The 286,420-nt window shown below is 42.3% G+C and overlaps 1 protein-coding gene across 10 annotated transcripts; it reads left to right on the top strand.

The window, feature by feature from the left end:
- Positions 1-2,564: 2,564 nt before the first annotated feature.
- On the top strand, positions 2,565-239,213 carry STAU2 (staufen double-stranded RNA binding protein 2). 10 transcript variants are annotated; one of them, XM_075920513.2, is made up of 15 exons: positions 2,565-2,656; positions 19,076-19,283; positions 20,723-20,853; positions 25,633-25,792; positions 28,713-28,848; positions 66,488-66,647; positions 74,685-74,792; positions 86,301-86,513; positions 97,261-97,398; positions 101,560-101,691; positions 108,104-108,164; positions 120,572-120,879; positions 143,039-143,152; positions 237,160-237,248; positions 238,125-239,213. In XM_075920513.2, exons 2-15 carry the CDS (start codon positions 19,085-19,087, stop codon positions 238,216-238,218), a joined length of 2,043 nt encoding a protein of 680 aa, XP_075776628.1. In that variant the 5' UTR covers positions 2,565-2,656; positions 19,076-19,084; the 3' UTR covers positions 238,219-239,213. The 10 variants fall into 10 exon arrangements, with proteins under 10 accessions (XP_075776628.1, XP_075776627.1, XP_075776632.1 ...); XM_075920512.2 differs by lacking the exon at positions 2,565-2,656 and adding an exon at positions 2,699-2,847; XM_075920517.2 differs by lacking the exon at positions 2,565-2,656 and adding an exon at positions 2,699-2,847 and having other exon boundaries at positions 120,572-120,654.
- Positions 239,214-286,420: the final 47,207 nt, after the last annotated feature.

The following is a 286,420-nucleotide window of genomic DNA, read 5'->3' on the forward strand; positions in this document are numbered from 1 at the left end:
AGTGTTGGAGCATAAGCTTTCATGGGCAAAGACCCACTTCGTCAGATGCATGACACATGGTCATTTCAACAAAAAATTACCCCAGAAAATTATAGGCAAATGCCCAAACTCAGAAAAAGTAAATTAGCTTAAGAATGCAACTTGATTTTCTATCAACATTTGCATTTTAAACCCCAATTTGTCAGAAGAGATGTGGGTAATAACAAGGGTGCTGAGAGCCTTTGAGCCAAACTGTAAACCCTCTATGATGGAAACCACTTCACAACAGGGCATGCAGCAGCAGCCTTAGCACCAGTAGTTTCAGTGATGGTGAGATATATATGGTTTATTCTCCCAAACAATGGAAAGTCAAAATATGATGCAGCTTGGTAGCTATGCTAAGTGTTTACACTATATAGTTTAAATCATTTACATTTCATTTTTTTGTGTGGTAAGTTTCATATAAATTATGAACGAGTCAGACTAGATCTAGTTATACAATAAGGTTTACCAGTTATTTTGAGAGAAAGGTTTTCTCTCAAAATAACTGCATCTTCACAGCATCTGTTATTTCAAAATAGCGCCATAACATGAATATGCAAATGAAGCATGGGATATTTAAATCCCAGCTTTATTTGCAATTTTGATTGTCCTCATTTGCATCCCCCTATCAAAAGAGGGTGCAAGTGTAGAAATACCCTGTGTGTATGTGTGTGCACCACAGTTTCTCTGGGCACTGCACTGGTACCCAGCTGGTAGGGGAGTTTTGGGTGTGACTCTTACTGAGGGAGAGTGATAGAAATGTAGCTGTGTTAGTCTGGTGTAACACTCTCCACGGGGGCGGGGGGGAGCTGAACAAAGACCCCAACTACCTTACCCATTACAAAGATAGCTTCCCCAATTATCACCTCTAATATCATTAACTCACAGATATTTACCTTCCTTCCCCCCCCCCCCCCCGCATCCCCCTTCTGTTCTGAAATGTGATTTGTCCTTTTCATATGTGTTCATTTTTTTAATTGTATCCTTTGGTATACAGGCAGTCCCCGGGTTACGTACAAGATAGGGACTGTAGGTTTGTTCTTAAGTTGAATCTGTATGTAAGTCGGAACTGGCGTCCAGATTCAGCTGCTGCTGAAACTGATCAGTTTCAACAGCGGCTGAATCTGGACGCCAGTTCTGACTTACACACAGATTCAACTTAAGAACCCCATCCATCCCCAAGTCAGCTGCTGGTCAGTTTCAGCAGCGGCTGACTTGGGGACACCTGGGGCAGAGCAGCTAGGGTGCTGCCGGGTTGGTCCAGTAGCGCCTAGAGTGGCGCTACTGGACCAACCGGCAGCGCCCCAGCTGCTGTACCACAAGCGTCCGGAGCAAAGCCGCGGAGCACGGGGGCAGCGGGACAGCCCAGACGCGCCGTGGTCTGCAGACCAGGGAGACGGGGAGCAAAGCAGAGCAAAGCCGCGGAGCACGCGGGCAGCGGACAGCCCAGATGCGTCTGGGCTGTCCACTGCCCGCGTGCTCCGCCACTTTGCTTCCTCTCCCTGGTCTGCTGGAGACCAGGGAGACGGGCCCCGTTCATAACTGCGGATCCGACTTACGTCGGATCCGCGTAACTCGGGGACTGCCTGTATATGGTTGTGACTATTTTCTTCCACTATTTGATCGGAGGAAGTGGGTCTGGCCCACGAAAGCTCATCATCTAATAAACCATCTTGTTAGTCTTTAAAGTGCTACATAGTCCTGTATTTTGTTCTTACTGAGGGAGGCTGCCCATGCCAGCACCTACACAATGGCTTAGGCTGTCTTGTAACTTGAGCCTAGGTGGGAGATGCAATCAGGTGACATCAGGCAACACTTTTTGCCATGGGGAAGTTGAAGAAAGGAGGTGGTGGGGCTGCCTACAGGGCTGGGACCTGTTGCTGGTTGTGTGAGTTAGTAGGCTGGCTTAGGATGCAGGGAGGGAGCCTGCTCGGGGGGGCCCCCTCTTCCCAAATTGGATTATACTGACTGCTCCTGATTCCCCTGGTAATTACAAATCGGTGCTATGCTGTGTCACTGTGAAGCAATAACCCTCTGTTCTACTTGCTGGCTGAGAGTCACATCTGGATGCGGAGGGGGGGGGGGATGCAGGGCCCAGGGACTCGCCCACACTCCATAACACAGGTGTTTTCTTGAATTACTTACACCACTTTCCCCCCTAGCCTTGCGGCTGTTCCTGCCCCGAGTGCAAACAGGCTGCCTGAAAGCGCGCTTGCTTTAGCACAAGGTGGGGAGAGGCGGACCCAGCCCCGGGCCTATCTCGATGGGGACCCTCCATTAAATGCCGGGCGTTGCGAAATGGTGGCTGCGAACCCAACGCCTGCCCCCTCCCCGGGAGCCGCCCCGCGGCGAAGCCTGCTCTATCCCCAAGGCAGTGCCCGGGGACGCCGGGGCGCGCTCCGGCCTGTTGGGCCCGGGTGAGCCGGGCAGGACGGCGGGAGCGAGCGGCGGCAGAGCCTGCGGGGCGCGCTGCTCGGCGCTGGCGCTAGGGGGCGCTGGCTGCCATCCGCCAGCCCGGCGCCGCGCGGCGCAGGGGAAGGGAGGCGGACGGGGCCATTAGCGCTGCTGTGGCGGGGGGGAGCGGCGGGCTGGGCGCTGCGCCGGGAGCCTCCCCGCCGGACTCCGGGGGCTGCGGGCGAGTGGCAGCGGCCTCGGGGAGCCGGGAGGCGGGCGGGGAGCCGGGCGGCGCGCGCGGGGGACGGCGGCTGGGCCGGCGGCGGGCGCGGGGGGGCGCAGTGGTTGGGGCCGGCGGCGGCCGCGGCGGGGTCAGTTCTCTTTAGTGTTTGCCGATGTTGGAGGCGTCTCCAAAGTGTCCCCGGGAACCAGGTAACCGCCCCCCCCCCGCCCGGTGGCCCCGAGCTTGGAGGGGGGACGAGCAAGGGGCTTTGCCGGGCCCGCACCGCGGCACTCGGCGGCGGGGCGGGGGGAGCCGCGGATCCGGGCGTGGGGGGGGGAGCTGTTGTCTTCCCCCCCTTTTGCCCCGGTAACGCGGCTCCCGTGGCGCGGGGCGGTCCTGGGCCCCCAGCGCTGAGCGCGGCGCCCCCGCCGCCCCTGCTCGCAAAGGCCCCCACATCTCTCTCGGGGTGCGATGCTGCCGCCGCCTCCCCCCCCCCGGTCGGGAGTTGCCCCGGCTAATGTCGCTCCTCTCCCAGCCGGTCTCTACGCTCAGACCGCGCTCAAGTGAAATGACTCGGATTTTAGCTGCCCTGCGCGGAATAAAAGCCCAGCTATTGCAGCTGTTGAGGTGATAAAATAGGAGACTGATTATTTACTGTGGAAGTACCACTCGAATTGCGGCTTGGCTGCATATTGTATCAGGCCTGTATTAAATTTGTGAAGTAGCTTTTTATGGCCAGAGCAAGCCTCTTTTTTTCGGTGTGGCTTTTTGAGCTTTTCATTGGCCATATTTTAATTCAGCATGTTTCAGATAACTTATAAAAGATCATTAGCGAATCATGACGGATTTTAAACATTCCATGTTTAACTATTGCTGTAGAGCAATACAAAAAGCCTTACACTACATTGTATGCTGTATAGCTGCACAACAGATTAAAAGTAGTGTTACTGTACTCAGATTTCACCTACAATTGTAAACTTTCTTAACAAGCCTGAACTTTCTCCTGCCCCCACAATAGACTGACATTTTTCCTCCTATAAAATGTTCAACTTTGAAACCCTTAACTCTGAAATTTTGTGTTACGTGATTAGCTTTGAAGTCAATAGTACCAGAAGTTAGAAGGAGAATTCACAGCTTTTTTTAAAGTGCTGTTGGGCAGTATTCACCCCAAGTTACTCACACTTTTGCCTGTGTAACCCAGGCATTGGGGTCCCCTGTGGAAGAAAATGAACCATGATGACAGCAGTGCAAAGCCCTCACAAATTTGTTTTGCTGGGGGCTGCACTGGTTGGTGGGGGCTGGACAGTTACCATCACGAAGTTGAGAGGAGACCAGTCTAGAACAGCTGGGAATTGTTTTGTGCTGGCATCCTCTGCTGGTAGGGCTTCTATGAAGACCGTCTCAGGAAGACATTACCTGTTGTCTTCTGAGGGTGAATTTCCCTGCAATGTGGCCAGATTGGAAATGGAGATGTATGGTGCAGTTAGTGATGCTCTTCTTCCCAGCAAATTGTTTCTTTGGGTCATATGGATAGTTTTCTTTGCAATTTTTAGGATTAAAAATGCAGATCTTTATGCTGTCCATGGTGAATATACAGAAATAACTATACTATCAGAAGGCTTTGCTTCCATGAAGGAAATTGTCACAGGTATAACAACATACGTACATAAGAGAGTACAGATTAAAGACGAGTAAACTGAAGCAAAATGGATTTGTTGATTTATCTCAGGTGTACACAGATTAATCTGCCACAGTGTAAATCCTGCTCTGTACTGGTGCAGTGCATTAGAGTTGGCCTCTGTGCAATTGCAGTAATATACCAGTGAAAGTTTTCTTACTATAGAGAGCTGTTTTTTTTTTTTTTTTTTTTTTTTTCTGATTAGGGTTTTTGTGTGACTGTAGGGCTTACCAAAGGTGCCAGACATTCTGATGGATGAAGGCTTTTATTTGAAGAAAGCTGGCAGTAATGCAAGATTTCCAGTGCTGCCCACACGATGAATCTTAACTCTGCTTTGAAGGGATGTGCTACAGCAGATCTCAGTTCTCATGCTCATTTAGAGCCCTCTGGAGATATCCAACACTCGTGGATATTGGCCACTAGAAACTGTATTGATGCCACTGCTGCATTTAACATAAACCATTATTCAGCCAATGCTGCTAAACAATTTATGCTAGTTTCAGATTATCAATTTGTGAAAGGCTTTATAAATCTCTTTACTAAGCTGAATAACTGAGGCCACATCTAGACTTGCAGGAAGATCAATGCCTGCGGTGGTCGATCTTCCGGTGCTCGATTTAGCATGAGGAGTAAGGGAAGTCAATGGGAGGCTGTCTTCCATTGACCTTGCACTGAAGTTTGGCTGAAGGTACATTGACTCCACCTACATTATTTATGTACTTGGAATTGCATACCATAAGCCGACCTTCCCCCATAGCATAGATCTGGCTTCAGTCTCCCCAACAGTTGTTTCTATTAATAATAATAATAATAAACAACAACATGTTCTTGAGTAATCTTTTATTCCGAAATCTGAAAGTGGTTTACAAAGATGAATTGTTACCCCAGTTTTACCCCTGAAATACAGAGAAGCTAAATGATGTTCCCAAATTAACACATTATATCAATGGCATAGCTCACATAAACTGTTCTTTGGAGCAGAGAACATAGGCTTGACTTTCCTCTCTTTCCAGTTTTATAAATGTGACTTGTTGACTTCTGTGGATTTCCTCCTGATTTACACGGTTCTAAATATGAGGCATTGATCACGTACTGTCTTTATTTATAAAGTGGGATAGTAAGTGAAAGGTTACAAAATGAATCAGTGGCTGAGCTAGATCTTTGAATTCTAAGGCTGCTTCCCTAACTATGCAGCACCTATCATACTTCCTCTAGATAGTTTGTTTCCCTGCCTGAACTATGGCATTGAAAAGAAGAAATCTATTCTATTTTGTCAAATAGAAGTGTACATTTACAATCCTCTCCTTTTCTGCCAAAAACCTTCTTTGTACAATACCTAGTGTAATTGTGAAGCAGACTTTGAGTTGTAGACCAAATGTTTTCTAACAGTTGTACGTGAATGAAGGGTAGGGTGGCCATTTACCAACTCTCCAGGATTGTCTTGGAATCTCCAGGAATGAAAGATTAATATTTAAAGATTGTTGTGTGATTAAATCTCCAGGAATACATCCAACCAAAATTGGCAACCCTACTGAAGGGCTGCATACTTTGTTGCTTATGTAGGCTGATCTGGCAGGTGGCAGTGAGAAGGACAGGAATGTGTAATAACCTGTAGCAGCTATACAGGGTGCTTCCATTAAGGCTTCATTTTACTGTTAAGTCATCTAATCTGCTTCTCTTATTCTCTTCATTGTCTGTTATTGATATGAAACTGATTAAACAAAGTGAATGCCCTGCTTGACCAATAACAGTTGTTTGCATTTTTATCTTCAGTGTAGTTTATAAGCTTTATTACTCATCCTTTTATGAGAGAGGTTCAGATTTAATGACTTGCTTAAAATCAGTATGAGATACTATCAGATCTAAAATCAGAACTCTGGAGTTACTGATTCACACTCCTGTGTTCAGACTACCGACCATTCCTCCTTTTTTGTTTTGTTTGTTTTGTATTTTACTATATTATGCTTGCAAATCAAGTGGCTGATGGTTCTGCAAATAGAAATTCCAGAATCATTTGGGCTTTGATCAGAGATGGCAGCTGGTTGCATATTTTGGGCTTACCTTCATTAATTAATTATACCTTTTAAGATATACTGTTATAGTTGAATCAGTATATCCCCTTAAAGTAGATGGAATTATATTGGTATGCAGGTGCTTTGTGCCAGCTATACTAGTAATATGTCTCACTTATACCATAGTTTCCACAGGCAGGTGGGATCATTATGATCATCTAGTGTGACTTGTGTAACAGGCCAGAAAGCTTCCCCAAAATAATTCCTAGATTTTATCTTTTGGGAAAACATCCAGTCTAGATTATAAAAATTGGTAGTGATGGAGAATCCACCAAATTCTTTAAGTGCTAGTGGTTCATCAAACTCACACTAGGGGTGTAAAGGTGCACCTACACTGCATCCTTACCTCGAAATAAAGTGCTATTCTGACAAATCCTTTAACTGTCGTGGAATATGGGTTATAGGGATGCCGGAATAATGCACCCATTATTTCGAGATATATTTTGAAATAATGGGCACATTTAAAGATGTGGAATAGCTATTTCGGGATACTTCCGGTATCTCAGAATAGTGCCGCTGTTTAGACGTAGCCTAAGAAAGATGTTGACTATCCGATAAACTTATTGGGTAGTCGAGTCAATTGCTCTCATTCTATTCTTCCCTCTTGCTGCCTCTACATCAGAGCTGGCGGGGGGGGAGAGGAGGAAGGCTGCTCCAGAAGCAGTTCTTGTCCATGGTGGTCCCAACTCCCCACTGGGACTTCTGTGGACAGCCCCTTTCTGCGGCAAGGCACTGTGGTCAAGGGCTGCTTTGCAGGCAGGAGTTCCTGTCTGCAGGGGGCTGCTACTGGCTGAACAGGCAGCCCTACTTAGTCCCAGCTTATGCTGGGACCAAACCCCGCTATAGCTCTGCAATTTAAAAGGCAGTAGGATCCCAGGCTCTTACTGTTTTTTTAAATTGCACAGCCACAGCGGGGTTTGAACCTGAAGTACATTATCTGAAGTACATTTATGTATATGCTGAAAGATCAAAGCTTCAATGGAAAATCTGAAAAATGGTCTTACCAGGCATCATCTTGGATAGTATTATAGTAATTTCACTTTATGACAAGTATGGACCAATATGAGAAGGCTATCTATGGCTGTGTAATACTAGAATCAGAAAAGTTTGTGCTTGCTATGTATGGCTGGTTGAGGCATCTAGAACAATACCCTTTAATTTAGCTGCCCAGCATTGTCATATCCCCATAACCTTTTAACTAATTTTCTTTGTCATATTTCAACAACAAGGAAAAAATCTTTGTACTGTATAGAATCACAGTTTGAATAAACTTACCAGACACTTATCTGGTGGAAGACTAAACCTGGCTAGAGACAGGTATAAAAATGAGGGCAAGGATGTCATTGATGAGTCCAGGGGCAAGGCACTACTGAGAGAGCACGGCTACCATGCTATCTTTGCTGGAAAGAGGCAGACTGGTAGGGTTTCTAGAGATTTGAATGAATCCAGCCTGGTGGGTCCCTGTGCGGGCAGAGGGCACTCCAGCCCAGCATTCCAGTCCAGCTGAAGCAGCCTCCACCCATGATGGGAAGGGCCCACTGCACTGCAGGAGAAGGTGCTCCAGTCTGTCTGGAATGGCTCCCCCGCCTGTCCCCGTGTAAGTGGTTAACTGGTTAAATATAATGTTTAACTAGCTGCATAAGAAAGGCCATACATGGTCAGACCAAAGGTCTGTCTAGCCCAGTATCCTGTCTTCTGACTGGGTAATGCCAGATGTCCCAGGGGGAGTGAACAGAATGGTACACAGAATCATCAAGTGATCCCTCTCCTGTCATCCATTCCCAGCCTCTGACAAACAGAGGTTAGGGACACCATTCCTATCCATCCTGGCTAATAGCCAGCGATGGACCTAAACTCCATGAATTTACTGATTAAATGGGATTTTACAGCCCTAGTTTCTAGCAGGTTGCTACCCAGTGAAATCACACTATTTGAGACCATGTCTCTGGTGTATAATTCTGAATGGTAGTCATGACACTGACTAGCTTTGTTAATTTCACTGTGCAGCTGCTTGCAAAAGCCATGAGCTGCAAAGGGAGCCTGGTGCTGTCTCTTCACAGGTTAAAAAATGAATTTTCCACAGGCTACTGTGAGGAAGTTATTGGATTTTTTAAAGCCCTGCTATTGATTTGAGGAAAGCTCATTGTGTTATATTTGCTATATGAGAACTGTCACATTTTGGAATAAAATGAGTTGGAAAGGGACCCATAGAATGGCAGTGTGATCTGGTTTGGGTCATATTTTTTCTTAGCTATCTTTTTATACCTCTATTTTGAGCTTCAATGTCTGTAGGGCCTTATTCTATGAGTTAGTGGGTGCCTTATGCAAGGCCAAGGGGAGCTGAAGGCCCTCAGTGGCTGTAGGACTAGACCCCTATGTTCCTTGGTAATTTATGGCTAGGAGGAGCTGGAAGTGTGCATTTAAAGGCACAATGAAAAGCAGAAAGAGAATTCTGTGAAATATCTAGTTATCCTTTTGGCCTGAGTTATTAGCCAATATTTGGGTTGTTTTCACGAGGGGACAAATTGATTATATGGGATAGGTATTTGCTGCAATCATATATATTTATAAAGAATGTACACAAAATCCTGGTTCCCTGAGCCAGTAGGAACAAATAACAACTGACAGATTCCTCATTCACAATTTCCAAGCTTGTCTTTGCAGCACTCTCCCAAAGAGTCCTCCCCCTGTTCCCTCTCAGGGCCATACTTATGATGACTACTCACCCTTTCTGCTGGATTTTTCTTGCTGTCTACCTGCCTTTCTGCCTCCAAAATACACAGCTGTAGTTGATCAATGCCACAACATTTCAGTCAGCCCCCGGGGAAGCCCTTCTACCTACATTTCTTAGCTGCTGACCAGCTTTGCATGTGGCCAGTACCTTGCATGGTGGCTTCTGTTATCTACTGCTGTCTTATTTCTTAAATGATCTTAATTCCTTCTTCTACTCAGCCGAATGAAGAGTGGCTAGCAGTCCATCAGCTTTAATGTGGTCTCAGATGGCCTGTAGGTAAAAGACATGCTTGATGGCAGCAATTAATACTTTCTAGCATATCAGAATTATGCAGTAGGGCTTACAACTGTGGTATAACATATATTGTACATCTAAGAGGCCTGACAGGCATAGTTGCAATATGTTACCTGTAGTGTGTATTAGCAACCTATGCGTCTTATCAAAACCAAAATGCTTGCTTGTACAGTAAACTTCAGATAATACGGCACCTTTAGGACCCAGGGGGTGCTGGATTATCAGATATGCCGGATTATCGGAAGGGGGGCTATGAGGGGTCTGGGATGGGGTGGGAGGTATGGTGGGGGGGCGGTGTTGCAGGACCAACCTGGCACCCCAGCTGCTCTACCTTGGGCTTCCCCGAGTCAGCCGCTGGTCAGTTTCAGCAGCGGCTGACTTGGGGACGCCCAGGGCAGAGCAGCTGGGGTGCTGCTAGGTTGGTCTCACAGCGCCAATGGGTGGTGCTACGGGACCAACCCAGCACCCCAGCTGCTCTGCCCCGTTTACCCCGAGTCAGCCGCTGCTGAAACTGACAGCGACTGACACAGGGAAGCCCGGGGCAGAGCAGCTCCAATTGTCCGGCTGCCTGGAGCACTTCCGGGTTCCAGGTGGTGCCAGACTATCAGGGGTGCCGGACCACTGGATGCCGGACAAACTGGAGTTTTACTGTATATCAAATATCTTCCTGTATGCTGACATTTAAGCTACATGCTGCAAAATACTGGAAACTTATTTCGCTTGTTAATAGGGATATGAATGGGCAACCTCGGCAGCCTCACAAGTGGGAGTGGATGGGCGGAAATGGCAGCTGGGGACAGGGGAAGGAGAGGGCTGCTGGCCTTCCTACTCTACCACTTCTGTCCAGCACGACTCTGCCGCAGTGAAGTTGCCTCCCTGGGAGACCAATACCATTAACTGAAAAGCATCAGCTTTTTGGTTAACCAGTTAATCAGTTATACTCTTAACATCCCTACACAATGGGCACTACACAAATATATAGAATGAGCTCATTAACTTGGTGTTACTATGGTCATTAAGGAGGAGCTAGAAGCGTGGGTGGAGGGTGCAGAAGTCAAGGCAGGGGGCTGAGAGGTATGGGGGGTACAGGATTCAGTTAGGAGTGAGGAGGGACTCAGAGCAGGGGATGGAGGGGCTGAGGGTGAGGGAAGCAAGAGTCAGGGCAAGGGGTTGGGAGGTGTGTGAGGGATCGGTGCAGGAGGTAGGGATATGAAGGGGTAAAAAGTAACCCGATAGGCATCACCTGTACCAGATTATTTTTATGATAACTGGTTAACTGGCGCCCAGGAACAGCCTCCGTCCCACCATGCGCAAAGAACTGCTTTAGCCCTGCTGGGCCCACCTTCAGGCAGGCTGGCAGCTAGAGGCCCCATGTGCTGAGGGCTGCGCCAACTGGGTTGGAGTGGTCCCCCTCCCATGGGGGCCCGTTTATGGTGACTAGCAACATCCAGAGCCTCATCCCTAGCTGGCCACTTGCTTACTGTGACTCCTCTCCCGATCATTCTGCAGTAAAACTGCCTGCTGGCAGACCTCTGCCTTTTTATTTCAAACAATGGTATTCCAGGCCAAGTCCAATGACCTCGCACAACCAAACCTGTACCTTGCATACTAAATTTGGTGCTCCTAGATTTTACCATTTAGGAGGATGACCCACTTCTTCAGATGACAAGTGGGTTGTGCCCATGAAAGCTCATTATACTATCTATATATTTTTTGGTTAGTCTCTAAGGTGCTACAAGACCATTGTTGTTTTTTAAGTTTCTTTAGTTACAGGATAACACAGCTACCCCTCTGAGACATTTAGGAGGAGTTCTTGACACACACCTGCATACACGAACTCTCTCAAATATATAGTTGATGCTTATGATGTAAGGCTCTGATCCTGCATGTTTTTCTAGGTTGTGATGGGGAATACAAACCCCAGACAAGACCGGAAGGGTTTGAAGGATGGTACTGAGACCAGGAAGTTCCATCCCTTCAGACTGTAGAACATGCTCTTCCTGCTTCTCAACCCTCAGCCCCATGAGTGCACAGCTGCAGCCCATGTGGAATCCTTAGGGCCATATTGGTAGTATATGTATATTGTGTAGACGTGTCCCACATAGCGCAGAGAGCTGCATATGTGGCCCACAATAGTAAATAGGTTGAGAGAACCACTGGTTTAATTTATAAAGAGAGCGGCCCAGCTCAAAAAGAGGAAGCTGTGGGGAAGGAGAACAGATATCCCCTGAAGGAAGGACCTGACAACAGTTCTTGGGAAGCTTCCCTGAGGTAATAGAGACTATATACTGAGCCTCTTTGGGGCTGATGGTTTGATGGCCTTTCCTTTTCTCCCCCTCTTCTTTTCACCTTATCTAGACTAGAAGCTGGGAGAGAAAAAGGGGGAGGAGGTGTTCCAGGGAGAGTAATTACAAGGGCAACTTCAGTAGTCACACATTGATCCTTCTAGGGCCCTAGCTCAGAGCTGATGGAACGGTCAGGCCTAGGCTCTTCTGCCAGGCCCCTACTGCAGGAGGGACTGAAACCACACTTCTTGTATGCTTGTATGCTTCTGATTAAAAGAGGACCAGCACTGCAAGACCCACTCAAAAGGAGGCAGCACCAGATGCACTAATCACAAGGTTACCAAACCAGCTAAGGAGTCTGTTAACACACATGAAATTAGTGGGGTTCTGTATGGAATAGCTTGTAGAATCAAAGAAAAGGGAGCTGAGGATAAGGGATAGAATAAACTTTTATGTGTGGTGCCCTCATGCATAATAATTTAAACAAACTATATTAGGTAATCCTAGTTAGCCACTTGCTTATTGTTAATTGAAGTCAAGAATTTCTAAACAGTTATTTTTTTTATATTGGGTGGGCAATAATTTTTTGCTAGGGCTGCACAGGAAGGGACGGGGCCAGGATGCTTCTGGGCTTCCCCACCCAGAGACTGATTGGTCTGCGGGTAGGGGAGTCTCTTTTCCTCCCCTTCTCCCCCCCAGGTTTCCCCTAGGCACCCATGCTCCTGGCGGTGAGAGGAGACTTCCTGTGCTCCCCCAGACCAATCAGGGCCTGGGAGCAGGGGAGCACGCAAAATCTCCTCCTGCTCTGCCAACAACACTGTATGCAGTTGTGCAGGTTGTGACAAAGCTTCTGAAGGAAAATAAAGATCTTCACTGATGGATGTAATTGACTCTATGGCTAAAAATTAAAAAGCAGTATATTTTTTTAAAGTTCTTAAAATCTTCTCTGAACCTTATCATAGAATTTCAACAGCCATATCTACTCAATGGGTGCTGCAGCAGTGTCTCTGTAGCACTTTAATGTCGATGCTTTCTACAGCAACAGAAGGGGTTTCTTTGCTGCCGTAGTTAGAATGGCACTAGCTAAGTTAATGAAAGAATTCTTGCATTGACCTAAACACTTCTACACATGAGTTAAGTCAACTTAACTACAGTTCCCAGGGATTTTTTTTCACACTGCAAGCATATCTCTGTGTCACTCTACATTTAAAGTGTAAAATAGGACTAAGATTTTTTTAAAAAGATCCTGTTAATATGAATCAAAGTATGGCATACATTGAAAATCCAAAGTAGTGATAGTCTATTTAGTCTGGCATTGTCCACCATGCAGAGCTTTTTAAAGTCAATGGTTATGTCCTATTTATGAAGGATCAAGAGGGCAAAAGCCATAGAAAGAGGTTCTCTAAAACATGGCATAACTTGTTTTTGGGCCACTGATAACTCAGAAGAAAATAATGCTTCTGGATAGTGTCTTGACAGATAAAACAAAAGATGAGGTATTAGTTGGTGTATGGTTGAGAGCACTAAATCACACCAGAGAATAGATGAGTGATTCCTTGGACATTTTAAATATTATCCACTAGAAGATTTACCCAGTGTTGTTTGGGTTCTGATCTTTTAATAAACACAAATTCAGACTCAAATACGTTTTGTTTTCTTTCATTTAAATCATTGTTCTCAGGTGGGGTGGGGAGGAAGGACTCAGTATGCAGGCTGCCCAGGGGACAGAGAACAAATCCCAGTCCTCTGTCACTACAGCAGTTTGGGGCCAGGTGAGAAGCCTCTGTCCATGGTCCCTATAACTGCAGCGGGCACAGCCCTGGGGAAGAGTGCATGTCCCCTATCTGAGGGATAGACACAGAAACAGACAAACTCTGAAATATATAGTAGATCAGGAGTTTTCAGATTCTGGGTCATGACATGAAAGGGCAAGCCACTGTCTGGCAGCAAGATGCATTGTTTACCTGTACCTCTGCAGGTGTGAGTGATTGCAGCCCCCTCATATTAAGCCGCATCCCAGAACCATGATTTAAATGAAGAAAGGCAAAACTTATTCAACTTAAGAACTGGATCAAGAAATATTTAAAGGTGAATTCTTGTGCAGCTAAAGTAATAAGTAGTTTTTAGGGCTTTTCTCATTAGGGACATTTTCTCCAGGTAACACCATAAATGTAGTTATTCTGGTAGGTTACCAGAATCAGGGTTTGTCTACACTTGAAACACTGTAACAGTACAAATGCAGTGCTGCAGTTGCATTCCTCTGTACTGCAGAAGCGGGAGTTAGAAATGGCTATAAGAGAATTCATTTAAAGTTAAGAGTACTAAAGGATATAAAGTGAACACTGAGAGCAGATAAAATAATTACAATTACTATATATTTGAGAGAGTGTGTCAGTCTGTCTTTCTGTTCAATAATTCCTCCCAAAGAGTAAGAGCTAGGACCACCAAATTTGGTATAGGTTGCACCTCTCAAATCTGGGATTCTCTGATCTGGGAACATCCATGGTCTGGCATGACCAGGGATGTTCCAGGATCAGAGTGTTCTGGCATGCTGCAGAGGAGTGGGGGCCTGGGAGCTGGTGCGTGGCTCAGTTGGGCTGCAAGGAGGGACCTGGAGATGGTGCACGGTAGGGATGTAAAGGACTAGTCGACTGTCTGATAAGCAAATGCTTATAGAATAGTTGACAGGATAGTTGACTCGTTGCACCCCCTTCCCTTTGTTGCCTCTATCAGATAGAGGCATCAAGTGGGGGAAGGGAGAGAAGAGGATGGTACTTCAAAGCAGCAGCGCTGCATGGAGCCCGGGGTGCTGTTGCTACGGGGAGCTCGGCGTTAGGCTCCTCACAGCATTTTAAAGTGGCAGCGCTGTGTGGGGTCCGGAATCAGCTGAGGTGTGCCAGCTTTCAAATGTACAGGAGTCCCCAGTGGAGGCTCTTGTGCATTTCAAAGAGGAAGTGCAGCATGGAGCCTGGGGCCAGCATGGGCCTCTGAGTCCCCCGCTGACTCCAGGCTCCATGCGGTGCTTCCACTTTGAAATGCACAAGCCCCCTGGTGGGGTTTTGTGCATATCAAAGAGGAAGTGCCTGTGTGGAGCCTGGAGTCAGTGGGACTTCCTACTGACTCTGGGCTCCCCTAGAGTTCCAACTTTGAAATGCACAAGAGCCCTTGCTGGGTCTCTTGTACATTTCAAAGGCGGAATGAGGAAGTGCTTATTGACTGGTTGAGCAGTTGATGGAAATTCCATCGACTACCCGACTAGCAAATTAATCGCTACTTAACACCCTATCGTGCGGTGAGGGGGGAGTAAGAAGGTGGCTGTCTACAGATCACAGGCACATAGTTCAGCTGGGCTGCGGAGGGGAGGCTGGCATGAAGCTCATCTGGGCTGCAGGGGAGCCAGGAAGCTTGTGTGAGGCTAATGGGGGGGCCTAAAATGACCTTCCCCTGGTCCAGAAAAATCCCTCATCCAAGACTAGTCAGGTGCCCAGGGTGCCAGACCAGAGAGGTCCAACCTGTATATAGCTTCCTCTTATCATAACTTCAAGCAGTTGAAGTGTTTGACTGTGCCAGAGAAATGGGCTGTGCCTGGAATGGGATTGCTTTTCATAAAACCATACAAAACGAGAAAGACTCACCCAACAGGTGAAAGGGGCAGGCTGGGGCAAATGCCCCTTCTCCCATCTGGGATTGCCCCACCCTGCCGAGCCTCTTATCCCCCAGATTCATAAGGGGTCATTGTGGGATAGAATCATAGAATAATAGGACTGGAAGGGACCTCGAGAGGTCATCGAGTCCAGCCCCCTGCCTTCAAGGCAGGACCAAGCTCTGTCTACACCATCCCTGACAGATGTCTATCTAACCTGTTCTTAAATATCTCCAGAGAGGGAGATTCCACCACCTCTCTTGGCAATTTATTCCAATATTTGACCACCCTGACAGTTAGGAATTTTTTCCTAATGTCCAATCTAAACCTCCCCTGCTGCACTTTAAGCCCATTACTCCTTGTCCTGTCCTCAGAAACCAAGAGGAACATATTTTCTCCTTCCTCCTTGTGACACCCTTTTAGATATTTGAAAACCGCTATCATGTCCCCCCTTAATCTTCTTTTTTCCAAACTAAACAAGCCCAGTTCATGAAGCCTGGCTTCATAGGTCATGTTCTCTAAACCTTTAATCATTCTTGTCGCTCTTCTCTGTACCCTTTCCAATTTCTCCACATCTTTCTTGAAATGTGGCGCCCAGAACTGGACACAGTACTTCAGCTGAGGCCTAACTAGTGCAGAGTAGAGCGGCAGAATGACTTCACGAGTTTTGCTTACAACACACCTGTTGATAACAACCTAGAATCATATTTGCTTTTTTTTGCAACAGCATCACACTGTTGACTCATACTCAACTTGTGGTCCACTATGACCCCTAGATCCCTTCCGCCATGCTCCTTCCTAGACAGTCGCTTCCCCTCTTGTATGTATGGAACTGATTGTTCCTTCCTAAGTGGAGCACTTTGCATTTCTCTTTATTAAACCTCATCCTGTTTACCTCTGACCATTTCTCTAACTTGCTAAGGTCATTTTGAATTATGTCCCTATCCTCCAAAGAAGTTGCAACCCCACCCAGTTTGGTATCATCTGCAAACTTAATAAGCGTACTCTCTATCCCAATATCTACATCATTGATGAAGATATTGAACAGTACGGGTCCCAAAACAGACCCTTGCGGAACTCCACTTGTTATCCCTTTCCAGCAGGATTTAGCACCGTTAACAACAACTCTCTGACTACAGTTATCCAGCCAATTATGCACCCACCTTATCGTGGCCCTATCTAAGTTATATTTGCCTAGTTTATCAATAAGAATATCATGCGAGACCGTATCAAATGCCTTACTAAAGTCTAGGTATATGACATCCACCGCTTCTCCCTTATCCACAAGGCTCGTTATCCTATCAAAGAAAGCTATCAGATTAGTTTGGCATGACTTGTTCTTCACAAACCCATGCTGGCTATTCCCTATCACTTTATTACCTTCCAAGTGTTTGCATATGATTTCCTTAATTACCTGCTCCATTATCTTCCCTGGGACAGACATTAAACTGACCGGTCTGTAGTTTCCTGGGTTGTTCTTATTCCCCTTTTTATAGATGGGCACAATATTTGCCCTTTTCCAGTCTTCTGGAATCTCCCCTGTCTGCCATGATTTTTCAAAGATCATAGCTAAAGGCTCAGATACCTCCTCTATCAGCTCCTTGAGTATCCTGGGATGAATTTCATCAGGACCTGGTGACTTGCTGACATCTAACTTTCCTAAGTGATTTTTAACTTGTTCTTTGTGTATCCTATCTTCTAAACTTACCCTCTCTCTGCTTGTATTCACTACGTTAGGCACACCTCCAGACTTCTCGGTGAAGACCGAAACAAAGAAGTCATTGAGCATCTCGGCCATTTCCAAGTTTCCTGTTACTGCTTCTCCCTCCTCACTAAACAGTGGGCCTACCCTGTCCTTGGTCTTCCTCTTGCTTTTAATGTATTTATAAAAGGTCTTCTTGTTTCCCTTTATGCCTGTAGCTAGTTTGATCTCATTTTGTGCCTTTGCCTTTCTAATCTTGCCCCTGCATTCCCGTGTTGCTTGCCTATATTCATCCTTTGTTATTTGTCCTAGTTTCCTTTTTTTATATGACTCCTTTTTTATTTTGAGATCATGCAAGATCTCCTTGTTAAGCCAAGCTGGTCTTTTGCCATATTTTCTATCTTTCCTACACAGCGGAATTGTTTGCTTTTGGGCCCTTAACAACGTCCCTTTGAAATACTTCCAACTCTCCTCAGTTGTTTTTCCCTTCAGTCTTGCTTCCCATGGGACCTTACCTACAAGTTCTCTGAGCTTATCAAAACCTGCCTTCCTGAAATCCATTACCTCAATTGTGCTGGTCTCCCTTCTACCTTTCCTTAAGATCGTGAACTCTATTATTTCATGATCACTGTTCCCTATACTGTCTTCCACTTTCAAGTTCTCAATTAGTTCCTCCCTATTTGTTAAAACCAAATCCAGAACAGCTTCTCCTCTGGTAGCTTTTTCAACCTTCTGAAACAGAAAGTTGTCTCCAATGCAGTCCAGAAACTTATTGGATAGCCTGTGCCACGCTGTGTTAGTTTCCCAACATATGTCTGGATAGTTGAAGTCCCCCATCACCACCAAATCTTGGGCTTTGGATAGTCATGTTAATTGTTTAAAAAAGGCCTCATCCACCTCTTCCACCTGGCTAGGTGGCCTGTAGTAGACTCCTAGCATGATATCACCCTCCTTTTTTACCCCTTTTAGCTTAACCCAGAGACTCTCTACACAGCTATCTCCTACGTTCATCTCCATTTCAGTCCAAGATGTTTCCCATTATCAGGGAGGGAGGGGAAAGTGCAGTTTGCTGCATTCCTTACTCTGGCTGGGGACTGAAGGAGTCAGATGAGCCTGTGCTCTTTGCTCTCACTCCCTGAAAGGGACAGGAAGAGGAAGAGCAAGCAACCCTGATACGAATTTTTTTTTGGGGGGGAGCTTTGGTCCCCCTGCTTACCATCCTGCACACACACATACTCTCTCTCTCTCCTGCTGCCCAGAGCCCCCAGCCCTGACTCCTGCACCTCCTACACCCCCAGTCTCCTACTCTGAGCCCCTACTTAAGGACAGGAGCAATACTGGGTAAATGTGCTAGTTGTATAACACTTTACTTTTCCACTCTGCCCTTGAACTCTTATTTTTCTGTCTTCTGGTCTGAGAACAGGAATGAGAAGTTATTTTGTGTTTTTATTTTTCTCTGTTTACTTTTGATACAGGCACTTGCGTCTTAATGAGAAGGCTTTGGCAAAAAGATGAGTCTTGCATTTTGTTCAGGAAGTGGTTAGATTTGTAGTAGTGAGTTTTGGTGGAAATGAATTTCATAGATGTTGTCTGGCTTCCAAAAATCTCTGACTCTGATAATTTCCCCAGCAAAACTGTAAATGAAATTTTATTCTAGCATTTTTCATATTTACACTGTCTCTTAAGAAGGATGGTGAATAGAACTTGGAGTTAGGAAATTGGATTGTACTCTTAGCTCTGGTGTAGTCTTGCTATATGGCTTTGTGTAAGTCACTTAACTTCCCTGTGTCCTAATTTCTTAATCTATAAATTGGGATAGTAATTCTTCCCTTTCTTCATGGGGGTATTGTGAGCCATCAGTTATTAATATTGCATGAAAAATGCTATATAAATGCCGCAATGAAAAATGCAATGTAAAATTGCATTGTAAATGTATAAATGCAACGTAAAATTGTATTGATATGAATACTTCCATTTTGGCTTTCAGAAATCTGAAGGTACTCTGTTAATAAATCTTTGTTTATTGCAGTGATAGACAATGGCACAAGTTAAAATGCAGACTACAGCAAACCTCTGTGGACCTACCCTTTCCCCTATGGTGCTAACCCCATCTATAACAAATGCAAGTTCACTGGGTCTGCAGGCCTCAATGAATGGATCCATTTCAGAACCAGCTGCCAGCTGTAACAGTCCAACAGCTGGTCTTATGGATTCTGCACCATCTAGCCACTCACCAGGTAAGGAGATGTTTTGCTTAGAATACTTATTTTTGTTTTGCAAAGAAGTTCACTTGATGTATTTTTCATATAAAAAAACCCCAAAAGAACATAAATAAAACTCTGTAGAAAAATGTTTTGGTTTCAAATGCTATTTATAGAATTTAGTTTCTTTAGCTGAATTTTGATTTATGATGGTACATTGTTAAGAAATATGGAAGTCCAGAAAAAAATACACTCTTCTGCTGCATCCTACATCAGAGGTTGGCAATAACATGGCGGCGGTTCTCCAGTGTTAGCTCCTGGTGGGCTGCCGCTGCTATATTTACTGAATGGCTTCAGGTACTAGTAATCGCAACTCCTGTTAGCTGTGGATTGCCATTCCCAGTCAGTGGGCGTGGCGGGAAGTGGCACAGACTAGGACACTACTTTCAGCAGCTCCCAATAGCTGGGAACGGTGATCCATGGCCAACAGGAGCTGTGATTGCCAGCGTCTGAGGTCATGAAGCTAAATCTGGCAGTAGCGGCCCGCCAGGAGCTAACCCTGGCGGACTGGATCCGGCCTATGGTGTAGTATTTGCTCATCCCTGTCCTACATGGATCTTTTATAGCGAAGTTTTAATACAGCATGAAGATAATCAAGTACATTTTTCTTCTGTAGAACAAAATGTCTTCAGTCTATTTGGCAGAAAATGACATTTCCTTTATAACCTAATAACTGTTGTAGTTCTTGTTCTCAATTGGGTATAAAATAAAGTGCAATGTTACCCAAAATTAAGTCAGCAGTGCAAGTTTGCGTTGGGGATAAATACAAGGATGAAAGAAAGAAAGATCAGGAGAATAAAGACAATAAAGAAACATATATAAAGAATCTGGGTTTATGAAAACAGAACAGAATCCCTAAAACTGTTGAAAGAAATAAAGTTGGCGAGAGACCCTCATTCTTCCCAACATTCTTTCAAACCTCTATGCTACTACTACTGTTTTGATGGGTAAACAAGTGTGGGATCACAAGTTCTTTGTATTCTGTAACCCTCTTGTTATCCAATGCTGTATTTAGAAGTTGCATTTAAAGAAAAAATAACTCCAATAATGAGTACAGAGCAGAAAGTAATAGTCAGAGACATGGTATAATATACAAGTTAAAATATGTAAATGTCCACTATGCTGTCCTCATTATTTGAGAGATTTTTGAACTTTTTTTGTATTGCATGTAATTGAAATGGCCACAATAAAAGACGTATTCTCAAATTATAAATATGTAAATAGTATTTAAACATTATATTACCTCAGTTCTGTTTTGTTGTCATTAATGCAATCTCATATTTTTAGTGTAGTATGAGGGTTTTTTTTAGCCAAAGTATTTTTCTTTTTTAAACATACTTCTACTTTTGCAAAGTTTTGCAAAGTTGTGAAGAATACATTTCTCCACAAAAACTTTACAGACTCTTTATTTACAGCTCCTCTCCAAGATAACATGGCAAACCCCAAAGAGAAAACTCCAATGTGTCTGGTAAATGAGTTAGCCCGTTTCAATAGAATTCAACCCCTGTATAAACTTCTGAATGAAAGAGGGCCTGCTCATGCCAAGGTAAGGTTACAGTTCCAGGTTATGAGGCATACCTTAAGTTATGAACAGCTAATGTCATGGTTTGAACAAGTGCACTTGCCAAACACAATCAGGTTTATAGTGCAAGGGATTTGTTTTGCTTTGTTTGTGTAATGGTGTTTAGGAAGTTGTTCTGTGTCACTCTTAAAGCCCTGAAGATCTTTATATCATTGCCGTCTGCCTCACTTACCCCTGGCCTTGAGATTATACTTCTTGGCCTTCATCTTTTTCTCTGCAAGGTTTCTTCAGAGTCCATGAACACCCTGGCTTAATCATCTGCGAGGTTCACTGCTGAGCTTCACAAAGACTCCTTCCCACCAAGACCCTAGCAGTATGCTTCTCAAAATCTCACATAGATCCATTTCAAGGCACTGCAGACCCACTGCTAACAGAGCGCTGGGCTAATACTTTCCCATTTGTTTTGTGTTAATAAGTTTTCCTTAGTTTACATAAAGTTAGTTATATTGATAGCAAATCGTCTAATTATATCGCCACGTGAAAAGCACAACATGTTTATCACAGTATTTTCCTTTAAATCCTGTGTAGCCTTCCTTAAGGTCCTCAGTGACAATGGTTCTTCTGATATAAAGATCTTAGCATCCTTGTCAAGCTTCCCTCCTGTTTTGATAGTCAGCTGTGATCTGTGAGAACATACCATGGTTGTTTCAGATGGCAGTGGACCTAGAGGAACATATCTACATGAAAGAGTTTCAGATTTCTTTCCTCCTTAAGGGCAAACTCACAAGAAAGATGACTAAAATATTGAGCTTGGGAGAGCAAAGATCAGATTTTATATTCAAGAACCTTTTAAGGTCTACTCTGCATCTTAACAGCAGAGAAGCTGAACAGAGTTCTTGTTAATAACATGCAGTCTGATCCTGCAAGTCACTTAGCCTCTCCCAAGAAGTTCTGCATGTGCTCTCCTAATGCTGCCCTTTGCATTTGCATTATAACCAGTGCAACATGGGTGTAAAACACTACCATTTTGGTTTGGCAGTTTTTTGCACCTACTTTGCACCGGTGCAAATGACAGCACAAGGTTCATGGCAACTAAATAATCAGACCTTCAATGTCTGTCAAGATCAGTGGGAGATGAAAGCACTTCAATTCTCAGCACCTTGTGGGATTGGGCTTTTGGCTTTGTGCTTTTTCTCACGTTACATCTACTTGATACTTTCTTTAATCCTTCCACTGGTTCTCGTTTACTTATGCCACTGTTGTTCCACAGAAATCTGTGGAATGCTAGGTGCATATAGGAAGGCTCATTTTGCCTGTATCTTCCAAGAACATTAATCAATAATCAAAGGATTTGTGTTATGTTATCCTTATAATCTCATTTCTGTATGTTGGAATCCAGAAACAGCAGGAAGCAAAAAATGTTCACTTTGGTTTTAATGAAAATACATATGTTTTATGAAACAAATATGTTACAATTCCTGCTTATGAAATACTTTGGGCCTCTTAGATTTTTGTAGTTTTGTCTGTTGTATTTTTTGTGGAGATTTCCTAATTTGGGCCCTAAGAGGCTAATGTTTTAAAATTGCTCGATGATTCCTATATAGATTTAGGAAGCTGAGTTTTAGAAGCTTATCCGAGCAAATAGGCAAGTGTACAACTTTTTTATGATGCTTGGCTCTGTTCACTATTATGGGTGTCATTTGTTATAATTATTAATTATGTTTATAGTCCCCAAAAGGGTGCTAGGTACTTTACAAAACATATGGTATAAAAAGGTTAGGTCCCCGTCAAGAAAAACTTAGTCTAAGTTAGACATGACCCTTCAAGTGCAGGTAACAGATGAAAAGTTGAGTGTGAAAAAGAACAAGGATGATTTTAAAGAAGTCGGACATAATTGCAATTCTTTGGCACGCAGAAAATATTTACATAGAAGTTACGATGTTATAGTAGCTGTTATATATTTATTTGTTACTGAACATAGTGCTCTACAACTGGCAAAACAAAACCAAGTCTCTGTCCAAAAAAAAGTATACCCCAAAAGCATGAATTGCTGCTGCCCTCTTCCATGGAATTACCTGGACACAGAGTGCCTGGAGCTACTCTCCTGTTGCATATGCTTAGCTATCTTCTCTAGTGGTTTTCATACATTTCAGAGACATCTGCTGTAATACATGCAGTCTATATGACAGACATCAGTCCCAGTAAACTGTGTTGTTTTCCTTTACTTCCTGTTCTGGTTTTCTTTTTCTGGCAAGTAAGTGTTAACAGTTGCGATCAAATGTAAAGAGGCAAATAATGATGTTCCATGGAAAGGAGGAACTCACTTGCAATACAGTTAAAATTTCTAGAGATTGCCCCTCCAGAAAGTCTGAACAGTGTGTGAGAGGAAACTGTGCTGTTGAACGTAGGCAAGCCAGAGACCCAGCATGAGCCTGAACTTTGTTATTGTAGTGTATTGTTCTCAGTTGAGTTGTCAGATTGGTCTGCAGTGCTGTTGTTCTATGCCAGTGGGGTTTTAGGAGAGAAACTGTAATTTAAAAAAAAAGTAAAACAGATAAGTGCAAAGGAATGGGAGGGAGTTGAGGGACTCAGCCCCACTGCAGGATCAGGAAAGCGATGAAAAAATTCTTCATACAGAAGAAAGAGAAGTTAAGAAAGAGCCACCAATAGTCAAATGAGAGTGACCCTGTAAAGACAAAGATAGTGGAGTGAAAGAACACAAATCATGACAAGTGTTGAATTTCTGGATTTTGCCATAATATAATTGATAGATATTATGAACAAAAACGTCCTCAGAAAATCATTTGAAATGCATATCAAACCATAGAAAAGCCTTGTTCATCTAGGGCCACTGGTCTCCAAACCTCTAATTGATTATTTGAGTCTTTATTATGGTTCTGACCAATTTTAATTAAATTTCCACCTCTTTCTGGTTATTATTGTTTGCAGGAGACTTCTATCAAATGGGCTGAAACATACTAAATGTGAAAGTCAGTTTTCTAGCTATGGAAATCAGCTGAGCATGCCCTTACTCTGATTAATATATTGAATTCTTGTAACACTTTGTGCTAGTAAGAGAGGCACGAGATAGATATATAGATTAGACATAAGATCTTTATCAATCATGTTTTTCATAGAAATGTGAAAATCTGCTTTTTTCACAGAAACGTTACATGGGTTCAGTGTTGTACAATACAAATATTTTAACTCTGGATCCAGAAATAAGGTTTCAGTTCTGTTGTCAAATAATGTATATAATCCGTTTGTTCATTGGTTTAATTGTGATTATCTTAAATATGTCAAGGTTTCATTCCTAGGTTAGTATTATATTACCTATATTTAATAGAAATTAAATTAATGAAGAGCATTCTTTTTTTGCCAGCAATTATGAGTATATTTCAGATAAATAAGTTAGTAATTGGTGATGTAAACTGTAATACTGAGAGCTGGACTAAAATTCTCAGGGATATACATGGCCAAATTTTCAGAACTGTGCTTAAGAAAAAGAGAGGTAATAACAAATTCTGTATGAATTTGTACAGGCACACATAATTCAGAATTAGTTTTTAGGCAGATAGTGACCTAGTTTGTAGTTCAAATGCTTGTTCGCATATACAAGTATTCTTTGGCTATGACATGTGCGTTCACATGTTGAATCCACTGTTTGTATCCAGCTTTAACTTTGTGGCTCCTGATTTAGCTCAATTTAAAAAAAAAAAAAAGTAGGCAAACTAAAAAATTAAATAAACAATTGTATTTCATCTTTTAGTTTCATGTGTACGCATTTCTGTGTTTCTCCAAAAGGTAAAGTAGAATGTTCTGTCAAGATAAGCAGTTAACGTATCAATTCATGTGTGATTAGAATCTGGTTCTTTGTAGTTTGATACCTTGATATTTGAAAGAAAATTAATTCATTTCTTTTTCTATCCTCCCTTAGAAGGAATGTTAGAAGAGCTACATTTTAAAACTGTATACATATAAACAGGGCACAATTATTAGATGCTTATGATAGTGATATGACTTCCAAATATTTTAAATATGTTTAGGATTTCATTTTCACATTTTATAGCACTTGGCTATTACTTTTTGATGGTTTGTTTGTTTGAGATTGTCCTTTACTATTGATTCTCAAGATTTTTTAAAGGTGAGTCGAGCCAACTTTCTTAAATTTGAGTGATTTCAGTTCCTAATCTGCTTTATAGAACTCATGTTAAAGAAACAAAATTAATTTAAGAAGACGGCATTGTTTTTCCAGAGAAACTTTCTACTTTTGAACAGATCCTTTGGTTGTGAGGGCTTTTACCTTTGTGTGGAAAATGAGTTACAATATTTTTTCTATGACGCTCATTAGGTAAGGTTCTCCACTGTCTTGAAGATTTAGTCATTTACCTCAATGTGAGATGGGTATAAAATGATTATATTTTCATTTAGTAACCTTTACATTCATGTAAATGATCACACAGATGCAAGACTGTGAAGAATTAGGCTAATAAATTTAATTTTAATATCCTTCCAAGAATAGCAAGCTGATACTTAGTTACTACTATTTGACTTTTATAACACAATATATGATTGTTGGTGTGATGCTATGTGTTTTGTTTTTTACATTTAAAGGCTAAATCTTGCCATTTGACTTCAATGGGAACCCTTATATATACATCTCAGAGCAAAATTTGGCCCAAAGTATTACAACAAATAAAGGAATGCAGTTCCTTTCCATCTGTGTAGTGCTTCATAAAGATTATTCTAACTCACTTTGGTGACAGTCTTGCCATTATTTACCTGTTCTTTATGTTTTTGAAGATGTTCACAGTGCAGCTGCATCTTGGAGAGCAGACATGGGAAGCAGAAGGGAGCAGTATTAAAAAGGCTCAACATGCTGCTGCTAGCAAAGCATTGAACAAAACGACTCTTCCCAAACCAACTCCCAGGCCACCCAAAAATAACATTAATAATAACCCAGGTATGTTCCTTATTTGTCTCCTTTCAAATAATGAATCTTCTTGTTTGTCAGAAGACAGCAGGCTTAGATGGTTTACAGAGAATTTTATATTAGGCATAAGTAAAACTGGAAGGTAAGGTAATGTTATACTATTAAAAACTTTACTATTAGAATGCATGGTAATTCTTTTTAGCTGCTATAGCAGAATCTGCTTAACTGCATGTGAATACATTTACTTCTGCAAAGCTCAGCTCTGAGGGTAAAAGTACAAGTCAATTTATGTGGTCAATAGTATGCAAGCACAAAAAGGAAACAGATTGAACAAATCATCTTTACGTTAGTAAGAATATCGAACCTGGCAAATTAATATTTTGACACTTTTTTCAGGGAAAGTGCCAAATTCTACACAAGTTACTCCATGTGCAATGCCACTGAAGGCGAAAGTAGAAATCAGGGTGGAATTTGGCACAAAAACCTCAGTACTTAATTGCCTGCCTAATCAATTTTCCTTTGTAGCAACCTAAATGATTTTTTCCAGCTAGTTCTGCAAACTTATTCGATTAATCAGAAGGACATTTGTGGAGACATGTGACCCTCATCTAGAGATGTTACATGCATGTGGAATACTGCATGAAAAATATGCTGGTGTAGGTGAGAAAATAAAATACAGACATAGGAAATGTATCACTCAGTGCATATGAATCTCAATTAGTCACACACAATGACTTATTCTTGTCTGAAAAAAAGTAATTAATGAAATGGGAAAAGATACCTTTATTTCTTTTGAGATTTTTCCTCATTACTTTCTCTCAACCACTTTCAAAAGGATTCACTTGACACTAACCGTCTTTTTGACTAAGGAGGGCTAGACAAACTTTTCTCCAGATCCCATCAATAATGGCCTGAGCCTTGGAAGAAGGAATTGTTTGTGAATAATGTAAAGTTTTCTTTTCTATCTTCCATTCCCTTAGGCCTGAGCCTATACTCCTAGAACTCTTCCAGACCCTGCTGGCTTGGGGCTTGATCCTGTTTCCACTGAAGTCAATTGGACTTCTGCTGTTTATTTCAGCAGAAACAGGTGCAGGACCCTGGGAAGGAGGGCCTTGTATTTGGCTGTTGGTGTGGCAGCATATTACATGGGCAGTAGGAGTTCTGGACAAGTCTTCTTTTTATATTTTTAATTGAAAAGTGGATAACAGAAAAAATAAGAAGAATTTCCTTTAAAGCTAAAAAATCTATTGAGTATCTACAGGCATTCATATGACATTTCCTTTAAGACTTTTTATTTCAAAGCACAGGTATCTTCTGATCTAGTGGCTACCATTATTTTTATTCTGTATCTTAATTCATAATCACATAAATTATGCAATCCGTGCAGTCCTTCATTTGAGGGAAAAAAATCAAAATTGTGGCTAGTGATAGTTTTGCCTGAGTACTGCATAAAACCTGTAGCAATGCCACATAAAACTTGAATAACTAGTATATACTTACAACAATTATTGATCTTCTGGGTCTGGATTAATGTGCATATTATATGATTATAATTTTAGGTAATGGAATAGATCTATTTAAACTCATTTTGGATTTTTCTTCTCACAGTAGGAGTGGGATATATCTTGGTTTATAATTTGCTAGTAAAATTTCCTCTCAAATAAATAACAAGACAATTATATTAAATGATTTGACTCCTCTGATGGATTTGCTTTTTAAATAAGGTGTTTTATGATGGGTTGCAGGCTCATATTTGAAAGTTTGGTTAATAAATAATTGCAAACAGCAAGAAACTTATGAACTGGAAACTAATTTATTAAAATTGAAGTTTTTAATTTTAATATCAGAGGGGTAGCCGTGTAAGTTTGAATCTGCAAAAGCGGTGAGGAGTCCTGTGGCACCTTATAGACTAACTGAAGTGTAGGTGCATAAGCTTTTGTGGGCAAAGACCCACATGCATCTGACGAAGTGGGTCTTTGCCCACGAAAGCTTATGCTCCTACACTTCAGTAAGTCTATAAGGTGCCACAGGACTCCTCGACGCTTTAATTTTAATGTTAGTTATGTGTTTAACCTCTCATCTGTTGAAACTAAATCATTTAGTCCTGACTTCTGTCACATTGTTATTAAATGACTACAGTAATCTATGAATCTCTGGGTCTGGGAATCTCTGGTCTGGCAACATCTGTAGATAGGACCACAGATGTTGCTGGACCAGGGAACCCTTGGACCAGAGAGCCTTAGGAGCCCGGTGATAGAGAGCAGAGCCAAGAGTTGATAGCTGACAGCCCGGAGGCAGTGGAGCCCAGGGTCTGTGGAGTCCCAGTGGTCCTGGGGCAGCATAGCCTGGGGGCAGCAGAGCCTTGGTGATAGTGGAACTGCAGTAATCCAGAGCCGCAGCAGAGCCCCAGCGGCAGTGGAGCCCTGGCAGGGCAGCAGAGCCTGGCTTGGTCTGCTGATGGACCCTGGGGAAGCCTTGAGTCTGTCAGCAGAGGGGCAGAATTGACCTCCCCTGGTCTGGCAAACTCCCTCCTTCAGGACCGGTCAGGTCACAATGGTGCCGGACCAGAGAGGTCCAACCTGTACAGGTATCTTGTTTCAGTAGCTGTAAACATGTATAAGATTTTTGGTTTTCATCTTTTTATTTAATGACATCTAGAAGAAAGAGACGTTCTTTTATTGGTACTAATTTGAAAAAGTTTCATAATATTTTACAGGCATTCTTGTGATTGTTCAAATCCGACTAACCAATTTGATCACAGTAATCTCATTTGGACAAAGTTGTTTGATGAAATTCCAAGAGGATACATGAAAATGTCTATTTAAGTGCTTGTTCACATTCAGTGATTAAAGTTGGATCTGTACCTCCATTTTATACTGAAATTTGATGCAGCTTTTTAGTCACTGCTTTTTTAGTTTTGCTGTCTTATATGTAGTCTTATTTTTTACAGGCAGTATAACACCAACAGTGGAGCTGAATGGTCTTGCTATGAAAAGGGGAGAGCCTGCCATCTATAGACCACTAGATCCAAAGCCAATCCCAAACTATAGAGCAAATTATAACTTCCGGGGCATGTACAATCAGAGGTTTGTATGTTTTCTGTTGTTTGCTGTTCCTTCTCTTTTGCTTAAATAGATACCAAATTTCCTTAAATTTTATAGACTAGTGCAATGTAAATAAAATTCTTAGCAAGTAGAGGATAAGAATTGCAGCTTAGAAACACTTACTTATTAGCAATACATGTTTAAAATGACAAATGCCCAAGGATATCAAGGGGACCAAAGCATGGGTAAAATTTGTAATGATTTTTGTTAAATGTAGATTGGAACTAGAATTCCATCTGTACTGGAGAGCCATGAATCAGATTGTTAACTCGCTATAAAAGTGTTGCTTATCATTGCTGATATCTTAGCTGTTGTAGGATTGCTTTGAATGTGAAAAACTCCCCTTTCTCTTGGAGGCAGATAAGATTGGGAGGGCTCCATCTGAAAAGTTACCATGCTGTGGAGCTATCCTCCCATCTCCAGTAGATGTTTATAGCTTTCTTCAGGCACAAGTATCTCAGTTCTTCAATTCACAAATGCTGCTACCTGATAACTTTTGATTTATTAATAATAACTTTATTCTACATTTTAAAATCCTCTAATCTAATTCCTCCTTATATGGAATAATTTCTGCTAATGATAGGAAGGACCCCATAGCAACCATTGTTTCAGAGTAATGGTTTTCTTTTTTGAGCTACTCTGTCCATTTTTAGGAGACTTGTAAAAGTTAAATGGGTGGCAACAAAGTAAGCATCCTAATACTTCCTTGTCTGGATATAATGAGAGACTTAATAGTTCATTAAAGTTAGTATTTAGAGCTAAACTTAAAAAAAGATTACTTTCTGTCGTTTAGCTGGACCTCAGATGCACGGAGTCCCTATTCCTTTTCAATCTTCTTTACTTCAAAGGAATTGCATCATACCTACTCTCTTTATGGATAAAAGGTGTTGAAGGTTTGGTTAACGTTTCTAACTTATCCAAAGGAATTCTCTCTCCTCTTTGTATCCAAAGTGATACAAAGCACTTCTTTGGTTAAGTGTGGTGCCTATCATGTTCTCAATCACTGCTTGGGTACAGTCTACTGTAGCATGTCCTGCTTTTGCTAAATGATTGTATTGTCTGAAATTATTTTTTTATTAATACTTTTATTCAGTCTTTTAGTACTCTTATAATTACTTCAGCTTAGAAAAGAGGAGACTAAAAGGGGATATGATAGATATCTATAAAATCATGAATGATATGGAAAAAGTGAATAAGGAAAAATTATTCACTTGTTCCCATAATATAAGAACTTGGGGTCAGCAAATGAAATTAATAGGTAGAAGGTTTAAAACAAAAGAAAGTTTTTTTTTCTTCATGCAGTGCGCACACAACCTGTAGAACTCCTTGCCAGAGGATGTTGTGAAGACCAGGAATTTAACAGGGTTAGAAAAAGAACTAGATAAATTCATGGAGGCTATGTCCATCAATGGCTATTTGTCAGGATGGGTAGGAATGGTGTCCCTAGCATCTGTTTGTCAGAGGCTGGAAATGGATGACAGGAGAGGGATCACTTGATGATTGCCTGCTGTGTCCATGCTCTTGGGCATCTGGCATTGGCCACTGTTGGAAGACAGGATACTGGACTAGTCTGACCCAGTATGGCCGTTCTTATGTTACTAAAAATAGCAATAAAAATTACTTTTGCTGACAAAAATTATCTAGACTAGGAATTAAGTTTAATGCAGGGAAAAAATCTAGAATATGGAATTGTAGAGTGTTTTCTTCTGATGTAGTGCAACGAAAACCACTCAAGATAGTACAGCTCATAACAATTATTACTGTATAAAAAAGTGTTGCATAAAGTAGTTTTATTTCTCTACTCAGGAAACTCATTGAAATGTCACAGATTTCATTCAGGCAACACTTGTCCTAATTCAGATTTTTGAAATAAATCCATGATTGACCCTATACTTTTTTTTTTTTTATCCAGAAGAACACCTTTGCACAAACTTTAATTTACCTTTCCATTTAGAGATTTGTGTTTTACTTAGGACTTCTCCCTTGGAGCCTCACGTTCCTTCTGTTGGCTCCTGCTGTGAAATCATAATTCTGGATTGGTGATGACATGCTATTTTTGTAAAATTGTTATGAGAAAATCAGTAATAAACCTTCGGCCTCTGACAATCCTACAGTCCTTATTTAGACAAAACTCCTAGTGACTTCAGCAGAAATTTGACCTCAGAATTTGACACTTACATATATGAGGAAAAGATGGGATGTGAAGGGAGGTAAACCTCTGTTTAAGCATAGGTGTTTTTTGCCTAGATAGATTAGGACTATGTGCCTGTGTGGTATTAGAACCCTCCGTACGTGGGATACCTGGTTGCTTACTCCCCCAGAGCAGACGGCAGAGAGTGATGGCAATTACATGGAGCCTTTGCTTCTCCTTAGGTTTTGCTCACTGAACTGAGTAGTTGCACCAACTTAGGGGAGAGATAGTAGTTTGCTGTGGGTCAGCTGCAAATTACTACACCCCACCTTCCGACATAAGGAGGAAGTGAGGGGGAGGGGAGGATTGTGACTCAGAAACAGTGTCTTTAAATTACAATGCCTACAGAGGTTACTCCTAAATAGGAACTGCTTATTGCACACCTGCTTGCCCAGAGTGGTGCTCTGAGTTAGCCCTTTGATAACAAGCAAAGGTCCCACAGGAAACTGTGATATACATGTTACAATAACATAATTATAATTTATTATTACAGTAAGTTGTATATTATACTGTTTCTATCATTAAAGACCTGCTGTACCGTAAGTTTTTGTATTATGTATTCTCTGCCAGGTTTTTAGCAGTAGGATCATAGAACATAAATGTTACTGGAGAGCCAAAATAAACATGAACATTATAATATGTATTATTTAAATTTTTAACATCTGAAAAGTAAGTTAGTTAATATTTATAGTAGGAATACAGTGATTATAATGACTGCAGTATTTTTCAGTTGTGCTAGTGCTGTTTGAATTCTTTGTCCACTTCTGGTATTCACAATTCATGGTTGATAAATTGGAGAGGGTTCATCAAAGAGACATGAGAATGATTCAAAGATTAGAAAACATGCCTCATATTGATAGACTCAAAGAGCTCAATCTGTTCAACAAAGAGAATGGTGTGGGTAACTTGATCACAGTCTGTAAGTATCTACACGTGGAACTAAAATTTGTTAGTAAAGGGCTCTTCAGTAGCAGACAAAAGTATAGTACGATCAAATGGCTACCAGTCAGAGCAATACAAATTCAGACTAGGAATAAGGTGCACATTTGTAACAGTGAAGGTTTGAACAGTTTACCAAAGGTTGTGGTGGATTCTCTATCACTAGAAATTTTTAAAATCAAGATTGAATGTTTTCTAAAAGATTTGCTCTAGACCAAACAGGAATTAATTCAGGGGACTCCAATGGCCTGTATAATATGGAAGGTCAGACTGGATGATAACAACAGTTCCTTCTGGCATTATAACCTATGTGGGCTGTTTCATGGCCCAAACCCAGATGTCTACACAGCAATGAAACAAACCTACAGCCCAAACCCCACATGGGTTGGGTGGCATGAGCTAGCAGTGGGTTTTTCTTTGATATGTAGATATTTTCTTAGGCTATGTCTATATTAAACAGAGGATAGATGCTGTGACAGTTGATCTTCCGGTGTTCGATTTAGCGCTTCTAGTAAAGGCATCCCTATTGACTCTGGTACTCTTCACTGTCACGAGGAATAAGGGAAGTTGACCTGAGCTTTTGCTCCTGTCAACCTTCCTCTGTGGAGATGGCACCAAAGTTTAAATTAAGGTAAGTCGACTCAAGCTGTGCAATTAACATAGCTGGAGTTGTGTATCTTAATTCAAACGTCCGCATAAGTATATACCTGATCTTAGCAATTAGCTCCAAGAGTTTCATCATGAAGGCAAAGAGTCCTGCAACATTAAGAACATAAGAACGGCCATACTGGGTCAGACCAAAGGTCCATCTAGCCCAGTAGCCTGTCTGATGACAGTGGCCAATACCAGATGCCCCAGAGGGAGAGATCACAACAGGTAATCCTCAAGTGACCCCTCCCCTGTCACCCACCTCCAGAGAAACACAGTCAAGGGACACCATTCCTACCTATCCTGGCTAATAGCCATTGATGGATCTAACCTCCATGAATCTATCTAGCTCTTTTTTAACCCTGTTAAAGTTCTAGCCTTCACTGCATCCTCTGGTAAGGAATTCCACAGGTTGACTGTGCTCTGAGTGAAGAAAAACTTCCTTTTGTTTGTTTTAAACCTGCTTCCTATTAATTTCATTTGGTGACACCATATTATATTATGGGAATAAGTAAATAACTTTTCCTTATTCATTTTTCCCATACCAGTCATGATTTTATAGACCTCTATCATATTCTTTTCTAAGCTGAAAAGTGCAAGTCTTTTTAATCCCTCTTCATATGGGACCTGTTCCAAACTCCTAATAATTTTTGTTGCCTTTTTCTGAACCTTGTCTAATGCCAATATATCTTTTTGGAGATGAGGCGAACACATCTGTATGCATTATTCAAGATGTGGGTGTACCATGGTTTTATATAGAGGCAATGAGATATTCTCGGTCTTATTCTCTATTCCTTTTTTTATGACTCTTAACATTCTGTTTGCTTTTTTCACTGCCGCTGCACACTGAGTGGGTGTTTTCAGAAAACTATCCACAAGGACTCCCAAGATCTCTCTCTTGAGTAGTTGTAGACAAATTAGTCCCTATCATATTGCATATATAGTTGGGATTATTTTTTCCAATGTGCATTACTTTACATTTATCAACATTAAATTTCATTTGCCATTTTGTTGCCTAATCATTTAGTTTGGTGAGATCTTTTTGAAGCTCTTCATAGTCTGCTTTGGTCTTAACTGTATTGAGCAGTTTGGCATCATCACTCTACCCTTTTTTCTAGATCATTTATAAATCAATTCATAGGATGGGTCCCAGGACCCCACTAGTTACCTCTCTCCACTCAGAAAACTTACCATTTATTTCTACCCTTTTTTCCTGTCTTTTAACCAGTTATCAGTCCATGAAAGGACCTTCCCTCTTATCCCATGACAACATACTTTACTTAAGAGCCTTTGGTGAGGGACCTTGTCAAATGCTTTATGGAATTCTAAGTATACTATATCCACTGGATCCCCCTTGTCCACATGTTTTTTGACCCCCTTAAATAACTCTAAGATTCATTTTGAGAAGTCTTACATGGGTTGTCTTTAGAATTTCCACATCTAAAGTAGTATCCACAAGTTTCGAGATAGTGAAATGTTTATCTATTTGTGGTGATAAAATAGAAATCTTAAAAACTCTCAGGGAGAATACTTTGCTCTCAGTTTAGGTAGCTAAGTTACCACGTTTGCTATATCCCCTTCCAATAGCTTTCATTTAATTGCGAAAGTTTCACATTGTTTAAAGAGAGGGTTTTATAATCAAGATAAAAACCTCTCCTAGCATTTGTAATGTCACCAATTTTATAGATGGTAGCTTTTAGGATTCATTTTCGAGCTTTTGAAGAGTTTTGCAGTAACTAGCCTTTTTACCCCAAACAATATACAGTACTGTATGATGTATACAAAAAAACAGTGATGATAATCTTGCATGTATATAGTTCTCTTTATCTGAATGGATCCCAGAGAGCTTTATATACTTTAAATGAAGGAGAATAAGCCCTTATGCTTTCAGTCATATTCTGTTTGTTCCTCAAATGAATTTTCCTTCTCATAAACAAATTAATTTTTACAAAGTTCTTGGGGATTTCATTGTTAGCAGACATGAAGTCTGCTCAAACACTGATGTCACCTTTGTACACTTAGGATATTTGAGGGCCCATTTGTTGTTATTTTGTGAGCTATTGACACAGGCTGTTCATGGCCAAAAAATTAGCATGCTTCTTTTCATGTCTGGTAAAATATTAATTATTTGTATCAAGAGAATGTGGCTATATTTGAGTGAACTTTTATGAGCATCACAGTGCTGTGTGCTTGTAAGTGTTCTGTGTGAGGTACAAGGGTAAATGAATGGAAATTTATGTTTTTATCTTAGGTTTTATTGTTATTTGGTACAATTAAATAGAATTGGCAAACAGTTCAGAAAAGACCAAGGACTGGAATAGCAGATCAGGACTGAGGAACATTGGCAGAGTTGTGTGATGAAACTTAAACACACCTGGTCAGGCTATATCTCTCTCCTGCCAGTCTGTTATTCCCCCCCCCCCCACCTCCTATGCTCCTGCTCCCATTATATGAGCACCCAGTTCATTTACAGAATTTAAAAAATCAAAACCATAATTATTCAATCAAATGAAAGCCATGAAAAATAAAACAAGATCTGTCTGAGTTCCAGCTATATAGAGTTGTCCAGCTTCCCCCTAAATGTATATGTCTCCATTTGCTTAACTTTTAATATCATAATGTGTTGTTTTCAATTACAGTTGAAAAGAATCCACCTTGAAGTGTGTGTTCCAGTAGTTTCAATGACAGAAAGTCTGTAAAATGGCAAAAGAGATTTGATATCTTACAAATGCATCAAATCGCATGCTTTTAGACAAGAAATAAAAGCTGCTGGAAACTGGACACCTGCTTTTGATGTTGTAGTTCTGCAAATCCTTGTCAAAGGGATCACAGAGTACACTCCCTCATCATTTGAAAGAGTGCCTAAATGATTTGCTTATAATATACATTTCCTTAAAACTGTCTTACCACAGTACAAGGAGCTTAAAAACCTTAAAAGAAAACTTTGGAAACCAAAAAAACGTGTGAAGTATAGAAACAAAGAGAAAGGAAAATAGTGGGTGGATAAAAGCATAAAATGAAAATAATTTCAGCAGCACTAGTTTAGTTATCAAGAATTTTATGTGATGCCACTGCCTTGTGTGTATATGTCACACAATTGGTATATATTTTATTTAACATGCCCCTTTGACAGCTTTGCCTACACTTTGCATTTTCATCTACTCCCCTTGGGACTACTTCCTTCTGTATTTATATCACATATTGAAGACTAAGTGGCATATTGGTACTACCTTTGTATAGGTACAGTAGATGGCAGAGGGTACTAGGAGCCTTCCTCCTTGCCCAGCTCTCTACCTCCACCACCACTGCACTCTCTTACTTCCCCCTGAACTCAAGGACTGCTCCTAGATGTTGCCAGTTTCAGTGTATCTCCAATGCGGCAGGGTGGAGGTATAATTCTGCCACGGTAGATTTAATTAGAGAGAAGATCTGGTTAGTAGATTTAAATAGAGAGAAACGATTATATTGTGTAAAATAAATTATATCTTCTAGAGCATTATAACTTTATAGTGTAAGAATGGAAGATGTATTACAAGGGTGTGTCTTGCACAGCCCTGCAGTTAAAGACTATTCTATTGTATATTTCCAAGGGGACAATGCTAAGGCCAAGTGTGCTTTCTGAATTTTGGCATCACTAGACTTTTAAATGTTTAGCAATGCAACCATACTGCCTCCCTTATCCTGCCTTCTCGAACCCACCACTCTGTGCTCCCTAGGCAAATGCCCTGTTCCTTAAGCCCCTCTAGAGCCCATCCCACCTCCCTAACTTCAGCAGGTCCCTTATCTTGCCTTCCTAATGCAGGAGCCAGATCCATCCCTGGGACAGCTGGGATGGAGTTCAGCCAGCTTTATTTATTCGATGCAAATTTTATAAATGTAAGTAAAAAAAGGGACAAGAAAATCAGAATAGAATAACGAAATGCAATAAGCCATGTTGTCAAATGTGGTTGCATTTCAGGAAACTATTTAAATCTACCTAGATCATTTTATCCACAAATAGCCCACAAAAGAGTATGCACTGTCATATAGTTACCTGGTTAGCATACACAGGATGAAATCCATTCACTTAAGAGGTCCTTCACCCAGCTTTCAAGCGCATCACTTTAACCTTCAGGGGAATTGGTGTGGCTGTAGGGATGTCTTCTGCATGCCATGAAAGGGACTTCATTTGAACCCTGAATAGAAGTGATGGATAAGGAACAGCTCCGTAATAATTCATGAATACTGTATGTTGTCCTATTTATTGATTTGTGCATGACAGTACTGATTTAACTCAACAGTAGTCTGTTTGGAAAAATAGACAGGAAGGAATAGAATGGTACAAGGTAAACCACCTATCAGCTTAAGAGTTGTTAAGGGATAGTGGCAGGACGATTTGCATGATTTTGCCTCCTGCCCTGCTAACTTACAAAAATGGTTTGGACCAGGACACAAAAAAGCCTATGAACACTAAATGGAATTACTCTGGAAGAATGAATAAGGAACCTTCCCTCAAGAGCGGGAGAGGACTTGTTAGAGGAATTAGACTGAGATGCGGGTACTTCCCTGGGGTGTCGGAACAAAAGTAGGCCTGCTTAAGTCATATCATAGTATTTTAGGGCTTTAGGTAAGAAGGATATATGTTTCTTTTTTTCTTTAATACTTTTTTCCTAATGCTAAATGAATGCTTTGTCGGATCACAATATATACCAATCACAAACTCCTGACTGGAAGAACTGCAGGTGCTTGAACAAAGACCCGCTGATTAAAAATGGATGGGTGCTGTAGCTAGCACCCAGACTAATTGTGAGGGAGCCTACTGCAGATGGAATAAAGGCACAAGGCCTAAGACCTGAGGAGATGCAATGAGAGAGGCCACAGAGGTACAGTTAGTCCTGCAATCATGATGATAGGCCAGTGCAAAATGGAACAGAAGTGACAGTCACTGGATAGTCCAGTCTTGTACAAGTGCAAGAGACAGGTTGGAATAATTACACTTTCACCAAGAATAGCTGTCATGGAGAGTATATAAGTGCAATTTTTTGTGAACATACATGTTCACTGATGTTGTGACATGTTTTCCCTGTTAGTGTCATGAGTCCTATGGAAGAGAAGACAGATGATGATAAAGATGCCATTGATGTTACTGAACAATAATGTAGGCCTTTCTATTTACTTAGTATTAACATGCTGAAAAATATTTTCTGGACACTTTAACCTCCTTACCTTTCCCCTTTAGTCAATGGCATTTTAATGGTAAACGAGAAAGCTATGTGGAAGTAACAATTAGAGGTTGGATTGTAATAGGTTATATACCTGTAATTATGGAATTGCTATTCTATATTCTGCGCCAGTGCAATGATCCAACATACTTCCTGTGGAAGGATTTAGAATGACAACAGGGTTTACCTTTTGGATGGGCCAAGAGAAACTAGATGTGTTTTAGAAGTGATGCTCTTGGTGTCTTTGGAGAGAGGAGTATTAAACTGGCCTCCTAGTATTGATGTAAGCCAGATGACAAAGTGGTATAGGCTGCATCCTGTACAAGAGGTGAAGTGGATTTGAGAGTGCTAAAAGTTAAAGGAGGACATAATGACCTTACCTATGGAGAGTTAGGAGATAGATGATTCAAATTAACAATTCAGTAAGGCATCTAGAAGTATTACTTTTAGACCACTAGAGGGCAGTATGAATGTATCTGTTAGTACATGGATTTCACTGCAGAAGCACTATCCAAGGGTCTTTTTTGCTATAGTATTATAAGTTTTCATTACTTTTCGTATAATTTCATAATCATCGCATACAGTAGTTAAAATAGGTTTGCTACTGTATTTCTTTAGTTTCCCCTTTTAATAAATGAGCCTGTAATGCAGTAATTTCAATACAAGTTGGACCTCACTGGTCTGGCACCCTCGGGACCTCACTGGTTTTGCCAGACCAGGGATGGTCCCTCACCTCATGGCCTGTGTTGCCACTGGGCTAGGGATACAGCCTGCCTCTACTGCTCCCCCAGACACCTGGGGCTTTCTAGATGCCATTGCTGGGGCGAGAGTGCCAAAGCTGGAGCTGTGAGCCAGGGCAGAGCTCTGCAGCTGCCTGGCTCCGGGGCAGGAGTCAGAGCTCCATGGCTGGGGCCAGGGCCAGAGCTTCTTGGCTGCCTCTAGGACTGGGGCTGGAGCTCCCAGGCTGCTGACACCAGAATGGGGCTGGGCCCGGGGCTTGGGCTGACGCTCCGCAGCTGGGGTTTTGGGGCCAGAGCTCCCGGGCTGCAGCTGGAGTCAGAGCTCCCTGGCTGTGGCCAAGGCTCCACAGCCACTGCCGGGTTGGAGCTTCCCAGCTCCTGGGGCCAGGGAGCTCCTATGTGGCCAGAATTCTCCACTGGGCTGCCCATCCACCACCTCGATCCCGGACACTAGGCTCCCGGTTGAGTCGTCGGTACCCCCTATGGCGCTCTGTGATCCAGGAACATGTGTGGTCTGTGCCAGACCATGGATGTTGCCACACCGGGGAGTCCTGTTAAGGGAGGTACAACCTGTAATATCGTCTCCCTTTAATTTGAGTCTGATGTTTGTGGAAGCTTCCAGCTTGACAGCAGTAGAAACTGGAATCTTTTGTTTATTCACAGAAAAAGAACAGCACGGGCAGCAGTACTATGAGCTGTCACTTATGTGCCTCAAACCTGACTTGGAGAGGCCTCCTTAAGAAATCAAGACTTGTAATGGACACCATGTCCTTTCCAATCTAGTCATTATTTTCCATTCAAATCCCTGACATCTGACATCAGTGCCAGTTGTGACAGAGTTTTTTGGTGATGTGTATGTTTGTTCTCTTGAAATGGGATAGCAATCTGCAACTCATTTCGTATAGGCAGTTGGACATTACCAAACAAGATAAAAGCCTTCATTTCTAGATCATTCTATATGTTCCAAGGCTGTTCCTCTGAGGAATATTGTCTCCCTTTAATGAAACAACATTTTAAATACACAATCCATTCATATTATGATATGTAATGAATTATTTTGTATTGTTCTTCAGCATACTTCATTGTATTTCTCTGGCCTGTTTGTTTCCATGTTTGCAGTCATCACATGCCTCCCACACAGAGACATTGTTATAAGGAAAGTGTTGAATACAGCTGTGCCAGTGTTTTGCTTTGCTAGTATTTGTTTCTAGGAAAGGAAAAGGGAGAAAATCAGTCCGTTTCCTGTGGTTTAAAATGGCAGAAACATCTGTTTGTCTTAACATTGTTGTCCATAGAGTACAGTGACAAGGGAGACTGCAGGTGATGAGCTTTGCTATTGCCAGTAGCTATCACTAGACAATGGTGATTAGGAGAGGCAGCTGTAGAAAACATTTGCCTAAGTCTGTTTGAAAAAGACAGTGCTTTATGTATTTCAGTAATAAATATTTTGACAGGCAACAGTTAACTGCTATCGTTTATTCAATCCTAAAAAAAAATGCTGAAAAGTGTTTAGGGTCTGAAAACCCAGGTCTTCCTATGGAAATACTTAAACCAAGAAAAGCCATAAAAATTCAGTGTGAAACTCATCATTCTACACTCAGTTCACCCCCTCATAACAAAGCATCACAGTAGTCAAAAAACAGTTAGGCTATGCTTCGTTGATCTGTGTTTTGATACAGTAAGAATGGAATCATTATGATTCATTAGTGCTGTTGCTACCTTACACACACATCAGTGGGATTTTCTGTAGTTTTTATATTATGCATTTAACTTATCCAGTATCAAGAATATACGCAGTATTAAGTATATTTGTATTATTACATTAAAAAGTTAAAGGAATATTATTGAAGTTGAAAAGTCCAATACTTGAAAGTTAAGAAACTACAGATGTATGATTGCCTGGACAACCATAAGTCTGTCCTCATGTGTATCACCCTTGTTTGCTGAACGAGACAGTGGGTGTATGGAGAAGTAGTGTCCAATCATGTAATTAATGTCTGTGGATAACATTTTCACACGTGTGTAGGTGCCATTTTGAAAAATTACTAGGGCTGTCAGTTAATGTGTGTTAACGCCTGTGATTAATATGGGAAAGGATTAACGCATTAATTTTTGTAACACGTTAATCGCAGGCGTTAATGCTGTGCTGCCCCCTTTGAAGTGCCACTTTGGCGCTTGAAAGGAGCAGCACATTAGAAGCTGGGGATCAGCTAAAGTGCCCAGTTGATCCCCGGCGCTGTGCTGCCCCTTTGAAGTGCCACCGCGGTGCTTCAAAGTGGCAGCTCTGCACCTAGCCAGGGTCAGCTGGGGACTCCATCTGATCCCAGGCTCCCACGGTACTGCCCCTTTGAAATGCTGCCACTGCATTTCAAAGGGGCAGCTGCATTGAGCCTGGGGTCAGCTAAGGACTCCAGCTGATCCCGGGCTTCTGCAGCACTGCCCCTTTGAAATGCCGCTGCAGAGTTTCAAAGAGGCAGTGCACGCGATAAATCATGATTTAATTTTTTAATTGCGTGATTAATTGCAATTAATTTTTGTAATCGCTTGATATTCCTAAAAATTATATAGGTGCTTAGGAACCTGGGTGCCTAAATTGTATGTATATTGAAAAATAAATCCACTTTAGTGAGTCTCATAGGTCAACTGACTTGGGCTTGCAGTTCTAGTTTAAAAATATCAGTGTAAACTTTCCCTCTTGGACTGGAGTCGGACCTCTCAGACTTAGCAAAGGGGAGGGTATCAGAGCCTCAGTCTCAACCTGATTGGGAACATCTACATTACTATTTTTAACTCAGTAGCGCAAGCACCATGGATTCTGATGTTTGTTGCTGTGGGGTGGTTATTTATGCTGTGTAGACATACCCTCAATTACTTTAGTGGGACTTAGGCTCTGTTTGTTCTGTTTTATAATGCATGTGCTAAGGGTGTCAAATCAAGGGTCCACAGACTTTCCAGTGTTTGAGTTTGCAATCTGAATAACATTCTTTTAATGCAGGGGTCTCAAACTCCTGGACTGTGGGCTATCCCGAGATACAGCAATTGCGCAATTGGGTCTGGGAGTCCTGCCAGTCTATGGGGTGTGGAGGGTTGTCCATTGTCATTCCCCAAGCCCCGCCCCTCCCCACCATCACCCTGCTCTCAACCCCATGGCACCCCTTTCCCCAAGAACACGACTTTAGAGATCACTACGGGGAGGAAGGTCTGATGTGGTGCGGCAGCAGCGGTTGCCCCCCCTCGCACTCCCCATAGAATGTTAGGCAATCCAAATATAGAGATCAATACTAGCTCCCCCTGAGTATTTACTTCTTGAGCACATAAGCCCAATTTTAAAAGTGAAGTTACTTGGGGTTGAACAATGTGTGTGGAAGAAGGGGTATGATTAATTGCCTCATCAGCAGTGTTCCTTCCCCTTCTTAGAGTACTGAGGAGTGCAGGTCTCTGGAGTACAGGTCAGGGGAGAGGGTGGGATCTAGATTAAGTCTGTGTAGGATCAGTACCTGTATAGACAGGATGGTAATCAGGGAGGAAAAAGTTGCCGCTTGGACTCAGATGAACCATAGGATTTTTCTGATCATGCCAAATACATCTGTATTGAAGAGGAGAGCAACTATGCATGCAGGGATTTGATTTTCCTCAGTTTCTTAATAATCAGGATAGGGTAGCTTACTTTGAATTAGTGCCTGTTCTGTTATCTTTAAGACTCATAATTAAGAGGCCAGGAAATCCCATTCAGTAGGCTCTAGTGTCCTCCTGCCTTATTTTGTGCCATTTGCTTAATATGGTAGGGAAGATAATTCAGACATCTGCTCTCCTCTTGAAGGAAGTTGAGAGAGTATTTCCTCACCAAGGATGCTCCCAGCTACACTTCCAAACCCGCCACATGACTGCTTGAGGTAGCTATTGCCGGAGTGAAGACTGGGTGTGAATGACATGGCCCTGAACTGTGGTATTGAGATTTTTTTTGGATTTAAGAGTGCCAAACTACAGCTGCAACCCTTCATCTCATGACCTTCAGTACCTTGTGGCCAAAGAGCCAGTTAAGCTGTGGACAGTAGCATCTCTCAGTCTTGATTGAGTCTCTTTGTCATGACTACCCAGGACCATATTAGCCCAAAGACAGAGAGTAAGTCTTTTATTAAGCTTTGTTATTATCCTCCACCATGCTTTTCAGAATCTAGTCCCCGATTATCCTGCAGTTGTGCCCTGTATTCTTTGTTCCCAAATGTATGACCTTGCATATGGCTATTTTAAGACACATTGTTGCATTGTGCCTGGTTTATCAAATCATCCAGATTGCTCTCTATAAATGACCTCTTCTTGTCATCATTTGCCACTCCATTAGTATATGTGTTATCTGCAGGTGTTATCAGCATCAATTTCATATTTTCTTCCAGACCTATGCCTATTTGTAAATTGTAAGGATTGAAGGAAAAAATATAATTTTATTTTTTAATCTACTGTACATGAAAAGCAATAGGAATTATCAATTTCCTGAATTTCCATATAGAAAAGAATCAGAGCACTGAGGGACTCCACTGTTATTCTTCCTGCTTTCCTCCCTCTGGGCCCTCTTAGGTCCACAACAATGGTAGCTCACTTCTTTTAGGTAGGAGTGGAGCCTTCTTTTGGAGCCCATAGTACTGCTTTTTTTATGTTGGTGAAATCAGCTCTGAGCAGCATGAGATATTCTCTACATCCCATGGACAGGGCTAGTGGTATCTCAGGGTTATGACCTCTCTTCATGGCATAATCAGTAAGAGATTCAGGGAAAGAACTGATGTTGGATTGTACTGGTTGGGGAGGTATAGTGCGGTGCAAGTTACAGTCCTTAGTCTGCCAAGTCAAAGATGATGTGCCAAACTCTTCTCTCATTCACATGAATGCAACTTGAAATCAGTAGTTTTTCATTACTGTAAGTGGGGTAAATTCTGTTCCCAGTGTATTTTAATTCTGTAAACTTGAATTGGTCTGATGAGCAGGAAAAACTTATCTTAAACTTTCATATTTTTACTTTAGCTACTTTAGTTATAATGTAAATAATTTTCTGTTAAGTCATATGAATGAGCTAATTTCTACATGTAACATTAACAGTGTAAATACATTATGGAATTAAATGAATGAGGCACTTCATCCTTTAATTTACTTAGTCATCATGTTGGCATGTACTATGATTTTTCAATTTGAATTTTTTATGTAGGAAGAAAATGATACTGCAGTGAGATATGCAACATTGTTTATGTTCTTTTGCTGTAATGAGTATTTGGAAGATATTTTCTAACCCAGTTTGCATGTTTGTAAAGATTAGTGAGTAATACAGTTCGTGGGAAATTGTATGAGCTGGAGTAGATAAGAGCCTGAGATGTTTGTCTTCTAAATGTCTGCTTTAACTTGTAAATATACAGTGTACCTCACAGTTTCATTATCATTTTTCCTTTTATTCTGTTTTGTGTCATAGAAGGGAAGATTTTCATTTCATTGTATTTACCTCCCTCCTCAGTACTTTAGCCCTTACATTTTCTAATACCCTCATCTTCTGTAAGGAATATTTTTGTTATACTTTTGACGTTGCTTGTGCTATTTTGTACTCAAGAATGAGTTGCAATTGGGGACCATTTTCATTGTGTCCCAGTTATTGGGTTGATTGTTTAAAATGATTCTCGGAAGGCTAACAACAACATTTTGCTCTGTGGCCTACTCTCTTCTTGACTTTGAATGTTGTTTTTCACCTCATATTTTCTATCTCAGGCTATCCTGAACTGATTTCATTCCTCCAAAAGTATCAGACATGCAAGCTTCTTGGGATCCAGTTTATGGATGTTAAATATCAGTTAAACTTATCGGTTAGTCAACTATTCTATAGTACCTGGGGCGGCGCAGCAGCCAGTGTGCTTTACTCCCAAGGAGCCCCCTGCCACTCCATGCTGCTGCCTCTGTATTGGAACTGAGCTGGGCTGTGTGCCTGTCCAGCTCCTAATATGCTTTAAATGCAGAGCCACAGCAAGGGTAGGTCCCGAATCCGGCGTGAGCCAGGACTGTGCAGGGCTGCTGTCCAGTCTGCTAAAAAATTTACTGCGAGGCTGGGGAGGAGAGAGAATGCGTGTAGTCTATAGCATTAACCTATAGGCTTTTGCTTATCGCTTAATCGGTTAATTGACTATACTATTACATCCATAGTCCAGTTTGCCAATGTAGACAGTTTGTGGCAGGTTGGTATGTTGTGGCAGACCATCCTTATATTCACCAGAGGAATAAATATGCTTCATTTAGATGCTGTAATGTCATCTTTAAATCTCAGAAAAAAAACTTCCTAACTTACATGAATGGACAATGAAACAGACTGCCTAGGGAGGTTGTGGAAACCCCTTCACTGGAGATTTTCTAAAGGAGGTTGGATCTGGCTTGGATGGTTTAGACACAACAAATCCTGCTTCTAGGCTGAGGGTTAGGCTAGATCTGGAGTTTTCAAACTCTGGTTCGTGGCTTGTAAGGACAAACCATTAGCTAGCCACAAGATGCTTTGTTTACCTGCGCCTCCGTGGGTGATTGCAGCTCCCATTGACCATGGATCACTGGTCTTGGCCAATGGAAACTGTGGGAAGGTAATGTCTTGGTCCGCACCACTTCCTGCAGCTCCCATTGGCTGGGAACAGTGATTCACAGGAGCTGCAATTGCCCATATCTGCAGAGGCTCTGATAAACGAAGTGCCTCATGGCCAGCTAGTGGCTTGCCCTTACAAATCACAACCCTGAGTTTGAAACCCCCTGGATTAGATGATCCTTGCGGTCCCTTCTACTTCTATGTTTGTATGATCTTCAACTGTGAGGCATGGCATTATTAATTCTCTCGCACCTCTGTGGTTTCTTTAGTTATTGATGAAAATAAGAGCCTGCTACTTCCACAGATAGGTATGACAAGCCTTGGAAGAAAAATTTTCTTCAAAGGAGTTACCCTAATTAGAGATACTAAGGATGTTAAATATCAAGTAATTTACTAGTTGAGTAGTCGATGGAATTTCCATTGACTACTTGACTAGTTGATAGGCACTTCCGCATTCCTCCTTTGAAATGTACAAGAGGCCCCCTAGGGGCTCATGTACATTTCAAAGGAGGAATGTGGAACTCTTCGTGCAGCCTGGGGCCAGCAGGAAGTTCTGCTGACTCAGGGCTATACGGGGATGCCAGCTTTGAAATGTACAAGAGTCCCTGCCCGGGATCAGCTGTGTAGCGCTGCCCCTTTGAAACGCCACCATGGCCCCCGCACATCCCCTCCCTCTTTGCTGCCTCTATCTGATAGAGGCAGCAAGGTGGTGGGAATTGACTAGTTGACTCGACTCTCCGATAAGCATTTGCCTATTGCAATGGTCTCTAACCTTTTAAAGCATGAGATCACTTTTTGAATTTAAGTGCAATCCAAGATCTACCTCAAACCCAAATACCCTTGCCCCACCTCCTTTGGGCTTCTTTTCTGAGGCCCCGCTCCTGCTCACTCCATCCTCCTTCCCTCCCCCATCCTCCCTTACTTTCACCAGGCTAGGGCAGAGGGTTGGGTACAGGTTCTGGTCTTGTATTAAGGGATTTGGAGTATGAGAGGGGCTCTGAGCTGCACTTGGGGCGGGTAGTTGAGGTGCCAGAGGGCGTTCTAGGTGCAAGCTTTGGGAAGCTGTTTGGATGCAGGGGTTCTTGGGGCTAGGGCAGGGGCCATGAGGTGCAGGAGGGAGTTCATGACTGGGGAAGGGTTTCAGGATGTGTGCTCTGACTGGCACTGCTTACCCCGGTGGCTCCTGGGTGGTGGTGCAGTGGGGCTAAGACAGGCTCACCCCTGCCCAGGCCCTGCACCACTCCTAAAGCAGCCAGCAAACTCCATCCCAAGTCCTGTTGTGCCCCCCACTCTGCTCTGTGGAGATAGAATACAGGGTGGGAGAGGAGGCACCTTGACATTAGTGACATTAGTGCACCTCTTCTCTCTCCCCTGCTCTGCATAGCAAGCAGGGGTTTCCCAGGGATGGGGAGGCAGAAGCTCCAAGGCAAAGGGCAGGAGGTGTGCAGCAGTAGGGGAGGGGCAACTGAAGTTCAGGCACTTGATAGCCTCTTGGCCAAACCAGTCAAGATCACCTGTCAGAGGCTCCAAGATCTACCAGTAGATCCCGATCTACTGGTTGGTGACCGCTGCCTTATTGGATAGTCGACTAGTCTACTGGTCCTTAACATCCTTAAAAGATACGCCCTCACTATTATATTTTTGATACATTATAGTTCAGTAATTGTTGTGTAATGGAGATAAAATAATTGGTAAAGGAAGCCAGGTGCTAATACACTGAGTCTGGGTCCTTATTGGATGAACTACCTGAATCAGTGGCTCTGGAGGAGCAACCCTTTATTCCAGATAGTGGAAGCCTTTTGCAGAACACATTTTAAAAGTGAAAATAATTTTTTTTCCATACTTAAGTGATGACTGTAGGTGCAAATGAACTTTACTCTGCTTGGATTGATTCTGAACATTTGTAATACAGTATGGGACTGTTTCTGAAATCTGTACACTGCCAAGGCTCCCATTGATGCCAGTGAGAGACTATGTTGGCTCCTGTTTCTGGTCCAATTAATGCAAATGGCTAACATCCCCTTTCTGCTTTTTTTTTTTTAGTTCTATTTCCATGAAGGGTATCTGATTTCCTGTTTTTTCTTGCTTTTTGTTATAATTACCATGTAAGCAGTCACTCTTTTTCTGTTTAATTTCCTACAGTTTAATGTGTGAGGTTTTCCAGTTTTGTACCCGTGGAATTCATACAATTTTGCAAGGATTTTGGCATCAGTTTGGAAAATAACCATAAATATTTATTATTAAATATTTCATGCAGTTAATTGACTCTGACCTATGATTAGATCTGACAGTTTACAAATTAGTCTTCAAAGTATGCTTTAAAAAAACATTCTGGCTTTACAGATGTGAAAATGGAACACAATCTCCCATCTACTGACCATTTCAGACACATTATGATAAAATATTAATATGTAGCTTATGATTTAATAAGAAATGTGGAATTCTGTCTTTTTCATGTGATGATGGACTACATTTTTTTTGTGGCAGAGTGCTTTGCAATTTTATTGTTTTTAAAGAATTTGACTTATTGGCAGCTATCAAAGAGTTTTATGCATTGTTTAGGGACGTGAAAGAAATGAGAATGACTGTTTGAAATACACATTGAAAAGATTGTTCTTCTTTGAGGAGTGTCCCTGTAGGTGCTCTACCTTAGGTGTTTTGGCGCTGCATTATGCCTGGCCGGAAGATTTTACTAGCAGTGGCTTCGACAGCTAGCTCGCACATGTGCAGAAGCGCTACACGTGCTAGGCAGCTAATGCGCATGCGCGAGATACGGTCACCTCAGTTCCTCCTCTGCTATTGGCGTCGTTGGTCTGAACCTGCAGTGCGCTCTGCAGCTTTTTCCTCAGAGAGACAGCTAGTCTTTTCCTTTACATAGTTAGCTGTTTCATTTTATTTTTATTATATTTGTATTATATTTTTACTATCCTTCAAAAAAAGAAGAAGACCACCAAGTGTCTCCCTCAGACACGGAGACAGGTGCGGGCTCTGTGCCCCATGCTTCTCAGGGGACTCCTCTCTCATGCACTGAGGAGTTTCTTTTCCCTCAGCGTCAGCTCCAGCCTTCTCACGTAAGGCTGAGAGATATTTTTTTTTCCACAGATTTAAATTGTTTTTTCTTCTTAATCTTTTTCACAGTGTTCTCCTAAGCGGGGGCTCTGTTTTAAACGCTGTTTTCTCCTCACAGGGTGTCAACCACGCTGTCAGACTAGCACTCTCAGTAAATACATTGTCTGGACAATTAAAGTGCAGTTTACTGCCATTAGTGAAAATTTGGCAGCCACGGCCAGGAGAGCTAGAGGGTTTTCAGTTCAACCTGATCTCCCTCAAATGCTCCCTCAGACCAGCATCGGACTCTGGTCACCCTGCATTCCTACTATTACTATCACCAATGGTGATGTCAGATAAGGCAGTTCCCCAGCCTCAGCTGTGAGCTCTGCTTCTTCCAAGCAGAAGAGGGCACATGCAGCAGCAAACAGGGAATTCCCTTAACATAAGAAAGGGCAATCCCTGAATCCTAAGCCAGCTCTGTCCTCGGCTGGGACTCTGGACAAGGGCTTACTAGTGCATCGTTTACCCACAGCGCCCCAAGGGTCTAAGGACCTGGACAATGTGCCTAAACGTGCTGATAAGCCCAAGCCTGTCACAGCTGAACAGCACAGGGCTAAAACAACATCGTCGGTCCTACCAGCACCAAGCAGTACTGTACATAAGGGCAGCGCAGGGACCAGAGTGCTGCTACCATCCCCGGCATCTGTGCTATCTCCTCTGCTGGCGAAGCCAAAGCATACACTGGCACAATATTCTTTACCACCTGCGCCTTCCTTTTGCCCTTATATGTCCATAGCTGGTTCTATGATCTCTTCAGTGCTCGTGACACCCTTGTTTGGCACCAATTCCTCTCCCCATTCCGAGGGGTTTTCCATGTCTCTGCCTGGAACTTCGATACCTCCGTTCTCTGGTGAGGAGGATCAGGCTTCTATCATGACCTCAACTCCTCCCAGGCATTCTGTGCTGAGGTGCAAATTCCCTTGCTCACAACCGGCCTTACCACACTGACAACCTGTGCATTGGCTACCACCAACTATGCCAATGTCCTCCACGTGGCCCTACTGGGACTCCTGGGCACCTTATAGGGCTCAGCAGCAACAGCATCACCATGTTGCTCAGCTTCGCTCCAGACCTGCATCCACTGTGTCCCTTGACACCTCAAGGGACCAGACAGACTACAATTGGCCACTAAGTTATGAGGAATCCACTACTTCCTCTCAGCCACTTACGCAGATATCTCCTCCCTCCCCAGGGGACACACTCATGCCTCCGCAAGCCCTGTCCGGGGACGATTTCAAAGCTTTCCAAGATCTTTTCAAGAGGGTAGCTGAGGTCCTCGAGGTCTCGCTAACCACACTGCCAGAGACCCAGCATAAACTCATGAGCATCCTCCATACCTCTCCATCCAGAAGCCTCGCTCTCCCATGAACCCTGCCCTCATGGACCCAGTAAGCAACTTTGGTAAACACCCGCCACCATTCACCCAGTGGGCAAGAAGGCGGATAGGAAATATTGAGTGGCTTCTCAGGGTGCTGAGTTTTTATTCTCACATCCCACCCCCAACTGCTTAGTAATTAAGGCAGTGAATCAGAGGAACAAGCAAAACTATTGCCAGATCCACCCCTCCTGATAAGGAGTGGCAATGTCTACATATAAAGTCATACTCTTCTGCCTCCCTACAGCTAGGTATTGCTAATCACACCGCGATGCTGGCAAAATGCACTCATCATATATTTGAACAAATTGCAGATTTTATTCAATTCCTCCCCGAGGAACAAATAGAACAAATGAGAGCTAACATCAATGAGGGTCTCTTTGTACTCAGCTGACACAGCTTCATTAGCCCTTGCCATCTCTGTGGTGATGAGAAGAGCCTCCTGGCTTCACCCTTCTGGTTTCCCAAAGGAGATCCAGATGAATGTGGAAGACCTTCTGTTCGAGGGCCCAAAGCTCTTTGCTGATGGCACAGATGCTTCTTTACAGTCCCTGAAAGATTCCAGGGCCACACTTAAAATGCTGGGCATCCAGACTCCTGAACAAAACAAAAACAAAACAAATCTTACGTTCAGAGATACAATCCTTCCCTCTTTGGTCATTCTCAAAGACAGTATGACCCTAGAAAGCGCCAACGTCAAGGGAGAAGGCGACAGCCAGCCAATCAACCCACTCCATATCAGTCCTCTAACTCTGGGCAAACATTTTGAAGCTCTGGTCAAGAGCTGTCAGATTCATCTTCTCTCACCCGAGCCCCCCATCACCCTATTATCCAACCATATATTAGCTCCGTTTTACCATCAGTGGTGCCTCTACAGACAGATGGCCCATGGTTCTGGACATGATAAAGTTCGGGTACTGCATCTCCTTCCTATCTCCTCCCAAAACCCAACCACCTACCCCGTCTCTCCTCAGGGACCCATCTCACAAGACTATTCTATGTCAAGAGATCGACCACTTGCTCCATATCAATGCAGTGGAAAGAATTCCAGAACAATATCAAAACACCGGCTTCTACTCCGGATATTTTCTCACAGAGAAGAAGTGAGGGAGCTGGAGACGCATTCTCGATCTCAGAGTTCTCAACAGATAGATCCTGTACAAACGCTTCAAGATGGTTACCCTCTCCACCATCATACCCTCCCTCAACAAAGATGACTGGCTGGCAACTCTCGATTTCCAAGACACGTAGTGCCATGTGCCCATACACCCTGCGCATAGGAGGTACCTAAGATTCACAGCAGGGGGACATTTCCAGTATACAGTACTACCTTTCGGCCTATGCACGGTGCTGAGGGTTTTTTCCAAGGTCTTGGCAGTTGTGGCGGCCCACCTGCAAAGACAGTAGTGTCAATTTATCGGTATCTCGACGACTGCCTTATAAGGGGCAAGTTGTTCCAAGAAACTCAGGACTCAGTCACGACCACCATGTCACTGTTCCGTTCACTTGGCCTCCAAATCAACCTCTCCAAATGCCAGCCCCAACCAATCCAAATACTAGAGTTTACAGGAGCTCAACTTGATTGCACCCATGCTGCCGCATCCTTACCCCATCAGAGGTTCCTTGCAATACTACAACTCGTGCAACTTCACACCATGGCTCCAGCTACTAGGCCATATGGCAGCAGCGACGACGGTTGTTCCGCATGCCCCAGATTACATGAGGCCTCTACAACACTGGCTGAGTACAGTATACAGACCTCGGGTAAACAGCCTACACAAGCTGGTCTCACTTCCAAATATGGTCAAACGCTCCCTCCAATGGTGGTCAGAAGCACAACATGTGTACGCTGGGATCCCCTTCCACAGGCAAGCCCCATTATTCACCATTACGACAGACAAGAGGGCTGGGAAGCTCACCTGGGTAACACAAGCATGGTGGACCCACACGGAGACCATGATGCACATCAATGTGCTCGAACTTCAAATGGATAGTTGAATGCATAAGAGTAGCATATTCAATCTTCGGTAAAGAACCACCTGCACAACTTCATGCACATTTGACCAGGGCCATGGCAGCATCAACAGCCTATGTACAGGGCATCTCCCTGTCCAATATATGCAAATCAGCCACCTGGTCTTCTACTCATATATTCACTGCTCACTATGCTCTGGACTCCTACGCATCCAGAGAAACTGTGTTTGGACACACAATCCTTCTCACGGTCCAAAAGGACACTACACCGTCTGAAGCTCCCACCTCCAGTGGATAGACTGCTTGTAGTCACCTAAGGTGGAGCACTCACAGAGACACTCCTCGAAGAAGAAAGGGTCACTCACCCACTGCTATAAGTGGCGTTCTTCAAGATAGATGTTCCTGTGGGTGCTCCATCACCCACCTTCCTTCCCTCTGCTTCGGTATTATTTCCATAGTTTTCCGCGGCAGAGAAGGAACTGAGGTGACCGTATCTCGCGCATGCACATTAGCCGCCTATCGCATGTAGCGCTTCTGCGCATGTGCAAGCTAGCTATCAAAGCCACTGCTAGTAAAATCTTCTGGCCAGGTGCACTGCAGCACCAAAACTCCTATGGTGGAGCACCCACAGGGACACCCCATCTCGAAGAACATCAATTACTGCAGAGGGTGAGTAACCCTCTCTTCTTTTAGATGCACCTAAATTCTTTATCTCAGAATATCTCAGTATACAGGAATCTGCATCAGTTCTACTGAATGGGATGCCTTGATGATACAAAGGATTTTCTTTTCAGATTTTTCCATTTTGTCTACAGGGATAAAAGAATTCTGTGCCCATACAGAAATATTTATTCTTAAAGTTCTGTCTCGCTCACTCTCATTCTTCCTTTTCGGATCCATAGAATTAGTCATTTATGGTTAATAAAAATTATTTTAGAGGCAGAATTTTGTAACTTGAGTACCTTTATGCATTTCTTTCAATGGAAGAGGAGTCCTGCATTTTAAAATCCCATGCAAAGATTAAATAATTTTTAATTCCTAGGTGGTTCTGGTTTATAGGCCCCTTAACAGAAGTAAACTAAAGCAATATGCTCAAATAAACACCAAAGCAAGAATCAGATGGGCAACCTTGACATGTTCTTCTCTCTTTCTTCTTTCCCTCCTATTGACATTTTTATTTCTGTTGGTTCTTTTCCCTAAAACTTTAGTCTATGCTCTGATCATCTCCTGTCTTTACTGCTGCAATTTCATCCTCTCTCGTGTGTTCCTTCCCTGTTCTCACACTTCAACATAGTGTTTATCAGTTTCTAACTGCACTCATAGACTTATTGATTGTAACGTATTGCGAGTGGTGAGGTAGCAATGTTAAAGCCAGGTCCTCTTCCCTCTGCATTAAACAGGTAGCGAAAGGTTATTCCATCTGGCATAGGGGACAGGAAGAAGCCATGTAAGGAACAGGAGGAGGCATTCATAAAGTGTGAATCTGCAGAATGGTCCCTAAGGGACAGTTCCAGATGGTGCAAATTAGATCAGGTCTGTGGTTGTTCAAATTTGAGGCAGGGGCTACTGTGGCTCCTTGCTGCCCTCAGTAGTCAGGATGATGGAAAAGTAGTTTAGTGCCACTTTTGCTTCCCACCTTAGCTATGTCAAGTGAGCTACATGCGTTTGAGAATTTGACCCTTAATTTGCTAAATTCCCTTTCCAAGTCAAAGTGCTTCCTGCCCCCAACTACAGTAAGTAGAATCCCAGTTAATCAGTTAGCCAGTTAAACCTTTAAGCAGAATCCTTATTCCACCTCTATGTGTGGGGCTGGCCTCTGCTCTCTGTCCCCTCCCCCCCTTTCCCCTCCAAGGGGGAGCTGGCAGCCCAGCCCAGGGGAGAGGGGCGGCTTCTGCACTCAGTTGCACCACCCCCTCCATATCCTTAATACCTAGTTTGTCACCCTCCTCCGTACTTCACAAAATGACCTCAGCCACTCTTCTAGCTTTCTCTCAACACATATGGACACACATCCCTTCTCTCAGTACAAGCATCCTTCCTTATGGGTAGTAGCAGTTTCTAAATCTTGGGTTTTGGGCCTGTAATGACATGTTGACTCCTGTCCTATTTATTATGTCTTTTCTCTACATGCAGGAGAGACAGAGCAGCTATCCTTAGTATCTGTGAAGTGGTTAGTGGGATTCCTGCCTGGGACTATTTTAACAGGGTGAAGGAACGACTCTCTTGTCCGTGTTCCCCACCTTGGTTGTCATTTTAGTGCAGGTGAGGTCTTCTCAGAAAAAGCAAATAAAGCTTGCAGCAAGACAAGCAAAGAAAAAATGAAAGGAGAAAAATAACAATGTAACAATTTTGAAGGAAGTTTAGAAGTGACAGGTAGGTATCAAGACAGAAAACGGTAAGATTCCCAATCAACTATTAGGTTAGATGAGGAGAATGGGAGGGGGGGTATGGTAGGATAGTTAACTTTTCAATAGGGAATGTTTGTTTTGTTTGAAGTGTTCTCCTTACATGGCACTTTTACATAATACTTTGTTTTCTCTTGTTCGCTTGCTTTTTACTTCATCTTGTTCCCTTTTTGTCTCCTCCATTCCTTCCTGCTTGCTCTGTTTTTCTGTGTTTTTCTAAATGGTATCCAGGCTGGCATGGAGCCATTCCAGCCACTTTGAAAAGTGCAGTTTGTGAGCTAGGCATGCATTTGGTTTCTGAATGTGCTGAATCAGCTTCTGGAGGGAGATGTAGGGCAGGGGTTCTGGACTTAATATGCATTTCAACAGCTGTGATTAGCCAGCGCAAGGAAACTGGCACAACATGAACACTATTACCCTGTAACATAATCTGTGATTTTTAATGTATTTGACTCAGTGTCCATGATTTTCAGGTGATGGCTTTGTTCATTGTCTGTATTAATGTTTTATCTTTGCTGTCAAAAAATGATGAATGGCAATATACAGCATATTACAATTCCATTTCAATCCAATGTCTGTATCACAGTTTAAGTTATATTTGCATGATAATCTTGTCTGCTTGTTATCAACATCACTTGCAGGATTCCTTACTAAATAATGCCTCATTTGTGTACTCCATAGCTTTTCCTAATTAGAAAAATATGAGATAAATTAAATAATAATTCTTTAGTTTTTATATATACGTACCTGATTTTCAGAAAATGGTTTGGTTTGCTTTTAACACCATTCAGAAAGACACATTTCAGTCTTTTTCCTTTTAGTAAGTACAGGTTGTTCGCACCAAAAATAGCCCGTCCCTCAGCTGCTGCAAATCAATTTAGCTCTGCTACTGCAGTAGTTGAAATTACACCTATATACATCAGCTGAGGATCTGGCCTTTGCCAACAGTTTTGTGCATGTGGTTAATAGCAAATAACAAGTATTGGTAGTTAGATGTCAAATTACCTGATTTGTAGGAACTTATTAATTGCTTACCAGATTTGTGAGTGCAAATGATGGAAGTAGTTAGATGCCTAAAAGTTAATATTTGAACTTCCAGTTCACTGCGAACATAGGAATATGGGTTCAGGTTTTTGAAGACGAAGAATCGCGATTTGAAAAGCCAACGCCAGTTTTTGAAAAGCTGGGGCACACAGAGTCATGTCAAGCAGGCACTTCAACTCTGGATTTTTGAAATGATAAAAATAAAAATATTTTGATAAAAAGTAGACTTTGATAAAAATACTTAATGTTCCCTTAATATTTTCTTCATACTCAGGTGATGAGATTTTTTTTCGATTCTTCTGAAAACGTGAAGGGTCTTACATTGCTTTTTCTGCCTATTTTGAAAGCTTCCTTAATAGTGGTAACTTTAAATATCTATATTTTCACATATTTTAGCATTACAATTACTGTTTTTAAGTTTTGGCATAGATGTTTTGTTCTGGGTTTTCCAAGAGCAGATCAAAACACAGATTTTACTGGCTAGTTATAATATATTGGAAGTACTAGAAAAAAACAGAATTGATAGATACAGGTGGTTATAAATTCTTAAAGTTTTAATTTTTAGCTTGGCTGTAAAAAGGGAGAGTAATCTGGGATGAGTAGAGATGATTCATATGGTTCTGTAATTCTGTGTCTATGGCAGGGGTAGGCAATAATTTTTGATGGGGAGCCACTCCAACCTTTTGGAAAGTGGTCAAGGGTCGCACTCTTCCATGATATTAATGGAGGAGATGTGGGGTCTGGGATGGAGGTTGGGTGCAGTAGGGAACTTGGAGTAAAGAATTGGGGTGCAGGAGGGAGACTGGAGTCTGGGAGGGAGTTTGGGTGAAGGAGGAGGTTGTGACCTAGGGCAGGGGACTGGTGTGCAGGGGTTTGGGATATAACCTAGGATACGAGGGTATTGTGATCTGGGGCAAGAGATTGGGGTGCCAGATCTGGGAGAGGGCATGGGTGTAAGAGGGAGACAGAGGGTTTGGATATGTTGAATGGAGGGGGGCAGAGGGTTGGGGCGGGAAAGGGCTGGGGTGCCAGAAGCAGTCTGTGGCCAAGAGACTTATCTGCCAGCTGCCAAACTAGCCTGTCTGCCTGCTGCCTGCAGAACTTAAAATGTTTCCCAGCCACCCAGCCACCTGTTTGCCTGGCTATGTGCTTCATTGAATAGCTGAGCTGAGGAGAGGGAGCGTGGTTCTTCTTGGCTGACTGTTTGGGATATAACAAACAGAAACTGGCCAATGGGAATGTGCTGTGGGTGGGGCAGCTCCTGAAACTTCCCCCTCCCGTCCAATTTTAAAATGAAAGCAGAACCCTGCAGTCATGTTTCTGCATGGGGCTGTGGGCAAGCAGGGGAGCCTGCCTGGGGCTCCCCACTGCCTCTGCGGACTGGATCCAGTGGCTTGGTGGGCCAAATCTCGCTCGTGGGCTGTATTTTGCCCAGGCCTGGTCTATGGCATAGGGGGAATCAGCATTAGGAAAAGAGCAAACAGTTTTTGCTATAGAAACAAAGCCACTGAATTTGAATTTCAGGGAATTATCTTTTGCACTCAGTAATGGATGAACTATATGTTAAATGCAGTGCAGTGTTTTCCTCATTTCACTGTAAAAATGATATTGTAGAAATAGAGAGAGAATCCAGAAGAGGACAAGGAGATTGATGCCTGAGTTACTGGATTTCAGTTTTGTAATGAAGTTAAACAGAATGTCTACGTCTATATTGGGAAGATTATGCGCAAATACTCTTTAACGCTTAGTTTTTGCGTTAGAGTATTTGAGTAAGAGAGCGTCTACATTGGCAGGTGCTTTTGCGCAAGAGCATCCATGCCAGTGTAGACGCTCTCTTGCGCAAGAAAGCTCCCATGGCCATTTTAAACATTGGGCTTTCTTGCGCAAGAAATTGATGTTGCCTGTCCACACTGGCTTCTTGCGCAAGAACAGTTGCACAAGAGGGCTTATCCCTGAGCGGGAGCGTCAGAATATTTGCACAAGAAGCACTGATTTTATGCATTAGAACGTCAGTGTTCTTGCGCAAGTACTTGCGGCCAGTGTAGACAGGTGGCAAGATTTTGCGCAATAGCGGCTGCTTTTGCGCAAAATCTTGCCAATGTAGATGTAGCCAAGAGGTCTATATTTGGAAAAGAGTGCCCCTTTGCTCCCGTGTGTAGGAGTAAACCTGTGAGGGGGCTGTGAAGAGAGGAATGTGGCTACACTGGTTGTTATCCTTCTCCACCCACATCTGCAACAGATCCGCATGTCTAATGGGTTGCTTAGAAAAATAGGACATTGCCTCAAGAACTGCAGTATTAAGCAGGGATGTGAAAGTGTAACTGTATAAACATTTAACTGATGAGCCTGGGCTCATCATTTAATGTTCATGATTACGTGCAGGCTCATGGTATATGTGGGGAGCCAGCTTAAAAGCTGGCACCCGAGGTGCACTGGCTCCAAGGGAGCAACCTGCCACCCTTCATGTAACCATGCAACTGCTGAAATTTTCAGTGGCTACATGGTTATTTAGTTACATACATTTTAACATCCCTTCATATATTAGGAGAAACTTCATATATTAGGAGAAAAAAGTTATGTGTAGTCAATGCTGCTCTATGGCACTCTATTTTCACATTTTTAAGCATTACTGAATGTAACTAGTCAGCTTGGCTACCAACTTGGCTATGTGGACACAGGGAAGGAGAGGCTAGAGAGAAGCCTTAAGGGAAGGGCCCTTGCAGTGGGCAGCTAAGATCTGCAGAATTTATTTCCTATAGGTTCCTGGATCTTCACAAGTTTCACTGGCCCTACCTGCTTGGCACTATCCTTTATTCCTATATCTAGACATATGTAATGGGGAAGAGTATGCCACTTTTGCAGCTGAGAGATAATAGAGCTTATTTTATATAGGAGGAGAATGTATTAGCCATTAAGACTGAGAGAACATTATTAAGCCGTACATGTTTTTGATGGGTTTAGAGAGGACAGATGCTAGAACAAGGAAGTGAAATACAAGAACAGTGAGCCCAAAGAAGAGCTGGACTGTGTTGGTAGAAGTTATTTACGCAGTTACAATAGTATGAATGATTAAGGAAAGCAATAAGAATACATAGCATAAATGCTTTAAAAAGGAGTTGGAAAAGTGTTTGGAAGAAAAAATATTGAAGGGATCACTTATTCAGAGGGGGGAATAAATCTAAGCAGATTTTCCAGTCTCAGTGAGTTTGGGATTGCATTTATTTTTCCCAAGGATAACATAAAGAAATTTACCACTTCCAACACATTTATACCATTGGAAAGCCACAATAATACAGGAAATGCAATATATATGATACTATAATATCAACATACACAAAAGCAAAATATTAGTATATGTGTATTTGATGGCCAAAAAGGAAGAGGCCCCAAGGGCTCTTTAGTATGCAATTAATATTTTGGCCAGAAAAGCACCAGATTGTTTCAGTATGCTTATATGTTATGACATCATATTCCAGTAAAATTATAATGAACAGAAATTTTGTTTGTCTCTGTGGCAAACCAAAATGAGTTTTGTAATTGTCAACAGACGTTGGTGATTTATTTAATTATAGTGGCGCCCACTCACACCAACTTAGTTAAGAGTCTGTCAGCATTTCTGTTATGAACCCCTATTTTCAGGGTTTATAACAAGTTGTAAACATTTGTTTATTGCTGAAACTTTGGCATATAAGGTCACAGTCAAGAGCAAATTTTCAATTTCAGGTTGTCCATTCTTAAGTGATACCAGTGGAGTCAGCTATAAAGTAGACTTCTCTTCTGCAGAGGGCCTTCCTGACTCTATTAGACTTAAAGGAAATAAAATCTTCTTGGCAATACATTGTTATCTTCAGTTTCCTGCCCTGATGGATTGGTAGGACTTACCAAATCTAGTAGAACTGCAGTCTGTTTAAACTAGAGATTGTCTCATGGATTCTAAATCTCTCATTTCCTTATACCAAAAGTACTTTCCTTTTGGTTCTTAGTTATTCATAAAGGTACTATTAGGACAGCATCAAGGAGACAAAGATGAAAATAACTACATGTAATATGTGGCTGCTTTGTGAAGTCCTTTCATTCTATTACTGTCATATTTCTGTCTTCTCAGTGCATATAGAACTACTAATTTTCAGTACTGAATCTCCCAGCAGTTTTAATTTTATATCTCTTCAGGTCACTTTGTAATTTGGTTCTGTCTCATTCACTTTGTGATGTCTGGAAATCTGATTAGAGCTAAATTTTCACCAAAGAAAACCTTGATAAAGGGAAATAAGCAGCCACGCAGAATGCAGATAGGTGCTTATTCAAGTTTAGCTAGTTGAAAAAGCCTCCAGAAACCCCAAAAATATGGATGTGAAGTCTAATATGCAGTGTTGTTGTAGAGATGTGTAGTTTTGGTCTCATGGTTTTAGAGAGACAAGGTGGGTGAGGTGAATACCTTATATAAGACCAGCTCTGGTGGTGAGAGAGATAAGCTTTCAAGCTTATACAGAGCTCTTCTTCAGATCTGGGAAAGGTACTCCGAAGGTCTCTCTACACAGCAATTAAACACCCATGGCTGGCTCAAATCAGCTCACTCAGACTTGTGGGGTTTGGGCTACAGAACTATAAAATTGTGGGGTAGACATTAGGAGTGGACTTCAGCTTTCATGGGGCCCCGAGCTCAGGGTCTAGCCCAAGCCATGGGTACCTCTGATAGAGACTCAGAGCTCAGGCTCCAGCCAGAGCCCGAACATCTACCCCGCTGTCTTATAGCACTGCAGCCTGAGTCCCGTGAGCCTGAGTCAGCTGACGTGGGCCAGCCACATGTGTTTAATTGTTGAGTAGAGATGCCCAGAATGTCACAGCTAAATATAAGGTGGAACAAATTGTTTAGCATAATACCACTCCAGTTATAAGAGGGAAAAGAAGCTGTCTTCCCAGCTTCTCAGCTACAGGAAAATGGGAAGAAAACTGGAAGCAGGCAGGGAACCTGGGGCGAGCCAATGCCCGGCTGTTTAGGGAGGCTCAGCTTGTCCCAGTCTGTGCTACTCATGGCTCCCAGGCTCATTTTTTAAAGGTGTTGTGCAGGTGTCCTTTGAAGATGAGGACTGCAAGGTCAGGTATGGAGCAGCTGTGTTGTGATCCCTCACAGGCATAGGCCATACATAGGGATATTCTTGGCCCAGGACCCAATTCCATCTAGCCCTGCCTGCAGTGCCTTCACATTCTCCCCGGTGTGTGCCCTGGTCTGCCTGCTGCCACTGGGAGATTTAAAGTGGTTGGGGGGGGGGGAGTGTGTGGGAGGGGAGGGGGGGGGGAGTTTCTGTCGCTGCTATCACCCGCACAGCAGAGCTAGAGAGACTTTGTGCTGCTGGCTCCTTTTGACTGCCAGAACGCAAGTCCCTGCGCCCAGGAGAGGGGTATGGCTCTTTGTGCGTTGTTTCTGCTGTGGAATCCTGGGAGCAGCTCATGGAGACAATCCTCAGCCCCTGACTCCAGGGATATGCCAGGAGCTGTGCGGAGCTAGGAGCTGGAAATCACTCTAGCCCCGTTTGTGGCCAATGGTGGCAGCCATTTTAAATTGCCCAGCAGGTGTGGCTGAGGGACACATGGGGGGAGCATGTGGGGTGGCAGGTGGGCAACAGTACACAGACACACCTCTTCCAGGAGCTGCTGCCAAAGGGGGGGTATCCCAGGTAAGCACAGTACCTCTTCTCCCCTCACACATCCCACACCCAGGGCCTACATACTCTGTCCCCATGCCCTTTTTGCCCCCAAACTCCTGCACCCTCTGTAACCCCCAAACTCCCTCACAGAATCTGCACCCCTCACCCTTTGCACCCCAACATCCTGCCCCAGGTCAGAGCCTGCACACAGACTCCATCCCAGAGCTTCCACTCCAGACCTCCTCCTGCATCCACATTCCCTCCCAGAGCCTGCATGTCTTCTTGTGACTCAATCCCCCGCTCCTGCCCTGAGCATGCATCCAGCATCCAACCTCCTCCCAGAGCCTTAGGTGGGGGTGAGGGGGCGGGGAGGGTTTGAGTAGGGAAAGGGCACAGACTATGGGCACCACCAGAATTTCTGCAAACCTGCTGCTCCTGCCCACAGGTGATACAGCATTTTTGTCTTTTTTTTTTATATCATTTTTCTGTATGAGAGTGTAGTGACATTCCCCCCCCCCCCCAAACATCTTCCCAGGACCACAGGAGAGGTGGTAACAAGCCACTTAACCTTGAATGGTCCCTTGAACTTTGTGTTAGCTACTTATGCTAAACAATCTATTTTACCTTGTATTTAGCTGTAACACTTTGGCTGTGTCTACATTGGCACCCTTTTCCGGAAAAGGGATGCTGATGAGACCAGTCGGAATTGCAAATGCCACAGGGGATTTAAATATCCCCCGCGGCATTTGCATGAACGTGGCTGCCGCTTTTTTCCGGCTCGGGGTTTTGCCAGAGAAAAGCGCCAGTCTAGACGGGATCTTTTGGAAAATAAAGCCTTTTCCGGAAGATCCCTTATTCCTCTTAAATTCAGGAATAAGGGATCTTCCGGAAAAGGCTTTATTTTCCAAAAGATCCCGTCTAGACTGGCGCTTTTCTCCAGCAAAACCCCGAGCTGGAAAAAAGCGGCAGCCGCGTTCATGCAAATGCCGCGGGAGATATTTAAATCCCCCGCAGCATTTGCAATTCCAACTGGTCTAATCAGCATCCCTTTTCCAGAAAAGGGTGCCAATGTAGACACAGCCTATGAGTACATTTCCCATATCTGAAGAAGAGCTCTGTGAAAGCTCAAAAGCTTGTCTCTCTCCGCATTGGTGGTGAATTATATGATCTATGCTGTCTCTGCACACTCCTCCCTGTATGTCCTCTGGCTAGAGCAGCTTCCTGCTGCTCGCTCCACTCAGCTGCCAGCACGTGAGTCCCTGTGGCCCTGCATATGTGTGTGTGTGTGTGTGTGTGTGTGTCCCAGCAGCTGAAGCAGCACAGAGACACCGCCCAACCCAGCTACAGGAACTCATGCCCAGGGGATTGAGTGGCTGGAAGCAACTCTAACCCTGCTGTGCTGCCGGTGGGAGTGGTGGAAGCCCCCAGGGTGTTTTAAATTGCCTAATGCTATCAGGCAGGCTGGGGAATTCACGGGGGCTGGTGGAACATATGGGTTGGCAGGTGGACAGTAACTTGTGGAGACCTCTGCTTCTTCCAGCAGCTGCTTCCAGAGGAGTGCCCCAGGTAAGCATTGTACCCCCTGTATCCCCTCACATACCCCAGTTTTACCAGAGCCTACACCCTCTCCCTCCATCCCTCAGATTCCCACATTACCTCCATCCCCCAAACTACCTCCCAGAGCCTGTACCTTGCATCCCTCCTGCAACCCAGTCCCACAACTCCACCCCAGGCCCCCTCCTATACCCAAACTCTCCACCTGTTATCCCTCTTGCACCCAAATTTCCTCCAAGAGCCTGCTTCCTCTCCTGCTCTCCCCCACGATCCCTGCCCCAGCCCAGAGCCTGCACCATCCCAGAGCTTTAGGCTTGGGGGAGGGGGAGAGGTAGAGTAGGGGAGGGGTATAGGCTCTGGGCATTCTGGGCACTTCAAAATTTCTGCAAATCTGCTGCCCCCATCTCTCACCAACAAAAGATATTACCTCATCTACCTTGTCTCTTGAAGTGTGATAGGAAGTGTTACTGTCTGAAGGCTAACTTCTTCACCACTTGTCACAGAAGCAGCTCCATGAAGTTCCTGGGAGTACTCCATGGAGTACAGTTGGGAACACCTGTTAGTTGTTACTGTGATGATGAAAAAAAAAACCCAGCAGTCCTTCTTAAATTTATTCAAACTTGAAAAGCGGGGGAATCTTTCTTCTTTGTGAACAGAGTGGAGAGCCACAACTTCTTAATGTTACATTGTGCTGTTGGCTTTGTGACTCTTATGTAGCACCGTCACTGGGTAAAGACAATATCAATGTCACAGTGCACCTTAAGGCTGTTGTACCATGATTATCTTGAGACTCTTGGTGACTCTTGACACAATTTGTCCTCCTTCTCTGTTTCTTTCTCTCTTCCCCCTCTCCTGTTCGTTGGAAAGTTGGAGTGTTCCTCCTCTGTCTCTACTCACTCTTTTCTAGGCTGTGCAGAGGCTGGAAGCTTTAGTCTAGTTCTTTAGGGCTTCATGTGCATCTTGACATGTTCCTGGCAGTATTCACGTTATCAGTACTTTGCTTGTTCTGCTTTCCACCAAACAGCCAGTGTAAGAGGATCGTAATCAAAACCATGTAAAAGTTAATCACTTTGCCAATGCAAAAAGCTGCACGAGGCTCTAGAGTCACAGGCTGAATATCACTTTTCTCCATTATGTAAAGCTCTCTAAAATACTCCAAGATTTTTAAGAGGCATTTTGTGGCACCTGAATCTACAAAGTGAACTAAGGGTCATATGCTCCCCACTGTTGTGTGGCATGTAGGAGAGTTAAAGCATTTTAATTGCACATAAAAGGGTTTATGGGAGACTTTGGTCTATAAGGCAACTGTGTGTTATGTTTTTCTGCCAGACTACCTCCTTGCCTGAAGGAGGGTATTGCCTAGCAGTGACGCGAGGAAATTGCTGCTCTGCATTGCATGTTTCCCTTTGCCAATGCAGAATTTATTTGCATCTGGTGTTTTGGTTCTGCCCATTATAGAAATACTAGCAGGTTTACCCGGTGTTGCTCGGGTCCTTAACTCAATTTATTCTTTTTTTTTGCGTAAATAAAGTGAAAATGTACATGCTTCATATGAATCGTTGCTCTTGGTGTGTGAGGGGCTTGGGCTGAGGGGGTCAGAATGCAGGCTATCCAGGGAGAGAGAATTACCCTAACCCACTCTCACCGCAGCAGCTAAGGCCAGGTGAGACATGCCTATCCATGGCCACTGCAGCTTCAGGAGTGCATGTCTCCTGACTGGGGGAAGTCGAGGTTCATTTGTCCCCTGTACTCCCCAGCCAGAATGAGGAATGCAGCAAACTTCACTTTCTACTCCCTGACAAAGGGGAACAGACAGCAATGTTCCCCGTACAAATTGGAGGAAGGGAAGTTTCAGCGCCCTCTTTACCCCAAAGGGCACCTAAGGGATGGGAGGCTTGGGGTTGGGTGTGCACCTCCAGCCAGCCCTTTTCACCTGCCTAATTATTCTATTTTCTGTTTGGTTTTATGAGAAGCAATCCCACTCCAGGCACATCCCATTTTCCTGGCACAACCAAACCCCTACCTTGCTTTAAGTTGTGATAAAAGGAAGCAGTATATTTAATTTGATGGTCCTAGCTCTTACCATTTAGGACAGTGGTATGCAGCCCACTGGGGCTCCATCTGTGGCCCATGGACCCCTGGATATCCCTCTCACTCACATGCCTCTTGTGCAGTGGGGCACTGGAGCCCCACACTTACCTGCTCCTCCCTATCCCTTCCAGCACATTTAGAGTGCATGAAACATCTTATTTGCACTTTGTCCCTGTTCCTCCCCTTCTCTTTTAGAGCTGGAATGCCATGAATCAGCTGGAGTGGGGGGAGAGAAAAGGCCCTTAACGGTTGGGGGAGCTAGGGAGTGGGAGAAAAAGGCCTCAGTCAGCTTGGTGGGGAGTCTGGTGTGGGAGAGAACAGGTCCTTGGGGGCTGCAGGGGAGGAGAGGAGGCCCCTGGCACCGTGGGGAGAAGCAAATAGGCTACTGCGGGGCAAGAGAGCAGGCTGCTGGTGGGCTGAGGGAGGGCTGGGCGGAGAGGGGGGAAGGGAACAGGCCCTTGGTGCGCTGGGGAGATGGAAGAACTGGCCCCTAGAAGGCTGGGGGTTCTGGGAGGAGGGAGAGAAAAAGCCATGGGCAGAGAGGGACCTTGGGGGCGAGAGAATAGTTCCCTGGAGGGCAGGGAAGGCCTGGGGGGTAGGGAGAGAACAGGCCCAGGTGGGAGGGGGGGACCCCCTGTCCTGAGCCCCTCTTCATCCCCCTACCTTCACTCTCACATACACCCTCTCCACACACATCCACAAGGCCCTGCCAGGTAAGTCTGTTAGTATTTATATACTAGAACACTTCATTTCTTGTTTGTTTTCCCACAATGTCTTCTCAAACACATCCATATACACCCACAAATAAACCCTGTGACCCAAGTAATGTAATTTAATAGGCTGAGGGTATGTCTACACTACCCCGCTAGTTCGAACTAGCGGGGGTAATGTAGTCATCCGCAGTTGCAAATGAAGCCCGGGATTTGAATTTCCCGGGCTTCATTTGCATGAAGCCGGCCGGCGCCATTTTTAAATGCCGGCTAGTTCGGACCCCGTGTCGCACGGCTACACGCGGCACGGACTAGCTAGTTCGGATTAGGCTTCTAATCCGAACTAGCTGTACACCTCATTCCACGAGGCGTACAGCTAGTTCGGATTAGAAGCCTAATCCGAACTAGCTAGTCCGTGCCGCGTGTAGCCGTGCGACACGGGGTCCGAACTAGCCGGCATTTAAAAATGGCGCCGGCCGGCTTCATGCAAATGAAGCCCGGGAAATTCAAATCCCGGGCTTCATTTGCAACTACGGATGACTACATTACCCCCGCTAGTTCGAACTAGCGGGGTAGTGTAGACATACCCTGAAAAGGAAGGAAGAGATGGTGATTATTATTTCTAGATTTAGTACTTGGGGAACATCAGATACTATGGGAATGGAGCAGAGCGTCTCACCCCCTCTGTAAGAAGCTATGATTTTGAGCTTTAAAAAAAAAGTATGCAAGTATCTTGTTAAAATCCCAATTTATTCATGCTTCCTTATCTAAGATATCTTCCTTCACTTCTTAAAGTTCTTCACCTTCTCTGTGATCTCTGTAACACACAGACTCAATGTCAGTGCTTCCTTCCCAAGTTTTCTTTTCCTGCTTTCCAGCACTCGCTATAGCTTCATCAATAACTGCAGCTTACCCACACTCCATCCAGGGTCCTTATTGGATAGACCCAATGATCTTGCTCTTTCCATATCTCTCTAACCCTGGGAGGAAAGGGAACTACTTTTATGAACCCCAACATGCCTTGCATTGGAGGCTCTGAATAGCATAGACCCAGCAACTATTGCTCCCAGCATTACTTTGGGCTGAAGCCAGAAAGAGGGCAGTATGGATCATGTGATCTGCCTTAAAGGGACAATGCACCTTGTTTCAGGTCCATTTAACTATTCAGTTAAAGTTATAAATAACATGTTTGAGTTGCAAGTCGGATTTTTGGTGGGATGACTGAGACATGTATAATATATTTGGTTCTTATATCCTTTACTCTGACCAAAAAAGCACATTGTCTTTTTTTAGTTGCCACTATAGCTTAAATAAAAATCACATGCAATTTTCATAAATTGTATTGTGTATTTTAACCTATAACAAGGAATTAACATTTCCTTTATTACTTCACAGGTATCACTGCCCAGTGCCTAAGATTTTCTATGTCCAATTGACTGTTGGCAACAGTGAGTTTATTGGTGAAGGAAAGACTCGTCAAGCTGCTAGACACAATGCTGCAATGAAGGCCCTACAAGCTCTCCAGAATGAACCTATCCCAGAAAAATTACCTCAGGTTTGTGATTGAAAAACTTACTGAGCCTTGTTGTCAAACTTCAATACTCAAATCCCAGATTTGGATGTTCATGTAATCAGAAGGTTGTGGAAAAAACCAGCTCAATGGATTTTTTCAGAATTCTCTCTCTCTTTCAAGCAGTCATCGCTCAGGAGTTTTTACGTGCACAGAACATATTTTACATATTTTTTAAAATGCTAGAAATAGGATGTAATTTCAATCTGTGAATGAAAACTTTAAAAATAACATGTTAAAAAGCAAGTGATGAGAATATGAAGGTTCCTATTACACATATGATGAAAAACTCATGAAGTTTTATAGTCTAGAACAGCAGTGGGAAATTTATGGATATTGGGCCAGATCCAGCCCTTGGCTTTCCTTGATCTGGCTGGCAGTGAGACTCAGGGTTTCTCTTTCCCCTCTGCAGCAGGGTAAGCCAGCCCTAGTGCTTTAGGCCAGCTGCGAGCGTCCCTGCTTTGGTGCCCCTCTCCCACTCCCCCAGGGCCAGGGTTCTTCAGCATCATGTTTCTGCATGCTGTTGGGCTTCTCTGATCCCCCGACTCCACTCTGTCACAGGCGGCCATGTTTCCTGGCTCCACGCTGCAGCCAGACTTCTCCAGCCCCCACCCCTATACTTCTGCAGGTGGTTGGGGTTCTCCAGCCCCCCCTGACTTAGTGCCTCTGCGGGTGGCCAAGATTCCTCAGCTCTGACCTGCCACGGGCAGCCAGGGTTCTCTGTCCTTGGCCCCAGCATTGCTATGGGACTCTGGCCCTGCTGTCCCCCGGCCCTGGCCAGGCTGCTGGTCCTCTTGCCATTGGGCTCTCATGCACTCTGGTACAGCAGCATCTGTGGTCCTGCAGCACCACAGATGTTGCTGGATCGGAAAATGCTGGTTTTCAGAGGTGCAACCTGTAGTGTGTGGCCGCCGAATGATTTTTCTTTGTGTCAGTGGTCTCTGCATTTTTAAAGGGAAGCCGGTAGGCGAGGACGCTGGCTGAATCCCTGTTCCCAGGGTTCTGCACAAACACCCCCCCCCCCAGTTCATCGTCACTCTGTATTTTTAAAGGCAAGCTGGCGCGAGTGCTGAGATCCAGGACCAGGGATTCATCCAGTACCCTTGCCCGCCAGCTTCCCTTTAAAAATGCAAAGTAGCGGGGTAGGGGATGTTTTTGCTGAGATCCAGGAACAGGGATTCAGCCAGTGTCCTCGCCTGCCGGCTTCCCTTTTAAAATGCAGAGCGGCAGCAGGAGGTTGAGAACCAGCACAAGCTTGGGAATGAACACTGACACTGACTCTCCTTAGCGACTAATTTAGTAGTCGATGGAAATCCCATCGACTACTCAATTAGCCAGTTAACCGCTATTTAACATCCCTAAAATGGGCAGGACTCTGTTAGCATGGTTCTGTTAACACAATTTTTATAGTGTTGAATTTACTAGCTGGTTATTTTTTCCTAATCACCATAGAAATGGTAGCAGCTGATCAATATAGAAAGCAGGTGGTTAGTATTCAGAGATAATTGTCAAAAGTCAGTTTATCTAGTTCTACATGCCTATATAAAAGACTTGTGACAATCGACAATTCTTCTAAGGTAAAATGCAAAAATTGTCAAGAGTTGCTAAGAAGCAAAGTAGAAAGCCATTTTTGGTCATCCCCAAAAGTGCATTAAATGCCTATTTAATCTTGGTCCTCACTGAGAATTAATTATTACCAATAGGTATATATATAGTGCCATGACCGTGTTTTAGAGACTACAAAGACTGGTCTCTGTCCTAAGAAGTTAATAATATATTCTGATATTTTTAAAGTAAAAGCAAGATTGCCAAATGGTGATGTTTATTTTTGAAGTGAATGTCTCTGCATCGGGAACCTCACTGAGATCATGACTAGTGCACTTTAAATAGACTGTTGAACACCTGTCTGATGGTTTTAAGGCTTTCAGTTTGATAGTCCCTTGATAGATCATTAGCTTTCTTCTGTGTGCATTTGTAAGGATCAATATTACATTAGAAATGAAAATATTCCAACACTTTTGAAGAATATATAAGCTAAATAAATAAATAAATAAATAGAGATGTCTCACAAGTAACTTTGCAAATGAAAAGGTTTATAACAATAAAATTGCTGAGTGATTTGAGCCAGAATGCACATACCTGGAAGACACAAAATGCCCTCAGTGCACTCCCTCTTTGGCAATACCTATTGAGATCCTGTGCAGAGCAATAATCTAAAAAACATAACTGAAAATACCTGGAATTTTTTGTTTGTTTTAAGCTATAATTTAAGAATGAAATGATGCTGTTTATTAAAAAGAATAATTATGCAACTTTTATTTCTCTGGCTACTCCCAAACCATACCTGAATAGTCTTCATTGTGGGTGAAAGAAAATTTTACTCCCCCCTTTAGTTATAGCATCATTCCTTTTCTGAATCAGGGGAAATATTATTTACTTTAAGTCATTCAAGAGGTCTGGTAAGGAGTTTTTAAAACAGAAGGCGAATTTAAGAGAATTAAGATCGTAGGAAAATATCGCCTTTCCTTTTCTTTCTCGTCTTCTATTATGTCTTTTGAAGCACTAAATGCTGTCTTTAGAAAAAGAGCTGTGAAGTTTGACTAATCAGATATATATTTTAGTTCTATACTGTTTTTTTGTTTTTAGTTTTAGTATTATTTTTTTCAGGGAGAGTTCTTGAATTCAAGATATCCGTTAATGAGGACAGGAAAATGTTGCTTATACTTCATGTGCCAGTGATCATGTTTGTTAACATAATTTAGTTTCTGATGTCCCACAAAGTAAACTGCTATCATCCAAGTATATATAATAATAAGTAACTGCGGGAAGTAAATTATATTGGTAGTTTTGTTTAGATGCTCATTTCTTCATGGTCTTTATATGTGAAACTTGAAAAGTTAATTATTTACTCAAAAAAACCAATAGGATCTCAAATTAAACTGAATGTTCAAATCATGAGAATATCACAGCATCATTTTACCAGGTCCCTAAGGACGTCCAGGCTTCAGAGGAAAAGCTGTGATTGTACAAATCTGAGACTCCTAACTGCAACTTTGGTTAGGTTTTCCACATTGTTCTGTGTCTATCCAGATCTAACTTATTTAGAGAAACCTCATCATCTTCACCCTCTGCTACAAAGCAGACATTTAAACTTAGCCAACTTTCTAGTTAGACAGGAAGGAGCGTATTTTCAGAAGGGAAACTTTTCCTTTGGGAATGCAGTTTGAATCCATAATAGACCTGTGAGCACAAATCAGGTAGTTGGTAGTAGTTACATAGATTTGGACTTGCATTGTACTTTTTCAGGTGCAATAAACAGGGAGCCAGGCCTTAGCTTGACTGAATATATACCACAAATATGAGATGTAAAATGAAAACTGAGGGTGTCATTAATTAAGTATCTAAATTCAAAGAGAGAAAGGATGTTGCAGCGGTTAGAGGACTATCCTAGAACTTATGAGACTTGGAGTCAGATCTCTTCTCTGCCTCAGAGTTCTTCGGTGACTTCTGGTACTTAACTTACCCTTTCTGTATCTGCAAAACAAGGATAAATGGTACTTTTTTACCTCACATGGGGTGTTGGGAGGATAATACATTAGCTGTGAGGTGCACAGATAGCTAGAACTTGATCATTGTGAATCCTGTTCAAATGTGCTGAAGGAACTGTGTTCAAGAATGAAAACATGAATATTGTTTTATAATGTGAATACAAACCTGTCTAATAGCTGAATAACTATCATCTGGAAGGCTTGTACGAACATCTCAAGTTTTAAAATAAATTTTTGCTCTTTTTAATTTGTTTTATTATAAGCAAAAATGATCTGACTCTTCCATTATGTTTCTTTTCCATCTGAGAGCTGAATTTCTGCAGCCATCTGAATGGTCAAATATCTCCCTTCACAACTAACAGTGATACGTCTTAGATTTGGTGTAACTTGTATACCTGGAAACTTTCTGCATCATCCTCACAGTATGATCTACTTATAAATAGAGTGATAATAGGCATTGCTAATTAAATACTGTGACAAACTGACAGTGCCTTGTAATCTCCTGTATAAATGTTATGGAATTCAGATAAAACTTATTGACTCAATTTAAACCTTATTGAATTAAGGTTAATATATTTCGGGTATTAACAATGCAATTGAGTATATGTTACTGTGGCACTAAATGTACCTTCTCTAGTAGGGCTGGGGGATGACAAATGAACTCCAGCGTTATCAACCTTTTGAAGCCATCTCCATGTAGAGATATGAATGTGGAGAATCCAGTTTGAACTAACTGACAAAGAAGGGGGTGTGGATAAAGAGCCTGGTTTTAAACTGCCTTAGGGCCATCTTTCTGATCCAGCAGACAGGTCCTCTGGTCCACAGAGGGCCCCGCTCCCTAAGGTAGGGTTGGAAGGGTATGGTGCTTGTTCAGAGCTGAAGCTCAGCTGTCATGAATGAGTAACCACAAGAAATTCCCCCCTTTTGTGAAGATGCATGCCAGAATCCATGTTAGGATTGGGGTGAACTCTGATAAGCTTGCTAGCATACGTGTAGATCCTTGTATTGTTTTGGATATGGTTTTTTTTAGTGCATTGTATCTTAAGAATAAATTAGACTTGCATGGGAAGTAATGTTGGTACCTTATAACCATAGCTATTACATCTGTCAGCTATCTGTAAAGAAAAATCAAGAAGGTGACCTTGGGCAGGGAACTGTGCAGCTTGGAAATATCCATAAGGAAAAGGGATATGTTTTCTCCACCCAAGAGACATAATGGCTGGAAAGCTGGAAGCCTCAAAATGGTGTCTTGCTGGACCACTGAGGGGAAATACAAGTGCAGATGTCCTGAACTGTGACAAATAGAAACCAATGAGTCAGTTCCATCTGGTGTTTGTGCATTTGAACTGTGATGTGTAGCCCTAACTTAGACTAATCTTTGAGAGAATACAGTGTACAGCACAGTGACTAATAAAATTTAAATGGAGCCCCAACGGCCAGCGCCCACACCTGTTTGCAGGACTGAAGCCCTGAGTGCTGTCCCTCTCCTTCTCCCCCACTGTAGGGCTGTAGCCCTGAGTGCTCCATGCCCCCCTCCCCCGGACTGAAGCCCCAAACACCAGCAGCCACCCCTTGGTGTCCCGTAAGTGGCATGGGGAAATATGGTCACCCTAAGGATAGGGAATATACAGGAATCTGAACCTGAAAGAACTATTGTGTGGCTGCCAAATTACCCCTGCCAACTAACCGAAGTGAGGGCTAAGAAACAAATGCATAGCTAAGAGTCTCAGAACGATGATGAAGATTATATTTAAACCCATGGATCCTTAGTCCCGTAATTCATAAATGACCTTACCCTTGTGCATTTTGTCTTCCTTATGCTAAAGAAGATGTGAAGGAAATTTGAGATTTACTGCTGCTCAGTGTTGAGAACTGTGCCTAATGTCTAATGCACAGTCTTACTTATGCCTCTGCCAAGACAGTGCTCACAGTTGAGCTCCCTACTGTGCCTCATGGATGAATAAACATAAACTCAGAGATTTTAAGGAGCAGAGGGGACCTTTATGACCTGTATAGCACAGGCCATAGAATTTTACCTAGAAATTCCTTCATCAGTCCCAAAACTTTTGTCTGAGCTAGAGCAGATCTTTTAGAAAGACATCCAATCACAATTTAAAAGATTTTACTACACCCAAGGCAAATTGTTCCAATGATTAATTAACTTCAGGGTAAAAAAATATAAGTATATTTTATTTATGGTCTGAATTTGTTTAGCTTTAGCACCCATGCATTAGATCTCATTATGCCTCCTTTAACTGATAGATTTGAAGAGCCTTGTACTATCAGAAATCTTCTCCCCACATAGGTGGTTCAAGACTGATATCTGGTCATCTAATTACTTTCTCCTTGTTACAACAAATTTATTAGGCAATTGTCACTAAAAATCAGGTTTTCTAGACCATGAATCATGCTTGTAGCTCTTTTGTGAACCCTTTTATCAATGTCCATTTTAAAATGTTGCCCCCGGAACTGGACACAACATTCCAGTAATGGTCTTGTTAATGCAGTCTTCAGTGATAGCAACACCTCTCTATTTCAATTCATTATCCCCTTATTATATATCCAAGGATTGCATTTGATCTCTTTGCCTCTGCAACTCGCTGTAGGCTCGTGTTTAGTTGATTATCCACCATGACTCCCTTAGTCCTTTTCTGAGTTACTGCTTTTCAAAATACATCCTGCTATCCTATATGTGTGTCCTTTATTCTTAGTTCCAGTTATGTGACCACGCATTTAGCTGTACTGAATACTGTAAATGTTCACATGAGTTTCTCTTCCCACCTGATCTAGATCTCTCTGTAGGATTGACCTGTTCTGGACATTATTTATCATTTCTCTAAATATTTTCATCGCCTGTAAACTTTCTCAGAAGCGATTTTTTTCTTCCCGGCATTTATTAAAGATATTGAAGAGCATTTGCAGGTTTAAAGCTTAAATTGGAAAGCTGGTTAAGTGTTCGGACCTTGTTTGTAGACATTCGTGACCTTCTGAAGGGTATATTTTAGTACTGTGTTTCTCATTCATAAGTTTAAATGTATAAAGGATTAATACATTATTAATAGAATTTATAGTTATTGTGAAAAATGTCGGTATTATCTGTATTAATTTTATGAGTACTAGATATATCTGTTCATGAGTGGTGTCCACATGGGCCATGACATGCTATTGTGGTCTAAAATTTACAACTTTCTGGTATGCATTAAACCATTATTTAAACAAATTTTTATTTTGCTTTGGTCTTGAGAAACCAAACTCAGTGGCTATGGACAGCCCTAATTGCAGGTGCTCGAACAGATAATGTAAATGTTTGGAAGTTTACCTCCACTGACGTAGAAAGAGAATCCACAAAATGGCAAAAGATCTTTGTTTGAAGCCTCTGAGGATTTTCAGGTCGAATATTTCAAACTAACAGTTTGAAAGTACCTAAAAGCTGAGCCTTGTGAGGAGTCAGAAGAACACTGACTGGGGGACTGAACTGAGTGGCAGAAACTGCATAGATGCAGTCTGCCTCACCAAACCCAATATAGGGGAATGCATGGTACAAATAGAGCCGTGTGAATGTGCAAGGAAAGGCTAAGGTATAGATAGGATAATATATGTGTTTTCTTCCATTTGTGTTTTCTTCCTTTTGTTTTATTTTGTTGTTGCTATGGTCCTAAGGATGAATAATACTTTATTTGGAAGAGACTTTTCTCTGTCACTGCATTTTCATATGGGCTCCTGGAGTGAAAATCTAAGCAGGGGTTAAAACTCAGCAAGACCTACTGAAGTTACAATTGGTAGATGAGTACTGTAACCCAGTGGCCTTTGAGAGTGGGGATAAATCATGGAATTCAACCTTAAGAGAAATACAGATGTGGGCCTAGTACTTGGAAGGGATATTCATGGTAAGAGACAGTGATTAAAGACAAAGTTTGACTTGGATCTTTGTCTTGTTATGGGCATGAACAGAGTGTATTACAATCAGCTTAAAAATCTGTAAAATTATTTATTTATTTATGTATTAATCCTTTATAACTCAATGCATACATTTTCCTTAAATATAAAGCATGATTACGTTTTGAGTCAATTTTACAGGTAAATGGATGGTGGATAATGTGTCACTCAAGCCATAATATGGTGTGATTTAAAGGGAGTCACGAACACTTGCAGGACCAAAAATGTAATGGCTGTTCAGACAGGTGACTGTAATTAATAAACGAACTTCAGAGGCAGTTTCCATCTGGAAGGAACATGGGACCCTATGTTATTTCATAAATGTGACACTAAATATGTCCATAATATATACGTACTATGAAATAATTGCAGATAATTATTAAATCTCTTTAAGGTTAAACAAATTATAAAATACTGCAGTTTATCGCAGATTGCTTTTGTGGAGATATATTCTAGACATTGAAGAATAAAGGGAAAATCATATCTCTTATCTGAAAGCAAGTATTTTAATGTGCTTATCTTGTTTTGCATGATGCAGAATGGAGAGACAGGAAAGGAAGCAGAAGAAGAAAAAGATGCAAACAAATCTGAGATCAGCATAGTGTTTGAAATTGCCTTAAAGCGCAACATGCCTGTCAGTTTTGAGGTATGTCTTTTATATGTGAGTAGACCTGACATATATTGAGCTGACTGCTCTTTTCTGAGTGTTTATAAAAATGTAACAAACAATGAAAAGCAAATGGGTGATGGGTGAGAGCATTTATTACAAACTTTCTATGATTACAAATGAATACATGCACATTCTAAATAGGAAAATAAACTGAATCTGAATCTAAGGTTTCATTTTTATTATTAAATTGGCTGCTCTGTCAAAGAATTGGAGGCATAATGTGGATGCTGATAGATCTATTGCCCTCCAGTCTTTAATGGATTGTAGAATTACTATTTGTTTATCCTTTGGCATCATAGAGTGTAAATTTGAATTGATAGCTGCATTCTTAATGTTCTCCATTAAGGCCCTGACGCTGTCAATACTCACATAACTACAATTGCTTATGTAGTGAATGGTTGTATTATTTATCTAGTACTATCAGGTACAAGCTGCTCTGCAGTAATGGTGCCAAACAAATAACAGATTCCTTGCCATTGAACGTTTTATACGCCACAGCCACGTATTACTATATTGTATTATATATTTTCAGACAGTCTGTCTGGTCATAGCATGACAGGCACACCTGCTTCAGTTTTCCCTCTCAGTTCCCTCTTAATAACTCAATTTCTGTCTTTCAGTATTACCCCTGCTTGGGACTAGTTTATTATAGCACCATAATCTATAGCAGGATTCCCAAATAGGCAGTCTGATAACAGCAACTTCAGCCCATCCAACTGAAGTGCAATTTCGCTCTTGTCAGCCTCTGTGCTGGAAGCATTCCTCACTCCCTCTAGCTCTGTCATGGTTCTGGCTCTCTGACCCTGGAGATGTCAGTGGGTAAGCTCCTCTGCTACTCCCCTTCCTTCAGCCCTTTCTGGCCCTCAATTTCAGCTGTCGCTTAGAGTTAATAGGCAACTCCATCTGCTGCTCATCTTGTCTTCAGCCCTCTCCAGCTCTGGCTCACAAATGCCAATAAGCAAACTGTGATGTTCTCTTGACTTTTCTTAGAAACAACATTTAGCACTTCTGAGATTCCTCCAGTCTCCTGGTCTAACTTGCCCTCCTTGACTAAACCAGTGTGCTCTGACCCTCTGGGAGGTCTTCTCACTGGGTTCCTCCCTGGTCCTTTATAGTGCCTAGGTGCTGCATCTGCCTCTTACTCGGTTAAATGGGGGCAACTTCTGTGGCACAGGAGTGCTGGCACCAACTACAAATATAGCAGCAATCTGCTGTGTGACACAGGGATATACAAATGAGAATGCTAAATATAGGTAATGAGTCATACAGTAATTGGGGGCTTGGAAAGGTGAAGCGTGATGGTGCTTTGAATGTGTTATTTGGGAGGTTGTTTGAACAATAAGTGGTATCAGGTAAGAAGACACGAATATGGGAATGCATAATACAGGGGACCTCTACAGTGTCATTTGAACTACAATATTCTGAAGGAAGTGATTACTATTCAAGTTATTTCCATTAATAATAAAAAGATAGTTGCTTGCCCACGTGCCAAGAAGGGACAACATATAATTTAAAATACATACGTAAATATATTGGGATGATTTCCAAAATCTCAGGAAATTAACATCTGAAAAACATACTCATTTTTCTGTTTGTGTTATTTAGTGTTATTAAATATAAATGTTGGTGACATTCTTGGGTAAAATTGAGATTTAACCTATGTGCTGCTTAAAAAAACCAGTTTATATTTCGGTAAAACGACTGATACATGCAGGCTCTGATGTTTCTAATGATATTGTGTTTAAGAACCATTTTGTATTATTGCAGTCATGTCTTAAAGCTTTCATTATTTTTATCATGATAGCTGTAGAATAGTCAGCATTTTCTGTCAAAGCTTTAGTAAATATTAAAGCAGATGAGCAAATAGTTAAAGGAATTTAATGTTTTTTCTGAACAGTTTTTCAGAATTGCATAATATCTGAAGAATGGGCAGAGTTTGTAATATAACTTAGGGACCAGGTTCTGCCCTATGATGTCAGTGAAGTTGCATGGGTGGAACAGAGCAGATTTTGGTCCTAGCATTTTGGCCAATAGGGAACTACACAATTGCATAATCTCATTCTGCATGATAAAGTAAAATTAGTATTTGTTCTCCAAAAACTTCCAGAAGCCTTGTAAAGCAATTTCTGTGTATTAAAGAATTAATTTTGTAAAATGCCATAAAGTATCAAAATTCTATATTAGAAGAATTCTGTTTCAGCTCTGTTCCTGCTATGTGCTTTCTGTGGCTGTTCAGAGACCAGAGGGATAATAGCATGCCCCTACTGCAGCAACTTGCAGCTATTTTAGGATTTGTGTGTGTCTGTTACTGAGTACAGTTGTTGGTCACCCTATGAGCTGTTGCTATGGAGTAAGCTTCCCTGCATATTGCTTCCAACTGGGCAGTAAAGAAAGCTCACTCTTTTGCCTTCTTTGTTATTGAGAGTTATAAATTGGTTTATGCATTTTATTTCACGTGTGTTAGTTCTGTCTTTTTCCATTCTTTAAAGAGAGGACTATAATTACTTTTGTAGCAGCATGTGTTGCTATTGGCAAATTTGGCAGGGGGCGGGGGAGAACCATGCATTGTTTGGGTGAAAATACCATACGTGCAGTCTTTAGCATCATTTATATGTTTCCCTTTGATAGGGGTCACAATGAATTTTTTTTTTCCCTGTCCTCTTTTCAGTTTTTAGGCATACCTGATTAGATGGGTAATCCTAGGAGGCTTAACTGATTTGGCCTGCTTAAGACATCCGAACAACTATACAAGATTGTTATCGTCCTCTTGCAAAGGGCTAGTTTTTTATTTTGTTTTTATTTTATTTTAGTTACTTTATTAATTTTGGTGGGCAAGTAAAATAACATGAAATGTTCATTATCAGCATCAAGAGTTAGACAATTTTGGTCTGGCAAATTTTCACGACAATTTTGCAAGATTGCGTGAGGACAAGTAGAATTGTGGTGTCTTCCATTCTCATTGTCACGGAGAGGCAAGGAGGATCAAGCAGATCAGTAGGAAAAGTAGTGATGCCTAATGCTGTGCCAGCTTCTCATTGTGAGATTTGGTACCCATTCTCAGGCCTGCCAGTCTCCAAAGACCTTTTGGTAGTTCCCTTCTAGGTAAGCAGGTAGGGAGGAAGGATGCTAGTCTTCCTCTCCCTGATTTGAGGGGACTTTTTTTCCCCAAAGAATTTAATATTAGAGTTTCTGTATATTTAATACAAATGTGGATTTTTTTTATACTGGTAAAATGCCACATTTCTGACTGTTTTCATTTGCATTAGCCTATGTATTTATGCTGGTATTTTCTAAAACCTTAAGCAGTGATTGTTATAATTGATTTTGGGGTTGTAAAAAGGGTACACAGTCCTACAGTTTGCACTATGGGTATATAAAACCATCTCCTTCTATTCTCTTTATTCACTGTTAATGTGCTTTTGTTTTTCATTTATAAGTATGATTCATTACATTGAGCTGAATTTACACCTGTTATAACTTGGCCTTAGTGGCATTATATCAGGCATAAATTTGGCACATTATATTTTCTGATGGTGGAGTTAGAGTGACACAAAGAGAAAATATTGCTGTGTCTGCTACTCAAATTCTCAGCTGCAGGATGAATCTTCCAACTCTTGGAGCATTGTAGTGTATTAATGTCTAACAAGGATATTATTTTTGTTTAATGACAATTGAACTCAGTATACCTCTGAATTCTTGAATTTGTAGCACAAATGTTTTAAAACACAGTAAGTAGAAGATATTTAATAAGTTAGTCTGAATTTCTGGGGTCCACCAAAAAAAGGTTTTATGTTAAGATGTTGCAACCCCCCCTAATTTTGTAATTAGGCTTGATCCAAAGCCCACTGAAGTCAGTAAGTTGTAACAGGCAATTACTTTTCATTTGCAGTGTGTTTAGTGTTCAAAAGATTGGAGAGACACTATGTTTTATTTTCAAAGTAATTCCTTTTACATTAAAAATACTCCTTAGGAACTTGACGGTGGTATTTCTTACTCAAGTAGTTTTGCCCTTTTCCATTTGATCAATATAAACATTTCTGTGTATTCCTTTTGTCTGAGTATGAGTAGTTTTATAAGTAGTACATTATACTACATATGAATACAAACACCTGCCTTGTGGTATTGCCAGGAACATGATGTCAAACACTCAAAAGATGAGAAATGAAAACACTAAAGTTCTTGTAATAATTTTATATTAAATAAGTTGCATAGTCTGTGCATATTATACTATTTATATAACATCCAGTAAGATACACATTTAAGAGAGACTGGAAGATACCATTGTTATGAATCATAGAATCATAGAACACTAGAACTGAAAGGGACCTTGAGAGGTCATTGAGTCCAATCCCCTGCCCTCACAGCAGGACCCAGTGCCATCTAGACCAGTGTTTCCCAATTTTATTTGGCCATGGAACCCTTTTAAACTCAAAAGAATTTTGTGGACCCCTAATAACAGTCTAATATATGGAGCTGAAAAAGTAGACCACAAATAAATAAGGATAATAATAAACAAATGCTAAACAAGGTCATGAGATCAATATTTAGTTTAATTGCACATACTTAAAAACAAAAATCACATTTAATGTGTAGGAAAAATAAAGCTCAAAAACTAATATGCATTGTATTGGCAGTTGTCCTACAGATGAGTTCCAAAACTGTAGCTTATGTGACAATGACAAAATTTTATCTTTCGAGAGCACTGCCTGCGCACTCCCATTCAAGCAAGTGGTTTGACAGCTGAAGTTTCAACTTTGTCGGATGCAACGCTAATATATTCGTATTCAGTCACCCACGTGATCCAAGCTCCCTGGGAGTGAGTACGGGGATTTACAGTGGTATATAACAGGCAGTCACATCCCTGATTTACTGCGCGCGCAGCGCTGATTAGTGACATCATCGGCTAAGCTGGCATTACACGGGGACACTTATCGTGGCAAACACAAATGAAAATTGTTTTCAATAAAATTCATAAATGCTTAAATATTAATTGTTATTTTTGAAATCATTAAATGTGATTGTAATGGGATTTTCTTGCAGAACCCTTATTTTCATTTCACAGAATCCCGGGATTCTGCGGAATACTGTTTGGGAAACACTGATCTAGATCATCCCTGATAGATGTCTAACTAACCTGCTCTTAAATATCTCCAGAGATGAGATTCTGCAACCTCCCTAGGCAACTTATTCCAGTGTTTAACCACCCTGACAGTTAGGAAGTTTTTCCTAATATCCAACCTCAACCTCCCTTGCTGCAGTTTAAGCCCATTGCTTCTCGTCCTATCATCTGAAGCCAAGGAGAACAATTTTTCTTCCTCCTCCTTGTGACACCCTTTTAGATACCTGAAAACCACTATCATGTTCCCTCTCAATCTTCTCCTTTCCAAACTAAACAAGCCCAATTCTTTCAGTCTTCCTTCATAGGTCATGTTATCTGGACTGTGAATCATTCTTATTGCTCTCCTCTGGATCTTCTCCAATTTCTCCACATCTTTCCTGAAATCTGGTGCCCAGAACTAGACATAATAGTCCAATCAGTGCAGAGTAGAGCAGAAGAATGACTTCTCGCATGCCTTGCTCACAACACTTCTGTTAATGCATCCCAGAATCATGTTTGCTTTTTTTGCAACAGCATCACACTGTTGACTCATATTTAGCTTGTGGTCCACTATGACCCCTAGATCCCTTTCTGCAGTACTCCTTCCTAGACAGTCACTTCCCATTCTGCATACGTGAAACTGATTGATTGTTACTTCCTAAGTGGAGTACTTCGCATTTGTCCTTATTAAACTTCATCCTATTTACCTCAGACCATTTTTCCAGTTTCTCCAGATCATTTTGAATTATGACCCTATCCTCCAAAGTACTTGCAACCCCCTCTCAGCTTCATATCATCTGCAAACTTAGTAAGCATACTCTATATGCCATCATCTAAAGAGTTGTTGAAGATATTGAACAGAACCGGTCCCAAAACAGACCCCTGCAGAACCCCACTTGTTATGCCCTTCCAGCAGGGTTGTGAACTGTTAATAACTACTCTTTAAGAACGAAAGCTTCAGAGGGATAGCTGAGTTCATCTGTAACAGGAAAACAATGGTTCCTGATGTCTGTGTAGAATCTGGTGTTGATCATCTTCCTCTCCAAGTGTTAATGGTTCTTATCAGCCTCTTTTAACTATTTAGTCTTTGAGATGCTACTAGACTAATTGTTTTTTTAAGTTTTTCCTGTTTCAGTCACTCGGTTATCCTCTGAAGCTTGTCTACTCACTGTCGTTTTTACTTCCTCCCCTTCAGTTTTTTTTCCTTCTTCCCCCTCCCTCCATCCCTTATTTACTCTTGCATCTGGTCATCTCCAGTCTCTGAAGAAGTCCTCTGAAGAAGTGGGTTGTACCCACGAAAGCTCATGATCCCATCTACATGTTTTATTAGTCTTTAAAGTGCTACTAGACTATTTGTTGTTTAAGTTTTTCTGTTAAAAACTTAAAAGTGTGAGAATGGTTATCCAGCCAGTTTTACACCCACCTTATAGTACCCCATCTAAGTTGTATTTGCCTACTTTATTGATAAGAAGATCATGTGAGACTGTATCAAATGTCTTATTAATGTCTAGGTATACCATGTCCATCGCTTCTCCCTTATCTACAAGACTCATTATCCTATCAAAGAAAGCTATCAAATCCATGCTGGCTGTTACCTATCACCTTATTATCTTCCAGGTGTTTGTAGACGAATTTCTTCATTACTTGCTCCATTATCTTTCCTGGCACAGAAGTTAAACTGACTGGTCTGTAGTTTCCTGGGTTGTTCTTATTTCTCTTTTTATAAATGGGAAATATTTATATTTATAAATATTTGTCTTTTTCCAGTCTTCTGGAATCAGTCTTCCATGATTTTTCAAAGATGATAGCTAAAGGCTCAGATACCTCTTCTATCAGCTCTGAGTATTCTAAGATGCATTTCATCAGGCCCTGGTGACTTGCAGATATCTGAATTTTCTAAGTGATTTCTAACTTGTTCTTTTTTTATTTTATCTTCTAAACCTACCCCATTCCCAACAACATTCATTATGTTAGGTATTCCTTCATCATCAGACTTCTTGCTGAAGACAGAAACAAAGCAGTCATTAAGCACCTCTGCCATTTCCAAGTTTCCTGTTACTGTTTCTCCCTCCTCACTGAGCAATGGGTCTGTCCTGTCCTTGGGTCTTCCACTTGCTTCTAATATATTTATAGACAGTCTTCTTGTTTCCCTTTATGTCTGTAGCTAGTTAGAGCTTGTTTTGTGCTTTTTCCTTTCTAAACTTGCCCCTGCGTACCTGTATTGTTTGCTTATATTCATCCTTTGTAATTTGTCCTAGTTTCCACTTTTTATATGACTCCTTTTTGATTTTTAGATCATGCAAGATCTCCTGCTTTAGCCTAGGTGGTCTTTTGCCATACTTTCTGTCTTATGCAGCAGAATAGCTTGCTTTTGGGCCCTTAATAATGTCCCTTTGAAAAACTGCCAACTCTCTTCAGTTGTTTTTCCTCATAGTCTTGCTTCCTATGGCACCTTACCTACCAGCTCTCTGAGCTTACCAAAATCAGCCTTTCTGAAGTCCATTGTCTCTATTTGCTGTTCTTCCTTCTACCATTCCTTAGAATCATGAACTCTATGATTTCATGACCACTTTCACCCAAGCTGCCTTTCACTTTCAAATTCTCAACCAGTTTCTCCCTATTTGTTAAAATCACATCTAGAACAGCTTCCCCCCTAGTCATTTTTTCAACCTTCTGAAGTAAAAGGTTGTCTTCAGTGCAGTCCGAGAACTTATTGGATAGTGTGTGCCCTGCTGTGTTAGTTTCTCAACATACATCATATGAAGACATGACCTTTTTTCCTCTGACTTCAGTATTGAAAATTATTGCACAAAAGCCTTGAGGTTTATTTTCATATTTTAATTTTCCCAGTTTAAACATAAAATAATGTTAAAATCTTTTTAGAATAAGATACAGCTCTTGTTACTTCACAAGCTGGGCAGTGGTAAAACTTGGCTTTAGTTGAGTTTCACTCAAGGTCCTCTTCTAACTAGGGCCAGAAGAGCACTATCTAAAACAGGGGTGGGCAAAATCCACCCCACCAAGCATTTATCTCCCACCCACCCAGTGGATTAGCAGAGCATGTATGCTTATAGTGTGTGTTCAGCTGCCCCCCATCTTGCTCCGTCCTGCAGCTCAGCTGCTTCCAGGACTTTCCTGCTAGCTTTGTAGACTGTGTGGGAAGAGGGGAAAAGGGTAATGCTGAAGTCAGGGTGTCATTGAGCAGGGGTTGGGGAGAAGGAGACATACAGTGGAGCTACTCCAATCTGTCTAGATGTTAAGTGACTCAGAGGACTGCGTATCTTAAGACTGTTTCTCTGTCTTCCCCTTCCCCATATCCTATCTCTGCAGAGTGGGGAGACAACAGAGCAGGACAGCTTTCCCTTTCTTAAAGAGACAGTGTGTGACTTCTCTCAGAAACTTATCCAGCAACAGTCAGCATACACACTCTGTCTCACTGTCACGCAGACCCAATCTGTGCCACGCTGTCTCTGTGCCACACACACAATCAGTCACACAGACGCAATCTGTGCCACGCTGTCTCTGTGCCCCACACTGAATCTATGTCACAGAATCTCTCACACACATAGTACAGTATTTTTCACACTCACATACTCTCTTTCTCTATCTCTCTCTGTAGCGCTCCAACTCCACCCCTTTTGGTGGGGGGTCCAGAGCCGTCCAGAGACCATGTACCAAAATTCTTGAAGTGGCCACCTCTGCAAAAAGTATTGCCCAACCTGGTCTAAAAAGTTCAGGGAAGGAAGGAAATTCTCACCTCAAGATAAGGATTGAGGGCAGTGCTGAACTAAAACTAACAAAACCCCCAGAGCTCTTTTTTCTGGGAAAATTTGAACATAGTTGTCTGTTCACTTTCATTTTGGGTCTTTTGATCGATCTATATACTGGCTGTTGTATTTGCATGTGAAATTACCACAAAACAAAGTGAAAAAACACCATGACTCTATTACAGGGTAATGGCAAAACTAAATAATGAAAGGTACATGACCCTGAGACCATGTTGAAATATTTTTAATGTTGAGGGTTTAAACCTATTAAAAGCACAGTTATTGAACTAAGACTAGCTTAGCACCTTTACCTCAGTCCACATGTGTTCCTGCATTGCTATTCTTCAGCAACTGGTTCTATGCCACTGGGCAGTGCTGCATACTTCTGAAAAAAATAAGTATTTACGGTATTTTGATTTTGAAATTAATAGAAAACATGTATATTCAAAACTCTGGGTACCCAGTTCATATTACAAAAACAACATTAAGAACATAAGAACGGCCGTACTGGGTCAGACCAAAGGTCCATCTAGCCCAGTATCCTGTCTACCGACAGTGGCCAACATCAGGTGCCCCAGAGAGGGTGGACCGAAGACAATGATCAAGCGATTTGTCTCCTGCCATCCCTCTCCTGCCTCTGACAAACAGAGGCCAAGGACACCATTTCTATCCCCTGGCTAATAGCCTTTTATGGACCTAACCTCCATGAAATTATCTAGTTCTCTTTAAACTCTATTATAGTCCTAGCCTTCACAGCCCCCCTCTGGCAAGGAGTTCCACAGGTTGACTACACGCTGTGTGAAGAAGAACTTTCTTTTATTAGTTTTAAACCTGCTCCCCATTAATTTCATTTGGTGTCCTCTAGTTCTTCTATTTAGGGAACTAATGAATAACTTTTCTTTATTGGCCCTCTCCACACCACTCATGATTTTATAGACCTCTGTCATATCCCCCCTCACTCTCCTCTTTTCTAAACTGAAAAGTCCCAGTCGCTTTAACCTCTCCTCATATGGGACCCATTCCAAACCCCTAATCATTTTAGTTGCCCTTTTCTGAACCCTTTCCAAGGCCAAAATATCTTTTTTGAGGTGAGGAGACCACATCTGTACACAGTATTCAAGATGTGGGCGTACCATAGTTTTATACAGGGGCAGTAAGATATTCTGTGTCTTATTTTCTATCCCTTTCCTAATAATTCCTAGCATCCTATTTGCCTTTTTGACCGCCGCTGCACACTGCGTGGAAATTTTCAGAGAACTGTCCACGATAACTCCAATATCTCTTTCATGATTTGTCGTAGTCAAATTAGCCCCCATCATACTGTACGTATAGTTGGGTTTATTTTTCCGGATGTGCATTACTTTATACTTATCCACATTAAATTTCATTTGCCATTTTGTTGCCCAATCACTCAGTTCGGTGAGATCTTCTTGGAGTCCCTCACAGTCTGCTTCTGTCTTGACTATCCTAAACAGTTTTGTATCATCTGCAAACTTTACTACCTCACTGCTTACCCCTTTCTCCAGATCATTTATGAATAAGTTGAAAAGGATTGGTCCCAGGACTGACCCTTGGGGGACACTACTAGTTACCCCTCTCCAATCTGAAAATTTGCCATTTATTCCTACCCTTTGTTTCCTGTCTTTTAACTAGTTCTCAATCCAAGAAAGGACCTTCCCTCTTATCCCATGGCCATGTAATTTACACAAGAGCCTTTGGTGAGGGACCTTGTCAAAGGCTTTCTGAAAATCCAAGTATACTACTGGATCCCCCTTATCCGCATGTTTGATAACCCCTTCAAAGAACTCTAAGGGTATGTCTACACTACCCCCCTAGTTCGAACTGGGGGGGGGTAATGTAGTCATACGGAGTTGCAAATGAAGCCCGGGATTTTAATTTCCCGGGCTTCATTTGCATAAAGCTGGCCGGCGCCATTTTTAAATGCCGGCTAGGTCGGACCCCGTGCCGCGCGGCTACACGCAGCACGGACTATCTAGTTCGGATTAGGCTTCCACGAGGCGTACAGCTAGTTCGAATAGGAAGCCTAATCCTAACTAGCTAGTCTGTGCCGCGTGTAGCCGCGCGGCACGGGGTCCGACCTAGCCGGCATTTAAAAATGGTGCCGGCTGGCTTTATGCAAATGAAGCCCGGGAAATTAAAATCCCGGGCTTCATTTGCAACTCCGTATGACTACATTACCCCCCCTAGTTCGAACTAGGGGGGTAGTGTAGACATACCCTAATAGATTAGTAAGACAGGATTTCCCTTTACAGAAACCATGTTGACTTTTGTCTAACAAATTATGTTCTTCTACATGCTTCACAATTTTATTCTTTACTATTGTTTCGACTAATTTGCCCGGTACTGAAGTTAGACTTACTGCTTTAAATATCTGCTTTTTTCTCCAATAACCAGCATATCTGAACTCCTGCCAAAACTCAAAACTCCCACTCCCTTTTACATCTAAGCTTAATCAAATAATGAAAGAAAAAAGATGCTGTACTTGTGATAAACACTATATGATCATGTCTTTATGTTGTGTTGATGCATTATGAAGTTAAATATGAGATATGGGTACTCATAAGATGATTTGACTTGAAATAATTATCTGTTCAATAGGTGATTAAGGAAAGTGGCCCTCCACACATGAAGAGCTTTGTTACTCGAGTTTCAGTAGGAGAGTTCTCTGCAGAAGGAGAAGGAAACAGTAAGAAACTTTCAAAGAAACGCGCTGCAATGACTGTCTTACAAGAACTCAAAAAACTTCCACCTCTTCCTGTGATTGAAAAGCCAAAACTTTACTTTAAAAAACGCCCCAAAACAATATTAAAGGTGAGTGTGTGTGTATGTCACAACAAGCAATTGTCTCTTAGGAAATCATAGACGTATCAATATTAAAGATTAAAAAAACCTGAGGTTAAATAGTACATTCTGCTACCACTTTCTTGTTACATATTTATTTTGTATAGCTTGCATTTAAATTTCCTTGATATGTTGGGATTTTCTAAATTCCAATAGTCATGGCTCTAATAGTCATTTTTCACATTTCATTTGTGACAAAGAAAACTTTTCCATAAATGTATCAAATTGTATTTGCCTAAAAGATGTTGGATACTTACAGTCCAAAGAAGTAATACTTAGTCTTTGGGAATTTTTCCATTGATTCATTGAGGCAAGATTCATACATTCAAAGGCCAGAAAGAACCACTGTGATCATTTAACTGGACTTCCCATGTAGAATAGATCTCCTCCCTCAGAATCCATATTGCTGTGTATTAAGGAGTGTCTCCTAACAAGAGATAGAAAAACAATTATCTACTTCACGCTCAGCTCTCCAGTAAAGCCTCCTTTTGGTGGTAAAAAGTTCTCTGTAATAAGTCAGCATTGCAAGGACTGGTCTTATTAAGAAGCGTAGTCTCTCTTGTTTTAAAATATTTTTATTTTATATTAAAAGAGATTTCTTATTTTTATGTTTATTTTTAAAAGCTTTATTTAGATATTCAGTATAAGGAATTACAGTATTTTGTAGATAACCCATGTAGTCATTTGCTCAGTGGTTGATGGGGGAAGTGAGATTCAAGGTGATAGCTGTTGATCAGGTATGTGTGAAGTATCTTCAGTTGATATCTTTACTGTCAAAATATTGCAGGACCCAAATGATTGTGTACTTACTTGTCATAATATTGTTGTCTCCTGTGTACAGAAAGAACAAATTGCTTGAGATGTTTATTTAAGTTGGATGTAAGATGTTCATTCACATTTTAGTAATATTGCTTAACCATTTTGACTCAAGTTTCAGATTAGGAGTAGGTTTATCTAGCACTTGTACAGGTATGTGTTCCTGTTCTTATCAGATCGCATATTGAAATAGGTTTCTTTGAGCAAATAATATAGTGCCATAATTCCAGTAAGCAAAATTTGGATTCCATGGGGGCCACTATCCCAGTTACTACTAATATCCAAGAGAACACATGCAGCCAAACTATTTATATAATAGGACAGCAGTTCTCTCTGCAAATCTTTTAATCAATCATTCTTCCTACTTAGATGTCCCCTGTTTTGTTAGCCATTATTTTGGTTTTATTTGTTAAGATTTTTTTTGCTAAGGTGTCAAGTGCTAAGACAAAGCAGAATCTGGCTGCTTCAAGCTTAGCTCTTAAAGCATTCATAATGCTTACAAACAAATGAGTAAAATCATTTAAGAGAGAGGGAAGGCAATGTAGTCTCTGACCACAGCCCTGGTCCTAAGATAGTCAATAACAAACTGCTTCTCTAAGAAGCCTAATTGTAGTTGATTTTAGCAGCCTAAGAACATTCTATAAATTCATCTAACTTGTTGTCCTGAAAATCCCTTGAACTACTGTAAGGTTAATGTTTACTCTATGCGCTTGAAGTTAGATTCTGTTGTCAGTGCTCTTAGTTTAAAGGAGGCTCAGCCTTGTTCCCTGAGTGCAACTTCAGTTTGTTTCATTGGTTAATCAAAGATAGCACCTTGGAAAGAGTCCAACACTCTGTTCACATCACCATCAAATGAATCTCTTTACATATTCTACAGAAAAACAATTTAAGTACAGGCAGTCCCCGGGTTACGTACAAGATAGGGACTGTAGGTTTGTTCTTAAGTTGAATCTGTATGTAAGTCGGAACTGGCGTCCAGATTCAGCCGCTGCTGAAACTGACCGCCAGTTCTGACTTACATACAGATTCAACTTAAGAACCCCAAACTTCCCCAAGTCAGCTGCTGCTGAAACTGATCAGCGCTGATTCCAGGAAGCCTGGGGCAGAGCAACTCTGCCTCCGGCTTCCTGTAGTCAGCGCTGGTCAGTTTCAGCAGCGGCTGACTTGGGGACGCCTGGGGCAGAGCAGCTGGGGTGCTGCTGGGTTGGTCCAGTAGCGCCGCACCTCGGCACTGTGGGACCAACCCAGCAGCACCCCAGCTGCTCTGCCCCAGGCGTCCTGATTCAGCCACTGCTGAAACTGACCAGCAGCGGCTGAATCAGGACCTGGGGCAGAGCAGCTGGGGTGCTGCCGGGTTGGTCCAGTAGTGCCCAGAGCGGGCGCTGCAGGACCAATCCGCAGAGCCCCAGCTGCTCTGCTCCAGGTTCCAAAATAAAAGCCTGGTCTGCTGGGGGGGGGCACACTAGCCGCGCCCCCCCCCCCCCCAGCAGACCAGGGACACGGGGAGCAGAGCCGCAGCGGCAGCGGGGTGCCGCGCCTCTGAGGCTTTGCTCTGGCAAAGCCTCAGAAGCGCGGGAACCCGCCCGCTGCTGCCGCTTGAGTCCCGGTGCCTGTGGTCTGCTGGGGACCGTCCCCAGCAGACCACAGGCACCGCGACTGAAGCGGCAGCAGCGGCGGGTTCCCGCGCTTCTGAGGCTTTGCCCTGGCAAAGCCTCAGAAGCGCGGGAACCCGCCCGGTGCCCCTAGTCTGCTGGAGACGGTCTCCAGCAGACCAGGGGCACGGGAGCAGCTTACGAACGGGGCTTTCTTGCCCCGGAGCTCGCAGGTAGCAATCCGCTACCTCGACCTCCGGGGCGAGAAAGCCCCGTTCGTAAGTGCGGATCCGACGTAAGTTGGATCCGCGTAAGTCGGGGACTGCCTGTATTTAACTACATGTAAGGGGTCATAGTGGATAACTTGTGGTCAGAGTGGACCACAAGCTAAATATGAGTTAACAGTGTGACACTGTTGCAAAAAAGCAAACATGATTCTGGGATGCATTTATAGGAGTGTTGTGAGCAAGACACAAGAAGTCATTTTTACGCTTTACTCAGTGCTGATTAGGCCTCAGTTGGAATATTGTGTCCAGTTCTGGGCACCACATTTCAAGAAAGATGTGGAGAAACTGGAGACGGTCCAGAGAAGAGCAACAAAAATGATTAAAGGTCTAGAAAATATGACCTGTGAAGGAAGTCTGAAAGAATTGGGCTTGTTTAGTTTAGAAAAGAGAAGACTGAGAAGGGGACATGATAGCTGTTTTCAAGTATCTATATATTTTTTTCCCACTATAAATCATGGCTTTGCCATGCCTGGTAGGATGTTGGTTCAACACTTGGAAGCTAGTGGTAACGATCCTAACTTAAACTTGAGCCGATGCAAGCCATGGGCACATGGCATGGCTGAAACACAAGGAGGATGTTCTAAACTATGAGTTGGCTGGTCAACTTAATGTGTTGGTATTGGAGTTGTAGGGGAGGAGGGCTTAATCTCCAGTGGGATTAGCATGTCACTAAAGCAGGGCTTTTGATAAAAAGAAACCAGTTTTAGATTTTAATCGTGTTTTTAGGATTTCTAAAGTTGTACAGTTTTACAAAGACCAGTAGTGTTAATGTTGGTATGCCCTGACATGCAAACTGCCTGCTACCTTGCCTGCCACCTAGCCAGGACTAATGAGGGGGCTTTGTGCTCCCCCAGGTTGCCCCTAAGTTCTCCTTGGGGGCAAATGTAGGTTCAAATGTTCCAGGATTTTGGCTGGTTCCGATGTTGGCTGTTGCATTTGGACTTATGAATAGGTTTTTTTTAATAACAACAAAACTTCCTTAATTAAAAAAAACAACAGCTGAGTGATTGGGCAACAAAATGGCAAATGAAATTGAATGTAGATAAGTGTAAAGTAATGCATATTGGAAAAAATAACCCCAACTATACATACAGTTTGATGGGGGCTAATTTGGCTATGAGAAATCAGGAAAGAGATCTTGTAGTTATCATGGATAGTTCTCTGAAAACTTCCTCACAGTGTACAGTGGTGGTCAAAAAGGCAAATAGAATGCTAGGAATTATTATGAAAGGGATAGAAAATAAGACACAGAATATCTTACTGCCCCTGTATAAGACTATGGTACGCCCACATCTTGAATACTGTGTACAGATGTGGTCTCCTCACCTCAAAAAAGATATTTTGGCCTTGGAAAGGGTTCACAAAAAGAAACTAAAATGAGTAGGGGTTTGGAACAGGTTCCATATGAAGAGAGGCTAAAGGGACTGGTACTTTTCAGTTTACAAAAGAGGAGGCTGAGCGGGGATATGATAGAGGTATATAAAATCATCAGTGGTGTGGAGAGGATGCATAAAGGAAAGTTATTTATTAGTTCCCATAATAGAAGAACTAAGGACACCAAATGAAATTAATGGGGAGCAGGTTTAAAACTAATAAAAGAAAGTTCTTCTTCACACAGCGCATAGTCAACCTGTGGAACTCCTTGCCAGAGGAGGCTGTGAAGGGTAGGACTATAACAGAGTTTAAAGAGAAGCTAAATAATTTCATGGAGGTTTGGTGCATAAAAGGCTATTAGCCAGGGGATAGAAATGGTGTCCCTGGCCTCTGTTTGTCAGAGGCGAGAGATGGATGGCACGAGACAAATCGCTTGATCATTGCCTTCGGTCCACCCCCTCTGGGGCACCTGGTGCTGGCCACTGTTGGCAAACAGGCTACTGGGCTAGATGGACCTGTGGTCTGACCCAGTACGGCTGTTCTTATGTTTTTAGTATCTAAACGTGTGTCACAAGGAGGAGGGAGACAAATTGTTCTCCTTGGCCTCTCATGATAGGACAAGAAGCAATGGGTTTAAATTTGCTGCAAGGGAGGTTTAGGTTGGAAGTTAGGAAAAACTTCCTGTCTGGGTGATAAAATACTGGAATAATTGCCTAGGGAGTTTGTGGAATCTCCATCTCTGGAGATATTTAAGAGCAGGTTGGATAAATGTATATAAGGGATGATCTAGATTGCTTGGTCCTGCTGTGAGAGCAGGGGATTGGACTTGATGACCTCCCGAGATCCCTTCCAGTTCTAGCATTCTATGATTCTATGTGTTTACATCTAGGTTAGAAATTATTTGATAATGATAATAATATATGGAGATAGGTATATCTCATAGAATTGGAAGGGACCTTGAGAGGTCATTGAGTCCAGTCCCCTGCCCTCACGGCAGGACCAAGTACAGTGAACTTCCGATAATCTGGCAGCTTTAGGACCCAGGGGGTGCCGGATTATCAAATATGCCGGACTATCAGAAGGGGGAGGCTATGAGGGGTCTGGAATGGGGTGGGCGGGGATGCCACCCCAGATCCCTCATAGCCCCCCCCTTACGATAGTCTGGCTCTGCCCCAGGCATCGCTGATTCAGCCGCTGCTGGTCAGTTTCAGCAGCAGCTGAATCGGGGATGCCTGCAATAGAGCAGCTGGGGTGCTGCTGGGTTGGTCCCGCAGTGCCAAGGGGCGGCGCTACAGCAACTCAGCAGCACTCCAGCTGCTCTTGAGGACGCCTGGGACAGAGCAGCTAGGGAACTGCCCGGTTGGTCCCGTAGCGCTGCCCCTCGGGGCTGTGGGACCAACCCGGCAGCACCCCAGCTGCTCTTGGGCACGCCTGGGGCAGAGCAGCTGGAGTGCTGCCGGGTTGGTCCCGCAGCGCCAAAGGACGGCACTGCGGGACCAACCTGGCAGGACCCCAGCTGCTCTGCCCCAGGGGTCCCCGATTCAGCCGCTGCTGAAACAGATCAGCCGCTGCTGATACATATCAGCGGCTGAATCGCCCTTTGGCACTCTGGGACCAACCCGGCAGCACTCCAGCTGCTCTGCCCCAGGCGTCCCCAAGAGCAGCTGGGGTGCTGCCGGGTTGGTCCCGCAGCCCCAAGGGGCAGCGCTACGGGACCAACCCGGCAGCACCCCAGCTGCTCTGCTCCCGGCTTCCCCAATTCAGCTGCTGGTCAGTTTCAGCAGCAGCTGAATGGGGGAAGCCTGTCCGGCTGCCCCAGCACTTCCGGGTTACTGATGGTGCCGGACCATCAGGAGTCCCGGAGCATTGGATGCCGGACTAATGGAGTTTTACTGTACCGTCCCTGACAGATTTAGGCCAAGATCCCTAAGTGGCCCCCTCAAGGCTTAAACTCACAGCCTGAGTTTAGCAGGCCAATGCTCAAACCACTGAGATATCCCTCCCCCGCTTTTCAGTTCTCAAAACCACATAAAAGATAGCTCAGTTCTTTCTCAACCTTTAGTGGACAAATCCATGAAGAGCTTGTTGAATTTGAACTGCCCTTCCATTACAATGTTTCTTGAGTCATAGGATATTAATAGGCTTTTTACTACATGGATGAAGCTCCCTTTAGAGCCTCTAGATTCTTGTGAGCTCAGGTTTCCCAAATGGAGTGTTTATTCCTGGTGACAGTGGATTTATTGCTGCTTCTAGAATTCATGAGCTCCAGTCTGCACTGACTGGTCCTGTTTTGTACATTCATCCTAAATTCCATCGAAATATGGGACTTGCTAGAGTGACCAGCCTTGCATCACATCTAACAAAGGCAGCCATGTGTAGTTCTTTGCATACCTTTATGAAACAATACTGATTAGTCTTAGCAGCATACAAATACTCAGTTTAACGTATCAGCATTTCAGTCCAGAAAGTGGATTTGTCAGTGGCCTAAATTCCATTTTATTTTTTAGGATAGCATGTGTGGGGAAGCATTTAAGCTCCTTGCACCTGGTTTTCCACTGAGTAATCACTTACACCAATGTAAAGTGAGTGCAAAACGATACTTTGATTAGTAGCATTTCATACCTATTTTGCACGCCGTAAATGGCTATCTTTTGTACATGGTAATGGAGAATCAAGCCCTTTCTGTCTAGAGTATTCCCCTGCTATTACATGTGGAAACAGGAGCCTTGAAGCCTGCAGAGATACAGCATCGTAAGTGCTGTCTTTAGTGATACACTTTATGCATGTAAGCGACTGGTCAACTATCCGAGGGAGGCAGCAAGGTGGGGAGCAGGAGCTGGTGCTGGGGGAAGCTGACTTAAAAACCAGCTCTGTAGGGGCGGAGGCAGGGACACAGTGGGGAACTGACAGCTTGGGGGTCTTGCTACATTTCAAAAGCAGAAGTGCCGCGGGAGCAGCGGGCGAGCAGAGGACTCAGGCAAACTAGTCCTCTGCAGGCCTGTGGTCCCCGCGGTGCTTCCACCTTTGAAATGTAGGAAAACCCAGCATTTCAAAGGTGGAGGTGCCCTTATGGACTAATTGAATAGTCGATGCAAATTGCATCGACTATTCTATTAGTTGATTAATCTAAATTTAACTTCCTTAACACACTCTCTAGAGAACTATTAAGTGCAAATAATTTATTTTCAGAATATTGTTTTTTTGTACTAAAGATCCATGCATACCTCTGTATAACTTAAAAAAATCTCTCCAGCTCATATTTCTGAGTTTAGTGAGCACGGTAAGAAAATGTACTTTTCCCATTTTAAAGAATTCTGTCCATAATTCTTTGGTTTGAAAAATCTACACTCCTGAGTAGTGTAGTAAAGCGGACCTAAGTCCTCATGCAGACAGCACTAGGTTTATTAAAGAATTATTCAGTCAACGTAGCTGGATCTTCTGAAGGAGGGCGATTACCTATGCTGATGGGAGCAATCCTTCCTGTTGTCATCAGTAGCGTCTAGAGGGAAGTGATACAGCACCTATGTCACTCTAATGTTTTAAATGTAGACAATTCCTGAGTTAGGATTGGTCTACACTAGAAAGTTAATATTGAAATAGCTACGTCAGGATGTAAATGCAAAAAACTAGCATTTATCAACAAAGTGACGCTTCTGAATGCCAGGAAATTCCAAGAATTAAGGTGGCTCTTGCACTAGTGCTCCCGTTTCAGCAAGTACTGCCCAGACACGCTCCTTTATGATTTTGTCGTCTAACCTGATCAGGATTAGATGTCATGTTTATATAGGACTTTTCTGTGCTTTTGCTTATACCTTTGGTATCTCTGATGGAGTTTATTAGTGAACACTGTTGGTAAATTATGAGTCTGACGCTAGCTAGCCAGTGTAGATGCAGGCATTAACATGATTTGCAGTGTGGTCAAAACAACCTTAATATTAAGATTTACCTGATTTGTGAGTCCCTGAATTTACATCCTTACTGTAATAGGGTAGTTTGCCTCTTTAATAGCCTAGAGATGGATGGGGATAGGGAGGAGCTGATCCCAGAAGCCTAGCAGACAGGTGTTGGGATCAGCTGATACAGTAACTTATGTTTGGCCCACACTCTCAGCTGAAATATAAAGGAGAGCTCAACCATGAAGATGGGGAGGGAAAGGGAAGAGAGAGGATACTTTTCAACAAAACAAAACAGGAGGCAGGCAGAGCACGCTCCCTCAGCATTGGAAAAGGCCCTACCTGGTAGCTACCAGAGGTGCACAGTCTAAACCTGTAACTAGTGTATTGGTAGTGTTCCTTTCTTGGTCTTTGTCTTGCTTTGTTTGGGAAGACAATAAACAGAGCCCTGAACAAAGGAACAGAAACTTAATATGGGTGTGGATGTCTGTTTATCTTCAGCTGGAAGAATACCAGCCTACACTTATGACTACATTTAATTAACCTGATTATTTTATTTAAACATATGTAGGCAAGAAATTGTGTCAGAATCACATTCTTGGTCTCTTGATATTTGACAGGCTGATTCCTAATTTTAGCACCAATATTGATAATCTATTTTTTACAATTGCACTTGTGCTTTATTTAACACACTCCTCATTTTGCCTCTGCCTGGCTCATTGCCCACACAGATGTCATGGAAACTGCCCTTATGCGTGGCTTTGCCCTAATTCTTTCACCTATAGATTCCCAAGCACCTCTAGTAGATATAATCTGGAAGATTCTTCCAATACACTTCTGTTCCTTCCTTTCACTTGTTGGCCCTCCCTTTATATGCCTTACAATTGGTTTGTTCTTACTTGAGAAGTTCAGATGATAGCACAATAGTATATATATGTAATCCAGTTATAAATTCTTCTGTATTCTGGTACATGGTACACTTTTTTTATATTAATAATTGCCCCCCACATCCATCCATCTCTCTCTCTCTCACACACACACACACACACACACTCATTTTTTATAGTTGTCTGCTTTAAATAAGCATGTCTGTTACATATAATTGCTTATTAAGTGGGTTCAGAAGGTAGAGCATTCAGGGCCCCAGTATCTGAATCTCAGCTCATTATGCAACCTTGGACAAATCAATCTCTTTGTCACTTTATTTACCGCACTAAATGAAAAGTACTTTAACACCAACAATAACACTTACGGGCTGTTTGTGAGGATTAATAGCATTAGATGGATTGCTTGAAAAGCTAAGCAGAATTTTAACCTTCAAAGCTTCCTTGCTTTGTCATTTTTAGCATAACTAAATGGAAATACTGTTTGGGTGAAGGTCCTAGGAGATGGGGAAGGCTTGTACTACTGCTTACCTGTTGTAGTTCCTGCATGAGGATTGCAAATGGGCTTTGCAAGGGCACTCTGCGGCCTCCAATGCACCATGAGCAAAGCTTCATAGTGGCCCCCTTTGTGAGCAGGGAAAGAAGGCATGGAAGGAGGGGCCTGAAAAATGGTCAATGAGTCTGCTATCTTGCAGATCCTCTGACCTATGAAAGCAGATGTGTGAATTGGTAGACTGCAGTTCCTAGACCAGTGGTCTACAAGCTTTTTACACCTGAGATCATCTTTTGAACTTAAGGGAAACCCAGGATATACCCCACCCTTAATCCCCATCCCATTCACTACATCTGTATCCTTCTCTCACTCGCCCTCCCCTCAGTTTCACCAGGCTGGGGAAGGGTGTTGGGGTTTAGGAGAGGTGCAGGCTTGGCCTGGGCTGAGGGATTCACAGTGTCAGAGAGGGCTCTGGGTTGAGCCTGGGACAGGGGTTGAGGTGCAGGAGGGGACTCTAGGCTGGATCATAGTTTTGGGGTGTAGGAGAGGGTGTGGCGTGCTGGGAGGGGATCTGGTCTGGGGCAGAGTTAGGATACAGAAAAGGTTTTGGGCTGCTGGCTCTGGGAGGAAGCTCAGTACTGGGGAATCAGGAGGGGGAATGAGGTGCTGGCGTCAGGATTAGGGTTGGGGTGAAGTTTCCTATTGGGTGGCACTTATCACAGGCAGCTTCCTGTTGGCGGTGCAGCAAGTTTAAGGCTCCCAGCCTCCCCTGGCTTCACGTTGCTCCTGAAAGGAGCCAGTCTACCCTGAAGGTGGAGGAAAGGGAGCACGTAGTTCTGCACGCTGCTCCTCTCTGCCAGCACCACCCCCTCAACTCCCAATGGTCACATTTCCCCATTCATAGCCAATAGGAGTTATAGGGGTGGTGCTTGAAGGCAGGAGCAGCATGCTGACACCCTCCCTCCCCCGCCCTGGGGCCTCACTAGCCATTTCTAGGAGCAGCGTGTGACCGGGGCAGGCAGGGTGCAAGTCTGCCTAAATGGCAGCCCTCTGTACCAGCAGAGATCGTGATTGACTGAGGACGTCCCCCAGATCGACCAGCAATCGACTGTTTGGTGAGCACTGTCTTAGAAAACCCATTCTCCACAGTTGTGGACAGCCTTCAGATGCTCAGCACTTGCCATAGGGTCAGTCTAAGGATCCTGAGACTGGGTCCCATGATCAAGTGACAATGCAGTTTGTTTATTTGGGCATGCTGTCTTGTCTAGTGTATCACTCTAAGAGAACACTGTGGAAAAATCTTATTAAAAAAACATGCCGTGTAATTATTGTGCTGGCATGTGTTGAAATAACTTGGGTTTTTTTAATCCTGTTTTAGACTGGACCAGAATATGGTCAAGGAATGAACCCCATTAGTCGCTTGGCTCAAATCCAACAAGCCAAAAAGGAGAAGGAGCCAGAGTATGTTCTTCTTTCAGAGAGAGGGATGCCACGTCGCCGAGAATTTGTTATGCAGGTATTGTTGGATGTTATATTAGGAAAGATTCCTTTATTTTGTTATGACTAAGCACAAGAAGAGCAATGGTGGAATATAAAGCTGATTATTTTAAACATTTTTTAGCTCTTTACATATCATACAGTTAAACAGCAAGAGGACAAAATGTGCTGCTAGCTATTTTAAAAAAAGTCTATATGACCTTTTCCTTTCGTGTAGATGAAACAAATCCAATTAGATATATAATCCCTTTCTAATGTAATAGCTATTTTCCTTCTGCTGTTTTAGCATTTTTTTTTACTGTTTTTGTTTTGATTTTACCTATTTGTTTTATTTCCTTCTCTTTACCGTTTATGCATGATTTCATTATTTAATTTATTGTTTTTGTTGCTACACTGTCCTGACAAAACCTTTATGATGACTGATGGATGAATTTGGAAATGTTAGAGACTGTAGTACAAATAAGTATCTCAACATTTAGACAACTATACACATTTTATAAACTTTTTTATCACGCAGGGCACTGGAAATTCTGCAAAAACAAGCTCTCATCAGATGTTCAGTTACTCCCTGGCTTTGGTCACATCTGAAATTGCACAATAGTCTCTTCCCATATTTCATTTTATGCATTGAAATGCAATAGCAAAAGAAATATAGCAGCCGTTAATAACTGTGTCTTTACCATTTTCACTGAGAAGATACTTAAGAAAGATTTGGTGTACCCACGATATTTTGTTGGCTAGCACAATAACAGATTAGGCAAGGTTAGGAACAGGAAACACAGGACTTTTTCCCATTAAACTTTGTTTTCACTGAATTTAAAAGCCCACCCATCTTGCCCACTTTCTCCTTCTGTTCTAGAATTGCATCAAGTTACTCTCAAAATGTAGTGGCCTTTTTTCGGAACGTTTGTTCAGTACTACTCTGAACTCTGTTTAAAATAAAATGTTTTATCTCTCCAGGTTCCTTATTTTAGAATTTCCATTATGTCCGTAGGATTGTGGTTTCTAATTTTTTTTTCATATTGTGTAAGGATTTGAAGCCAGGATATCCTATAACAGGCCATTTAGCCTACTATCCTTTAACTTTTCCTGGCCATTCCCAGTCTGAGATGGTCCTGTGCACCGTTAAAAAGGGTGTTTGACTACAGATCACCTTGAATTTGGATGTGCTTTGTAGGCAACTTCAGTACTTTGATACATTTGAACCTCCATAATCTAGGTGTCTCTCATCCGGAAACGCCCGTGGTTGAGACTCTGGGAGGGTGAGGAGGAAGTGGCTTTGCATGCTGCTGCTCCCCTCCCTCCAGCTGGGGAACAGCAGCACAGCGAAGTGTTTCTCCAGGGGATTTTTTCTCCCATAGTGACGGGTGGGGAGAGAAGGGAAGGGGTGTCTGGTAGCAGCAGAGGTTGTGGAGCCATGTGTGTCCCCAGGAGTGGGGTGCCATGTAAGCGTTGCATCCCAGACCCTCTACTCCCATCCCTAGAGTACCTAGGGTTGCCAGGTGTCCGGTTTTGAACCAGACAGTCCAGTATTTGAACTTTCTGTTCAGGAACAAATTGAAAAAATATAAATGAGAAAATATAAATTTCCAGTATTTTCTAAATAAGATGTAATGTAGATTGTGATGTAATGTCAAGTGTGCCCGGTATTTTTGTTGAAACCATCTGGCAACCCTAAGAGTACTCCTGCAACTTCCTTCCTTCCTTCCTTCCTTCCTTCCTTCCCTCCCTCCCAGACTCTGTATTTACACCCCCACTGTGTTCCTGCACTCTACCTTGCTCTGAGACCCCCTACGTATTGCTGTCGATGTTACATGTGACATAAAAATTCAGTACTTTGCTAAATGTTTTTATTTTCACCTTCAAACAGAAAGTATACATGAACATCCATGGTTCAGAAAATTCCATAATCTGGTGTAGCCTATTTTCCAATTAAAGGGGTTCAAGTGTAGTGAATTTTTGGAGAGATGGGGGGGAAAGCTTTACATTAGACTGTGTGATTCCTTTGACTAAGAAGATTCTTGTGAAACGGGAAGTTAAAGTAATTCTGTAGCCCAGCTGCCTTTTTATGGGTGTTCATAAACAGGGTAGCCTAAACAGGGACTTTTGGCCTTGCTTTTTAATGCTTTCATGCTAAAACGATACTGCTTTTCTTCTCCCACCATAAGTCCCAGTGGATTCATTATTCATTAATGCATGCAAAAAACATCCAACTAAAAAGTCTTTTGTGTAAACTACTTAAACAATGTTTTCATTTGATTTAATTGAATGTGGAAGTAAAATATCCAGAGATAATATGTTCATTTTTATCTGTCACACAAAGAGCGAGTTTAGATGTGATGAAATGGATCCAATTACTTGTCCTGACCCTTACATAAACAGAAGAAAACCTCTGATGACATTAGTTGGTGTTCTGTTCCCAAAGTTAATTTCGGAAAGCTCTCTCTTTGTAGTCAGACCTTTAATCCTTGATAGAGGTTATAATAATACCTAAACCAGTTTTACAGGTCTGAGAAATAGCAACACATTGATTTATTGGGCACTATGCGATAAATTATCATTTTGTCTCGCTTCGTTAAGGTTCTTCAATTTTATTACACACAAGCTCTTTGCAATTTAGTTGTTTTCTAATGATGACTGCAGCGTTAACTGTTACTTCAAGCTTACTTCAGATTTCTGTTTTCCATAATTTTGGATCTTTTTGCTTAATCATACCTCTTTTAGTTTGCAGAGGCTATTTAGACCATTTGCTTGCTTCTGTATGTACAGTAGACATTTAAAACTGAAACTGGGGAATTCAAACATTTTTGAAAACTGACTTATATGATAAACAAGTACACGAAAAACGTGTTTACTTTATTTAATGAGTGTTTATTTCTTTTTCAAAGGCTGATATTTTAGAATTTAAAAAACAGTAAGATTTAAGACATTTGACCTATGAAATTTTTGTTTGGACTATTTTATGAAGTAGATGATTACTTCTTTATTTTTGAAACCATGTACCATTTTTGAAACAGAATTTGGCAAATAAAGTGACTGAATGTACCAATAAAATATATAGGTACTGTAGAATTATGAATGACCTGATAGTGAATAGAGGACACTTGAGAGACAATAGTCATAAACTAGGAACATGCAGTTTGCACAGTTTATGAATGGCAGCAGAGTCCAAAGATTAAATTACAGCATTATATTCTCTTTGTGGTTTTCTGTTACTAATAATATGTCATTTTTATTTAGAAGTTTTAACTGCTTTTCCTATGCGGGGCTTCTTGGTTGGCAGGAAATCCTTTATGTTGTATACTCCCAGTGAGAACTCAACTTTTCAGAAAATGTGTTGATGAAAGATCATTCAAGGGCACAGGCATAAGTGCTGGAAAGAGAGGATTGCGTCCTGCCCAAATTTCTTATTCCCCCAATCTCCATCCCAATCCCAAGATTTCCAGTCCAATATTGTCTGCCCTCCTCCTTCTGCCAAAATATGCAGTACTCTTTCTGTTCTCCATTTAATTTCCCCTGGCTCAAGACATTTGCAGGGCAAGTCTGCTTAAATTGGCATAGCTATGTCTCTCTGGGGTGAAAAGAATCCACACCCTTGAGAGGCATAGTTATACCAACCCAATCACTGATGTAGACACTGCTAGCCTTCTTCTGTGGACCTAGCCTTTCAGGGAGGGGAAGGTGGATTACCTATGATAACCAGATAACTCTCCCGTCAGTATAAGCAGTGTCCGCACTTGAAGCGCTACACAGAAGTTCATGGTTAGCAGCCAGGATGGTCAGGAATGCAGTCCCATGCTCTGGGTGTCCCTAGTCTCTGACTGCCAGAAGATGGGAGTAGACAATGGGAAGGATTACTCAATTATTGCCTGTTCCATTCATTTCCTCTGAAGCATTTGGCACTTGCCACTTTCGGTGGGGATGTTAAAACAGTTACTGGTTAACCATTTTAACCTAGGTCCCTCCTGTCTGGCCAGCACAGCACAGCACAGACAGAGTTAACTGGAAAGCCTCATGCTTATCAGCATGCTTACCACTTAACCTGTTAACATCTCTAGCTGTCGGACAACAGGAAACTGGGCTATATGGTCTGACACAGTAGGGCAGGGGTGGGAAAATATCAGCTCGTGCTACTGAATGTATTAGTGATTATGATCAATATTTTTATTTTTCTTAAAAGGTAAAAATAGGCAGTGAAATTACTACTGGCACAGGCCCTAACAAGAAAATAGCTAAAAGAAATGCAGCAGAAGCAATGTTGCTACAGCTTGGTTATAAAGCCTCCACCCCTCTTCAAGATCAGCCAGAAAAGGTGAGAACTAATCATTGTGTCCCCCAAAATCCAGTTCCATAAAACGTGAAGGTCTCACAACTTCATCATTTTGCAGGAACTGATGCAGCCTCACTAAAGCCAATTTAGTTGTGTGACTGATTGCTCAGTAATCATATTCTTCCCTTAGCTGCTACTTCATGACTTCACTGGATGGTAACTGCAATCCCTGCCTCTGCAAATATAATTTGGGACAGAATACAGCCCCAGGACCATAGCATGCATATGTATGTACGTGTGCATGAATTTCATGTTACCAAATTGCTTCTCTTTACTCCCTTTATATGTCCCTGTTAGGATATTTCTTCCTCTTTGGGGCTCCATGTTTTGTATAGATCATTAACTTTCATGTATGAAATAGTTTTCATTCTTTTGGCTTATTTACTCTAAAGAGTAGCTATGTTGCAGATTCATTTAATAGCTCAGCTGAGCATCTAGGTTGAATCAGATACAGTACTTGTAATGGTGTGGCCTTGCTCTTGTGGTTAGGAATGTTAAGAGGGGGGTATTTAACTAATAGAGTGGTCAATAGAATTTTTATTGACTACTCAATTAGTTGATAGGTAGCCAGCTCAGTCCCGACTCACACTGGGTCTAGGACCAAACCCTGCTTGCAGCTCTGTAATTTAAAAGGCAGTAGGAACATGGCAGCCTGCCCCCCGACTCCTACTGCATTTTAAATTGAAGAGCTGCAGCGGGATTTGGTCCTGGACTCAGTGGAAGCAGGGACTGAGCTGGGCTGTCTGCCTGTCTGGCCTCTACTACATTTTAAATTGCAGAGCCACAGTGCAATTTGGTCCCGGACCCAGCATAAGCCGGGACTAAGCTGGGCTGCCTGCCCAGCCTGTAGCAGTCCCTGTCCATGGAGAGTCCCAGCGGGGAGTTGGGATCCTGCTCCCCACAAACAGGGGTAGGCAGCACCACAGAGATAGTGCTGGGGGAACTGGCTTTTAATCTGGCTTCCCCCAGCACCGGCTTCCCCCGCACACCCTTACTGCCCCAGCTACAGAAGCAGCAAGGGTCTTGGGAATGCGAGTAATCGACTCGACTGCCAGATAAGCCTAGGCAGTCAACTACTCCCTTACATCCCTACTTGGGGTTGCCTAAGCATATGCTCAAGGAATGTCTATTTATGCCAACTTACATTTCAACATAAACTAAAAGTATTATTATTATTATTATTGTTTGTTTGTTTGTTTGTTTGACAACCTGGTTGTTGGACAAGAAAATATGGTTATGGCAATTTTGTTTGGAGCCAGAAAGGGTTATTTCTTAAAAGGAAGTTGTGTTGACTGCGTATTGTAACTTCATGAGTCAGTGACATGCTACTAAGCCTTCTGATCTGCATTTAGTCCTAGGCTCATTGGCAGAGGCATATTTGGCCTAAAGCTACTTCTAAAGCTCTGCCTTTTGCCACAGCTTGTTTGAAATGGCTATCAAAGTGCAAACCTCCAGTGTAGACTTGTTATACTATTGTAAAAGTGGCTTACATCATTCTGACTTGCATTACTGTAACTTTGGTGGTGCAGAAGTTCCCAGTGTAGACAAGCCCTCATGTACAGAACAGTGAAGAGCTGTTGTGTCCCATAAAGCACTTTAAGCTGGGTGTACACATAATTACCCTGTGCTATCTTCCTGATGTGCTGGATAGCGCAACTGCCTGAGCACAGCTAGAGAAGGAATTTACCTAAATCTGGGGAAGAACAGAAAAATAATCTGTGTTTTCTGTTGGTCAGTGGTGTTGAGAGTAAGTAATTGAAGCATGAGACTAATATTATTTTTTAGTCTCATGTCACCTGTATATTTCAATTGCACTTCAAAAGCCTATCCAGTGAACAATAAGTTATTATATTTCACTTGTTCAGACCAGGATTTTAGTTGTCTTGAAGAGTTAGAGAATAGAATTTGTTGTACTGGAGCTAGAATAGATTATTAGCTGCCCTGAATTGAGTTTAGAGCTCCATGCTGTTAAACAATTTATTTAATTAATTTTCTTTAAAAAGTGCTTTTTGTTCATATCTGGTCAAATTTTCTGATGTGGTAATTTATATTATATATATTTTTTAAAATGTACCTGCAAACATAATTGTCCATATGCATTGGGTAATCTCATGCTCTGGTACTGGTTTACACATCTGCCAATTTCCACAGGTGCAGTTTCGGTGGTGGTATTTCAAAATATAATCCTTAAGGGTTTTATATGGAGTTTGACTTTCATTCAGAATTATATGTTTAATATTAAGAGTGTCATTTTATAAAAATATTCGTTTTTCTAAAAAGAGTGAATTCAGAAGTTTTGATGGTTATAAATAGAATCTACTCTGGAGAGGTGTAGGGCCACAGCAAATAAAGTTTTATTTCTACTTGAAGAAGTCATATGCATTGATACTATCACTCAGAAGTAAGAATGTGGAAAAAATAATCTTGTAAAATCATTTCAATGCATATACACGTTCTTTCTTTAATTAGATATAATATGGAAAGTCTCTATTTAAAGGGACCCTTTCAATAAGCAAATTTCATTTCCAAGTTGAAAAGATAGGACAGTTTTTTCCTTCCATCATTCCTCCTTCCTTTGGTGAATTTGGATATGTTTCCTTACCATAGTCTTCTCCCATGAATTTCCCTCTTTGTTGAGTGTATATTTCACCTTTACAGGTTCTGTTCCTTTTTAAGGTTCTTTAACTGGCTCCCAGTTTCACCTTCTCTCTTATTCCGACTTGTAACTGTATATTCTCTGTTCCTCCATCTAGGACTTACTTTCTTCCACTTTCCCTTTTTAGTTCTCTTCTCTTCACCTTTCTCTCTCTCCTTCCAAAGGATGTTGAGGCCTTGCCTTAAAAAGACTCTGAAGGCTGCTGGTCACTGGTTGTTCCTTCCTCTTGCTTTCTGTTTTCCCTTACATAGTTTGAGCTCTATGCTCAGCACATACACCCCTTCAGTATCCTTTTCACTACAGAGCTAAACAAGATATGTATACGTGTGCAGTGCAGCTTTCTTAGTTGAGTACTGTGAATTAAGCTAAAATCCCCAGGGAAAATACACTGTGCATGCCCAGCATGCAGTTTTCAAAGGCTTATAATTTTCTCAAATCAAAACCAGTTTTCACTAGAGCACTCAAACTTCTCCACAACGAATGGTATTTCTCTTCCAATTCCAGCTTTTAAGTCCCTGCCATGTTGGCTGAAGTACTGTTAAAAATAAATAAAAGGTCAAGCATGTTTTCAATAATGTGAATATATATATAAATGATCTTGTAAATGGCTTTCAATAATTATTTTCAATAATGTGTGTGTGTGTGTGTGTGTGTGTGTGTGTGTGTGTGTGTGTGTGTGTGTGTGTGTGTGTACACACACATATATATATTTCAATCATCTTGTAAATTGTCTGGCCTATTTTTGTTCAAATTTTCTCAGAAGAATTCAGCCACTAGGCAAGAAGGGGCTTGGAATTCAGCCCAAAGGATGATAGTTTTAAAAGGCGTGAAAAAGGGTGATTAGAGCGGAAACCATTATGGAATCATAACTAGGAATGGACACTGCTGTTTTGGTATACTATAATTATTAGCTCTTTGCTTGCAGGTTAATGCATTCTGTTAGAAAATGGGTTTATGATGTATTCTTCAGAAGCAGATGTCTTGAGATTATCAGGAAAAAAGAAGAAATGCAATATTCTGCTATTGTTCTGGACATAATAAGGAAATATGACACTGTACATTCAAGATAGGGATGTTAAGCACATTCTTTTTACATCACAGATTTTATAAAATGGGAGTATTTAAGATAATAAAACACATTATCTAATGTCCCACACACAGTAATGGGGAAAAGGGAGGGGAAAACATCTCTTGTGAGAGCTAACGACAGTGCTCTGCACTGCCATGTAGAAGAACTGGATTCACTTCCTAGTTCTTTCTCTGTCCTTTTCTTGTCAGGTATGTTAATGCTACAGGGGCTGTTTGATCAGCCTGTGACAGGGCGAAACTACTTCTTAGCATTTAACCACCTTGGTAGTTAGTTAAGGAGCAGCATTGCTTGGTCTCTCTCACTTCCTCTTTGGCTAGAAGGAAGGTAAAAATATGTGTGTGGGTGGCAAGGGTTGGGTTCCTCTGGGCTCTGATAGAAAACAGTTATGTGAGGAGAATGTCATGGTTATGAAACCTCTCAATTTAATTTTCAGTCTTCCTAGATCTAGTTCTAAACAGTGTATAAAAATCCTAATCACTGACAGTAACTTGATATTGTTTCCTCTCAAGTGCTCAGTGTAGTGAATTTCTATTGTAGATGTCTGGACTGAAGCATGTTCTTCCGATATAGGTTCAGTGGTAGATTTATAGTCCCTGCATTTAGGGAAACGTGGTTGATTCCCTCTCTGCTGCCTTGAGGGCCCCTGGTGCCCCAAAGGTGTCAGCAGAGCTTTGCTAAGGAGATGGGGGCAGTAGAGAAGCTGCATGTAAAGGGGCAGCAGTCATGCTACATGTGCAGGCACTCTGAGTCACATTGTCTCTTGGTGATCCTGTTGTCAGTGCAGTTCCGTGTTACCTCCAGTATCCTACTCTCTGCCTATAAGGAACAGTCAGGCCCTATATTAGCAGTGTGGTAAATTTGTTTTGAAAAGCTTGTAGTATGTCCAACCTGTGTAAATTGAGAAGGAGCTAACAACAGAGGAAAAAGGAAATCCAGCGTGCATGATATAACTCGTTATACAGTCTTGTTTTCTTCAGTGACAGGAGTTTAGTAATAACATTATTCCTAATGTGACAGACATTTGGAGTAGAACACGTCAGGCCTAGCCTTGTCTCTCCTGGAGAGTAGTAAAGCTTAGGTAACTTGGGCCACAAAACGTACATCTACACCGCAATGCTGTTTTGGGATACCAGAGTATCCCGAAAGAGCTATCCCACATCTTCACAGCAAGCCCGTTATTCTGATGTCCCTGTAAACCTCATTCTATGAGGAGTAAGGGATGTTTCAGAATAGCGCTTTATTTCAAAATTTGGTGCTGTGTAGACAGCTCCAAATGACGAAATAAGCTATTTCAAAATAGCTTGAAATAAGATATGCAATTTGTGTAGCTCAAATTGCGTATCTTATTTCGAATTACGGTGCAGTGTAGATGCACCCAAAGAATCTAAAGGCTTGTCTACTGCGATACATTGCTACAGCTGTGGCACTGTAGCGCGTCTGGTGAAGATGCAGTATGCCAAGGGGAGAGTGCTCTTCCATCAGCATAATTATCCCCCCTCAACAACATCACTTTACGTCAGTATAATTTATGTCATTCAAAGAAATGGCATTTTCATACCCTTGCGCAACATAACTTACATCAACTTAATCAGTAGTGTGGAAAAGCCTAAAAGCTAAATAAATCCAGCATTCTGGGGGGAAACATCTCATCATACAGCTTGAAGATGCATTGTTCTTTCTGTCATCAGTCAGTCACTCTTATACAATACACCTTTTCCATACCATAATCCCATATTACAACTAGGGATGTAAGCGACTAGTCGACTATCCGCTAAGCAAATGTTTATCGCATAGTTGAGTAGCGACTCGATTAGTCGCTCCTCCCCCCTTGCTGCCTCTTTCTCTGACAGGCAGGGGGGAGCAGAAGTCAGTGCTGGGTGGAACCGGCTTTAAGCACAATCTCCACAGGGAGCAGGGGAGCGTCTACACAGCAATTATTTTGAAATAGAGCTCTTTTCCTCTGACTTCCCTTACTCCTTGTACAGTGAGGGTTACAGGAGTTGGAGTAAGAAGTCCTCCAGCTTGACAGCATTTCGACATTATTTCGAAATAACTGCCTGCTGTGTAGATGCGGACTAAGTTATTTTGAAATAATGCTAGTTATTCCAAAATAATGTTGCTGTGTAGATGTACCCTAAATGTCACGGTCTTAATAAAGACACTGGATTTTTGTCTTATTACAAAAGTTTGTTACCCATTAATTCCCCCTTTTCCTCTATGTCTATAGTGTTAATGGGCCACTTCATCTTGAATGTTCATTTATATCTCTCTAAATCCTAGGACCCTCACTATATCAACACTAAAGTTAAACATGTTTGCTAATCTGAGCCTAGTCCCAGGTAGGCTGGTGTTCACTTTTTTATTGTTGATCTTTTGGCATGTAGCTGGTGATGTTTATTCAGGGGGAGGTCTAATACTGGAAGAACCTGTTTTAGGTGAAAATGAAAATGCTCAAATAGAACTGTGTGGGCAGATTTGTAGAGGACCTCTCCATGTATTTGTTTAGCTCTAGTCAATTCAAACAGCTATTCTTTTAAAGCTGTAATGTTTCTTTACAAACCTCTTTAATACTTTCTGTAAAAATATATTTGTGCTGCACCTATTTATTTATTTCTCTCTCTCTCTCTCTCTTTTTTAAACTGTGCCAGCCAGGAGAAAACAAAGGTTGGAATGGCCAAAATGTTGGGTTTCCTGAGCCAACAAGTAACAGTGAGTATTACTTCTTATATATTATATTCATATTTAACTTTAATGCACTTCCCTTTAGATATTTGATTATTTGAAACAACTAAAAGGATTTCTCCAGTCAATATGGACATTTTAATTAGTCTTTTTTTAATCCAAAGTTATAAAGTTTTCTATGGTGTATCTGCCTTACGAGAATAGACATAGTAGTGTGCTATGCAAGAACAAAATGACATGTTCTTTGTTCAAAAGTTGAGGAGTGGATTTTCATGCTCATTTTGAAATGTATTAATTATAGATCCAGTTTGGCATTGTCTTCATTAGATAAAAAGATATTTTCTGAACTCAAGTTAGGTCATGAATAGTAATAAACACAAGATAGAATCCTAGCAAAGACAAAGTAGTTGTAATTTCATGGTATTAGATTGAGGTAAACTTTAGGTTGTCTCCAGGGTTTACTTGTGTAGCCTGCTGGCCTTTTCCCCCAGGCCAGGAAAGACACACTTGCATGCCCAAGTCTCAGTTTTACTGTGCTACACAAACCTTAGGCAAAACATCAGAAAGCCCTTTCTTCCTTTACCTGTAATCAGCCACAATATCCAGAGGCTTTTCCCCTTGCCTCTCTCAGTCTTGAATTGAGCGCTATGCCCAGGCTCCTGACTGTTTATGGGGTAGACCAATCTGTTAGCACCTTGATGTGATAACACACCTTGTCTTCATTAGGATTTTACTTAGGCTGTGTATTCACTATGAACCATACAGCAGCACAGCTGTCCTACTGCAATTGTGCCATTGTAATGTCTTCTCTGCAGCTGCTTTTTACTGGAGGGAGAGAAATCTTTCATTAGCATAATTTAAACCCATGGTCTGGTGTCCACAGTAGGTCATGGGGAAAGGAGCACAAGTTGGTTACAGCTGCTGCTGGGTAGCAGCTTGGAGAGGTCAGTTGACTTGGTAGCTGAACAGGCCTGAGTTCTAGACCCATGGACCCTTGCATTCTGCTGAGATACTACAGAGATGAGAGCACTAGGCGTACATAGATACATAGAAAGATAGTGTCTTCTTTAAGTGATCTCTGTACACTAGATGCAAAGAACTCAGTTTTTACCTGGAAAAGACCAAGCCATTTCGAAAATCTGTTGGCTTATTTGGAGCATATGTGGAGAGATACCAGGAGAACCCATTACCAGCCACAGACTGTTACATTGTAGAGGAAAATTTTAAACAGTCTTCTTTGAGCTTTGAAGGCCTTTGTGTAATTCCCATTATACACCTTTCACTTTACCATGGATTTCTGTATAAACTAGGACTTTGCAGTTAGGGAGAAAAAACTGAAGTGGTTGGAGAGGTATACTTCCTTTCTTGAAGTGGGTGATGAAGTCCCTCATGCATGATTTCTCATGCAACAGACACAACTTTTAATAGCAGTGACATGTGCTATTGACAGTTCCACAGCTCAATGCCATCCGCCCACAAGTATGAATGTACAGAGGCTATTCTTGAACATGATTTCTATTTTTCAATGTCAGAACCATATTTTTAAATATGTGGTGGTAGAATAATAGTTAAAAAATGGATTAAAGAGAACAAAAGGATCATTTTCCTCATTCCCAAATCCCCATTTTAACAGAGTGATAGAGAGAACACCAGTATATTGGGCATGGTGGCTCCACTTATTTTATTTATGTAGTGATATTACAGCATCAGACAACATCAAAACATTGCAGGAAAATGGAACTCTACATCACAGTGGTGTGACATGGATTGTGTATGATGGGCCTCCTAAAACTAACTTGTCTGGGGACTATCAGAATCTAAAGTAGGTCCTGAGATGCTTATGTGTACTTCCTTTCTACCCTCATTAAGTTTGATAGCAATTCTCTAATAGCTGAGCCAAGCTGAGAACCTAGTTGGCAAAAATGCAGAGTCTTTGGTGGATTATATTTTAGTTTTCTTTTGCACATAGGTGTTCCTTCTCTTTGTTTGCTCAATGTGCAGTGTTTTCTTCTGGAACCATATAGACTAAAACTAGGATAGCAAGGTGAAGTTGTCTGTTAAAGGAACTACAGTAAATTGTTTTCATGTGAGCAACAGATTCTGTTGCTGTCCAACTGCATATCTTATGTGGATTGTCACTGGAAAATACTCTCTGCTGTGTTTCCTATAAAATAGTCACTTATTTCACCTTCTGTGTCCCACAGAACGAGTCCCCCAAAACTAGTTCTTCCCCCTCTTCCCAGCTGTTGTGGCTATCTTCTTAATTCTGCGTCTTCTTAACTGATAGCGTTATATCAGGCGTTCTTTATCTCCAATATATTTGAGAGAGTTTGTCTGTCTGTCTGTCTGTTCAAGAACTCCTCCTGAACGGTAGGAGCTAAATTTGATACACAGCTTCCTCTTATCAGAACTCAAAGCAAGGTAAGAGTTTGGTTGTGCCAGGAAAATGGGCTATGCCTGGAATGAGATTGTTTCTCATAAAACCATACAGAAAAGAGACAGAATCACCAGGCAGCTGAAAGAAGCTGGTTGGGGGTGCACCTCTCCCCTCATCCAAAACGCCCCAGCACTGAGCCTCCTACCTTCCACCCACTTCATACACGGACATTGCTGGCTGTTCCCCTTCATCAGGGAGCGAGGGGAAAGTGCACAGTTTGCTGCATTCCTCACTTTGGCTGAGGAGCACAGTGGGCAAACAAACTGGACCTGCTCCGGCTAGGGCACATGCACTCCTCCCCTGGATGTGCCAGCTAGAGCTGTAGCAGACATAGAGAGGCAGTTGTCACCTGGCACCAAGCTGCTGCAGTGAGAGAGGGCTGAGGTAGTCCTCTCTACCCAGGACATCCTTTGTACTGAACTTCTCATCCCTAGCCGCACCTCAGAGCAATGATTCAAATAAAGCATACACATTTTCATTTTATTTTCCAAATAACAAAAATTAATTGAGTTAAGGACCCAAGCAACATGGGTAAAATCTTCTAGTACATCATAAAGAAGAAGAAAAAGGGTACAAACCATTTTTTGGTAGAAAAAGTATTTCACTGTTTCAGAGGTTAAACAGAAGTCTCCAGGTTATGGGTATTGTCCAAGTGAAAATTAAAGAGCCAGAGCATAATGGAAAACATTATGTTTATAAACAGTTCCACGTATGTGTAAGATATTTACTATTGTTTTTCTTCCTTAATCTTTTATTACTAAGGACTCTTGCATGAAATCAGGATTTTTGTTCTTTAGAAGTACATCTGCTCCTGCTGTTTATTCACCATCTGAAATCATAATCATCTGTTTGTGACATACTAATCATCTTCTCAGTAACTAATTGTGATGTCACAAACAGATGATTATGATTTCAGGTGGTGAACAAGCAGCAGGAGCAGATGAACTCCAAAGGAACAAAGATATTTGATCTAATGTAGATATTCTGAGTAAAAAATAAGCCAAGAGAAAAATAGAAAATAGAGTGTCAGGGTAGTGTCTTAAATCCAAGGTTAAAAAGAATATTACTATTTCTTTCTGTATTGTGAAGAATAGGATTAGGAACTTTGTCAATTGCCTTCACATTATTAAGTATCTTTTGTGCTTTTTGCACCATCTAAGCAATAATATCACACAGAAATAATCCTTTAGTGGAGAAGCTAAATTAATTCGTTGTTTCAGTCTTCACAGCTGAGGATATTGGGGAGATTTCCAAACTTGAGCCATTCTTTTTAGGTGACAAATCTGAGGAATTGTCCCAGATTGAGGTGTCATTGGAGGTTTTGGAACAAATTGATAAACTTAACAGTAACAAGTCACTGGGACCAGATGGCATTCACCCAAGAGTTCTGAAAGAACTCAAATGGGAAATTGCGGAACTATTAACTGTGGTTTGTAACCTATCCTTTAAATTGGCTTCCGTACCTAATGATTGGAAGATAGCTAACATGACACCAATATTTAAAAAGAACTCTAGAGGTGATCCTGGCAATTACATACCAGTAAGTCTAATGTCTGTACTGGGCAAATTAGTTGACAATTTTATTCTTCACTATAGTTTCAGACACACATGAATGAATATAATTTGTTGGGAGAAAGTCAACATGGTTTGAGTAAAGGGAAATCATGCCTTACTAATCTGCTAGAGTTCTTTGAGGAGGTCAGCAAACATGGGCAAGGGAAATCCAGTGGATATAGTATACTTAGATTTCCAGAAAGCCTTTGACTAGTTCCCTTACCAAAAGCCCTTGAGTAAAGTAAGTTGTCATGGGATAAGAGGGAAGTTCCTCATCTGGATTGATAACTGGTTAAAAGACAGGAAACAAAGGGTAGGAATAAATGGTAAGTTTTCCAAGAAAAGTAACTAGTGAGGTCCCCCAAAGGTCTGTCCTGGGATCCACCCTAAATGATCTAGAGAAAGGAACAGTGAGGTGGCAAATTTTGCAGATGATTCCAAACTGCTCAAGATAGTTAAGACCAAAGCAGACTGTGAAGAGCTTCAAAAAGATCTCACCAAACTAAGCGATTGGGCAACAAAATGGCAAATGAAATGTAATGTTGTTAAATGTAAAGTAATGCACATTGGGAAAAAATAATCCCAACTATACATACAATATGATGGGGACTAATTTGGCTATAACTACTCAAGAGAGAGATCTTGGAGTCTTTGTCGATAGTTCTCTGAAAACATCCACTCAGTGTGCAGCGGCAGTGAAAAAAGCATATGGAATGTTAGGAGTCATTAAAAAAAGCATAGAGAATAAGACAGAGAATATCTTACTGCCTCTATATAAAACCATGGTACACCCACACCTTGAATACTGTGTACAGATGTGATCACCTCATCTCAGAAAATGATTAGGGTTTTGGAACGGGTCCCATATGAAGAGAGATTTAAAAGACTTGGACTTTTCAGCTTAGAAAATAGGAGACTAAGGGGGGATATGAAAGAAGTCTATAAAATCATGACTGGTATGGAAAAAGTGAACATAGAAAAGTTATTTACTTATTCCCACAATAAAAGAACTAGGGGTCACCAAATGAAATTAATAGGCAGCAGGTTTAAAACAAACAAAATGAAGTTTTTTTTCTTTACTTAGCGCACAGTGAACCTGTGGAACTCCTTGCCAGAGGATGCGCTGAAGGCTAGAACTTTAAGAGGGTTTAAAAAAGAGCTAGATAGATTAATGGAGGTTTGGTCCATCCATGGCTATTAGCGAGGATGGGAAGGAATTGTATGCCTAGCCTCTGTTTCTTTGGAGGTGGGTGACAGGGGAGGGATCACATGAGGATTACCCGTTGTGATTCCTCCCACTGGGGCATCTGGTATTGGCCACTGTCAGCAAACAGGATACTGGGCTAGGTGGACTTTTGGTCAGATCCAGTATGTCTGTTCTTACGTTCAAATTTTACACTACCATCCCACGGTCATTCTGAGTAGAATCCAGAATCAGATGTGGTGATAACACTGTAGAAAGCATTTGAAGTGGCACAACGTAAAGAAAAATGACTCTCCAACTGTTTTTCTAGCATGGGTGCTACCAGCTGAGCATTATAACATCACTAAACACTCCATGGTGTCAGTTTCACCAGCTGAACCTGTGGACAGCGGTTGGAGTCTCTTGCAGGTGTTTGGTATGCTGTCAAGAGTTCAGGTGACCAAAGTTACACTAATTTTGAGACAAGAAGCACTCTTGATAGCCTAGGGTACGTCTACACTTGCTCCCTAGTTCGAACCAGCCCACCAAAATGTAGCCCACCAAAATTGCTAATGAAGCGGGGATTTAAATATCCCGCTCTTCATTAGCATAATCTCGCTCATGCGCTATTCCACTTGCCAGCTGATTCGAACCAGGAAGTGCGCTCCGGTACGCGTTAGTTCGAATCAAACCCCTTGGTTCGAACTAACGTTACTCCTCAAAAAACGGAGTTACTCTTCTCTTTTCTACTCTGTTAATGAATGATGTTACCTTTGCAGGTCACCCTCAGGTTACACTGAAGCACTCTCCTCATTGTTTCAACCTCAAAAATCTCTGTCTCATTGTTTTTCCAAGCACCTGGGCTGTCAGCTCTCCATCCCGGTTTGCTTTCCTTCCCTAATTTGTTGACCCATCTACTTTTGGTTATCTCCCTTCAAACTTAAATGCTAGCCTTGTTCATTCTTAAGTTCTATTGACACACTGAGCTACTATGCAGACCCTCAAATGCACAAGTCATTGACTCCAAAAAATGCTATATGCCCTGAACCCATATCCCCTAGATTGTTTAATCATATATTCTGTAGAAAATTGCTTATTTGCTTATTTTTTTTCTGCTTGTTCTTTATATTAAAAATATGAATACTTGTTTTTCATGAGTTCTCGTTCCCCAGATAGGAGAAAATGTTGAAACTTTCAAAAAAGCTTTTCTCTGAAGTTTGTATCAAGAGTTTGAGTGAAATAATAAAAACTAATATAATGTAAACAGAATTTTAAAACATCTGTCTAAAACTTACTACTCCTTTCCACTCTTCCAGTTTCAGTCTTGTCTCTTGTGCTGTCATAATTCTGCTAGTTCTCCAGTTGTGCAGAGAATGTTCCAGCAAAATTAGGGAATTCCAGACCTGATGTTAATAGTGAAAAAGATTAAATGGTTTATTTTCTTATTCAGTTGTATAGAAACAAATAGTATACTTACTTTTAATATGGTTGTTGTGAGGTTAAACACAATAGAGGTGCTACATAATATCACTTCGTTTAACCTCATGTAACTAACATTGTTTAATGAATGGAGGCATTATGTAAGAAGAAAGTATTATTTTTGCTGCCTGTATATTACAGTGATTGGTTGCCTGTAAATACCTCAGACAGATGCACTAGGTAAATAACACTGGTGTCTAGTAGGGATATAAGCATGCCGCCCCATGCTTCTGTCTCTGTATCAGGTTCCCCAGAAGTGGGATGTCAGGTGAGAGCCAATGTGCACTGGGAGCCATATGTGTAATTTCTCTCCTGCCTTCCTCCCTGTGATATTTTCACTGGTTACACGGTTATCAGATTACTTGCATTTAGGCCAGTATGCTTCCAAAGCTCAAGATGAAATGTTGCTGTGTACATATTGGCCATCGTGTTTACCAATTCCATTGTTTTACTAATGTATAGGTTATACCTCACAGTCTTCTTTCAGCCAAAGATAGGTTATTTCAAATGTTCACATGATCAGTATATTGCATAATGGGAGGAGGGGGGGACCAGCCAGGAAGGGAGCGGGGCTGGCCAGGAGGGGGTCGGGGCAGTAGGGCTGACCAGTGGAGATCAGAGGTGGAGGACTGGCTGGCGGGAAGCAGGACTGGCTGGGAGGGGATTGTGGGGGGAGTGGGGCTGGCCAGTAGGAACCAGCTGATGGGGAGCGGGGCTGGCCCGGGCACATGCAGATCCCGGGGTGCTGCCCATCCCATGCATGGCCCCGGTGGGGTGCACAGGTGAGTCCAGCCCTGGGGATTCCATCCTGCACTGGCCCTGCCCCCACCCACCTCCTCTCTATTGTGTAGTTGCGTACTGCCTGGCTGGTAGACACGCTCACATTGCGTGTCACCAGCCAGGAAGCATGCAACGACGTACTGACACTCATGATATTAATAAAAATTACCTAATTAGAAAATACCGGACCTTGATATGTCTGGTATTTTCTCATTTTTTTTCCTGGACAGAAAGCTCAAATACTGGACTGTCCAGTTCAAAGCTGGACACCTGGCAACCCTATAAGTGCCCCATTCATTTTATTGCATTGTTAACTCAGGAACCTGCGCTCTGTCAATACTACTACAGAGACGTTATGTCTGGGGTGGGCTTGCTCTCACCAGGATTCTGCTGGGGTGACATTGGCAAGGGCCCTTACATACATGATGGGGTGAGGGCTGAGTTCTCCTCTGGAAGGGACTCGTTCACAGTGGGAAGAGAAGATCCAAGGAGGAGAGAAGCTTCAGCCTGTCCAAAGAGGAATGGTGAATAGGAACAAAGACGCCTCTTGCACGGGTAGCCCTGCCACTGCTACTCCAGGGAAGGATGGGTGTGTAACACACAGGTAAAACTACAGAGACAGTCCATGTAGAGAAGTTACACAGGCTCCTATATTATCATGATCTAGCCATTTTCTAGAATATTCCTCCCTACCGCTTTGCAGTTTTCTTGTATCAGATTGGCACACACCTGTATTTGATTGCAGGGTTGGAAGTCATTAGAGATTACAGTTTTAAGAGACTGCTTACAATTACCTTTAAAGAATGGACAAGAGATGTTTTTGAATGTTAGTGATTACACAGCATAGCTAGTCTGCATATTTTCCTTACTTGATTGCCCACAGGTGTAAATAATATCCTTGTGCATGGAAATTATTTAGTCTTTCATGAATGCACCTCCAGGTTATATCCAGCAGAAGGTGCACCACTATTGATATATATGGTGAAATCCCGAGACTCATGGTAATTATCACATATTAATCTGCGTCTTTGCTATAACCTTTATGATTTATGGTTGCATATAATTCTGTAATGTGAGATTTGAAATAAATTTAGCATAAGGCAATTTTTTCTTGGAATGAACAAAAAAATTGAGATTTTGCAGAGGAATAATAAGCTTATAAGAACTTGGATCACTTAAGGTACGTCTGCACAGCAGCGTTATTTCTGAATCACTGATGTTATTTTGAAATAAAGAGTGCGTCTACATGGCAAGCCATTATTTCGAAATAACGTTGAGCTGGAGGTCTTCATGGTAACCCTCATTTCACAAAGAGTAAGGGAAGGCAAAGGAAGAGTGTTCTTCCTTCAACTTCCTGCTGTGTAGACAGTGCCAAAAGCTGAATTAAGCTATTTCTACTTCTGCTACACAACCGATGTAGCTGAAGTTGCATAGCTTAATTCAAGTTTTGCCTTGTTATGTAGACATGCCCTTAGTGATCCATTTATGCTGTGTGGACAACTCCTGTCTAGAAATGGATCAACAGCTATCTCATTTGTTTGTACTTTAGCTTCCCAAATTTTATTAACAAAAATGTATGTATGAAAGCAGTCTCTGATATTTGTTTCTGAAGAGTTCTTATGCTCCTATAGTTCATTCCTCGCTTGATGTCCTAATCATCATTTTGTGGTACCATAATTCTCACAGCAACTAAACTGTGACATTCAAACAAAAGGAGCAGGCATAGAGGAATTGTTTAGAGGGTATTATTTTTTAAAATAGGCAATAAAACTTAAGAAAATATATTTCTTAGCACAAACGCTCCAGAAAAGATTTTATACATTTTCTGTGCTATTGCAGCAGCTGTTTAAAGCAAGTTTTAATTCGCTTCATTAAACTTAAATTCTGAAGATAAAATCCCAGCAGTTTTCAAGTTTATTAATATAATGTCCAAAATACTACATTATTTGTTTTTAAAAATAGCCAGTTATGGCAATAATATTTACCTCTTAGATGGCTCCTGTGACTTAACTAATTATTACTTTAAAAAAACATTTTGAGATCCTCAGCTGGAAGATGTTATATAAATTCAGATCCTATTATTAATTCACCATCTCCATTATAGCCATGTAGGTAGTTTGCAAGAACATTTGATACATCTTGCTGAATATAATTTTATTCATCATATGCCATATATTAGTTATTTTAACATTTAGAAAGTTTGGTAGTCTGGAAAAATTCCAAACTATTGTTCCAGACAGCAGTTAGATATTTGGGTGGATCATGTAAAAACATTGAAAAGGCTGAGAAAGCATGTGAAATGTTTGTTTTAAGTAATATTACATCAATGGAATAGACATCTGCAGAACTTGATTTGGTTTAAAACATTTTGTAAAAAAGTTAGCATTGTGCTGTTTTTCTTCCAAAATAAGAATGTTTTACATAATGTTATTTCTGTACCAATGTGTTATTTCACTTAAATTATTGAATTTATCACATTTATTTCTCAATGGATCAGATTTTACAAGGTGCTAAGTATCTGCAACACTATTTTGTTTTGTTTCTTGTTTTATGTTGCCTAGTTTTACCTTCCAGTAAATTGGGAGATGCTCTATGTCTGTTTAAACAATTTAAACCATTTTACAAAGCAATTTAAAAAATGTGAGGTAAGATGAGGCTTATCTGAAGGTGCAGGAGTATGAAGGGTGTATAGTCATTACTAAAATACTGTCCATAACACTGTTTGATGCATATTGTGTTTTATACTAAACGGGCTGGATTGTCATGAACAGATCTGCCAGGGGAGGAAGACAGTGCTGGGAGCCTCTTGCTGTCCCACACCAACACTTCCATAGCATAGCCATTTAAAAGCCATGCAAGATATTGATCTGGGGATCCTGGTCCTGGAAGTGGTTCACACAGGTGAACCCTTCTGCCTGTGCAGAGCCCCACTGACTTCACTGGAGATCTGTCCACACAAAGTCAGTGGAAGGACTGGAACCATAGAAATCTCTAAACTTCAGGCAAGAAAACAGGACATAGCAAATTAGCTGGGTAAAGAATGTGTCTTGCTCTTTCCATTCATGTACCCAGTTCCACTGTGCACCTTTGTGAGCCTGAACTGCTGTGAGGTGAAGCAACTTGATGAAGCTCTGCACCTGCTCTTGTAATGCCTCAGTGTGGGTGAAGCCAGAATTTGACATCCTGTCCTTCTTATTTTACTCATGAGAATAGTTCTGCTAGTGGGGTTTTTGTGAGTCTGTACATTTGTGTTAATACAATTCTCAAGGTCAAACTGTTGAACCACACGTTAAATTTGTTTTTGTGAAATTAATCATTATAGTCACTAAATTGTTCACGTTTTAACAATGCAGCCAAATACTTCATGAAACCTTTTCATGCCTATAATCAACAATATTGGATTGTGGTCTAGCTATATGTGGCTTATAATAGATTAAAAGCCAAACTATGAGTAAAGGAATTAAAAGACACACCTAGAACCAGTTTTCTCAGACAGCAATGTGAAAATACAACAAGGAAGAATGTTCACCGTGTATTTGAAGTTAAGGATTTTAATTATAGCTGGCATTTCTAAATCTACTCCTGGCAGTAGACATCTTACTTAAAAAAATACCATTTTTGCCACTTATATTATAAGATATTAGAAATCCAGTTTCCATTCTTCTTCAAGACTGTTCTACAATCTTCAAATGATATTAATGTGCATTGTAAATGAAAAATAACCTGTAAACGTTGAACCCTACCATTGTTCTTCTCGTTGCTAAACTAGTTGCCAAACTGGTTTACCATTTAAAACGGACTTCCATACTTCCAGGTATCACAGTGTCACCTTTTAGGCAGTCTGATTGCTACCAAGAGAAGGCTTCAGTTTGTTTGTTGTGATTTAATAAAACATTTTCATGTTCATTATTATCTTTTAAACTATCTGCAAAATGGATATAATTGTTTTCAAAATGTAGCTTAAATATATATTAACACTGCCTCACTTAAGCCCTGATCCTGCACACTTACGTGAGAATCTCAGCGGGTTTCCTCAGGTATATGGATGTGGGAAGAAAGAGGACTATCTACTATATATTTTATAGAACTTGTGTGTGTCTCTGTATGCTCGGCCATCTGTATGTGAGTCCATTTGCTCAAGAACACTTTTAAACAGTAAGAGCTGGGACCATCAAATTTGATATGCAGCTCCCTCTTATCATAAATTAAAGCAAAGTCATAATTTGGTTGTGCCAGGACAATGGGATGTACATGGAATGTGATTGTTTCGCATCAAACAGAAAGGGAGGGATGTGATAGGAGGAACTCACGAATGATAATAGGAGGCAGCAAGCAATCTAGCCCCGTGGAGCAGCCAGTGGCTGGCAACATGGCCTCCACCACTCTGGCCCCTGACACCACGGCTTTCCAGGCCAGCAGCTGCCAGCTGGGCCCCTGGCCGGTCCCGGGAGAAGCTGGCAGGCAGACTGCATGCTCCATCACCCCAACCCCAGATTAGCCCCAAGGCAAAGCTGATGTATGGGCTGCGCAACCCTCCTGCTGAGGCTGGCCCCGGGGAGAAGCTGGCGGGCAGGCCACGTGGCCCCCTTCACCAGGGTCGGCCCTAGATCTGGGCAATGCTGGGTACGTTTCCTAGTAACAAAATAAAGATTGTATTATCATTTTTGAGGTATGTCGGTGTCCTGGAAGTTTTGACTCAGTTGAGCATTACCTCAGTTCAGCATTCCATATAGTCTTTGAATGCCAAAGTTCAAACATAGTTTTAGAGGCTACATTTAAGACCTTTTTTAAAAAAAGCTTCCCTTTAATGTCCAGTGAAAACAGTTTTGGTTATAATCAGGTAGATTATTCATTCTGACACACAGTACTACTGCAAAAGACTCTTTGTCTGACCCAGTTTGTTTTCAGATGGGAAGCATCTAAACTGACTGACAATTGCATGATTATCCATCTTTAACTCACTGCAAGTGTGATGAGAATGGTCTTTGTTTTCATTTTCAGCGCCAAAGGGAATTCTCCATCTCTCACCTGATGTTTATCAAGAGATGGAAGCAAGCCGCAACAAAGCATCTCCTGGCACCACTGTAAGCTATTTGTCATCCAAAGAAATGAGCCAGACTTCTAGCTCTTTCTTCAGCATATCTGCTGCATCCAATAGTACAGCTACAATTGCCAGGGAACTCCTCATGAATGGAACATCCCCAACTGCTGAAGCCATAGGTCTAAAAGGATTATCTCCCGCTTCCCCCTGTTCTGCAGTGCAGCCTTCAAAACAGCTGGAATATTTGGCAAGGATTCAAGGCTTTCAGGTATGGGAGGAGGAAAATGAAGCTCTTCAGCCAGAATCATAGCATTGCCATCTAAAATTCTCCTCTTGCCCTTAGAATATGACCACGCATGCCACTTACCTTGTGAAATAAGCAGGGGCTCTAAGAAAGTTCCTGAACCCAGAAGATACCCCCTTACACAATATACAGTCTCCTCCTCTGGGTATGTCTGTATTGCAAGTATGGGATATGATTGCAGCTCAAGGAGACCTCCCCAAGTTAGCTTAAATCTAGCTAGCTCACATATCAGCGGTGAAGCTGTGGCAGAGTGAGTTTCAGTGCAGGCCAGCCATGTGCGTAATTAACCAGGGCTTCAGGTGGACTTATACAGCTTGCACTGAAGTATTCACTGCCAGGGCTTCACTGTTTCAGGACCCAAGCTAGCCAGCTTGCTAGTTTAGGGTATGTCTTCTTGAGCTGCAGTCACACCCTGTGTTTGCGATATAGATAATAACCTTAGCCTATCTTTCTCCCCATTTGTCCTCCTTAAACAATTATAAACTTAAAAGATGCTTTCCACTTCCCTTGCACTGCATTGCACGTTTCCTCCTCTCAGTGCGCTTCTTCTGTTCTGATACTGGCTCCTCCTCTCCTAGGACCTGGTCCAGCAAAGCTCATAAGTGTGTGCTTAATGTTAAGGATGTGAATAATGCCATTGTTATCAGTGGGACTGTTCACACACAGAAAGCTAAGCACTTGTTTAAAGGCTTTGCTTGATCAAGATGCCCTGATAGTACTCCTTATAATTGGTGTTCTGCTTTCCTCTCTGCACATACTACAAGTAGACTGAAGAATGAAGTACTGATTGGAAAGTGTAACTTAACAGCATGTCTGGTGTCAGACCAGTGCAGAATGCTCTTGATGCCGGACTCACTAGTGGTGAAAGAATAACATGTGATTTACCACACTGAATCAGTTAACTGATCTGATAATCTGTCTCCAGCAGTGGGCAATACCTTATAATTCATAGGCCAGTAAAAAGCCTCCATAATGGACCTTCCCATTTGTGCAGTGCTATAAATGGGGAGGGGGGGAAGGAAGCTGCTTCCTGATCACACTCAGAAAAATACATACATATGTGCAATAGTATATTTTAATGTATTTCAACATTGGAGGGTAGGACTGGCTGTTTGCTAAAATTCAGTCATTTTACTGTTGTGGGTTTTTTTTCTCATAAGACTTTATGAGTTTGTTTTGTTGCTAACTTTATTTCATATGATCTAGCTCATGTAGTATGATCATGTATAATCTGCTTAACTAAATTATGAAAATTAAAGGTTTCTATTAGAATTTTTGTATGCCCATGATTGTTTTTTTTCAAACCCACATAATTTACAAAGTATGCAGTTGTTTATACTACTATAAATGGGACCACTAAAATTGGAGGTATAGTGTCAGATATTGTGTTCTGTAAATTGGCATAGATCCATTGACTTCAACAGAGCTACATTAATTTGCATGGACTGGAACTGGCCTATTGTTCTTAATGAAGAAAGCATGCACTCAGATTCTGAACAATCCTCAGTATATAATTTTTGATTATTCATTTTTATTTCTTTTAATACAAGAAAAGGCAAAAATCTAAAACCCATTTGAGTTAAATAACCAATAAGAGTTAAATATCTTGTATTTCTCCAAGTATCATTTGTCATCTGCATACAGTAGGTACAGACAAATCCTGATGAAAAGAAATTCAATCCCCAAAGTATTCACTGCTTCCTTTCACATGTCAGACTGCTTGTGCCTGCTGGTAATATTTTATTTTCATATACCCAAAGCACAATTTATGGTACTATTTTCCAAAGCTACATATTGATTCCCATTTAGCTATAGTATGTGGCTACTGTAAAATGATTATTTGTGTATGTGCTTATTTTTCAGTCTTTGATTCTAGATGATTATATTGAAATTGTAGTATTTAAAAGGTCTTAATTTGCGCCAGACATATAATCCCTCCATTATCATTACTCTTTACTTGTCCATAATACTGTACAACAGTACACTGACTTGGGTAGAGAATCTGTATGATTTCCACATACCATCTGTATATAAACTGATGATTTTACATCATCTCTGCATGCTGTTTTAATGCCTTGGTTGAATGAATTTGGTATTGATGTGAAACTGTGCCACTGCTAGATCACTGAACTGAGGTGGAGCAGTGAACAGAATCTCTGTGGGAAATGGCTTAGTGGTCTGTCAGGTGCATATCACAGGTCTCTTCACCATTTCACTGTAGAAAGCTCTTTGTGTTTAAGAGTTTAAAAGCCTATTTCTTTACAGGTTAACTTTCTCAGGCATATTTACCAAGTAGAAAAATAGTACATTCACAAACAGGTAGCTTCTTTCATGTTTCTGGAATGCCCTGAAATGATTTTTGAATTGTTAGCATGTATTTGCATTTGGGTCCAGATAAGAGTAGTTTTGTTTTTCATGATGAACATATACATGCTGTTCTGTTATAATGTATTTTTTTAAATAAATATTTGTCTGAATTTATTTATTATTGTAAATGTAAACACAAATTTTGCTTGTTGAATTTTTTATGATAAATCTTTGAACTTTAGCTGAAGAGGGCACCTTGGAGGGTTATTTAATTTCGATTCTTCTGAACCAATTGTGCATAACCTCAGTCATGTTGTGTTACAGATCATTAATAGCTAAGAGCTATCAGGACCAATATATGGAACAGTGCTTAAAAAGTGGATTACATTTTCTTGACTTATTATTCCAAAGAAAAGTGTAAATGGTAGCTCTCTCACTATAATATAATGCTATCCATGGATACTTTCCAAGAATGGTAGAGTTCAAATTATCATTCTTAATGAAGCCAAATACTTCATAATTAAGCCTTTACAAATTCTGAATAAAGGATTCTTAGTACTTCCTCTATAAAACATATGCAGATGATTCATACATTAATTATTTTGCAGATGATTGCTGAGAGATTGCTTACAGGAAAATAAGCTTTGTTTAAAATAGTTATTTTTAAATGTCTTTTTATTCACTGCTTTGTAAGTAGAATAGAGTAGTTAAAACATATTTGCTGACAGTTTTAAGTGTAGTAAATTATTTCAAAGAATTTGTTTACATTGAAATCTCTAGGGAAACAGTTTATACATTAATGATCTCCTGTGGTGTCCAATCAGTTCTGAAGCGAACTAGTCATGTAGCAGCATTGTTCAAGCCGATTTGCCACACTCAACTGGCCAAATAGCCACATGTGGTTTTGGACACCACAAGTCTAACCCTATAATTCTTAAGGCAAAACATTCATAGCAGTTTGTTGAAGTCTATCCATTAATCTAATGGGAGGTTTTCTAAAGCAAGAATAGTAGGATTCAAAGGAAAATTATTACCATATTATTTTGTCACCATCCTGCAACTGCTGAGTGTGTACACAAAGATGCAACTCTGGGGGCCCTGTTGGCTTCAGTAGTGCACCTGCATTCTGTGATCTTAGGATCAGGGCCTTAGATACATTCATCTTTTCGCTATCATGGCTTTCTAACTAGAGCTTCTGTTTGAATTTATATCACTAATTTCAGTGTGTGCAAACCATGCCTATTTCCCCACTTTTGTTTATTTATTAACAGTTCCATTTTATACATGGTTTACTTTATTGCATTGCTGGGCATTCTTCAAGTGATCCTTACCGAAATGTAGCATTTTGTGTGTGTCAAGTATTTGTCTGTGTCTGATTTACGTGCATGTCCTGCAAAGTCTTACACTTACGAGTAACTTTTTGACAATGAGAAGTCCCATTGGACTCACTGACGTCAGTAGGGACTACTGTGAGTGCATGAAGTTCAGCACTAGTGTAAGGAGCATGGCCTTGAGTTGTAAGCAGAGATAGCCCAACCAGAAGTGTATCTTCCCTGGGATTCACACCTGACCTTTAACTTTTTCCTGAAATGGATTGAAATAAAAAAGTATATTCTACTAGCCCAAACTTTGTGGAAGTTTGGACATTTGGATTGGACATGGCTATCACTCCAGTTTCGTCTGGACCTAGGAATTGTATCTGTCTGTTATTAAAATATATGGTTTGGATTAGAAGTTCAGATGTGGTGTTTTGTTCAGCTTGGTCTCTAATTGTAAGATGCTTGGAATGAGGACCATGAATAAATGTTCAAGAGCACCTAAGTGCCATTTTCAAAGTGATTTAGGCACGGAGAAGCCTAAGCCTCATTGACTTTCAATGATATTTAGGCATGTAAAGATGCACATAAACTCCTAATTGGATTTTCAAAAGCTCCTAAATAGGTCAAGTTCCTAACTCCTATTGATTTCCCTGGGAGTTAAGATGCCTAGCCTGTGATGGTGCTTTTTAAACTATCACTAGATAGATGCATCTTTGAAAATCTAGTCCTATTCACTTTGGAAATGGGACTTAGGAATCTAAATCACTTAGTTGCTTTTAAAAATGGTGTTTAACACTAAAGTTACTACTCAGTAATAGTGTCAGAGATGGTTGGCTAGTTCTAGTACTGTTATTCTATTTTGATAATGAAGGGACTCAGGCCTGAAGTTCTTATATAGGCAGATATTCCAGTGACTGGAATGCTAGCAAGATTTGGCTTCCCTGGGAGTTGTGGTTGCCTAGGGACTGAGTCAGACTTCAGTGCTGAACCCTAATAAAAGAATTTGAATGTTAAAATGGTTATAGACTGTTTTATTTGTGTGTCTGACACTTTGTGTGCTTACTGCTTGCCTGATCAGTGACAGCATTTTCAGAAAGATCTGATCACCAGTGGAAGGACCAGAAATACTCAATTTTATTTAAAAATTCTTAACAAATGCAATTAACAGTCAATAAACATATTACTTTGTTAAATGTGAAAGCACTTAGTTGGATGGGTGTAGCTTTCTTTTCATTATTTCTTTTTATGTACATGACCCCCTATAATTTGCCTTTTTAGTTTGGCAGACTTCCCTTAGCATTCACTGTTTCCTTCCTCCTAACTTAACTCAGGTACAGCTTTTACTTCTCTCTAAGCTACACCTTTCCCGTTTGATAGATAGGACATAAGCTCTCCTCTGAGGTCAAAGCCAATGATAATCTATGAATTGTTAAGAAAGGATGCACTACCAGAGCGCAACTTCCTTCTCCGTCTGAGAGGATTTGTTTCTTTGAGACTTCACCAGCCTTTGCTGGGTATGCCACAACTTCAAGATATTTACTCTCTAACATTCTCTCATTCACATTAGGTTCTAACTAAAAACTTAGGATCACATCTTCAGCTAGTGTAAATCATGGTAACTCTGTTGAAGTCAATGGAGCTACACCAATTTACAGTCTGGCCCCTCCTACTGCATTTTGAAATTATCTTTAAACTTATAACTAGAATGTTAACTAACGATTAATTTACTAGTCGAGTAGTCAATGGAATTAGTCAATAAGCACTTCTGCATTCCTTCTCTGAAATGTACAAGAGCTCCTACTGGGGCTCTTGTATATTTCAGAGGAGGAATGCGGAACTCTGCATGCAGCCCGGGGCCAGTGGGAAGTCCTGCTGCATACAGGTGCCAGCTTTGAAATGTACAAGAGTCCCCAGAGGGGGCTCATGTGTATTTCAAAGCAGAAGCGCCCTAATGGAGCCTTGGGTCAGTGGAGGACTCAGAGTCCTCCGCTGACCCCGGGCTCCATGCTGCGCTGCCGCTTTGAAATGCCACTCTGAGGCCGGGGTGAGTTGGGGACTCCCCAGCTGATCCCAGGTTCTGCGGAAATGCCACTCAAAGCCTGGAATCAGCTGACCCCGAGCTCCATGCGGTGCTGCCCCTTTGAAACGCTGCAGTGGCATTTCAAAGGGGCAGTACTGCACAGAGCCCGAGCTCAGTTGTGCGGCGGTGCCTCTTTGAAATGCCGAGGCGGCATTAAGCAGCAGCGTCACACAGCTGAGCTGGGGATCAGCTGTGTAGCACTGCCCCTTTGAACACTGCCTCGGCGCTGCCCCTTTAAGTGGCAGTGCCGCATGGAGCCTGGGGTCAGCTCCTTGCGGTGCTGCTTTGAAATGCAAAGGCAGCGTTTCAAAGGGGCAGCGCCACATAGCTGATCCTGGGGTCCATGCAGTGCTGCCCTTTGGAAACACCACCACTTTGAAGCACCCACTCTTCTGTCCCCCACCCTTTGCTGCCTTTATCTGATAGAGGCAGAAAGGGGGGCAATCGACTAGTCGACTCAACTATCCAATAAGCATTTGCTTATTTATAGTTGACTAGTCCTTAACATTCTTACTTGTAACATCACAGAAATGTAGCAGTGATAAGTAGGAAGTAAGCTCCAGTGAGATGTTTACCAGGCATTTGAACGCTGAAGAACTAGGTTCTCTGGGTTAGCTTTCAGATGTACAGTTGCTTATTAGGTAAACTTGTTAGATTAGGGATAAAAACAAGCAAGAAAATTTCTGAACATCTTCCAATGACCCTAAATTTAAACAGCTGCAAGAGCAGAAATGAAGAGAATGGTTCTTATACTGCTGAACTTAAATATGATAGCATGTTGAAGAAATTCAATGTATTATCTTATTCCAATCTGGATATTCTTGCTCTGTAGGAAGAGTGGACAGAGCAGTGATGTCAGCTGGCACAGAGAATGGAGGAGCCCATCAAACAGGTGCAGCACACTCAGAAGAAGGCTTCCAGGCAGGAGATCATAGGGCATTTTCTATCAGAATGTCTTTTCCTGGTAGCATACAGAATACATGACTCACCTTTACATATCACAGTTTACAAATTGAGAACTCCCACCCCTTCCTTTCTCTTGGCTGCTGGGAGCAAGAAGGTTTCACTCTTTCCTACTTGGACTCATCTGTCAAGAAAAGAACCCTTCTTACTCCTTGCAACTGTGTAGGAGGGGAAAACTCATTCTCCCTCCAGCCTGCTAGAAAGGAAGAAGATGCTTCCTACTGTCTTCCCACAGCTGTTTTCTGTCCTTTTTACCCCAACATAACATGGTCCTCCAATGGTGCTTACCCCAGCAGCCAGAATGTAATGATGAGTGAGAGATATTTCCTCAAGGAGATCTAGACAAATACCAAGTTTGAAGAAATATGAATCGGTTGTAGTGATCAAATGGTCACTTGGTTGGGGAAGGTTGTAAACTGAAACAAAAATCTCCATTCTCCCAGAGACTGATCAGAAAGGGTTAATAGATTTATCTCAGAATTTTTTTAAGCCTTTCCGTTGAGACAAACTTGCAAAGTTTCAGCCTGAAAGTCTGGATGATGCTGATCATGGGGAATACAACCAAATGACCAAATTTAGAACATAAAGCCAAATGATATGGTTCTCAACTCCAACCCTTCAACTACAAAAATATTTGTAGCTAATATTGGCCTGGAAACTGGACCTCCAGCAGATATTCCAGTACTGGAACAATATAAAACTTTCTGAGCCAGTTTGAGTGGAAAAGCATAAACAATACATAAAGGAAAGAAGGTTGTGGAAATTATGACCCCGGGCTTCCTGGAATCATTAATGTAAAATGAGTTATAAGGCTGCATTAGCAAACAGCTTTCAAAAATCTATTTTGGAAAGGTCTTGCCTCAAGAGTGATCAGGCCATAATTAAGATAAAATGATTTTTGAAAACCTTTTTAAGGCTATAAAGACCCAGTCTACAGAATAGTTTTGAAAGAAGGCTGTTAAAGCAAATTGTATTACATCCTTACCAAGGGCAAAAATACCTAAGGCTCCAGTCCTACAACATCATGTGGGTAGACTGCTATTCTTGCATGGAGCCCCACTGAAGTCTAGCTGCTCTCTGTTGTGGGACCAGGGTCTAACTTGTCACAGAGACAGCTATCAGCCAGTGATTGATTCGTACTAAAAGTGTTCTTGAGAGACATCAGACATTTAATATTAAAATTACACAGGCAGAGGGCCCTGGAGGTTGCTGATATTTATTTTTGTATTTACATAAAAGAGATCGATACCTGTGAAATATGCCCATAGTATGTCTATGTTACATTAGATTGCCATTTTAATTTCTTTGTATTATCATCATGCATATGAGCACCAGTCAAGGAGCAGGTACCCCTAAGAGCTTACAGTCTAAGTATAAGACAAGAGGCAAAAGAGGGATGCAGATACACTGACCAGAGAGTACAAGAAAACTGCAAGACAGCATTGGTCAGCATGGTAGGTTGTGGTCTCAACATACCAGACACCTGGCCATTGTCAAGTGTTTTGTAGGCATTACAGCAAAAGAGTGTTTGAGAAGGGTTTTGAAGGTGGCTAATGAGGGAGCTTTGCAGACGTTTATGGGCGCCCGTCCCAAGTGTGAGAGGCAACATGGGAGAAATCATGAGGGTGCTTGCTAGAAAATTTAACAAATTTATGGCGTGGACAGAAATGAGGGTCAATGTCTTGATAGTGAATGAGACAATCATAGGCAGAAGGAGGATAGGTTGAGTAGGGTCTTCAAAGTGAAGAGAGTTTGTTTGCAATAGAGAAGATGGTCTCAAAAATAGGGATTCAAAGAAGGGTGACATGGTTAAAGAAGCAGAGACAGCTGTTGGAGGAAGATAAGGAGATCTGTTATAGCCATGTTAAGCTTGAGGTGAGGCTAGACAACCACGAGGGAGACAGGCTTAGATTTTAGTTTGAATAGGAGACAACTGGAGAAAAGAGGTAAATCTATGAGGCAGCATGAAGAAGGTAATTGAATTTGTGTTTTTATGGCAATTGCCAAGAGATAAGGTGTAGCCCTTACCCCAAAAACTAACCTCTGGAGTCTTAACCACAAGCTTCTGTTATCTCATAAAACTCCATCTCCTCACCGAGAATATAAGTCCAATAAAATCACTTGACAATCTTCATTATCCCAGACTCTCTAGCACCTGCCAACTGTCATCTCTTCCTGACAGTTTTTGTCACCGATCTTTGTCACTTATCTAACCATTTGTAGATTTGCTAATATTAATCCTTCAGTTTCACTAGGTGCCAGGCCAAAGTCTTTATGTTCCCCTGCATCCAAACGTTTGGCTGATCCAAATGTCTACAGTGTCTTTCTCCTACTCAACCCATCACTACCGCTCACCCTCAAAAGGAAAAAAAGCCTGGTATTTAAAAGCATTTAACATCTTGGAATTTTTCTTTTGAGAAAACTCTAAATGGAGTTTTCTTGCTTCAAGGTCAGTGAAGAAGCTGGAGAGGAACTGTGCAAATGAAATCAAGGCTGGTGCATTTAATGAAATATTTTTGCTTTGTTCATTAATACCTTGAAAAGGGTAACTGAAATCCTCCCCCAAATACCTGCATGTAACTTTGTGCATGAAGTTCTCATAACCAATCCACTTATGTGAAAAAAAAGTTGCAAAGCTGTCAGGATCTCTCCAAATACTGTAGCCAGTACTAAACAAGCCAGGCTCTGCTCCCTGCCAAGTTCTTTCAGAGTAAATCCTAATGTGACTTGGTAAGTTAGATACAAACCTTGCACTGGAGTAAAGCCAAAACTCTGAAAGATTTGAAGTCTCAGCTAGCAGAAATATATAAGTATGATGCTAAATCTTTAGTAGAGTGAGACTAAAAGTACGTCTAGACTACATGCCTCTGTCGCCAAAGGCATGTAGATTAGGCTACCAGACATAGGAAAATGAAGCGGCGATTAAATAATCGCCGCTTCATTTAAATTTACATGGCTGCCGCGCTGAGCCGACAAACATCTGATCAGGAGGCATACCTCATCCCAGGAGGCATACCTGGGTGGTCGACAAACACCTTTGATGTCGACACCCGCGTGTCCAGACTATCGCGCTGAGCCAACAAACAGCTGATCAGCTGTTTGTCGGCTCAGCGCGGCAGCCATGTAAATTTAAATGAAGCGGCGATTATTTAAATCGCCGCTTCATTTATTTAAATCGACGCTTCATTTTCCTATGTCTGGTAGCCTAATCTACATGCCTCTGGCGACAGAGGCATGTAGTCTAGACGTACCCTTAGTTTTAACCATAATATTGTAACCAACTCTCAAACCAAAACCCTTACTACGGAAAGTAGCAAGAAATGCAGAGGAGGAAGAAATAAGACTAAACCCTGCCATTAAAATCCATGCTCCTCATTACAGGCAGGAAGCTAGTCTACCGTACAGCTCACAGTTTAGCTCACAATTAGAAGTCAGGCCATTTAAAAAGTTGGAGCAAAAAGAAACAGCATTATTTTTAGAAGTGAAATGTATGTACTTTCTGTGAATGAAAATAATGAGGTATTTTGGATGTACATTATTGCATACTTAAATTACTCCACAATAGAATGGATAGCTTCTCACCAGATTTTCAGCCAAGTTAGAGCTGGTATTCTGTTTGCAATTTTACACTGATCAACTTTATGTTTTCACTTGTACTATATAACCAGCTTAAAAGTGTTCTATTTCCATCTTCGCTGAAATAGTCTTCACAACCAAGAAGAAAATTAAGAGCAGGTGAAAGCATATTTCCCTTGATGTTAAAACCAAAATGTTATTTAAAATATGAATAATTTTCTTTCTCCAAACCTGCCTTAATTCCTCAATGATCAGAAACAGTTACATCTGTCACTTGCTCCTCCACAACTTTCTTATTCAAACCCTTTCCCTGTATTCTTCATTAGCAAGACACAAAACCTTCATTTTTTCCAGAACGCATGAAGAAAACAGAAGATCACAGGGATTTTTTATGCAAACATTGCTGCCTTTTCTGTTGAAATATAAGTTGAATTTAGATTTTTCTCTCCAAGAACATATCTAAATAATTACATGTTAGTGAATCAGAGGCGGCTAAGGCATTTCTATCAGAACTGTTGCAAGTATGATGCATTGCTTTATAGCATTTTACAGTGTTTCATGTATGAGCAATTCATTTGTTTTTTTTTCAGGTTGGTTGGTGGTAGTGTTTTGTGGGTGATATATTTCAAATTTTAACTTTGAAAATATTAAAAATATTTTCTCAGTGTTCATAGATAAATATAACCCACAGTGACTAGATTTGTAGGAAATGAATGTTCACTTTTTTTATTCAGGCACACAGTTATCTGTACATTCATGAATGGAAAACATAGTAGCTTGTTTTACATGTAAAACCAAGGGTGCGTCTACACAGCAGGGCTTAACTAGAAATAAGCTACACAAATTGAGCTAAGTCAATTGCGTAACTTATTTTGAAATTGAGAGCGCCTACACAGCACTTATTTTGAAATAGAGCACATTTCCTCCGACTTCCCTTACTCCTTGTACAATGAGGGTTACAGGAGTCAGAGTAAAAGAAGTCCTCCAGCTTGACAGTATTTTGACATTATTGCAAAATAACTGCCGACTGTGTAAACGTGGACTAAGTTATTTTGAAATAATGTTGCTGTTTAGACGTACCCTAAGCATGCCATTCTGAAATCTTAATTCTCAGTACATACTATCTAGTAATAGAGGGAAGGTAAAATAAGTTACTGTACACATCTTGCTGAATTTTGATCTGCACAACTACAGTTGCCGTAGTCCAACTTTCCTCTCAGATGGAACTGAGCATCATAGTGACTACAATGACAAGACAGGGAAGGTCAATGGCTAGGCCTTTTTCCATTGACAGAGCATGGTGAATGCTTACAGGAGCCTTTAAAATCACAGTCATAACTGAGAACAATTGACGCAAGTTTGGAGAGTATATAAATAAATGAGGTACAAGCCTTTGTAGAAATAGTTTGATAAATATATGATGTATCCTCTTTAGGGGAACGGTGTCCTTATCTAATAAATTTTTTTCTCCATCTTTTATCAACAGCGGTTTACTGGTTATAGAAGTTTTTATGAACAGCAACTTAAGTGTCCACTCCACTATAACTAGCAATATAAAAACCTGCGCTGATAACTTTTTTTAGTCTGTTTATTTAGCTATTTATTTCTTATCCAGAAATCTAATATTGTGTGTTTTAATGAACATTTAAGCCTATAATACAGCTATCATGCTGGCTTTGCAAGAAGGGAGCATGTTATGAATATCCCAAGATTTAGTGCTGACTTGTCAGTCTTTTAGCTACTGAGTATCTTTACTCTTCCATGCAGTAGCTACAATGGAAACTTTGTCCACTGCTGTGAGGTAGACATAGCGATTAATGAACCTGAGGCATACTAATCAAACATATGTTTTCTTGACACAATGATTGTGTTATATATCACATATGAATGTACAAGCCTTTATCTTTCCTTAATGATCTAGCAAGGGGTCTTTCTTAAATATGGGTGTTTTTCATGCTCTCCTTAGATTTGTTCCACAGGGGGTGACCATTAGAAACATCTGACAGGCATGCAGTTAGCCAGCTCCCTGCTGAGATTAGTAAAATACTATATTTAGTAATCCCACTACATCAAGGAACTCCAGCGTTGCAGGAAACAGTTTGATTCAACACTTTTTTGTGATTTTTTAAAAAATTTTATTACTTATTTTTCATCTGGGACCGAGAAAAATATTTTCATCCGGGTCTTGCTTTTTGTATTTATACTCCTTCATTTTTTTTTTTCATGTTTTGGGTCTTTTTACTCTCCTTACTTTGTTTGCACTGTAGGTCCCCTCCATCTTGTTCTCTGACAAATTGTAAGGTAGATACTAAGAAGCAGTGTTTTAACTTGATATTTCAAGTGCCATTCCCTTATCAGATGTGGATAATGCTAGCATTGGGGAAAAGGTGTGTGTGGAGGAGAGGAGGAGGAGGGATGTAAGGATAATTAAAAGATTCACACCTTATTTGCTACTGTTGTTGTTTGTCCATCGTATTCGAAGAGGACCTTGACATCTAACGGGTTGTGTACTGTCCACGGTGTGTCCGCAAATGGCTGATAAGGCCGATACGGGCACGGAATGTTCTGCCACATGTCGGGCAGACATGTGTGGGCACCACTGTTGCAGCTTTTGCAACTCTGGCTTTACGGAGTGCTCGCTTCTCTTGTGCTATGGTTGTCCTTCTGGCTTCAGATGTTTGACAGCCTTGGTAGATCAGCGTGTGCCATGTTGATCGGTCTTGTGCCAGGGTCTCCCAGGAGGTGGTGTCAATATCCAGGGATTTGAGAGCGGCTTTAAGCGTATCTTTGTATCGCTTCTTTTGTCCCCCGTGTGATCGCTTCCCTTGAAACAGCTCACCATAGAAGAGCTGTTTAAGGATGCGATGATCTGGCATCCTTGCAACATGGCCTGCCCAGCATGTCTGGGCTTTCATCAGCAGGGTGTAAACTGACGGCAGGCCTGCTCTAGAAAGGACTTCTGTGTCTGGCACCTTATCCTGCCACTGGATCCTCAGAAGTCTGCGGAGGCAAATCGTGTGGAAGTGGTTCAGTTGCCTAGCATGCCTCCTGTATACAGTCCAAGTCTCACTGGCATACATCAGGGTAGTTAACACTACTGCTCAATAGACTTTAAGCTTTGTAGCAAGGCTTATTCCACAGCGGTCCCACACTTTGGTCAGCAGTCTGCCGAATGCAGAGCTTGCCTTGGCGACTCTGCAGTTGACCTCGATGTCAATTGTCACTGCGCGGGAGAGGGTGCTGCCAAGATATGTAAATTGGTCCACTGCTTGCAGCTTTTGTCCCTTCACTGTGATGGTGGGCACTTGATGTTGAGCTTTCGGAGCTGGCTGGTGCATCACTTCGGTTTTCTTTGTGTTGATGAGAAGGCCGAAGTTGTCGCATGCTGCTGCGAATTTGTCCATGCTGGCTTGCATTTCCTAATACATGGTAGAAATGCCTGATATCTGAGCTTGGGTCACAAATTATTTGAATTCATCAGTATATCTATCTGTAAACCAGAGTTTAATTTATCATTTGCCATTTGTGACTGGAACAGAAGTGGACCAAAGTATGAGCACAGTTTTTTAAATAACTGTCTCTTACTATTTAAAATAGCAAATCCAATTACTTAAGTACACAGCATAAAATAGGAGAAATGTGATAAAAATAAATGATTCAACAAAAAGTTAAATGGAAGAAAAATATGCTGTAGAGTGCCCATATTAATCAAAATTCTTTAACATTCTCTTTGGGTCTCAATCTTATCTGTTCACCAACAGAAATCTGGAGTAACCTGTGAAATCATCAGAGTACAATGATGTAAATTTAGAATAGTTGAGTACTGAATTTGACACTTTGAATTTAAAGGGCAGATTTTAAACAAACGCTATCTTTTGTTCTAACAGAATGGTTCTGGTGGCCTGTCAATCCTAAAGATTTGTGCATTTCTGAACATAATGGCATTTTATTACCCAGTTTATATCTGTCTAGCATTCTGAGACTCCTGCTGGTACTTTGAATCAGAGTATTTTTTTGGTTTAGAAACATGAACTCCAATGTCACACATGACTTTTTTTATTATTATTATTTAAACTAATAAATGTTCAAGAAAGAAAGTATTTGGCCAGACAGAATTTGTGCTTCAAACTGTGAACAGCTAAGCAGTAGTGTGTGAAAGTCTCTTTGCGGATCTGGGTGGTTTTTTTTTTCCACCGTTCAGTGTCTGGTTATCATAAAGCTACCTTATTTTCAAACGGTAGTTCGGTGTATTATTGTTAGAACCATTGACAACTAGTAGAACAGGTATCTTCCTCTGTATAATTATGACCTAATAAGAACACAGGCCTTTTTCTTATAAACAGCAATGCTTCACTCTGAGCTCAAGAGTAGTCCAGGGAAGGCAATTGGACTTGTGTGCTAGAGCTTAGCGCACACACATTTGTGAGGAATCAGAGTTTAGAGGTGTAATATCTCTGCACTGATATTTTGGCCCTTTGTTGTAAAGTGAGCTATTGAAAGCTTGAGGTAAATCCTGCAATATCATTTCACAATTACTGTCACTTCTGCATGTGGGAGGTGTGTTTCTATTTCAATATACAAAGGAACAGAAAGCTAAATTTTATAGTAGTGCTATGTTAATAGTGATCCTATAACAACTCTATAAATTCTGGTGTATTTTATACAATCTCACTCAGATTTTCCATTATAAATCTAGTCTGCAAAGTGTAGAATTTTGGCTATATCATCTTGCAACGTAACATGGTTAACGTTGATTGCATACTCTACTTTGATGGGATGTTCTGTGTTTCAAAATATTTAAATCTTTTCTAGTAACAGAGAGTAGTAACACAAGGGACAAAATTTGGCCCAGTTATAGCTGACACACACAAATGCTAAACCAGCAATACTAATATGCATCCATATTCTGGACATCATAGTCCTGAACACAGCACACACTCTCAAACGCTATAGATTTGTGCTCCTCCCTGTGTAGAATGGTGCATAGTTGCGACTGTCACAACAAAGAATATACAAGCATGAATATGTGACTACAGCTCTGATGTGTGCTTGTGAGAAGCAGGCAACCAGGACATAGCCCCTGATTTGAATCTGGAGACAGGGATGCTTAGTAGTACATTCAGTGGCAGGTTTCTTGCAGAGAACTACACGCACGTTAGCCCGAAACAGCTCAGGATTCTGGAATTTTTGCTCAGAAACTTTTCACAACTATTAGCATCATGATGTTCTCATTCATAGGCACTTCTTTTCCAGACTCAAGCTTCTCCTTACAGAGGCTGTTGTTATTTAGAAAACAAAAAACCTAAGCAAAATACTTTGGATTTTACTAAATTGAATTTTGTCGCTGCTTTGACCTAAAAGTGGCCAGAGCTCATTTATCAGTTTCTCTTTATTTCAAATACAAAAGCTTGCAAGTGAGATTGTGGACTTGGACAGTATTTTCTGTTCCTAATCCTTTTATTTTTTCTTCCTAAATATAAGGAGAATGAACACGGTCAACGGGTTAGAAAAGGAGACTGAAGCCTGGGTTAAATTTCATGCACTGTCACTCACTCCTTGAATGAATTTGGGCCAGTCACTTACCTTAGCTGCACAAATAGCACTTGCCTGCTTGACAGGTATGGTAAAGTTGAACGTTACTAAATCACTCTGGGACCCTGGGGTTACATGCACTTAGTAATTTCAAATGCAAAGTATTCTTGTAGTTATTAATCTTAGTAATTACAATGTAAATACGCCCCGAGCACTTGGCCAGCCTCCTCTTGCCACTCCCCAATCTCAGATTCTGAGGCTGCTGCTAAGATTACTTGGTCAGCCTTCAGCTGTTGTCCCCCATTGTCACTAGGTCTTGTGGTTTGGATATTTCTGTTGTTTGTTCTAGAAATGCCTCATCCACCTTATCCTCCTGATTTGGTGGCACATCGCAAACTCCATCCACAACATTACTCCTTTTGTTCCCATTTTTATTTTCATCTAGAGACTTTCAACTGGTCTGCTTCTCACTTGCTTCTGGATTGCAGTACAGCTATTTACATTCGTAATGTACAATGTAATATCATCTCCCTTTTTTCCGTGCCTGTTCTTCCCGAATAAGATATTCCCCTTTATACCAGTATTCCAGTCATGAGATTTATCCCACAGAATTTGTGATGCCAATTAAGTCATAGTTTAGATTGCATGCTAAGATGTTGAGCAGATTACCCCATTGTATTCCCTCTTGTTGCTTCCGTTAACCTATTGTAATTTTCCATTTCTTCCCCCTACTCTCTTGCACACTCCCTCAAACTTCAAGACCTCTGTCAAGGTCACCTTTTTATGTACCTGTGAGCTTTTGTCACCTATCCCCTTTGAACCTAGTTTAAAACCCTAATCACTAGATTGGCAAGTTGGTTTGTGAAGATGCTTTTCCTTGTTCAGGTGAACTCCAGCAGTCTTCTTTCCCAGGACAGTACCCATGATCAAGGAAGCCCAAGAGCTCCTGCCAGTGCCAGCTATGCATTCCTCTCTAGGATGTGCATGTCCCTGCCTGGTCCCTTTTCTTTCAACCACCTGTGCCACCAAACTCCTTTATCCTTGCTCCCAGAGCCCTGTTGTCACTGCTGATTTGCCCAGGATCATACTGTCAGTATCATTAGTGTCTATGTCGTTTAGCAGATGAATGATCCCCAGAAACCTTTCTGTAATGTCTCACATGTGGGCTTTGGGCAGGCAACTCACTTTCTGTGATGCTAGATGAGGTTGGCAGTTGGGTCCCCCTCAGAAAAGAGTCCCTGACCACTACCATCCTTTGTTTCTCCCTTTTGGAGGTGGTGGCTTTAGTTTTCCAGGCTTGGAGACAGGTGCTATCCCCAGATTGGCCATTGGGATCTGGTTCTCTCTTCTAACTGCCAGTATTGCATGCCAGTTCTTGGCTCACATGGGCCTGGATGGGGCAGAATATGCTGCCTGGGGTGGTTCCCAGCCTGTTTCTTCCCCACAGAGCAGCCAGTTCTCCTTCCTTCCTTCCTGGCACCCCAGTAGTCCTCTATAGCAGGCTACCTTCCTCCATCCTGGACATCTGCATCTGTATTCTCTCAATGAAGTGCTTGTATTCCCAGCTGCTATGCAGGCGAGCCACTTCAACTCAGGAGAACAACAACGCCAATTATACAATTGTTTTCCAACTGCTGCATAGATCGCTGTCACGGTTTGTTTTGCAGACTCTATGAGAGGTCAGAGAAATCTGGCTAAAGAACATTCTGTTTCTTTCCCATTCTCCAGCACCCCTCAGTTCCTAGATCAGGGACATGGAGGATTGATGAAGAAAAAGTTGATTCTTGTTGAACTGGGTTTGTCTTTTGTTGGTAAGAGATATTTCGAGCACAGTGAGTGACTGAGAAATGTTGAAATAATGGGCCTGACCCATTTGGACTAGGCCAGAGTGCATCGTGGCGCTCGTTCAGCAAGGCTTAGCTCAAGACATGTAAATAATTAAAACTCACTGAATTTAGCACATTTCTTGTTCTGTTAGCTACATTTGCACAGTTATTTCTGTGATTGTTACTGTGGTCAATGAATTTGTTCATACACTCTCATTTAAAAAAAACCCAAAAGCCTGCACTCTAATGCAGTAAGGTCCTTGCTCCAGACCCCACTACGCTCTGTAGGATATGTGTCTGCTCCACAGAGTGTGTGTGTTTTCAATAGTATTTACTGTTAGTATCAAGCTTGGCTTATTTGGGGCCAAATCCTAATGCCTGCTCTGTGGCATTCTGGAGGTGCAGAATGTGAGGCGTCTCTGGCCCACTCTCCTTACCACATCTATTCAGCAGAAGTATTTAGATTTGCAACTAGATACGGTGGTTATGGGTGCCTCAGACATTCTTGTAATAACAGTAGTCCTGATATTTAGAGAACTTCAGTTTATGTTTGTAAGTCCAATTTCATAGCTTCATAATTCTTTCGATCAATCAGAGTTGAGCTATTGTATATGTGAAGGGGCCTCTTGTGGTTTCTCAGTGAGTAGTATGGCTTTTCTGGCAGACAGCCTTAAGCAATTTAGTAGGCATATGTTGTGTGGGGGTGGATGGTGCAGAGGGAAGGAGATAGGGGGATGGTCCAGAAAGCTGTAACAAGATGTTGAGTGAAATCTGTATTTTTATGCATACCACAAGTAAAAATCCTCATTATAGATCTCATAGATCATTTTGGCCACACATAGGGTATGTCTACACTACAACGTTAATTCAAACTAACTTAGTTAGAATTAGTTAATTCGAACTAAGCTAATTTGAACTAACGGATCCAGACTAAAAAACTAGTTCGAATTAGCGTTTTGCTAATTCAAACTAGCATGTCCACATTAAGTGGACCCTGAACCAGGCTTAAGGATGGCCGGAAGCAGTGCCGGCAGGGCATCAGAGGAGGACTTAGAGCGTGGAGATGCTGTCTCAGGCTAGCCGAGGGCTGTGCTTAAAGGGTCCCAACCCCCACCCCGGACAGACAGTTCTCAGGGGTGCCCCGCTTGCAAAGCAGTCCTGGCTTGGAGTGCCCGGAGTACCAACAGTGGGCACATCACAGCACTCGGCCATCAGACCGGCTGCACTTGCCGCAGGCTGCCATCTGGGGAGAGGGGGCAATTGGGGGGCTGCAGGAGAGCTTCCACCCCCAGAAGCCCGCAGAGCCAGCCCAGTCCTCCCCATTGGGGGCTCGTGCCCCATTCCTCCCTCACCTCCTTCCACTTACCCTTCCCTAGCCCCTCTTCTTGATGTACAAAATAAAGATAACGTGTCTTCCAAAATGGAATCTGTCTTTATTGAACAAAACTGGGAAAGACTGGAAAAAGGAGGTGGGAGAGGGGAAGAGAGAGGCTGGGAGAGGGGAGGGCAACTAAAATGATCAGGGGTTGGGAACAGGTCCCATATGAAGAGAGGCTAAAGAGACTGGGACTTCTCAGCTTAGAAAAGAGGAGACGGAGGGGGGACAGGATAGAGGTCTCTAAAAGCAGGAGTTGGGTGGAGAGGGTGCATACAGAAAAGTTCTTCATTAGTTCCCATAAAGAAGGACTAGAGGACACCAAAGGAAAGGAATGGGTAGCAGGCTTCAAACTAGTAACAGAAAGTTGTTCTTCACAAAGCAAAGAGTCAACCTGTGGAACTCCTTGCTGCAGGAGGCTGTGAAGGCTAGAACTAGAACAGAGTTTAAAGGGAAGTGAGATCAAGTCATGGAGGCTGGGTCCATGGAGTGGTATTAGCCAGGGGGTAGGAGTGGTGTCCCTGCCCAAGGTTTGTGGAAGGCTGGAGAGGGATAGCACGAGACAAATGGCTTGGTCACTATCTTAGGTCCATCCCCTCCAGGATCCCTAGGGTTGGCCGCTGTCGGCAGACAGGCTACTGGGCTAGATGGACCTTTGGTCTGACCCAGGATGGCCATTGTAAGCTCAGGGCTCAGGGTCGGGGGTCTCAGTGGACCCCCTTGATTCTCTTGCACACCTGCTCCTGGGTGGCCAGGCTGGCAGCTCTCCTGCCCTAGCCGGCCACTTTCCTGTGCCTAGTGCGGAGATCGTGGACAAGGTCCATGATGTTTGCACTAGCCCAGGTGGGTGCCTGCCTCTTGCGGTCCCGGGCAAGCTCCCAGGAGCCACCAGCCTGGTCCCGGGAAGAGGGGGAGGGCTGGGGGGCATCGGGTGGGTGGCTTGATCGTGCCAGGTGCAGGGTCTGATGGCTGGGTGCTGGCAGGCTTGCACCTGGCATGGGAACCGTAGCCAGCCCATGCCCCTTTAAGGGGTCTGGGGCCGGGAGGGGGGCAGACGAGTTTCCCTGGTGTTGGCCAGAGTGGCCACCAGGGAAACCTGGGGAGGGCTAGTTCGAATTAAGGGGCTACACACCCCTTAATTCGAACTAGCTAGTTCGAACTAGGCTTAATCCTCGTAAAATGAGGTTTTCCTAGTTCGAACTAAGCGCTCCGCTAGTTCGAATTAAGTTCCAACTAGCGGAGCGCTAGTGTAGCGCCTATGAAAGTTAATTCGAACTAACATCCGTTAGTTCGAATTAACTTTGTAGTATAGACATACCCATATGCAACAGTCTTCGTGATCAATAAAGTTAACTCTGCAACATGCTGATTGCATAACTATCTTCTCCCTTAGCTTAGTTTTGCACTGTTTTAACTCCTCAATTCAATACTCCCAATTTATCCAGTAAGAGAGAAGAATCAAACACAAAGTGCATTTACCCAGTGCCCAATCTAGTGTTATATATCTCAATCAATTCCACAGACATTTTGGTATAATTTAATATGGCCCCTAGTTGTCCACAGAAATAATAATATTCAAATTTCTAGCCTAAATGTAAAGATGAGGCTTTTCCCCAACAACCATGCAACTGTAAATAGGTACTACCCTAAAATGCCTGTCTTCAATAGGGCTAATCTCCCTTTCCATTTCTGACAGGGGTCAGGTAACCAATGTAAATTACCATCATAAACTAAATTCCACCCTTCTTGTAGAACAAAGTGCTTTATCTGCCTGTCAAGAATCCAGGAGCTACAAAGCAGATTGTAATATTTCATCAGTTCAGCATGAGTGGCAACCCTGTTCTTACTAATAAAACATCAGAGATGCATGACTTCATTTTGCCTCAAGATAGAAGAAGGTTCTCTTTCTATAGAGGGTTTAAGAGCTGTTTTAAGGTGACCTGAAGGCAAAGGGGAAAATCCAGTAGGATCAGTATCTTCCTTTATATTCTGTGCAAGAATCTGATTAGTGTGTGCTTTTAGATACTAATAGAAATTGAGTTGTACTTGGCTCTAAAAATAATGTGAATTCCTTCCCCATGTCTTAAATCCTTTTGATTTGATTAAAAAAAACCAGCTATGATAATGATATTGCAATGTCAAACAATCAGTACATTTGAAATGCATTCAGTGTGTTTCTGTAGCAATCACATTGCAGTGAAAAAATTAAAAGTAATGTAATTGCTGGAGCTGGATGGATAATGGCTTTCCCATTCAATGAAAATTTTTGAGATTTCAAAACAAATTTCCCATCCTTAATGAGGCTGAGAAGTTGAAATTTTTAGAAGTTTTGTGCATAAAAAATGGGTCAGATGGGAGGGGGAATTTACTTCTGGTGAACTGTTTTGAAAAATTCACTTCATGTAAAATTAGTTTCAGTAATTTTGAAGTGTTTAATTTTTGACCATTTAAAATGTTTTTACTCTAACTGGATTAAATTTCTAAACTAAAAGTCTTCTTTGAACTGGAAAACCAGAATTTTCATGTGTAAAGTGTGAAAATTAAATATTTTCCAAATTCAAAAAGGTTTTATTCAACATTCTGTCAAGAAATTTGTTGAAATTTATCCTTGTGTTGCAAAAACTTTCCCTTTCAATAAACTGGCATTTTTAGATGAAAAAAAGTTTAATTGAAAATTTCCCAACCAGCTCTAGATTGGGCTAGTCTGTGGAGAGCACTGTAGTTTAAATAAAGTTTTTTAAACTAATCTATAAAAATCTCAGAGGGGTAGCCATGGTTGCCTGTAACATAGTTGTTTTTAATCCATAAAAGGTTATTTAAAATAACACATAGTTTCAAAACTGAAACATAGACTTAGTTTCTTAGGTCTGTAACAATATCTTTAACGGGCTTTAATGTTCCTAGGCTCTGCAGCATATAGTACCTAAAGAGGGACCAACAAACTGATTAACCAGAGAAATTTGTCCCCAGTTCAGAATGTGGATACTCAGAATATTTTGCATATTCCTTGTTTTATATTGAACCTGGATTCAGTGTAAATGTTTTGAATTCCTTTACAGACTTGTTGGAAAGGGACAGATTATTTTAGCACGACTCCCTTATGCAATCTGGTGTTTAGCAGATTACGTATGTTATTCTATTATAGGTACACTACAGTGATAGACAAAATGGCAAAGAGTGTATGACCAGTTTGACACTGTCTCCTGTGCAGATGACTTTCCATGGTATCGGAAGCTCCATTGAAGCCAGCCATGACCAGGTATAATACCTTCACCCCACACACCTATAATTGTATTCATATCGATATTACTAAATCTCCCATTTGCACAAATATTGCTTTATTTATGGCATGTTCTTGCCACCACAGTGTGCCTATATTGCCATAATAAAATCCTTATTTGACTAAAGAGGTGACCCATAAAGGAGAGGAAAAATTGCATTTGTGCCCTCTTTTGCTTCTTCAGAATGTATACAGAAAATGTAAATGGTTTGGGTTTAAACTGGTGTGTAAAGGTTCTGGTATTTTTAATATAATGTTAGTAATATGAGGTCTTATCTACCCTGATTGTATGGCTGACTAGAGAAATAGAAATAGGGGGATCACAGCATCATAAATGACGAGGCTGATAGCTTTGCAGTTGAGAAAAACTCGATTTTTTGTTTGTTTTTATTTTACTCAAGCTTCTGGAAAATACTCAGGACAAAAACTTTCTTTGTTAATCATTTCTTCTCCCTTGTCACTTAAGATAACATCTGAGGAGATTTCCATTATAGTTCTATAATCCTACAAAACAGTCCTCTATAAAAACATGGAAAGAACAAGACTTTGATGCTTCAGATATGTCTAATACAAAAAATAAGTTAAAAAAAAAGTAAACCAAACCCTGAATATATAACAAGAAAACAAAACAAGGCATAAGCAATTTTTGTTTGCCTTTCTAGGTCATCTGTAAAGTGTATTGAGTATGTCATACACTTTGTCAGCCTAGATGTAAGAACAAGGTAATCTTATCTTGGCAATGATCAGAATTAGCTTTGTTTGGGGGAAAAGATTCAGACATTCTTAGTCATATTTTAGGTTTAAAAAATTAAATGAAAATTTGTAGGGAGCTAGCTGTTAATATAAACGAATGTCTTTAGTTATTTATGTGATAGCTTGAGGATTTTTCCTGTTCTTAAAGTAGCGACTCACAACTACTTGGTACTTTATTCTAAGGGAAAACTATGGTAAATATCGTAGTGATTTAACAAACATATTCTCCTCAAGTTCTCATTTCATCCAGCAAGTTGTTTATACTGTTCCAAACTCTCTCAGCTTATCTTTCTCTAAAAAAAACATTTTTTAACCTAGTTGTGTGTCGGATACATTATTTAAATGTTCCAGTACTCTGTAAGGATTTGAGGTGGTCCCTTTCAATTTGGTAACTGCATTCTGGCCTACCAGCCATCTCAGCCTTGACTTAGCATTTATTTAGGTGAAGGCATGGCTCATAAACAGAAAATCACCTTATAACTAGAAATCACATTAAAGTTATATAAATAATTGCATTTTTTTAAAAAGGTACGATGAAACAGTTACGTAGGTTGAAAAGATAAGCACTGAAAAGTTGGGAATTGCCAGCTTTAATGTTGTTTGTTCAAACTTAATTTGCTCTACTTGTGTGTCCATTCTGCACACTGAATTAGACAGAGGTCCCATGAAAAACAAAAATGTGTGGTCATATAATTAAAGATTATATCATAATGCATATGCAAAAGTAGAATTAAGGTTGCATAGGCAAACGTGGACCTGGCATTCTTGCTTGACTTTTCAACTTAAATAATGTTTTTGTACCTCCGAGGAGAGGGGTTTATATAATTTTCTAAGTGCTTTTAAAAGGAAATACTATGTACAGCTGTAAGAATGATCCCCCATCACAAAATATCAGCAGGGCTTGAATCTTGAATCTTCAGTATAAAGCTCTATCACTTGAATGACAATACTACCTACACTATCTAGCAGCAGGAAAAGGCTGTTATTCTGGAGGTGGAATGGCCTACTACTTCCATGGAAATGTTAGAAGAGCCTGAATCTTTCTCTGTCCTTCCAGTTATTGAGGCAATTCCTCCCCTAAGTGGTGTTTCAGAGGTGGGGGGTGGGCTGCTGTCATTGTTTTGAGGAACTAGAAAACTGGAAGGGAAGTTTCCCTTTCTAAAGTGGCAGAGGAGGACCCATTAACAAAGAAAACTTTTCTCTCAATTTTTTATCAGAAGCTTGATTTCAGTAATTTAATATATTAACTTAAAGGAACAAAATTAGAGTTTTAAACATCTGACTAAAAATCTTTCCCCTCTCATTCCTCTCTGACTTGGTATGAGTGTAATTGATCAGTTACAGCTTTCATCATAATAAGTTTATATAGTGTCAAAAAATATAGTCAATATAGCAGAAATAAGGAAAGGGCTTGTTGTAGATTTGTTTGAAATGAAGTAATAAAAGGCATCAGTAGTTCACAATAAAATTGACATTCTTGAAAATCCTATATTAACCCATATTTGCTGATTCTTGTACATCATACCTTTTGTATTTTACATTAGTTATGATGGTCTAGATCCTCAACTGGTATAATTCAGTACAGGGCCTTTGATTTTTAATAGATGAATGCCATTTTACATCAGCTAAGGATCTGGCCTGGATGCTTGTAGAATCTCCCAGCTTTCTTCCAAACTTGTGGATTTTAATACTTCCCTGGTTACTCATTAGCTTTCTTAATTTTTCCAAATTTTCATTCCTAGAATCTGTCTGTAATTCAGGAATTCCCTCAAGTGTATCTTGTTTCTTCATCCCTAGAAACTCTTATCATTCACTGTGTTTTAACCAAAAATGGGGGCTATAGTCAATTTGGTTTCCAATAACATTTTTTCTAGTTTTCAAACCTTAGTGTTGATTTACCTACGCCAAAACAGACCACCACTCCACATTTTTTTGTTTTATCTATTTTCTGTAATGTTTACTGAGAAGCAATCCTAGTCCAAATTCATCTCATTTTTCTGGCTCATCTTGGTTCAGACTCTTTCATTTGTTCAGTTATGTTAATTTTGAGGACAGTACTTGCTTTGGTGAGTCTGTCTTATTCTGTTTGGTTTTATGAGAAGCAATCCTATTTTAGGCACATCCTGTTATCCTGGCCCAACCAAACCTTATGTTGCTTTAAGTTATGGTAAGAGAAAGTGGTGTACTGAATTTGGTAGTCCCTAGTTCCTACTGTTTAGGAAGAGTTCTTGATCAAACAGATTACAGTATATTGGTAACTGGTTCTAGCAACAACCTTACGGTGGCAGAAGGTTGGACAACTTGACCTAATACATCTTTCTATATCTTCATCTTGTATTGTTGTTAGGAGCCACTTCCTTAGTCTAGTGAAATTGAGTAATATCACGAATCTGATAATGGTCACTTCTTCCTATGAAGAAGTTCAGAATGGCATTTCCAATGATGGAGACTACTTTCTGAGTCTACATTGTCTTTTGTAACTTAGGAACATCTTTCATTATGCGTGTCTGAAATCAGGTTGGTTACTCAGCAGTATAGTTATAATCCACCATCAGTGATTTTTCAAGTATGTTAAGAGCTGATCTGCAGTTTTCCAGTCAATCACTCTTTTCCATTCCCAGCAGAAGATGGCCACTCTAATTTTTTTCTGAGTTTTTTGTTTCTTGTTACTGTACTGGAGTTCAACCTTTCTTTTTTATACTGCATTGATTTGTTTTTGTAAGAGAAAACAGTAACGGACCATGTTTAGGGAGACGAGGAAAGACCCCATCACAAAGCTAGTTAACTTTAGAGAACTTAATAAAACATTGCTGAAAGAAAAAAAAAGTGCCTCATATGGCACTGTGGAAGGAATCTGAATCTGCTGCCAAAATGAAAAGTTCTATACATTTTTACAGATTGGTAGTAAGGATGTAAAATCCTATATAATCAGTAAACTGGATAAATGTTATGTTTAACCGGTTAACCACTTAAATGGGAGTGGGTGGGGGCCACGGTTGAGCTGGACCACAGGCAGGGCCCACTCTGGCTGGCCTGAAGTGTCCCTACCCACAGCACACTTCTCCAGCCCCTTCCAGTTAGCAGGACCAGCAACCAGTTAACCATTCACCTCCCTAATGGGTTCCAAGAAAACTAGGAGTAGTAGGGAAGTGCTGATTCTCAACCAAATATGGGATAGAGTAACCATATGTCCTGACTTTATAAAGACAGTCCTGATATCCAAGGCTTTTTCTTATATAGGCACTTATTACCCCTATTCCTGTCCTGATTTTTCACACCTGCTATCTGGTCACCCTAATTTGGAAGAAAAACAATTTCAGACTCTATAATAATATAATATAGTCAGCTCAGGTAATCTCCATTCCCTGTTCCTTTTCAGAATGGTCCGTGATATCTTGTAGAAATTTATAAATTTTTAATCAACAACATTGTAATAAAGCACCAACGGAGGATTTTATCCCCGTAGAAGTATTTTAAAAGAACATTGATTAGTAGACATCTGTTTAGACTACACTTTTCTGCAGCATGCCTTCGGGTTGATTTCTAATTTATCCCTAAATGTCTTCTAAGAGCCCATTAAGCAATGGAAGTATTCGTAACACTGCTAGACAATATTAACCTCCTATGGTTCAGCAAATTCTCTGGTTCAGGGCCAGTCAGGTCCCCAGGACGCCGGATTAGAGAGGTTCAACTGGGATGCAGCTTTTGTTGATCTGAAATTGGCTTTTGATTCTGTTGATAGGAACTGTCTGGGAGCAAACTGATGATTGATAGAATAGATCCCTAATTATTTTTTTTCTTTTTAGAGTTCTCCATAATCCAAGATTAGCATAGGCCTGTTCTGGAATTTAACAGATTCTTTCTCAGTTACAAAGGAGGTTTGGCAGGCCTGTCTTTTAACCCCTTTTTGTTTTAATTTTTGTAGACATGATGTTTTAATATTAAAAGAGGATCAGTTCTGTCTCCCTAAATCATGAATCACTCTGTGTCTGTTTTATTGTATGCAAATGAAGTGGTTTTGTTATCACAAACACCAGTGGGCCTGAAGAATTTATTAAGCGTGTTTGGTTCATACTGCCAATGGGAGGGTTTCGCGAAAAAATATTCAAAAGCTAAAATAAATGTCTTTAGCTGAAGATGTGGCTACCTTAATGGAGGATTGATAGGCAACATACTGAACAAGTTGGCTCTTTCCCTATCTGTGTGTGTGTGTGTTTCTCACAAATGGTGTGTGAACCAATAGAGGATATTGATAAGCAGTAGAATACAACAGTTGTTTCTATTACAAACATGCCACCTTGATTTCCCATGTTAAAGAAACTTATGGGTATGCCAGATATTTAGATAGCTTGTGCTATAACTTGTTAAGAAGGACCGGACCTTCACAGCTTTCTGTTTTCAGTTCATGCAGTTTACTCAGAAGGCCAATATACTGGCACCAAGAAATGTAATGAATTCTGTCCATGAGACTCATTGCAAGAGGAGGACTCTTCCCGGTTATTTATTACATTGTAATCTGTATTGCCACTTCAGGCCAAAATGACTTTCTGTGTTTTTGTCTCAGATGCCTATGCTATAGCCTCTTACAAACTATAATATTTGTTCAGAACTGGTAATATATCTGAGATTTGATCAGATGTCCTATGTGCACAGTGTGCCATTAAAATAAGGGAAAGGCATATGTCATGATGATCATATGCAGTTTAATGATTCATGGTTTTTTTCATCTTTATATATTTTAATATTGTATAATTCCAGATTTAATTTTGTTTTATTGTAATACGTATTGAGTTTTTACTCATTGGCCTAAGGCTAAGTCATTGTTAATAATAAACTATTGATTTTATACTGTATTCACTAGAACAATTTCACATTCAAATAAACATTTGTGAAATGGTGATGAAGAAGCAAAAAACTGCACATTAGCACATTTGGGATTGATCACATGATTGGCATTAGATAGCTGCCAAGGCCTACCTCATTTAGTCAAAATTCAGCTTTACAGAAATCATTTTTCTTCTGCTTTTCAAAGGGAAAAATTGCAATTTGTTCCCAAGAGCTAATGTTACTCTGTGTTCTCAAATAGTAAAAAGGGGATTGTTCCTCTAATACCCTTGCTCCCTTGGTCCTGGCATTTCTCCTGTATTCCTCTTTGCCAACTCTGATATCAGGAGTTTCCCAACTTACATTCAGAGTAGTTTTTAATAGCTTCTTCCAATCTCCCAGGATTCAGCAGAAGCCTTGCAAACTTTTGCCCTTATTCTAAATGTCTACTCTTTCCCATTACTTCCAGTAGAACTTGTGCCACAGGCTGCCATTAGTTAAAATGGTCAACCTTCCTCATAGTGTCCTGAAGGACGGCGGCCAGGCTGTTCTCAGGGATGATGGTAGTTTCTAGACTCTATAGTTTGGAAATGAAAAGGAAGGGGTGGGGGTGGGAGGGAAGAGGAATGTGGATTGCTAGTGGGCACTGAGAGTGATTGCAGAAAATGCCAGAGGCAGAAGGAAAACTGGAGGTACAGGGCAATATGGTAACGTAAGAGGGAAAAGTTGAGGGGTAGAAGATTGTGAAGGAAAATATGTCAAGGAGGTGCAGAACAGAAGACTAGGAAAGTCTGAATGGAGCATGAGAACGCAAGAGAATAAGAAGGAAGATGGATAGAGAGGGAAAGAAAAATTGAAAAATTAAAAGAGTTGCAGAAAAGAGCCAGAATGATTTGAGAGCATTGCATGGAGAGAATTAGAGTTCTGTCTATTTAGCATATCAAAAAAGATTGAGTGATAATTTGATTACAGTGTAGAAACCTCTCCACGGGCAGAGAGACCCTTTAATCTAGCAGAGATAAACTAAATTTTTTTAACAATTAGGGTAATTAAGTATTGGAATAAACTGTCAAAGAAAATGTTGGATGCTTCCTCTCTTGAAATCTTCAGATCAAGACTAGATGCTTTTCTGGGATATTTGCTTCAGCAAGGCCTGTATTATGCAATAGTCAACCCCAATTTATTGGTAATAGAAATGTAGCCGTGTTAGTCTGGTGTAGCTGAAGCAAAATACAGGACTATGTAGCACTTTAAAGACTAACAAGATGGTTTATTAGATGATGAGCTCTCATGGGCCAGACCCACTTCCTCAGATCAAATAGTAGAAGAAAATAGTCACAACCATATACAGGCAGTCCCCGGGTTACGTACAAGATAGGGACTGTAGGTTTGTTCTTAAGTTGAATTTGTATGTAAGTCGGAACTGGTACATATTGTAGGGGAAACTCTAGCCAAACATTTCTCCAGAGCTCAGTTTTATTCTCCCACACCTCACTTCCCTCAGTCCTTTATTCTCAAGCTGAGGTGTCTGCTGAGAAAAGCCGCTCCCTGGTCTCCTCGGGGGTGGGGGGGGGGGGGCATGCTAGCTTTGTGTCTCCCTGGTCTGCTGGGGGGAAGCAGCTAGTGCGGGGTTGCCTCACCCCGTTTGTAAGTAGGGATCCAATGTAAGTCGGATCCATGTAACCCGGGGACTGCCTGTATACCAAAGGATACAATTAAAAAAAAGAACACATATGAAAAGGACAAATCAAATTTCAGAACAGAAGGGAGATGCGGGGGGGGGGGGAGGGAGGGAGGTAAATGTCTGTGAGCTAATGATATTAGAGGTGATAATTGGGGAAGCTATCTTTGTAATGGGTAAGATAACTAGAGTCTTTGTTAAGACCCCCACACAAAGTGTCGAATTTTAGCATGAATAACAGTTCAGAGGATTCCCTTTCAAGTGCAGTTTTAAAAGGCTTTTGAAACAGGATGCAGGTAATTAAGACATTGAGACAATGTCCTTTCTGGTTGAAATGGCAAGAAACTGTTTTTTCTTTATGATCCTGTCTAACATCTGTTTTGTGGGCATTGATCCTTTGGCGAAGTGTCTGAGACGTTTGTCCAATGTACATAGCAGACGGACACTTGTCTATAAGAATAAACTGATTGATGAAATCTCAGCTTTTATTTTAAAAAAAGTTTTGTGGTTGAGGAGAAAAGTGGGAAAACATTAACTGAACGCAACAGGAAGGCTCAGAAACCAGAAAACACAGAACTAACAATTATTTTAGTGAAATCTTATGGGCTTCAGGACCATTTTAAGGCATTACCCATTGTTTTGAACACTTCTGTTGGAAATACTGTGCATATAAGTCTGGATTTTGAACATAAAATAATTGTATGTATATTGGGGATGATCAGCTTTCTCCTACCAGCTGAGGTGGAAGATCAAAGAACATTGCAACCTACTGTTTCCTTAAAATCTTGCTATTTTAAACCAGTGCCACGATCTGGGGGGATTTAACTTACGATTCTTAGAGTTGTCAGTACTATACAATAGTCTGTTTATTACCATATTTTTCTAGTGCGAAAGGAATGATTGTTCTGCAGCTAGCCTGTGCCTTGGGCTCTGCAACTCGCTTTTATCCTGATATTAATGTTTGTGTTGCATTAGAGCTGACCTACTAGTTACTATACTTTGAAGAAAATATGACACTATAATATTATTACTATCTTGTTATCTTACTTCATGGTAGAGAATTTCTGAGAGTCCTGTTTTTGTGCAGAACTTTAAAGCTTATAAAAGCCACCATTATTGTCAGTTTCATTAGTAGGTTTAAAAATAATAATCCTGTTGAGTAGTAGAAATGGTGCTAATGGAATGGCATTTCTGTCAGAGTGGCAGAATAAAGAGGCTATCCTGGGATGCAAGAGACAGTGAACATTGGCCTCAGAAACAGCTGTTGGAAAGTTCATGTCCCAGCTATATAGATGCTTGTAGCACCATTTTTCCACCCTACTACAAAGTGTGAATCCTTCTAGAAATGGGTTCAGTGGGTTATGGAGACTTTGGGTATGTCTACACTGCATTCCTCTTTCAAGAGAGGAATGCAAATGCAGTTGAGCGAAATTGCAAATGAAGCACAGATTTGAATTTCCCGTGCTTCATTTGCATAATCGCATCTGAGCGCTATTAAAAATATCCTATTTTGAAAAAAGAAACGCTTTCTAGATGTGGTTATTTCGAAAGAAAACCCTTCTTTCGACATTGCCCTTAAACCTCATTTTATAAGGAGTAAGGATAATTTTGAAAGAATGGTATTCTTTCAAAATAACCGCGTTTAGACAGCGTTTCTTTTTTTGAAATAGGGTATTTTGAAAGAGCGCCCGGATGCGATTATGCAAATGAAGCACGGGAAATTCAAAACTGTGCTTCATTTGCAATTTCACTCAGCTGCATTTGCATTCCTCTCTCAAAAGAGGAATACAGTGTAGACATACTCTTTCTGAGGTGGGTGACTCTTTATTCCATCTGAATATAACAGACACAGGAGTGGCTGTCTGGGAAGAGAAGATCTAAGATGTGGGCTGTTCAGTTCCTAGGACCATCAACGTGTGGGGACAAAGTTTGAGCTGATGTCTCTTATCTCATTGTTTATTTCTGTTAATAAAGTCAGTCTCTAGGAAGGAATAGATTGTGACTTTACATAGTGCAAGGTCTGTATTTGCAGAGCATGCTGGGAAATGGTACTTACATAGGCCGAAGGCTTTGGCTTTCATGATTTGCAAACTATGAAAGCAATATTTTGGCTGTTGTTAGTACTGCCAGAGATAATGAATGGCATTAGAAGGAAGCTTCTGGGGATGTAAATACATCTTTCTCCTCTCAGTTATTTTCCCATCAGTTTTCATCCTGACAGAACAAATTCTTAGATGGCCAGAGCTCTACATTAATTTCTATTCAAAGTGATTTTTGTTCTGTGACAAAAAAAAGTTGTCAGGATTTTTTAATTCAGATTTACTTCATAATCTGCCCTTTTAGATTTGTTGGAACTTGGACATAGCCAAAATGGAAAAGAAGAAAAGGATTCTTTTTTAAATTTGTTGCCAAAAAAAAAAAAAAAGCATTCCTTTCTCTCCTCCTTAATCCTTATCCAAAGAACTTTCTCAGCACACTCATTGTTATCAAAATATAGCTCTTTAGAATGTATAACGGTGCCTGTGTCCTCTAATTAGTTAGGTGTCCGCTGCCTCAATTTCTCCAATTCAGCCCTCAAAAATGTATGTAGTTCATGGGATCCGGTTTATTTATCAGAAGGGCCAGATTGAGCTCAAGACCAGTCTCCAGCCTTCCTCTCCAGGCTCAACAACCTCTCATAATCAAGATTGCTGCCTGGCTCTTCTAAAAACCTTTCTGCGTGTTTGACCAGGTCTTAAATTGGTTGGTACAGAGAGCCATTTCCCAGATCATTTTCTGACCCTGGGTCGAAGGGCTGTGCCAGGCATATGCAAAGCTGACGCCCCAATATGCTTAACAGATTATCCTGTGGTTGAGTTGTGAAATACTTTTGGCATCTTAGCACCAAACCTACTCCCCCCCCCCGTTTTCTATAAGCTATACCCATTTATACTCACATTCTAGTTGTGAGAGTCATCCTACTAGACTTTACTTATGCCCACTAGAGCAGTCTGCTATTTATGCTTGTCTGCCATGCCTCTTGTGTTTGTGGATAGAAGCTACTACATTAATTCTCTCCTTACTTTTTGTATTCTGTTTTATATTAACTCAATTTCTGTCTTAGTTATCATGATGGATATATATGACAGAGCGTTTGTTCTTCCCTGTCAGAAACTAAAGCTTTCCCTTGGTGAGCATGAGATCAAACACATCTATTTGTGCAGAATTTAATGTTTCCATTTAATAAAAAATCAGTTACTAATTACCTTCTATGTGAGAGCTGAATGTGTGCCAAAGTAGTGTTGTCTTTGAGTGTGCCAAACAGAGAGTCCCCAAACACCTTCATAGCATGATCTCCATCTTAACACAGCTACAGAGCCAGATGCCTCATTGCTCTCCATTTGTACAGTTATTCACACTAGTGCAGACTAAGTGTGAAATGCCACCATTCTGACCTGGCAGTGTTTTAGATTCCTACCAATGAATGACAAGATGCAGGGCAATTATGAGAATAAGGTACACTGCCCCCATCAACTTCATCCTTACCCCTTGAAATAATGCCAAATAATTTCTGTGTGGCAATTACATAATTGCTTATATAACATAGTAATATTAGATGACTGAACATATGTTTAGCTGTCTTTCACTGCAGCATAACATGTGGAAGCAAAGGGGAGGAGCCAGCAATTTGTAATTAGCCAGCCCTCTACCAGCAAGTGGTCTGTTGTCCATTGTTTTTAATCACAACACTAATCAGTTTCAAGACTTATAAGTTGCACTGTTACTGTTTAAATCCATCTGGACAGCAGTGAAACTCAAGAGCTCCATTACTTTCATGCTGCAGATTGGAATGTGAGGGAAATGCTGCAGGGACAGCTCTGGAGAAGTTCAGAAGGAATGGAAATCACTGAGGGTATGTCTACACTACAAAGTTAATTCGAACTAACACATTAGTTCAAATTAACTTTGATAGGCGCTACACTAGCGCTCCGCTAGCTCGAACTTAATTCGAACTAGCGGAGCGCTTAATTCGAACTAGGTAAACCTCATTCTACGAGGACTAACGCCTAGTTCGAATTAGCTAGTTCGAAAGCCACTTAGTTCGAACTAGTGGAAGGCTAACCCTTCCCAGCTTACCCTGGTGGCCACTCTGGCCAACACCAGGGAAACTCTTCTGCCCCCCTCCCGGCCCCGGAGCCCTTAAAGGGCCACGGGCTGGTTACACAGTTTGTGCCAGTTGCAAGCCTGCCAGCACACAGCCAGCAGACCCTGCACCTGGCACAAGATGAGCTAGCCACCCGATGCCACCCAGCCCTCCGCCTCTTCCCGGGACCAGCCTGGCGGCTCCCAGGAGCCTTCCCGGGCCTCAAGAGGTGGGCGCCCACTTGATCAAGTGCGGAGATCGTGGACCTCATCGAGGTTTGGGGGGAAGCCTCCAATGTCCACGATCTCCGCACTAGCCGCAGGAACGCGGCTGTCTACGGCCCCATGGCTGACAGCCTGGCCGCCAGAGGCCACCAGCGGACCCGGGAGCAGGTCCGCTGTAAAATAAAGGACCTGCGGCAGTCCTACTCCCGGGCCTGCCTGCCAGGAGCCAACCCGGAGGCCTGCCCCACTTTCAGGCCCTGGACCGCATCCTGTGGGCTCACGCCGTCCCTGTCCTCCGGGTGGTCATCGACCCCGGGGCAGAGGGACCCGTCCTGGACACCGAGGAAGAGGAGCCGGAGGATGCCAAGAGCCAGGAGCCTGCCGGGAGCCTTCCCAGGACCTCCGAGGAACCCCACAGACCACATCTCCTGTATCGTCCGTGGCCGGGGAGGCCTCCACCTGTGAGTACCATCATGCTTCCCTTATGTGTACGGGGGGGTGGGGGGAGAGGGAGCCCAGGGACCGTGCGCCTGGGCCTTGCCCACCATGGAGCAGCAGCTGGGTGTCATGCAGGGGCCTTGGCCTTGCAGAGGGGGGCTGGGTTTCATCCACCTTGTCCCCAGGGAGAACTGACCGCTGCTCTTGTTTCACCACAGCCGCAGCACCTGGGACTGCAGTGCGCACCACCCCGCCTGCAACAGCCACCCGCGCCCAGGCCAGCAGGTGTGCCAGGAACCAGGAGGACTACCAGCAGTGGCACCTCCGGTTCATGGAGCAGCTGCTCTGCAACCAGGAGCACTGGGTCCGGGAGGACCTTCGGCTGCGCCAGCGGAGTGTGCATGTGCTGGAGGAGCAGGGCCGTGCCCTCAGAGGCCACCTCCAGACCCTGGTGGACCGGTTCCTGCCTCCTCCTGCTCCGGCTCCTGCGGCTGCCCCAGCTCTCGCTCCTCCTCCCACTCCTGCTGCCCCTGCTCCCTCTGCTGCCCCTGCTCCCTCTCCCGCTTCCTCCGCACCCCCCATCCCTCCTGCCCCACCCTCCACACTCATTCCCCCCGATACCTCCGCACCCACAGTGTTGCGAGACAGGAGAGCCAGCCGGACCCCCAAGCCTGAGCTTCCCCTTCCCTTCCTTCCCTTCCACCCCCTTCCAGCTCCCTCTTCCCAGGTTTCCCCCTCCCCTCTCCCACCCTCACTCTTCCCTCCCCCCACCCCAGTTATGTAAAATAAAGAGAGGGTTTTTTTTTGCCAAAACAGGTGTCTTTATTTGACATTAGGAAGGGAGGTTAGGGAGGGGAAAGGGGAAGGGGGAGAGGGTGGAAGAAGGCCCCAGTGGGGCATGCAGGGAGAGTTCAGTCCTCCTCCTCCACATGGAAACTCTCCCGCAGGGCTTCCCGGATCCGGACAGCCCCCCGCTGGGTTTCCCAGACGGCGGCGGTGCGGGGCTGAGCGTACTGGCCAGCCATGCGGTCAGCATCAGCCATCCAGGCTGGCAGGAAAGCCTCCCCCTTCCTCTCACGCAAATTGTGCAGCACACAACATGCTGCCACCACGGGAGGGATGTTGTGCTCGGTGAGGTTGAGGCGGGTGAGGAGGCACCTAAATCGGGCTTTCAGTCGCCTCAATCACGATGCGGGCCCTGGTCAGCCTTGCATTGAAGGCCTGGCGGGAGGGGTTGAGGTGCCCCGTGTAGGGCTTCATGAGCCAGGGCTGTAAGGGGTAGGCGGCATCCCCCACCAGGCAGACGGACATGTCCACGTCCCCGACCCTGATGTGGCGGTCAGGGAAGAAGGTCCCGGCGTGCAGCCTCTGACACACAGAGGAGTTCCGGTACACCCTGGTGTCGTGTGCCTTGCCGGACCAGCCCACATTAATGTCCGTGAACTGTCCCCGGTGGTCACACACGGCCTGCAGGAGGACGGAGAAGAACCCCTTGCGGTTCACGTACTGGGAGGCCTGGTGTTCCGGGGCACGGATGGGGATGTGCGTCCCGTCGATGGCCCCCCCGCAGTTGGGGAAGCCGAGGGTGCCGAACCCCCGGATGACGGCGTCCGGGTCGGCGAGGTGGACCACCTTGCGGAGCAGCACCCAGTTGATGGCCTTGACCACCTGAGGAGAGACACAGCAAAGCATGAATCAGTGGGGCGCCCGGGTGACTGGGAATGCTGGTGCCCTGGCAGTGCCCCGCGCCCCACTCCTGGGAGCAAACCCCCCGGGCGGCGTGTAGTACGGCCGGGAGAGACCGGCTCCTCCAGTGCGGGGCACTTTTGCCTCCTCCCCACCCTGTCACCCCATTTTCCCTGGGGTGGCCCATCCCCTCCTTGCAGCCCCCGTCGCCCCCGGCCCAGTGGCCGGCGAGTGCCGTACCTGCATGAGCACCGCTCTGATGGTGGATCTCCCCATGCTGAACTGGTTCCCGACGGATTGGTAGCTGTCCGACGTGGAGAGCTTCCAGAGGGCGATGGCCACACGCTTCTGGAGGGGGATGGCAGGCCTCATGCAAGTGTACCTTCTGCGCTGAGCAGGGGCGAGACACTCGCAGAGCTCCAGGAAGCTGTCCCTCTTCATCCTGAAGTTCTGGGTCCACTGTTGGTCTCCCCAGCACTCCAGGATGATGCGGTCCCACCAGTCGCTGCTGGTGTCCAGACGCGGCGGGGCACGCCGGCGCCCGGGCGCCGCCGCAGCTGCACCATGGCCCCCAGGGTGGCCAAGCGGAGAGGCAGGGGGCTGACGTGCACCAGGTGGAACCAGGCAGCCTCCAGCCATTGCTGGCAGGCTTGCAGCAGTAACTCCATAAACTGCACCAGAAAGTGCAGGGCGAGCTCTGGCTCCTTGTTGCCACCTGCGGCGGCGTCCCTGAAGGGAAGCACCGATACAGACGGGCACAGAGAAAAACGCTTTGCTGTCCCTCGGCGAGGTAGACAAGCAAGCGGAAAAGCTGAGAACTGGCTGTCCAGGGGGGTCCCTTTAAGCACGAGCCTCAGATAGCCTCAGACAGCAGCCACACAAAGCAACTACTGACCTGATGCCCTCCCAGAATCGGTTTCAGCTGCCCTTAAATGTGCCCCTGCATCCAATCAGTGTGGACGTGCTAGTTCGAATTAGCAAAACGCTAATTCGAACTAGTTTTTAAGTCTAGATGCGCTAGTTCGAATTAGCTTTGTTCGAATTAAGTAATTCGAACTAAGTTAGCTCGAATTAGCGCTGTAGTGTAGACATACCCAGAGAGGGTCTGGGAAACAAAGGCCTGTTTTCCTCCTGCCCACTAGGAAAGGAAACTCACCTCACTCACAGCATAAATGAAGCTTGATGAGGTAGATAGCTTGGTGGAGACCCTCCTCCCTTGCTGCAGCAACAAGCTGTGGAGGGAGGCTAAGAGACAGGGAGCTCTGCAATTAGAAGTTCATATTTATCAGACCTCTACTTGCAAAATTTGAGAACAAAAGATGAAGCTCCAAGCAGAATCCCCACCCTGCCTTTCTCAGTAGCTGGGATTGGTTAGGGCCGTGGTCCCCAACCCGGTGCCCGCGGGCGCCATGGCGCCCGCCGGCCTCTTTACATGCGCCCACGGAGCAATCTGGGCTGGCCCTGCCCCTGGGCGTGCGGCAGGTGCCAGCCCCGGGCGCATGGCCAGTCTCAGCCCCGGGTGCGCCGCGCGTGCTGGTGCTGACCCTGACCCCCGCCCCCGGGTGCCCCGGTGGCGCCGCGCGTGCCCTGGCCCCGGCCCCGGCCCCGGCCCCGGCCCCGGCGCTGGCCCCGGCCTTGGCCCCGCCCCCGGGCGCGCGGCGCTTACGGGGGGAGCGCTGGTCCCGGGCGCGTGGCGCTTACGGGGGGGGCGCCGGCCCCGGGCGCGTGGCTATGGGGGGGGCCTTGGCCCCGGGTGCGTGGCTATGGGGAGGGGCCCGCCCCCGGGCGGGCAAGTGTCTCCGCCCCCTGGCACCCGGCGGGCGAACGGCCACGCCCCCTGGCGCCCGACAACCTGAACAGGTTGGGGACCACTGAGTTAGGGACTTAGCTTCTGACTGAGGCATTTCCTTTCTACCTTTCTGATGGTGGTAACCTCATCTTAATAGCTACATCTGGAAGACAAAATCCACTAACTAGTGGATAGACATCCGGTAATGTTTTTCAAGCATTGTAAATTAAAATAAATTGTAACAAATAAAAACTAGTTAATTGTTTAGTGTTTTAGTTTATAGGTTCATCCATCTTAGGCAGATTGTGGTGACCCTGAAAAGTTGTTGCCACCCACACTTAAGTATTTAGTTTTCTGTCCACCCAAGCTGAATTCAGTATCTGCCAGAGCTATTTGTGGCACATTCCAAATGTTAACCAAAGTAATCCAGTATCTGTTCATTGACAGCCCGTTTAATCACTTGTCATTCAGGGAAGTTGCTCAACAGGCAAACTGATTATATAATTGGCATTTAAACACATCACACCCACCACCTAAAGTATACGTAGCATTTTACATAAGCATTTTGCATGTTAAAGTAACAGTTTGCGTACATGCCACGTACTGAAGAACCATGTGTCTGCCAAGGCAGTCTTTGTCATCTAGTTTTCTCTCTTGTAACTTAGTGAAGTCACTTGACCAACATTACAAGCTTACCTAGTACAAACAAGGTGACACAGTTTATTAACTATATAATCATTGTACCATATGCCAGCTGAATCCACGCAGACCAGATATAAACTGAGAATGAAATCCTGGCCCCATTGAAGTCAAAGGAAGCTTTAGACTTCAAAGCAGCCAGGATTTCATTGTAAATTTTTTCACACAAGTGCTATAACACAGATGTCAGGCTGTATTAATACTCACACAGGAACAACCAAGTTTTGAGTAACTTCCATTATAAATGGTTCAGAATAGTTTGTTCAAACTCGCTTTGCTTTTACTCCTAGCACTCGTCTGCTCAGGATGTAAGATAAGGATAAAAAAGGCTGTAAGATTGTCAGAGAAAGAGAGGTTGTTTACATCCCTACCTTGGGCTTCTTATAACCTAAATTCTGGCTCCATCTTCCAATCAAATGCCAATTGTATCACCTCACTAGTTATGTTATGTTATGTTATGTTTTCTTTAATCACTGATTCCTGACTTAAGGTTCCTTCACTTTACTCAAGAAAAGAAGAGGAAGTCACCACCCTCTTTTTTCTTGGAAACTCCAGTACCAAAATCTTTAGAAGATTACTCTTGGCTACCCAGGATCCTTGTAAATGTATCAGTACTTTCCCTGTTATGTAATCCTTTCCTGGACAGCTCAGATCACCACTGGTACATAGTCTCAGAGGGGTAGCCATGTTAGTCTGCAGCTGAATGGAGTCCTGTGGCACCTTAAAGACTAAGGGTATGTTTACACTGCACGCTTATTTCAAAATAAGCTATTCTGGAATAATTATTCTGAAATAGCTTATTTTGAAATAGCACAACTACACTGCAGGGAAGCCTCAAAATTAGTCCGAGGCAGGTTTCCTTAATGTAGATGTGTTATCTTGATTTAAAGCCTCAGGAAGCACTGGGGAGAAGTAACTTAGAATGGCCCCGGTGAGGGGCTATTTCAACATAGCAGAAGTGGAGCCAGTAAGGGAGACATAATGGACTCCAGTGCTCCCTCAAAGCCTCTCGTGTCTGCCAGCATTCCTGCTGCTCCCTTGGCTGCCACTGGCTAAGGACACAGTTGAACTCTGGCCTGGACTGGTGCAGAGATCCTGGACTTCATCAAGGTCTGGAGGGAGGAGACCAAACTCTAGGATTGCCACACCAGAAAGAGGAATACAGAGGTCTATGGACGGATCGCCGACAAAGGCCACACCCGGACCCTCAGCCAGGTCTGCATGAAGATCAAAGAGCTCTGGCAGGGCTACCACAAGGCCATGGAGCAGAGTGGACGCTCTGGGGTGGCATTGCATACCTGCCGGTACTCTGACCAGCTGGATGCCATCCTGGAGAGGGGGGGCGGGCAGTCACCTCCCCTCCCCCGTCATCATGGAGTCTGACCTGGACACTCCTGGTATCAACCTCCAGGAGGGCAGGGTGGTGAAGGAGTAGGAGGAGGAGGCTGACCAGGTGACCATGCCCACCAGCCAGGACCTGCTCCTCATCCTGGAGCCTGTCCTCCCCCTCGCCCCCTAGGATGTCTCCTAGGTTCAGATGAACTTGGGGAAGACACTTCAGGCGAGTTTTCTAACTTTCCCTATCTATACGTGGGGCAAGCAATAGCTTGGCCCACTCGGCCTGGGGGCCACACAACAGCCTGTACACATAGGTGCACATGGAACACCAGTCCAGAGCATTCAGCCCCAGGACGCTTTCACACAAGGTTGCTGGAGAGCCTATTGTACTCTTGGAACCACACAGCAATGCTGCACACAGCACAGGCTCATGCCTGCACTCAGGCAGCATCCGCTCCTGGTCAAGTGCAGCTATATGGAGAAGACTGATCCCATGCATGGGAATCTGCTGGGGGGAGGAAGAGGAGGGAAACCCAATAACACTCTCTCTGGCAAGCAGAATCTGCCACTCACACGCACCTCCCCCAGCCTCTCCGCCCCATCCTCCAGTGGGCAGGGATAGATGTTCTCTCTCTGCGGGACGCCCCTGTGCTGGAGTCGGCATGTGCAGGACACAAAGGATGCTGAGCTGCTCCATCTCCCCCTCTACCCTCCTCAGGCTCCTGGCCTGGCTGTCACATTCCCATGTCTGCTTGTCCCTGGGACGTGGGTGTTGCAATGCTCCTCTGGGAGATCTGTACCCCTGCAGGAAAGTGACCGCTTTGTAGGCAACAGATGGCCTTGCTTGAAGGGGCAGTTGGACCTCTCGGGCAGCCAAAGCCTCCTGACCACGCAGTCCCAGCCCCATCCCTGAGCCCCCTCCTCCCTCATTCCAGGTTCTTTCCCCAGTCCCTCTCCTGTTCTATGTCCCCTCAAGAAACAGACCTGTTGTTTAAAAAAAGGCTTTATTATTTGCTCTGCAGGGAAGGGGGAAGGGAAGAGTGGGGAAGGAAAGACACACTGAGGGAATGTAGGGCCTCTTGTGGAGAGACATGGGGGAGAGTCTCATAACTGGCCTTGTGCAAAACTCTGCCTCAAGGCCTCCCTGATGAGCACAGCCCCTTGATGTGCTCTCCTGATGGTGATGGTTTCCAGCTGCTTGAATTCCCCGGCCAGCTGTTCAGCCTCTGCCCCTGCCCCCCAGCAGAAGTGTCTCCCCCTTGTTCTCACATAGATTGTGGAGTACACAAGAGGTTGCCACCACAAAGGGGATGTTATGCTCGCTGAGGTACAGATGGCTGAGGAGATTCCTGAACCTCCCCTTTAAACAGCTGAACACACATTCAACAACTATGCGGCACCTGCTCAGCCTGGTATTGTACCGCTCTTTGGTGGCGTCCAGGCTGCCCGTGTAGGGCTTCATGAGCTGGGGGAGCTAGGGTAGGCTGCCTCACCCAGGATCACTATTGACAAGTCCACCTCCCCAACTGTGATGGTGCAGTCGGGAAAAAGTGCCAGCATGCATCTTTCTGAACAGGTAGGAGTTTAGGAAGATGCAGGTGTCGTGTGCCTTTCTCAACCAGCCAACGTTGATGTCAGTGAAGCGTCCCTTATGATACCCAAGGGCCTGCAGGACTATGGAGAAGCACCCCTTTCTTTTTATGTAGTCCTTGGCACGGTGGTCAGGGGCCAGGATGAAGATGTGTGTGCTGTCTTCCCCCCCATCCCTGCAGTTGGGGAAACCTGTGTTGGCAGACTAGTTGACAATGCTGTCCACATTGTCCAGAGTGATAACCCTCTGTTGCACCACTTGGTTGATGGCCTTGGCTACCTGCAGGAGCACAGACCCCACACATTTCCCACCCCAAACTGGTTCCCAATGGAGCGGTAGCTGTCCAGCGTGTCAAGTTCCAGAGTCAATGGCCACGTGCTTTTACATGGGGATGGCAAGTTGCAATCAAGTGTCCTGTTGCCTGAGGGCAGGGGCGAGCCACTCGCAGAGCTTGAGCAAGGTGGCCTTCTACATGCAGAAGTTCTGTAGCCACTGCTGGTCATCTCACACCTGCAGGATGATGTGGTCCCACCAGTCTGAGCTTGTCTCTTGCTGCCAGCATCAGCCTTCCACAGTGTCCAGGGTATTGAGGGGCATGTGCAGCAGCAGGAGCACCAGGACCCAGGTGATCAGGGCCTGTGGTTCATGCTGGCATTTGTCCTGCAAGTCCTTGTCCTCGTCCTGCTGGAGCAGCACGCGGGCATTGTGGCTGAACTGCGACATGAGGTGCAGTGTGAGTCCCGTGAGACTAGCACTGCTTTGCAGCAGCTCTGTCTCCATGCTGTGAGTGGTGTGGCATCTGCAAGGGCAACCAGAGCACAATGCATCCCTTTTGTGTCCTGCGAGGGGGGAGACAGTGGAGGAGGGGCGTGTGAGACGTGGCCACAAAGGGGAGCACCTGAAAGCATGCGCTGCAGCTTGCTTGATCAAGCAGGCTCAGGAAGTCTCCGCCATCCTAGTGCTCTTCCCAGAGTGCTTCTGGGGGCTCTAAATCCGAGGCCGGCTCCAATCATTGTGGATGTGCTATTTTGAAATAATTCTATGTAATTTCAATGCTTCCCCGCAGTGGGAACACGCTATTTTGATTTTGTTCAATTGGGAGTTATGTCAAATTTAGTTATTTCGAAATAATTTTCTAATATAGACATGTCCTAGGAAAAGCAAGGAATGTTTGGTGGACTCATTCTAATGCCTAGTGGGTATTGTCCACATCATGTCTCCACTGCATGGAAAACACCATATGGCAGAAATAGAAGCAATTGTCTGTGAACCAGTTGCCGTAATATTAAGAGCTATTGCAATTCAGGGTCTAGGACCATTGGCAGAACTGTGTAGGAAAGTGGCACCTTATCTAAAACATTCTCTTTGGGCCCCATTTGCCATTGCAGGACAAAAAGAGTGAGAATCTAAAGAGTGTGCTGACATGCCAGGGAGGATTGCACAATTGGGCTAAATTGAAATATTTTGAGAACCTTTACAAAAATTATAGTTTTATTACCATAAAGAACCCAAGTCCTGTGATTTGTAGAATCACTAACACTTTAAAAAGCTTCCAATCAATAATTTTCACTAGAAAGTTAAGTCTATACAACATCCAAATGTAAGGTTTTGAAGCCACATCTAATGATGGCTTGTTAACTTTATTTAACAAATGCAAACGGCTAGAATTTCTAATTGTTACTTTAAAAAAAGCAGGGAGAGTTTACACAATAGAGGTTCTTTTCCTAGTCCCAAATTAATTGCTTTGAAATCTCTCACGGATTACATCAGTCTCTTTCTTGCATTTGTGTTACAAGATGGTGTCTATTGTATATCATTAGCGATGCATTAAATTAGTTGTTTACATTATAAAATCTAAACATACTAGAATCTTTTATCTTTTTCTTCAAAGATTCCTGTTCTAATAAAGCCTTCTGAAACCAGTAAAGTTGTCTTTTTTGTTTAGTTAATGCATCAGTGGAGAACCTAAAGATTTGTAGCTTCTAGCTTTCCTCTCCGTGATTAGTAGAGTGTGAGGAAATTGTGTTTGAGAGAATACATCTCTTCACTTAAAATAGAAAGTAATAGCCTTAAATTAATTACTTTACACTTACAGAAGATAATTCCTGAGCAAAAGAGACAAAGGACCTGATTTTAATTTGTCCAGTTCTCACAAGATGATTTGTATTAGAGTGTCTCAGACTTTAAGCAGGAGTTCCCAAACTTTTGCAGAGTGGGCTGAGAATTTCTATTATTTCTGAGTATTCTATTCCTTCCCCCATGCCAGTTACTCATGCTAAGTGTCAGGTGCTAAAGGATCGACATCATGTAATTAACATTTTAGTTGAAAATGCACACAAATGTTGTGACACCTGACTTTTATGATTCAGTGCAAAAAGGTACAGAGATATACTGAAAAGGGAAAAATAAAGTACATTACAGTTAACAGCTGGAATGTGGTTAGGGTTCTGTCTAGGTGTATGGGGAGGAGGGAAATATGTTGACTCCCCACTGAATGGGTAGGGAGAGGACACAGACATAATTCCATGCAAGCCTTCTGCAGCAGCCTGCAGGACTGCCTCATCATGGAGAGAAGTATGTGTTTTAAGGGCTGCAGTAGTAAGGAAGCTACGCTGCCTCGTGGAAATCCTACTGGGTCAGTGTGGCTCTCCATCAGCCCCAGAGCAGGCCAGTACCTGGTGGTGAGATTGAACCCTCAATAGACTTTTTGCTACAGCATTTGTCAGTTGTTCAATAAGAGAAATTAATGTCTTAATGTATAATTCAGGGCACGTGGTATCTGCCCTGCAAAATTGGCCTTGGTCTTTACTTACCAGGCACAAAATCCACTTGCCTGCCTTCACCATAATGATAATGATAATGAAAATCCTAGTCAACTGTACTTGTCTGTCAAAAAAATGACTTGCCTTAAGCTGGGATTCAAGTTGAATTGTCGAGGCTGTGTTTTATATCAAAGGACGGCAGTGAATGCAAGAAGAGCAAGCTAAGCTTTGACTTCAGAAGCAGAATATCCTGTGTTCACAAAGGTGTGCCCTTCAGAAAAAACAAGCAAACAGGGTTGTATATATATGTGAACTATGGAAATATGATACTACACCATGCAGTGTTAGAGTACTATAAAGTGAAAACTGACAAAGTTGTAGAGTGAACAGTATTGAAACTAGTACAGCCAGTCCCAGACTTACGAATGAGTTACGTACCAACCAGTAGGTTGTAACTGGATCTGTTCGTAAGTCGGATTACATTCACTTACGTATGGCTGCGCTGTTCGAAAGTGCGGATTTTGTTTGTTCTAGCTGTATAGGATGCTGGTCGTAAATACGAACGGTCGTAAGTCGATGTGTTCATAGCTCAGGAACCAGCTGTATAGAACTCAAGGAACGTGTACAAGAATGTAAGGAACATCTGGAATGGGGGTTTGAACTAAAGAATAACCTGTAATAAACCAACAATTCTGTAGTATAAGCAAATGCAAATAAAATATGCTGAAAGCAGTTTGGAGAAGCAATTTGTTTTGGAATAGAGTTATAATCAGATTAAACCAAAATTAATATATTTCTCCCAAGACTAAAAGATTTATCTATAAAGGAGAGAATGAGAAGCATAACAAAAAAGTTTTATCGCATGGCACTCAGGTGGTAGTGTTAAGACTGGGGTAAGCTAATACTGGACAGCAGCCCGGATTCGGTCTGCCAGAGTTAGTCCCTGGCGGGCCACCACATCACTATATTTACCTGTGCTTCCGCAGGTATGGGGATCATTCCTCCCATTGGCCACAGGTCACCGTTCCCAGCCAATGGTAGCTGCAATCGCCCAGGCCTGCAGAAGTGCAGGTAAATATTGAAGCAGTGGCCCACCAGGGGTTAACTCTGGTGAACCGCTGCCATTTTATTTCCCACCCCTGGTTAAAACACTTTTTAAGGTGTTGAAGCAAGTTTTGTTTCATCATTGCTGTAATGGACAGTGCATACACAATGGGAAAATAATAGAATCGAAGTAATTTTAGCACAGAAGATGATTTAGTGTGAAGTTTCATTAATACCCAGAACAATGACCCAAAGCATAAATGAAAACATCTGCAGACCCTGAGGAAAAAGCAAAGGGTCACAATTTTCAAAAGTGCCTTCTGATTCTGGACATCCAGCTTGAGACCTTGGTCCTGATTTTCTGATCACTTGGAGCTGTCAGTATCTTCTGATGTGGGTGCTTTGCACTTCTAAAATTCAACTCAGTGTCTCTCAAAATGGGTTCCCAATGTGAAAACCTGATCTAAGTGTCCTGATCCCAGGAGAGTTGACATATGTGTGTAACTTTAGGCATGGGAATAATTCTATTGGATTTAATGAGGACTGGTCTGCATAGACTTACATATTTACAAGTGCAAGCTAAATCTACATAAACCAGGCTTAAACTTTAAATGTAAAGAGTCTACACACAAAGTTGCACTGGGTGGGTTTAACATAGGACTGGGCAATAATTTTTGATGGGGGGATTTTGGAACGTGGTTAAGGGGTGCACTCTTCCATGATATTCATGGAAGAGATGTGGGGTCTGGGATGGACATTGGGTGCAGATGGAAGCTTGGGGTAGGGATGGGGTGAAGGAGGCAGTTATGACCTGGGGCACAGGTTGGGGTGCGGAAGGGGGTGCAGGAGTTTGGGTTGTGACTTAGGGCAGGAAGGGGTTGTGACCTGGGGGAAGGGATGGAGTGCAGGGGTTTGGGTTGTGACCTAGGACAGGAACGGATTGTGACCGGGGGTAGGGGACTAGGATGGAGGAGAGGGTACGGGGTTTAAGTTGGGACTGGGGGCAGGAGATTGGGGTGCATGATCTGGTAGGATGAATGGGTTCAGGAGGGGGCAGAGGGTTTGGGTTATGTGGGGTATGGTTGGGGGGCTGGAGTGCCAGAGGCAGGTTCTGATTGGGAAATTTACCTGTGTGACTCCCAGCCAGCACCTCTGCTTACCCCACCCCCACACCAGTTGCAGGGGCCATGTGCATCAGTGAATAAGAGCCTGAGGGGAGGGGAGAAGGTGCTTTGCATGCTGCCTGCACGGTGCTTTGCACACTGCCTGCTTGCATGTTTCAAACAGGCAGCTCCCATTGACAGAAATCAGCCAATGGGATTATGCTAGGGGTGGGAACAATGCATGCATCCTCTCCCCTCCTTTACCCCTTTACAGTTGTGAAACAATCGGCTGGCAGCTGCTTTTCTGAGCAGTGTTTGGGGGCAGGGCAAACAGGGACTCCACCTGAGACTCTCTGCTTCATTCGCGGACCAGATTTGATGGCTTGCGGGGGCACATCCAGCCCTCTGGCCTCATTCTGCCAAGGCCTGGTTTAACATGATCTCTTTGATTAAACCAGGCATTTTTTGTACACAGATCAGATCTAAAGGCCTCACACAGAAACACAAACAGGAGCAGCCCTAGACGAGCTGACGGCAACTGGCGCCCTAGGTGATCAGTGCCCCCGCCTCCAAAGCCCTCTTGGTGCCCTAGGCAACCGCCTAGGTCACCTGTATTGACGGGCCGCCATTGGACACAAATACAGTCTTTAGTGAGAATGATTGGGAAAGTGCATATTCCTGCAATAATACAAATAATTCATACTCTGAATCTCCACTAGTGGACTTTTATTTTCTTCTGATAATTTGGGGGATTTTTTTCATGAGGCAGATAGTGTTGGTATCCACTTGCTTCTAACTGGCTCAAGGAGACTAAAGAGGAAAGTTATGTTAATGGTTTAAAAAAAGACAAGGGAAAAGCATGGAAAAGTAGAAGTATGTTGTCTGAAGTCAAAGGGAGGTCACTGCTCATCACACTTGAGAACAGTTTTATAAACTAAATTGTACTCTTAAGAGGCACAATCCCTCTTTATGCTTTGGGGAGATACAGCTGATCTAGACTTATGCACTGTGACAGGGTGCAGTCACAAAACCCCTTGGAGGTGTTCCCTGGAGTGCTGACTAAGCCACTGACACTCGACTCATTGCTCTTTGGGGCTTTTCACCACCCTGTCTTGCTGGGCCAGCTCACCTGGTCTCTCCCAGCCAAGATTACCATCCCCTCCACAGGAGCAATACAGACACTGAAACACTTCAGGTCCAAGGAAAAGGCAGTTTAGGGCCCAGCTTCCCAAACCACTCCCCATATAGGATCAGAACCCCAAATGAATTATTTAGGTAAGCCCCCTTTAACAATGAAAGGAGGATGTACACACTGATTGCTCCCCCAGGTAACAATCATTTACACTGGGCTTGGTAGTAAATAAAAATGGTTTTATTAAGTACAATCAGTAGGATTTAAGTGGTTGTAAGTAAAAACAGGCAGAGCAAAGTAGATTTCAAATTTAAAATAACAAAAAACGCTTAGCTAATTTTACCATACACTCATGCTTATTACAGACTCGCCCTAAAATTGTTCTTAGTCCAGCTAAGCCTCCACATCAGTGAAGTCTCCTTTTCCCTGCAGTCTTGTTATTCTCCTGGGGGTGCTACACCAGCCAAAGACAAAGAAACTGTTCTCTTCCCGTTATTTTATAGATTCCACTCTGGGTGGGAATTTTATTTCTGCATTCCACCCTTGCATACAAAGTTACTTGGTCAGATCCTATCAGTTGGGGGGGGGGGGGGGGTCACATGACTTCCTAAAACCAACCACTGCTTGGACTCAAAGGACAAAAGAGACTGTTTACAGGTAATTACCGAGACATCAAGCCCACCCTTGATGGCTTTCATTTGCACATTTAAACCCATAAACCATTCCATACTCCTTATATAACTTTACACACAAGAATGATACATATGCCAAACTAAGATATACAGACCCAGCAGATTAAGACATTAAGATTGATAGGTTACATGGGGCAATTTGTCCTAAGCATCTTTTAGTTATGCATATTTGTGTCCATAAGTCTGTTTCATAAAGCATGGGGAGAGTGTGAACTCTCACACGTTCATTTTGCAGTTGAAGGGGATGGGAGCCAGTAAAATGACACATTATATGGATGAACCCAGCCTTAGCAGCTCTTGGAGGATGTGCTGGTCTTAGGGACTATGGGGGTAGAAGTAGCGTCAATTCTCAAAGAACACAATGAAAACTGCAGGTGTTTACAGACCTTTTCTGGAGTGGGTTTTTGGCATTCATGTAATACCCCAGTATAGCCACACTTATTCAGAGATTTCTAGGACAGAAATACAGGCTGTGTCTAGACTTCAGAGCTTTTCTGGGATACCTCTGGTATCCCAGAAAAGCTCTGCCGCATCCAAGGAACGCATCCACTTTTTTGGAACAGTTTCCAAAAAAGCGGATGTCTTCTTTCAGCATCCCTGTATTCCTCTCTCAGAGAGGAATAAGGAATGTTCTGAAAGAGGAGTTTTTTCTGAAATTTGGCGCCATGTAGATGGGCCAAATTTCAGAAAAGCCTCTTTTTGGGGGGAGGGGGGGAGTGGAAAAAGATACACAAGTTGCAGTTCACAATTTGCATATCTTTTTCCAACTTTTCTCTGCAGTCTACCTATAGAGATAGTCTGATCTTGGTTATGATCATGTAGTCTGATCTTCTGCATAACACAGACCATAGAATTTCACACACTAATTCCAGCATCAAGCCTTCGACTTCTGGTGGAGCTAGAGAATCTTTTTTAGAAAAACATCTAGTCTTGATTTAAAGATGTCATATAACTTGGTAAGCTGTTCCCATGATTAATTATCCTCACTGTTAAAACTTGCACCTCATTTTTAGTCTGAAGTTGCATAACTTTAGGTTCAGTTCATTAGATCTTGTGCTTCTATCTAAATTTGTTAAGGGGCCCTCTAGGATCAGGATTCTTTTCCTCGTTGTAGCTTCATTATAGTCTCAATGTAAGGAATATTTTCCATACTTTGTATCATCTGTGTAGGTCTTTTCCGAACTCTTTACAATTTGTCAATGTCAATTTTAAAGAGTGGACTCCAGAAGTAGACACAGTATTCTAGCAGCGGTTTTACTAACACCTCATACAGTGGTGAAAACACCTACCCAATTCTACTTGATAGTCCACTGCTTAAACTTCCAAGGATCACATTTGCTCTCTTACCTATGACACATGTGCAATTGATGATTCATGTATGCCCTGGTGCTGAGGTGCTACCCTGTGAAAGATCCATCTCACAGCAGTGCAATTCACCCAATGAAAGTTCCAGGTTGCACCATGGCATGCCATAACCATAGATTTGTGGTCTTTGTGGTGAGAGAACTAAGAGCTGAGTGCAATGAGAATTTATAGCACTTGTTGGAAGAAGAAAATCTTTATGCTTAAGGTACAAAGATCAATTTACTCTAAAACGACCACGCTCTCTCTCATGAGCTGTTTCAATTCAGTTGTTGATAATACATTTTAAAGCTTTAATCTTCTGGATTTTTTATGGAACTGGGCAGTATCATGCCCTAAGTAAGCTCAGCTTTTGTGCTCTAGAAAATATAATTTAATATACTTTAAAGCAGGGGTTTTCAATCTCTGGGTTGTGGCTTATAAGGGCAAGCCACTAAGCTGGCTGCGAGACACTTTGCTTACCTCTGCCTCTGCAGGTATGGGCAATCACAGCTCCCATTGGCCTTGGATCACCATTTTGACCACTTCCTGCAGCTCCCATTGGCCAGAAATGGCAATCCGCAGCCAATGGGAGCTGCGATTGACCATACTTGCAGAGGTGCAGGTAAACAAAGCATCTTGTGGCCACCTAGTGGCTTGCCCTTACAAGCCACGACCCAGTGTTTGCAAACCCCTGCTTTAAAGGAACTTTTTCTGCAGAAATGTAAATATTTATGTTCCCTGAATATATTTGACTATGTATTTTGCCATTTGATGTCTTATACATAACTGTCAAAACTGACTTCAGATAATATAAACATTTTAGAAACATTCTGCATCCTGATCCAGAACACATGGGAGCAATGTTATGCTTCTGAGTGATCCCACTGAAAAAAAATCAATTGATTATTGCAGCTGCAAGCCAAGCTGATGGATAGCATGATGCCGAAACTGTAATTCCTGTCATCCCTCAAATAAAAAAATTCTGATACATTAACTCTAAGCAAAGATTTGTTTGATTACTGATGTTTCAAAGAATATTTAATGAATATGTCTCCCCTACAGATGCTATCTTTAATGGGAATTAGAAAAATACTTATGCATATACTTACCTTGATTCCAAGGGGATTGCTTGTGTGCAATGTTACTCACATACGTAGTGTTTTCAAGATCTGCTCTATGCTATGTGTATCCCTGTATTTATGCATATATTTTAATAGGCCTCTCACTGTAGTATATCCTGTATACATGTATTTGTGTGTGTGTGTGTGTGTTAAGCATTTAAATGATATTTTAAAATTGGAATATAGTGAACATATTTGATTTTTATGTGAACTTCTATTAATATAAATGGCCTTTTACTGAAATGTGAGATGATCTCTTTGTGATGTCTTTCATTTTGGTAATTCAAGTTGCGGCACCGGTGGCACACATAGTTTATTGATGTTACAGATAGTATTTAAACAAGTCTTTGCTCCAAGAGAGTATATCATAAGTTTTAAAATTGTGGGTGACAGGGAACTACTGCTGCACTTTCATGTTATCCAACTAGATGGAAAAATTTTGACATACAACCAGAGTGATTTACTTTCTAGCTTCATTTGACATGAGATTCAGAGGCATTTGGAAATTATTATTAAATTGAATAGTATGTTTAGAGAATTTAAATTCTGTGGGGTGCTTGTTTATAAAGATTTGATATGAAGGGGTTTATGATCTGAAAACACTGCAGCAAAGCTGAGACTTTTGGAGTTTTTTGAAGGGGGGATGAGTTTCTTTTTAAGTTTGATTTGTGAGTCATACAGGAATGTTGGTATTATTGCTATAGGAATGAAACTGTAGCTATCCTGCATATTGCTGATAACATGCTCCAATTATTTTACAAAACAGATACTCCATAGGAGTCTCATATTTTATAGAAACAAAGGATGAAGTCAGAAAATTAAAATTTTTGTTTCCTGTTAGGAATTTAAAATACATAACAGCAAAACATTGAAAATGTAAATGTGCAGTGCAGGTTTGAATAAAGAAATTAGCTCAAATTATAAATAGTTTCATTTGCCCAAACTCATTGTGTTAGAAAATGTACTCATTTGTCACTTTCTTGTGACCCAGACTTCAGATAATAAAAGAAAAAGAATCCCAGTCTGTTTTTATGTGTATTATTTGACACTGATGTCATTCAAAATCTATGGGCATGTGTATATAGGCACTTTTTTAAGTTGGCAAATTGTATGTAATTTTCAATTTCCTATTAAGTTTTGCTTTTTGTCTGGATTTCTGATAGCCTATTATCATAAAGAACTTGCGATTTGTATTTAGGCTTTAGAAAAGTATCTAATTTCAGTTCTGAAAATACTGTTGAACTTGTTGAATCAAGATTAGTTGGAACACATTAAATGGGAAGTTATTTTTTCCCCTTGAAAAAGGCTTTGGAGAACATTCTTAAAATTCTATGTTTAATTGGTTAGGTGGAAATGTGTTCCCTCAGCGAGAATATTTCTTGTTTATATTAAGATTAGGCGGATAATTGCCACCAAAATGTATACAGTAATTTCTGTTCTAATGAAAGATTATTATCGAACAGTGACTAATAACAAGAGCCCAGAATAGAATAGCATGCTACAAATATGTCATACAACAGGGAATGATAGCATAGCGTTTGCTGTGCTCATTTGCAGCAATAACAAAGGATTAAATGTTTTATAATTCCTGCATTACAGTTCTACTTTCTGTGTTCCTGGAAGTAGGCAGAGTAGAAGATGGTTAAGAGCAAATATAAGATCCAGTAATCACACTAGACATAGATAGGTTATTAGAAGATCGATAAGATTTGTATTAGCAAAACTATTGTGCTATGCAGATGGTGGGTGACTTCTGTTAAATAAAAGGATTATGGGGGGAAAGGATTGTGTTCATGATTGAGACACCTGTTGAGAAAATAGGCAACTATTGACAAGTCTGATTCATGACTGAGTGACTGCTCTGCTAGTCTTCATATGATCCCCACAGAGAGCGCTTTGACCGCCTGCTAAACAAGGTTTGTTTGAAGTTTCTTTTTAACATTTCCAAGACGTTAATTCAGCAGGACATCTCCATTGGGATTCCCGATGTCACCAAATCAGCAGCTGTTGAAATCCATTCACTTCAGCATGAAATGTTTGTACAAGTTTTTTTTTCCTTTTATTTGTGACAACAGCAAAGTAAATAGAACCCTAAAATTTCTGCACCATTCGACTTTTACATGTGTGAAAAGTTTCTGATTGGTCTGCAGGCACAATGTTTATTTTTCAAGAAACAGTGCTAATCTGTGTAAGTTACAGTCATGTGCTAGGAAGAAATTTTAATTCTTTTAAAAACCAGTCATTCTTTATTGCTTCTTTCCTTATAGAAACATTCAGATCATTTTTGTGGATATGGTTATGCTGGGGTGAAAGTGATTTTTAAACTACATTATCTTAGTTGTTTTTGGATTTTAAAAAATTATTTTGAGTTTGTTTTTTATTCTTTTTTTTTATTATTCAGATTATCAGTGAATACTGAGTTTTGGAAAGACCTTTTTCTACCTAACTTATATTTTGCTGTGTAATCATTTGGTATCACAGAATTTCTGTGGTTTGGGAGAATAGGGGAAGGTGAGACACACAAACATGTTCCAGAGCTTATTTTGATATTTAAGTGTTTTCTTTTCTTGATCATCTTAAGAAAAGCATGATGTATGAAATTAGATGTAAATCGAAACCCAAAATCTTTCACTAACTTCATTCTTAAATGTGAGGACCACTGCCTGCAAATGAATAGACTCCTGATTTAAGCTAAATATCTTCTTTTGTTTACTGAACCTGTTGAAAGTTAAATGTGTTTTTACAAGTCCATTAATGTGTTCCTTCTTTCTGATGTATTTTCCCCCAGTATTATCAGGTTTCATTATGTGGGGAGAATTATCAAATCAACCCATTATACAGCAAAGCAGCATTAAGTCTGTCTGGAATTTGTTCTTGCTTCAGTTTACAGGGAGAATATTGTGTAAATCAGGCTCTCGGGTTTCAGTGGGAGGCACAGGGTTGCACAGCATCCATTTGTCAAGTTGATTGCACCTCAGTGAGATTGCATTAGCTTGTCTTTGAACAGAAGTGAAATCCTATGCGAAGCTCCCCTTTCTGTCATTTACACTAACATCCATCCTCTTAAAGAAAGGCCTCACAGAAAAACAAAGTGATGGCACAATATAATCAGTCACTCAAGTTGTCTGTCATGTGTTTTCTTAAGGAAATGACTTTTAAGTTAGTGGAGCAGAAAATTGTAGAAAATTAGCAAAAGGTTGTTGTAAGAAGTAGGAGGAATTTAAAAAAAATTGCAGATGTATGTAGCGAAGTTCTCGCACACAGCATGTAAGAAATGCATCTGTTTCTACTATATAATTTTCCTCTCCTTCCAGCTGTTGTAGTTCAGTGTTAATGCAATATCAGCTTAACTGATATTTAATAATATTAATTAGTTCAACTACTATTCTGACTTTCTGAGGAAATTTGAATTAGGTCATCAGTGAATGCACAACTGAAAGCTGGTATGCAGATTTTCTGTTTTTTTATTCTGAGTCTGTTTTTGCTATTTAACAATTCATTTGCACCATCTCATACATTATGAAAGTTATGTGTATCTCAAAATTGTCAAGTCAGAAAGTGTGTTAAATTTAGATAGAGCACAATTGTCAAGAACTATATTAGTGTGCAATTAATTCAAGATCATAGGCCTGATTCTTTTCTCTCTTACATCAATGTAAATGACAGAAGAATCAGGATGCATATTTTGGAAAAGAGAGGAAGTGTGGTCTTTTTTCTTCCTTTTCGTTAAGGCTATGTCTAGACTGCAAGCCTCTTTCGAAAGAGGCTCTTTCGAAAGATACTTTTGAAAGAGAGCGTCTAGACTGCACGTTGAACTTTCGAAAAAGCGGCTTGCTTTTTCGAAAGAAAGCATCCAGTGAGTCTGGATGCTGTCTTTCGAAGAAGCCTTATTTACATTGAAGAACGCCTTCTTTCGAAAGAGGAACTTTCGAAAGAAGGCGTTCTTCCTCGTGAAATGAGGTTTACCGCCATCGAAAGAAAAGCCGCGTTCTTTCGATTTAATTTCGAAAGAATGCGGCTGCAGTCTAGATGCAGGTGAGGTTTTTTCGAAAAAAGTCTACTTTTTTCGAAAAAACCCCTGAGTCTGGACACAGCCTAAGGTTCTTGCACTGCACCCATTACTGTGGTATGTAGGCTTGTCCATTCAGAAACCGGAACCAAAATAATTAAATAGGCTTTAGTTGACATGTTTAATTATTTTGGTGGAAGTCTGCATATGGATTTTCTTTATTAAGAATGTCCTATTTTGATTTAACCTAAATCTATAAAAAAATGAGTTAGCAGAAGTTGGAATAGGAGAAAGGAGAAATAAGAGGGACTGTTACATGCAGACTTGCACTAAAACAATTAAAGTTGTTATTTAAAAGTGATTTAATTATTTTGTTCCAGTTAATGTGTGTACACAAGCCCTTTAAGTGCCATCCATTACATACATAAAATGATGTAATTAGTGCCTGTCATAGTGATTCTTTCCTTGTTTCTCTTTTCCTTTCCCTGGGAGGAAACGTGGGGGATTGCTCGTGGCTTCTTGTTTGTGTATTGTGATCTAGAATTAAAGCACAGTATAGGGAATTAGGAGGACTATATTCAGTTCCAGAGTTTGCCACAGGCATTTTGTGTGGTGGGTATTATTCTTAGTCTCTTTCTGCCTTCATTTGCTTACCTGTAAGATAAGGATAATATCTACCTTACAGAGAAGTGAGTCATACTCAGTTGATGTTTGTTCAAGTTCTTTAGGAACCGAGAATGGAAACCATTGTGGGAATACAAATATATTAATTTTTATTGATATCTATAGAAGATTTGACTTACTACATTGCTATGATTTGGAAGGGAGAGAAGAAGGAAGTGTGGACAAGAGGAGGTAGCTGGTTTAAATGTTGTAAAGCAAATTTTTGTCAATTCTGTTTGTGAATTAGACAAGGATTTTGTTCAAATGCTGGGTTTGCAGCCACAAGTTAATTTTTTTTTGAAAAGCTAAATTGGAAGAGTTATTGGTGTGAATTCCATTTAATATTTCAATCAATAAATGACATTTTAAATATTAAAAGCTTTTCATGTAGCTAAGGAAAGGATTATGGCCTCGCAATCCTGTAAACACACAAAATTACTTATGTGAATAATCCTACTGATTTCAGTAGAACAACTGACACTTAAACATGTGTGTGTTTGCAAGATTAGGTCCTAAATAACTAGATTGATGCTTCTCTTCAGAAAATAAATCTTAGAATTTTGTACTGAAGTCTTTTTATTAACTGCAGCTATTTAAAGTTATATAATAGTAATTGTGAAAGCTGTCCATGTCTCTGCTGTGTATAGATGTTCACTGACATATTCATTTATAATTTGATGTTATGATATGAAGAAAGTATTGGCCAAATACTATTCTTCTTTTCCCTTTAAAACTTACTTGAACATTTGGAACTTGTGAGCTTCAGAGAGGCCTCATAGCTCAATCTTGATTAGTTTATTTTTCTTAGTAAAGATTTTGATAGCAAGGTAAAGCTTTTGTTTGAAAGAGCATTCCTTGCTTCCTCTCTTGGGGAATGAAATATTGTTGCACCTAGCTCGCCACTAAAATAGTGAAAAACAATTTAGGTAACTAAATCTTTGATGGGGAAACTTAGATTGAAAAGTCTGGCATTTAATTGCCCCTTTTCTCATAATTCTTTTAAATTTAACTTCAAGAGTGATTTAAAAAGTTATGGCTTAATTGCATAGCCTCATTTAGTCATTATAATTTTGCCTTAGAGCAATTTATTAGATCCCTATTTCCCTGAACCAGCAAAGATGATAATACTGAATTCTGTATTAGCTAAATGTCTTTTCAAGATTAATGAGGTGCTCTGGATATAGATTTTATATTCACTTTTTTCAGTTTTAATATCTGTTGTACAGCTGGGGCTTATAACTATAGCATGGCTGATAGAAACGTGTTCGAATTTACTAGTTGAAGAGCTGATACCGTTGTTTTATTTGTGATCTAAGATTGTTCTGTAAAGTGTATGTAACTGGACATTTTACATCTGCAAGGAAAGTAATAGAAGTCCAAATCCTTCCAGTGGGGGTGAGGGAACATTGGCAGAAAGCTACCTGATGTTCTTCGGGCTATAGGCTGACACACCTGAAAGTCCATGTGGCCTGGCTGAGTGATCTTATCCAAACAGATTCTCTACCTTAGGAGAACCTACCAAGAAATCAACTCTTCCCATCAGGAGCTATGTTGCATATGGCAAGCAAGGATGTTTCAGAAAGGACTACCCATTCATGTTGTAATTATGGTCAGGCCTGGACAGGCAATAACAGGGCTTGACAGAGGGATCTTAAGAGGGTGTTGGTCTCAATACAAATAGATGAAATAGCTGTACAATGGCGGATAGACTTGTTATTGTCAGACTTAGTCTGGAAGAAACTGGTGGGGACCAGAGGTAAAGCTAGGGACATAACCTACGTTCAATGTATCCCTCGGGACATGTGACCCTGTCCAATGAGAGAAGTATTAACTGACCATGGAGTTGCAAAAGATCTAGCCTATGCAGTCATACTTGGGAATGACTGAAAGGTATATGGGGAAGAGGTCAAAGGGTGACAGAATCCTTCTATGAGAAAGCAGAATCAGAGCCAGAAGACCCAGGAAGATGGTAATGGCCATAGTGTCCAAGAGAGAGCCTTGGGAATAAGAGGACTCAAAGAAAGATCAAGACACAGGAGGAGTGTACTCCTGGATAAAGAACCCACTGCCTACACCCAACTGAGGCATAGACTGCCACGCATCACCTAGACCTGTTTTCAAATGAGGGGATGTTGTGGAAAAACAAAGAAATGTCCTCAACATCTACAAGTTTTCTGAGCAGCTCACCTGCAGATGGTAAAGTACTGGACCTCCGGCAGTTGAAACAATGGCCCCATTTTGAACTAATAGGGGAGAGGGCATACATAGCAATGGAGGATCCTTAGACAGGAGGGATAAGAATGCAACACTTAGTACTGAAAAAGTTCTGAAGATAGCTACAACAGTTGGTCCATACATCCACATGTAGGGGTAATTTGGGGAGAGAGAAGATGCTTGGCAGGGTGATGCTAAGGTTCTACTGGCCTGATGTGTACCTGGAGGTCAGTGCAAAACTATACCTGGTTTTATATCTGGAATGCCAGTTTATGGACCAGATGAAGGTCTTGAAAGCCCCCTTTGTACCGCAACCTATTGTGGGAATATCCTTCAGGTGAATAGATGTAGATGTGATGGGACCATTAGAGATGTCCTCAGCAAGGCACAAATCATATTGGTAATATTGGACTATGCCACCAGATATCTGAAGGACATTCCCATCTAATCAGCAGTGACATCTGTTATTGCTAGAGAATTCATAAAAATATTTGCCTCAGTAGAGACCCCTAAAAAATATTGATAGACCAAGGGACAAATTTAACCTATGCACCTTACTGAAGGTCAAGTTCTTAAGGACATCAGATTCCAGAATAAGATGCCCGTTATTTTGAAATTATTTCAAAATAATGGGCTTGCTGACTAGCCACTTTCATAGTTATTTTGAAATAACGTCAATCATTCCAGAATAATGCTGCTGTCTAGATGTGCCCTCAGTGTATATCCACCATTGACTTCGTGAAGGGATACTAACAAATCCTCTTACCATCTGAATCTAAAGAAAAAAAATGCACTTGCCAGGTCACGAGGGCTATACCAGTTTAAAACGATGCCCTTCTCACTTCTTGCCACGTACCAGAAGGCAATTTACAGAGTGTTACAGCTGCATAGTGTATATGTAGTAATATTATATGTTGACAATATCATAGTCTACAGTAAGGATGTTAAATATTGGTTAATTTATTAGTCGAGTAGTCGATGGAATTTCCACTGACTACTCAACTAGTTGATAGGCACGTCTGCATTTCTCCTTTGAAGGGGCTCTTGTACATTTCAAAGGAAGAATGCAGAACTCTGCATGCAGTCCAGGGCCAATGGGAAGTCCTGCTGATTCCTGGCTGAATGTGGGCATGCCAATTTTGAAATGTATAAGAGTCCCCAGCGGGGGCTTTTGTGCACTTCAAAGCAGAAGCGCCTTCATGAAGCCCAGGGTCAGTGAGGGCCTCAGAATCCTCCGCTGACCCTGGGCTTCATGTTGTGTTGCCAATTTGAAATGTTAGGCGGAGCCCAGGGTCAGTTGGTAATTCCCTGCCTGATCTTGGGTTCCGCAGAAATGTCGCACGGAGCCCAGGATCAGCTAGGGAGTCCCCAGCTGACCCCGGGCCCCACATGGCAGCTGCTGTTTTGAAATGCTGAGGCGGTATTTCAAAGGGGCAGCACCACACAGCTGAGCCAGGGATCAGCTGTGTGGGGTTGCCCCTTTGGAACCAGCCTCAGAGTTCCTGGGCTCAGCTGTGTGGCGCTGCTGCTTTGAAGTACCCCTTCTCCCCCCCCCCACCTTTGTTGCCTCTAATAGAAGCAGCAAGTGGGGGGGGGGAGAGAGGAAATGGACTAGCTGACTGACTATCTGATAAGCATTTGCTTTTTGGATAGTCAACTAATCCTTAACATCTTGGCTGCGTCTAGACAAGCATGATTTTGTGCAAAAGAACCCGCTTTTGTGCAAAATCTTGCCGCCTATCTACATTGGCCGCGAGTATTTGCGCAAGAACACTGACTTTGTAATGTACAAAATCAGTGGTTCTTGTGCAAATACTCTGATGCTCCTGCTCAGGGATAAGGGCCAGTGTAGACAGCAACATTAATTTCTTGCGCAAGAAAGCCCTATAGCTAAAATGGCCATCGGAGCTTTCTTGCACAAGAGAGCATCTACACTGGCACGGATGCTTTTGCGCAAAGGCACATGGCAGTATAGATGCTCTCCTATGCAAATATTTTTAACGGAAAAACTTTTCCGTTAAAAGTATTTGCGCAAAATCATGCCAGTCTAGACGCAGCCCCTTAGTCTACAGCAGTGGTCCCCAACCTTTTGAGGTTGTCGGGCGCCAGGGGGCGTGGCCGTTCGCCCGCCGGGCGCCAGGGGGCGGGGACACTTGCGCGCCCGGGAGCGCCCCCCCCCATAGCCGCTTGCCCAGGGCCGGTGTCCCCCCCCCCCCCGCAAACACCGCGCGCCCGGGGCCGGCGCTCCTCCCTCCCCCCGCAAGCGCCGCGCGCCCGGGGCCGACGCTCCCCGAAAGCGCCGCGCCATGTGCCCAGGGCCAGGCCAGCCCCGAGCACCTGGCGGGCGCATTCAAATGCCCCCGTGGGCGCCATGGCACCCGCGGGCACCGTGTTGGGGACCACGGGTCTACAGTGAGAGCTGAGCCGAACATATGAAGCTTGTGGCTGTAATATGGATCCTCAGAGAGGCAGATTTGAGAGCCAACCCAACCACGGATCTATTGTCCAACGAAGTCACCTATCTCAGGCACTGATTTTCAAACTTGGGTCGTGGGCCCACCCAGGAAAGCCACAGGAGGGCCCATAACACTTTGTTTATTCAAGTGTCTGTTGCCACGGAGCCTCTCAGCTCCCATTGGCTGCAGTGCGCTGTTCCTAGCCAAGGGAGCTGCAAGAAGTGGCAAGGCCCTGGCATCCACAAGGTCAGGGTTTGGTTGTGCCAGGAGAACTGGAAGCTCCAGGAAAAGGAATGTTTTCCATAATATGCAAAAGGAGGGCTGCAGTTCCAAGAGACTCAGTATGAGAGTGGCCTCTGGGGGCAGTAAACTTGCAGGATAGAGCTATCTTGTAGGGTCTACTGGGAGCAGCTGCACCACCAAGGGAATGGCCAGCAGTCCTGGGGATCAGCCATCTTGCCTGTAACCAGAAAAAGTAACTGTAGCCTCCCTGCCTGGGAGACAACCCCGTCAGCTTCCTGTCCTACCCTGGGAGGGGTTAGAGAGGGGAGACCCTCTGCCTTGGAAGGGGCCGGCCAGGGAGGAGAGACAGAGGTGGTCAGGGGGGAGGGAGAGCCTCTTCCAAGGCTGGACCAGGGGAAGAGAATGAGCCAACCGATGGGATGCACAGTCCCTGCTGCCCTGGGCTGTCTCCAGGGAGAAGCTAGCAGCCTTCCCCACTCCCGTGCCCATAGCCCCTCCTCACCCCCCAACATTCACTCCCACACCCTCCCACACCCCCGGCCTCCTGCCCTGAGCTCCATACATCCTCAAGACCCTGCCCTGACTCCTGCACCCCCACACTGCCAGCCCCCTGCTCTGAAGGGCCCGGGTAGTGCTGGGTAAGTCTTCTAGATGCTATAATGTAATTGCTAGTTGTTTTTTTAGCAAGAAGTAATTAAAGTTTTGTACCAAAATCTTTAGCAGACCATGAAGATGGCAGTTAGGAATGAAGTTATTTAAGTAAGGTACCAGAGAATCTATTTGGTGATAAGATTTGTTTTTAGAAACTGGCCATTGACTGTCTCACTAATATTCATTAAGACTGTAGGAATGACGTTCTGAAAAGGTGTGATAGGAATGACTAAGGTCACAATTCTAAAAAAAAAAGGATTGATGATTGTGGGTGCCACAGTTTTAGGGGTCCAGGTTGAGATCCCGTAGAGCAGGGGTCAGCAACCTTTTCAAACCAGAGAGGCAAACTACATCAAAATTCAGAACAAGTGGTCAGCAAAGAGCCATATAAGAATGCCCATTTGCATGTCTGAAAATATACAACTTAATATTATTTATAATTGACATGATGATTAATAAAAATAAAAATGAAACATTGTACTCAAACTTTATTGAATGGGACTTCTACTGCTGCATCTTTTTTCACATTTCTTTGAAGTTTACATCATAACTAGTCAAATTCAGGTGCATGTGCACATTCAAGCTATATGAGTAATTACGCTTTTTTAAAATTTTGAATTGTTCATTTTTATTTAAAAAGTTGCAATTATTTTGGGAATGACAGGAGAGTCATATTTGGTTCCATACTGAGCCATATTTGGCTTGAGAGCAACAGGTTGCAGACCCCTGCCTTAGAGTGAAGTTAGTGTTCAGAAATATTGAATCAGATATTTTCTGAAAATCAAGTTGTATTCAAGTGTTTCACGTTGGGCCCTTCCCCATGCCCCTCTCCCAAAATTGAGACACACACACAATCACTTCTCATTTTTGAAAAACTTGGCTTTAAACTTTTAGAGTTGTACTCTGCCATCTTTACTCATTTTGAGTACTACTGTACTCTGCAAGTAGCAGCACCGTAATTTATAATTTGTAAGCAATGGAATTTATTCAGGAAACACTATTTGATCTTGTTAAACTGCAACTGCCTTCATTTTCCAACCTGTGAGATACTCTTTTTCTAATATGTAGCTGTCTGGGAAGTATGAGCAGTTCCTGATTAGTCTTCAGTATTTTAGCCATGGTGGTCCTAGGGTATTAGAGAGACAAGGCAGGATGAGGTAATATCTTTTATTGGATCAACTTCTGTTGGTGAGAAAGACAAGCTTTTGAGCTTCTGCAGAGCTGAAGAAGAACTCTGAAAACTATCTCAACAGAAATTGGTCCATTAAAAGATATTACTTTAAATGAGTAGTACATTTGCCTCAATTTTTAAAAAGATTTATTTCTTTTAAAATGGTGCATGCACAAAGTTATGTCTCATTTATATTTCTTGAAGTCTTTTCATTGTATTAGAAGTAGAAGCTAGCATGATTTGTTACAGGCCACCTTTCCAAAGTATCCCGTTCTAATCAGGTTTCCCTGTTTCCTGTACTTTTTATTTTTGTTGCACATGTCCTATGATGCTTATCTAATAAAATATGTGCTGTATTTGAAGATGTGAAATATGACTTCTCTGTAGGTGCTTGTAAGAGCAGTAATTTAATAAACCTGCATTCAGTCTCCACAGATATTGGTCAGCATTTAAAAAATAATTGCAGACTAAAAGCAGCTCAGGATTTTCAGTTTTGAATTTGATCTCATCAATTGTTGAGGGCCTTCTGCAAGGTACTAAGTTTCAAGATGTTCAACATTAGTTCAGAGTTTAGGAATACAGTTCTCACCAAGGCTGTTAGGACCAATAAAGAAAGCTCCTATGCCAAGATTTTCACAAGTGAATAGTAATTATTCGTGCCTTAATTTTGAGGAAGCCAGCTGGAAATATCTTAAAGTGAGCTGATTTTTCATGCGTTGAACAAACCTGAAAATCAAGTCATTTTCAAGTGTCTGAGACTGAGAACTGAGCCCTGAGTTTCTAAGATAATTGTCCATCATAACTGGTACATTATGAGACTCCTCTGTTTAGCAGCAATCCAAGGCTAGAATAGAAAATTAATATCAATATGGTGTGTTTCTGAGCTCTTTAGGAATAATTTGGAGACAAGTTAATTTGCATAAATCTTTCGGAATCAGGTTTTTCTATTCACATATATATCTTTCACTTTTAAATCAAAATAGTTAGAAATTGCAAAGTAAGCTATATTATATTTCAGGGTAGCTATATTATACAGTTGTTTACACTCACACAGAATATGTTCTTCAATAATTTTTATTCCCTTAATAGTTTATATGAAAAGTCAAAGAAGCATATAATCAACTTAAAGATATCATTTGACGCATTAACACTTCCTTGCTACATATCCTGCCAACTGTCTAGAGCCTTGTAATTTTATTCCCAGATGGAGCAATTGTGTAGACCAAAACATTGTTTTTCTCCTTTAAAGCTGGTAAAAAGTGCCTGATTGATAACACTGGAGTTTAAATTTAGCAGACAGATTGCCCACCAGCAGCCTCAATCCTGTTATCAGCCTCTTAAGTCTAAGTGTAGTTCATCCTATGTATCTAGTGTTCATGCCTATTCAGTCTTGGCTTCTCTGCTGCTCTTTGCACACAATTATACTCCATGGCACAAAGTGGGGCTACAGAGTTGAAGAGCTCTGGGACTTTCAGCTCCTATAGGTCTGTTTTCCCATGCCTATTCTGGTTGTCAGAAGGCACAGATGACTTAAAGCAAGAACTGAAAGCACCGATATGGAATATTCAATTCTTTTTTCATGGTGGAGCCCAAACACACTTTTTTCCTCGTGGCTGCAGTATGGATTATCAGTGAAGTAGGCAAAATTTTGATTTCACTTCTAAACCAGAAAGTGTTATCACTCATGAGTGACAACTATAACAGAACTACTAACCAGCTCAGGGCAGTAGTGATTCAAAGCTGTTGAAATTTGATTGCTGTAGGAGGTCTCTGTGAAATGAGATGTGAATTAAACTAGCTCCTAGTGGACAGGTGTCAAAGTTACAAAAACATGTTATCATAATTCAAAAGCCTTGCTGGAAATTTTGGCAGCAGGGGCCTGAATTTAATGTTCATGGAAACTGAGTTACAAGGTTGAGGAGAACAGGTGGACAAGATACTATCTTTTATTGAGCCAACTTTTGTTGGCAAGAGAGATAAGCTTTTGAGTCACACAGAGCTGAAGACTCTGTGTGGTTCAAAAACTTGTCTTTCCTACCTACAGAATTTGATCCAGTAAAAGATAATACCGCACCCACCTTGTCTCTCTTGTATCCTGAGACTGACATAGCTACAACACTGAATACAGTGCAGCGACACTACAGCAAGGCTGGGGTGAGACACATCACTGAGAGGAGCTTGTAGTGTCATTGTCCATGCTGTACTTCTGTGAAAACCAGTATGCATCTGTCTCCAGCACTGTGAATTCATCACACTTTATTAATTCACTAAAGGAAAAAAATGTATAAAGAAAGGGGCTGGAAACACAACACAACCTTTGCAGCCCATCTTCACTGCTCCTCAAATAGTATTCTGTTTGATCCTGGCCAGAAGCATAGTCAGGGTGTTATGTGCCCAGGGGCAAAGCAAAATTTGTGCCCACCACCATGTGGCAGGGCCCCAAGCCTGGTGCATGGCTGAGCCGGACCCTGGGAGGAGAAGGGGGAGCTTGTACCGCGTCTTCCCCTGCCCCCTCCAGGGGCTGGGCCCTCAAATGCACTAACCTGCATGGAGGAGGAGATATGGAGGAGAGTTGGGCTGGGGCAGAGAGGCGGGGAGGAGGCTCCAGCTGGTGGTGGAGGGCGGAGGAGGAGCAGGCAAGCTGAGGGATGACATGGGGAGCACAGAGGGAATAAATTGGCAACCCCCCTATCGTGGCACCCAGCGGCAACTGGCGCCCTCCCTGTGCCCCCCGCTACTTCACTGATCCTGGCTATTCCTCTTTTATGCAACTTTAGAGAAAGTTAATGGTAGAAAAAAGGAATGAAATCCCTTCATTATTCCTTCCTCCTCCTTGTAAATTTCCAACTACCTCGGTCCCTTCTCTTGTTATTTTATCATGACAATAACTTACACACATGGGAAATGTTATTTTTTTCCTTGTAAATTATGTGAAGCAAATATCAAATGTTATCTTTGGTGCTGACGCATGGAAATTAGGAGAGGTATTACAGTCCTATTCAGTGTTCTTTCCAGAGAAAACTGCTGGTTAGGTCAATTTACTTGGCTCAGTACACTGCTTTAATCTTAACCTGAGGCTTGCTGTAGATATACAGCAGCTGGCTCTAATGCCTTCATGCATGGTTGCAGCTAAACGATTTAATTTCTGATCGTTGCAAGGTGGGAATCCAGCAAGAATGTCTCCTTTGAATGAAAACTTTGTGGGCTGATAATGGGTGAATAAGCAAAGCAGTATAATAGAATAAACCTGGAGTTACCACCTAAACTTTGAGGGACCTGATTCACCCGTGGTATAATACTTCAGTGGAGTTGTACCAGCATTTAATTTGGTCTAACAACTTTGACTATAAGAATGTAGAAAGGAAAAAGCAGCAGACTCTATTGTATTCCTTTTCTAGTACTGAGAGCTCTGTTTAAAGGTCAATATTCATAGCTTTCAGATGAAAACAGGATAAAAAAAACAAGACTAAGTATACTGACTATGCAGAGGGCTGACCTTTTCCAGAATAAATGAACCACCTGGGCACAAGCCTACAAGGTAAAAAAGCATAGCTTGTTGTGGAACTATTTCATCTCCCACTACATTCGTCAATACTGTATCCATCAAGCAGGTATGTATGTTGATTGCAATCTGATACATAGATTATGGCACTTACTGTAGCAGACAGAATTCCCATCTCACCCTCTACAGTGTCTCCATACGCTTGATTTTCCACAGGCTTGCACCTTGTGTGTGATAACTTACACCCTTGCGCAATGCAAGTAAAAACTGGCTGTAAAATGTTACCCAGCCAGATGGACAGATGTAATGGACTGCACAAGGTATAAGGCTACACAGTACTAGGCTAGCAGAGTTCAGCTGACCTTTTCATGAAGAACAGGGCCACAAAGTATCCTTTTCCTGAAGTTTGTCTAAAATAACAATAAAGTCATAAACTTTTAGCCTAAGCTTTCTCCTCAAGCGATACAAATGTTTTTTCCCTGACCCACCCAAACAGCCTCTTCCACCTTCCCTACATGCAGGGTGGAGTTAGTGAGCCATACCTGTAACTGTTACATCTACTGAAAGGTGAGCAGGAATTCATTAACCCATTTATAGGATTTCAGTGTTTATCAACAGGGTGGGCTAACGGGAGGAACTTTGCTACCTTTTATATCTGCAAAGGGATTGTTCTTCAGACAGGAAATACTTCTAACTTGTATTTCATTTGCCTGTCATGAATAGGCTCCAGAGAGTACTGTAATCAAGACATTATACAGTAAACCAGGGTTCTCAACCTGATGTCATTATGCATCATGATCACATTTATAAAGACAGGTGGGAATAGATTGGCTAGAGTCAATCTGATGAAGCTGGGTGCAATCTGTGACTGTGTGTGTAGGAACATCTCAAGATAAAGTGGCTTCCTGATGCTAAAATTGGTATGGAGTGGTTCTAGGAGGAAGTACTGTCTCAGAACAGATGCTTATATCCCATGTCCTTGAACAGGACAGTATTATGGAAATTCCACAGGTTGAAAATCGTAAGCATTTCCTGATTCCTAAGCAGAATTTTCATGGAGGGGAGAAGGGAGGTGGGATCCACAAAGATACCTAAGTACCCAAATCTCATTTTTAGTGCCAGTATGAGCCACAAAATTCTTGCTTGGTTTTCACCTAACACTAAGCACCTTTTCTTTTCTGGTGCCCCACTCCAGATGTCAATCTCCCACCTCATCATGATCCATGAACCAAAGATAGGCAGAGGAATGCCTATTTCATCCATAGGGCCTGATCCATCAGCCACCTACCAGACCAAGTCTCATTCAGAATCTGGATAGAGAAGGAGGAGAAGAGATGGTGGTGATGTTTCCCACCTTATAATTTTTTAGCCCAGTGGTTAGAACATACACCTGTGCATAAATAACTGAAGAGTCATTGGAAAACAGGGACTGTGGTCCCTGGGTCTTCCATTCCCTTGGGGAATGTCCTAATTCCCAGATTATTCAGTCATTCTCTTGCTCTGGCCCAGTGACCCTTCACATGTTTATCCAAAGTGGAATAGTGTCAGTAGAAGAGATTGAGAGAAACCCACATCAGAAGACCCCTTAGCTTAGTGGTAAGAATATTCTCCTTAAAGGTGGCAGACCTCTTTTTTTTTTTTTTTTTTTTTTTTTTTGCTAGAGGGAGGAATTAAGCCCAGGTCTTCAACAGCTCAGCTGAGTAGTCCAACCACTAGGCTAAAGTCGGCAATGATGACAGCATCACCACTTCATCCTGATACCAGTCTTCAGAGCAGGGCTCCTAGTTGTGAATCGCAAGCAGAAATAGATACTTCCTTGCTGCCTAGGCTTAGATGCCAAACTCTGTGAGAGGGGGTGGACCTTAACACAACCCAGTTGTCAGCATCTCCTGCTGGCTATCTTAGGTGGCTTCTCACTTGTATGCTGGCTTTGTGGATCACATTCGTACATGTCTTTCTCTCTCCATACTTTGTATAGGGAGCCTAAGCCCCTAAATTTGTGGATCATATTGTTGTTCCTGTTATTTTCTGTCATCTAAATATTAGGATTTAAAGTGTTGAGTGTCACAATGCCTAAAGTCCCTTTGTGGATATGGACCTGTCTGGCTAGTTACAGAAATATACAAAGTTTACTTCATTTGTCAGAATCTGAAAAAGTTTTACTCGCTACAGCACACAATAACTATGATTTTGTTTTGTATTTTATAATTATAAAATTATTTATTATTTATTATAAAATTATAATTATAAAAATTGCCATCATTGTAAGAACTGTGGGCTCAATCCTGTAGTTGTTACTCCAGAAAATATGCTATCACCATCACTGGGAGTTAATTAAAGCCAAAAGGAAGGACAGCAGGATCAGCCCAAAGTGTGCTTGTTATGTTTTATGCACAGTGTTGAAGAAGTTGCTCATATAATATTGTGCAGTTATTTAAGCAAAGCCAGTTAAAAGTTCTTTAGAAGCCATTACAGTTTTTGATAGGCTACATCCTTACTGCCTTTTATGTGGCTGTGGGTTACTCATCAATCTTCAAGATGAATTGGAGAAGTCCTGAATATGCATATCAATCATTGTTCTATTTAGGACCTGTGAGATGCTCTGCACCAAAAGAAATCTATTCGGTTTGAAGGCTCTCAACACCTCACTTAATGAGCAGCCAGTATTACGTTAGCTTCCTCAGAAATCAAATATTGCTGTTTATGAATCCTTTGTGCCCTTCTTTTTGTCTATATTTATTAGGGTAGACAAACTTGCTGTGAGTAATTCATTATTGTTACTTCCCGCTACAATGTACAAAGAAGCAAATTCGTCATTCAAAGGTTTGTGAATCAGGACTGTAGGGCATGTCATTGTCACGTTAGTTTCTTATGCTGTGACTAAAAACAGTTTGTGTCAGTGCTCCCCATTAAGCATTCTTAGTTTCGGATGGAAACTTGACTGTCACTTCTACTTAATTGCATCATTTCCTAACATATAATGATGTGCACATTTTGTTTCACTAAGTGTACTGTGTGTAAAAGCATTTTAACAAGATATAAATTGTTGATTTGTGTATTAATGAAACCTTGTAATTCACCCTGTTTCCTACAAACCTTCAAAACAAACTTCCACCATTACTTATGTAGTATTTCACAGTGCTTTTTCTCAGTCATTATTTTATAGTAATAGTGGCTCATTCTTTTTATAGTTTTAATTGGATCTATTTGAAATAAATTCAGAAGTAATCTACTAAAGGAGAGCTACACTCTTTTAAATGTGTTAAAAATCAGAGTATTTCACATGTGTAAATAAGCTGTTTTCTAAAAGCCTATGTAACACATCTTTGGGTCCTAGACTTTATTTTAGAGCTTTCCTTGACTTTCAGTCACTTCTATTGTAAATGGGAGCATACAGCACCACTTTCCAGCTGAGGTGCTTCTTATCAATAAAGATGTTACTCTTGTTTCCACTAAAAAATTCTGAATTTCTAATTAGGAAAAGGAGCTGTTTATGGTTGTCGGAAGTGTCTGTTTAACATTCAGTCATGCAGAAGTAGTACAATGTAGTAGGCTCCGAGTGTAAATAGAAGCAATCATGATCCAAACTGTGGGATAAATAATTAGAATAATAATTGGAAATAAAGAAGCTTTGTCAGTTTGCATTCCTTTTTCCAAGGCAGCCTAGGGGAAGTGTAGAAACTGATACCTATTTTTAGTAAAAATAAAATCAGATGTATGAATAAGGCCTGACCACCAGTGTTTTGGTTTATTAAAGATTTACTTTAGGTTGTCAGAAATTATATGCTTTAAAATAATATGCTTTATATATTTAAATTAAGCTGAAATGTACCACAGCATGTTTTGGTTCAAATAATACCTGGCGTGGTACATTCAATTTATTAGTAATTGAATTTTGTGTTTGATTAAAAATACCCATTAAATGCCATGAACATATACATTTACAGTCACTGATTCTGAAGAATTTGTTTTCCTTCTGCTCTTGTAACATGAGATAGATAAGTAATTCACACTTTCTTTAAATTACATTAAATTATGAACTATAAATGTTAAATGTATTTTTGAAGACTGACAATGAAATTTACCCCAGTAAAAAGGATCTACATGAGGGACTTAAGCAGAGCTTAATTTGTGTGGAAGAACTTGTATGGCCTTGTCTGATGTGGGATGGTTTTCACGCTTAGTCCAGGTCCTGGGTCTGTCTGAGCTGAAATTTGCCTAGAACCCAAAAGATATGTGGTGTGGTAAAGAAAATTGTATAAAACCTGTGGGCTCCCTGATCCCCAGCATACGTCAGTGCAGCCTCAGAACTGCTGTAGCTTGCACCAGCTTGTAATAGCCACTATTATTCTGAAAGTTGTAAACAGAAGAAAAAAAACTACTTTTTCTGGTTCTTCATTCTTATGTACTAAACAAAATAATCTCTCCCAAGCTAATTAACTGTTAGAGATTCTCAAGTGATAAGAGACTATAAGATATATAGATGGCATCTAGTTTTTCTGGTATTGGTGATTCTTGTTTGCAGGCTAACTATATAAATAACTGCACAGTAGACAACATAAGCTGGCATGAGTTTGGTTCCAGTTCTTCAGCTTTAGTTTTGGCTGCTTTTATTGATCCCTTTTTGGTGGCAACTTCTATAATGTGTGGGGAGTCCCTTTGAATCAGCACCAAGAGCTGCCCTCTCCACTTCCCACTTCAATAGAACTACTAATGATTATTTTTATGGGAAGTTTTTTTAAATGATTTCAAGAGGAAATGAAGAAGCAGCACTTGGGCTTTTTTCAAAAAAGTTTGAAAACCCCAGTTTGTTATCAGAAATGGTAACAGCCCGTAAGGTGCTTCTTACCAATCTATGATGGATGCTATTGTTAACAAAGAGGATAGAGGGATGGAGCTTGCCATGAAATGAAGTTTCTTTTCCTGGCTCTGTGTCTCAGCCATTGCTGGCCCTTAACGTGTGGGAATGATTGCATCCAGTTTCTAGCAGGACTAGAGAAGAGCCTAATTTGCAGGTGAAAATAATGGAATGTTAAGTTAAGTGGCCCTGCTCTGTCTTTGCCTTCCTGTGACATTTACCTGTGAGTTCTAAATGGGACAAATGTACTTTGGGAAAGACTGGAATTCAATATCAGCCACACACCTAATATTCTTCCATGCCTGGCATTGAAAATCAAAGGTTTATCTGAAAATGTATCAAGAAAAGGGCCAGATCACATGTAGCACTGTCAGTAACTGCTCAGCAATGGGCATAGCAAGTTTACAGTAAAGGAGCACTTAAGGCACCTAGGGTCAGATTCTGGCCATTTTACTTTCATCTTTACTCTTCAAGTAATCCCACTGATTTCAATGTGATTTCATGTAGAGAAAGGTAATAATCAAGGTAAATCCCATGGATTTAGCAATAGACTTCTAGAACCACTTTATGATATGACCTACACAGGAAAGTAATTCAAAGTAACCAGTCAGGCAGTAGAATACAAAATGGAAAACATAGCAAACCCAAAAAGATCCAAAAATATGTGGATGCTGCTATTTCTACTGGCAGCAGAACCCCCAAATGGAGTAATTTCATGGATTTCCTGTACTCCATAGTTCTGTTATTGAATGTTAAAAAATATCTGTGGTGAATGCATTCACGGGAGGGCAGTGTGGAGGAACCGATAAAAATATAGTGGGGCAAGTGGAAGAGCCTACAATCCTATTGTAGTGCAAGGTATAATCATGATCTCTCTCTCCAGCCTCCCAAGTCAGGGTTGCAGCCTCAGAAAGCAGGTCCCTTGATTTAAAATAATAATTTTGAAAGAATCAAGGTTTTGCTCTGCCCACACTTTGAGCCTAGCCACAAATGTCTGAAATCAATGGTTCTTTTGAAAACCTATACAGAGGAAGGGGCGGATGTCTAAAGTTGTTTTCCTATCCCAACTCAGAGAATGATTTTCTGGGATCATATGTCAACAAACAAACTTTGAGAGAAACTATGGGAACAAAACCAAGATGTGGCTCGGGCCAGTAATAACACTGTAGCTAAGTGAGGATGATGCTGAAACCTGAATTTTCAGAACTGACTTAGTAGTGTATTTGTAATACTCTATTTAAGATTAATAATAATTCTGTTTTCTTTTTCTTTTTCTTTCCTTTGTAGCTAAACTTTTTGTCATACCATGACATTTCTCAATGCTGAAGCTGATTTTCTCTGTTAACTTAATTCCACACATTGAACATTGTTGGCTAGATCCTGTTCTATTATACTATTGTGACTGCTATTATGAAGTTTAGGTGCAATCAGCAGGGTCAACAACGACCGCAAGCCACGGGGCAAAGTGTGTGGGGGTTCCCGACTCCATGCCCCCAGAAGGGGCATGGTCAAGGGCAGTTAGACCTCACTTCTGCCCGGCCTGCAGCACGCCCTCCCTTCCAGCCCTCAGAGCTGCATTCAGTGGTGTTCTGAAGCTATTTAAAAGGACCCAGGGTTCCAGCTGCTGCTGCAGTCACTGAGGCTACATCTACACTACGATTTTTCTTGGCAAAAAATATGCTAATGAGCAAGACTTGCCGAGCGGCGGTGAGCCCTGCTCGCCAGCTGCGCAGTTCTGCGCTCTACACATGCGCAGATCGTGCTGCGCTGCGCCACACCGGCTTTTCCGGGATGTAATCTACTCGCCACAGGCAAGTAGATTACACTATTTGTCGAGCCCTGCTAATGAGGGACTCATTTGCATGAGTCACGATCTCATTTGCATATTTTCTGCCGATTTGGTTTTGTGCAAAATCCCCAGCGCAAAAACGGATTTGCAGAAAATATGCAAATGAGATCATGACTCATGCAAATGAGTCCCTCATTAGCATATTTTTTTGCCGAGAAAACTCGTAGTGTAGACATCGCCTGGGAGCTCCGGGCCCGTTTGCCTCCCCTTCCCATTGGAGGTCTGGGTGCAATTTATATTGGAATTGTTAGGCTAATACGAAGCAAGAGATAAGGAGGACTGTCATTCAATTTACATCTAAAAAAAGGCATCATAAATATAGGTAATAGATATTTTGAAATTCCTGAACAATTCTTATAGTGTTAGTGACTCTTCATTATGTTAATATTTTGCCCAAATTGATTTGAGTCACTGAAGCAATGGAAACATGAAGCTTCAGATGAACAAATCATGTTTGATATAGTAAACCTATTTTTTAAAAAGCAATTGAAGTCCTAAGAGACACAACTTACGCTTTAATCAAGCCTTTATTTCCCTTCTGTGGAAAGTGTTCCCATTCATTTATTAGACAAAAGTATGTTACTTCATAACACAACACAACATTATTTAAGGGAAGAAATTTAATAGCTGTGTAAATTCTTCTGATCTATAGCATATCCTTTTTATATGCAGTGTACATATTGTTCATAGGACCATAAAATATATAGTTCTAAATGATACACCAAGGCCAGAACAGCATTTGTTAGTAATCTGATTGCTTGCTTTAATGTCCTGAATGCTTTCTACATTATCAGTGAATTCTTGTCAATCAGGTCACTAGTTATGATTTCTCTGAAAAATTAAAAAGCCTTCAACAGACCAGAATGAGATTTTTTTGGCTTAATGAAAAATGTTAGTTTGATACAATGCGAATCGCAATGTCCTGTGACTTTAATTTGTATCACTGATGATTTCATCTTTCATTCCCTCATCACCACGCAATCTTTAGAATAGCATTAAGAGTGGGTATCCAGCATTTTTTTTCTTTTTAAAGTCACTGAGACTGGCAGAAAGGAAATACAAAGCATTGAAGACCTTAAAATAGAAACAAGATCCAACATGTTAGGCCTTATTCTCCATTTGTAGGTTGATTCTTATATGTGCTAAATTGTGCCCACAAAAGAGGACGGGCTTGCACACATTTAGTGCACACAAATCAAATGGTTTGACACTAAAAGAGCCCCAGTTCTTTATCATCATTTACAGAGGAACAAGCACATCAACAGTCCGTTTCAATTGTTAGTCTTCAACACTATTCACCACTTTCACCAGTGATCTAGAAGTATAAAATCAGTGCTAATCTAATATGTGGATGACACAAGGATTACTGGAGTAGTACCTAATGATGGGAAGAAGGCAGCGATACACTGCAACCTGGATCTCTTGATAAGGTGATCCTGTTAAAGGAAAAGGCATTTTAACACAGATAAATGCTAAATTATACATCCAGGGACATGGAACATAGCCATACCTAGAGAATGGTGGCTGTATCCTGGAAAACTGTAACTCTGAAAAGGATCTAGAGGCCATAACACACATGTCAACATGAGCTCCCTTTTGCTGTGGCAGTGTGATTCTTTGCTGTATAAACAGGGAAGTAATGAGTAGGGGTAGGGAGTGATTTTACCTCTACATATGTTATATTGGGGAACCTGATACTGGAATATTATGCAGTTCTGGTTTTCACATTTTTAAAAAGATGTTGAAAAATTGGAGAAGGTGCAGTAAATATACACAATAATTATCTGAAGACTGGAGATAATGCCATACAGTGAGAGACTTAAAGAATTAGATCTATTTATCTTGATGTCTTCAGATTAAGTCTGGATGCCTTTCTGTAAATGACTTTAGTCTGTACAATTGGGTCTCATTCTTGCAGACACTTTGTTTTTCCTGTGTATTCTTCTGTTCTTAATTCTCATATTTAACTGTCACTGGAAAATTGACATGTGAATGGTGTGCGTTTTGATTCACTTTGCATTTTTTTATCCCTCTAAAATGTTACTTGGGCTCTGTTACTGCTTATTTCAGCATGGAATGGCTTGGTGTTTCGTTTTGGGGTTTTTGTTTTGTTTTGCTTTTTTTGTAATGCCTTACCACTGTGTCTTCCTTCTGCAATATTTTTCTATTTGAAAATTGAGCATGTTTTCATCCAGGTTTTATGGCTGACTCATCACTGGGAAACTCCAAATGGAAACGTAAAAACCCCACTGAAATAAGTAAGATTATTTTGTTTCAGAGCTATAAAGTTCTGAGTTCAAATCCGCCTTTGGAACTTAATTTTGGGTGTAGATCCACACTATTGTGGAGGAGTTTACTTCACTGTTATATGTGCCATCAGCCACAGGAGATGCTAAATCAAACTGTCTTCTGTCCAGCTTTGGCAGTTCTTGGTTGCAAGTGGAAGATCTCCTAATTCTTTTCAAAGAGAGAAATCTTTTTTTCACAACAAGCCCCAATATCTGTGTTTGATTAAGCAGGCATGGAGCCTGGGGAAGAAAGGATTTCTCTCCCGAGGCTTTGGAGCCATAGCAGGGCTGTGCAGTAGCTGCTAATGTAGGTTACCTGGCATAACAGCTCTGTTGTTTCTACACCTCCCACTAAGATGGCTCAATGGTCAGCAGGTATGTATATTCACTGGTCTTGCCCCTGTTCCTATCCAGTCCTGCCTTACCCAGGCTGCTGTCTCCAGCTGTACAGGAAAGAGACAGAAGCCTCTTGCAAAATTAGGTTCCATAACACACATGCTTCCTTCCCTTCGGATATGGTCTCCTCAAATCCTGGTCTCTTCTTCTGCTTGCGCAGAAAACCCACACTTGTTCTGCTTTAGGTAGCTGCAGAAGATGGGATAGAGTTTGTAACAGAAAGATTAAGAGAGAAAGTCCTGGGATTTAATAAAATAAATGGTTTACTCTCCAAAACTGTACATAAGCTATTACAGGAATATTTCTTTACTGATGTGTAATTTCTTCTTCCTTGGAAAGTACTTTGCAATGTCTTGTAACATAAAAGATGCTACTGCATCTAAAAGTAAATATTTCAAGTAGAGGTGATTCAGAGTTTTGCACAGGTTCTGTATAGGAGCTGAGAAGTGAAGGAGATGTAATTGATCTTGGTGCCTGGTTCTAAGCAGTTTTGCCATCTCAAGAGATTTAGTTCTTCGTCGAGTGCTTACTCATGTCCATTCCATGCTAGTTGCATGCATATCACATTTGCTGTTATTGGAGACTTTTCCCTTAGTGGTATTCATTGAGCCAGCTCTGGAGCCACAAGCATATGTGCAGGTATCAGGGATGCCACAGTCTCAGTTCCCTCTTATACCATTGTGGCAGTTGCTGGAATGACCCAGTAAGGTTTCTTCCCACTGGTTTCAGACTCTTTATTAATAGATGTCAGGGAGCTTAGGGTTGTGTGCTTAGTTTGCCAAATGTTCCCTCCTGCAGTCTCAGGCAAGATGATTCAAGACCTCACAGACAATATAGTGCCATGTCTCCAAGGCCACCTTCTGGGGTCCTGCTTGTGAGTCTCCTAACATGGAATGAACATGAGTAAGTATTTAAAGAAGAGAAAACAGTTACCTACCTCTCATAACCGCTGTTCTTCAAGATGTGTTGCTCATGTCCATTCTATCGCCCACCTTCCTACGCCTCATTTGGCATTACCAGCAAGAAGGAACTGAGAGTGTGGGACCAGGTCATGTGTGCAGCTCCAGAGGGTGCTTGAGCCAGTTCAATAGATACTCTAAAGTCTCCAACAACAATACATGCAGTGTGCATACACCTAACATGGAATGGACATGAGCAACACATCTAGAAGAATTCCATTATGAAATACTATCAGCCATTTTTTCTTAGTCATGTAGCTGATATCCAGGCATGCTGTACCCTTTTGAGCCATTATGTAGATATTTTACAGATTACAGTGACAGCTTATACAGGTCTGAGGGTGTGGCTAGAAGGAACAAGTTTAAATTCCTTAACCTCCATGTGGATTGGCTGATTCTTGGCTTCAAAAAAATGAGAACTTTTTGGCACATGCCTTCCCTGGGATTGAGCAGGACATGGGAGAGCTTGTGCTTGGATGGTGAGAATGCTAGCTTGGGGGAGGGAGTTAGGAATGCACAGCATTCCAACAGCTATAACTAATGACAGGTGGTGGTGTCTTTCTACTGTGCCGTGTACCCACCTCTTGCAGTTCTGTAGACCTCTGCAAAGTTTACTTTAAAAAAAGCACCATTTCTTTTCCAAAATTTCTGCAAGTGAGGCTACTTCTTATTCAGCCTGCCCAATAGGAAATACTGCACCTGTGTCCACTCCTGATTGACCAACCCAAAATGACTTAGCCTGTCTTGGGAACGAAAGCAGTAAATATATTAAAATAGGACAGAGAAACTCTGCTTCTTGGTTTCACAATATTTTATTTTTTAAAACTAAGAGTATTCAGCAAATTGGCTTACTCAGTATCATTATTTTGTATCCTGCCCAGGCTGATAAAAAGCCTACAGTTGTTCCCGTGTGATGAACAGTGGCAAGCCTGAAAAGAGTTTGCAGTTTCAGTCCAATTCCATATCAAATAAATTGCCAACTGAATTGGTTCCTTTGTTGGCAGACTTACCAGGGTCTCCTCCTATGAAGTGCAGGTGCTGGCAGGGCTGGTGTGATTATTTGTGGGGCCTGGTTTGAATATATGGAGTGGGAGCAGGGATTATTTGTGGGTGTGGGTGTGCATGGGTGCGCGCACACACTGGGTGGCACAAAAAAGACAAAGAAAACAAATCTAAATTCACTTTAACTAAAACCACGTTCCACCACATGAACGTAATTAACATACTCAAAATTGTCAAAACGGCCGCTAGCCCACTGTGCATGACGCATGAGCAATCTCTATAGTTTACATTGCAGCACACACATTACAAACTTCGTTATAGCACTTTGTTTAAAATGGACGGACATATTTTGACCGTATTTATATGTGTCATAAGGAACATTTCACTTCTACAAAACAAATGTATGTACAAAGGTATGTTAATATAATTTGAACTTTTTACCATTTTTTTATTACGTAATAAAATTAATTATCTAAATCTCCAGTACATGAGAATAGAGCTGGAAGAAGGGCCAATAATAAAGCATGGGGCCATGTGCAGGGGAATTGACTGCACATGCCTCACACTGGCCTTTTAAAACACATAAGCACAAGGTAAAAAATTATGACGGGGATAGGAAATGTATGGGACTCTTATTTTCACGAGAATGCAGCTGCCAAGCTACTCTTGCTCATTAGCAGCAATAAGGCTAAATTCCTGATTTGCATAACAAGGATTACAGATTAGTCTGTCTCCACAGCCAGGTTTACTCTCTACCCTCCACTAACTTTTTGCTTGACAGCTTCCAGTAGACACACAAACTTATTTCTACTCAGCATAAAAGAGCAGGCCTAGTGCTTAACCTTATTGGTTAAGGATGTGCCTGTTGAGTAGGGTTGCCTACTCCGACTGAAGCTATTCTGAAAAAAATGCAAAATATCCTATTAATATCTCCAGGATTACTTTCAATAGTCACTTGAAAATTGATGCTGAGTTTTGGAAGTGCCAGGCCTCTTCTGGAGGGTTGGCAACCCTATTATTGAGTTTCCCCAGGATCACAAGAGTCCTGGGAAATCCGTAAGTGTGTTCAGTGCACACTGCCAGCTGTCGAGTTTTATGGGTTCAGGATGATCCCAGTTGTCCACGCTTTTTGTATCTCAGAAGTGGAAACCGTATTTGTGCATGTGTATGCAGTAGTCAAGAAAGATTTGTAAGCTGAAAGCCCAACAGTGAAATGGGTGTGGAGACAGAACTGTCTGCACACTGCTAGCGATAGCCACTCCAAAGGAAGAATGAGACATGGCAGAGTTGGGGGGAAGCTATCCCATGCCCTTTTTGTAAGTAAATTGAGCATTTCAGTTTCTAAAGTTGCCATCCAGGACCTTTCATATGTTCTCAAGCTTTGTAAGAAAAATGTCCTTTATATCTATGAGCAATCATTGCTTTTTACTGCTTTTTCTTGTTAACGAATGGCTTTCCTGTGCTTAATATTTTTATAAAGATTAAAAAAAATGTTGGATAGCATTTTCATGATTGCTTCCCACAAATCCAATAGCATTTTGTGACTTTCTTACACCCAAACGTTACTGTGCTTCAAAAAGCCATCAACTTTGCACTGGTTTGATAGGCTATTTCTTTGTACATATACATATTATTTCTATCTGGTGTTAATCTTCCTTTGTGCTCCATGCTGATCTTAGTGCCAAAACTGAAGAGTTGGGTGCAGCAGCATTGTGCCGCAGGGATGCACAGCGAAGCTGAGAAGTGGGACTGAAGCTACTGTGCAGTCTTTATACCCCAAAACTCCTCTGCCATTCCTACTCCCCAATCTATACTGGCTAATAAATCTTCTTAGATTATATTCACTAACTCTACCACACACATATTCCTGCCGTCACCCACCGCCTAAGCCCCCATTCACAGTGATGCACAAGGTGCTGATCATGCAGAGATAGCATCTGCAGGCTCACCAATTCTCTGCACAAACTGGAGGCCTGCCCCTCCCCCCACGTAGCAGAAATTTACTGCTTCTGTTGCACCTTGGTTGCTCTGCAGGGATTGCTCCTTTAAGATTCATGTGTTTTGCTAATTATTTTTACTAAAGCACATAATGTACAATAACTCATAAATATTAAAATAAATGCTCAATACCATTCAATAGTTCAATCGTGCACACAAAATATTTGTACCAAATATCAATATAATTAACCACACATGCGAAATTATTGTATAACATTGTTTCTTCTCATTAAGTGGTGGGAACACACGTGATTTGAATTGCACTTAAAATATTTTTTTTATCAGTGTTCTTGGTTTTGTTTTTAGTTCAAAAAACATGTCCAAATGTTTGGGAAATAAGATAAAGTTAAATCCATATATATGATCTTTAATAAAATTGATAACCACAAATAAAACACATAAGGGAGCTCCTAACTGCAAGCAGCAGCAAAGGCATCTTTTTCTTCCATTTTCTAACCCTTTTATTTGCTGAAACTTCAATCTTCAGAGAAATGCACTTAGTGAACAAGACACAATTTCTGTTCACAACAAATAGCCAGACATGCTGCTTTAATGGAGACCTGGAAATCATTATCAACTGTTAAGAACAGAGTAGGTCTTCCTGTATATGTTTGTAACAGCAGCATACATGGGAGTGAGAATGAATGACAGGCAGCCTTGGTACAAATGTTCTGTATAAAATAGAAGTTTTCCTTTGAGTGATGATTTTATAATTAAAAAACAAAACAAAACAGGTTCTTATCATTTAATGTGTTTGTATTCATGGATTGTGAGAGGGTCAGTGGATGGTTAGATTTTTCTTCCTTAAAATGACCCAGTCTTTATTAGCTACTGCTCTTTCCTTCTTTTACTGAAAAATAGATCTCTTACTGAATGATGGATATGCATTTGCTGTCTCACTCATTGGTGAAACTTCACTGGAGAAGACTAACAAAAGCTTTGTCAGTGCATTGCTACTTCTTTTGTTTCCTTTTTTTGTGATGAATAGCTATTGCTGATACCCAATCAGAATCCTTTCTGTTGCAACTGAAAGATAGGAATGGAGTTAATATTAAGGAAATATTTCAAAAATTAACAAATTTTCAAGGATTTTTTATTTCAATAAAATAATCAATATAAAATACAGGCAGTCCCCAACTTATGCGGCTCCAACTTACGTCGGATCTGCAGTTACGAATGGGGCTCCCCCAGAGGACACGGACTGCGGGACCTCGCGGTCCTGCCGCCCGTGTACTCCGGGGCTTTCTCCGCGTCTCCCTGATCTGCAAACCAGGAAGACGCGGAGCAAAGACGCGGTGGGGCTCGGGCAGCGAGGCAGCCCAGGGCGCGCCTGCGGCTTTGCAAAGCCTCGGGGAAGCCGGCAGCGGGACAGCCCAGACGCCCCGTGGCTGTCCCGCTGCTGGCGTCCTCAGAGGCTTTGCTCCCCGTCTCCCTGGCAGACTGGGAGCAAAGCCGCAGAGGACCCAGTTTCAGCAGCGGCTGAATCAGGATGCCTGGGGCAGAGCAGCTGGGGTGCTGCTGGGTTGGTCCAGTAGCGCCGAGGAGCGGCGCTACTGGAGCAACCCAGCAGCACCCCAGCTGCTCTGCCCTAGGCGTCCCCAAGTCAGCTTCTGCTGAAACTGACCAGCGCTGACTACAGGAAGCCCGAGGCAGAGTTGCTCTGCCCCGGGCTTCCTGGAATCAGCTGCTGATCAGTTTCAGCAGCAGCTGACTTGGGGGCGCCTAGGGTTCTTAAGTTGATTCTGTATGTAAGTCAGAACTGGCGGTCAGTTTCAGCAGTGGCTGAATCTGGACGCCAGTTCCGACTTACATACAGATTCAACTTAAGAACAAACCTACAGTCCCTATCTTGTACGTAACCCGGGGACTGCCTGTAGCTTGAGTTATCAGTTCCTTTGTGCTCCATGAAATAGGTCCCCTCTTATCCACGTTGACATTTTTCCTAAGGATGGCTTGATATTAGATTTTATTTATGCCTGAAAAACATGAATAATGTTTTACTTTAAAGTATGTTTGATTATAAAAGTATTTACTTTTCTTGCCCCTTTGAGCAAAACAGGGAGTGTTTACAAAGTTAGTGGTTACTTGAGTATGTGGTTGACATGACATATAGCCTATAAGTTAGATTCTTAGAGCTCAATCAGAGTGGGCATGATCCTTTATCCTCTTCCGCCATGTAATTGTTAGCAATATATATATATATATATATAAGTTCTGAGTAATTTTACCTTAGTATGGCTGGATAAAGACATTTGCAGCCAATCTTGAAAACCCTTTCTCATATCCTTACACACATGAGTAGTCCCATTGAACTCATGTGTGTGAGGACTGCCTGCATGATTAAAGGTTTTGCCCCTGTGTTTGTTATCAATTTTTCAGTCCAGCTATTATTTTAAAGAGTCTTTTTAAAGTAAGAATTTTTGCCATGTGCAATACTTGTGATCAAACAAACTAGTAGATATCCTGAGTACCACATAAATGACCTATAGACTGTTCTGTACCTAGCTACATTTTGAAATAAGCTTCTTTTGACAACTATAATTAATGAGTTTTAATAATAGGTGTAAAGTAGCACTGATAAAATAGCAGTTAACAGATTTGGCAGCCTGAATGGCAGTTGTTCAGGATAGTTGGACATCTACATTTTTTAATGTAACTGTAAATGGAAGAAAAGCAGGTCCACAGTTGTGGAGTTCAGATAATCAGAGTCGAGCAGTGTTCTACTTTGTACTACTAAGCTGCCAGTTGGAGAGGTTCCTGTATTTAAGGGATCAACATTCCCAAGGCAAACTGGTACCTGCTAGTTGATATGTCTGGATAAGGACCTTACAAACCATATAGCACAGTATGAGCGTTCAACTTCAAAAGTGTATATAGAACTCTTTTTCCTATTTGGAAATTAGGGTGGGAGAGCATCTGCTGAAACTAATGTAAGTGCTAGAGTTGTCAGATAGTTGAACCAAAAATACCGAACACACCCCTCCCCCCCAAAAAAAAATTACACTGGGGAAAAAATTCTGTTGAGGAAAAAAAAAAGTGGGGGGAGACCAAAAAAATCCAAGACTTATTAAGCAATAAATAAATAATAAAACAGCATTAAAACAGCATGGCCCCTTTCAGAGTGAGTGCAGAGTTAGAACAGGGGCGCGGTTGAGCACTAAGACCCAGGGAAGGTATTGCTTCCCCTTGTTCTTTAGGCTTTTTGCCAGTGACCATTTTGTGTTCTTGTTCAAGCCAGAACTTAGCTTCCCTTTGGAACCGGGTAAGCATGGGGTCCAGGGGTGGGGGGCTGGGGGTGTCGGGGCCTGGCGGGGGGGAGGCTGGGGGCTGGGCCCAGGCACTAGGGTTGCCAGGTGTCCAGTATTTTTGCCACCTGGCCGGGAAAAAAAATCAGAAAATACCAGACATTTTAGGTGTCCGGTATTTTCTGAATTTTTTTTACCAGATAGAAGGCGAAAATACCGGACTGTCTGGGTCAATACCAGACACCTGGCAACCCTAGAGTGCATGATCCCATCCTCATTATTATTACTATTAGCCAGAAATAGAAATTAATGTTTGCAGAACAAATTTAGGTGCATGCAGTCAGTTCCCATTGAAATCAACATATTGAAGTAAATAAGAGTTGCATCTAAAGGTGCAGTTGGAATTTAGACGATATTGTTCCACCAGAAAACTGGCATTTTTAACAGATAAAAAGTACAGATAAAGAAATCTGTTTGCTCCCTTACTAAATGAATAATGTAAGAGTTGGTGTCACTTTCCCTGAAGTGTAGTCTTATTTGCTGAGATATTTCAGAAAATACAAAATAACAATGTTGGAATAGGCTAAAACACATACATGTTTTACAAGGTTTCCTGCAAATTTCATCATTAAAATATGAAATTGTAATAATACAGTTTAGTTATTTAAGTGAGAAACGGGCAGCTTGCTATTTTTTTTATCCTGCCTTTGCAGGGTATTTCAACATCCCTTAAAAGTGAACTGCAAATTTAGGAAGAATGGGTAGGAATGGTGTCCCTACCCTCTGTTTGTCAGGAGCTGGAAATGGGTGACAGGGGAGGGATCACTTGATGATTACCTGTTTCTGTTCACTCCCTCTGGGGCATCTGGCATTGGCCACTGTCAGAAGGCAGGATACTGGTCTAAGTGGACTTTTAGTCTGACCCAGCATGGTCATTCTTATGTTCTTATGTATGTTTTTAAACCAAGGAAAAACCCTATGGGCTTGTCTTTTTACTGCTCCTTTAGGGTGAATAAAGTCAGGCTATGTTTTTAAATGAATCCAGTCTTCAAAAAGAAGCCGGGGGAAACTAGAGCTTTCTATTGACATATGAAGAATCAGTTCTTGACTTAACTTTTCTTGAAGAGCATGGGCTCTGTTTGGAGGATCTAGAATGTGTCATCATTCTGGAGTTTGAAACCTGTGCTACTCTTCTCCCAACCTCGGGCTCGACTTCTCCTCTCCACTCCGTGGGGTCTAAGAGAACTGCACCTCAGGTTTCAACCTCCAGATTTGTGTTGCCTTCCAGGTCCTCCAGTGGTTGCCAGAGTGCTCCTAGAAGAAGGAAAGTGGCTAGGACTTGATGTATCTAATAATGTAAAAAACAGGGGGAAATCCCACCTTTAAAATAACAGACTTTGCAGCTGTCTTTTTCCATTGCTATGAAGTAGTAAAGGACAGTAACAAAACAAAAATGTGTCGTTTTGCAATTCACCTCTCTCACTCCCAAACACTGAGGGTATGTCTACACTACCACCCTAATTCGAACTAGGGTGGTTAATGTAGGCAACCGAAGTTGCAAACGGAGCCCGGGATTTGAATTTCCCGGGCTTCATTTGCATGTTGCCAGGCGCCGCCATTTTTAAATGTCCGCTAGTTCGGACTCCGTGCCCACAGCTACACACGGCACGAACTAGGTAGTTTGGATCAGGCTTCCTATTCCGAACTACCGTTACTCCTCGAGGAGCCTCCTGCTCCTGCTTGCTGTGCAAGGTGTGGGAGGGAGAAGAGGGGGGGCTGATGTCAAGGTGTCCTCCCTGACTCGGTTCCTGTACCCCATCTCCACACAGAGAGAAGGGGATGAAGGGAGCTTGGCAATGCAAATCTCTCACTCACACAGTGTGTGTGTGTCTGTCATTCTCACAAACACACACTGCCCTTCACTCTCATTTCCTGACCTAACACATACGTGGTGGTGGGGGAGGAGGCGGTTGTTACTTCTTTTACTGTTTGCAAAGTGTGTTTCTTTGGGATTTTGACTGGTCTGTGCATTTCATCATTTTCATTTCTCTCTTATGGCTAATTCTTTGAATTCTTTGAAGAGTAAATTCTAAACTGCCTAACCTGTCGTGGCCGGAGTAATTATCCCTGTGGTAATTGCTGCTCCTAGAAGTGGCTGGCATGTCTCTGCAGCCTGTCCTTGCCTGCAGGCACCACTCCTGCAGCTCCCATTGATCAGTAATGGGGATCTGTGGCCAGTAGAAGCTGTGGGCTCAGTACCTGTAGATGAGGGGCAGCACATGGTGCCATGGAGCCATTGCTGTACATGCCAGCTGCTTTCCGGAGTCGTGCAGAGCAGGGCAAGAGTAAACCTGCCTTAACTCCACTGCTCCTGCACCCAGAAACTGTCTCTGTCAATGGTGCCCAGCCAGAGCCTGCATCCTGAACCCCTGTCCCAGCCCTGAACCTTCTCCTACACCCAACCTCCTGCCCCAGATGTGAGTCCCCCTGTACCCAAACTCCTTCCCAGAGCTTGCACCCTGAAACCCCTCCTGGATACCAGTCTGCCACCCTGAGCTAAGCCCAGAGCCCCTCCAACACTCCAAACCCCTTGTCCCAAGACCAGAGCCTGTACCCAAATCCCCTACCTCAGCCTGGTGAAAGTGAGTGAGGATGGGAAAAGGGGGATGGAGTGAGCAGGGTGAGGCCTTGGAGAAGGGGGGGGGGGGGTAAGGAAGCATGAAAAACGGTATTTGCTCTTCCATTGCACTTAAATTGAAAAAGTGATCTTGTGGTTCAAAAGGTTGGAGACCCCTGTAGTAGAGAATGTATTAGAGCTTAACAGCAGGAGCAACGGACCCAGGTTAAAAATTTAGTGATCAGGAACAAATGTACTTTTTATTTCATTTTCCCAGCTGAAATCCTGGATAGACTGTATTGATTTAAAGCTTTTCATTTGATGAAAAACTCTAACCAGAGTGTTTCTTCTGACTCACAGTCCCTTTAAAAATGACATACACAGCTCTATAAATTAGCATGGAACAGAGGTTTTCTTTTTTTAAACATTTGAAAATGGCTTAACAGTTAACTATTAAAAGGGTTTCCAAAATATCTGATATTCACTCAGAAGAATGATGCACAACTACTGAGGGGAAGAAATAAAATTTATCCCCAAAAGGGACCAATTTAAAAGTGTGAAAATGAGTAAAAATATCAAATATATAGAAAGTGGTTTTCATATGGAGCTCTCAGATGGTGGTACAAAGGAACTAAGTATTTGTGACCAGGTTTGATTTTCAGAGGTAGAAAACTGAGGTGAAATGACTGGTCCAAAGTCATACAGCAGGCCAATGTCAAAGCCTGGGTCTCCAATGTCCTTTTCACTGAGCCTCAGTGATGAGCAGTCAGATATATGGATAGAATACTGAGATTTTAAGCAGCTCCATAATACTTTGATGTATTTTTTTTAAAACTTTACATCTTGGCATAGAGAAACTGGAATGACAATATAGAGTTGTGCATATCCAAGGCAGGTAGCCACACAATGCTGTAATCAATGAGCGTTCATGTATCACCGATTGGTAAAGAAAATATATGAGCCAACATGCTTGTCCCAGTGCAGCAGATTTGAATTCATTACCAAGGTTCCTGAGATGGCTAGGGCTGGGAGCATGCTCATTCCAAGGAGAGCACTCAGTGTCTTCTGAGTGATGCTTATAAAGTCATCAACCCAAGAGAATGTCTTTAACAGTGGTGGCATTAAGAGAAGAGTAAAGCAGAGGGTGGGATCTAGAAGATTTCCAACTCCAAAATACCTCTATGTGTGTTTATTGTGGGCCTCCTATTGGAAATGTAGGCTGCTAAATAGTTTGTCCAAATCCCATTTGATCTGGGCTCTGTATAACTTGAAAGAATGTCTCTTTCACCAGCTGAAGCTGATCCAATAAAAGATATTACCTTATCCACCTTGTCACTCTAATATCCTGGGCTACAACATTACATACAATATTTGTAGTGACATTTCAGCATATAGAATGTGGATACTTAAGCTTGTTATGAAAACCAGTCCACTGTGTGTTTCTTTAGGCTTATTCATGCTATCTACTGTGCTAAGACTATGCCATCAACATTAGAAAAATAAAACAGATTTGGAGTTTGAAATTGCTACAGAAGTTACTGTACTTGTCTGCCACTATGATTTGACAGTCAATGTCTCTCGTCTCTTGAAAAACCTCCATTTTCTCCCTGCTCTGTCATGGATATGCATCTTTTTGGAAGCCATGAGTTTGGGTGGATATTTTACCAGTTTAGAGGGAAAAAAGAGAGGGCCAGAGAGAATTAAAGCAATTAGTAGTTGGGCTGACTTTCAGCAATTTTCTTTAAACCACGCTGTGGTTTTTTCTGTTCCTTTGTAATAGACCTGGCTTGGGCTGAACTTGCACTTCCTAGCATCTGGGGATGAGCACAAAAGACACTGTACCACCATAAAAGATGAACTTTTTAAAAAGCATACGGGCATAATAATGAAAACATAATAAAAGCAGAAGTTGCCAGCTGCACAAACAGCACTCGCCCAGCAGCAGTGGTCAGTGATGAGGAGTGCCCAGCTCCTCCTCACATTAGTGGGAATTTGTAATTACAATAGCACATTGTTTGTGTCCTTTGTAACAAAACGAGTTCACTCTGCTACCCCAGTTTATGCAGGGGGAGAGATACTGAGCCTGGCTTTGCTGAGTGCCTCCATCTCCCATTGATATAAGTGGTGGGACAAGGAAGGCCATTATCTTGAAGGATCAAGTCCTGGAAGGGCAAAGGGGGTCTTCCCTTTGAGATGTTCAGCACATTACAGGATGTGCTCAGCCCATTGCAGGATTGAGCTGTTAATATCTCTGGTAGTACTCATAGGAACTGGACTGTAGGAAGCGTTGCTTTATTTCATTTTTTTAAAATAGGAGTGTACACATCTGTCTTTATACCCAGCAGTTTTTCTGGCCCACAACAAGTCCTCTGTGAGTTTCTCCAACTGAGCTCAGTGGGATCTCTGTCAGCTGCAAGATTTATGTCATCTTTTTCAGTCCTGAGAACTGTTCCTTAAGCTTTTCACATCTGGCTTTAATTGGAAAGACATTAAAAGACATTAAGTGTGCTGGAAAAGTGTGTATTAGGGAAGATCCTTATAGACACTTTCATTAAAGGAGCTGATGGTTATAGGTTAAAACAGGATGAGGACAAGTCGTCAACAATTAGCAAGGACAAAATTACATTACTGACTGCTTCAAATGAGAAAGCCTGTGTGCGGTATTGGGGACTGATTCTGATCTCATGTACGCCAAGTACAATCAGGAGTAAAATACCACCCAAGTCAGTACAATTACATGCATGTAAAAATGGCATCAAAGGAGTCATAATCAAGTCCTTTTGACTTGAATATAGAACTGTAAAACCTTTGAATTGTGTGGATAATGGATGTACATGTAGAATTTTCACCCATCTATATGTCTGTGCATAGCTTCACAGTGATACTATAAATGATATTCACAGTAAGAGGCTGATTGGTTATAGATGCCATCATCTACATCCTTCACAGCACACTCAGACAGGGAAGTTTATTTCTCAGAATGAACATAGTCCTCTGTGGCTTATGTAGTACAAGTGGGTCGTGAGCTTGAATCATGGAAAGAACACATTTACACGTTGATTTCTTTAGAGATTAAGGCTAGAATGTACAGTATAGCAATAAATTATTTGTATTCAAATCATAGTGTGTTATTTGAACAATATCATCTGATACTGGAATCTAGTGGGAAGCCATTTGCTGTTAATGCTGTCATGTGCTGCTATTTACAAACTGAAGTTTCTAGTCGTGTGTGCACTAAAAGTTCAAATCTAAGAGCAGTTACTTGGCATGAGAAGATGAATATATATTCTTTCTTTAAAAAAATTATTAAAAACAAGGAATCTGATATTTCTTTCAGATGCTTTAGTACTGTGAACAAAGTGAAAAGTCCTTTGAAATAATATCCTGCCAATCTTTTAAAAAAACCCTCCTCTGTATTTTCCGCTTTAAATTACTCTTTAGAACATTTCAGCAAAATAAATGGACTTTCCTCCTCCTTAAAAATGGAAATAGAATTCTTTTTCCTACTTCCTGAAATATGTTTACAGGTTTCAAATTCACGAGAAGACTGTTTTTCTCTTTTTAGATCTGTTGCATTTCAGAATCTTTCTGTGGAACTCAAATAGCCACATTTGTTCTCTTCTGTGTGTGTCGACTTTATTGATTATATCTTAGAGTAGATTGTGGCCCTAATTATTCCTACCAAGTTATTCAGTTACCACAGACTCAATCATAGGAATGCCACAGTCCTGATAAATATACCGTTCACATCTGCCAGCTCATTGTAAAATGCCTTATATCTCCAATTGTCATGGATGACACCTAGTCCAAAATACTGCAATGCGTAACTGTTCAAAAAATCCTGCAACTGACATTCACAAGTAGACCATGTACACCCTGTGAACATGTGTGGGGCAGGGTTAGACCCCTGTCCACATTCCAGCTGCTCTCTGCATCCTGACTGGTCCCTCCTTTGTATCCACAGCTGCCAGATCTTCCCCACCCTGGCCCAGCTCCCCAAGTAAACAAAGCTGTCATGTATCTCTCGGCTCCGTTGCTTGCCCCACCGAGGGGCCTCAGAGACCAGCTGGGAAGCATGACATGGCCAGGTCTGGTTCCCCACCCAGGGGAGGGGATAGGATCACAGGGAGTACAGGTTGGCTGAGCTTATGCCAACAGCCCTGCCGCTGTGACGGGAGCAGTGTCATGCTCTCTATCTCAAGTGTGAGACTGCAGGTACCTTCTTTAGCATCCCTCAAATGTCATCTCACAATACACTCACCTTCCAGCATCCCCTCCCAGTACCTTCTCCCTCTCACATACATCCCTTCAGGTCCCTCACTATTTGGGATTTGATTTTGAAGTTCATTGTCATCTCTTAGCTTAGTGGCTAATGCTGAGATGTTGATAAACTCCTGCTCACGCTTGTAGCTTTTCTTTTCTTTTCTTTTCTTTTCTTTTCTTTTCTTTTCTTTTCTTTTCTTTTCTTTTCTTTTCTTTTCTTTTCTTTTCTTTTCTTTTCCCTTTCCCTTTCCCTTTCCCTTTCCCTTTCCCTTTTCCTTTTCCTTTTCCTTTTCCTTTTCCTTTTCCTTATCAAATCCGTACTATGTATCTAGCAAAAGCTTTAATTTGCTATTTGATGTGTAGACTAATGTGTTAATAAAAAAACTTTGCTTCAGTTAATAGATTGGGCTACTTTGGGGGCAGTTTTTAAGTGACTTGGAGCTATCAATGCAGTAGAAATCAGAGAACCCTGCAAGGGACAGCTCATCTCATAGAGTTCAGTGCCTAGATCTGCCTGGGATTCTCTTTCCTCTCCTCTCTTCAAGTCAGGTGCCTAGAATGTTTTGTGCAAGAAGCTGGAGAGGGGAGGAGGACCTGCCTCATATCTTTTTACCCATGGTTAGGGTTCTCAGCCAAGGATGTGGGAGACTTCTGGTTCAAGTCCTCCCTTTTCATGATGAAGGGAAAGGATTTAAACAAGGATCTGTCACCTCTGAGGTGAGTACCCTAACCAGTGTACTATAGGATATTCCGATGTGGGACTTCCTCATTCTTCTGTGTTAAAGCTGTTCCACTTTACATAAAGACTCAGCAGATCAGAGAGAGTGCATGCAAGCACAAAGTCAGAACACTCCCGCAGGTTGTGGGTATTCCAGGATCCAGTTCCAAGCCTCCAATCACTCTTCACTTACTTATTACAGTGGAATGGTTTGAGAAGGAGAGACTGAGGGAGCCCCACACTGGAGTAGCCTATAGTGTAGTGGTTAGGGCACACATGTTAGAGGTGGCTGGTCCCGGCTAAGCCCTTCTCCTCATCAGCTTGGGGGAACAGGGATTTGAAGCTGCAGTCTTCCACACCCCAGGTGAGTTCTTTAAAGATTGGGCTAAAAGCGAGGATGGAGGTGGTCCTCCTTGCCCCAACCGTGTTGTGTGGAGTTGTGTCACCGAAGGCGTGAGGAGTCACCAGGCCCTGCAGCCAGATGTGACTCTCAGCAAGCGAGTAAAACAGAAGGTTTATTAGTTCAGAAAGTTTTTTAAGAAAAGTAAAATACAAGTGGCCCTGTAGCACCTCAGAGACTAACAACAGATATAGATAGTATCAGCTTTCATGGGTACAGCTCATAAAGAACGGCCATATTGAGTCAGACCAAAGGTCCATCTAGCCCAGTATCCTTGTCCGCCAACAGTGGCCAATGCCAGATACCCCAGAGGAGGAGCGAACAGAAAAGGTAACCCTCAAGTGATCCCTCTCCTGCCATCCATTTCCAGCCTCTCACATCAGCTAGGGACACCATCTTACCCAGCCTGGCTAATAGCCATTGATGGACCTAACCTCCATGAATTTACCTACTTCTTTTTTGAACCCTGTTAAAGTCAACTCACTTCTTCAGATGACAAATATGGAACAAGAGACACAGAGGGTCAAATACATTTGACCCATATTTGTCATCTGAAGAAGTGGGTTATCCCCACGAAAGCTCATGATACTATATATTATTTGTTAGTCTCTAAGAGCATGCCTACACCCAGAAATTGTTTCAAAATAAGTTATTTCAAAATAATAACTCTCAAAATAATTATTTCAAAATAAGCTTATTTCCCAAGGAAAGCAAAAGTTGTTATTTCAAAATAACCAGTCTCTTATTTCAAAATAACAGGCTTAGTAGTGTGGACACTCTGCTTGTTATTTTGAAATAACAAAAATAACTCCCTAGTGTAGACCAGGGCTAAGGTGCTACAGGGACACTTGTTTTTAAGGGTTTTTTAAGTTATAGACTAATTTGGCTACCCCTCTGAGTTTGTCTAGACTGCAGAGTTAAATCAGAAAAAGATACACAGTTTGCAGTACACAAATAGCGTATCTTTTTCTGATTTTCTTTTGAAAGAGGGTTTTCCGAAATTTGGTGTGCCTTCATGGCACCAAATTTCAGAAAAACCTGCTCTTTCAGCACATCCCTTATACCTCATAGAACGAGGTTTACAGGGGTGGTGAAAGAGCACGTCCTCTTTTTCAACAAAATTTGAAAAAGTTTTCTAGACGTAGCCTGAGACTAGTTCACGGGGATACAGCATAGAACAGACTTGTTAGCACAGGAACCAGAAACAGTCAGTACTATCCATCTTGGGGAGAGGGGGCCAGAGCCAGGGCCTCCTCCCTGTATTCTAAGCCAGCCGACACTAACTCCCACACCCAGCAGTCTGTCTCCCTCTGCAGCCAGCCTCACCTCCTGTCTTTGTTCAGCTTTCAGGGCAAAAAGTGTCACCTGGTTGCACCCTTCCCCCAAGCTTATGTTTAGTGTATGTGCTGAGCTGGGGCCACCTCCCTCCATGAGAGTCACATCCAAAATTCCCATCCCTATCCGGGCACCGATGGAGTTCCCAGGGAAACTGAGGCACTCATGCAGAATTACTGCATAACAGTACAAGACAGTAGAAATTATATGTAATGTAACAAGTGAACAGAGCAAATACAATCTCCATTTTGTCACATCTTACCCATGCTCTGAGAACTCATACACAGTGAAACCTTGCATGCATGTTACAGGGAGACGTGCCTGTCTTGCCCTAGTTCATTAATTGCATATAAAATGCAATAAAGTGTATAAATTTGGGGTTAGGTGGCCAGATGTCTAAAGTGAGGCAGTAGGCATATGCTTAGAGACATCAGTGTAGGTGCTGCATATGCTTAGATGCCCACAGAGTTTGGTTGTTATGTGAAGACACATAACAGGGGGCATAAATCTGGATTTAAGTGACATGGCTGGTGCTTAAGTCCCTTTGTGAATCTAACTTGATTGCATCTGCAACTCAAAAGAATCCTAAATTGCAGCACCTCTTCTTGCAGGAACAAAAGTGGACCTGCAATTGTTTGTCAACAAAAATGGAGATCAATGAATAACATTACAACCCTAAATTTCTCCTGGTTTATAAAACAACAAAAAGTATGGAAGCTTTGTCATCACTGTTGGCCAATTACAGACATATAATCAATGCAATTCAATTGACACCTAAGGTATTTACATCAGCAATGAGTGTGGATTTATACCTTTTTAATATGTAGATTTAATTTCAAATTTAAAGTCTGTTGAGAAATCAGTACCGGGCCTATTGAGAGTTTGAGGGCTTAGTGTTCCAGGAATACCCATCTGCCCTAGCGATCATTTTAAACATACACACTCTCCCTCAAGGAGAGATTTAAGGCTTTCTTCTTTTTGGAAGCAAATTTGCAGCTACACTTCTACCTGGCTTTGACTTTTTCACACCCAAAATTGCAGATAGAATCAAATACACTGCATGTATTTCCTTGTGCAAAATTATACCCTACAGGTGGCTGAGAATTTACTCCCTAAAGTGACAATTTAATCTACTTTGATTTATCAAGATGGCAATATATGCATATAAACTAAACAAAAATCAGGTGAGGGGTATTGAGAGTAAATCTCTTTCCCTAGCAGTTGCTCTTGTAAGTGAATTTCTTGTATCACAAGCAATACATTGTGCTAGATGTCTTTACCCCCTTCCTCAGAATATCCCATTTTCTCCAGTTGATTAACCAATGTTAACGTCTGTTTAAAAATTAAATTTCAGAAAGGCTTTTTACACAACACAATGTAAGCTTTAATTAAATGACTTCAAGCCCTTTTTGAAAATAGCTTATACCCAGTGTATTTCATGCATAGCACAATCTGATTAACTCAGGTAATTTACATGGAAATAGTATTTTCCAAAACAAATTAATCTCTGCACAAAGGAACATTCACCTGGTATGCACAGGGTTATGGATAATCTTGCACCTGCCAAAGAGGAGAGGGGAAAAGAAGAGGGAATCCTCTGTTCAAACAAAGGATGATGATTCATGAATTTAGAACTTAGAACCCTTCTGAAAAATTGGCTGTGCTTGTTATAGCTTCCCCAGCCAATGTTAATGGATGCAGCCAGCATTTACATGGCAAATAATGCACGCAGGTAGTACAGGCAGTCCCCGGGTTACGTACAAGATAGGGACTGTAGGTTTGTTCTCAAGTTGAATTTGTATGTAAGTCGGAACTGGCGTCCAGATCCAGCCGCTGTTGAAACTGACCAGCAGCGGCTGAATCGGACATGCCTGGGGCAGAGTAGCTAGGGTGCTGCTGGGTTGGTCCTGCAGTGCCGCACCTCGACTTCCAGGTCCTGCAGCATGCTCTTTGCAGAGATGCGTGATTAAAGGGACCCCCCTGGACAGCAGTTCCTCTGCTGCTGCAGCTGGGACAGCAAAGATTCTGCAGTGCTTGCTTAGGGTGCCCTGCTTTCTGGGACACCACAGCAGTTTGGTTTTTGCTTGGTATTTGTGCTTTACAATCTTATTTTTGCCATGGAGCCGGAGCTGCCCCCGGGCAGGCAATGGCCCCACGCTGTAATGCTTCAAGTTCTGCTGCATCTACATGAGACCATCATGATGCTCATGGTCATGCCAGCTCTGGATTCAGAACCCAGCCTTGAGGCCCTTGCTCAGTCTGCAGCAACACTGCCTTTGCTACCAGACTTCTTCCAGGAGAGGCGATTTTGGAGGCTGGACACAAGTTCAGACTGGTGGGACCGGCTCGTCATTGAGCAATGGGACAATGAGGCTCGGCTCCAAAACTTCCGAGTGTGTAAGGCCACATTCCAAGAGCTGCGTACCTGGCTCGCCCTGCCCTGCAATGACAGGACTCTCACCTGCGGCCTGCCATCCACCTGGAGAAGAAAGAGGGTGGCTATTGCCCTCTGGAAGCTGGCCGCCTCCGACAGCTATCATTTGGTGGGACACAAGTTTAGTGTGGGGAGATCTACTGTTGGCTCTGTGTTGCTGGAGGTAAGTCCCTCTGGGGGGGACAGTCCATGCGGGGTAGGGGGACTGTAAAAGAAGGACAGGAAAAGGCACAGGGAGTGGGGGATGGAGTGGGAGTCGGGGAGGGCTCTTGGCCTCACCCTGCCCTACTGCTGGGAGGGGCCGCCTGAGGGGGGGCTCCTGGGGTCTTGGGAGGAATATGGGGGGGCACTTCCTAAGGACTTGGGCACCCCCTCTCACTTCCTATTCTGTGTGTTTGTATGTGTCTATTTCTGCAGGTGGTGAGGGCCATCAACTCGGAGCTGATGAACAGGTTTGTCCACATCGGAGACCTGGACACTATTGTGGCCGCTTTGCTGGGCTGGGATTCCCGAACTGTGGAGGAGCGCTCGATGGGACTCACATCCTGATCCGCCTTCCACCCCATCGAGCAGCCCAGTACATAAACAGAAAGGGCTACTCCTCCATAATGCTGCAGATCCTGGTTGACCACCAGGGAAAGTTTACTGACATTCGTGTTGGGTGGTCAGGCTGGACACATGATGCCCGCATTTTCAGAGATTCCTACTTGTACCGCAGGCTGCAGGCTGGAACGTTCTTCCTGAAGTGAAACTTTGCTGTTGGGGATGTGGAGATGCCAGTGCGCATTGTGGCCGATGTGGCGTACCCCCTTATGCCCTGGCTCATGAAGCCCTACACTGGCCATCTGGACGTAAACAGGGAACAATTTAACATGTACCTGACCTGGGTGCGCTTGCAGGTGGAATGAGCCTTTGGCCGGCTGAAGGGGAGGTTTAGGTACCTGCTTACTCGCCTCGACATGGGGGCACGCAATATCCCTGAGGTGGTGGCTGCGTATTGCATGCTGTATAACCTGGTGGAGAGCAAAGGGGAGGTCTTCCTCCCAGGGTAGGGTACACGGGCTTATGTTGAGGGGAGGCAGTTTGAGCAACTGCCATCCGCCAAGCACATCAGGTGGGGATCTGCATCCGGGAGGCCCTGTGTGAGAGATTCAGAAGCCCAATGACTCACCAATGAGGCCTGAGTCCCCCGCAGGACCTTTCCTCCCACAACCCATCCCTGCACCAGTCTCCGGACAGTTGACACACACACACACACACACCAGGTTTTCTGACAAAAACATTGTGTATTAAAAAACCATCAGTGTGCAAAGAATGTTTACTAACAAAATAAAAGTGTGTTCAAAATGTTATTAAAAATAAACTTTCTTGTAAATGTAACAGAGTCTCTTTAACTGGGGTGGAGGGGGGTTGTAAACCTGGGTGAGGGAGGTTTAGGGCTGAGGGTGTTACCTGGCCCGCAGAAATCTGCCACCTCGGGTCCGTGGCCCTAGACGTGCTGGGAGTTGAGTGGGGCCTGGGACAGTAGGGCACTGGGGACGAGGGGGGGGCTGCAGCTGGGTCTGTGATGGCAGGAGGTGAGGGGGGGCAGTGGGTGAGAAGGAGGAAGGGGGGTTGTGGGTGAGCGGGAGGAAGGAGGCACAGGAGGCTAGAGCAGGTTGAGCATGAGGAGTGGCAATGGGGGCAGGACCTGGGACACCCATCGTCTCCCAGATAGTGGCACAGATTGCTGTCCACTGCTGGAGGAGCTCCTCTAGCAAGCGGTCGTGCCACCGAGCCACTTCCTGTGGTCTCCTCCATCCTATTCAGGGCCTCAACGTGCCTGCGAATGAGGTCATTATAGATCCGCCAGTCCCTGCGGCTTCCATGGGCCCGGGTGGGTGGTGGGACAGGTGTTGCATGCTGGTCTGCTCCGGCAGGTCTGGCTGTGGAGGATAAGAGAGAGAAGCGGTCAGTCATGCGTGCACACATTGTCCCTGCTTGTGATCAGTGAGTAACGGTCCTTGGAACAAGGGACACCAATGTTCTCACTGCAAGCCCACATGTGGCCTGGCTAGCAGCCCCAGCCTCACAGGGGCCCCAAGGTGGCTAGGGCAACATCCCGTCCCCGCAATACCCCCACCGTGGCCATGCAGCCCAGGGAAGTGTCCAGCCACAGTGGGTCCCCAGATGTAGAACAGGGTCCTGGAGCAGCTTGGGTCTTCCAAGGCCCCCACCCACCCACCACCTGCCAGTGGCAGCATTGTTTGCGGGAGAGTCCAAGAAGAGCATGACGTGAAGATTGGCCCGCATCCCCTGTGCTCCCACCTCCCCTGTTCTTTGTGTTTGGCAACCTGACCGCACTTACCTGATGTTCCCTCACCAGGGTCAGAAGATGCCTGCAAGGCCTCCTGGGTCTGGGGAACCGGCTCCAGGGTGAAGCTGACAACAGTTCTGTTGGGGTCCTCCTCCTTATCCTGGAGCTGCTGGTCTTCTGGGTTGTCCTCATCCACCTCCTGGCAGTTCTGGACGGGTGCCTCCAACCCTGACTGGACAAGCACCCGTGCAGACACGGGTTCCCCACCCCCAGGATTCTGTTCAGCTCCTGGAAGTAAGCGCAATGGTTATGTGCGTCCCCGGAGGTGGAGCTGCGCTCAGGGGCCCTGCCATAGCCCTGCTTCAGTTCTTGCTCCAAGGTTTGGGGGAGACGGCCTTTCTTTGCCAGCCCCTCGGCCATGCGGCTGTAAATGTCTGCATTGCGGCATTGGGAATTCAGAGTCTGCAGGGATTCCTCCTCTCCCCAAAGTTCCAATAGTGTCAGTGCCTCAGGCCCTGACCAGGCTGGAGCTCGCCTCTTTGGCCCCCTGGATGGGTCATGGGATGGCTCCCTGGAGGGTTCCTGGACTTGTGCCATGCTTTCTTGGCAGAGAGGCAGGGAAAGCCGTGAGGTCAGTGGCTTCCTTTGGCTGCCTTCCTGCCACAATGGCTGCCCAGGGTGCCTGTGCCTTTAAGACATGGCTACAGACAGGAACAATAGAGGTTTTTCCTGCAGATGGAGATTCCACCAGGGCTTTTTCCTGGAGGCCTGTTTTTTCAGAAAAAAAAAAAAAACCCAACAACCCGCGTCCACACATGCCTTTTTTTTGACAGATCTCTGTCAAAAAAGGCGTTCTTCCTTGTAACGTGAGGTTTACCGGTGTCGACAAAATCACCACGTTCTTTAGATTTACTTTTGAAAGCACACGGCGGTAGTCTAGGCGCAGGTGAAGTTTTTTCGAAAAAAGGCAACTTTTTTCGAAAAAAGTGTGTAGTCTAGACACACCCTAATGTAGTAGGCACAAACGGCCTTCTAGCAACATCAGGCATGCATGTCTTTTTTCACCTACTGTCTTTTTAGTGTACAAGCATATTTGTTTTTGAGTTTCCCTATGGCCATTTTTCAGTATCCCAGAGACTGAATGGAAAACAAGATTGTGATCCATAGGGTTGTATGGGGGGAAGGTAGGGCGATTCCCTTCATCAGTCCACAGCAATAATGTAATTGGTTGTGTTTATTGACTTTCCACACCAATGCTTCAGTCTTTGGGCACTTTCTTTCTTTCTTTTTTTTTTTTTTTTTTTTTTTTTGCCTTAACTTAGCAGGTGAATAGCCAAAGTATGGCCCTTGATCTCATTCCTGTGACTGTGCAATACCTCCAGCAGAAAAGTATTATATTTTAAGGCTTAAGATGTAGTTGTATGATCAGTCTGTGATGAGGCAGGTCTGTCACAGTACAGCATGAACCAGTTTCTGTACACATTAGACTTAAAGTACATTGAATCATAGTTTATTGGGCAAACTTATTGCACCCTCAGCAAGTTTGTGGATGACACTAAGCTGGGGGGAGAGGTAGATACGCTTAAGGGCAGAGATAGGGCCCAGAATGACTTAGACAAATCGGAGGATTGGGCCACAAGAAATCTGATGAGGTTCAACAAGGACAAGAGTAGAGTACTGCACTTGGGACGGAAGAATCCCAAGCATAGTTACAAGCTGGGGACCAACTGATTAAGTAGTAGTTCTGCAGAAAAGGACCTGGGGGTTATAGTGGATGAGAAGCTGGATATGAGTCAACAGTGTGCCCTTGTAGCCAAGAAGGCTAATGGCATATTAGGTTGCATTAAGAGGAGCATTGCCAGCAGATCCAGAGATGTCATTATTCCCCCTTATTCTGCTTTGGTGAGGCCACATCTGGAGTATTGTGTCTAGTTCTGGGCCCCCCACTACAAAAAGGATGTGGACGCATTGGAGAGGGTCCAGCGGAGGGCAACCAAAATGATTAGGGGGCTGGAGCATATGACTTATGAGGAGAGGCTGAGGGACTTGTGTCTGTTTAGTCTGCAGAAGCGAAGAGTGAGGGGGGATTTGATAGCAGCCTTCAACTTCCTGAAGGGAGGTTCCAAAGAGGATGGAGAGAGGCTGTTCTCAGTAGTGACAGATGTAGAACAAGGATCAATGGTCTCAATTTGTGGAGGGAGAGGTCCAGGTTGGATATTAGGAAAAACTATTTCACTAGGAGGGTGGTGAAGCACTGGAATGGGTTACCTAGGGAACTAGTGGAGTCTCCATCTCTAGAGGTGTTTAAGTCTCGGCTTGACAAAGCCCTGGCCGGGTTGATTTAGTTGGAATTGGTCCTGCCTAGAGCAGGGGGCTGGACTTGATGACCTTCTGAGGTCTCTTCCAGTTCTATGATTGGTAATATATTGGGTATGTACATTTTTAAATGTTTGCATTTGCGTGAAGTATGTTTGAGAATTTAACATATATACTTGTACAGCTATGTTCACGGCTGTCATAGGTGAGCATGGTTCTTCTGTGGGGCTTGCTCTTGCATGAGGTAAGTGCACACAACAGGTAATCATCACGTGATCCCTCTTCTGTCATCTGTTTCCATTCCTACCCATCCTGGCTAACAGCCATTGATAGACCTAACCCTCATGAATTTATCTATTTCTTTTTCGGACCCTGTTAAAGTCCCAGTCCTCACCACATCCTCTGGCAAGGAGTTCCACAGGTTGACTGTACATTGTGTGAAGAAGAACTTCCTTGTGTTTTAAACCTGCTATCTATTAATTTCATTTGGTGACCCCTTGTTCTTATATTATGGGAACAAGTAAAAAAACTTTTCCTTATTCGCTTTTTCCACGCTAGTCATGATTTTATAGACCTCTATCATATCCCCCCTTGGTCTCCTCTTTTCTAAGCTGATAAGTCCCATTCTTTTTAATCTCTCTTCATATGGCACCCATTCCAAACCCCTAATCATTTTTGTTGCCCTTCTCTGAGCCTTTTGGAAACCTCATTTCTACAGAAAGGGTTGTGCTTATGTTCACGTTTCCTCACATTCCCTTTTTAACCCCGTTCTTGGGATTAATTTAGAACACATGCAAGGAACATGGGCAAACTATTTAAAAAGGCCCAAATGGTGACTTTCAAAGGGATTTAGAGAATTTCTGCACTCTGAGCTGAGGAGACATACCTGATATCTAGCTTGAGGAAACACACTTAAGCGAATGTGCTAAAAATATAATGTATAGCTGCAATAGTGTGAACAACAGAAGGGGTTAGCTGCCACCAATTTGAGACCAAAGGCTTGTACCTGGTGCAGCTAGCTGCCTGTACGGCCGCAACTATGCTCTATTTTTAGCATACTAGCTCTATCAGAGCTAGTGAAGGTGTGTTTCCATAAGCTTGGCATCACACCCTCAGCTCAATGTGTAGACATATCCTTAAACTCCTAAGTCACTGAAGTGCTTTTGAAAAGGTTGTCACATGAGATGTTGTTAATACTAGTTGTGGAGACCTACTCTTATATGTAGTCACAGGTAGCATCTGTTCTCATTTATGTTCGTACCAGTCATACATTTGAATAATGATGGCAACAAGACCATCAAGCCTATATTCCATACTGTGCACTGAGCAAAGACTTCCAACATCAACGCCACACGCAATGGAGTTGTAGCTGCTTGCCTGATGGTCAATTTAGCTCTAGCGCTTTAGCGTCCATAGTCAAAATTAAAAAGGACTTAATTAGAATTCTTTTCTGAAAATGACTGTTCTTTAACTTGTACATTGTAGGTGCAGTTTTCCTGATAGTTGTGATAGTTTTCTTTAAAAAAAAAATTATTTCTGAGTCCAAGATTTAAAAATATTTTTCATTCAGTTATTATAATTCAAAGATGGAGACAAGAAGGATTAATGGTACATCATTCTGCGGACATAGAGTAAAAATATTATTTCTGAACTCAAATTTGTAAGTGTTTATGTTACATGTTACAGGTGAATTTCATTGGACCATGACCCCATGGAAACCTTCTGCAAACAATATGTAGATTATAACCCATTTGGAGAGCAATTCTATATTCAAACTTGCTGTTGTTAGTGTCATGGTCATGAGGGATGGCCAGGAGCCTGGAGACTAAGAGGTTAACAGTACCTAGCCAGGTAGCAGTCAGCCAATAGAAATACAGATAGGGATTTCAAACTGAGACAAAGGAATTTTTGGGTTTTCCCTCCTTTGTGTTTGGGTCAGTTTTGCACTATAGATACTGAGAGAGACAGAAGACATGTCTGTCTCCAAGAAAAAGACTCTTCAAAATGTGTAAGTAAGGTAAAGTTTAGAAAAATCCATTAGGTTTTATTGTTTTCTGTTGTGAGACTTTGAATCTAATGTCTGTGCTGTTAGAAATGAGGTTTCCTCTCTTTTGTAACTAAGTTTTGAGCCCATGGGAAAAAAACCCTGTGAGTTTATTAATTGGTGGCTCTTACCATCTGGCCAATCCAACTATGCTTGTAACAGGAGTATTGTTTTGATAATAAAAGTTCTTTCTTTTTTATTAACCTGGTATTGGTTCAGTTCTGTGTCCTGGAAAATCTGTCTGTGGGATCTGCATGCCTCTGACTAGGGGACAGCAGCCACAGACTGCAATTTGTGTTTTCTCTTTTCTTTTTCAAGCTCTTTGGGGAAAAGAGATTGAGGTGCCCTGGGGTTGGTTTCAAGTGTCCAGCCCTGTTTGTGGGTTCAAAAGCACTTGATGGTGGCAGTGGATTTTTATCCCCAAAAATCTAGATTTTTAGGATTTTGGGGGGAAGTTTTATACCAAAGCCTGGAAATATAAGGTTTTGGGGTACTTTTGTGAGCCTCCCACTTCTGCATTCGTCGTGCCAGAGTGGGGAATCAGCCTTGACAGTTAGCCTTCTTGCTCTGTCCATGCTGATGCAAACAATGACTATTCAACCCAAAGATGCAAACCCATCTTTGAAGACACAGTACCACATTTTTAAATCAACCTCTTCCCTTTCATTGCACCTATAACTAAGTATATGTACAATTAATTTGGAGCACAAAATACAATCAATTAGAAGTGCAAAATAGAAGAATTTAGATGTTTACATACTGGATTTGTTATTGCAATCAGGTAATTAGATAGGTAAAAGCTATAATTTGGGCCAAAACTTGAGTGTGGGTGCAAAGCTGCCTGTCTAAAATCTAAAGCTGATTTTAAGAGACGGGGCCCTCAAAACTAGATTGGACAAAGCTAGAAAATTTATTCCAGCAGAATCCTGCACTGGCATATGAATGGGTTACATGACCCAATATGTCTTTTCCAATGCTTACTTCTGTAATGATTAGAAATGATCGTAGAAGTGTACTCAGAACATAATCTAATTTAATTCAATGATATATGTATAAGCATTTCTGCATCAATTAAACATCAAATCCTTCTCAGTTATATACTTGTACTTCCACTGACGTTAACTCTCTTAATACTGAGAATTGGTTTAACTGAGAAGAATTTTGTTTCCTGATTAGAACTGAGCAAAGTTTTTTAACCAGTCTTTTTGATCCCCTCCCAAAAAATGCAGATTCAGTTACTTTTTCCTGAATTGTTTGATCAATTAAAACCTAACACGCCCCCCTGTAAAAAAAAGAAGCATTTTTTTACATTTTCAATATGAAACATTTTTTATTCAAAAGGACTGTTTTGACATTTCCTAAAATTTGTACTTGAACAAATATTAAATAATCAAAGAAATGAATTTATTTTAATTTTCCCAAATTTGCTGAAAAATTCAGAAAAAAATTATTTTTGGTTCAAGCCAACTTGTTTTTTACTGATTTTTTTGGATTTGCTAGGAAACTTTTTTTAAAAAAGTTATTCATACATCTCTACATTTTATTGTTAAAAATGTATGTTCCAGTCTTCAGCTGGTGGAACCCTTTGAAATTACCTTCTGAGGATCTCGTGCACATTAAATATTTTCTGTTCATCAATAAAGCTGTCTGCCATGGCTCAGTTTGTCTCCTGACGTAGTGCTCTTACATCACTAATATAGCTTTCACTAAATGGATGTCTGGTAGCAGATAAACACACTAAGGCTATGTCTACAGTGGTGGGTTGTTGTGCCAAAAGTATGCAAATGAGGCTAAGCGTGGAATATCGCCGAGCCTCATTTGCATACCTAATGAGCCGCCATTTTGCGGAAGAGGCTCTTGCACTAGAAGGAGCTGTCTACACTGCCCCTTCTTGCGCAAGAAAAACCCTCTTGCGCAATGCCGTTATTCCTGAAAATAATCAGCATAGTAGCATTGCGCAAGAGGGTTTTTCTTGCGCAAGAAGGGGCAATGTAGACAGCTCCTTCTAGCGCAAGAGCCTCTTCCACAAAATGGCGGCTCATTAGGTATGCAAATGAGGCTCGGTGATATTCCATGCTTAGCCTCGTTTGCATACTTCTGGCGCAACAACCCGCCTTTCAAAAAAAGGCGGTCTTGAATGCAAACAGGGCTTTTTCAAAAGAGAGCATCCAGACTGCCTGGGTGCTCTCTTTCGAAAAAGCAGCTCGCTTTGTCGAAAGAAGTGGTTGCAGTCTAGACGCTCTCTTTCGAAAGAGGCTTGTAGTCTAGACCTAGCCATAGGTAGGACTTGTAACATTCACCAGTGGGTTATAATATTTTGCATTTACATAATGCATGTATCTCCTCATCCACTGAGATCAATGTACAGAGTAACATTATTATCCCTATTTTTAAAGGTAGGGAAACTGAGATGAAGAGAAACAGAGTAAATGACTGGCCCATGGCCAAACAGGCACTAGCAGAACTAGGAGATGTCTAAAATAAAATAAATATAACTTAATGGGAAGCTGAAATGACTATATCTTTAATTGTTTGAGGAATAAGGCAGATTTTTGAAAAGTAGAGAATATATGAGAGTAGAAAATATATCCGAATTTTTTCATTCAAATGTGTCTAACTCCTGACAATATCACCCACCAAACTGTGCTAAATAGTCTTCATGAAATCTTCATCATGTGGACATGAGCTGAAATACACATCATCTAGTGCAGGTTTTGCCTTCTGGTCTCTGTAAAAGAATGACTTAATGTTACTAGATTGTCATTACAAAACATTTAATCCCTATAGAGGGAAGCAGGAAGAATATTCACAAATTTCAATACCATTCACTAATTGCAAATTGACTTGAGGAAAGCTATAAGTAGCCAAATAACTGGAAACCTCCATCTCCATCCTGATATATACACATTTTTATTATAGAAATAGCAGCCAAGACAAACATAGAGCAATGTAGTGCATCCTGTTGGCATCGTATCTTTTACACATTTCATGTATCACTTGTTTTCTGTATAGTTACAGCAGTGTCAAAAACATCTGTTGTGTAACCTATGGGTCTTTATTCACAAAACAGTTGTAAAATCTTCTGGGGGAGAGAAATATTTCTCTCTCACACTATATACATATATATAATCTTAGCAGATGCTCTCGTAAGAAAACTCTCAATGGAGAGACATATTGAGCCTATAAAACAGAAATTGTTCACCAGATTCATTGTCAAATGTTCAATTTTTTCTTTTACATTTAACTGAAGTTATTCTTATCAAGCCAAATTCATCTAGGCTATGTCTAGACTACATGCCTTTTTCGAAAGAAGCTTTTTCGAAAATATCTTTTGAAAAGGCCTCTTTTGAAAAAGAGTGTCTAGATAGCATTACGCAGATCTTGAAAAATCGATCTGCTTTTTCGAAAAAGAGATCCAGATAGTTGGATACTCTTTCGAAAAAAAAAAGGGCACCCAGAACAGTTTCTGGCAGGGTATGAGGGCAGCATTTACTTCCTGGTGCTGCTGCCTGCCCTTTGCAGAGATGCGTGCTCACAGGGATCCCCCTGGGCAGCTGTTGCTCTGCTCCTGCTTCTGGCTTGCCTACCTCATAGAGGAAAAGCAAAGCTGCTGCAGTGCTTGCTCTGGTTGCCCTGCTTTCTTGGACACCACACCACAGTTTCTGGTTGGTTTTCCTACTTTTCATTGGTTTTTTTGGACATGGAGCTGGAGCCGTCCCAGGCAGGCAATGGACCCACACCATCATGCTGCAAATTCTGCTGCATCTGCATGACATAAAGCATGATATAAAGCTTCACCTGGGATCCAGGACCAATGCCCTTACCTCCAAACTTCTTCCTGGAGAGGCGTTTTTGGAGGCTTGACACCAGTTCCGACTGGTGGGACCAGCTTGTTATGGAACTGTGGGACGACCAGCAGTCGCTCCGCAGCTTTCAGATGCGGAAGGCCACATTCCAGGAGCTGTGAGTCTGGCTCTCCCCTGCGCTTTGACAGGACACCCACCTGCGGCCCACCATCCCCCCAGAAAAGAGGTTTGCTATTGCCCTTTGGAAGCTCGCAATGCCCGACAGCTATTGCTTGGTGGGACACCAGTTTGGCATGGGCAGGTCTACTGTCGGGTCCATCCTGATGGAGGTAAGTCACTCTAGGGGGACAGTCAGTGCTGGGGTGTGTGAAAAAGGGGGAATGTCAGGAAAGGGCAAGAGGGAGTGGGGGATGGGCTGGAGTGGGAGTGGGAGGGAGCTCCTCAACTCACCTGCACTGGTCCAGGGGTGGGGGGCTCCTGAGGAGGGGATTCACGGGCTGTTTGGGGGGATAGGTTAAGGGGGATTCTCCTCCCAAGGGCTCAGGCACCCCATCTAACATTTTTTTTGTCTATTTGTCTCTTTCTGCAGGTAGTGAGGGCCATCAGTTCAGAGCTGCTGAACAGGCTTGTCTGTCTGGGAGACCTGGACACCACTGTGGCCGGCTTTGCTGCCCTTGGCTTCCCAAACCATAGAGGAGCGCTCGATGGGACACACATCCCAATCCCCATTGAGCAGCTCATTAATAGGAAGGGCTACTTTTCAGTGGTGCTCCAGGCCCTGGTCGACCAGCAGGGAAAGTTTACTGACATTTGTGTTGGGTGGTCGGGGTGAGTACATGATGCCCACATGTTCAGGAACTCCTACCTGTACCGCAGGCTGCAGGCAGGAACATTTTTTCTGCATCGGGACCTTGCGCTTGGGGACGTTCACATGCTGATGTGCATTGTGGCTGAAGTGGCCTACCCCCTGATGTCGTGGCTGATGAAGCCCTACACCAGCCACCTGGATGCAAGCAAGGAGCAGTTTAATGCACATCTTAGCCAGGCTTGCATGCAGGTGGAATGGGTGTTCAGACGTTTAAAAGGGAGGTTCCATTGCTTGCTCACATGGTTAGAAATGGGGGAACGCAACATCCCTGAGGTGGTGGCCATGTGTTGCGTTCTCCATAACCTCGTGGAGAGAAAAGGGGAAGCCTTCCTCCCAGGGTGGGGTACAGGTGCTGATGTTGAGGGGAGGCAATTTGAGCAGCCCTGGACAGCTGCCATCCACCAGGCTCACAAGTCTGGCGTTCGCATCCGGGAGGCGCTGAGGGAGCGATTCTCTAAAGGAGCCCACTGACTCTCCTCAGGGCCTCTTCTATGGGGGCTTGGCCCTGGCCCAATACAACCTTCCCTCCATATCCCTCACTCTGACCCTCTTTCTAGAAATAACACACCACGTTTTGTTTGAAAACATAAATGTCAGTTTTATTGTAATCAATATCAATAGCTGAAAGCATCTAGAAATGTAGATAAAATATAAATTCTTATGTTAATTGTAAATAGTTTTCTGTTAAATCACAGTTTCTGAGTCAAAAATAAACATTTTCTTAAATAACCAACATCGTCTGTAACTGGAGCGGTGGGGTGCTGAAAACCTGGAAGAGGGAGAGGAATCAAGTCAAAGGGTGCTTCCCTGATCACAGGCGCCTGCCGCCTCACGTCCCAGCACCACCATGGCCTCGGGGTCGGGGGCGACAGTTTGCTGGACAGGATGGGGGGGTGCACTTGGGTCTGGGAGGGCTGGGGGACGGGGGGACTAGGGCAGAGAGAGGTGCAAGGAGGGAAAGGGGTGGTTGTGGGAAAGGGGGGGTTGGTGGGGCAGGGTCATGGCATGCTGGAGGAGCAGTACCAGGGACAGGAGCAAGCAAGCCACAGACCTCCCGCATAGTGGCACAAATGGCAGTGCGCTGCTGGACGAGCTCTTCCAGCAGGCGGTCATGCCACAGAGCCTCTGCCTCCGTCCACTCTTTCAGGGTCTTGTTGAGATCCTGCAGGGCTGCCACATGCTGCTTCAAAATGTCAGTATAGACACACCAGTGCCTGCAGCTCCCATGTACCCAGGATGGAGGTGGGGCCAGGGTGCTGTGGCCCTCTTGCACGGGTGGTCCGGCTGCGGAGGAAAAGAGGAAGAGACAATCAGTCATGTGTGCAACAGCTGTCCCTGAGGGCATGCCCTCCCTGTAAGGGACTCTCCTTCAGACAGGGAACTCAGAGATTCTGAAAGTAACACCCTGTGTGAGCTGGGCAGCAGCCTGAGCATCACAGGGACCCCAAAGTGCCAGTGGGACCATATGCCCCCCTACACTGCCAACCCACTCGTGTGTGTTCTGGAAATGGCTCCTGGCACCACGTGGCGCACACCCACGTGTCACACTATCCCTGCACGTGTTTGCACATGCACGGCCAGCTGCACGATGTCCAGGCTGAGCATTCCAGGTTTCCCTTGTGCATCAGCCACTGTGCACCCACCTCCCCCACCCTATGCGTGGCACAACCTTACAGCACTCACCTGCTGGTTCTTCCCCGATGTCCGAAGACACTTGGGAGTCCTCTGGGGTCTGGGTGACTGGCTCCAGGGTGAGGGTCACAGTGTCGTCCTCCTCCTCTTCCTCCTCCTCCTCCAGCACCAGGTCTCACTCTCCAGATTTCCTGGACTGCTCGTGCTCCTGTTCTGGTTCCTCCTCAACAGGATCTGATAACCCAGACTGCATGAGACGCAGTGGAGTCCGGGCTTCCCCACTGCAGAAAATGTGCTCCAGCTCCACATAGTACAGACAGTAGTGTGGGGCTGCTCCAGAGCGGGAGTTTTCATCTCAGGCCTTCACATAGCCCTGGTGCAATTCTTTATCTTTGGTCCGCACTTGGTCCTGGGTGCAGGGGTGGTGCCCTCTCCTGGCCCCAGTCCCTGGGCCATGCGGCCATAAATTTCCACATTCCTACGCTGTGACTGGAGGGCTTGCAAGGATTCCTTCTTGGACCACAGCTCAAGGAGACTCTTGATTTCTGGCCCTGATCACGCCAGTGCCGGCATTTGGAGCCCCTGTGTGGGTCCTCAGAAGTCTCCCTGGAAGAGCCAGACAGGTCTTGGGGCTGTGACATGTCTCGGATCCTGTGAGACAGGAAGAGCCATGTGCTCTGGCTGGATTCCTGCCACACATGATTGGCAGGGTGCCTGTCCCTTTAAAACATGGCTGCAGACAGTAACAATAGAGGTGCAAGGCATGCAGATGGACTGTCCACCAGGGATTTTCCTGGAGGCCTTTCCTCTCCCTCCCCCCGGAAAAAACTGGCTCCCTGCATCCACATATGCCTTTTTTCGACGGATCTCTGTCGAAAAAGGCATTCTTCCTTTTAAAACTAGGTTTACCGCCATCGAAAAAACTGCCACATCCTTTCTATTTATTTTCGAAAGAACACAGCTGTAGTCTAGATGCAGGTAAAGTATTTTTTAAAAAAGGCTACTTTTTTCAAAAAACCCTGTAAGTCTAGACTCACCCCTAGGGCATAGATCCAGTGAAGCCATAGAATTGAATTATGGAGGAAAATTAGCTCATTGTCTTTGATTGTAGCTCTTCTTCATTGCACAAAACACAAAATTCCCTTCTGCTCAGCTGGCTATTCTGCATAGCCGCTCAGCTACTAGCTTCCTGCCTGCCCCCAGCCTCTCCAAGTTTATCATAGGCACAGTTGCCCCTATCCTGGCACTTACAATCCTAGAAAAAGAATGGAGAAGCCAGAAAGAAGAAACATAACTCAGGTGCACCCATGAAATCCCTAAACAACTCCATTCTCCATGCAGTGCCCCTCAATTATATCTTCTATTGTAATCTTCCACTTTCTCCTCAGCCTCAAAAACATTATTTTGTTACTTTGGAATTAAGGTTACTACTGTTCAGAGGTGCCCTGTTTTTCTTGTGTCCTTCCCGAAAGAAAAAGTTTAATTCCCAAAACTCAAACATTGTAAAACCACGAACTGTGAGTTAAGCTCTCCTATCTACATCTTACAAGAAGGGTAGCTTTGCCAGACAAAACACTCACTCAAGAAAATGCTGTTAAGGTAACACTTTCCACACATTTTCAGAACAGAAAGGCAGGAGAAGCACAGGGTATTGTTGACTACCTGGAAGCTTAACTTTACCCTCACAAAGTTTCTTGTGGGCTATTACTATGCAGTAAGTTCCATAATATTCAAGTATATGTGTGAACTGATGTCAGTAGTTAGGATGGCCCTTTATTTTAGACCCAAATTTGCTTCATTCCCACACATCACAAATACTGAATCATGAAACAGTGATAAACAGTATCATTCATGCTAAGTAGATATAATTTAAAATGTTGTTAGTTTACTTTATATGTCTACTATGTTTGGATCTCGTGAGAAATGTGTGTGCAAGCACTTCTGTTCTCGGTGTTACAAGAAAAGTGAGACTAATAGGTTTGCTTTCACAAAATAAACATCAAGGAAAAGTCTTTCCGCTAAAAGTATTTGCGCAAGAGAGCATCTATATTGGCATGTGCCTTTGTGCAAAAGCATCCGTGCCAGTGTAGACGCTCTCTTGCGCAAGAAAGCTCCGATGGCCATTTTAGCCATAGGGCTTTCTTGTGCAAGAAATTAACGTTGCTGTCTACACTGGCCCTTTTGCGCAAGAATTATTGCGCAAGAGGGCTTATCCCTAAGCGGGAGCATCGGAGTATTTGCACAAGAACCACTGATTTTGTACATTACAAAGTCAGTGTTCTTGCGCAAATATTCGCAGCCAGTGTAAACAGGTGGCAAGATTTTGTGCAAAAGCAGCCGCTTTTGTGCAAAATCTTGCCAATGTAGATACAACCCAAGATTTCTTTTAAAGTTTTGTAATGCATATTATAAAGAGCATTTAACATGTACTAGTATCTAACAGTATATTTTTCCTACTATAAAAATCAGGTAAAAATGTCCCATGTTTCCATCCGTGGCATCAGGATAGTAAAGACTTAATTCAGCACAGTTTATTTTTGCATTGATATTCTTCCACTGCCAGGGAAAGACGAAAATAAATGTTCTTACAAACTCTTTCTAATGTGAAATTCAGGGTAATATTTCTTTAAGACAATGCAAAGTAGGGTTCAGCAAAAGTAAAGAAATGCTTGTTGAAGATAACTCTATAACTTTTAATCCTATTCGGCATATCTCCACAGTAGGCAATTATACATGTAATACAATAGTAAATAAGTAACAGAGAAAACTTCTCTGATCCAGATACTTTTAACAATAAATTGAAAAAGAAACCAGTACAAGTCCAGGCTATGTCTATACTATGGCTGTGTCTACACTGACCACTTATTCCGTAAAATCAGCCGCTTTTCCGGAATAACTTACCAGCTGTCTACACTGGCCCCTTGAATTTCCGGAAAAGCACTGACGATCTACTGTAAAATCATCAGTGCTTTTCCGGAAAAACTATGCTGCTCCCGTTTGGGCAAAAGTACTTTTCCGGAAAACTGTTCCGGAAAAGGGCCAGTGTAGACAGCACAGATTTCTTTTCCGCAAAAAAGCCCTGATCGCGAAAATGACGATCGGGGCTTTTTTGCGGAAAAGCGCATCTACATTGGCACAGACACTTTTCTGGAAAAAGTGCTTTTCCGGAAAAGCATCCTGCCAATGTAGACGCACTTTTTCTGGAAATACTTATAACGGAAAACTGTTCCGTTTTAAGCATTTCCGGAAAATCATGCTAGTGTAGACGTAGCCTACAGGTATCTATTGGAAAAAGGTATGCAAATTGCATTCCACAATTTGCATACCTTTTTCCGACAGTTTTTTCAGAAGAGGCTTTTCCAAAATTTGGCCCATCTACACTGGGCCAAATTTCGAATAAGCCTCCTTTTTCAGAAGAGCTCTTATTCCAGGAGGAAGACAGGACTTCCAAAAGAGCACGTCTGCTCTACCGCAAAAAAAAGTGGAAGAGCAGACGCATTCCCTGGACAAGGTGGAGTTTTTCCAGGATACCTCTCTATACCAGAAAAACCCTGTAGTATAGACATAGCCCCATTTTGGCTCTTGACATATGTTGTTTTTAGTGACTTGTGGTTCATAGAATCATAAAAATGTGTAGCTGAAACGGACATGGAGAGGTCATCAAGTCCAACTCTTGCACTCAGGCAGAACCAAGTATACCTAGAACATCCCTCACTGCTGTTCATCCAATCTGTTTTTAAAAGCCTGAGCCATGGGTATTCTACAGCTTTCTTTGAAAGCCCATTCCAGAACTTAAAAAGCTTTCTAGTTAGAAATTGTTTTTGTAATAACTAACTGAAATTTCCCTTGCTGCAGATTAAGTCCATTCCTTCTTGTCCTATCTTCAGTAGACATGGAGAACAATTTATCACAGTCTTGTTCATAATAGACCTCAGCATATTTGAAGACTGTTATCAAGTTCTCCCTCCATCATCTTTTCTCAAGACTAAACATGCCCTGGTTTTTTAAACTTTCCTCAAAGGACAGGATTTTAAAATCTTTGATCATTTTTGTTGCTCTCTTCTGCTGTACTCAAAATACTCAATTGCGGATGACACCAATCCTCCCAGCTTGGTGTCATCCGCAAGTTTTATAAGCAGATTCTCCACTCTATTATCCAAATAATTAATGATTATAGACTGACCTCTGTGGGACCTCACTAACTATACCTTTCCAGTTGAACCAAACCATAGATAACTATTCTGAGGATATGTCTGCTAGGTATACAGCACCTTATAGCAATTTCATCTGGATCACATTTCTCTAAATTGCTTTTGAGAATGTCAGATGGGACTGGGACTGTGTCAAAAGCTTTATTTAAATCCAGATAGATCAAGTCTACTGCTTTCTTCCTATCCACTAGGTCTTTAACCCTATCAGAGAAGGAAATTCAGTTGATTTGGTTTGAATTGTTCTTGACAAATCCATACCGGCTATTCTTTAGAACCCTATTATCCTCCAGGTACCTACAAATTAATTTTTTAAATAATTTTTTCCAGTATCATTGCACGTACCACAGTTAGGGTGATTGGTCTATAATTCTGTGGATTTGTTCCCCTTTTTAAAGATCAATATTGTGTTTTCCCTTCTCCTGTCCTCTGGGACTTTAAACAGCTTCCATGAGCTTTTACAGAAATAAAAACCATATAACTAACCCATGAATTCACTTCTACAGGATGGAGGTCAGATACTTTCTAATTTATATAATATCACTTATAAACCCCAATCCACGTTCAGGGTGCCATTGTGGTAGGCCCTACAGCAGGGTGGATAAATAAAAAAAACTTGTATTATAAATTAAATTTTATTTAAATCACTTTTTCTATTTAAAATAATACATTTTGCTGCTTAGAAATAAACCTGTTGAATTTAACTGAAAACCTATTTTAAAAATGTAAACTTACTACAATACTAAATTGTTAAATACCTTTAATAATGATTAAATTAAACTTGGAAAATATTAAGCAGTACACATTTGTTGCCCCAGCTTTAAAGAAATTCAGACCACTGAACTGGTGGAAGTCACTGACTAAGCACCTGGATCCAGTTTGTTGAAGTGCTAAATCAGCATTTGGCAGCTTTTTTGCAGATAGAACATTTTCTCTCTTTCAGTTATTTCAACTAATGCAGTTCAATGACTACTTCATTAAAAGTTAAGAAACTGATTGGGAGTTGAAATAGCAAGAAAGCTTGTTTTCTCTTCCCATTTACAAATAATAACTAGTTGTGGAGATTAAATCTAAGTCTTGAAGGACATGGTGATCGAAAACAATCTGTTCAGTTCAGTAACAACAGATAATGCTTCCTTTGTTTAATACACCAGCTGGTTTTAAATACAAAACATGTTTTGATAAACTTGTATAAAAAGAATCCAGAACATTTAAGGTTGTTTTATGTAGGAAACAATTTTAAAGTGCTTTTTGTGCCTTTTTAATTGAATTCCAATTTCCAGCTGATTAGTTTGATGCAAATAATAATTTAAAAATTAATCACTCAGTAAACAAGAAATGCATCATTTCCTAACATAATAAAAATGTGAAAATACACCACCTGAGTCAATGTATGCTAAGCTATATAATTGCTTAACTAGGCATGGTTAGTAAAGAATAGTAACAAATTTAGTATAAAGACTATATTTAGTTACAAATCGGCATATTTAAATGGCTACAAAACAATGAGAGCCAACCTTTCTTTAGAAAAATAATTAAGTATCAATTGAAAACAAGTTTACATTTGATTATTTAAATAAGGTATTTTTTTCTGCTGATTTAAATCAGTTCATCCTGCTCTACACAGACAAAGGAAAACAAGACAACCATTCCTGCCCCAGAGAATTTACAGTCTTGGCATCCTACAGGAAGCAACAGATGGATAAAACAGAAAAATGGGAATGAAGTAACAAAAGCAGAAGTCTCAGTTTGCCTCTGCCCTGACTAATGCCAGACAGTATTGATTATGTAGGCATCACAGCAGATGTTTTAATGAGGATAAGGTGATTGCTTTACCAATTATAACAGTGAGTTTTCTCCATTCAGAGGAGCTGTCATAACAAAGAGTGCTGAGGTAACAGAAAAGCAGCTAATTAGAAAGTCGTGGCTGGCAATATTGGTAGAGCACAGGTAAAGTTTGAGAGCTTATAGATCTGATTCGGGTGGGGCTAAAGGTTGATGGATCTTGAAGGCAAAGACAAGGAGATGGCGTTTCACGCAGTGGATGAGAGGGAGCCAGTGGAAGGCAACAACAAAGGGGGCAGTTGTAGTCAGAATGCCAGTCGGGGAGATTATTGTAATATCAGCATTTGGGATTGACCTGCGGAAGGCAATGTGGCTGGCTGTAGTGCTAGAGAGGAAGTTACATAGAATGAGGTGTAAGATGAAAAGGCAGATGGAACTAGACAAATATTAGAAATACTATGGAGGAAGAAGCAGTGAGACTTGGACTTGGTCTGGATGTGCAGAAATATATAAGAGGGAAATAACTGATTTGCATGACTAAATGCTGGAATTCTTCAAAGTGGAGGAAAAGTAGAAAGGCTTTTGGGTTGGAGTTCAAAAACTCAGTTTGGGCTCTGTTGCTAGCTGGACATTCCTATGGAGATGTCTAAAAGACAAATGAAAATCTTAGATTGGATGGAAAGAGGCATGCCTTTACTGGAGAGGTAAGTTTGTAATTGATGTAGAGATGATATTTGAAGCTATGTTTGTGCTTAAAAGCTCTGAAATAAAAGGTATCAAGAGGAGTAAGGAGCCAAGTCTGAACCTTGAGGAATACCCACTAGAAAGAGGAAAAGACCCACTCAGCAGTCCACAGAAAGAACAACATCAGATAACATAGTCTCAAAAGTCAATAGAAAACATGATTTTAAGAAGCAGAGTGTGGGGTCACTGGTGTTAAAGGCCTCTGAAATATCAAGGAGAAGATGGAGTAGTGGTTATTTGAGACTTTTAGGAGAGCTGTGTCAAGGTTGGGGATGGTTTAAAGGAGGTAAAGAATGAAGTTGGAGGAAAGGAGCTCAAGGCATCAGTTGTACACGGTTTTTTCAATAATTTTGCTGGTAAAGGTGCGGTATTTGAAGAGGCAGGTGAGAATCAAGGGTAGAATTTTGATTTAATTTTTTGTAATGAAGGAGATTAACACATGCTTGAATTGGGAATGGTAGGAGCCTGTGAAAAAGGTAAAGGAAAGTGCGGGACAAGAAAGAAATAGCAGAATGGGATGGGAAGGGGCACTGACTGAAGCAGATGGAGGGGTAATAGGACAAGAAATTTTGTCATCAGTGGCAAAAAGTGGGGAAGGGAATAGGACATGTCCATCAAGGTGGAAAAATAAAGCTTCTTGGCTAGGAAAATAGAACAACCGCAGAAGGAAGAAAACAACTCTGTTGTGGAGGAGAGTTGCTAGAGGTGGAACAGAGCAAGCAGATACTTGGATTGATCCATTGCTGGGCTTTGGCAAGGCAGATTATGCAATGGGAGAGAGTAAGAAAAGGGTGAAAGGTGGTGGAGCTTATAGAATGAAGGGCCTCAACAACCATATGAATGGAGGAGGGGGCCATGAGCAGGCAAGAAGTTATCAGTGTTGATACACTGTAAATCAAGAAGGACTGGGTGACAGAGCCAGAGGGACAGATATGTAATGCTGATAAATTCAAGTTTAGCAGGATATTTTTAAAGGTTCAGAGATTTATATGGATAAAAAAATCCATAATTGCATTTGATAAGATAAAAATGCGCAGTCTCATGTTTTTTGATACAAGTCTACTACTAACAGCCCAGAATTAGGAAAAAACTTCTCTGAGGATCAAGTTACTCCATGCTTGCCCATTATGGAGTTTATTGTGCTGTCCTCTGAAAACTTTAAGTACTGTTCATTGTCAGAAACAGAATATTGGGGTGGATGGCCGACTAGAATAATGCAATCCTTGTGCTATTCAGCCAGCCTGGGTACATGCTGTCTAGCAATATTTAAATTGTGTTAACCTATTTTTCAAGGGAATGCACCATTCAGAGAATCCAGGAAACATAACTGTCACTTTCCTTGTGAAAGCAGATTCAGCATTTCATTCATTTTGTTGAATGCCCCCATTAATGTAGTGAGCTTAACACACAGTGAAATGTGTGTTAATTTTGTTTTCTTTTCTGAAATACACTTGTCACTTCTTGGGCCACTGAAGGCTTCCCAGAATGTGACATCATGTATAGATTACAATGAGAGTTTTGATATTTGATGTCATGGTCTGTGATACCTTCAGTGAACAGGAAGTTCTAAGAAAGTTTCAAAGGAAAAACCCCCAAAATTTTAAAAAGTGAGCTAAAACTTTTTGTGTTCCATGCTTGATGCAGCCTTGTTATTAGAGACATTTAGATAATGAAATCTGTTTTTCAAGTTAGCTTTGCATTTCAACTTTAAGACAAAACAGGTGGTAACTTGTTTGTTATAATGGGTGTATTCTGAAGGTGAGATATGTAGTTTCATACTCAGTGCTTGCTAATTAATCATGAGAAAGCATTTGTCTCAGTTGCCAGAACAGCCAGCAAAGAAAAGAGTGATTTACCTAGTAAAACAGAAGCAGGTACAGGGGAGGAAACAGAAGCAAAGGAATGAAGAATGCACTTAGGCAAACAAATTCAAATCACATACATTGTAATATTGTTATGTTGCTGTTGTTATCCAGTACAGGCTCATGTAGCTTCTTAATGTCTTTCATTGACCTCTGTCTAAGATATATCATTGCTATTCTAGATCTAGCCATTGGGATGTAGGAATGTCCCACCACCACCATGCCTTCACTGTTCCCCCTTTTTATTACATTATACAACCCACGTGTCTTGGAGTGTTTGTAACCTGAAGTCTTTAAATCATTATTTTTGAGGACTTCAGTAACTCAGCCTGAGGTTAAGGGTCTTTTACGGGAGTGGAAGGGAGAGATTCTGTGATCAAAAAGGTGCAGGAGGTCAGACTGGAATCTAGAGCTAGATGATCATGATGGTCCCTTCTGACCTTAAAAGTCTACGAGTCTTGAAAGAATCACTTGACCTAAGATAGGGAAGCATGAGTTTCATAAACATACTAAGGGAGGCTGTGAAGACTTCATAGACTAGAGAAATGAGAATTCTAATGAACATATTTTCTCCTTAATGCTTCTAATACAACTTTAATTAACCTTAATGGGAGTTATTCATATGTATGTATCATTGTGTTTGCTCACAAATGAATTCTTTATCATAGCATTGTTCTACAGATGCTTTACTACTGTCCTAACTTAATTTGCCTCAATATACGAGAGATGTATTTAAAAAGAAATGCCATTAGTGACTGTCATAATTGTATCATTACAGTACTAGTATTTGACAACTTATTTTTTATTCAGGCAGCTTTAAGTGCCTTGAAACAGTTTTCGGAACAAGGACTGGACCCAGTGGAAGGGGCTATGAAGGTTGAAAATGGAGCACTTGAAAAGTAAGTGTAATTTCCTCTTTTGTATTTTAATGCCTGTGTGCTGTGCCAGATAAAAAAAATGTTAATTAAAAGCTTAATTGCACTTTGGAGCTCAGAGAAAACTGTGGCTCATTTCCTCTGGAATTCACATATAATTTGACAATTTGCTTACATATAAAGTATTTTACTTTTAGTGCTAGTTGTAGTATTTACTAACTAGTAATAAAACAACCAGCCTTCTCATGAAACGTTTTTTTCTTTTTAATTGTATGGCTTTTATGTAATTAGTCTAACATAGGTAATTGGAAATTTTATTTTAGCGATTAATTTTGCTTTTAGTCAAACAGGTTGCAGTGCATTATTTTACATGTAAGTAGCTTTCTACTAATCAGTATTTATGTGTTTAATGTCAGTTTTATCCTAAAGAATTTGAAAATAATGCAGAATTTCTTTCAGACTCTATGAACACTCATCTGGAATGTTAGCTCTGAGGAATATACAATAGATGTTAATTTCACAGTGGATCTTTAAAAAATAATTATTTTGAAATAAAATAGTTTGTAAAAACCAGAAAGGCATTTTCCAACTTTTAAAGTAGTTTAACAAAGTAGTCTTAATTTACTAAACAGCAACAAAAGAAAAAAATAGGCTATAAATATAAGTGGCATTTGGAATTTTCAATAGATATACTGTGCCTATTTATAAAACTGATTTAATCAGAAACATTTTCCACATGATCTCATCAGCATAGTATCTGAACATAAATATTGTTGTTTCACTTTAAAATGTCACCTTTCATGGTGACCTTTGAATCTCATGTGCCATCTGCTAATAAACATGTCTTAAAGATGTGCAACCCTGGACCTTACCTCTCTTGTTAATGTATTAATCTTTCAGACAAGTCAAGCATCTGGGAGAGAAAGCAGACAATAAACAGACTAACTCAGGCACCATTGCTCAGGACTGCAAGGATTCAAAGGCTGTCGTCTAGGAGCTTCCCAGCACCCACGGCTGCCACTGCATCCTTATAAACCTGTCAACACGCAATAGGGTGTATGTGTACAAGGAAATGAACGACTAATACCATTATTTGAGTCTTATGTGAAGACAACACTATTCTAACACAAGAGATAGTATACATGGTACTGTTTATTCAACTGGGGAAAAATAAAATCAAGCATTTTCCTCAGAACTTTAGATCAGATCATAACTCAGTTGCCCAGAGGCAGCAGAAATCTGATCATGTTACTGGAACTTAAAATAACAATTAATTGTTAGGAAAAAAAGGTAAAGTTTAAAATGAATTAATAAGAGTCAGCATTGATTCAGTTACATAATTTTTTCATAGTGTAGTTTAAGTTCAGCTTTACTCTTTTTTAAAATAAATGCTTGAATATTTTAAAATTAATCAATGACAGTGCTGTGAGAATTGTAATTGTTGTCTTCATATATAGTCATACAGCTTATCTTTTTATGCAGACATTATACATTCTTCATTCTGTATGAATATGTATGACTTTAAAATGCACTACTCAGAGTTGTATGCAAACAGAAGTTTAAATCATGAAAAGTCTTGGCTTAAACATGAACTGATGTTAGTAACAATCAGTTGCAATATACTCCAGGAAAAGCAGTTTCAGTATTTGATTTCCCTCCCCACTATCAATTGGAGAAGCGTCTTGCCTCCAAGGAACATTTCTCCCTTAATTCTGCTCTCTGTTGTGTGAAGCACATTTACACCCCATTCTGTGTGTTGTATCAACCCACCGTTTGCATCAACTGAGTGTTTTTAATAACTGCATTCTGACCAGAAATAGCAGATAGCATTGAAGTGTTATCTAGGCAAGGTAAGAAAACTCTGGAAACAGACGTAAAGATTTTCCTTGTGGAAGGAATTGTGTTGGAGATGAAAATGGCAGCTGCACTTCATACCAGCATGTTCAGATATATGGCCAAATGCAGTAAAACCACATCAGTTCATGTGTATCATGGTGGTGTCATCTCTTCTTTATTTTTTAAAAATATGCACCTGTCAGAATTATTTGAAAAACTTATAACAAACAATTAGTGCTCATACCAAGAATTGGACTAGATCATATCTTCTGCCATGTGGTTGCCTCCTATGAAACTAGGGTTCTACATATACGTAACAAGCTCTTTTAGACTCACGGGTATAATTATAAGAGCTTTCCATTTTTAACTCTAATGTAGTAAAAAAATGAAACAGCTGTCAACTCAACAATAGAATTACAATTACATAATATTTCACAAGCACATAACCCATATCTCATAATCTGGATGACTCACTGGATCAGAAAACACATAAACAGCAATATACAAAAGCAGTGCAAGTTGCATATGTAATGGGGTTCCATCAGTGAAAGTATTTTGATGCTCTGTATAGATTCCTCCACAAGGCAATACATATCATAACACACACAAAGCTAGTTGCTGCTGAAAAATGATTATCTACAAAGTAGTGGCTTTACATCTGATCCTATTTATTTATATTTTTTTATTTAAAATATTTTTACCCTGCCTCTCTATTTAAAATATTGGAGGCAGCTTACAACATTTTTTAAAATACAATACTATATATATATTTAAAATACAGACCCCAAAGGGGGGACATAAAATCTGCTAAAACACCTCAAGACGAGGGACACACACACATATACAACTAAACACCAAAAAAAAAAAAACCACAGGAAAAAAAGGGTGGCCTTGGCCAGGTGCCAAAACAATGCCAACATTGGCGCCAGGCAAATGTCCCGAGGGAGAGAATTCCATAGGCTAGGGGCAAAGGCTAAGAAGCCCCTGCTCTGCACGGATGTCAACCTTATTTCCATAAGTGGAGGAACATGGAGCAGAGCCTCCCCAGCTGACCTCAGTCCCTGGCCAGGTTCGTATGGAAGAAGATGGTCCTTCACATACTCCAGTCCCAACCCACTGAGGGCTTTATAAGTCATAACCAACCGTTGAATTGTGCCTGGAAACATACCGGAAGCCAGTGCAGCTACCGGAGCACCGGCATAATGAGCTCTGTATAACGAGTATTAGTTAAAATTCGAGCAACCACATTCTGGACCACTTGACACTTCTGAAGACTCTTCAAAGGCAGCCCCTACTGTAGAGCTCATTACAGTAATCCAATCAGGATGTGACAAGTGCATGAATCACTGTAGCCAAGTCATTCTTATTAAGGAAGGGACGCAGCTGGTAGATCAGCCAAAACTTTCCAAAAGTACTCCTGGCCACTAAGGAAATCTGATTTTCAAATTCTAGAAAGGGGTCCAGGAGGACTCCCCAGCTGCATACCTGTACTTTCAGAGGAAGTATGACCCTGTCCAGTACAGGTAACACATCACATTCCTGGACAGATGGCTTCCTGATCCACAGGACCTTGGTCTTATCTGGATTCAGTTTCAGCCTATTCGACCTCATCCAGTCCATCACTGCCTCCAGACACTGGTTCTGGCCACCATACCTGGATCCAGTGTCAGAGAGAAATAGATTTGGGTGTCATCTGCATATTGGTGGCACCGTCCTCTAAATCTCCTTACGGCCTCTTCCAGCAGTTTCATGTATATGTTAAACAGCACAGGGAACAAGATGAACCCCGGCAGGACCCTGTAGTACAATTGCCATGGGGCTGAGCAGCAGCCCCCTAGCTCCACCTTCAGAAAGCATCCCAACAGATAAGATCAGAACCACTGCAAAATAGTGCCTCTGATGCCCAACTCCACCAGGCACTCCAGAAGGATACCAAGGTCGATGGTATCGAAAGCCACCAAGAGGTCCAAGAAAATCAACAGGGATGCACTCCCCCATCTACCTGTGTAGGTCGTCACCAGGGCGACCACGGTGGTTTCCGTTCCAAAACCAGGCCTGAAGCCAGACTGAAATGGATCTAGATAATCCATTTCTTCCAAGAAAGCTTGGAGTTGCAATGCCACCGCCCGCTCGAGTACCTCGCCCAAGAAGGAAATATTCATGATTGGACGATAGTCATCACATTGTGTGAGTCCAGGATTGAGGACTGAGCATTTTGCTGTCATGAAGCTACTAAGGACCTTCATGTTTAGTTTTCTCAACTTCTGGGTGCTCTGACTCCCCACCCAGTGTCAGGTATAGACCATACCTATCTGGCTCCCAGAGTTGAGGGCTCATGGGGAGGCTGATGACATCTGGGCCATCTCTTGTCATTTTCACACAACACTTTCTCTGAGGTCAATCAACAAACCAAAAGTTTCACATTTGACATTTTGTCCTGCTTAGGGTGAAAAAAATCTTTTCTCAGAAAGGGATTCCCTTTTCTTTAGCACTTCTAATGCCAAGCACCTCAGCTCCCATGAAAGCGGATAACTTCCAGGAGGCATTTGGCAGGATCAGGGTTTTAAAATGGTAACTCTGTAGAGAAATATTGAACTGTGACCAGTGTCTTGCTCAAGGAGCACATTTCCCCCCCACACTATAGAAGGGAATGGTTCTACACCCATTCGCCTAGTAGCCTGCTAATCTAGGACAGGTTTAGACCAGTGCTTCTTAACCAGGGATGCATGAGTCTCCTGGGGGTACACAGAGGTCTTCCAGGGAATATATCAATTCATCTAGATATTTACTAGTTTTACAACAGGCTACATAAAAAGCACTAGCAAACTCAGTACAGACTGAAATTTCATACAACTTGTTCACGCTGCTTTATATACTACACACTGAAATGTAAGTACAATATTTATATACCAATTGATTTATTTTATAATTACATGGTAAAAATGAGAAAGCAAGACTTTTTCTGTGATAGGGCATTCTGTGACACTTGTATTTTTCTGTCTGATTTTTGTAAGCAAATAGTTTTTAATTGAGTTAAAACCTGGGAGTACACAAGACAAATCAGACTCCTGAAAGATGTAAACTAGTGAGGACAATGTTTCCAAATACACTGTAGATAGGAAGCATCTACCTTAGAGAAACCCACAAGAGGGAGAGGGAAACCTGTTTAAAACACAGCATGATGAACTGCACGGCTTTTTGGGCAATATTCTTTCTGCTAAAACTGGCAAGAGGCTTGCAGCCATTTGAAGGCGCAGAGTGGCATAGCCCTTGGAGTGTGCAGCTGCTCAGCAGTCTCCAGGGAAATCGGCAGATCTGGGAACATCCAAGAGCCAAGCTAGCACTGAGTCCCACCCTCCCCCTTGACATCTGTGGCCATTCCCTTCCATGGTTTGGCTCCCTGAGAAGGAGAAGCCGACATTGCTCAGAGCAACACCATCTCCTGATGGGAAGTGTGCCAGAAAAGGTCTGTCCCAGATGACAGTATTGCCTACATCAGTCACTTCCCAGCTCTAGTCCAACATAGTCTCCAAAGGGTTTCTCAGCCCATGTGGTGCTGTTCATTGGGAGGCCCAGGTGGCTGAAGGAACAATGTGAGACTGGTGCTGCTCCTCTACCTCAACTAACTTTTGAATCTGTCAGACTGAAATTCTGCTTTTTTTCGTGCTCTCTGTGTTATACAGCAGCATGAATAGTACAAGAGTAAATTACAGCAGTAGATTCAAAGGTAAGTTATTCACATGCAAGCAGCACCATTGACTTGTGGCATTGCCTGGGTGTAATCAAGAAGATTGGACATAATCCCCTAGGCATCTTTTTAACAGCTGTATTATAATAATATATTATATAAATGGCAGATAGCCCTGCCACTAAAACTCAGTAGCAAACCAAAATCTTGCTCTTGAAGGGTATACTCAGAAAGAAACACAACTACATAGTCTTCATCTGAGGCATATGCATCCTCCAAGCCTATGTTTCCCTTTTCTCTCTGTTGAACTCCAAGGCTGTGTCTAGACTACATGCTTCTGTCGTCAGAAGCATGTAGATTAGATACATAGGCAAAGGCAAATGAAGCCGCGATTTAAATGATCGCGGCTTCATTTACATTTACATGGCTGCCGGGCTGAGCCGACAAACAGCTGATCAGCTGTTTGTCTGCTCAGCGCGCTAGTCTGGACGCTCCCCTGCTGACATCAAAGCCCTTTGTCGGCAGCCCCGTTATTCCTCGTGGGACGAGGTTTACCGGGGCTGCCGACAAAGGGCTTTGATGTCGGCAGGGGAGTGTCCAGACTAGCGCGCTGAGTGGACAAACAGCGCAGCAGCCATGTAAATGTAAATGAAGCCGCGATCATTTAAATCGCAGCTTCATTTGCCTTTGCCAAAACAACAAATCTACATGGCTCCGTCGACAGAGCCATGTAGTTTAGACATACCCCAAGTGTCTCCTCCAAACTCTTTATGCAGTATTTTCAGTCAGAAGGGAGACTCACAACGTAAGTGCCAGTTCCCGGGCAACTGTTTCCTTTGAAATTGTACTAACTTGCAATGTCATTTCAGTGTTTGTGAAACTTGTATTAACAACAGGTCTGCTTCTTCCTAGCTGCATTCCTTGTGTGGTCACTTGTGCCTGTACAAAGGGAGTGTAAAATGCCACCTGGCTCCATTGGTAGTGTTTTGTGTTTACTTTGTGCAGGTAGAAGTGACCACACAAAGTGAAAGGCAGTCGGAGAATCAGAACCAATGTTTCCTCAGGCTCAACATTAAACATGAAAGGATTTGTGAAGATTAATTAAACCTGAGGCTGTGCTTCTTGAAAGAGCACATGGCTAACTATTAACTACTCAGTTCTGGATACATATGTTCAGAAAATTATCAAAGCAAAAATGGCACTTTCCTAGGTCTGCTCCCAGTATCTAGTCAGTGACGTTACTTTGTGTTTTGACCCTGCACACACACATATTCCCCCAAAAAATGTCTACTATTTTTATCTCTGATTAGCCCTGCAGAGCTTTGGATGAGTGAGTTGGATCAGGTTTTGGCAACAGCATTTTTAACTATTTTCCAACTGCTGCATTGTTTTGTTATGAGTGATGCCTAAGTCAGGAAGAACACAAACGGATGTTCACACCCTCAGGTGCTGTGTGGGGCTGTCAGTTCCAAGTTAATCCCTCCCAACCTGCAGGCCTGGAGCCCCTTTGATGAGGCTCACCCTTTGAGGGTGGCAGGTTTAGGGAAAGGATTTCCTTTAGCATAAATCTATGGTCCTGTCTGCTCACAGGAAAGGAGAGCAGCAGGGAAACCATGACATGGAAAGCACTAAGGCTGTGTCTACATTGGTGCGATCTTGCGCCAAAGTGGCCGCTTTTGCGCAAAAACATGCTGCCCGTCTACACTGGCAGGGAGTTCTTGCGCAAGAACACTGACATTCTAATGTGTGAAATCAGGGCTTGCACAAGAACTATGATGCTCCCGCTCAGGAATAAGCCCTCTTCCACAACTGTTCTTGCGCAAGAGGCCAGTGTAGATAGGCAACATGAATTTCTTGCACAAGAAAGCCCGATGGTTCAAATGGCCATCGGAGCTTTCTTGCGCAAGAGAGCATCTACACTGGCATGGATGCTCTTGCGCAAAAGCACATCTCTTGCACAAAGGCACATGCCAGTGTAGACGCTCTCTTGTGCAAATACTTTAATGCGAGAACTCTTGCGTTAAAGAGTATTTGCGCAAGATCATGCCAGTGTAGACGTAGCCTAAGATAGTACACTGGAATCCCATGGTACCAATTGACAAGCCCATCTCTGAGGCACACCAACGCTGGTGACTCAATGCAGGAGTTCCATTCTGTGTAGAGTTATCACTTATGTAGTACTGCTAGGTGCACCATCTTTATAAACAGAGTTAGTTTCTTTAAGGAAAGCAGTAGTTCAGTAATCAAATGTAGCAGTGCACTTTGGACAGAATTTGGCCCTTGCCATACAATTTGCCAAAGATCCAGAGACCACTTCATCCCCATTAAATGTTACACCAGCCACAAATTTGCATCTCCCCCCACCTTTAAATTTGACCTGTTAGTGCTCTGCTGTTTCTACTGGATTCCCAGACAGCAGCATCAAAATGTTTTTCAGAAATGCTGTGATCTCAGAGAGGACTTTCTTGCAACCACCCTAATTATTCCCACGTATGTACCCAAACAGGTACATAAAAAAGCATTTCATTGTGTTTAACGGTTTAAAAAAATGCATGAGGAGCATCTGAAATGCTCTGCCATGGTCCAGATATGCCTGCTGCACCTGAAGTGCTTTGGGTATGGGGCTTCATAGCAAATAGTCATTTGTTTTTAGTGTTTTAGATTCTATGGGGTGGAGTCTCTTTCAACTTTTGTTTGCAGCATGGCCTACAATAATGCAGGTGCTAGTGCAATCAAGATTAACCCCCATCACTTTGCTTTGCATTCTGCATTTTTCACCCATGAAGATTTTATACAGCAGAGCAAGTAGCCTTTTTCTACCTTACACGTGGGGAACTTGAGGTATAATTTGAGGTAAGTGATTTGCCCAACCCACACAATGACAGTGTTGGAAATAGACTGCTTCTGCCATGCCACTTCCTTTAGCAGAGGCACTACAGTTAAGGTCATGCCAATATTCCCACTGTAAGGGCTAAGGGACCCAACTTTTTATGCCATTATGGGCCTACTTTTAGTAACTGTGAATTCTACATAGGTAATGCATGGACCTTAATTTTATTTTTAGGCTATTTTAAGCACCTTACGTGATCAGTGAACCACAGCATCTCTCTCTATCTTACACACACACACACACACACACACACACACACACACACACACACAGGCTACATCTAGACTGGCATGATTTTCCGCAAATGCTTTTAACGGAAAAGTTTTCCGTTAAAAGCATTTGCGGAAAAGAGCATCTAGATTAGCACGGACGCTTTTCCGCAAAAGCACTTTTTGCAGAAAAGCGTCTGTGCCAATCTAGCCACGCTTTTGCGCAAAAAAAGCCCCGAGTGCCATTTTTGCGATCGGGGCTTTATTGCGGAAAACAAATGAGCTGTCTACACTGGCCATTTTGCGCAAAAGCTTTGTGCAAAAGGACTTTTGCCCGAACGGGAGCAGCATAGTATTTCCGCAAGAAGCACTGATTTCAGACAGTAGGAAGTCAGTGTTCTTGCAGAAATTCAAGCGGCCAGTGTAGACAGCTGGCAAGTTTTTCCACAAAAGCAATTGCTTTTGTGGAAAAACTTGCCAGTCTAGACACAGCCACAGAGTCTTTTCACAGGGAAATGTAAGTTTTTAATGAAGTTCAAAATAAAAGCATTAACATGGTCAATTTTAGACTATTTATAACTTCCAGTTGCATGTGTAGCCTGCCAATCAATGGTCAGCAAATTCTGAAGGAGGGTTTTTATGTTCCCAAATGCACATTGATCACTAGTCTGTGCAGATCACAGCAGTATGCTTGTGGGCAAGGGGTAGGGGTGAAGCAGATTTCTGCCTATCGGCCCTTAATGAACTGAGTAAAGGGAATCATTTGGAGCTTCATGTTTTCTTGATCTTGTTCTTCTGAAACATGAAGAAACAGGGCTGAGCCACATGTGATTTATAGGGTCATCAGAGGAAATGCTTAAATGCATATATCTGTGCTTCCAGGATTTTGGAATCCTCTCCCATTTGACCTGAGGGTCACCATAAAATTAGGCCTTCTTTAAAGTAGATGTAAATGCCGTTGATAGCTCCTACCACCCATGAATTAATCAGTTTTACAGATGGGTGCTGCCCAGCTTTATTCTTGTTTCTGTCATATGGGGTCTGCTCCAGTGCCTCCATGAAACCAATAGAAAGCCTCTCATTCACTGCAACAAGCATCGGATCAAATTCTTAATCCATGTTTTTTGTCATGTAAAAAGCCACCACTGTTTCTGATCATAAATGCTATGTAACTAATGTGCATTTTGGTAATATTTATGCCCCTTTCTCCACAAACATTCAGGATCCCTGCCTCTTTTTCCTCTCATTTGCATTGTGTAAGCAGCTTTTCATTTCTCAGTTGCTCTCTACATCCGAACAAAAAATGTCCGTTACTACAAAGAGGAAAATTAGTAGCTTGAATAACATATTCTGTCATATGTAGTTCTCTGTGGACAGCGTGTGCTGATGAATAGGAGAGGATTGTTGTTCAACAGGTCTCTCATTTTTAAAACACAGCTAGTTCTCTCCAGGGCCCTGCACCCCAGTGCTGGTGATCAGTTTGTATGTCGGGTAAGACTTGCACAGGACATCTCCATTGGACTAGAAGATGAAGAGGATGTTGTAATCTGTCTCTACCACAGACAAAGATCCCTAAACTAATGGAAGGAAGGTGTCAGTTGGAGAGGGAAAAGATGCCCTACCTATATGTATTCACCTCACATTACCTACCCATGGCCTGTACTTGTATGGGTTCCTTTCCCTTCATAGGCACACTTCTTCACAGTGATCTGAGCCTGAAGGGTGCAGTTACTGGATCAGACATGTACAATATTTCTGTGAACTGATTTCAGTTAGAACACATGTCCTGCATGGTTTTAATTTAGAGCACATTGCTTGCTGTTTGCTGCATGCAGTTAGTCACGGATGAGGGTGAGCTTTTGTATTTGATGTTTTAACTTGGTAACAGATTAGTACAAAGGAAATTTCAGGCATAACAATGAAAACATGTTTCTAATGTGTTCCCAATTAACTAGTCCTCAGTAATTGATTTGTAGAAAACAGAGTCAAGCTGTTACAAAGAGTGATTTCCAACCTGAAGCCGCCCCTCATATTTATAAGGACTAAATTCTCTGCCCATTGACACTCACCAGGCCACATTCAGGCCTGGCACAATTCCAGTGAGGTAAGTGGAGTTACAGCCATTTACTCCAGGGCCAAATGTGGCCCCATGAGTTCAGTGGGGCTGCACTGGAATACAGTGAAAAATTAGCCTGGAGAATGCACTTTCAAGCCTTTCTCTCCAATGTGTTACAGACACATTTGTGCACAGACACTGATATCCTAAGCCTGCCTGCTTATTTTTTGCCTGTTGTTTAGGTGCACAGTCATATTTTTACCATGATGCCACCTATTGAAATTGAACAAATGCAGCAATGACAATAAAAATTAATACTAAACATAACCAGACCTGATTCTCAGTTATAGTGAGGCCCCATTACACCATCCAGCAGTGATGTAACAGAGGAGCAGACTCAAGCATTTTGACCAGTTAGACATGCAGTGGCATTTCTCACTCACAGCTTTTGTGACCTGGCCATCATTAGAACATGGGCACAAAGATTCAACAGGGACTGCAAATGGCAAACAAAGCTGTAGACTAGGACCATTTGTTCAGTGTTATTTCACCAACTTGGCTTTAGAGAAAGCTACACAGAAAGCCCTGAAAACATGCACAAAGACCAAACAAGCTCAAACTGCCATATCAGTAAGCAACACAGAAACTGTCTGTTGCCCAGGCCTAAAATCTGCTGAAAAGTTTTCAAACCCAAATGAGTGAAATCCTGGCTCCATGGAACTCAGGGGGAGCTTTACCATTGTCTTCAGTGGAGCCAGGATTTTACCCAGAGAGGCTATTGCACATCAAGCTAGAAAGGCAGATTTGATTGAAGCATGAAAAGGTATTTGGCCTGAAGCTTTCTGATTCTCCAGATACTTAATGATGCTCTGTCTCCTACCCCCTCTTATTTATTTTGAGTTTTCATATCCCCAACTCATAACTCCGGTCATCTGAAGAAGTGGGCTGTGCCCACGAAAGCTCATGATACCATCTACATGTTTCGTGAATCTATAAAGTGCTACCAGACCACTTCTTGTTTTTTTCTGTAACAGACTAACTCGGCTACCCCCTGAAGCTCCCAGTTTTATTTTGTTAGGGAAGGACATCTACATAATCTTATAATAGCAAATTTACTAGCCTGAGGATGCAGCACAACAAATGGGTTAAAAAGCCTAGCTGATTGACACACACAGGCTCATTAACCAAAATGTCTGATTTCACTAACATCCCACACACATACAAAGTGACTCCAGAGAAGAAGAATTAAGTAGCTCTTTCTAGACAGAGGTCACAGCCCCAAAGGCTGCATTGGTGATTAACACAGTACACGTGTTACTGTGAAATATGTCAACTTCACATTTTTCACACTTTTTTTCTGATACTAGTTTTCAAATTTTGGAGTGGGGGTGACTAATACCCATGTTCTCTTACTGGAAAAACAAACCTGTTTTTTTTTTTCAAGGTACAAAAAATTCAAAAACTATTTCAGTTTAAAAAAAATCTCAAACATTTACAAAAAAAACCCCAGAAAATGAGCCTATATTGCACCCTAATGTTGAAACAACTTTGATTTTTTTGCTTGACAACATCATCATCTTGTTTTAGACTGAAGTAAAATGTTCAAAAGCACGTAAGTGATCAAGGAGCCTAAATCCCAGGTTTTAAAAGCTATGGAGGTACCTGATGAGTTGGAGTAGAGACCAGAACTCAGGTATCTCACATCCCCAAAGCATTCCCAAGCTATTGGGCTATAGGAAACTCTCTCAGGCTCACCTCTGGAAGCAGATCCACTTTCTGGAAAATGCTTAACTATTAATTGGCACAAGGACTAATTCCTGCATCTCACAGGTGAGCACCCTAACCACTGAAATGTAGAGTCCTCACACAATCTGGCCCAATTATCAAGCATTTCGTACACCACTTTCTTTTCTGTGGGCTAGGCTTGTCTTGAGAATGCTTATTGGCTGGAGATCCACAGGTGAGATGGGGTATGTCTAATTACTGAATTCTGTTATGGCATATACACTGAGCAGCTCCACAGTCTCAGGACTTAGGCAGCTTTGCACATATACATTAGCAGAAATGTAGGGCTGGTGGTGTTACAGATCTAAATTCTGAATTTAGGTGACTAACATGGCACATAGGCACCTCACTCCCTTTGTAGATCTAACCCAGCATGTATTTGACTGCCTGAGTAGTATCTGAAGAAGTGGGTTGTGCCCACAAAAGCTCGTGATACTATCTACATGTTTTGTTAGTCTCTGAGGGGCTACAAGACTATGTTGTTTTTTAAGTTTTTCCAGTTACAGGCTAGCTTGGCTACCTCTCTGAAGCTTTTGAGTAGTATAGGTGAGTCACATCTTGACACAGTTCTTAAGGTATCACTGTTAAATGAGCAAAAGTTTTAACCTCTTCAGGGGGAAAACTGTGATGAGGGAAAATAGAGTGTAAACCATGAATGCTTCAGAGCCATATTCTCAGTTACATAACAGCACCTTATCACCTCTCTGGAAGCATGGAGGACCCTTAAATGGACACTAATCTTATGCACAAGTTACTCTTATGGTGCAGAACACTGAATCTTATTGTGAATTAGCATATGCTTTCTCATTTCTAAGCGATGGGACACAAAATAAGAATTTTTAACCATATTTTTTCAAGTTTTTTTTAAATAATTTAGTTAGCTTTAATAGTTGAAGTTTAGTATCCCACAAGCCAGTAGGGCCTGCTTGAAAAAAGAATTTACAGCTTACACCTCTCAGCCAGCTTTTACAGCTCACATGTACAAGGAGTTAAGAAAACTTGTAGGAAGATTGTATTCTACATCAGCTATTGCTGCAGAAACAGGCTTCAGGTTGACCTTACTTGAAAATATTCATCTTCTGTGATTAACCTCCTCCCCCCATCCCAAGAAAGCAGTCTCCTTGCAGCCTACAGCTGCGTGGTTAGACTTCTGGTAGGCTTCAGCTGCGTTTTGCCAATTCACAACTCTTATTGGCTAATTGGTTAATTGACTACACTATTACAGCCCTAATCATTACTGTCTTCTCTGAATTGATCCTGCTTGGGTTAAGGGTACCCGCAGATCATATTTTCTTACAGTAAGTGGTGTGTTTACAGTGCCATCATTGCTACATATTATCTGTGCCTCCCTTTTGGTGCTAACCATCTTTAGACATTGAGCATCTCCTGATGCTGCATTGCTCTGTCATAGGCAAGGAAAAACAGAATTTCATGGCTTTTAATTTTGGGTATGCCTGCACCTCTGTGACACTTTAGGAAGGTTCCAGACTCTGTTCGGTGTTTCTTTGCCACTGAGTTGGTGCTTATCAGGGTAAGGACAGCCAGCTTTAGAGCCGGGCAATTTGGCCACTTGAGTCTCAGCAAATATTCTTTCAGCAACTAAGGGACACGGGTCTTCAGCATTTCAGGAAGATAGTCCTAGAATAGCTTCCTATTCCTAGAAGATAGAATTCATTCGCTGATGGACAGCCATTTATCGTCTCCAATGGATTTCATATGCAGCATCTTTCCAAAACCAATTTATCATGGTGTTCAAGGTTTATGAGAGATTTCCTGGCAAAGCATTTTCTATACACAATTTCAGAGCACCATTAGTATTCACAATTGTGTCTCTTTTTTTGCCTCATGGACCTGCAAGTTTGGTCTCCACTCTTTAGAAATCCTTGGGAGAATTTAGGGTCTGAGGATACATACATCATTCTCCACTCTAGGAAAGCATCTACTGCTGGGTAGATGCAGTGCTTACTTTTATGATAAGGTTCAATTATTGTAATTCCATTTTAGCACCAAGTAATGCAATCCACTTCGACCCATTGGATTGGCTTGTCTCTAGATGCCTCCTAGATGGCTTTTGAGTTACAAATTGTTTGAAACAACTTGTTCTAGAACTATAATAGGAATGATTGCAATTATCAAGATGGGTAACTGCTTTTCAGTCATCTTTGGAGACTGCGTATTAAATTAATCATAGCTATCGGAGGTGGAAAACTGCATTAGGTCTTTTACTGGACTCCCTTTGCTCTGCCCAAGACTCCTGTCTCACCACTCTATTTGCACTTTCATCTTTTGTGCCTACCCAAGTTGCTCCTTCATGCCCAGAACTTCCACCTGTTCAGGATAGTTTAAGAATTCATCTGCCTGGCTGCTCATCATTTTGAGCATCCATGATCACATTATGCACCCTGTGTTCTCTACATTGGCTGCCTAGGGAGTGACCATTTGACTTTGCATTGGCCCTGTTTATTGTAAATAGTGTAAGACCAGGCTGTACTTGATATCTCCTTGTTAGGCCTCATCCTGACAATCACTGGGCTCCAATCTTTTAGGGACCACTCTCTCATATTTTAGGTCAGACAGGATTAAGTCCCTACCTAACAGCTACCTCAGTTCATCAGCCCCACATATTTTAAAAAGCCCATACATTCCACAATGAAGGCTTTTCCCCATGCCAGAGATACAGTTTTGACTCACTGTTAGTCCCAGTCTCATTCTTACTCACCCTTATTTTGCCCCATTTAGTCATTTATTTTGACAGGGCAGCTTGGATTTGTTTGGATGGTTTGGCTGTTGGGGAGGTGAGGTTAAGCCAACGGTTTCTTGTATTTGAGATTTATGTTTCTATTTTCTTGTACAGCTCCCACAGTTCTCCATCAGAAGGGGGTGTACTTTAGAAATGAAATTAGCATAATTATTTCATTGCCTTATGGGATGCACCAAGGAATAATGGGTGCAACATGCACAGGAATACATAACTGAAAAAACAATCGGACGCTACCACCAAGAACAGCCAGTAGCTTGATGCCATGTAGGTCTACCCTGCTATGCAGTCAGAGGGTAGTATGGGTGAATAGAGATTTAGTGATACTGTTATAAATTAAGCAGAATTTGGTTTAACTTAAAATGTGCTTTTCTCTGCATTTCTTACTAGGTGAAGGTTCCTCGGGTTTTTCTCTGGTGCAATAAAAAGCCCTTTCAAGAGTAGGGCAAAGGTTGCTCCCAGATGCTCTTAACCCAGATTTTGTGTTAGGAGGTTTGCTCTGACTTTCATAATTCTGCTATATCCCTTTTAGCAGCCAAGCGAGTCAATCCCATGAATTCCTGTGGGTGGTTATTGGATGTGAGCTCTGGTATTAATTATTTATACAGCACCATGGGTGTGCATGATGCTTTATAGACAAAAGACGATACCCCCAAAGAGCTTGCAACTGAACGGCCCCAGTCCTACAAACATGACCAACCCAGCATAGAGCATACTACCCACAACAGTCCCATTGAAGCCAATGGGGCTACTGATGGTCACAAGTACTCTGCTGGGTAGAGAGTGTTTGCAGGACTAGCTTGTGATTTAAAGTATGACGTGATCAGGGAAAGAAACATTTGATGGTAAGGGGAGGAGGGCAAGGGCTAGAGCAATGAGATCATGGCAGTTGCTTTGTGTAGCAAGAGTGAAACTGGCAGTTGTACACATTGGTTTGTAGCAGAAACTGTTGCACAAGAGTCCACTGGCATCCTTCCCTTTACTAAGGATCCTGTCAACTGCATGTCACATGTGTCCTAGAGGAGTTTGTATATTTTTAGTATTGTGATTCATGGTACTGTGACTTAAGAGGGGAAAGTGACATTTTACAGGCCACATTGAGGAAGTGCAGTTGAAGGTAGGGTTGCCAGGCATCCGGTATTTGCAGCCTCTGTCCAGTAAAAAAACCAGAAAATACCAGACATGTAAAATGGTAATTTAAAGGGTCAGCGACTTTTTTTGTGCGTTTTTTTGTTTTGTTTTTTTTGCTCAACCAATTTTTTTTCCTGCCATGTTTGGTATTTTTTGTGAAAGTATCTGGCAACCCTAGTTGAAGGAGAGACTTGAATGGAAGAGGGCAAGGCTGGGCGGACAAGGTTGGGAAGGGGACACCAAGCCTAAGGAAGGATGAACAAAGCGGAGCTGGCTAGCTGCGGGCATCTCTGTCCCCTGCTGAGGGAGAAAAGCATGGGGTGCTTTCAGTTTTTACGGAGAGCATTTAAGAGCAATCCCGCTGTCTTTCCCTGCTTTTGGCAAGTCCAGAGCAAGGACACATGTGACATGCAGTTGACAGGATCCTTAGTAAAGGGAAGGATGCCAGTGGACTCTTGTGCAACAGTTTCTGCTACAAACCAATGTGTACAACTGCCAGTTTCACTCTTGCCACACAGGCAGTCCCCTCTCTCCCCCTCCCACGCCGGCTGAAAGTGTAGAATACAGCAGAGCTTTTAAATACCTAGAAAACAGTCAGCTGAGACTGGCTGTAAGAAAGTCATCAAGCATGACACACAACAGGCTCCCTGCCCAGTAAAACAGACAGTCAAAGCCACAGCGTGTACTTTAGGAAAAGGCAGCTACTTGTTATAACCCTTTGCACTGGCATGCCAGGATCTCAAAGAAACTCAACATCAAAACTCCTCCCCTGCCCATGAGGAAGGGAACCCGTGTTATAAACAGATGAATAATCTGAGGCACGACTGGGCACAGGATTTACGATATGTCCCACATGAAGTCAGTGGCAGCCATCGCAGGATTCAAACCCAAGAGGCCTGATGCCCTGATCCCTTCTATAAGAATCTGGTTCCACTTCAGTGGAAATGTTCTGTTTCTTCAACAGTTTAGTGGGTAGTTTAGCCGGGCCAAGCCAATGACTGAATATGAATGCCAAGCTGCCCAGAGCAACTCCCAACCTGTCTGACTAGCAGTCCCTGCTTGTAGGCAGGACCATTGGAGATGTACTGGATGGCTGAAGAAAATTGCACCAGGTATGGCCCATTTAGGCAACTGCCCAAAGATGTAGGCCAGCTTCAGGCAGGCTTCCCAGATGCCCCCGGGCTCAGTGACAGTGCACTCCCAGGTTGTGTAAGACGCCAAAGATACCAGATACCTAAACTCGGTACTGCAGCTCACCCTGGCTGCACTCAGCGGGCTGGTAGGTATCCCTGACCAGATTCATAATCCCTGGCAAGCCACCATTTCAGGAGCTTTAGAAAAGGGTGGAGTGTAGCCCTTCTGCCAGGTTGCATTGGCAGCAACAAGGGACAGGTTCCTGGGTCCCTCTGACCAATACAACCAAGAGCCTGCTCCAGACCCCACTCAGTAAGCTGGGAAAACTAAGCTCCACCATTGGGTAGTACTTCCCCATCACAAGCACTGAGTCTGTGTAAGACAGAGAAAAAAACGTTTCCTAAAAAGGGGGAAGGAACTGGGTGTTAATTTGGGAAAACACCACAACCATCTGGCCATGAGCAAAACTCCCACTCTCACGTACATTGGACAGTGTCCTTCACCTCCATTTCTCACTTTGCAGTCTGATAGTCCCACAAACAAATGTCCCTTTAACATGCTGCTCCCCTCTCCCTCCCCCACCCCATACCCCGACTGCTGCTGCCTTTGGGTAGCAAAGACCCAGAGGTCAGAGGTGTAGTGATGTGAATTCATCTTTCCCTGGTTAGGGTTGGGGGAGGAAAAGAAACACTGAGAAAACACCTCATCTGCTGCCTGCTTTTGGCAAGCCCAGAGCAAGTGGCATTTAACCAATAGGCTAATAATTGCTGCCGTTGCCTCTTTGTTGATGCTGTTCTGTCATTCTATCTGCTCTTGTGCCACCATTCACTCCACCACACTGTCAGCTGCTCTGTCACCGATGGCCTGGCACTATATCCTGCTGGCTACCTGTGACCTCTGCAAGCAAGCCCTTCTCTTGAAGTTCCACCAGCCCTCAGTGAGGGAACCTCACTGCTAGTGCAGGTGGGGCAGTCTCTTCTACATAAATGTCCTAGAGCAGATCTAAGGCCAGGTCTACACTAGACCCAGTAGCTTGGCTTAAGGTACTCAGCTCCAGCTGAGTAGAGTATGTAGTTGGAGTTGGCTTACCTTAAGCCCAGTTTGGTGGAGTTCCCATAGCAGGAGGCCAATGGGAGCAAACAGTCCTGTCAGCTTCCTTTATTCCTCACAAAAGGAGGAGTACCAGATGCCAATGGAGGTGCCTTCTGAGTTCAAATTGAACTCTGGAAGATCAATAGTGGTAATCTTCTATGTAGTGAAGACAAGCCCTTAGGTTGAGCTCTTAGACCTGATTATCAGGGATTTCAGCTCTAGGGAGCACTTCAAAAAACAAAAGGCTTTCAGTTGAACCTAATCAGCTCTGTTTTTAACCAGTGGAGGGAGTAGATCAAATGGTGCCCATGACACTGAGACAGAGCCCACACCACAAGGCAGAAATACCACCATCTCCCTCCCCATCCCTGGCATCCAAAGCTCCTGTTCAGTGAGTTCAGGTCAGTTGAGGGTAAGTCCCTCAATCAGGACAGACTAAGTAGAGTGTTGCTGCCTTTGACTCTCATAATCAGGAAAACAACATTTCATTGCCCTTGCATTCAATTTGTATTGAACAGAATGGTACAAATTATGTAATACACAAGTTGATGAGCATGTGGGTCTGTACACTTGGGCATAAGGCTTAAATTACCCAAAACTACAAAGTTTGGTTTAAAAGTCCTTCAAATGTATGCAGTACGTCACAGGTGAGTTCATGTAAACACAGTCTAGTTCAGAAGCCTTCCCCGCAGCCCCATCACATAGCCATCAGGAGAGAGCTCATTCAGATCTTGCTTACTTGAAGTAAGGGGTACTAGCCCAGGAACAGGGAGGGTTTTCAGGCAGAGGGACACGAGGCAGTGATAGTACCCAAACTTAAGCACAATGAACAAAAATGACCCCTCAGCTCTCCATGGGCTATAATCCTCAAGGGAATTTTCCCTTTTATCTCTCAGGGGCTCGCTGCCTTCTGCCTCACCTTCTAGGGGACCTTGATGCTTCTGTTCCCTCAACACCACTGCACAGGGCTTTTCCCTCCCCCATTCCCGTCTCAGAACAGGTCCTCTCGAGCTCTCCTTGTCTCCCCTCCGAGGAGACTCTGGAAGTCCTGCTCCCTACAGCCTCCCAACTCTTACCCCAAGTCACTTCTCTGTCTGAGATGAGTCAGCGGATGCAGTACAGGCCCAGGGATCATAGTCCTCTTTAAAGGGCCAGCATTACCCTGTGACAATGCAAATGGGAATATTTATGTCAAGTGAGTCCTTTATTTCTGGAGCCAGAAGTCTACTGCAGCCCTCTTTACATGAGTTCTCCTTGAACTCTGTGTCGCCCTCTTTCCCCCTCCCCCACACTTTCCAACCAGAAATGTTGGGAAATGGCAGTTGCGTGTTAAGGAGAGACTCAGCTCAGTGAAGGTAAGGCACAGCTGATGCGGTTAGGGAGAGGATTCTAGGTTCAGGGAAGAATGCAGAGGTCAGGGAAGCAGATGTTGGAGGTGCTAGGAGGGGGGGAGCTAAGCATGCAAGTCGGGGCTCAGGAAGAGAGCCAGCAACTGAGAAGCTGGGTTGGAATATTTCCAGCGCATTATGTGAGGCCAGGCAACTGGAAGGGTGGTGGGTCAGTTCTAGGGGAGAAGGAGGGAATCAGTAGTCAGAGACGATCAGAGAATTCTCCAGCATGGGGGGAGGAAGGAATCAAGCACCAAGAAAGAATATTTATCTCTTCAGTTCACCACAGCAACTTACTTGGCCTCCGTGCTCCCAGAGTTAAAATCCCAGGTTTTAGCTATGAAAGAAAAGTATCAAAATGAAAGAAATTAACATGGACATCAAACCAGATGTTATTCCTCCTGCTTTCTGTTGGGTTTATACCTTGCTCTCCAGAATGTTGGCATACATTTAGAGTAACTCCAAATAAGTCACTTTGTGCTATAATGAGTACGTAGGAAAATAGGCTAATAAATTCCTATCTCTTATACCTGAAGAGTGGAATCAGGATCTACCAAGGAACCTATAACCTACCCAAGACTCATCAGAATTCCCTTTTCCTAATCCATATACTGTTTGCTATTTTCTTCTTGCCTGAGACTGAAAAAAGATCTTTTCTGCAATGTTGATACCATGTCATACATACAACTTTAACCTCTTTCTGTGTATCACACACACACATAGAAGTTAAAGTTGTATGTATCACACACACACATGCACACAAAGAGGTTAAAGTGGCTGAGTTACATAAACACCAAAAAGAGCGCAGCCAATTAAATTAGTAAGTCCTCCAGAGACCATTTTTGCTTTTGTTGATTTCTCTTACTAGTTTCACATTTTTAACCTAAATTCCTGTGTATTTTATTAAGAACATGATTTGAATTCCACATGAAAAGGACCGATCATGTAAATAGTCAAAGCTTCCTCTCCAATAAATGATTTACATATGATAATTTTAAAATTAACAAAATTATCAGTCAGTTTTCAACTTGTTTCCTTTGTGTATGCATAACTATTGACCCCATGCATCTTGCACATGCGCTTGAGTTTCTATTGACACAACATTGTCCTGAATGTCAGTTACACCAGACAGCCAGGCCATGGTCCTCCTGGATAATTATGATACGTCTCCTGTCTGAGAAAGCAGGTTTTCGGAACCAGCGTCTGATCTCATGAATGATATCATGCATTCTTGAGTTGTAACATATGTAAACTAAAATCAAAAGTGCTAACAAAAAAGCACGCGTTCTCTCTCCTGATGCTAGCCAAGGATGGTGGGGGGAGGTACGGAGGGAGAGATTTTCATGGGGTTATGGTCAAGGAGACACAAATGGCAGTTAGACTCTTTGCATTGTTTGACAGTTAATAGGAATTAAGTACCTAGCCACTATTTGAGCCTTTGAAAATCTCCCCCAGGTGACTGGAGGAGAATTAGGGGGCAGAAGACAAAGTCACAGTGCAAACAGAAATGAGCAATATGTGGGTGTGCAGACAGGGTCCTACCACAGTGGTGTGTGAGGCAATGCACACAGCCAGTACGTCTAGACTACATGCCTCTGGCGACAGCAGCATGTAGATTAGACTACCCGGCATAGGAAAATGAAGCGGCGCTTTAAATAATCGCCGCCTCATTTAAATTTTCATGGCTGCTGCGCTGAGCTGATCAGCTGTTTGTCAGCTCAGCACGGTAGTCTGGACGTTCCGCAGTCAACATCAAAGGCATTTGTCAACCTCCCAGGTATGTCGCCAGTGTCACAGCACAGAAACCATGGCAATAACTAGCTTGGCATTCAGCTATGGAGGTAGAGGTTGAAATTGTCTGACTCAATCTGATTAGCTTCTAAGTGATTGAATAGGTTTGAGGGGGAAGGAGGTGGATGCCCCAAACCCAACAGATGCTTATATTGCTTTATGCAGCAAGTGCCAAAGTGCTCCGCTAGCAGTGAGGGTATGTCCACACTACAGAGATTTTTCGGAAAAATGGCAGTTTTTCCAAAAAAGCTTCACTTATGTCCACACTGCAATTGCATTCTTTTGAAAGAAAATCGAAAGAACAGAGGGGTTTTCCCAGCATTGGTAAACCTCTTTCTACGAGGAAGAAGCCTTTTTCTGAAAGAGCTCTTTTGGAAAAAGGCATGTGTGGACAGGGAAGAAGGAGTTATTTTGAAAGAAGAGGAAAGAGGAGAAAGCACAGGTGCCACTCCATCCACAGTAATCACAGCTTACATGCAAAATAGCGTCCATTCCGTGTGGACGCTATCTTTCGAAAAAGCACATCACTTTTTCGATGCACTTTGGCAGTGTGGATGCTCTCTTTCCAAAGAAGTTTTTTCAGAAGATCTCTTCTAGAAGAGCTTCTTCCAAAAGAAGCCTGCAGTGTAGCAGTAGCCTGAATGTCGCTCCTGGCGTGAGGGGGACAATAGTCAAATTCAACACGATATGTTAAACCAAACTTTGCGCCCCCATGACAGTAACAAGTCTGTTCCACTGAACACCTTGGGTAGGTTATCTGTCTACCCACGCAGCACTGCCTTCTGATGGATCACTAATTTGGTTCCGGGGATTCATTTATTACTGGCTCTCATTTTTCCCACAAGAAGGACCCAAAATCATCATAGTACAAGCCCAAGCTGTTCTTCCTCTTTTCATTAACTCTCATCCTGGATTGTCTTTGGCTGCAGTTGCAGAAGGAGCAGTTGCAGAAGGGCCCAAGAATATTGCAACATGACCTGTCACTGCAGTCCTAAGAACAGGGGTCTCAAACTCCCAGCCCATGGGCCATCCCTGGCTGGAGCAATTGTTCAGTCAAGCCTGGGAATGCCAGCAGGCCGGGGATTGGGGGGGGGGGGAGCCATCCATTCCTGTTCCCCAAGCCTCACCCCTTCCTGCCATCACCTGTCCTCTCTCCCCCATGGCCATAAGGACATTGGCTCAGGGATTACCACAGTGACTGGTGAGGGCTTCAGTAGTGGTCGGGCTCTCCCACACTCCCCATGGTTGCAGGAGCTAAGAGGAAGTGGAGAACACTCAGCAGGTGCACTTGCTCTGTTGTGCTCCATTTCCCTTGTAATGGAAACAATGGAAATGGGGAGCTGACCCCTTGTAATCCCCAAAGCCCCATCCCTCTGGGATGAATTGCCATGAGGAGGAGACAGTGAGGCAACAGTGGGAAGGGGCGGGGCTTGGGGAACAGGAACAGACCCCCCCCACACTCCCCCATGGCCACCGGTACTCCTGGGCTTGGTTGCACAATTGCTCTTGCTGGGGATGGAGTTTGAGGCCCCTGCCTAAGAGTATCATGAAAAGGTCTATTACAGAGCCAAATCTACATCCACTTCTCTTAACATGGGCACCAGAGAGACTGTAGCTTCAGAATGGCATGACATCAATCTAAAAACTACGTAAGGGAAGTGCAGCTATTTTAGGGTACTGCAGGGCATGCTGGCATGGTACCGATCAGAAACACACACACAAAATATCCCTTTTTTGGCACCATTGCATAGTGCAATCGTAGCATCTTAGACTTCAGTTTCTCAAAGAAACATATGCTTTCAAACACATGTACGCAGAATGCCCATTACCTTCAAATGGGAACTGTATGGGAAAGCAGGAATTAGACATGGTATTGAAGACTTTTGTGTCTCCATATGTTAATGACATTAGAGAATGTAGCCATTGTTTAGTATTCGTATAGCATCAGTTAAATGCTAGGTGCCTCTGAGACAGGTTTGAAAACAAAACCCTGTCCTGAGGCCTTACTGAAGAGCTCCGACAGCCTTTCCCATATTGAATAGGATCTTAATCCACAAGTAGTCCCGCTGGTTTTAATGGGGCTTCAGGAGAACCTCAGAGCTACGAACACCTCAGGAATGGAGGGGTTTCTTTCTTTTGTCACTCTCAAATGTTCACAACGCTGAACAAAAAACCATGGTTGTTCTTTCAGAAGTTTACAACTGATCATTGACTGAATAAAGTTTGGAAACTTTACTATGCAGAAGAAAAATGCTGCTTTTTAGCCATCTTAATTTAAATGAAACCAGCACAGAAACTCCTAACTTTGTCAAAATTTTCTTTCAACTTTCCCTTAATTATTTTAGTAGCTCAAGATTAACATAGCACTGTATTTGCTTTTTTTGGGGGGGGGGATTGTTTGTTCTTTGCTGCTGCCTGGTTGTGTAGTTCTGGTTCCAAATAAGGTGTGTAGTTGACCAGCCAGCTGCCAGTTCATAAGTCTGGTGCTTGTAACTCTGAGGTTCTACTTTTTTTAGAGAGTAACATCCTACACAACATTAGGAGGGTAGAACCTGCTCTGAAAACACAACATACCTACACACACAAAAAAAAGGCAGGGGGAGAGAAGCCATGAGATGTGATGGGAGTGAGTGGCCATCTCTTGTTAGCACAACAATATGTGTGCAGATTTTACTAAGCTTGCTTCTTTAAACATGCCAACTGAGTACAGGCAGTCCCCGGGTTACGTACAAGATAGGGACTGTAGTTTTGTTCGTAAGTTGAATCTGTATGTAAGTTGGAACTGGCGTCCAGATTCAGCCGCTGCTGAAACTGATCAGTTTCAACAGCGGCTGAATCTGGATGCCAGTTCTGACTTACATACAGATTCAACTTAAGAACCCCATGCGTCCCCAAGTCAGCTGCTGCTGCTGAAACTGATCAGCGGCTGATTCCAGGAAGCCCGGGGCAGAGCAACTCTGTCTGGGGCTTCCTGTAGTCAGCTGCTGGTCAGTTTCAGCAGCGGCTGACTTGGGGACGCCTGGGGCAGAGCAGCTGGGGTGCTGCTGGGTTGCTCCAGTAGCGCCGAGGAGCGGCGCTACTGGAGCAACCCAGCAGCACCCCAGCTGCTCTGCCCCAGGCGTCCTGGGCAGAAAAGCCTGGTCTGCTGGGGGGGAGAGGGCACTAGCTGCGCCCCCCCCCAAAAGCAGACCAGGGAGACGCAGAGCAAAGCCACGGAGGATGCCCGCAGCGGGACAGCCCAGACGCGCTGCGGCTGTCCCGCTGCAGGCGGCCTCCGAGGCTTTGCTCCCCGTCTCCCTGGTCTGCTGGGGGGGGGGGGGGGGCGCAGCTAGTGCCCTCTCCCCCCCAGCAGACCTGGGCTGACCAGCAGACCAGGGAGACGGGGAGCAGCTTTTCTCGCCCCAAAGGACGCGAGCGGCGAGAAAAGCCCCGTTCATAAGTCGGATCCGTGTAACTCGGGGACTGCCTGTATTTAAAATTTTCAGTCATCTATTTGTTCATACTGCCTGCCGTGGGGACAGCTGGTGTTCTGTGGCTGTTTGGAAAAGGTGCATCTGAAGGAAGGATCTGAAGACAGTGAGGTTGGAAGCACATGGGTCTGGATCTGACAGTGGGTTCCAAGGACCCACACGGGTTAGACAAATGAACAACAAAAGGCAAGAAGTCAGGCGTTAGTGATGGCCAATTGGCACATACCTTTCTCCCAAGCCTAGCAGCATGAGATCCCCTCTCCAAGTTAAAGCTGCCAGAGGACTGTTCCATGTTATGACAGCTGCAAAAAAACATAGCCTGGGACTGGTCCAGCATAGGGTTCCTCTGGCCACACACCTTTTGCTGGCAGTGGTGCTGGGGGAAGAAGAGACGCTATAACCCGCTCCTCACTCACCCCCGGAAAGATCATTCTGCACTGGAGACCTATTCCTGATATGTAGACTGTAAACCAGATTATGCCTACAGTACAGCACAAGATGGCCATATTGCCCAGGAGAAGTGGCCGAATGCTCTTAAAGCTTAAAAAAAAACCAACAACAACAACAAAAAAACCTAATACAGACTCTCCCCTCCCCCCATCTGTTTTTCATTAGGAATGCTTTAACTTTGTCCAAATATCACTTGTTTACACCTGAAGAAGTCAAATGGTCTCATTCCCATGGACTCTCCTGTCCTACAAATTCTGTCCTGGTCTGTGATTTATATAAAAGTCGCTGTGGTCATTTTATCCATAATAGCTTCATTCTTACCGTATGAACCTTTTTGTGAGTATTTGCTTTGATTTATGAAAGATTTCAAACTCCCAGAATAACTATCCTTTTTCTTTTCATTAAAGCTAATCCCCACAAAGTCACTTTCATCTGATGATTAGTCATGCTCCAGCGGGCCTCGCTAACCAGAGGCTAAGTTATTGATGTGTTAAGGATGTAATCACAGAGGCGCAAGCCTGCTGAAGAAAACGCCATGTGGTGTTGGAGTCTAACAGGGCAGGGCCTTGCTTCCCCAGACAGGGTAGCAGCGTGTTCAGATCTCTTCAGCAGGGTGAGAGGCAAGAGTGGAGTTGGTGTCAGATGGTGTTTCCGACATACATGTGGGCTGCATTGCAGCAATGGTAGGAGTGGCGGGTGAGTTTTCTAAAGCACACGAATAAGTGAAGCTTAAATGCATAAAAGAGAAAAGCTCCTCAAAAATCCCACTTGACTGCCATGATTAAGGGTGCAACAGTTAGTAACTCTCTGAAAACAATCACATGCAAGGCTGAACTTCCCCCAGCTTGTTATCTGACTGAAGCTGCATAGAATCATAGAATACTAGAACTGGAAGGGACCTCGAGCAATCATCAAGTCCAGACCCCTGCATAGTTGTTTGGAACCACTTGCAGCAAAACCCCTTCCCCTATTTCAACAGAGCCAGACTAATCACTGTGGGACAAATCCTGCCTCAGCACTATCACTATCATACTGGGTATCACAGGCTCTGAATGCATTTCAGGGCACTTGACTATTAAGCACTTATGAGCAGTGAGCAAACAACAGCAGTGCAGTTGGACTGGTCATCCAATGCTTAGCATACAGGGCATCCAAAGTAAGGCTCCTGGAGTCCTACAATGTAGCCTCTAGCCAATGGCCATCTTTGATGATATTATGGAGATGCCATTGGCAGAGATTAGAGGCCCCAGTGCCCAGCCAGGCAGTCAGTATCAAAGTGGAATAGTGCATGGTTGGACCTGTGTTGTGTAAAGGCAGCTCCTCTGTGTGAAATATGAGTCAGTTGCTAAGTAACAAGGCCCATGTAAATACTCCGGATACGTCAGCATGTGAGTGAGAAAAGGGTCCTGCATACCCCTCCCCTCTCTGTGCATGGAATTTGTCCTGGCATATAATCTAGGGGCCAATTCTTGGCCCTGGTCTGCCATACGGTGCACTATTTAGATAGCTCACAAGAGTGGAACCTGACCCCAAAGACAAGCAAGCTCAAAGCTTGGCATGGGAAGTCCCCAGCAGGCATGGCACTGGCATGTTCGAATCATTTGCATGAACACTGTACATAGGGAACCCCAACCACATGCCAGCTCCCCATTGTGCTAGGCACTAAACAAACACAGAAGAAAGAGACTGTCGGTGCCCCAAGGAGACAACAGATACAGACGGGCAGGCCATGCCACCTGCTACTCATCCTTCCCTGTGGCCACCAGAGGGCAAGCCAGTGTCAGGAAGGGATGGCAGGACTGGACCAAAGTCAGCTGGTGCCTGCTAGAGTAGCCCCCATACTGATCAATGTACATACCAAGTTTTAGCTATTCAAATTTAGCGGCAAGCATGGGTTTTAGAGGAGTTGTAAGGGGGGGGGGAGTACAATGAATTCCACTTTACCCTTACAGATGCGGGTAAAGTAAGGACCCTCTTGCCTTGGTGTGACTGACTCTGAGCATGTCAACATGGCACAAATCTCACCCATCAGAGAGCAGCAGAAGTTATGAGGATCCCTGATGAATTCAGAGACTGTTCCAGCTTGTAGGCCTGAGCCAGTTCCCACTAAAGCCTATGTGAACCTTACCATTGACTTCACTGGGAACTGGAGCAGGTCCTGAGTGCCCCGAAAACTGTAGTGACATGCTCACATTCTTTTTTTTTTTTTTTAGATGCAAGAGATGGTCTCTCTTTCCAGTGCAGAGCAACTGCCTGGAATGGGAGACAAATACATCAGGGCTGTGTCTAGACTGGCAAGTTTTTCTGCAAAAGCAAATGCTTTTGCGGAAAAACTTGCCAGCTGTCTACACTGGCCGCATGAATTTCTGCAAGAACACTGACAATCTCATGTAAGAAATCAGTGCTTCTTGCGGAAATACTATGCTGCTCCCATTCAGGCAAAAGTCCTTTTGCACAAAAGCTTTTGCGCAAAAGGGCCAGTGTAGACAGCTCAGATTTGTTTTGCACAAAAAAGCCCCGATCGCAAAAATGGCGATAGGGGCTTTCTTGCGCAAAACCGCGTCTAGATTGGCACGGACGCTTATCCACAAAAAGTGCTTTTGAGGAAAAGCGTCTGTGCCAATCTAGACGCTCTTTTCCACAAATGCTTTTAATGGAAAACTTTTCCATTAAAAGCATTTCCGGAAAATCATGCCAGTCTAGACGTAGCCCAGCTGTATAGGTGACCTCAGCCTCAGCTAACCCTCTGCAAAATGAGACAGAGGCTCAGGAGAGATAGGTAGCCTCAACATCCAGCTGAAGAAGGTGTATTGAAGTCAGCGTCAGAGATCAGGGACCTGCCAGGAATTCATTAGAGAGAAGATGTCAGAAAATTTGGACCATTCAAATGAGAGTCGGAACCTTTGAATGTTTATTCAAATCAAGTCTTCAGAATGACAAAGTGCCTGTAGGGTCAGAGCAGCTTCTGCTTGTGCCAATTATAGAGATCCGTTGTGTCAGTGTACCCATCCCAGCTGGTTAAAATATTTTTGATTGCCTCACAGATCTGATACGCCTGAACTCCCGGTGAATCAGGTAACTGACAAGTCATGATAAAAACATATTTTCCTCTGTGCTCTCTCTCATCACTGGTAACAAACTAATTGCTTTGGAATGTGACAGTTGTGATTTTGCACATTTAATCTGATACATAGCTTTAAGCAATTCATCATTTCCCCAATGTGAAGAAATACAGGAATTGCATAAATGTGGCTCTATTCCTAAAAATCTTTGTGGAATCTACGAAAAGCTCCAAACATAGAAATTGAACCCTTGACCTAAATCTGTAATTTCCAGCATCTCTTTCATGAACCATTTATGGTTACTTTTAAAGCCATATTTACTGATGTATTTAATTTCATGTCTGAAGTGACCTCCTCAACCCAGCATATAGAGTTTTCATTCTCTCTTCTGAAATCCTTCCTAAAATTCGATATAAGACTTCACTGCTAATCCATGGCAATAGACTACCAACACCACTCCCAGTTTTTATTAACAGCAGCTACCTACAATATTGTTCCTACCCTTTGGGCTTCCCTGTGTGTTTCAATCTGATCGCTGCATCTTGTTCATTGGTAGCACCTTCAGGCATCTTTGTTTCTTCATTGGTGTCAAACACTGGCAGAGACAATGTTGGCATTTAACAAACTATCACAGTCGTTAATATTAATGATAATGAGTATAAATGCCAGAGTTATTTTCCTGCCAAAGTAAAATCAAATTTAATTTTGTTTCAAAAACCAATTATTGGGTTTTATTTTCCTGACAAAATCAAATCAAATTTAATTTTGTTTCAAAAACCGATTATTGGGTTTTAAATCCAATCTGAGTTGGAAGCAAAGTAATACAAAATCACTTGTTTGATTCATTTTTTTGCTCACTGAATGTCTGGGAACAAATCATAATTAATTCAAATGGATTCTTTTTATTAAGTTAGCTAGCCATACATGTTTATGCCATGCTTAGAAATCCACAATTCAAAGTATGTAGGATAGGCATGACACATGGTCATATAGTTTTGTTATTGCTGCTGCCTGATTGGAATAATTTATCAGATTTATGGAGATAATGCTCATAGAAAGCAAGTTTAAAATTCCTTGCAATTTGCTTTCCAGGAGCAGTTGTGCTAGTAATACTCCCATGAACATTCACGGAAGTAAACACATGGTGGAAGAGAATTTGTTTAAAATGCAAATTAATTTGCAAAGATTTTCTTTCAGTATTCACCAATACTTTTGTTTTTACTGGAGGCTTTTAAATGTCATGCTCCAGGATCTAACTCACCATTCTCTAGTCACAAACAAATGATATCTGGCCACTTTCAACAATAAATGTGGAAAGAGGAGATGTTTCCTGTTAGTTCTCTATGGATACGTTTAGACTACAAGCCTCTTTCGAAAGAGAGCATCTAGACTGCAACCTCTTCTTTCGAAAAAGTGAGCCGCTTTTTCGAAAGAGAGCATCCAGGCAGTCTGGATGCTCTGTTTCAAAAAAGTCCTGTTTGCATTCAAGAATGCCTTTTTTCAAAAGAACACTTTCGAAAAAAGGAGTTCTTCCTCGTGAAATGAGGAGTATCGCCATCAAAAGAAAAGCCGCTTTCTTTCGATTTAATTTAGAAAGAATGCGGCTGTAGTCTAGACACAGGTGAAGTTTTTTCGAAAAAAGGCTACTTTTTTCGAAAAAACTCTGCAGTCTAGACACAGCCTATGTATCACTTGACTGAACCTTCAAATACTTGTTGAACCTACAAGACTTGCTTTTAAAATTAAGTTAAACCCAGCAATTAACCATCTTTCTTTAGAGCCCCTTGATGTTTCAATGAGATATCTTACTGAAACTGTGTTTTCTATAGAAAGACCATCAACTTGATCCTGGCTTGCCTCACATGATACTGAGCTGCCTTGTAAATTTCACATTTGAGGTGCTATTTGCCATATGATTGGCTTTAAAATAATAAATCAGGTTCTCTCTCCTTTGCCCCCTGGGTTTTTTGTTTTGTTTTTGTCTTTTACGGTTAAGTTTTCAAGCTTTATTTGGCTATCCTGAGGCCTAGAACACACAGGGCATGTCAGTATTACAAAGCAACACCCACAGCACTGATTGCTCAGAGCCAAGGTCAGATGACTCGAGCTCCCAGAGCTTGGGCTGCAGAGCTAAGGATAGCAACATAGACATCCCCAGCTCTGAAAGTTGGTTGGGGGCAGTTCCTTGGAACTTGGGCCCCACCTAAGCAGAAATGACTAAGCTGTTTTTCAGACCCACAGCCTGAGTGCTTCAAGCTTGAGTCAACTGACCCAGGCGCTGAGACGTAGTCCTGTGGGTTTTGCTTTGCAGGATAGACATAGCCTTACTTTATTTTTTGAATCACAGATGAGGTTCTGACATCATCAAATGACTCTAGGAGCTGGAGCTGTTGAGGGAAAAGGGAGGAAAATGAGAGTGATTAAAGTCACAGCAGTTAGCCACATCCACTGCTGCTGGGCACTAAAGGAGAGTTACAGACCAGTGCTGGTAAGTGATATTTATTGCCTACCCCCAATCATATGGGATTGATCACTGATTCTAGGGCTTGCTTTTCATTCCTGTCCCCATCTTGAACTGCCGGGGGACATTTTTGGAAGCGTCTGTTAAGTTTTCAGCACGTATAAGAATCATTCATTCTTCAAAACATTTTAAAACATGATCCTGGTGTGTAAGGAATCCTGGGTAGGGTCATTCCTGGCATGTAGCGATTAGCCAACTGCTTGCTCACATTGCCTTCCTCAGCTGGAGTATGGCTGTGCTGCAGCTGGGAGAGAACCTCCCAGCCTGGGCAGGCACACTCGCTCACACTTGGCTGGCTCAAACTAGTGTGATAAAAATAGCAGTGTGGATACTATGGCTGTGAGGCAGCTCGGCCACTTGTCCTCCTAGCTCTGAGCTCAGGTAACTAGCCTGAGTCTGTTGAAGCTGTAACTGCCACACGGATATTTTTAGCCCACTATTACAAGTCCTGCTGGCCTCAGTCTGCCTACCTTGGCTAGGAGGCTCACATGCAGCTGCATGGTGGACGTACCTTCCACTCCTCTAGTCCCTGTTGTGCATCCTTTGTATCTCCAGAACTCCCAGGGGCCTAGTTCTGAGTGGGCAAAGAGTGCAGGGGAAGGCCTTCTGTATTTGTCAGTATTGATCAGTTTACCACAGAGGAGGCCACTTCCCCAGAAAGAAATATAGCTTGCAGCACTATATAGCACAAGTGTCACAGGCTTTCGCAACACACCATAAGATAGCACACATGCAGGCAAGCAATGTAATTAGTTGCATATTGTTTGGTGGCCAGTCATCTGTAGAAAAGGGATCGGATCATTTTGGTGAGTCTGTGGCTGCTTACAAGATGGAGGAATGAAAAGCAAAAAGTGCGTCATACAGCTGACAGCAGCAGTTCTGAAATCCTTTGAGAGCAGTAAACCAAACTGTATAAATGGAACAGGAACTAAAAATGGGTCCAGGGAGAGAGAGAAAGCTGTATTCACACACTCACTCTCTCACTCACACATTACAGCCATTCAACAACATGACCTGGTTTAGAAGGCCACTGTGGTAGTATATTGCCCAAGGGATACAGAAAAGTTTCTGAGGTAGTGATATAACGGCCAAAGGCAAAGAGAATTATTTTAGAATCTAAATGTCCCAAAAAGCAGGAGAGGAGAGGGAGCAATGCACAAGTGGGAGATTTCTTTAAGTGGATTAATGTATTTACTAAAAATAAAGATCAGGCATATCTGGAATTCTAGGATTGTTTCAGTCGTCTGGCAACAGCACACTCAAACTCCTTGCTTGTAGAGTTTTATGTAGAGTCAGGTCGTCATAATTCACAGTTACCAGGTTACCCATATGTTTAGCTTTAAACTTTTAGATATACACGCCACATTAATATCTTTCTATGACCAGTGCCCTAAATTGGGAGTTCTCATCTTATCTGCCTGAATAAACTATCTTTAGTCTTCATGTGTTGGTAGAAGTGAACCTTGACTAGAAGGAAAAAGAGAGGAAAAGGGTGTTTTGTTTCATTGCTCACTGCAAGCAAAGAAGTTGTGGATGCATAAACACTTGGTTGTGTGGGAAACATCATGAAGCATATCCTTTCATGCTGGCCATCCAGGTGAATGAGGCTGGTTAGGCCTGGGTTAAGCCCTTCTGAAGTTTGACTCTACTTTCCTGTAACAATAACTACATTAGAGATACATAAAGGCACTGTTGCTTGCCTTACCTCAGGCTTTTGGATTGTTCTGCTGCCCACCCAGTAATATCACTGAAACAGGGATGGGCAATGATTTTTGAAGGGGGAGGCAAGAATTTGATAAGTGGTCAAGGGTTGCACTCTTCCATGATATTATTAATGAAGGAGGTGCAGGTGTGGGATGGAGTTGGGTGCAGAAGGGAGTTCATGATAGAGGACTGGGGTGAGTAGGGAGGTGTGGGTCTGGGAGGGAGCTTGGGTGAAGGAGTTGTGAAGTGGAGCAGGGGATTGGAGTGCAGGAGGGGGTGCAGGGCTGGGAAGGGATATGGGTGCAGAAGAGGATTCTGACCTGAAGGAGGGATTTAGGACGGGGTGCAAGGTTTGGGAAGGGGTTTGGGAGGGGGTAACCTGGGTGTTTTGGATTATGACCTGAAACAGGGAATTGGGTTGCAGGGTCTGGGGGGTGGGGTATGAGTGCAGGAGCCGAGATGCAGAGGGAGGGTTTGGATGCCAGGTGCAGGCTCTGATTGAGAGGTGTTTACTAGGCACCTCCCTGCCAGCAGCCCCGTGGGACCCTGAGTAAGGTTCCCCGCCTTCCATGTCCCCATATACCATTCAAAGCAGCCACAGGAGCCATGTCTCTGAGTCTCTATGGGACCCCATGGTAAGGTGAGAGCATAGCTCTGTACCCCTGGAAGGGGTGGAGCCTCAGGTGGAAGAGGCAGCATTGGAGGTAACCCACCCTCAGCATTGACTTGACCATGGCATGTCCCCTCCCCCCCCCCGACCTCAAAGCTGCCCGGAGCATGTAGCTCAGTGCTCCAGCAGAGATTTAAAGGGCCGGGTGCTACAACTGCCACCACTGCCACAATAGCAGCATCGGTGGCTGGCAGCTCCAGGATCCCATAGCAATTGACCCCTTTGCCCCACCTTTTCATCAGGCCTGGCTACAAGCCCCCGAACTCTATGTGTTAGTGTAGCATTGTGCCTGCTGTCCAGATTCACTGATGTATTTATGTTTTCCACTGCAATGGACTAAACTTTTCTAGACTCTTTTGGTTACATATCAGCAGTGCATCACTTGCTAAAGAAAATATAATCACTAGAATCAACTCAGCCTCTCATTTGGTTGGGCCATTTCCTACCTGCTCTATAGCTTACTTGCTCACGTTTCTAAACTCAAGTAATTTCTCCCCATGCTAAACTGCAGGATCAATTCTAAGTTGTTAAATAATTAATACAAATAAACAAACACTATAGCATGATTCGGTGGGGATTTTCCACAAAAATCGGCATCATTTCTGCAGGAGGTTTTCTGTTTTATATTCTACTGGGGCTAACACTGGCAATTTAGTACCAAGTATCACTGTAAGACATAATGAGGGTCATTAAATCTATTTATTATCTTATTAAACTGAACAGCCATCAATGTGGCAGCTGGCCTGAATTTTATAGGTAACCCAGAAAATCCCAAAAGTCACACAACAGGATTCCAATGCTTTTGAGCCAATGAGGGGGTAAATACCAAATTTACTAGAACTAAACAAGTTGGCAAATAGAGAAGTATTACATTATATAAAAACCTGCCATGAAACATAGTACGTAATTCTCAACTGCAAACGTTAAGCTTACTTTGGAAGAGAACAGGAAAAGCAGTTTTATGGGCTGTAGAGATACTTTCAGGAATATTATTTAATTACAACCAGTCAGTGCACATTTGGCTACTTTCTAAGGGCCTGCCCGTTGAAGTCAATGGAAAGAGTCTCATCAGCAAAATCTAGTTTAGAGCTGACCATATTCACCAGGTACAGTAAAAGCTGTGCTATTCGGCACTTAACTATCCAGAAAACTTTAGAAACCGGCAAATTTCCTAGGGGCTTGGCGCAGCCGTGCAGTGCGGCACTTTGATCTGGCCGGTTGGGCACAGCCGCTATGATATGGCCGTCCGGGAGCTGGACTGGGCAGCTGGCGGCCCCTGTGGCGAAGGGGTCTCAGCTCCAAAAAGGGAGCTGATTTTTTTTCAGGTATCTAAAAGGGTGTCATAAGGAGGAGGGAGAAAACTTGTTCATCTTGGCCTCTGAGGATAGAACAAGAAGCAATGGGCTTAAACTGCAGCAAGGGAGGTTTAGGTTGGACATTAGGAAAAAGTTCCTAACTGTCAGGGTAGTCAAACACTGGAATAAATTGCCCAGGGAGGTTGTGGAATCTCCATCACTAGAGATATTTAAGAGTAGGTTGGATAAATGTCTATCAGGGATGGTCTAGACAGTATTTGGCCCTGCCATGGGGGCAGGGGACTGGACTCGATGACTTCTCGAGGTCCCTTGCAGTCCTAGTATTCTATGATTCTATGACCCTCAGATAATTGGAATTTTTAGATAACCGGAATGCCCTAATCCCCAAGCATGCTGGATAACACAGGTTTTACTGTAGCATGTTTTTAAGCACAATTTGCCACATGTACACAGGTGCCAGGTCCTGCTCACAATCATCTTAGTTAAAACCTGTTAGCTGACACATTTTAAAACACAACCTATTGTCCCAGTCCAAACATAGTAATAGACATCCCAGTGGACACTGGATCTGGCCTTAAATGTATATTGTCCTTTCCTGGGCTACCAGGATCATGTTTCTCAGTGCAGACAAACCGTCTGCTCTAAAACTGTATTATCTCCATTTTCCCACAAAGATTACCAGACCTAGAGTGGTTTATTGCAAGTGTCTCTCCTGTCTCATCCTGGTTCCTGGTCCCTCATCCCTGCCAGAAAAGAAATGAGAAATGATGATGTGACACCGAGACGGTGATGTTTTTTCAGTTGCTGTTCTCATCTCATTGGGCCAGAGTCACTTTGTGATGAGGTGGTAGGTGTGACCCAATGGGAGACTCACTCAAAGGAGGATCTGGCATAGGTGACTCATGATAGCACGTGGGAAGTGTACTCTGCCCTTATGCCTCCCCCAAAATTTTAATGCTAAATGGGGTGCCCCACTTGTCCCCTCCCTGTCCCTCTGGGTGGCCCTTCCTGTCTGTACCCCTTCCTCTGCAGGCACCAGTTGCCCCTGGGGCCTGATATTGATATGATCACTACACTCACTCAGGGTTCAGCTTTAATTTACACTGGGGTTCCAAAGAAGCTCCATAGGTTACTACTGTGGTGGGAATGGACTGAATTAACACATTTGCTCAGTTGCTTTTTGGCATGCTCCCTTTTTTGGAGCTGCACTCAGTAACTGCCCATTCCTCTAGGAGAGCTTGTGCCTGCTCAGAGCTGCAGGCTCCCAAGCATACCTTCCATCCCTTAGGGGCCCTGAGCCTGAAATTCCATCTGGGCTAAATAGTCCTTTGACCCTCACTTTTAAACATACATGGTGCCTAAACCTCTCCCCTTCCTGAACTAGCATACAAAAGAAATACATGCTTTTCCTTCACAATTCACTGAAACTGTTCTTAAACTGCTTCTCTGGGGCAACTATGAATGAGGGATTCTTTTGAGGATTTGACAGAAAAGGTTCATTTGAGTCAGATACAGTACAAGATACTTGCTTCCTTACACAGCTCTGAGTCAGTTTGGCCTTTCCCACTTTCAGACGTAATCAGCTTCCACTGAATGAACCCTTATTCATTAGAAAGTTATTTATTTTTAGAAATCTCTTTCTAAACACCTCTATCCAAGCAGTTGGGAAAGACATCACACAGGAAAGAAGAACAATTTATCTAGATGACGTAACGAAACTGAGGAGTCATATTAACCAGCTAAACTGAGATAACAACGACCAAGAATGATGACCCACGAAATATTTGTTTGCCTAGTAGAAAAAAAAATCCCAGCATTGTTCCTTTTCCTTCCATTGCAACAAACTTGTGAATAGCTTAACATCATTTTCCGTAATGTCAAAGGAAACCCCCTGGTGAGGTGTTTCCACTCTCACTCTGTCTCACTCCTCTATATGAACACCCACTCTCCTACTAGCAATATATTGTCACTGTTTATTCAGCATTCAAGATCCTCTCTTACTATAAATGTTCTGCCAAAAGCTCTCTTGCTCTTGCTCTCTCTCCTTCTGAATCACTGGCAACAAACTTCATAAGAAAGATTATCACATTCTTTTTACTGTAATCCCGTAGAGCAGATTGGATGTTTCCCGAGATTTCTTGTAAAGCTGGATTTGTGTGTTTGGATTTGCCAGTAAATCATCTTAAATGCATATACTTGGAATATTAATTGCTGTTTTGGATCTTTTCTTGTAATAAGATTGCGTATTTTAACTAGAATAAAACATTCAGTACCTAGTCCTGCACGCTTTGTGCTCACCAAACTCCCACTGATTCCAATGTGCAAGCAATGCAGAAATGGGTTCCAACCAGCTTAAAGACATGAAATATAAATAATCACACACATTTAAATAATATAATAATGCTTTAGGCTTGACTTAGACTATTAAGAATCAGGAAATTCAGAATTCAGGCTGACTCCTTAATTTGGACTATTTTGCATGCACTCTCTCTCGCTCTCTATATGGGTGCAGCTTAAAGATGTTGAATGCGCTTTCACCCCACAGGTCGTTGTTTTTCTCAATTTATATTAGGTCCTTCTTCTCCAACTTTAACTTTTAAAACTTCCTAAGCTTGTGTAACATGTCCAGTTTCCAGTTTCCTGGGAAAACTGAAGTTTCGAGGAGATCACCAAAAATTATTAAACGTTTAGAAAATCTGGTCTATTAAGAAAGATTTAAAAACTGAACACGTTTAAAGAGTCTTGAGAAAAAAAGATTGGGGGTAAACCTGATAATAATTTTCAAATAAAGTTAATTACCATTATAAAGAGGATGGCGACCAACTGTTCTCTGTGAACACTGAAGGTCGGACAAGAAGGAATGGGTATAACATGCAGCAAGAGAACTTTAGGTTAGATATTTTGAAAAACTTTCTAACTATAAGGCACTAGAATAGATTTCCAAGGAAGGTTAGACAAGCACTTTTCAGAGATGATGTAGGTATACTTGACCCTGCCTAAGTGAAATGGGGGCTGACCAGAGAATCTCTCAGGATCTCTTCCTCCCCTATATTTTTATGATTCTACAATTAATGTTTGCCAAATAAATGAAGTGTGAGCATGCTGCCCATCTATTCTGTGTCTGTGAAAGACATCCACACCAATGAGGGAGAATAATTGCTTTGAGTGGTCAAAAGCATTCTAACCAGAGACAATAGGATGAAATTCAGGGAAGGAAAAGATTCCTAACAGCAAACTGTTTTGTACAGTGGAGCAATCTTCTGAAGAAAGCAGAGCAAGCAAACCTCATCAGTAAAGGCATTTTAAACTAGACTGGAGGAAACACTTGAGAAAATATAGTCAGAGGCAATCTCATATGGGTAGGGGATGATTTTGAAGCTTAACAGATCTTTTCCCTCTTAAATTTCTGTAGCACTCAATGACATTTCTTCATTTTGCTTCATGACATTTTCTGAAAGGAAAAAAAATGTGATTTGTGTTATGCTACATCTTTTATGGGGATCTCATGAGCTTTAAGTGGTAATAAACTATGGCTTATTATTGTATTCAAATATTTCAATCTTATCTGCTTTGATTCAAAAGAAAAAAACCCTGTCCATTCACAAACATATGCACAGAGCCTACAAATTACTGTGCATGAGTAGCACCTGCATGGATTGGGATCCAACTGAAGGATCTAGCCCACTGAGTTATTTTTCTGATCCTGGATTTCCTTTGGAAGCATTTTCAAAATCATAGCTGCACTGTTCATATTCTGGCAGCCAAGACACTGAGCAGACATATGCAATGACAGTTTCTGTGCAGTATTAGGCTACAGAGTAGCTCTGAAGTGATCACAGATTTTAAAAAAGAGATCATCTAAGCTTCATATATATCAGTGTACAGTTCACACCAGTAAATAAGCTTTTAGTTGCTTGATCCTCTATGTTTAATTTATGACCGTATGTGAATTATAAAAAAGATTAAATCAATTACAAAATTCATTGAAATGGCATGCCCCAAAACTCAAAATCTAACAAGTTCCCAGTTAATCCATTCATCCCCCTTAGCCATAAATAAAATCAAGAGTGGAAGATTCCCATCAAAGAAATTTATCTCTTTGACTGTAAAGCAGGTGGCTATCATAATGCAAATTCTCAAGAGAACTAGTTTGGTAAGAACTGCCCTGTAATAACTAACTTCAGTGATTTACAAGGGACTAAATTGCAAGATTAGGTCTTGATAATTTTTCAACTCTTGACTTCATCATTACCTTTTGAATCTGAGTCTGACATCACCAGAAATGCCAGGGATCAAATTCAAGTGAAAACATCTGGTTCCAAGCCAGATTTAAAAAGTAGAAGAAATAAGACAGACTATTTTGAAGAAGAGGGCCTGTTTTCTAAAAGAGCCTGTGCGATTATACATCTCAAGCTTTGGGCCACATTTTCAAAACTTGGCCTCTCTTTAGAGGAAAAACAACAAGGAATCAGTGGCACCTTACAGACTAACAGATTTTTTTGGGCATAAGCTTTCATGAGAAAAGAACACTTTGTTGCATCAGATGAAGTGGGTTTTACCCATGCAAGCTTATGCTAAATAAATCTATTAATTTCTGAGGTGCCACAGGACTCCTCATTGTTTTTTCAGGCTCAGACTAACACAGCTACCCCCTAAGACCTCTCTTTAGAGGTGCATTTTTGCCCCTACTACTGTTGAAACTAACAATGTCTGCAATCTGGACTTCTCATGTTTTGATATGTGATTTGGACCAGTACTTAATGACCATGTGTCCTAACTGGTGAACAGAAAAAGGTAACCTGGCTTTCTGTTTCTTGTAAGAAAGGAGAAAGTACCTAAACAAAATGAAATTGCAAGGAAAGTAAACACTACAATTTTTAAAGGGTACACAAATAGTTCTCGTTAAATTATTTGTGAGATCTTATAAGTTATAGTTTGTTAGCAGGAATCTGCTGCACAGATGCTCAGGTATGCTCAGGCAAATAAATAGTTTGCATTAATTTAACACAACTTCTAGCACTACTTCTAAAACTCCTTATGGAAAGTCATTTGCTTTATACCTAGTCCTTCACACTTCCACTTGTCCTTCTCCCTCACTTTGGCCAAAACTTTATCTGAGGTAAGCATACATTTATAAAAAGTTACTTCAGTACAATTTATCTTCACTGTTAGGTACAGAAACTGCATAGCTGTAAAAAAGGGATTATTTTATAATATACTGTAATCAGTTGGAAAAGATACATTACTTACTGTATTGTAAATAGAGGTTCTTTACACTGTGTGGACACTATCTGTATTCCATCATGGACATATGCATGCATTCCAGGCATACAGTAAGAGAACTCTTCAAAGCAATGTTCAATGGTCCAAGCATGTGCCCTTGTTTTCCTTGTATTTTAACCAAAAGTATAAAGGGCAGAGTGAACCAACAACCTCTCCAAATTCTTTCTCTACTGCAAATCCAGTAAAGATCTGAAGCAGAGGGGAAAGAGGGCAGGTAGTGGAATACAGGTATAGACCACACACTCAGAGAACCTCCAGTTATTATAAAGTAAGTAACCCCTCTTCTTCTCAGAGTGCAGGTGATGGCCCCTTATAGGAAGTCTACTGTGGGTGCCTGACAAGCAGTACACAAGTAGGAGGAGAGTGCAAAGATGCAGATGGCAGAGCTGTTTGAAGAACTGCTGTACCAAGAGATGTGTCAGCAGAGGAGTTGTGCACAAGAGCATAATATCTCGCAAGCATGTGGATGGCGCTTTAGGTAGCTGTTCAGCAAATGTCAAATAAGGACAATTCTTGAAGCAAAGTCAGTGAAGTTGCTTGCCCTCTTGTCCTCTTGACCTGAGTAGCAATCCTCTGGGAAGATATAGTTTGACCACAGACTCATTCAGCTGTGGTGAAAAACAATCTTTTCTAGAAGGCAAGAGCACATATGCCAAAGAATGGAAGTCTCTCTACCTCAGATGCCTGCCATATTTGGAAAAAACACCGGTAAGTGGCTAGACTGGTTTATATGAAACTCTGATATTACTTTGAGGATGAAATTTGGAGATATTTGTAGAGACTTTGTCCTTTTAAATATAGTATTACTGATCTGCCATTAGGGATCACAGCTCAGGTCCCAACTTTACTGTCTCAAGTGATGGCCACAAGGAATGCAACTTTCATTGCGAAGTGAGACATGGAACATTTAGCTAATGATTTGAACAGAGGCTTAAAGAGTGACAAAAGTGCAATATTTAAATCCCAATGAAAAGATTTCCTTTCTGTGGGAAACTTTTGTTTATGCCCTATAAGAATATACTAGTCAATCAGTGAATGAAAACTGAGTAACCCTCTGGTGGTGGGTGAACTCTGAGGAGCCGACAGCCATGCCAGGGCCTTAGGTAAGGTGGTGGGAGGGGGCCAGCTACATGCTCCCTGAAGGGATGAGACCTTGGGCAGAAGGGACAGGAATGGGCAATCCCCTTTGCCCCCTACTCTCCATTGTCGGGCCTGGGTGGACTGATCCAAGATTGTGGGAGAGCCCAGGTGTTTTGAGAGAAACAATATAACATAGTCCAAACACAGGGAATATCTGCTGACTCAAGAGATACCTATTTCTGCTATGCCCAGATGGAAGAATCTCTTGCATTTAGCTGAATAGAATGTCTTAGTGGAGCCCTTCCTGCTATTATTATATATGGTTTGTATGGCTACAGACCAAGAATGTTCTAATGATGACACCCATTCAAAAACCAGGCTGTGAGATGAAGAGCTTCTGGATTGGGATACTTGATCTTTCCCTTCTCCTGGCCAAGAGATAAGGAAAAGGACTGATCAGAGGATGAGATGGCAATTGTAGGTGATTTAGGAACCAAAACTATTTGGGCCTGTGGGGAGAAATACGGATGATTTGTACCCTCATCTGATGAATTTCCCATAAGAACCAAGATAGGAATGATAAGAGAAGAAAGGCATAGCTCAGATGGTCTGACTAGGAGAGGAGAGTGTCACCCTCAGAGTGCAGACCTATAATTTCTCTGGAACCGTATAGGTTATCTTTTTTGTTAATTTGGGATGTGAACAGATCCTGGTTGGGGGGGGGGGGTGTCCTCCAGTGAGTGAAGATGATGTTTACTACTGACTCATGCAATTCCCATTTGTGATCGATACCAGAATGCCTACCAAGAAAGCCCATCAACATATTTTGAGTTCTTGGAAGATAAGCCGCCAACAGGGTGACTTGAGTCTTCATGACCATTTCTATGCACAGGGGGACTGATTTCACCCCTCCTTGTTTGAGGATGTAAAAGATGGTTGTCCTTATTGTCTGGCATGAAGACATAGTAGGACTGGATGAATGGTTAAAAAAACCTTACAAGCTTCTCAGACCACCTGAAGTTCCAGACGGTTGATGTGCATCCGAGTCCCAGTGCATGGTGCCATTTGGCTGTCCATGTGGGTTCCTCAGCCTAAGAGAGAAGCATCTATAACGATAATCTTTTGTGGGGAGGATGGTACGTAGGGAATGCCTATTCACACCTGATGGGATTTTTCCACTACATCAAGAAAGACGTTACACTGGAAAGAATTTTTACCACTGGGTATTTATGCTGTGTTTGGTTGGTGAATACACTGTCTGGAGCCATGCCTGAAGGCAACATGGGTGGAGTCTGCCAAATGGGATAACATAAGCTATATGCCTGAAGCCATGTGGCCCGGGAGAGAAAGGACAAGTTCTGACTGGAGCCTGAAGGTGGTGCATAACTAGATCTATCTGGTTGCTCATATTATGAAATCTGTCCCTTGGTGGGTAAGCTTCTCACTGTGACTGAAAGTAGGATGGTATCTATAGTATCTTAGTGAAATTGAAATAGTTGTACTTAGTAATATTTGATGGTTTGTTATTCTGAATTGAAGGCTAATTGATGAGAAAGCCTTTCTTCCCAACAAATCTAAATACTTTGCCTCCTTTTCAGAAAGCATGAATTCAAAATGTTGTTTTCTAGAGACCACTGTGGAAGAGCTATTCGACTGGATCTAGTTTTTTGCAGGAACCCAGGAGTTTGTTTTGAGGGTCCTCAGCTTCCTCTAGGAATATCTAAAATTCTTCTGCCTCCCTTCACAGTAAATCCTGAAACTATTTATGGTTGTCTGGAGGGTACAGTGATGCCACATGCTTAATCAGGAGATGAAGAAGACAATCTTGATACCAGCAGAACTGGTTCATACTCCTCCTCTTCTGTAGGCTTTGGGGGAAGAAGATCCCGCTGTTCTCTCAGGCTACGTCTACACTATGAGTTTTTGCGGCAGAAAATATTCTGAGGGACTCTATTAGCATAAGTCACAATCTCATTTGCATATTTTCTGCCGATCCGAGTTTGTGCTGGGGTTCTTGCACAAAACCAAGCAGTATGGACGTTTCCTTTTTGCGCAAGATCGGTATACCTCCTTTTTTGAAGCCCAGAAAAAGCCTAGGATGGCCTCTGATGTAATAAAAGTTTCTGACCTCCCCACTGGAGTACCAGGGGTCCCATCCATTTGTAGTCATAGGGTTAGAGGAGGGCTAACGGACAGTAACAGGACCATCAGTGGTAGAAGCTCTAATCATTCCAGAATCAACAGAGCGTGATGTTTTGACTTGGACACTATTAATAGAGTGGGTATCGTTGGTACAATGTGGTACCAGTAGAGCCTTAAGTTTATGAGCTTTGAAGTCATGGCCCTAGGACTTAAGATGTACTAAGTCTTTGGGGACTGAATGAGCAGATTTGCTTGATTCAGGCAGAGTTGAGTCAGATGTCTTCAATGAAGACTTAGAGGGAGACCTGTCTTTATGCTTATGCAAGTATTCTCTGCCTTCCGGAGGAGACCCTGATCCTGACAGATCTGTTGATATGGTGTTCCCCGCAACAGAATCAGACTTCCTGACAGGAGGCTTACTTCATATTGATTCAGGCTGATGCACAGGGGCTGTGGGTGAGGCCCACACTCTGGGTCTGACTTGTGTCGTGGCCTTCTCCATGAGGTGTTTTCTAAGCTGAAATTCTCTCACCTCACAGGTATATCTAGGGAAAGAGCAGCAGATATTATGCTTAGCGATGCTGTGTGCCTCCCTGACACAGTACAAACCACACTGGTGGTTGTTGCTGATGGAGAAGGAAAGGGGGCAGGGCACAGTTTTTGAAGCCTAGCGTTCTGGGCATTGTCTGGTACCTGTACTGAGGAACAGGGTAAGTGACCTCCCCAAGGTGAGGAAATGCATCTAACTATAAAACTATTAAAGCTCACTAACTATAAAGACCTTTACATAATAAGACATGAAGGCAAACTTTGATCTACAATTCTCTCAAAGAAATCGAACGAACACTCTGGACAGTGACGGCTCTCGCCCAGGCCATGCATCAATAAGAAAGAACTGGTGAGGTGGTGAGGCTTTCTGTTGAACGCACAAGGCAGGCAAAGGCGCATGTGTGGATCAGTGGACATGATTCATATTAATTCTCCAACACCAGGCACACGGAGCACATTTGCACGCCCATCGTAGCATATAAATAGGGACCAGCATTTTATAAAGAATTGAGAGTTTGTCTGCTCCAAACTATGGTCAGACCATGTAATTATCTAATATTTATGCAATGAAACATTAAAATCCCATCCATTTCCTGCTAATAACTTCACAAATAACTATTGTCTGCCCAGGCTGTGAGCTCCAAATCATTAACTTCAATGGGGGTCTACCAGCACGGAACACTTACATGATCAGTCCCTAAAAACGCTGACCACGTCCAAAAACCAGTTCAAACACATTTATTACTGTGCTTGGGTATAATTTGTTTTGGATTCACATCTATGTGCAATACGAGTAACCGAAGCTAATAGGATTTTAACTCTACATTTCAGAGGCTGGTGATGGTCAGAAAGACACAGGAGGAATCGCATTTGTAGTTCGTCAGCCAATGGTGACATCAGAGACTGGCTGTTACCTGCAAAATTCCCAAGCCTTCTCTTGATATAGTCTGAAGGCACCAGCTGTGGATGTCTGGTGAGAACTCAGGAAAATGTGACAGAGAGAATGGCAGTGAGCTTCCGCTCACGTCTCTTTATCTTCCATTTTGTCTGGAACGTCAGAGGCTCATATCATTTCACAGGAAGGGATTTAGAAGCCTTCCTATAAAATCTGTGTTAAATCAATGAAATAACATTTTTTCCTCCTTTATTTGGCTCCTCTGTGTCAGTGACAACTAGAGCTTTTACTGAGTTGGGCGGTGTTCTGAATATGTCCCTTTTGGCTCCCCCCAAAGAAAAGGAAAGCCAATGCAGACTCAGCCCAAACAACAGAATAGCCACCCCAACAAAGCCTTAGCACTGGCTCAGACTTACAATAAAATGGGACAATTACTGCTCTTGTGGTTCGCTGAATGGGGAAGACCAACACAGCTTTTTACAATTGAAACATTAGTTCGAACACCTGCAAATGCATGCCCCCTAAAATGAAGACCTTTTTTAAGGTGGAGAGGGTGGGAATTAGTGGAGTGTATGTTCTGTACCTTCTGCCTGGTGTTGCATTTTGCTAATGTCTAATAAACACTTTTATTTTAAGCCACCAAATAGCTCTGAGGACAAGCAATTCAACTTTCACCTCCGTAACTGTAACTGAAATTCGGCTAGAAATCTGTGTGCAGGCCAGCCAGAAACTGAGCCTCTCCCAATTAATTTCACTCTTTCTGAATGCTCTGGTTTGGACTGAGCGAAACAGAGGCAAAATACAACTGCAAACAAACAAAAAGGGATAGCAGATTTTCACCCCTCCCCCACTTGCTTATTTCCATTCTTTTGTACCCAAACCAGAGCACCTATCTCCAATGAGAAATACAGCAGTCAGATACTGAATCTTTGGTAGGTGAGAAACGTCAGGTTTTCAAACACAAATATCCTGTCAGGGATGGTCTAGGCTAGCTTAACTTGGTCCTGTCTTAGTGCAGGGGGCTGGACTTGGTCCTGTGGTCGCTTCCAGTCCTGCCTTTCTATGAGTCTGTGCTGCTGGAATTATCTTCAGCAACTGGAGGAAGAACTCCAGGCAATGATGGAACAGGAAGTTACAGCAGCTGTACAATCTGAGATTAATGATTTTCCCAGTGGGGCTTTAGCTTTTACTCTGTCTCATTCCCTCTGGCCCAGAGTGCTGTATTAGTTTCGCTGCTTCCCAGCCCTCTTAGTCCCACAGGCTACTTAGTTGAAGAATTTTCAAGGCAGCAGATTGTGTAATGGGTCCCAAATGAGAGAATAATTCTAGGTCCAAGTCCAAATGTTTAGTAACAAAGGCTCAGCTTCCAAAGGTGGATCCCAGGAACACTGAAAGCATCTCCACATCTGACTGTTCATGCGTCAGAAGAAAAGGGAAAGAAAAAAAATGCAGTTTCTGGAATACGAGAGACATATGTCTCACAAGCATATGGGTTATGGATTTGCATTTGTTTTTTGCCCCTTCAGTAAAAAAGGGTGGTTTCACAGACCCAACTGTTCTCATTAGATAGTCCAGGTTTCTAAATGAGGCACCCCTTCAAATGAGACTAAATATTTATAACAAAAATTCAGAGGGAGGAAGGACAGCTGCTTACTGGAGCCTCTGCTTTCCTTAATCTAGAATAATTGCTGACTTCAACCAAAACCATGAGACTTTGGGTGTGGCATTTCTCACCCCCTACCTTGACTTTTGTTAGGAAGTGATGCAAGCCAATCAGTTCAAATAACCACCTCTCTCTTTGAGGTATTCTCAAGGGAACAAATCACACTGTCATTAGCACTGTGTAGCTGATAAGCACTCAGATTTATAAATTAAGCTCCCTTTATTAAAATACTTTTCAAATTATTTTTTAAAAATTACTACCATCAGAAGGGTTATAAGCATTTTATGGTCTTTGGAGGTTTTGATAAATGTAGGCCTTTCTCCCTAACTAGTGAATTTGCTTGTTTGGCTTGATATTCATCAGTTTCCTGTAGCATGTCATAAAAGTATTCTTGAGAGAGACCCTTTATCTAACCAGTTGAACAGTTGACACCTTTCCCCAACTTCAGCATTCCTCAGACATTCCCAACTGCCCCTGGAAGTGACCAAGTGCATTATTTTGCACATACTAAAAGATGTATGTCAACAACACATGAAACTTTCATGTAAGTGATAAACAGCCACAGAGCAGGTCACGTTTGTAACTTTGGAAATGAAGTGAAAAGAGCAATCACTAAACAGATTTCATTTTAAACCATACCAAGCAGTTAGAAGCTGACATTTGTTATTTGGGTAGAGGATATTAAGGAAATGAGACTCCTGGTTTTTAGGACCTGTTCTCATTTGAGATTCTTCTGTTGGCAGCCATGGTCTAGTCTGCACACAGCTTTTTTTTCATATAGCTGTGCTAGTGAAGAATTTGGCAGCAACCATCATTTTAAGCCTGACTATACATAGACCTGCTCTGAGCTGAGTTAGCTGTCATTTTTAAGTACCATGCTATCTATCTGCTTTTGTATGTACAATTAGTGGTCTCAAGGTTGCTATCACCCCCAGAGCTGAACCAGTAACAGTGGGAACTTTGATGATTAAGGCCACCTGTAGATATCCTATAAACCAGGGATGGGGAACCTAAGGCTCAGGGGCCAGATGTGGGCTCATCCCCTCCCCCCCAGCACTGGGGAGCCGGTGTTGATGCTCCAGCCTCCCCTCCCCTCTGTGGAGCTGGAGTATACAAAATCTACTAGTCTGGGCCCCCATAGGCTTTGGTGTATGAGAGGAATGTGGGAGCATCTTTCTCATTCTCAGTCAAGGACCATGTCAGTGAAGGTTTGGGTGGTTTTTTTTTTTTTTTTTTTTTGCTTCTCACTTGTGCATGGCTCCTGACTGCTAAAAAAAGTTCCCCGCCCCCTACTATAAATGGATGTAAACTGCAACTAGATTTCACAGGATGTATTCTCATGTTAGTCTCTTTGTAAATCTCCACCCTCCCCCAACCACCAATGAAAGCTCCCCAGAGGCTTCTTAGATAAGACCATTAACTGTCCTGATGACAAGGCTTTAGTTAGTACCAGGTCTCATCATGCAGGAGTTCTTAACTGGATTAGGAAACAAAGGGTCCAGTAATCTAATGCCCATAAGCACTTGGTCAGGCACATTGTTTGTTGAAAACATGGCTTTAAATAAGATAGTATGTGCCTTCTAGCTAGGACTCTATTTTTTGGAAATACAGCCTGGACTAATATTAATTGTAAGTAGCATAGTCTAGGAAGAGGGAAACAACTAAATTAATCCCTACTTTTGCCCTAGTATCTAGGTGCCCCATATTATAGCTCAGGAGCTTTTTATGGTAAAGATTTATTTATTATGTAGCATCAGCAGAAAGCCAAAAAGTAAGAACTTAAGTACTGTAGTCTTTTGTGGTTGCTTAAAATAACTATTTTTAATCTATGTTTAAGTAATGTTAGGGTTTAAGCAAGTTCATGTCTTTTCTTTTAGACTAGCAAAAACACAAAAACCAAATACACAAAAAAAAAAAATACTGAGAGTTGTATGGAAAAGGATTCTCCCTGGCCCCCATCATATACCTATGCTGAAGCACACCAGACTAATTAGGATTTTGTTTATTTAGCACCATGTTGCTGACTCCCCTGTCCTGGAAACATTGATCATTCTAGCTTTTTTGAAAGAAAAGAGTGGCACTCTATCTCCTTATCTGGAATTTGGAATTCAGAGCTTTATTACAATCAGATTCCTTCATCAACTACTGCTTCCCAAATCTCAGTTTTGTTTTGAGCATTTCAGAGCAAAAGAGTAAGCTGAGTTTACTTTTGTGACAGCCAGTTTTATTTACCATCTTTTGAACTCAAGTGAGTCTCTGAACTGTTGCTCAGCTGCTATTTCATATGGAGCATTTTGTTAATGAGGGTCTGCTTTGGGAGAGAATGTGTTCAAATCACAATGGTCAGGTACCCTTCATGGCTCAAACTTTAAAAGATTGCCATTTGTACATGATCACTGGACTCTTTTAGTGTCATTCAGACAAGAAAATAAATAAAAGTAACATGGGAGGGTGTTTAAGAGAACTTCCAGAACAAGTATGCAAGCAACTATTTAAATATCAAACTTACAACGCCACAGCCAGAAAATGAGGGAAATACACAAGCAGATTCTACAGGGAAAAAAAAAAAAAGAGAGATTCTGTAACCATTACAGAAAATACAAGTTCTCTCTAAGCAGATTTGGTAAATTCAT

The sequence above is a fragment of the Pelodiscus sinensis genome, chromosome 2 (assembly GCF_052426305.1).
Source record: "Pelodiscus sinensis isolate ZL-2025 chromosome 2, ASM5242630v1, whole genome shotgun sequence".
In the NCBI taxonomy this organism is placed as follows: domain Eukaryota; kingdom Metazoa; phylum Chordata; order Testudines; family Trionychidae; genus Pelodiscus; species Pelodiscus sinensis.

What these genes read in the sequence shown, in the direction of transcription:
- STAU2 (XM_075920513.2), top strand. Translation starts at nt 19,085, where the DNA reads ATGGCACAAGTTAAAATGCAGACTACAGCAAACCTCTGTGGACCTACC. An exon ending in CAAGGATTCAAGGCTTTCAG is followed by an intron (nt 120,880 to 143,038) that starts GTATGGGAGGAG and finishes ATTCTATTATAG; the next exon opens with GTACACTACAGTGATAGACA. An exon ending in TTGAAGCCAGCCATGACCAG is followed by an intron (nt 143,153 to 237,159) that starts GTATAATACCTT and finishes TTTTTTATTCAG; the next exon opens with GCAGCTTTAAGTGCCTTGAA.